The sequence below is a fragment of the Patella vulgata genome, chromosome 7 (assembly GCF_932274485.2).
Source record: "Patella vulgata chromosome 7, xgPatVulg1.2, whole genome shotgun sequence".
NCBI classification, from domain to species: Eukaryota; Metazoa; Mollusca; class Gastropoda; family Patellidae; genus Patella; species Patella vulgata.
The window spans coordinates 29,872,137-30,138,822 of NC_065885.2; the positions used below are offsets into that span (position 1 = coordinate 29,872,137).

At 34.1% G+C, this 266,686-nt stretch overlaps 9 protein-coding genes across 35 annotated transcripts; 4 read left to right on the forward strand and 5 right to left on the reverse strand.

The window, feature by feature from the left end:
* The first annotated feature begins 54,460 nt into the window (after nt 1-54,460).
* On the forward strand, nt 54,461-77,638 carry LOC126828695 (probable 28S rRNA (cytosine-C(5))-methyltransferase). The gene is made up of 18 exons (XM_050558636.2): nt 54,461-54,654; nt 56,516-56,561; nt 57,050-57,231; nt 59,709-59,770; nt 63,393-63,497; nt 66,199-66,251; nt 68,194-68,279; nt 69,338-69,431; nt 70,588-70,690; nt 70,979-71,068; nt 71,801-71,888; nt 72,061-72,201; nt 72,789-72,928; nt 73,371-73,460; nt 74,763-74,885; nt 75,578-75,675; nt 76,338-76,462; nt 77,152-77,638. The coding sequence occupies exons 1-18, from the start codon at nt 54,555-54,557 to the stop codon at nt 77,379-77,381; spliced, it is 1,956 nt and encodes a 651-aa protein (XP_050414593.2). The 5' UTR covers nt 54,461-54,554; the 3' UTR covers nt 77,382-77,638.
* Nucleotides 77,639-80,557: 2,919 nt separating this feature from the next.
* Nucleotides 80,558-108,896, reverse strand: LOC126828693 (golgin subfamily A member 6-like protein 7). 16 transcript variants are annotated; one of them, XM_050558619.2, is made up of 18 exons: nt 108,605-108,896; nt 107,010-107,059; nt 106,385-106,438; nt 105,854-106,004; nt 105,665-105,747; nt 104,777-104,839; nt 103,526-103,588; nt 103,275-103,337; nt 102,840-102,902; nt 102,126-102,188; nt 96,303-96,362; nt 91,975-92,121; nt 91,348-91,462; nt 91,078-91,196; nt 88,236-88,571; nt 87,638-87,674; nt 85,909-86,038; nt 80,558-83,139 (listed from the first exon to the last, which is right to left on the reverse strand). In XM_050558619.2, the coding sequence occupies exons 1-17, from the start codon at nt 108,774-108,776 to the stop codon at nt 85,926-85,928; spliced, it is 1,752 nt and encodes a 583-aa protein (XP_050414576.1). In that variant the 5' UTR covers nt 108,777-108,896; the 3' UTR covers nt 80,558-83,139; nt 85,909-85,925. The 16 variants fall into 16 exon arrangements, with proteins under 16 accessions (XP_050414576.1, XP_050414575.1, XP_050414580.1 ...); XM_050558618.2 differs by having other exon boundaries at nt 85,909-86,041; XM_050558623.2 differs by lacking the exon at nt 104,777-104,839 and having other exon boundaries at nt 85,909-86,041.
* Nucleotides 108,897-111,527: 2,631 nt separating this feature from the next.
* LOC126826898 (50S ribosomal protein L20) lies at nt 111,528-116,615 on the reverse strand. Its single transcript, XM_050556010.2, has 5 exons — nt 116,457-116,615; nt 115,108-115,218; nt 114,755-114,832; nt 113,807-113,872; nt 111,528-111,994 (listed from the first exon to the last, which is right to left on the reverse strand). The coding sequence occupies exons 1-5, from the start codon at nt 116,541-116,543 to the stop codon at nt 111,896-111,898; spliced, it is 441 nt and encodes a 146-aa protein (XP_050411967.1). The 5' UTR covers nt 116,544-116,615; the 3' UTR covers nt 111,528-111,895.
* A 14-nt stretch (nt 116,616-116,629) lies between these two features.
* Nucleotides 116,630-132,501, forward strand: LOC126826882 (6-phosphogluconate dehydrogenase, decarboxylating). Its single transcript, XM_050555988.1, has 13 exons — nt 116,630-116,788; nt 121,886-121,961; nt 122,204-122,383; nt 122,567-122,632; nt 123,714-123,832; nt 124,392-124,458; nt 126,571-126,705; nt 127,568-127,693; nt 127,862-127,925; nt 128,348-128,478; nt 128,981-129,114; nt 130,640-130,862; nt 131,338-132,501. Exons 1-13 carry the CDS (start codon nt 116,775-116,777, stop codon nt 131,455-131,457), a joined length of 1,455 nt encoding a protein of 484 aa, XP_050411945.1. The 5' UTR covers nt 116,630-116,774; the 3' UTR covers nt 131,458-132,501.
* A 636-nt stretch (nt 132,502-133,137) lies between these two features.
* LOC126826878 (protein kinase C iota type) lies at nt 133,138-165,399 on the reverse strand. 3 transcript variants are annotated; one of them, XM_050555977.2, is made up of 20 exons: nt 165,247-165,399; nt 155,488-155,561; nt 154,283-154,404; nt 152,061-152,150; nt 150,374-150,424; nt 149,739-149,824; nt 149,254-149,397; nt 148,813-148,882; nt 148,583-148,623; nt 148,141-148,170; nt 144,280-144,294; nt 143,620-143,778; nt 142,951-143,048; nt 142,566-142,702; nt 142,261-142,346; nt 140,171-140,258; nt 139,283-139,408; nt 138,743-138,822; nt 137,395-137,600; nt 133,138-136,815 (listed from the first exon to the last, which is right to left on the reverse strand). In XM_050555977.2, the coding sequence occupies exons 2-20, from the start codon at nt 155,544-155,546 to the stop codon at nt 136,728-136,730; spliced, it is 1,776 nt and encodes a 591-aa protein (XP_050411934.1). In that variant the 5' UTR covers nt 155,547-155,561; nt 165,247-165,399; the 3' UTR covers nt 133,138-136,727. The 3 variants fall into 3 exon arrangements, with proteins under 3 accessions (XP_050411934.1, XP_050411933.1, XP_055958138.1); XM_050555976.2 differs by lacking the exon at nt 140,171-140,258 and adding an exon at nt 141,084-141,171; XM_056102163.1 differs by lacking the exons at nt 140,171-140,258; nt 148,141-148,170 and adding an exon at nt 141,084-141,171.
* A 170-nt stretch (nt 165,400-165,569) lies between these two features.
* LOC126826891 (F-actin-capping protein subunit beta) lies at nt 165,570-180,281 on the forward strand. The gene is made up of 8 exons (XM_050556003.2): nt 165,570-165,711; nt 171,612-171,701; nt 173,238-173,359; nt 174,935-175,048; nt 175,883-176,024; nt 176,476-176,592; nt 176,980-177,045; nt 177,578-180,281. Exons 1-8 carry the CDS (start codon nt 165,709-165,711, stop codon nt 177,743-177,745), a joined length of 822 nt encoding a protein of 273 aa, XP_050411960.1. The 5' UTR covers nt 165,570-165,708; the 3' UTR covers nt 177,746-180,281.
* Nucleotides 180,282-181,148: 867 nt separating this feature from the next.
* LOC126828018 (ATP-dependent translocase ABCB1) lies at nt 181,149-243,310 on the reverse strand. Of its 4 annotated transcripts, none has more exons than XM_056102162.1 (29): nt 243,130-243,310; nt 242,074-242,195; nt 239,978-240,029; nt 239,624-239,750; nt 236,506-236,633; nt 235,980-236,113; nt 235,208-235,379; nt 234,893-235,017; nt 233,890-234,006; nt 232,105-232,177; nt 231,900-232,013; nt 229,382-229,492; nt 227,806-227,931; nt 227,182-227,385; nt 224,964-225,134; nt 224,143-224,338; nt 223,300-223,406; nt 222,731-222,877; nt 221,380-221,481; nt 220,054-220,215; nt 219,346-219,478; nt 218,491-218,561; nt 217,213-217,313; nt 216,420-216,560; nt 186,623-186,779; nt 186,236-186,433; nt 185,580-185,783; nt 184,683-184,829; nt 181,149-183,082 (listed from the first exon to the last, which is right to left on the reverse strand). In XM_056102162.1, the coding sequence occupies exons 2-29, from the start codon at nt 242,184-242,186 to the stop codon at nt 182,879-182,881; spliced, it is 3,837 nt and encodes a 1,278-aa protein (XP_055958137.1). In that variant the 5' UTR covers nt 242,187-242,195; nt 243,130-243,310; the 3' UTR covers nt 181,149-182,878. The 4 variants fall into 4 exon arrangements, with proteins under 4 accessions (XP_055958137.1, XP_055958135.1, XP_055958136.1 ...); XM_056102160.1 differs by having other exon boundaries at nt 243,079-243,310; XM_056102161.1 differs by lacking the exon at nt 243,130-243,310 and adding an exon at nt 242,772-242,827.
* Nucleotides 190,190-215,160, forward strand: LOC126826881 (uncharacterized). 7 transcript variants are annotated; one of them, XM_050555985.2, is made up of 6 exons: nt 190,190-190,329; nt 192,027-192,087; nt 198,414-198,527; nt 210,041-210,346; nt 210,661-210,687; nt 211,534-215,160. In XM_050555985.2, the coding sequence occupies exons 4-6, from the start codon at nt 210,061-210,063 to the stop codon at nt 212,643-212,645; spliced, it is 1,425 nt and encodes a 474-aa protein (XP_050411942.1). In that variant the 5' UTR covers nt 190,190-190,329; nt 192,027-192,087; nt 198,414-198,527; nt 210,041-210,060; the 3' UTR covers nt 212,646-215,160. The 7 variants fall into 7 exon arrangements, with proteins under 7 accessions (XP_050411942.1, XP_050411941.1, XP_050411939.1 ...); XM_050555984.1 differs by lacking the exon at nt 190,190-190,329 and adding an exon at nt 191,605-191,726; XM_050555982.2 differs by lacking the exons at nt 190,190-190,329; nt 192,027-192,087; nt 198,414-198,527 and adding an exon at nt 204,973-205,238.
* A 1,482-nt stretch (nt 243,311-244,792) lies between the features above and the next one.
* On the reverse strand, nt 244,793-254,294 carry LOC126826890 (protein SCO1 homolog, mitochondrial). The gene is made up of 7 exons (XM_050556002.1): nt 254,132-254,294; nt 252,394-252,564; nt 252,112-252,202; nt 250,210-250,407; nt 248,102-248,194; nt 247,393-247,508; nt 244,793-246,737 (listed from the first exon to the last, which is right to left on the reverse strand). Exons 1-7 carry the CDS (start codon nt 254,192-254,194, stop codon nt 246,600-246,602), a joined length of 870 nt encoding a protein of 289 aa, XP_050411959.1. The 5' UTR covers nt 254,195-254,294; the 3' UTR covers nt 244,793-246,599.
* Nucleotides 254,295-266,686: the final 12,392 nt, after the last annotated feature.

Here is a 266,686-nt window from a genome sequence, read left to right on the forward strand (position 1 = left end):
GTTTTCCTTTGTAAAAAATGTTAGAGTACTTTTTTTTTTATTTCAATTTAATGTGTGGGCGACGTTTAATTGAAAATGTTATATTTTGCATGGTTTTCGGACAATATTTTGTTTTAGAATAAAGCTAGACAGAGAGTTTATTGTCTTGTGGCACAAATGCTTCGGAGCAGAATTCAAATAAAAAATCTTACTCTGGGATTTAACGCGTTCACAAGGTTTACCGGAAAATAGGAATAACGCCATAAAAATTCAGGGACTGCTGCAAATCAATAAGGTTCATTGTCCTGCCGAAAATGAATAGGGTTCCTCTGCTTGTGATACTAATGATTCAAAAGGAATTTGAACGATAGTCACGCAAAGTGTGGAGATACGCCCACGCAGCATCTATGCATCAACAGCAGATTATTCGAAAGGAAAACTTGGTTGTTTAATAAATTGTATACGGATCTAGCATTCATCAAGAAATCTAATCTCTATCGTGTTCGTCTGCTTGTTATCTCTCTGGGACAGAAATCTTATATTGCTGAAAATTAACAGGGGTCATCCTTGTCGCGGAACACTGAATATCGAAAATCCGTTAAAACAGAAAATTTGAAACAAAACCGTTAAAAACTGTAGGCTCATTCGTGCTATTAAGGTTTTCGGGAAAGTGTGTGTGTGCGTGTGTGGGTGTGGGTGGGGGGGGGGAACTCCGAAACATCAGGTTGTTGGGCGCTGAGAATACGTTAAAACTACGCGCACACATAAAAATACCCGAGATCTCGAGAAAATTTACACAGGATGGCAAGATCCCGAGAAGATCAACTCGAATTCTCGAGATCGTTAACGCAGGATGGGAGATTCTCGAGAAATTTATAAGGGGATTTCGAGAACATTAAATTGAGATCTCGAGAAAGTATCACCGGATCGCAGGATCTCGAGGCCTTCTACAAAATTTTGCATGACCCCTATACGCTTCCGTAAAAATTGACTTTGGTGAAAATTAAGAAAAAACAAATTATATTAAAAATCACTTGGGTGAAAACTACAATTGACTTGGGTGAAAATGACAAAAAACAAATTATATTAAAATTAACTTGGGTTAAAATTTAAAAAATATGCATTACACTTTCAACTAACTTTTATTCAGGTCACAGAAAAAAAGGTTAAAATTTAAAGCTTCCTGGTTATGATGTACACAAAACATTAATGACAACTGATCATATGAATGTGCTGAATTTGTCAATATATAATAGGTAAATACAACTCCCAGCTAATATATATATATATATATATATAAACTAAATTAAAGAAAGACGCCAAAATACTAATTTTACGGCTAGCGCTTTCTGTTCGCACTGAACATCTTCAGGTCATTTTTATTTATGAAAGATTACGCAAAACAGCAGACGCAACGTCATGGCGTTACTATAAATACTATCAAATACAACATAATAATATTACATTTGGTAAATAATCAATAAAAAGAGAATTATTTCATCTCTTACTATAATATCCGTTTATTTAATTCTGGTTTGTACTTTTATTACTAAATTGGATTATATCATACTTGTAATACATTTTTGATTTAATCAAGTTCGTTTATACAGGAATGTGTATTATCTGTTCGTTGTTTTCGTGAGATGATGTTTCCTTTCCTTTTGAAAAATTTTGTTTAAGGTGATTATGATTATTAGTAGTTTTAATGTTTAATTATTAAGATTATACTTTAAAGAGAAAGTACGAGCAAGAAATTGGGGTTTAGTTATATACTAGATATAGGCTGGTCAAACGACGGCTGGATGGTGTCATACGTAGAACAAATTGCAACAAAAGAAAGCGTTTTAGATTTCTATTGACTCATTATGGTGTCCTAAGTAAGGGAAAGAAAGTTTACCAAAATCGGAGTCTAAATACGGAATGAAATGAAATGGGGTTATACGTCCTGTTGTTCTGCTCCGACTGAGCTCTCTCAGTGTGCTATGGTGGACATTTTGCCCTCCAGTGGCGCAACGGCCTACTGATACATTGAATCCCATTTGCTAAGAGTTCTTTTACTGTAGAAGTGCATTAAAGCCTGGTCAATTTTGACATTTGACCCAAAAATCACCAGAAAAGTTTATATTTTGACACAGGTTTCGTAGATGTACCTGTGATGTGTTACAAAACCGATTTTGGCGAAAATGTGAACAGCACCCCCTGGTGATGTCCCCAAAAGCATTTCTTTAAGAGTTGCGTTTTTGCGGGTCCAGATCATAATGTGGACATAGGAAGTCAATATCAGAGAGTTCAAAAAGGTGAAAATTGTTCGGCCCTGTCCATGCAACATTTAATGTACTTCTCCAGTACAAGCACAAAATGGTTGTCGCTGAGCTCCTTATTATCGCTTGTTTTTATCATTATCAGAAAAATTACCGGTTTCATTCTACTTTACGATCGAGTAACGGTGATTTTTTTTATTACTTTATACCAACAAATGGTTTTTAGAACATTACTCTGCATACCTCCAGGGGCCTCTAGGCTCCGGGTCCCTGGACAAGAGAAGTCCAAGCTGCCCCCTCCCTCTCACGGGCCCTATTTTATTTTCATCGCAAAGCTTAACAAAGTATTTGACTACCAGACTAGTACCATTACCCTTGCTCAACAGGAAAAATACACCCCAACATACTTTCAGCTAGAGCCAGTGGCAAAACGTAAAAATAGCGGGTAGACAAATTTTCACCTTTTTGAACTCTATGGTATTGACTTCCTGTCTGTCCACATAACGTAACTCTTAAGTGATGTGTTTAGAGAAACTACCAGGGGGCGCTGTTCACATTACTGCCAAAATTGGTTTTGTAACACATCTCGAGTACACCCGTGTCAAAATGTAAATCTATCTGATGATTTTGAAGATTAACGTACTTCTGAGTGGACCAAATGTCAAAATTGGTCAGTCCCGCCAATTCAACCTTCAATGCACTTCTCCAGTAAATGAACCCTTGGCAGTTGGAATTCGATATAAGTGTAGGCTGTTGCGCCACTACAGGGCGAAATTCCCATCATAGCACACTGGTGGATCCCAGTCGGAGCAGAACAGTAGGACGTATAACCCCATTTCATTTCTCCTTACTGACGTAGGCTATGTTTGTCAACAATTGAAATGAATCCGTGTTCCTACGGCTACTGTAATAATACGACAATGCAGCAATAGTTATATACTTTTGACCTCCTCCTCCGTAATTGTAACATATTTTTCTTCTTTATTAACCCATAATTGGCACACACTCTTCTCTACATCAGCATTCGTTTCTGCTGTTAACATGCGTAAATTGACTAATTTTGGAAGAAATGGGACATTTGATATGCCGTTGTGACGTCACAGTAATATCATGACGCCATAGAGACGTAACATCGCCATTTTGGACTCGCTGGTACCGACCTCCTATCTGTCCGCAATACATATGGTGTCTAAATCCAACAGTTTTAGAGATATTTGCGATTTTTGAGATAAATATCAAGAAAATGTATGGGGAAAGATATTAGAACTGCTTCAAAATGTGGCCTAAAATAACTAGTATGAATATTGAGGATGAAGCCGAATGAGGGTGATGATGCAGTGGCTAAAAATATAAAAAAAAACAAGGGACATTAAGGAGCTCAGCGAGTCAATGTTTGACACCCATTTTGTGCTTGTACTGGACAGGTGCATTAAATGTTGCATAGACAGGGCCGACCAATTTTCACCTTTTTGGGCTCTGGTATTGACTTCCTATCTGTCCACATATGATCTGGAACCCCAAAACGCAACTCTTTAAGTAATGCTTTTTGGGATACCACCAGGGGTGCTGTTCACATTACCGCCAAAATCGGTACATCTACGAAACCTGTGTCAAAATATAAATCTTTCTGATGATTTTGGGGCCAAATGTCAAAATTGGTTATCCCCGCCCATTCACTCTTTAATGCACTTCTCCACTTGGCAGATGGAATTCGATGTAGGCCGTTACGCAGGGCAAAATTTACTTCATAGCACACTGAGAGAGCCCAGTCGGAGCAGAACAATAGGACGTTTAATCCCACTTCATTTCATTTCTTCAACAATTGAAATGAATCCGTGTTGCTGCAGCTACTCTAATAATATCACCTATCGACAATAGACCTACAGCAGTTGTTATACTTTTAGTCTCCCTCTCGGTAATTGTAACACATTGTTCTTCTTTATCAACCCAAAATAATGGGCCTACACTCTTCTCTGCATCGGGGGTCACGGTGGCTAAGTGGGTAAGACGCTGGTTCGCTAACCTGGAGGTCGGGGGTTCGATCCTTGCATTTGCTTGAGAAAGTGCATCCAGATTTTCCGGCGTGGTTTCCCCTTGTCAGTGATGCAGGACGGAGGGCCTGACAAGGACAGGTGTCTAGTCGTTCGGATGGGCGGAAAACCGAGGTCCCGTGTACACATTGGCGTGTACGTAAAAGATCTCTTGACAGTTGGAATTTGATAAAACTAGGCCGTAGTGCCGCTGTCCGGGCAAAATTTCCCTCATGGGCCTACTCATAGCACACTGTATGGCGTATGCTTATCTTCATTAGCCCAGTTCGGAGCAGAATAGTAGGACGTTTAACTCCATTCTATTTCATTTCTTCTCTGCATCAGCATTCGTTTCTGCTGTTAACATGCGTAAATGGACTAATTTCGGAAGAAATGCGACGCCTTATATACTGTTGTGACGTCACAGTAACGTCATGACGTCATGCAGACTAATACATAGACATACTAATAATATAGACAGGATAACCTGCTCTAAATAGCTGGTTCCTACGTCACTGCGCTATTCTGACTTCAATAATAGAGACGGGCAAAGCTCTGTATAGTTGAGCATCAGAACAACATAATTATTTCAATGGAAATGGGGCGCAAATACCCAAAGGAGTCAGACAAACTCTAAACCAACTGCGTCTCCTTTACCGGGCCCCTTCAATGTCTGTCTACCTGTGGAATGACACGTACATTATTTGTATCTGTTAAATTTGTGCGTTTTATATATTAGATTAATATTATTATCTACACATGGGCGATGAGTGTTAACGTATTACCCCAAACAAATTGCAAAAGAACCCAGGTTAGTTTCGGAGAGCGATATCTCGTATCACTTGTCACTGATGAAACATATGCCCGAAACACTGATATTACACAGATTTTAAATGTTTTATCCATTAGTCAATTTAAAAAAAATTCTATTTTCGAAAAATTGATGATACAATTAATGATCGATGACCGAAAACTGACACACAATCCGGAATAGCTCCAGACCCAAAAAATCATGGAATTTCAGGCATTTATTTTGCCGGCTAGAAGGTTTTATCTCCAAAATTACTATTTAAATTTTCATTTTTCACTTTACCCGTCTGCACAAAAAATTTGATTTTTCAAGGCGTATGCAAGTTAAATATATTTAATAGCGCTTTTATCTGGTGCAGCTGTTTTAGAGTTTGTCGAACTCCTTTAGGTATTTGCGCCCCATTTCCAATGAAAAGAATCCTGTTGTTCTGATGCTCAACCAGTATCACACATATATAATATCGTGTCTGAGATTTGTTACAAATCGCCTAGAACATGTTCCACACAACTCAATATTTATCGACTTTTTGTTCAATCTATAAAAAGCCTACATTCCTACAAAATATTTTGTTTAGTCAAGCGAAACAAGAAAATTTATTACTATTAACACATCTGAATAGACTACATGGAACAACAGATCAAGTTCACCTTGATGTTGACAAATACGTAAGACTACGAAACAAGATATTTTTATGATCTGATTCAACCCAAAGGTTCTATATATGCAACATATATAATTAATATCTGCATTCAAGTTAAACCAACTGTATCTATTCATTTTACGGCGAGCTGAATAATGTATAGGACTTATTGTTAGGGTGACCCACCATAAATAAATATCTCCATATATCTCGACAATTACGCCACAATATTTATATATATGCCAAGCCTCAAATCAGTTTCACACAATTATAGTCACTAAATAAACGATCATGTTGTACTTAATAAGCTATGACCATTAATCATGTATAAATAATAGACTGAAAACTGGTTCCAAGAGTCGTCCATAACATCCAGACACTTTTGAGTAAAAGATAGGTTACGTGCCCTTGTTTTGAAATTAGTCTCGCTTAACCAGTCTATCGACCATTCTACGTCTGATTGACAGGTCGTGATAATCAAGACTACTTTTTTACGAAACGTAACAGAAAGCTAGAACAAGAAATTGAATTTAGAAATAAGCACGTTAGGTAGCTCAACAATCGTTTTAAGAAGCTTGTAAAAGTAAAATGAAACTACTGCTAGTATCATGTTCCTGCCTAACCCGAGTGATTCAGATATATTATTTGTACAAAACCAAAAGATGCCGCTCTTAACGGTACAGTTAATGATAAAGCGATTTAAAAAATGAAACGAACGTAATTTCTAAATCTGCTGTAATAACCAAGAAGCTTAATTTAACTGCTATCCAAAATCGTCAACAATAAATTTTTTACGGCTGTAATAGTTGATAGATTTGTAGAGAATTGCACGTGCCATGGCTATTTATAGTATCATACTGTCAGAAAGTTGGTCTCGGCACGGCGAATGTGCACGCTTCAGTGGTAGTCTCGAACTATCAGCGGTGGACTGTATTTTTGTGAGTACATGGGCCACCCTATTATTGTCATTAAAACATATATGGATGGTTAACAGTGTGTGTCTAGAATTTTCTACACCAAGTCTATTGCATCCCGATATTTAAAACGCGTTAACAATATATTCATTTAAGAGATACTATGTCATTTCGGGATTAACATATTGTAAAATTCATATTCATTTGACGACCGACCTCCTATTTAGAAAACTATGGTTTATCCCACCTACAGTGTAAACATGGTTTAGAGACTTTATCTCAACTACAGGGTAATCGTACTTTAGAGACTACAGGGTAGATTATGGGTTAGAGACTATATCTGAGCTACAGAGTACATCGAACTACAGGATACACCATGGTTAAGAGACTCTATCCGAACTACAGAGTACATGATTGTTTAGGGGGACTTTATCCTAACTTTATTATATTTATACAATATGTATGTGTTTGCCATTTTAATAAAATAAAACCAAGTACGAACAATCCAAACCATTAGACAAAATTCGAAGTCCTAAAAAAACGGTAGAGGCAAAATAGTGTAATAAGGCAAAATAGTGTAATCAGCATATGGACTGTTCACCGTGTACAAAATACACGACAAACAGTGGTAACAGGTGTCCGGAAGAGTAAGCTTACCCTGCCTGGCGCCACACCCGCCATAGCTGCATCCAAACTATTAAGCGAAATCTCGGTAAAATAGCGTGATTGACCAATGAACTATCGGTATGCAAAATGAACGTGATGAACAGTGTAAACGATGTAGTAGACATACATTATCAGGGAGATAGTATACGCGTCAATTAAATATATCTAGAATAATAGCCGAGAGAGACATGTTATATTTACCAATCAAGTCAATATGACGGCCATAAAACTTTTTAAAGGTTTTAATAAGTTTAGTTCGCAAGTATCCCTGTAGTTGAAGCTTAAAAAATCAGAATAAAATGAACAAGCTCTCGCGTAACGAATTAGTTGAGACACAAACACTCCATAAGCTGGTGATATTGGAATGTTACTACTAATAAATGGAAAGTTAACCATTGGAAAGTCAAAGTCATCACGTTTATCGTACAATTTAACACTAACTTTATGGCAATTGTCAAAATCGAGACGCAAATCCAAGTAGGAAGCGTAATTGTCACCGTCAGTAGTGTTTTTAATTTCGAGTTCATCAGGATATATGAATTCTACATAATCACTAAATTTTGAATTATTCAGTGATAGAACATCATCGATATATCGATAAGTGAAATTAAAATGCTTGAAATATGTATATACACCCATTTGCATTAATATTATATATGTATATATATATATATATATATATATATATATAAAGACAGTTCGGATAATATCATTACCATTGTCGCTACTCATAACCCCCAACATCCCAACTTCTTCACTACATTAAATCACAGAGACAGCCACCTAATCTGAAACGCCTCCTAACCAAAGCAAAATTCAATTTATCTATCACAAGAACCGGTTTTTATGTATCTAAATGCCCAGATCTTTGATGTAAATGTTGCAACCATATTACGCCAAATAACAAATATAATTTTCATAAGTTTACGTTTAGTGTCAACGACAATATGAATTGTGACACAATGTGTCTTGACTTGTAATGTGTTTCTAAATTTCTACATAGGGGAGACGGGCACACATCTACGGGATAGAGTACGCAACAATCGACGGGATTGTAATATTGAAAATGGGTCCTTACTTGAAAATAGACATATCTTTATTGGTGCACAACATAGGGGAGATGGGCATACATCTACGGATAGAGTACGCAACCATTGACGGGATTGTTATATTGAAAATGGGCCCTTATTTGTAAATAAACATATCTTTAAACACCTACACGTAAAATTCCAAATTTTCCCTTTTTATAAAATGAAAACCGATGACATCACCAAAAAGGTAAATTAATGGAAAACCATTGCTTGCCTCAGACAACGCTTCTACGCCACTTGAAGAGTTGCTGATTGACCCCGACCTGGAGCGCCACCTGTAACAACCGCTGCCAAGATCGCCACATCCGACTACAGCATCTGCGCAACAGGTTCCCGTCAGCTACTGCTACTGTTGGAACACGGCAACGTCAGATCAGTCCGAAGGCACCTGGCTGCTCTTGAGTTACGCTGTCGTCGACCTTACCAACCCGATCGAACACCTTTGGGATGCTTTTGGACGACGTGTTCGAACTCAAACCGTGCCACCGCGAACTGTTGCAGAGTTGGCACAGGCACTCCAAAGTCATTGGCAAACAAGCCCACAGCGTGTAGTGAGACATCTATGCCAGTCCATGCCAAGGCGACTTCAGGCATGTGTAAGAGCTCAGGGTAGGCATAACCGATATTGACTTCAACTGACCCCTGTTTTGTTTCATGGTTCTCTGACGTTTCGGTTTTGCGCATTTGTAGTGAATTCTTTCGTGAAATTATCCACAGATGCTTGTTATCTCGATTTTTTCAATTGTTATGTACATTTGTTAAAAGTTGTTGCAGTAAATATTAATTTGATTGGTACTGGATTTCAAATTTGACCGGTAAGAAAAGAAACGTAGTATTCGCATTGATTTCAAACATGGCCTATCACAAGATTGTCAAATCTTCCGATAAAGTTCTGAAAATTCATCAAAAAAAGAATGGATGTAGCTTAATATTTTGGGAAATTAATATTAATTGATTTATTCTTTCTGCTACATCGGATACCACTTCGCGTTCAGGGACATCACATAGCTAACTCATTTTGATGTACTTTTGCATTGAATGTGTTTGTTGATGGCAGACTAACCCTCACTTTACTGTACTTGGTGTTATATCCTCTATGTATATACCGAAGAAAGGTGTTAAAATAATACCCCAATTGTAATTTATATCTATTTAATATCCATTAATGAGTCAAGAGGAATAATCGAGATTATTCATGCCCGATTTCCGCTTGTCAGAGGTGGCGTGTGTGGGGCTGACCTGATAAGGAAAGCATGTCCAGTGTTTCGAATGTAACCAGAAACGCACTTCGCGCGTCCATATTGGTGGTGCACGTAAATATATCTTGGAAGTTGGAATTTATGTCTTGGCAAAATTATTTCCCGCATTCGCATTGCACACGTAGCCATAGCAATAAAACCTGCCATATGTTAGTTTCAAAATAAATGACCAAAATATTGATTTGACGATAAACAACCCCTTTTCCCTTCGTTTATATTAATAGCCTACATCAAAGTACAAAAAGGATAATAATGGCCTTTTCGTCAAACGAATAATGATTTGTGATGAAAAGCAATCTTAATTTTGGATTTCGTGTGAAACCGTTCGTGGATACTGACACCAATACTGGAAATTAGCATTCTCCTAGTTGGTCGTCGAAGAGTAACGCCATTCCACAGTTAACAAGATTAACAAGCTTTACTAGATTAGCCTCATCAATTGATCATTTTCAAAGTGACAACCGAAAACCTTCTTAGGAAGTAAATTTTCTACTTTGGTAGTAAGACGAAGAACCAATGGTGCGCAAGTGGTTTGCGATTGTCAGAACTTGGCATTGAAGGATTTGGTTTTAAGAGCAAAACTTAAAGATACATTATGTAAGATTTAGATAAAGAGCTAGCCATTCTTGCTATAATAGTTCGAAAATAGATAATGTAAAATGAATAATTTGAAAATTTTATTCAAATTACTTTATCGCGAGCGAAGATATTAGCCTTTGAAGGTTTGACAAGACGTGTGCAATAATTTCAACCAAAGTACTGGTTGTTCGAAGCTAAGTCTCTCTCCTCCAATTTGACCTTAATTCAAAATATGGCTGAACTGCTCTAATATATTTAATATCGGAGAAATCCGATGCCATCGAGAGTGGATTATGGCATGGAGAAGTTAATTAATGTCTAATTAATAATTTAGAAAACATTTCAGGCCTAAAGAAAGAACCTGCAATAGGCAGATTTAGCTCTTGCATAATGCATGTTTAATATGGCTCATGTTGTACAAATCTGGATTTTTTCTGTCGGGACTACGACGGTGATTAAAGTTCAATCAGCATTTCAAATGAACTGCAGTGGATGATGGTTAATCAGATAATAATGTGTTTTGTTGTATAATAGGCCTAGTTAAATAGTTAAATACCACGAAATCATGAACCAGTGATTAGTAGACAAGTTAACCCAAATAGCCTATCATTCTAGATTAGACATGTCGTAGAAAAAATAAAATGAGATTCAACGTCCTATCTCCCGCCACCGCATGGGCTAATGAAATCGAGCATACGCCGTGCAGTGTTATGTGAGGGAAATTATGCCCGGGCACTGCGGCCTACCCGTAATTTCGAATTTCAGCTGTCAAGGGTTCTTTTACGTACCCGTCAATGTGTACACGGGACCTCAGTACTGTTTTCCGTCCCAACCAAACGACTTTACGCTGTCCTTTACTAATTGCTCTACTGTAAATTCACATCATCAATATGGAAAACAGTTTGCTTAGGCAGATCCGATAAAACATATTTAAGTTTTACTGCTACCATGTAGACTGTATATTTGTTTTAGGATTCTGTATGTTACATTTTTGTATAGCAAGCACCAGCCATTGGGGATACAAAGGTTTTTACATCTCTTAATTTATAACCGATTGATACGGCATGGCTTTCGGGAAGCGACGTAACCCCGCACCTCTAAAATATGCACATGCATATAGATGTTTCAAATTATGGGCCACAATAGTCAGGGCTGCGAGACGATAGTCTCCTATTGTCTTATTTAAAAATACATAGATGGTCGAAAAAATATAATTTCCCCACCATTGTTTAGATGATGCACATTTAGAGGAACGGAATCCCAGAACATAATTTTATTTTGAAGCCCCAGTTATTTTCAAGGGACTGCGTTTACAGCTTTTGGCACGAAGTACCATCAAAAACATCATTTGAATTGAAGTGTTTGGTTTTACATACTGTTAGTCAATTTGTTAACATACGAATTCAGATGCGCCATATTACTCTTGTATCACCCGTCTTTCCTACTATGATTCATTAAGCATATTGTTATCTGAACAGAGATTAATGTGAAAGAAGATAACATTCGCTAACAAAATCGCTAATGAAAAAATTAACGAGTAGGCTTTATACTGCCTTGCTCAATTATTTTCACAGGGGTGCAATGAGCCACTTCTAAGTTCTATTGATCCGATGCGCCGTATACATTGGCCACCCCCGCGTTAAAATGTCCTTGAAACTGGTCTTGTTTTGAACCATATTTGTATAGCAGATTGTGTGCATCACTCAAGACACTGAAAAAATGTTATTTCATCAATATTTAATTCAAAATAAAAACGATACGTAAGCGTAAAACTAGTTTTTTGTTGTTTTTTTTAGAAATGAAGCGACATACATATGCTGATATTAAATTAACTTTTTGATCTATTGATTGGGTATATTGGGTCATAGCCGGATAAAGACCCCTGGCGGCTCTAAATACTGACACGACTATGACGCCACTATCTTCATGAAATGCAAAATATTTTTTGACCGTCAATAAAACTGGATTAAAATGATACTAACGGAAGTGAACTCTATTCTGTTAGTGATTTGTGCCCACTTGTCAAAAATAAAATATCCCCAAATCCTGCATGTTTGCCGAACAAACTGTTTGTAATGATAACCATGTTCTTCGATCGGTTTAAACACGCGAAATGTGTAGCACCATGCAGTGCTAAGTATCGTTGGTTAGATATGGAAAGCCCCCTCGCCAAAAACTCCCCACAGCTGACGTGTGACGCATAGTCTTCTGCTATTTTGTTAGCCTTGTGATCGTCTAGTATTTCCTCAGGTTATATTTGTAACTCTTTACCTAGGACTCCACTTTAAACGTTGTGAATTTATTTTCAGCTTACTCAGTTTATGGCAATACCAGAGTTCGTTTCTACATGTTTATGTCAAGCACTGGAGACATAGGTTACAAGATTACAATAAAGTCATTCTCTCAATCTCACTCCCATCCAAACTCGCTAGAGCGAGTCTGCTGATAGAAATTGCTACATCTTCTGCTTAAAGAATCTGCCGGGTGTCTGAAATGACGCCGCATAGATCTGGCGTATTCTATGCCTAGATTTCTGAAATCAATTATGTGATTGGTCACTCATGCCCACTGACGTCACAAATTAGCCAAATATGGAATGGACATGACTCATACCTTATATACCAATAGAAATGAAATGAAATGGAGTTTAACGTCCTACTGTTCTGCTCCTAACCTGGGCTAATGAAGACGGGCATACGCCATACAGTGTGCTATGAGGGAAATTTTGCCCGGACAGCGGCACTACGGCCTACTCTTATATCGAATTCCAACTGCCAAGGGATCTTTTACGTGCATGCCAATGTGTACACGGGACCTCGGTTTTTCGTCCTATCCGAACGACTAGACAGCTTTCCTTGTCAGGCCCTCCGTCCTGCATCACTGACAAGGGGAAACCACGCCGGAAAATCTGGATGAACTTTCTCGGCAGGGATCGAACACCCGACCTCCAGGCTAGCGAGCTAGCGTCTTACCCACTTAGCCACGTGATCCCCGATTATTACATAATCTGGTCAACAAACATATTCCATTACTATGAGTATCTTGACCTTGAATATGGTATATACCCGTCTTCATTAGCCCAGGTTAGGAGCAGAACAGTAGGACGTTAAACCCCATTTCATTTCATTTCATTTTGGTATATGGCAATTACTGTTTATTAACCCATAATTCAATTCATGTATCATATTCTCACAGATTTCATTGTTTAACATGCTGTTTTGTTTGAACAATAATTAGTGAAGGTCGTAATATTATTATACATATGTGTTGTTCTGCACAAACCTCGCCGTCAATTTTACTACAAATGCAACTTGACACTTAAGCTGCTCCGCTACAATGTCGGTTAACTACCCAGAATGCCAGCGTAGCTCCATTTAGCAACATATATTAAATATTCCTACGCCGTTACCCAGTCTTTCTCTCCCTTTCCACTTTTTCCCCTTTTGCATGGCGACTTTTGTTGACTTTTTGATGTAGAATCGAAGAAAAGGGTTTGAAAATACATTTTCTGTCGGGTTTTGGTGAATATTCATGATTTTGAGGCGAAAGGATATAAGAGTTGAGAGGTTGGTTAGGTTGAAATGTAGGGTCGAAAATTGCATGTTTACTTGTCTCTGCTTCCAGCTTGTGTATCTCCAATTGCTCCATCTGTGGTAGAAAGCGTTTTATCCAACGAACATTTGGTAAAAAGTTAGAGCCGGTCTAAGAGACGAGAATTAACACTAAAGTCAGTGGGGAAATCATTAGTGATCTGTGGCCATATAAAGATTAACACCTTTGTTATTTATCGATGATATGGAAATAAAAACAATGAATGAAGAGAAAATAGTACTATGAAACACACATGCCGATTTAAAGTGGCCAAATCTCTCACACAATTTTAATATCCATGTTCTTCGACATTAAAATAACGAATTAAAATTTGTAAATTTTAATCCAGGTCCATGCCATCTAATATTGATATGGGCTTCTGATTTCCAATATTTACGAAAAAATAAACATTTTTAAAGCAGCGAGCGATGTTGTGTTTGCTTTGGTCTCGAATAATGAGACGCTTTGATGAACAAGGTAAAACATGTCAAACCGTACTACCTATGTAGAATGGACTAACCTGATGCACATGCCAAATTTACAAAAGAGAGAGAGGTGGGGGGGGGGGGGTAACGTCCACTCGACACAAAGTGGGTCATTTCGGGACTAACATATGGTTCAATTTTATTTCAATAATTCGCTTGCGCGTAGGGGTCTTTAGCAGTGGGAGGAAACCGGGGGACCCGGAGAAAACCCACGAGGGTGGACTGGCAACCCTACTCCTTGTCACGTACAACCGGGGAATCGAAATCACGCCAGTTGGCCCAATGAATGACAGACCTAATGATACAACGCACACGTGCTAACCATTCGGCCACCCCACCCCAACCTACCCGACAATTACAAAAGAAGATTAAAAATTGAATGTATTCCTATATATACATTCACATTACATTAAAAATAGAGATTTAGCTTCACACGACATTATCGCATCGTTTTGTGAAGTTTTTATACTACCAATCATGTATTCTAGACTAATAAATGGATAGCGGTCCCTCCTCAATGCTAGATAATGGTATCTTTGATATTTACTACAACTTAAACATAGATTAGTATAATTACTGTCTCTTGGTCTAATCCAGAAATGGCCAGCTGTTGATTCATGACATAAGAAAAAAACCTCTTATCAGAAATCAGTATGCTCATTAGCGGCTGTCTCCTGGCTTTCAACAATAATATCTCACATTTTCTTTTGAATTCTTTTGACAATGATATAACGTGAACAAAGCCGTCCGGACGGGTAGACCTACTACGCATTATAACGTCAGTAGAATTGACGCTATGTTTATATACCCTCATTAAATATGGACGTATGTTGTATTCGCATGTGGGGGATCACGTGGCTAAGTGGGTAAGACGCTAGCTCGCTAGCCTGGAGGTCGGGTGTTCGATCCCTACATTGGCCGAGAAAGTTCATCCAGATTTTCCGGCGTGGTTCTCCCTTGTCAGTTATGCAGGACGGAGGGGCTGACAAGGAAAGCTGTCTAGTCGTTCGGATGGGACGAAAAACCGAGGTCCCGTGTACACATTGGCGTGCACGTAAAAGATCCCTTGGCAGTTGGATTTCGATATAAGAGTAGGCCGTAGTGCCGCTGTCCGGTCAAAATTTCCCTCATAGCACACTGTATGGCGTATGCCCGTCTTCATTAGCCCAGGTTAGGAGCAGAACAGTAGGACGTTAAACTCCATTCCATTTCATTTATTCGCATGTGGCTGTCGCCACTACCACAAACATTATCGCCAAAATCAAATTTTAATCGCCACTTTTATATTTGTATGGAAAATTGCGACTTTGGCGACCAACAATGTGAGCCCTGACAGTGGTTTATCAAGCGGTCGAGGGCGGGAACATCAATTTGTCTTGTCCTCGCCCCTTTGCTGCGTCCCTTTACTGGTCCAATTAATGTAGATATTAGGACAGAAACAAAACAAAAACCCCCAAAAACGTACATTTAAGAAAGTTTCAAATTGTCTGTCCACTTACTCCCTTTCGGAAATCCTGGATGCTCCATTAAAAAACCTGTTCCCGCAAGCTTCATTCCCAACATCTCCTACTGAAACTACAAGTATATCTAACATTTGAAAATGTTCCTCACTCTTCCTTTCAGAAATCCTAGATAATTTACCGGAGCTATAGAGTTATTTACTGATGAAATTTAGAATTTTTCGATCATCACACATGGATTTATCTTCCCATTTACATTCTGAAGCGTACAGCGTTTAAACACACAACAAAACCGGGCCATTGAAATAATTTTGAAACCTTGGGGGAAAATGTCAATTGTGCCAAATGATATTTACCTTCCCGTTTATATCGTAGCAATCTCTGTCGGTGAAAAATCATCTTAAATCAAAATTCAATTTTTACCGTCTGGCGAAAATCTCCAAAGCGTCAATGCCGCGTCAATCTTTGTTTCAGATATGATAAGGGGTGATGTTCATCCTACACAATCTCACCTGGCTTGAACCTGTGCACTTGGGGTGTTTCCTTCAGCTTCAACGTAAACTGTAGATCGCTCACGAGGGGTGATTACCTATTAATGTGACTGCCAAGGACACAATAATCTGAATTTATCAAAATAAACAAGTGATGTCTCTTATTGTGATTTGATTTGCGTGTCAAGCACGGAGTTCGTTATCTGGATTTTGATGGATTATAGACCATCATGGAAGATAATGACGCATGATCGCCCCTGGCTATATCCGCTATTACTCAGTCGATATAATGTGTGATACATGCATGGCACATTTGGTCACCGACGCCTGTCTAATTGCCCGGGTATACAAAACCTATTCAAGATACATTTCATAGTGCACGCAGTTTTTATATTGAAATATACTCTTCAAAAAATGTAGGGGATATTCAGAAACAATACAAAACTGCGGAAATGCACTGCTGTTTTTATTAGAGGTAACCAGTGTATGTTTTAACAATGAATGTAATGTGATTTTATGGTACATCAGCACCCACCGGGATATATTGCGCCAAACATATGGTGATTTATGCGAAACAAGTTAAATGAATATCATATATGCATAAATAAAAAAACAATATCACAGTAAATAAAATTAAAAATGAAATAAACCTTTTATGCATATTAATATTTAAAATACAAAAATGAAATGATAAATATACAATTAAAATTTATAATAAAAACATGTCTCTTTTAAAAAGTGTAGTATATTACAATATAAACCCGGTTGGGGAAATAGACGACGTAGAGACTGGCAACGGTAATATTTCGATCTTATGTTCTTGAGACGATTGCACTCAATCAAAATGTGCTTCACTGTCAAAGGAACATGACAGTGAACACATTCCGGTTGAGGCTCTCGCTTCAAAATGAAAATGTGTGTTAAAAAGGTATGACCAATGCGAGAGCGACACAAAACAACCCCATCTCTCCCTGTTGGTTCTATAGGAGTTGGGCCAATCTCCTAAGAGAGGCTTAATGTGATGAAGTTTATTTGTGCCTGCAAGATCCCAAGACCGTTGCTAGCGATCATAAATAAAATGATTTATACATGACTTTAAATCTTTATATGGTATTAAAAAGGGTGATTCGGGAAGACCTAAAGCAGTTTTGGCAGCAAAATCTGCTTGATCATTCCCCCTTATATCAACGTGACTGGGGAGCCAGCAAAAGACAACGTTCCAAGTTCTTGGCCAGACTAAGTTTGAAATTATGACTAGATGAGATATATTTCTCGTTGGGTCCGAGAAAAGTGATTTTTATTATTCATTTTTTGTCTTCGCACATTAATATTCCAAGATCCCATTTTTATTAAGATTGGATGACATATTCTGATATAGCAAAGAAAACAAGCTCTATAAACAATTTAGTATGCACTATAACCATTCAATTAATACAAATAAATAACTAATGATCACAACCAAATGAAAGCTTCGAACGAAATATGATAAAGATGCATACCTTCAAATATTATTCGACAATGAGAGAATGAAAACAAGTAGAAAATACCAGTTATTAGACTTACCCGATGTAAATAATATGGAAAATAAGTTTTAGTTTAATTTTATAGCCATTATAGAGTCTAGGATACCTGTCGATATCAGAACACTTGATGGTTGTGCAGAAGTGCTGTGGTTTCTGGGGGTTGTAGCTTATTCCAACACGAACGACGATAACCCGGAATAAAAAGTTAAAATTGTACTTTCAATAAACGAGTGTCAAGAATTGACTAACGGTCACAATAACGAGATAGGTATGGCTGGTGGAGTCGGTCATCAGACTAAAGTTACAGTAGAATATATAACATATATACAAGCTTAGGATTAAAATAATTATATAATAATATTTGATAAGATGTTGAATTGTACATAGGAAACAGATGTTTAGATACAAAAGATAAGGACATAACAAGAACGCGTGTTAACTATAATTACGTAATATATCTTTACATTAAATATAAACCCAAACAGTTAAAAGACTTGAAAGATTAGTGAGATATCAATTCGAACATTGGTCAATTACTACATTAACTAAAATTATATAACAAAATATATACAAAGATATACTATAACAACACCCTTCGACTTCGACAAGCTTTTGACCCTAAAAGCAAATAAATGAATTTATATGGATTTTAAAAACATCGCTAACAAAGGGACGCATAGTGTGACCATAATGTAAAATTTACATAGAAATGCAAGGAAAACATTTAACACATTACAAAAGATAAATTTAATACAAATTGTCTATCAAATTACGGTCATTGTGCCACACAATCTGTCGCATTCGTGCATGGTGATTTTGCAGATATTGAGCGATAGACGGGTCACGTAAGCTTGGTCTATGTATTTTTGTTTCGCATGGTCCTTTGTGTATACTTTAGCAAAGTAATCCATGTCATCCTCCGACACCCACCAATTCGTCGTTGTTGAGAGACCCCTCCCAACGAATTTTAATTCGTCTTCAGACAACTTCCCAGGTCGATTTGGTTGTTGTGTCCCGTTTGCGAAGATAGTTTATTACAGCATCCTCTTTTGTGCTCTTAGTCCATCGATCTACATGTTGACACACACTGTCTGTATTCGCTGGTCCTCCGATGTCCGGTCATAGGTTCTAAGTTACCGGTAAGGTGTCCATATACCTGGTGACGGCCAAAGCTGCTGCTGGAAGATAGCTTTCCATATCCATGATGTTGTGACTTAATTCGCTGAGAAGGTTCAATGGAAAATATGAGTAACTAAATGCCCTACCCGGCATCTCCACCAATTGCCGAAGAGCTGTTTTCTGAGACCTATAGCTTATTTCAACACTAACGACGATAACTCGGAATAAATAGTTAAAATTGTAATTTTAATAAACGAGTGTCCAAAACTGGCTAACGGTCATAATAACGAGATAGATATCGCTAGGGTGAGTCGGTCACCAGACTAAAGTTACAGTAGAATATAAATATATAATGTATAATAATATAATATAATAATATTTGGTAAGATTTTAAATTGCACGTAGGAAACATGTGTTTAGATACAGAAGATGATATGGACATAGCAAGAACGCGTGTTAACTTTAATTACGTAATATACTATTAAAAAAAAGTAGGGGATATTTGATTTTGGGGGCATAATACTAAAATATGCAAATGACTACGAAAAAGGTCACTATAGAACCTAACAGAAGAAACATTTCCAGTTACATGTGACGCCCAAACGCACCAATAGCTACCGCATGGAATGCAGGTGATGCTTGGGATCATCATGGGGGTCCAACCCAAGATTTGCACGACTCTGACTTTGAATGTTACAGTCATTGTGGCATTGAATTCCAGGGTGAAAACATCAGTTTAATTGTTTTAGTGACCAGAAAACAAATTTTGATATGCGTCGGCTTACCCAAAATGAAAGGTTACGTGCCCTTGGCATGCTACAGATCGGCACAACACAGGCGGTTGTGGCGCGGACGATGAATGTTTCTCGGTCTGTCATAAGCAGGCTATGGTCCAGATACCGTGATACACAATCTGTACAGGACAGACCACGCTCAGGTCGACCAAGGGCGACAACTCAAGCCCAGGATCGATTTATCCGTACCTTGGCCTTGAGAAATCGTGTCATCACAGCAAATCAGATCAGCGCTCGTCTTCAAACAGACACTGGTGTGAGAGTGAGTGGCCAGACGATTCGGAATCGACTGCATAGGGGTCACCTTCGCGCCCGACGTCCTCGCGTGATCCCTTGTTTGAGAGATCATCACATTCAGGCAAGACGTCGTTGGTGTAGGGATCGTCAACACTAGGATAATCGACGCTGGAGCAATGTGATGTTTTCAGATGAGTCAAGGTTCACTGTTGATTTTTTGGACAGACGTAGGAGGGTGTGGCGTCGTCGAAACGAGCGCTTCCAAGACGTTAACGTCATCAGACATGATCGATTTGGGGGTGGTTCTGTTATGGTGTGGGGAGGCATCACTGTTGCTGGAAGAACGGCTTTACATGTTGTTGCAGGGCGTGTTACAGGCCAGTACTACCGGGACAACATCTTGGCAGTCCATGTTGTGCCGTTCGCACGACGTCATGGCCGCCGTTTCATCTTCCAGGATGACAAAGCAAGATGTCACAGGGCCAGGATCGTTACAGGTTACCTCCAACAACAGAACATCACCACATTACCTTGGCCAGCACTGAGTCCCGACCTCTCCCCCATCGAGCATGTCTGGGACATGCTTGGACAGAGGTTACGTCAACGTCAACAACGTCCTGCCAATGTCCAAGAACTTGCTGCTGCGTTGCAACAGGAATGGGACAATCTGGACCAAAATGACCTTAGACGTCTCATTAGGAGTATGCCACGTCGGATCAATGCTTGTTTGGCAAACAGAGGAGGATTTACCCGTTACTGACTTGGTTGTGATGCTGTGGTAACTTTGCTGTTTGACCCCGGGTATCATTTTACCCTTATAATGGTCAATCTGTGCCTTACTTAGTCTAACGATCATTTGGAATAAATCGATGAATGTGAACTTCATTTCATTTTGTCATTTGTTTCTTCGTCAGTTTCATTAGGTGACTTTAATAACACTTAAAAATCAAATATCCCCTACTTTTTTTGAATAGTATATATACATATCGTTACGTAAAGTATAAACCCAAACAGTTAAAAAAAACTTGAACGATTAGTGATATATCAATTCTGACATTGGTCAATTACTACTTTAACTAAAATTAATAAAATATATACAAGGATACACTATATTAGGTGTTCAATGTAGAATGTAGTTAATCCAGTCTTTAAATAACACATACTGTATTAAGTCACAAACGTGCTGAAGAAAGAACATCCGCCAAACACGGCCATTGTACTAAGTTATATATTGTACAGGTATCACGTCATAACCAATTTTAAATGCATATTATACAATTTTCTGTTCTAATGTTGATTTGATTTGGTTGATTTTGTTTCAACTGATTCTGTTTACCGGTACTGGTAAACGTTGCTTTTCAGAATTTGTTGGATCAAGCAAAGTGTCAATTTAAATTGTTGACTGATAGTAGATCACTTAAAGTTCACGATGTTGGGTGTTAGCACAGTTGGCTGTTGAAGTATAAACAGGCACGGTATTTCTGAAAAGTCCTATATTTAAGACTAGCATACCAGTTCATTTATTCCTTTATCATATAGATGTGTTTCATCCATATACGAGTATTGCTTTAATTAAAATAGTAATTGTGATCCATGTTTTGTGTTTATTAGTCTGTCAAACGCTAAATGAATCTCAAGGAAGAATTATTGTTTTATACTTTTATTGTCTGGTTGACATAAGCTTGTCTTGAATTTGATGAGTACAATTTGTTGATTCACAGACAACGTCACTGATTTGGACTAGTAATTGTTCATTAAACCAATCAGAACACATAGGGAGCAACTCAACAAACATTATTTCAGCTTTGAGTTTGATGGATTTTCTTAAGGGGGATTATTCAAGAGGTCAATAGTTGGGCCTTAAATGATATGTTAATCATTAATTAGACATTTATTAACTTGCCAATACCATAATCAACTCTCGATGCCATCGGATGCTCTAGGTTTTCAACAGATTTAAATACGATTTGCGGTTAATGATTTAATTTAAAAATAGATAATCGAAACTTTGTTTATTGACGTAACAACAGCAATAACAATCGCAACTACACTGTTCTGCAATCGAAGATAACTCCGCGCAGAATGAAGTAATTTTACTTAAATTTTCAACATATCCCTTCTCATTGCCTATTTTTATACGCCCACATTTTCATGAGGACGTATTATGCCGTCGCCCCTGTCCGCCCGGACGTCCGTCCACAATTTGTTTGTGGACACTTTACGGGTCACAATTTTTGTCGGATTTTGACGAAACTTGAAATATAGGTCTATCCCCCAAAGATCTCGGTTCCTTTCGATATTCGCATATGGACACAGCTCACCAAATATCCCTGCGCCGTCACCCACGAATGTAGGGCGAAAGTTTTTTTTTAGTCTTTCTCTCCTTTTCCCCCTTTTGTATGGCGATTTTTGTTGACTTTTTGGTGCAGGATAGACAAAGGGATTTGAAAATATACTTTCTGGCAGGTTTTGGTGAATATTCGCGATTTTGAGGTGGAAGGATACAAGAGTTGGGAGGTTGGTTAGGTTGAAATGTAAGGCCGAAAATTGCCTGATTACTTGTCACTACTTCCAGCTTTTGGGCAAGAGGTTGCCACATGTTGCTCCATCTGTGGTAGAAAGTGTTCTACCCAACGAAAATTTGCGAAAAAGTTAGAGTCGGTCTAAGAAATGAGAATTAACATTAACGTCAATGGGGAAATCATTAGTTATCTGTGGCCATATATCGGACCATAACGTCATGGATTATGGCCCCTGATTGTACGAAAAATCACATTTTGAGCTTGTGAACCCTCTAGAGGTCACAATTTTTATCCGATTGTGATGAAACCTGAAATATATGTTCATAACCCAAACATCTTGGTTTCCTTTCGATATTCGCGCATATCGGGTCGTAACTATGGACCCTCTAGAGGTCACAATTATTATCCGATTTAAAAGACCGTTCGAATATATCACCGTTTCCCCGTAATGTTAGTTGAGTTTGAATTTCGTGAATATCGGGCCAAAACTGCCGGACAAAATGGTCGCCCCTCGTACGCAAATAGTGTAAATATATGGTATATCAAGGTTGTGGACCCTCTAGAGGTCAAAATTTGATCCGATTTCGATGAAACTTGAAATACATGTTTATAACCCAAAGATCTTGGTTCTTTACGATATCAGATAGTAACTTGATTGTAAAAAAAATCGGGTTTTTAGCTTGTGGTCCCTCTAGAGGTCACATTTTTTATCCGATTTTAAAAAAAAACGTATGAATATATCACCGTTACACCCTTGTGATGGTTGAGTTCGAATTTCGTGAAAATCGGACCAAAACTGCCGCACAAAATGGCCGCCCCTCGTACGCAATTAGTGTATCAATTTTTATCCGATTTTGATGAAACTTTAAATGTATGTTTATATCACAAAGATCTTACTTCGTTTTGATAATCGCGCATATCCGAAGGTAACTTCTTTGATTATGGCGCATATCCGAAGGTAACTTCTTTGATTATGGCCCCTGATTGTTCGAAAAATCGCATTTTTAGCTTGTGGACCCGCTAGAAATCACAATTTGTATTCAATTTCAAACACCGTTTCAATATATGACCATTACACATCAATGAAGGTGCCAGACAAAATGGCCGTTCCTTGTACGCAAATAGTTTAAAAGTATGTAATACCAAGGTTGTGGACACTCGAATTTTTATCTGATTTTGATGAAACTTGAAATGTTTGTTTATATCGCTTTTGTTTTTAGCTTGTTCTCTATCCATCTCTTGCAAAATGTGGGCGTATCTTGCCTGGCAGCCGCTGGTTTAACTATTGCAGCGAGAACTGGCAGCTCTTCACCTAAAACTTACGTAATGTATTTTAAAATTTAACAGGATTGTTCGTAAGGTTTAACCCTATCGAGGATTCTTTTAGAAGCTTACTGTCACACCCTTACTGTCATACCAGCCCTCCACTCACCAAACACACACACGTCCTTACTGAAATTTAGTCATTTGTTTTTAAACTGAAGACTCGACACATTTTGGATGCAACGAAAATAAAGTATTTTCAATATGATCAATACAACAACAACCAATACATAGTTGCCGTCTTGGGCACCTTCACAATCAATTTGTAAAATGAAGTAGCTCTCCTCATATTTTAATTTGTCTCTTTTCTCATGAACATCGATTTACTGAGTGTGTTTTAACACTGAATTAATAAGCTCTATATTTTGTATACATAGCCAGATATATTATAATTGTAATGTGTTCTGTATTGTAATCTTGTTATAGGCTTCTACACTGGTTTCCCATCGTCGAAATATTGATAAATATTTATATATAGTTATAAAGACGTAATTATAAGCAAGATAAAAGAATATCTTAATATCTGTGTTATGTAGTATCTCAGTGCATTGTTTTTTGTATAGATTATTTTGGATTAAAATCTTTAGACGAAGACCAATCCATAACTCTAGTATAGCGACAGTACGCTGAGAGAGCAGCGAGTCATTGACTTTTTTTCCGTGTGACAGTTGTCCTATTTTATGTATTTATATTTTTTTTGTATTCCCAATGTTGAAATATATCATTAACTTCTTTCATATCATAATAATATGAAAAGTATTGCACGTGATCTATCCTGGACTGTTTCTGATAGAAATACGAGAGGTCACATAATGGTGATAATCTACACCTTTTATCGATGCCAATACATAGCTTAGGCAAACATAAACAAAAAGCCATCTAGATTTTTGACCAGGAAACAATCTGTTAAATTCTAAGATGTTCATATTGCACTGCCTTTTCTCTGGCTTGCTTAATCTCGATCTCAATTCGGCTTATCGTATTGACATATTAACATATGGGGGGGGGGGGGCTTTGGATAATAATAGAGTTTGTAATTATTATAAATTCCTTGTTTTACCTTTTGTACTTAGTTTAACGGCTTAGATACAAGACCGATAATAGTTAAATGCAAAAAGTCAAGATGGCGTCCTACCAAGAACTACAAATTCTTGACTTCTAAATATAATTATTTGAGGGTAGTATTTGGGATGATGTGGTATTTTCATGCATGCATTTATAATCTATCTTGTTCTGAAATATATACAGATGCAAGTCTGCTCATAAGAAGCTCCTCGAAAATTGTGCCAATTTTAGTAATAATAACAAGCATGTCGGACAATGTACAACATGGACATTCGTACGTCTTCTTGAAGAAGGTTCTTTTATTTTGAAATTCTTTCGAGACGACTCTAGTTATTTATTATGATTAGTTTGTATAACTGTTACTTGGATAAGAATGTTGCTTATTATCATTTCTGTTTTCATTGATATGTATTTATTCAAATTCCATTAGATGAAATACAAGAGCTGTATGAATGTCTTGTTGGTAAAATATGAATGCGGGCTGATGTGCTGGATGATTCTAAAGCTACAGTTTTGAAATATACTAACTGTTAGATTAAATAGAAACAGTTGGTAATTCAAACAATATTTTGCGTGTCTTTGTAATAATAATAATAATAATAACTTTATTTAAGAAGGGTAAAGGATTAGGTTGCAGAAGCCTTTCTACCATCCCGCCCTTCAGGAAAAATATAATACAAAAGATGATAGCACAACATATAAAAGAGAAGGATGAATAGGAGTATAAAATAATCAGGATGAAATTATAATACAAAAGATGAAAGCACCAAAGATATAATAACACATAATAATAATAATAATAATAATATTAATAATAAAATATGAAATGAAATGAAATGAAATGGGGTTTAACGTCCTACTGTTTTGCTCCGAACTGGGCTAATGAAGACGGGCATACGCCATACAGTGTGCTATTAGGGAAATTTTGTCCGGACAGCGGCACTACGGCCTACTCTTATATCGAATTCCAACTGCCAAGGGATCTTTTAAATGCACGCCAATGTGTACACGGGACCTCGGTTTTTCGTCCCATCCGAACGACTAGACAACTTTCCTTCTCAGCCCCTCCGTCATGCATCACTGACAAGGGAGAACCACGCCGGAAAATCTGGATGAACTTTCTCGGTCAATGCAGGGATCGAACACCCGACCTCCAGGCTAGCATAATAAAATATAACCTACGATATCAAGAGGCATGAAACTGTGAAAGAAGGAAAATACCTATACATTATTTTTATATATAGACATAGAGGGTACCAGTATTATTCTTTGACAGTAAGATATTTGAAAAGTTGTTTCTTGAAAGAATTTAAGTTAGTGGTCAGTTTTAAGTAAGATGGTAAAGAATTCCATATGTTTGAGCCTTTAAAACGGATGCTTTTTTTTACAATATTAAGCTTTGGTCGCAGAGTGATTAGTTCGTTATTAATGTTGGTAAGGGAGTTTCATAGAAAGACAGAAGATTGAGCAGATAATAAGGATATTGCTTAGATAAAATTTTGGAAATAAAGTTACATCAATTGTAGGCATGACAATTTTCTATTGTTAAAAGTTTTAAGGTATTTATGTTGGGTACAGTTCAGCGGTATGATAGACTCGACATTAAGCAGTGGTTTAAAAGCCATGATTTGTCGTCTAGAAAGACATTCAAGAGATTTGGAGTCGCAGAAATCCCAGATTGGAGAACAGTAATGAAAAAGTGTCTGAAGATGAGCATTATAACAAAGAGTGTAGTAGGAGAGAGGGAGATATTGTTTAATCTTACGGAGACGGAAAAGTTGCTGATTTAATGTTTTAGAGATATATTGAATATGGTCTTTCCCAGTTAAATTATGATTTAAAACGATACCTAAAAGTTTAAAGAATGGGACTACTTCTATTGATTTATTTCGAGTTTTATATCAAGAGCAGTGGGGGATTTCTCTTTTGGTGAGTTCTAAAGAGCATTGCTTTGGTTTTTGTTATATTAAGTTTCATTCCGATTTGGTTACACCAGGCTTGTATTCTGTCGGCATTAAGCTGTAGTTTTGTTTGGAGAACTTAAACGGTTGGGCCAGAGGTATAGACTGTCGTATCATCAGTAAAGAGGTCAGTTTTGGAAGAGAGATTTAATGGCAAGTCATTAATGAAAATATTGAACAAGAGGGGTCCTAATATCCATCCTTGAGGTACGCCATAGTGAGTAGGCTTCATAGCAGATAGTTCACCATTAACGAAAGTACACTGGCTTCTGTTTTTAAGTAGGATTCTATTTAAATTTAAAATATCTGCATTTCGTCAATAAAATATCATAATTGACCAGATCAAATGCTTTTTTGGAGTCAAAATATATTGTACCACAAATAAGATTATTATTTATAGCATCATATATATTTTCCATAATGTGAGTTAGGGCTGTAAGGCAAGAGTTTGATGTTCTGAAACCTGACTGATTCATATACAAGAGGTAATATTTATTTAAATACTTACTAAAATGTCCGTGAATTTGTCTTTCGGGGACTTTTGATACAATTGAGAGAATAGATATAGGCCTTTAGTTATTTAGGTCATCCTTAGCTCAAGCTTTGTGAATTGGAATAACCTTAGCTTGTTTAAATGACGAAGGATAGGTATTGTAATTTATTGATAGGTTGAAGACATGGGTTAGACTTTGGGAAAGATGATCTGCGACACGTCAAGAGACTGAAGAGACTTTAATGAAGGGAATATGGAAAGATACATTTGCCTTACTTTTGAATCTATGTGCTCTTTTAACAAATTATTGTCATAAGATGATGAATCTGTCACATCATCATTTTTCGCGTGAAGTATTTTATCGGGGATTTCAGAGAAAAAGTTGTTAAGGGCATTCCTTTCGATTGGAATAGTGGAAGGGCATTTCTTTCGATTGGAATAGTGGAAGTGTTTTTAATTTTGTTTATACTTGAGTTTATTGTATCCCATACTCGTTTGGGATTTTTACCATCACCAGCGAGGTTTTGAAGATATTTCGATTTGGTTTTTCTAATGGTGGCTTTTAAACTATTGCTACATCTTTTGAATTCCGTTTCATTTTTGTTTCTCTTATGAAAATCGCGTTCTTTCATTAATCTTAATATTTCATTTGTTAGCCATTGTGGTTTTACAGCTGTTTTAACCCGTCTAGGTCTTATGTTGATTAATTATTGGGGTAACAAGATTATACCAAGCTGTAAGAGCGTCTTGGTGGTTATTTGCACGATAGACTTCTTCGAAATTAAATTGACTTATATCGCGAATATAGTTTTCATCACTGAAATTTCTGAAAGATCTAAGAGACATATATATGGCTAGCTTTAGGAATTGTTACACCTTTCTTTGACCATGTAATACATGTGGGGAATATGGTCTGAAATTGAATTACACGGGACTACAGTTTCTATGATATGATTTGGGGAAAAATTAGTTACACGAGTAGGAGAGGAGATGATTTGAGTTAAATTGTATAAATTTAATGTGTCGGTCCATGAGTGATTTTTTTGTGTAAAAAGTCAATATTGATGTCGGCATATAAAATTAGTTCATAGTCTCTGAGCCACATAGAGTCCATCATTGATTTAAATTCATCTTGTCATTTCGATTCAGATGATGGATTTCTGTATAAACAACAGATTAACATTGGCCTTGTTCTCTTTAATGTAATTTCAACCCAAATAGCTTCAAGATTATTTGGTTCCAAATCATCTCTTCTTTTACAATTAATGATATCCCTAACATATAACAAAGTACTGGAGGAGATAAATGAACACTGATCGCGTCTAAAAGGTGAATGTAATGAAATGAGATATTATTAAAACCTATCAGGAAAGCAATATTATGCACTAGCTCGGAAGAAGAACAACGCTTTAGAAAATTTATAACATCTTTAATCTTCCCGCCTCTTATTGTTCTTATACAGGTATTTCTGCTCCTGTCCAGGTGATTTGGCTGAAGGTTTTGAGTCAAATGTGGTCTCGAGTTACTATCAACAGCAAAAAATAATCCCAAGCAATTCTGGAAAACTGTGACTAGGTACAAAGGTTCTGTGCATGGTTCTGATCAATCCAATTATATACCCCTTCCAAACTTTTATGTTCATTTTTTTGATGTTTTCAAATCTACCAATGGTACTTCCAATGCTAAATTTTGTTACGATAATTGTACAATAGTTGACGAACTTGACGCGCCTTTTTCTGTGCAAGATATCAATGGTGCCATAAACGTACTAAAGGCTGGAAAAAGTGCTGGCAAGGACGGTATTATACCAGAATTGATCAAATCTAATTCTGTAATTTTGGATGTATTAATTTGCCGACTGTTCAATATAATATTTGAATCTGGTTTCTTTCCATCCACGTGGTCGGAGGGAGTGATAGTCCCCGTCACTAAAAAGGTGATCTTAAAGACCCTAATAATTACCCAGGAATAACATTGATATGTACTTTAGGCAAACTCTTTTCGATTGTTTTACACCGACGACTATACGGGTGGGCGAAGGAAACCAAAATTCTGTCTGTATTTCAATTTGGTTTTCAGCCAAATAAACGTACCACTGACTGCATATTTTTTTTATACGCTCTTATGTCTAAGTCGTTGTCGAATGGTGAACGTTTATATTGTGCCTTCGTAGACTACAATAAGGCCTTCGACAATATCGACAGAAACTTGTTATTCCATAAATTGAGTAAAAATGGTGTTAGTGGAAAAGTCATACGAGTTATGCAGTCCATGTATGAAAATTTTAAGCTATGTGTTACTCGCAATGGTCAACATTCAGATTATTTCTATTCTAGATGTGGTGTTAAACAGGGAGATAGTCTCTCTCCACTACTTTTCCTTTTCTATCTTAATGATTTTGCTGAATTTTATGAATGCTAACTCTGTTGACCCTGTCATCATAGAGACTTTAATCATTTCGTGTTTGTTTCATGTATGCAGACGACACTACATTATTATCTAAATCATCGCATGGTCTTCAGAGAACCTAACTGTAAATGTCGACAAGACAAAAATTGTTGTATTTGAAAAAGGTAATCAGCATGGTTTATCTAATTACAAATTTGCATAATGATAGTGTTGTGGAATGTGCACGCTCCTTCAAGTATTTAGGAGTCACATTCTCCTCTGATGGCAAATGGGAAATTCATCAGGAATTAGTGGCAAAAGCAGGGTCAAAAGCCTTGTATAGCCTTTATAATATTTTTGATCAAGTTAATGTTAACGTCAGACAGCAGTTGTTTTTATTTGATTGTTATGTAGAATCCATTCTTTCGTATTCATCCGCAGTTTGGGGTCTTAATAGATCCCAAGATATCGAGAGATTACACTTGCAATTCTGTAAACGAGTTCTTGCTCTTCGTAAATCTACACCAACTCCAGTTGTTTATGGTGAGCTGGGTAGGCCCCCTTTAAAAGTCCGTCGTCTACAAGAAATTATTAAATATTGGTGCCATGTCATTAAAGACCACGACTCGCTTGTTTATAAAGTATATTCTGATCTGTGAAGTTGTTCCGGATTTTCAACTAAACGAAAGAATGTGTATAACTGGGCTCATCAAGTTAAATCATTACTCGACAATCTAGGTTTATCTTACATCTGGACTAATCATTTGTGTCGTTTACCCAAACCTGGTCCTATAATGCTTCGTATACGTGATCAATATATACAATCCTGGGATGGGAGCCGTAGAAACTTATCTATACTAAAGTATTATAACCTATTTAAAAATAAATTTTGTTTTGAAAACTATTTAAATAATTGTATACCAAAGCATCGTATATCCCTTTGCAGACTTAGGTGTACTTCACATGACCTATTTATTGAGAAAGGTCGATATTATAAAATATTAGCACAAAATAGAATATGTGAATTATGCCATGAGTCTGTAGAAGATGAATTTCACTTTACACTTTGTTGCAAATCTTTAAATCCCTTAAGAACAAAATATATCCCTAAATTTTATTCACTTCACCCAACTGTTTATAAATTTAATGAATTAATGTCTACAAATAATGGAAATCTTCAAGTTAAATTATGTAAATATGTTTTTGAAGCCTTCAAACTTCGCAAATCGTTACTTACTAACTGAGCTGTTACTTCTATATAATTTCAGTTTTTTTTTGGTTTTTTTATGTTATGTGTTACCATTGTTGTACTGTGTTTAAAAGCTAAAAGTTTATGACTTACAGCTACATGTATATGAATAAAAAACTTGAAAACTTGAACGATGACCCTATTATCAGATTTTGTTTAGGCTCGATTAATTTAATCCGTTGACAGCGTCCAAGCCATGTTGGATTTTGTGTTTCTATGATTCCTTTGGGCTGATAATCCATCGACGAGTAAGAAGGATGTTGGTAGTAATTGTGCTGGGAAGGTGGCATAGGCATACTATTAAGTTTGATCTTAAAAACATTCATTTTCAGTTGCGCAAATTCGTTTATCTAATTGCAAAAAACGTTGTTTTCCTCTGTAAGTTTTGAGTTTAGTGCCCTGAGCTCTTCGTTCAAGACAACTTTGTCTCAGGCTTTGTCTCAGGTTAGAGATAATTGTTTGGAGCTCTTCAATTTTAAAGCACAGGGTAGGTTTATGTCTTATGTTTCGTGACATATAATTTACTATGCAGTTTCGAACTTCTTTTGACTGGTTTACTGGGTTTCCTTATTGTTGATTTAGTAGATGGTGAAGACGAAAGGCATATTTTTTTTTTACCAAATAATGCTTTAGTGAGAATGGCACTGGAAGGGGTGGTCTGTCGTGATATAGCTATCGGAGAAGTGTCATCCATCGTAATTGGAACTATGTTTGGAGCATTGTTTGTGTTTGTTGCATGGATATGTGGACGAATTTGAGTCGTTTTCATTTAAATTGAATTAACATTTTCTGCCAGGTTTTGGTAAATATTCATGATTTTGAGGCGGAATTATAACGGTGTTATCAGGTTGGCTACGGTGATATGTACGGCAACTAGTTACATGTTTTTAGTATGCTTCTTCAAGTTTATCTCAAAATTTTGGTGGTCAACCTCATAAAAATTTTAGTGCAATGACATGACCATTTGTTCCTCTGTCTGTAGTGAAAAGCATTTAGCCCAACGAAAATTTGAGGAAAAGTTGGAGGTGGGCGAAGAGGTCAGAATTAACATTGAAGTCAATGGGGAAATAATGGTGGTCTGCCTCCAAATGTTTACTCGGTTATCTCCCTTAAAGATGGGTTCACGCGTACAAACTGGGTGATTTAATGGTATATATGGACTAAAAACATATTCAAACTAATTAATTTGTCATAACTTTGCTTCAAATCCTTCTCAAACATTGTAATTGCGAAGGAATGGCCTGCTATAAAAATTCGATCAAACCAGGTCATGTTTACGTCACGTGACTTACCTCTCTTGGAAGTCAAAGGAAAATTCATTGTATACATAAGACGATGTTGTCTTTAATCGCTTACTATTTATTACAAATATCGAATCCTAATTAAATTCTCGGATTATCCACTACCCGCGTCTTTTTTCGTCACTTGTATCTCAGAAAGTGTTGTACGTCTAACTCTTCATAAAGTTTATCAACTTGTACATCAAGCGCTCAATGTTCGCGTGTGACCTTTCACATCACGCGTGCAGAAATTCCTAATCGTCGGGCTGTTGATTAGGGGAACCCTTACATTTTTGTCCTGTATACGCTCTATGGGTGTTTTTCGGGGAATCCAGTATTTTTCTAGTAAGATTGGATATCTCTACTTTCCATATATACCAAAATTACCATACTTTTATTGGAAATAACCACCCGATAAATACTTTTCTGGGAACCCATCTTTAACAACCGATAAATAGATTTTAGATTGCTACTTAGATTAATCATCTTCTTTGGCTTTGCAGTTGGTTTCCAAGACGACAAACTTAAAATAAGAAAAACAAGTATGACGATATACCATATTTTATTCTCTCTTACCGCTTGATAGTGACAAAGCGTGGGTCGTCTGTCAAAACAAGGTGGGTTTTCTCTGGTCCCCCGATTTCAGCTCACTGCTTAAAGGACAATATTGGTGCCAGTCATTATCACATATGTGATAGAACTGGTTAAATACATTCCAAATATAATTTTAACAGGGAGATCACTGCTACGATAGCTGAGTAATACAGGATTCGCGAGTCGGAAGTGACGAACGCCAAAGGAAAACACGGGACATACCTCTATATAACTGGTTGAAGTGCCGACTGATAACAGATACATGGGCGAAATTCTGCTCACTAATAATTCCTTCGAAGACCAAAAGTTGTTATATTGGACTGTAAGAGGATAGCAGATAATTCGATACAGTAATTGAATGTAATTAGGTAAGAGAACACGAGAAAAATAGAAATAGTCCGTACATTCCCTTGTTTATATTCATTTTATAGGGGAGAGCGGGGCTAGTTAGCACCATTTTTAATGAAACCAACATATCTTGATAACTTTTGAAGCTACGTTGCCGTAGACCAGTGATTCCCAACCAGTGTGCCGCGGAACACAGGTGTGCCGTGAGATCCTCCTATGTGTGCCGTTTAGTTTGAGCCATACTGTGTGTCTATGACTAGTCTGTGGCTACAGTTGTATGCCGTCTATGATTTGCCATGTATTTTATTTTGCAAAAAAATCTAATATTTTTCATATATATAAAGTCGGGTGTGTCGCTGTTTTTTCATGTGCACAAAAAGGTTGAGAACCACTGCCGCAGACCATACTAGATTAAAGACAGTGGAGTTGGCTAATTTACGGCATACATTAAATAGTTTTATTGACAGGCGTATACAAGTAATTTCATCTCAAAGTCACCATGTCCGAATGGGCGAACATGAAGCCTCGGCTGTATGACAGTAAGTGATATGTACCTACGCCTATACAGTTGCGATGCGGCACCGGTTTACTTATGCCCCCGTCAGACCGGGGTGACGTCCTTACTGCGCTGTTGCGACCGTACGGCGACCAGAAAATGCACAAGGTCGCCGGCAAACGTGAACACAACGCGCGAAAATGTCCCCAAAAACTACAAACTTGAACAAAAAGTAGTATTCTCATAGTTTTACAGTTCAGATCGAAGAACAGTGGCGTTTGCTTTGAACATGCTCAAAATAAACGCGGTGACTCGGCGATCATTGGCGACCATGGTGACTACAGCACGATAACTGGCGTTTCCACTATGCTTATGGCGATCTTAACGCGCTCTAAAACTATTTTCCATCGCCATCGCAGCGAAGTAAGGACGCTACCCCGGTCTGACGGGGGTATTATTAGGTAAACTTGCCAATTTTAGAAAGAAGTTCTCAAAACTGCGTCGTTCGAAGCGTATGTAGACTTTCAGTTCAAACTGGTCCGTGTCTAAAGGAAATAGGATAAACTTGAAAGAAAAACATCTTCAGACTTTGAAATCTTTGTATGGTAAAACATTCTTTAAATGCGTCGTCATGGGCAACGGCGCTGGTAATCAGGAACTTGAAAGTAGTCCCAATGGCGGACTTCGTCACACAGCCGAGGCTAGATGTAGGGTACTGGAATCTGCTGAGGTTTGGCCGAGTGGGCGCGAGATATGAATGTGGTCGGACTAACCCCGCTTTCCCCTACCTTATAAAAACATGGTAATGCACGGACTTTTTTTCTGTTTTTCTTTCGTGTTCTCTTATCTACTGGCAGTCAATTCTTTTTATAAATTTGGCTAATGTTGGTATTCCATATTTTAAGTGTGTCGTTAAGTTTTTGATATAGCCAAGTAAATGTAAAATATAGCCTTTTGAATCCCGATTTAAGGTAAGACACTGCAAATATACGTCACAATTAGCTTTTAAACAAACAAGTATTGGTATATAAAGCCGAGTAAAAATACACCCATTAGCCTACGCGCTTCGACTTTCGTGGTTATTTTACAGCGAACGTGAACAAAAATTTCGATTGCACGGCACAATATATTTGCGGAACAAAAAATAAGATTTAGAGGTCTTTATCCATGTCTCTCGATATTACATGCCATTACATTTTCCTCTATCCGACAAATTGTTCTTTTTTCATAACAAACATCACACTGCACAATATATTTATTTATCTATGGGACTAAAATTAAAGTGTTAAATTATTAGATTTATAGACGTCTCTCTCTCTCTCTCTCTAAAATGGTTATATCTTCAAAAACCAATTTTTCAAACATGCTAAAATGGTAATATCTTCAAAAATCAAACGTGGCCAGACATCGATTGTTGATGAATGAGGTTTTTATGGTAAGTCTTATCATATAATGCTAAAATAAGCCCGAATTTTGTCTATGCGTTGTAAAATTTGTTGAGCTTGGACCACTCTACCTAGCGGTGAAGCAGTACGATAGCGAAATAAATTTAAATAACAATAGCCTTATTAATAACTGTCAATTATTTATAAGTGGTGTTACTCAGTTACTCTTTTTATCAGTTACATGTAATTCTAGGATAACTGTGGTCTTAGTATTCAGGAAAATTCTTGTTTATTTCTAATATCTATGGCATTCCAACAAAACATAAAAACGAATTTATTGATTGTATAATTTTATTCAGTATTTTACAATATAAATAAGTTTATGGTTTAGCTTTAAGTGTGTGTTCATCTCCCATCCCACTGGCATGTACATTTAAGTACATAGACGACCTTGATGTGAATATTAAGGAGTAAGATATCTTCTGTGCGTGGCAGCGGTTAGATTGTGTCATTAAATAGTTATATTAAAAACTTCCATTTAATCCACCATGTTGTGAAACAATAAATCGTGTGAATACTGGGGAATTGTTGGAAAACACCTTACATATGCAATTATAAGTATCTGTGTGAAGATTTTCGGGTGATTTTCCCGGAGATCAGTATATTGTTTTCTGATTATTTTGAATGCACTTGCTGCTGTTGCGCAAAATGCCAGATGTTTTGTTATGGAACTGGTCGGATATGTTTATGATTTTGCATGTTTGACATCTGGGGTGGCCACAAGTTTTGGTTTTAATTGCTTATATATGTTTTGGAACCGTAATTGATGTGTATCGATTTCTTTGAAAAATACTTTAGTTTCCAATTTGCCTGGGTTTTTGGTGTTGCTACTTTTAAAAACGGCGGTGTCGAGGAAATCTATGCTGTTACGACTTACATTTGCGGTTAATTTGACAGATGGATGACGATTGTTCAGAATGTTGAAAAAACGTAAAAAAATCATCTAGTGTGTACGTCCAGACTATGAAAACGTCATCTAAAAAAACGTCCATAGAAATCTGGGCCCTGTTTCACAAAAACTTAAATCTCCTTAAAATCGTCTTAAACTAAAATATCATCCGAACTTAAGATAGACGGGTTCCAGTTCCTTTCAATTCTACTTTGCCCTTGAAGTTTGGTGGCGTTTGGTGAAGGTACAGTGGAGATCAACTGGTTGTAGCTGTTGATGTTTTGGTAGGCGATCTGGTTGTCTAGTCGGAATTGGGAAGAAGTTGGGATCTGTGTGGTAAAGAGTTTTGTTGTAGGAAAAACTGCTCTAGCCGCCGCGGGCAGATCTAGCATCTACTCGTGTATCCTTGGCCCAGCTTCCTCCATGTTGCTGCGTCCGGCGTGTATAATCATTTCCTCGGGTGTAGTTCCCATGTATTTCTGTAGGGTCTGCTTGATGTGGCAGATCTTTTCTCCAGAATAGCTTGAATCTCTCAGTCCCCGACAAAGGATACTATCCTGGCCAGGTTAGAGGATCTAATATTCAGGGTCTTGGCCATCACAGGTGGTAGGTACCATGAACACTTCTCGTCTTTACCTTTGTAGCTGTGTGGTCTCTTCGTGGAAAGTCTGGGTGATCGTGTGAAGCTGGTAGAAGGCTTGGTAGTGGTATCAAGGATAGGAATGGTGGACGATCTAGGGGACAGAAAGTCTACGAGAGCGTTCAGTGGAGATATGGAACCTAAGGACGATGGCGAGCTAAGTAAAACCTGAGGCGAACTGGTTGGCCTAGCTGCACGCCTCCAGGGAGTGTTAATGAGTGTACCTTCTCCAGGTGATAATGTTCTCTTGTTAGGTATGTTCAGGGCTCTATAAAAGTTGAGTGTGCCTGCGCACACACTTGAAAATGTGCCTGCGGGGTCATACTGAAACACAGGGATGTAGCCATGATTTGGCGAGTGGTGTATAAATATATCTGGCGAGCGGAGCGAGTCCCAAAATTTTTTGGGAGGGGGCGTGGTCTTTTATAAAAAATAAACCCTTCTTGGTGTATTTTCAGAGCATCTGCTGCCTTTTGTATTTGGTTCAGTGCAAATCAAATTTCCATTTATATATTCAAATTTTACCAAATTCACTTAATTTTCATCAATGATACAGGGATCTAAAAACTTTTTGACACTACCCGACCAAGCATAAAATTGTCCCACCCCACTCTGTTTCTCTGGATAGTTGAGGACCTTTCGGTATTTGTTGTTTTGTTGGATTTTTTTTTCAAATATTACTTTATTACTTTGAGATTAAAAATTAAAACGATTCTTAAAACGGTGTTTGTGTTTTATTTGAGTACTGCAACGAATTATGACAACAGGTAGATATTGATAATTAAAACACGTTGTATTATTTGACTTGTTTGTAAAGTTGTTGTACGTGTCTCACGAATAGTATTATTATTACGGTGGAATGAGAATCAGGTCAGGCAGAAACTGAGAAAGCTCTCATCGTCCTCCTAGTCCTACTCTCGGGCCGTAGCAAATCCACGGTCAACACAGGTAAGAAATAAAATAAGAAACATCATGAAAATTTGCAGGCACGTGTTGGACAATTACGACATTCAAACCTGTAACATTGGAGTGCCGTAAATTGGTCTGGGTGACCTATTTACGGCAAATAAACAAATATAAAGACCGTAGAATAATTGTAAAATGAATATACCTAGGCCTACACATCTTCTAAGTATAAATAAACAAAATACCAATACATCTTTCTTTAAACTAATTTGGGATGATAGGGTCTACTACGGCACACAAAAATAAATTATGCCGTGACAGACATGGTGTGCGTACATCGGCTTTTACCATGGCTTTGCCGTTTAATTGCCGTGGTAAATTTTGAGCGCCGAGTTTGTGTACAGAGAAGGACGAAGGGGTTTAAATACGACTGGGCGGCTTTCTTCGATTTTTTCTTTGTGCTGGGCGGCAAAAAATAGTGCCGGGCGCAGGCGCCGCCGGGTTGGCTACATCTTTAAAAATGTGCCTGCAAATTTTTTTTTAAAGCAATTGTGCCTGCGCACGATGTGCGCATGTGCGCGGAAATATCGATGCCTGGGTATGTTTCGTTTTGAAACTGGTTCAAGTAATTTCATCAAATTTTTACCAAGATTATACGCAACCTGCTAGAAATGGTTTAAATATAAACCACATCGAGCTTTTGATCTGACGGGGGCTTTACACGGCAGTCTATAAATCCATTTTTCATTGGTTCTCAACCATGAAAGCTTTTAAAGTATTTATTTTTAAATTAAATAAAAACGGTTGTCGTGAAGGATGCGTGTTTTTTTTTATTAATATTGCCATATAAAACTTTATGTCAATAAATATATCAGTAGAAATCAGCTTGAAGAATAAAGTACCGATAAAGAGACCTACGATGGCATTTTACTTCCGCAAGATTCAAAGGTAATATCATTGCAATAGTATACATCGGCCCTTGAACTTACGAAGACAAAAGGCAGTTCAGTAATGAAAACGCCCATCATCGAACTTAGTCAAGGCATTAACCCATGAAACACGGGCACGAAGTTTGAACACTCTAGCTAATTTTTTTGATAGCCCCACCCTTTCTTCGAAAAGACAACCTTGCTGAATGTTCCTTATTAGATCTCAGAACAGAATAACCCATTTTTTTTTATATACGCCCACATTTTCATGTGAACGTATATTGTCGTCGCCCCTGTCCGCCCGTGAGTCCGTCGTCCGCTCTTGTCCGTCCGTTCACAATTTGTATCAGAGTACTCTACGCACAGGTCACAATTTTTATCCGATTTTGACGAAACTTGAAATGTAGGTTTATGTGCCAAAGATCTCGGTTCCTGTCGAAATTGCCATATATTGGACCTTAACTTCCTGGATTATGGCGCCTGATTGTACGAATATCGCGTTTTTAGCTTGTGGTCCCTCTAGAGGTCAAACTTTTTACCTGATTTAAAAAAAACCGCTCAAATATATCACAGTTACACTATAGTGACGATTGAGTTCGAATTTCGTGAAAATCGGACCGCAACTGCTCTACAAAATGACCTCCCCTCGTACGCAAATAGTTTAAAAGTGTGGTATATCAAGGTTGTGGACCCTCTAGAGATTACAAATTTAATTCGATTTTGATGAATCGATAAATTTATATTTATATTACAGAGATCTCGGTTCCTTTCGAGAATCGCGCATATCGGTATGTAACTTCCTGGATTAAGGCCCGTGATTCAACCAAAAAACACATTTTTTTAAGCTCGTTCTCTGTCTATCTCATACAAAATGTGGGCGTATCTTACATGGCAACCACTTGTTCTTTGTGGTTATGCGTTCTACATTTTTGAAGCGATATTTTTAATGAAGTAATGGGGGGGGGGGGGGTGAAATTTCGCCAGATATCCAACCCATCACTTTCTTTACAGAAATTTGTTTACTATAACCAAATACTATTAGCATCTAAATATGGGCATGGATTCCATACATGGAAAATGACGTTTGATTACGTGCGCACCCTAATACTTATAAGGGGACTTATAAGTACGAAAAGGGCATTATATCGCATAGCCGTTGGATTTTATCAAAACAAAACCTTTATTTCAATGGTAATTGGTGTGTTAAGCTATGGGCTGTACAGTTTGGGGTCAGTTTAATTGCACATTAAGGGAGTTATATTCCAGTAACTATTTCGTAATCAAATGATTACAAAACTTGCTCAAAGGTTCTATAGAACGACCCACTAATGTGGCTGGAACAAGACGGCAGACATTTGTAAGTTGACACAAGCTGTAAGGTGAGATGGAAACAATTGCCGTTGTTAAAAAAAATACATGGTATTACCTGGCAATTAAGGTAAAACGTTATGGAACACTTTAGCTAAGATTCCTGATCTGTTCTCAAGTGCTCAACGATTTTAGATAAATACCTTAATGAGACCATCCCGATTTTAATAAGAGGAATGATATATTTCCCGTGTCTCAAAAATTCAGCTCAAAATATTTAGTCGTTTGGACATAACGTCAAAACCGCTTATCCAATAAACACGTAACCCTTTTAAGATGTCGGGTCAATGTTTTCGTTGGGTGACTTGATATAATAATCTATTGCTGTTTCTTTAGAGGTCTATACAGTTCATGACCCACGTGCTGTACTTGTTAACGAAAGGTAAATTTCACCCACACATTATTTCTATAAAATACAAATCTGGTTTTATCCAGACACGGTGTAATACAGCTTGGGGCACCAGACTCCATTTCCTGATGAAGACTGACGGGTTTAAGTTGTTTGAAAACGTATCACATATATTGAGTTCGTTACTCGGCCCTAACACAAAATTAAGCAGTTTTATTCTCCAAAATATAATCGAGATTGCCACTTTAAGGATTGTTAGGTTAAGGAAATATAGAATGCAACCAATTTCATAATTCTTTTCATATTATTCATTTATATAATGGATATCACGTTTATATCAAAACAATAAATCTGTGTAAAAGCTACTTACTACATTTTCCTTGGATTTATGTAGTTGAAGACTTCTTCGTGTTACTGACGTAATGTATGGGGTTTTTTTATCTCATGAAATGATAAAGCTTTCATCAGTTTTATACAAATATCGGGGGAAAAGGCGCGTATAATAGCTTAGTTGATTTGGTTTTACCCATTTAAAAAAAATGATTGTCGGGATGCAGAATATTTTGTTGGGGGTGGGATGGGAGATCCCCACGTCATCCCAAGCAACAAAAAATTCAAATTTACATGTTTCGCAGAAACGCAATAATTAGAGAATTTCATGTGGTTTTTGGTGTAGGGGGTGGGGCTAGGGATCATGCTGCCTTAGTGGTGGGCACAGATTATTTTGTTAATTAGGTGTGGGGCCATCTCATATCATCCCAAGCAACAAAAAATTCAAAATTACATGTTTTGTTGAAACATAATAATTTGTGAATTTTATACTGTTATTGGTGAAGTGGTGGTGCTAGGGACCCCACATGGATCCACCACTGGTCAGAAGTAGAAACAAGATGACTAGTCATCACCATCCCGCGCCCTTGGACTTGTTTGGGAAAAACAACTTCTTGGAATATCAATGGGACTAGTCAGAAGATTCATACTCTGATCACAGGGCAAAGTCGCTACCCCCTGTAAGGTTTGCACAACAGCCTTTGCCTACCTCAATCAGCTGCTGTATGCTAAACATTAAAGGAGCTAAATCGCTAATAATTTGGGACCTATAAATTGACACAAATCGGTCGCAACGCATATAATAATGTAATGAGAATGTATATAAACTGATTTACATTCAACCCTTTCTGTTTTTACTGTAATTTCTAATAAGTTATGTTCGGCGAAATACGCCAGAAGTCTCACTTAAATGGTAATCTTTAGCGTCTGGTTATTCCAGTCTACACCGAAGATATTTATTGCGCATGCTCTCCAGCTAAGAATATAGCTTCACCATTTGACATGACTTGTGGAATATGTCTAGCCGCGTTCTTTAGGTCCCTTGTTCCAAATGGCGCTGAAAGGCATTATGGTCCACGATTCGTGTACCAATGGTAAAATGTTTATTTTGTCTTGAATATTGGATATCAAAAGCCCATCTTTTCCATGTAGGATCACAAGACCAATGTTGATTTCAATTGCCAAATAATTCGTGTTTTCAATGTCGAAGATTTTTGATGATATTGAGTTAGAGACTTAGCTACTTTAAGCTCATACATCAGAAAATAAAATACTTTAATAGTTTGATGTTTGTATAAAGTTTTAAAAAAAATTCTCTGAACAGATAATGAAATATGCTCTAGAAATGAAATCGGGAAAGAAGGAAGGTCATCAAAAAATAAAATAATAGGTTGATAAATGTAAAAGTGTTATAAAGGTATCTTGAACAGTTTCTGAGATATGCTCTAGAATAATAATTATAAGCCAAAAAATAATTCAAATGTGTAGTATAAATCATTCAACAGAGAATTTTTTTTTCCATGGCAACGCAAAAATTGTTAAATCCGACAAATTTCTAATTAGCAAAAGGCACAACTACTGTAATAGGTTGATGTGTGTTCAAAGCTTCAAAAAGATATTTTGAACGATTTATGAGAAATGCTCCGGAAACAAAATTGTGCATAAAAACTAAGTCAAATTTGTTTCCATGGAAACACAAAACTGATTAAATCCCAGAAATTTCAAATTAGCAAAAGGCACAACTAATATAATAAGTAAATGTTTGTAGAAAGTTTCATGAATATTTCTTGAATGGTTTATGAGATATGCTCTGTAAACAAATTAGAACACCAAAAACTAAGTCAAATTTGTTTGCATGGAAACATGAAAAATATAAATCCCAGAAAATCCTAAATAGCAAAACGCACAACTATCACAGACTGATGTTTGTACAAGTACCAAGAAGATATCTTGAACGATTTATGAGATATGCTCCGGAAACAAAATTATACACCAAAAACTAAGTCAAATTTGTTTCCATGGAAACACAGAAAATATAAATCCCATAAATGTCTAAATAGCAAAAGGCACAGCTACTGTAATCGGTTGATGTGTGTACAAAGTTTCAGAAAGGTTTCAGAAAGATATTTTGAACGGTTTATGAGATATGCTCCGGAAACAAAATTGTACACGAAAAACTAAGTCATTTTTTTTCCATGGAAACACAAAAGATATAAATCCCAGAAATTCCTAAATAGTACAAGGCACAACCACTGTAATAGGTTTATGTGTGTACAAAATTTCAGAAAGATATCTTGAACGGTTTATGAGATAAGCTCCGGGAACGAAATCGGGACGGACCCCATTTCAATATCCCTCCCTAACTTCGTTCGGCGCGGGATAATAACATGTACATGTAGGCCTACGGCAGATCTCACGAGTTGGGTCACAATTTTTATCAGCGAAACCACCAGCATACATATTTTATCATAGTTTTACATTTATAAGAGATAAATTGTGACTAGTGTCGTTCATATTTTACTCTTCAGACTGCTTGAACTCGAGTTGCGTGGTTCTATTTAACTTAAAATGTTTTCATGTGTAGTAAATAATAAACCACGTGTTACCGTTTGTTTACATATCAACGATTGGCTAATTAAAGACACGTGGCCAGTACCTATGTCCAAATATGGTTTAAAGAGTAAGATGGCCTAGTGGTCTAGAGTGCCGCACTTCGACCTCTAGCTGGTCGGTAACTCTGGCTTGCGGTTGTGGTTTCAATGTCGGTCCCTGGTGTGAGTGTATGTGGCTTGGAGATAGGGTGGTATTCTCGACCTCGTGGGTATTTACTCCGGGTATTCCGTTTTCCTCCCACAGGAACACTTCGGTGGAAGCGGACGTTAACCACTAAGAACAACAACAGTAAAATAATCCGCAAACTGGGATCGCTAAATAAAAATAAGAGGGATTAGAGCCTAAGAACTATCGATATTTGTATACAGAATGCATATTTCTATTAGTCAGAGCAAAGTTCTTTTAAATTTCCAGATGCTGCAGCCAAATGTTTTCATTATGATAATATTATTTGTTGTCAATCACTGGCCTAATAATCTATTACTGTTCCTTTAGAGGTTTATACAGTGCATGACCCACGTGCTGTACTTAATAACGAAAGGTAGATTTCGCCTACACGTTATTTTTATAAAGTGAAAGTCTGGTTTTAATTTGGGACCTATAAATTGACACAAATCGGTCGCAACGCATATAATAATGTAATGAGAATGTATATAAACTGATTTACATTCAACCCTTTCTGTTTTTACTGTAATTTCTAATAAGTTATGTTCGGCGAAATACGCCAGAAGTCTCACTTAAATGGTAATCTTTAGCGTCTGGTTATTCCAGTCTACACCGAAGATATTTATTGCGCATGCTCTCCAGCTAAGAATATAGCTTCACCATTTGACATGACTTGTGGAATATGTCTAGCCGCGTTCTTTAGGTCCCTTGTTCCAAATGGCGCTGAAAGGCATTATGGTCCACGATTCGTGTACCAATGGTAAAATGTTTATTTTGTCTTGAATATTGGATATCAAAAGCCCATCTTTTCCATGTAGGATCACAAGACCAATGTTGATTTCAATTGCCAAATAATTCGTGTTTTCAATGTCGAAGATTTTTGATGATATTGAGTTAGAGACTTAGCTACTTTAAGCTCATACATCAGAAAATAAAATACTTTAATAGTTTGATGTTTGTATAAAGTTTTAAAAAAAATTCTCTGAACAGATAATGAAATATGCTCTAGAAATGAAATCGGGAAAGAAGGAAGGTCATCAAAAAATAAAATAATAGGTTGATAAATGTAAAAGTGTTATAAAGGTATCTTGAACAGTTTCTGAGATATGCTCTAGAATAATAATTATAAGCCAAAAAATAATTCAAATGTGTAGTATAAATCATTCAACAGAGAATTTTTTTTTCCATGGCAACGCAAAAATTGTTAAATCCGACAAATTTCTAATTAGCAAAAGGCACAACTACTGTAATAGGTTGATGTGTGTTCAAAGCTTCAAAAAGATATTTTGAACGATTTATGAGAAATGCTCCGGAAACAAAATTGTGCATAAAAACTAAGTCAAATTTGTTTCCATGGAAACACAAAACTGATTAAATCCCAGAAATTTCAAATTAGCAAAAGGCACAACTAATATAATAAGTAAATGTTTGTAGAAAGTTTCATGAATATTTCTTGAATGGTTTATGAGATATGCTCTGTAAACAAATTAGAACACCAAAAACTAAGTCAAATTTGTTTGCATGGAAACATGAAAAATATAAATCCCAGAAAATCCTAAATAGCAAAACGCACAACTATCACAGACTGATGTTTGTACAAGTACCAAGAAGATATCTTGAACGATTTATGAGATATGCTCCGGAAACAAAATTATACACCAAAAACTAAGTCAAATTTGTTTCCATGGAAACACAGAAAATATAAATCCCATAAATGTCTAAATAGCAAAAGGCACAGCTACTGTAATCGGTTGATGTGTGTACAAAGTTTCAGAAAGGTTTCAGAAAGATATTTTGAACGGTTTATGAGATATGCTCCGGAAACAAAATTGTACACGAAAAACTAAGTCATTTTTTTTCCATGGAAACACAAAAGATATAAATCCCAGAAATTCCTAAATAGTACAAGGCACAACCACTGTAATAGGTTTATGTGTGTACAAAATTTCAGAAAGATATCTTGAACGGTTTATGAGATAAGCTCCGGGAACGAAATCGGGACGGACCCCATTTCAATATCCCTCCCTAACTTCGTTCGGCGCGGGATAATAACATGTACATGTAGGCCTACGGCAGATCTCACGAGTTGGGTCACAATTTTTATCAGCGAAACCACCAGCATACATATTTTATCATAGTTTTACATTTATAAGAGATAAATTGTGACTAGTGTCGTTCATATTTTACTCTTCAGACTGCTTGAACTCGAGTTGCGTGGTTCTATTTAACTTAAAATGTTTTCATGTGTAGTAAATAATAAACCACGTGTTACCGTTTGTTTACATATCAACGATTGGCTAATTAAAGACACGTGGCCAGTACCTATGTCCAAATATGGTTTAAAGAGTAAGATGGCCTAGTGGTCTAGAGTGCCGCACTTCGACCTCTAGCTGGTCGGTAACTCTGGCTTGCGGTTGTGGTTTCAATGTCGGTCCCTGGTGTGAGTGTATGTGGCTTGGAGATAGGGTGGTATTCTCGACCTCGTGGGTATTTACTCCGGGTATTCCGTTTTCCTCCCACAGGAACACTTCGGTGGAAGCGGACGTTAACCACTAAGAACAACAACAGTAAAATAATCCGCAAACTGGGATCGCTAAATAAAAATAAGAGGGATTAGAGCCTAAGAACTATCGATATTTGTATACAGAATGCATATTTCTATTAGTCAGAGCAAAGTTCTTTTAAATTTCCAGATGCTGCAGCCAAATGTTTTCATTATGATAATATTATTTGTTGTCAATCACTGGCCTAATAATCTATTACTGTTCCTTTAGAGGTTTATACAGTGCATGACCCACGTGCTGTACTTAATAACGAAAGGTAGATTTCGCCTACACGTTATTTTTATAAAGTGAAAGTCTGGTTTTATCCAGACACCGTATAATACAGCTTATAGAGCGGGAGCCCAGGGGGTTAACCTAGCTGAAAAGTGTGCCAATTATCTCCTATATGGTATCAATGCATGTATATCTGGTATCATCAGAATGTAAGTCTGCCGGGTTTCTGGTGGTGGGTGTGGTATTCCACGCCCAAAATGCCATGCACCCCAACTAGGCTAGATTAGTTCAAAAGTGTACCATATGAAAATCGTACAGCAGTGTACCGTACATCTTCAGGTGTTACAAAAACACTCTAACAAACATTTTTTAGTGGTGGGTTACCCCTGACAGAGCTATGTAATTGTCAGACATTTGTAGTGGTGGAGTATCCCTGACAAGAGTTATCTAATTTCCAGACCGCAGCTAGGCTAGATTAGCTGAAATCTGTACCACCTAAAACAGCTTTGGAGTTGTTCAGTACCACTATTAGGGCATCAGGGCCCTGTTTCACGAAATTTTAACAAAAGATAAAATCCAAATTTTAGTAGATACTTCAATTTTGGTTGGCTTAGCGCTAAAATCAATCTAATATTATCCAATCAAATTACTAAAATTTTGATTTTATCTTAGTTAAAATTTCGTGAACAGGCCCCAGGCTGTTTCCAGATGAAGACTGACGGGTCTAAGAATGAGTTCGCGAGAGAACCATGCAAAATTTAAAAACAAAAACGGCACAAGCTGTGTCGGACGATTTTGACCAAACTTTGCAGATTTGGTCATTGGGTACTACGTATACCCCACATGAAATATGAGGGTCACCAACCTTGTAGTTACGGAGAACCAGTTATATTATAATGGCCATTTTAGAGCAAAATAACCCGTTATTTTTTTAGAAAAATAAAATCCCCCAAATTCAAATCTTTCCTATTGATTTTTATTTTTTTTTTAATTTTTTTTTATGAATGATCTTGTCTACTAGGACTATTAAACTTTTCCGAAACCATTTGAGGCTATGAGGAATTTATTTTGAGACGTGTTTTTTGCTATAATGCTAAAACATATAAATTTCATGACTGAGGGCAATTCTATTAATAATGGAAGTTGAGCATACCCTAATTAATCTGACATCAAATTGTGTGCACATGACATTAAAGATAGGATGAAAAGAACTATGTTAAAATTAAATGTAATTGAATTAAGTAAATCAGAATGTATTTTATGTGGTCAAAATACACATCTGAAAAATACAAGTTCAAATGATGTGCTTGTACGAGATGCAATACTTGTACCATGAGACACTGTGAAGAACTTAGGTGTCCAATTTAAGCATGGACAGTCCAGGGACATTGGCCATGTAAGACACTTGATTAGCCAGGAAGCAGTTGCTACACTTGTATGTTCTTTGTTTTTCTCAAGGACTGACTAATTTAACAGCTTGTTAGTAGAAACATCTAGTAAAATCAACCTGTACAAAATACCGCGGTTCGAATTGTTACCAGGTCATCAAAATACTCTTAGATTACTCCTGATCCGATATCACTCCATTAGCTGCCAATAAATGAAAGAATCATCTTCAAAAGTCTGTCTTTGACGTATCAGTGTGTGAATGGCTTAGAACAAACATACTTATCTAACCTTATGCGAATACAAGTTCCCTCGCCTAAGCTCCGACCGAACACACCTTCGTGCAGTTGTGTTGCTCAAGGTGGAAATTAAAATCATTTGGATACAGATCGTTCTCAGTGAATGCGCCTAAACTGTCGAACAATCTTCCAGAGATCATTAAATCATCTCAAACTCTTTCTTGTTTTAAACCAAGACGTAAAACCCATATTGTTATCAGGATTAATTAAATTAATTTAATTGTATGCGCAGTGAACATGCTTCTGTACATGGGTACGTGAGCTATATAAATGTACATAATATTATTATTATTATTCGTCAGGCCGAAGTTAGATTTGTACTCCAGTATCCAAGATTGCGACTGAAATCAGATGTTCATTTTCCCGTCTTTTCCACAAATAAAATGCGATTTAGTAGCCAGTTGTCCGAAAGAAACTACAATAGCATATTCCTGAAGCAATAGCCCGAAAATATACCTCTCTGGCCATTGCGGAATTGACTTCTGATACTTAAGTTTTTGAGGGAGTGTGTCTATTCTTCCCGTTCAATCAAATCTCTCCTAAGTACTGCAACTTGGCAGCCCTTCGTTTAAATTGGGGTCTTCCATAAAATTTGATTTAAGGTGTTAAAAACGGTGAAAGTATTGTTCGCCTCCAAACAGTATTGTTTACATTGTAGCTTCGTTTGTTACGCAATTAGTTTTTCTGTAGTATTCTGCTATGCACTGGTTAATTGGGCGTAATGAATTTCGTGAATCATGACGTAACATAATGTAATCATATTTGGAGTTCTTTTTAAATCCGAATGATATTGTTACGCAGTTAGGTATTGGTTGTTAATCGGACTATTAACTTGACCAGTCATAATTTGGAACAGAAATTTGCTTTCATTACGGCCATGTTGAGTGGGATTAGGTCTAATCCAACGAAACACTGGGAGTATGCTACTGTTTTTGTCTTTTTGAAATATCACTTGATTCGTTTGTTAGGTATAGACAGATGTGTGTACGAGCGTATATGACTACACTATTTAGTTTTTACGATTTGCTGTTCAAAAATTCAACATCCTTCTACTAGATCATGAGGTTATATTGCCGGATTAATAAAATGTTGAAAAATTGTCAAGAGAGATTTATATTTACCAAGAACAGCTCTTTTGGCATTTACAGTAATTGTGAGCTCAGTTTTCATGATTAGATACTTATTAGATAGATAGATAGATAGATAGTAGATAGTAAAGTATAGCGATATTTTTTAATTTGAAATACTTATTGGTAATAAGTATTTGTAGTTTTGATAATGGAACATTTTTTAAACGTGAATTATTTGACCAAAGTATATAATGCGTTTATATTTATTTGTTTATTTCTATTATGGCTTGTTCTTAATGGAACTGGAACCCACGTTAATTTGGTTTCCAGTGCCCTGTTATACTTTTCAGTGTGTAAATAAAGTTGGGTTTTTTTTTTGTTTTTTTTTTCATTTTAGTTGAAACTCGTTATTTTTGGACAAAAATGGAGATTATTTACTACTAAACGGGTCGAGTGCCACCCAATTTTTTCTTGGTCGTAATACTACAGGCCTATAATACTAGACATGCCACATGCAAAGTATTTACTCATATGGTTTTGGGGTTATGATAATTTGTAAAATGATAAATCAATAATCCCAAATGTGTTTATTAAAAAAATGTTATAGGTCTATTTGAAATTCAATTTTAATATCATAAATTTGTTATTATTTCACCTCGCTACGACTGTCTGACCATGTGCAAACATTGCTACAACGTATGAAACTCTCCCCATTGATATTGTACCCGTCAGTTCAATTTCGAAGCGTATTTGCTTAAACCGTGTGTGTGAGCGGGGTGGGGGGTGGATGGTCGAATGGTTAGCACGTGCGCGCTGTATCACAGGACCTGTCATTGAGTCAACTGGCGTGGTTTCGAATCCCCGGTTGTACGTGACAAGGAGTAGGGTCGCCTGTCCAACCTCGTGGGTTTTCTCCGGGTCCTCCCACCGCTAAAGACCCCTACGCGCAAGCGAATTATAGAAATAAAATTGAACCATGTGTTAGTCCCGAAATGACCTAGTTTGTGTCGAGTGGACGTTAAACCTCATTTCTCTCTCTCTCTCTCGCTTACACCGTAAGTGCCCGCATCGGAATTGTACACTGCGCGTTCGCAAGCAATTTTAACTAAAATCTATTAAAATTGCATTTTAAGTTACAATCGATCTTCGTGAAACGCATAAAATTTGAAATTTCCTTTTGATTTTACATTTATTACAATATATTTTAGTGATTTTACCTTAACTTTTTGTGAAACAGGGCCCTGGTCCTTAAGTGCTATATTAGCTCCTCGGTTTTTCATGGGGTAGACATGGCTACCCATGGGCAATTCATATGATAAGAACTGGCCTATATACAATCAATCTGATTAAAACATAGATCCTCTTTCGTTTCGTTTTTATGGTTCAAAATTTCAACAAATTGAACGAGTCGATAATTCTTAGAAACTAGCGGTGGAAATCATTTTATTATTGTTTTCCGGTTTCAGTAAAACTATAACATCTGTATTAAAAGTATTATTTGGCATAATGATTTTGTCCAATAAATCAATAAAAATTTTCCTTATCTCCGGCCCACTTGATGTTAAATTTTAGTTCATGTGGCCCCTGAATCGAAAGGAAGTTTGCCACCCCTGCTTTTAAGCAACGGTCTTCCCATTAAAGCAGTGGACACATTAGCCGAATCATTCGGGAGAATCAATCGGCGCCGAATTTTATTGGCCGAATGGGTGGACACACTAGCCGAATGCTTCGCCCGATTCACTAGTCGATTGCTATCCCAAACTTAGGCTGCCTGTCTACAGCTAGCTCCGCCTGAGAACAGGCCCTAACCTGATTGACCGACATTTAAATTCCTATACATCGACGATTTTAGTTGAAAACACTGAGTATGCTTGTAGAAATTTTTAGAAGTATTTATTTCTCTTCTATTTTCATATTGAATGAAGTTAAATATGATTATTTAGCCGTTGTGTGTATGAAAGATGTCAAACTGATCAGAGCTGAATCGCGAAATAGTCCAATAATTATTCAATATGGCGGCACCCATGAAAGGTAATTTCACAGAATAAAATTCGGCGCCGATTGATTCGGCGAAACATTCGGCTAGTGTGTCCACCGCTTAAGCTGCAACATGAAAATACCGCTCTACCGCAACTTCTGTTCTACTTCTAAATAATGGTTAATCCAGAATAAATACGATTAGAATTTTAAGTGGTTTTTTTTCCGCCAGTTCTCAAAAGGAATCGCCAGTACCGCAAAACATTATCGCCAAAATTAAATTTTAATCGCCAAAATCAAATTTTAATCGCCACTTTCATATTTTTATCGCCAATTGCGATTTTGGCGACTGACAGTGTGAGCCCTGGTCCTCACCTTCTATTTTTTTCCCCTAAAGGAATGTCGGGTTTCTTCTACTTATACGATCTTCTACGATGTATCTATTTTTCTGATTAATTTGTACTAACAAATTTTCTTAAAAACATTTATCGGCATACCCCCGGGTCCCTCTAGGCTCTGGGCCCCTGACAATTAAAGGTCACCCCTCTCACGGGCCCTGCTATTCAAACCACAAGCATAATTAGACGAAATAATCTATGAAGTTTCTCTCCGGTACATGCCAAAAATTGAACCAATCCGAGGCCTTTGGGATATAAACATATTTTTTTATGTTTCACGAAAATCAGATAAAAATTGTGATCTCTAGAGGGCCCACGGGCTAAAGACGAGATTTTCGTGCAATCAGTGGCAATAATCTATGAAGTTATGGTCCGATACGTGCCAAAATTGAACCCATTCGAGATCTTTGGGATATAAAAATATATTTAAGTTTCATCAATACAAATTGTGAGTGTCCACAAAGAAAGCCCCAGGAGTCGAGGGGCGCCGAATGCGTCCAAATGAAACTGTGGGCGTATAAAAATGATAGTCAAAAATATAAATTCTGAATTCATCTCACAATCAAAGTAAATGCCACGCTGTAAAAAATCTGATTGTTTTCATTCACGATTGGGTTTTGAAAATATGAACTGGTCTGGAAAGCAACCATATGTCCGATTCAGTCGATCATAATCATAGCTATGTATAATGATAATATCAAATGTTTCAACCGACAACTGAAGAAGACAAGCAACATTCCCTTTCACATAATTCATTCATATGGATATCATGGAAGCTTTGGTTAGGATTAAGAAAAAAACAATATATTTTTGAATAATCTCGTCTTGGCATTTGGAAAAGAACATATGATTACTCAAACAAGAAACCCCAAAACCCGCTCCAATTTTTATATTCTGCAACATTAACAATGATATTTTGAAATAAATTTATAATAGATTTTGTACTTTAGCCGTCTTATTTTCCAAGATTGTTGTCCAAGTGAAAAACATAGCACCCGCTCACGAGTTACATAGAGCAGTAGAACAAACTATCGATGATGAACTATCTGGTAATAACGCGATTTTAATATATATATATATAGATGAGGATGATACGTGAAAGTGGGGCTAGACTAATCACCGGAATTCCCTTATAAACACCGGAATTCACTTACAAACACCGGAATTCAGTTTGTAGATATCTGAATTCGCCCGCAAGACCTTCATGTTTACTTATATTTTGCATTAATATTAATATTGAATCCCCGATATTTACTTTGAAAACATATAAACGCCGAAATTCACTTAAAGACCTATACAATAATAGTAATAATAATCTATATTTATAAATCGCTGAATATCCAACAATCGAGTTGCTCAAGAGCGTTATACTAATTCCTGTTCACTAATATTTTGCATTAATAATAAATTCACATTGAAAACATATAAACAACGGAAATCACTTTAAAAATATCGGAATTCGCACTTAAGATCTTACTATTTACTTTTATTTTACATTAATAATAAATTAAATTAAAACACCGAAAATCACCGAATTCACTTTGAAAACACTTTGAGAAAATCGGAATTTGTCCCCAAGATAATTGTATTTACTTATATTTTGCATGAATATTGCTACAAGAATACTAGAACGTCTCTCTTGTAAGAAATTAAAAGAAATAAAAAAAGGTCCAATAAAAACAAGCGAAGAACTCGATCATTAATACGTCTAGCGAGAAAACGATATTTCCAGATGGTCAACTCGGGTAAGACAATATGATTAGAACGCAGCAGTATTCCTCGTAAAATTTCAAACCAAACATTTCTTGAATGTGGAGCAAAACGTTCTCAGTGTAGATGAGCTAACTTTATTCGAAAATTATCTCGGTAATAATAAGCCAATCACATAAACTTCTCACATTATTCCTTGGCGTGTTCAGTAGTTATTTTAATGATAAAATTAATCTGGAGTGGATATGAAGTTCAGATTTATGTTCAACCTGTTTGTTGACTGGGCCCGTTTGTTGGTTGCCTCTAATCAGAGACAGAAAACTACCACATTACACACAAAATATAGACAAGCATTACAACGCCCGTCTGTGGGCTACTCCCAGGCATAAAATGATATAAATGGTTCGATCGCATTTACCACCCCTTAGCTTCTCTGGGATTTCTCTGGAAAACTAATACAATAACCTAAGTAGGATGGAGCGTAAAAATGACCCCAGGTAACGTAAACCACCTTGCGTATTTTTTTATTATACTATATTAATATATTATTAAATCACGATTGATTGTACATCCATGTAACCACTTTAAATTTTGTATTGTAATTGTATATGTAATTAAAATAAAGATTATTTTCCAAACTTTTTATATATATATAAATGAACCGTATAAACATACATTTAGATTTCCTCTCACTCCCACCTCCGGAAGCCTTATTAGACGAAACCAAAACCTCTGTAAGACCAGATACTCTCTTTTTTTTTCTCTCCTTTCTTTTCGTGTGCTGGATTCTTCCTTCAGAGAACCAAAAACAAAAGGTACGAACAAACAGAAGTATAGACAGCTGTTCTTGTCAGACCCTCCGTACTGCATCACTGACAAGTGGGAACCAAGCCGAAAAATCCGGATGAACTTTCTCGGCCAATGCAGGGATCGAACATCCGACCTCCGTGCAGGCTAGCGAGCCAGCGTCTTACCCACCTAGCCACAGTGACCCCAATACTCATATCAGACACTCTGAAAACCAGGGGAAAATGATGATCTCAACACAAAAAATTATACTAATTAAATATACTTTCTGTGGACGACTCCGCCGACGGATGTGGACGACTCTACATTTCTACATTTTCTAAAAAAACAAACTTATGGTATGATTATATTCTAAAACAACACAGCTTTCCAAATTATGTATGAAATTTGTTTTGGCGGTGTGGAAAGATCAGCATGTCCAAAATATGCTTTATTTTCTCTAACTGGCCAATCAATATCTGTTAAAAACATCCATCTGAGGCCAGGAAACGATTAGGATAGTCTTATAATTGTGGCCTGTTTCCAAACATGTTATAAAAATGGAGTTGCTTCCCCTACTACAGTAACTCCACATAAAGATTCACAGCCTGGGATTGAAAATCCATAAAGATCAACTAATTAAGAAAACTTTTCCCATGAAAGGTATTTTCAGATTAATTAGTTCATTAGCTATTACATACTTCAAAGAATTATCGAATTATCAAAATGATTTTACGACATACTACTCTTTTGAAGGAAAAGTTAAAAAAGGACCCCTCTAATAACAGACCAATTTACGGTAGTAGAAATTTTGTTTTTACTTTCCACGTGTTTTGGAGTCAGTGAATAAACATTTCTGTATAAAATTATGGGAAGAATAAAAGACCCCAGTGAAAGAACAAAGAGTGGTCCAGGTAAAAGAACGAGAAAACAAAAGGATCCAAAATGCAAGATCCTGAAAGACGAAGGTAATTATGTTTGAGAAACTGATTTATTACTGTTAGAGTGGCCCACACTGGCCACAGCCTCAATTAATATTTCAATTTGGACTATAATAACTGACCTGTTTTAGCAGCATGTTGTCACGCGGATCAAAACAGCGTTTATGAGAAAAGTGCTCTCACGGGCTCGCTCGTGCACTGTGACGTGAGCAACAAACAGTCGCCCAAAATAGACATTCACGTGACAATATTATATTAATTCACTTGTTTATCAATGAAGCCATGTAAAAAAAATTTTCTTTACTCGTTACAAACTAGAAATGGTTCCACTACTGATGTCTTCCACCTTACTCCAGCCACCACAGTAGTGGCTCGTCCTACAGAGTGCCTTTGCGCAATTTTTGTAGTGAAATCACTACAAAAAGATTACTGGCCTATAGCTCCATTAATTTACACATAAACTGACCCAAAACAGTACGGCACCTAGCTTAACATATAATAAATCAATTCCTATTGAAATAAAGGTGAAGCCTTACCGCATAATTATATGATTTGATGAAACCCAACTGGCTGAACTGCTACGCGAAATTTCAACTGGCTGGTGTAAAATGTCATTACAAGAAACATCGCTATGCAAATGTAGAACGCATAACCACAAAGAAAAACTGTTCGGTAACTATTTTAGTGGTCCAGTCTTCACTATTTGTCATAGAATTACTTATTCCAATACAAACTGTAACGATATGTGTTGACAATTGTGCGTTTGAACCTATTTGAATTTGCGTAAGGATTCTTAGACTGTATCAATTGAGTTTAACGTTACAAGTATAGTAACTAGTTACGAACTAGATTAAAATTTTGGCAAAAACTCGGCGATTTAATTTCTAAGTTAGTTGATTGTAACTAATGACGTATATATTGTAACGGTTCTCGATTCAGAGTCAACTCATGTAGTTTCGCCCGTTTTCCATCTTTTAAACCCACTCTCGCTTTTTACAAACCATTAAGTTTTTGATAAAAGAAGTTGGTAAGAAACAGGCAAGTTTGCATGATTCACTTTTCACATTATCCAAAGTAGATCACCATCATCGTATTAACCAAAAGTCTATTCTGGTCCTTTAATACGCCTTATAAAAATATGTATGCTCAAATCTGAGTGAAAACTATTTTTAGGTCGCCAAAACGAAATTCAATCGTTTATATAACGCCAATAACGGATAATGATCCCACTATTGTTCAATTTAGCAAGCCCTGCCAAGAGAAATGGCATCTATTATCCTATTCGGAAATAGCCCATACCGTACACTTTACGAAAAAAGCCAAACGCATCATTTAGAAGGCTAATATGCAAGTAGAAATGTTACGATGCAAATAATTGGGCCTTTCATGACTGATCCTGACTGAGACAAAAATGATGCATCAGGTTGGATAATATTTGAACCATTTTAAATCGAAATGGATTCACACTTAGGAACTTTCACTAAAAATGGCTATACAATTTCATAAGATTTAGTCCCAAAGGGTCCCCATATTCTTTATACATGTAGTTGTATACAGAGTCAGTTAAAACCCTGATTAAATAAATGTGTTTTAAGTTGTTTTTTTAAAAGAATATAAAGATGTACAACATCTTAAACTAAATGGTACCCAGTACATTATTCCATAAAACAGGTGCTTGGAAACAAAAAGAGAGCTGACAATAAAGAGACTAGTTGAAGAGTTTCGGGCTTTAAAAGTAGTTTATCTGATGTACGTAATTTGACCAGATTATTCGCCACTTTAGCATCATTTGTGCAGGCCCACATTTAATGTTGAATTATTCATTCGTTATGCTTGGTTGAGATTTGAATTGTATTTAGATATCAATATTTATGATTATTTGTTTTAGAAACATCATTCAAAGGCAAGAAGCTTGGTGGCCATATGAAAAAAAGGTAAGAACAAGGTCACAATTTTTATCTGATTTAAAAAAAAAATGAATATATTTTATCACCCTTACACCCTAATGATGGTTGAGTTCGAATTTTGTGAAGATTGGACCAAAACTGCTGTACAAAATGGCTGCCCCTCGTACACAGATAGTGTAAATATATAGTATATCAAGGTTGTTGACCTTCTAGAGGACACACTTTAGATCTGATTTTGATGAAACTTCAAATATAACTTTATTTCACAAAGATCTCGGTTCCTTTTGATGTTCATGCATATCAGAGCGTAACTTCTTGAATTATGGCCCATGATTGTATAAAAATATCTTTTTATTTAGCTTGTTCTCTATCCATCTCTTGCAAAATGTGGGCGTATTTGCCTGGCAGCGGCTGTTTTTTTTATTGTCAAAAGTCTAGTAGTTTCATATTTGAATAATTCAAATGAATTGCGTTGTAAAATTATTTGTTAAATGTTTGAATTGTTTATGTGACAGATTAAGACAAAGAATGGTGAAGGAGCAAGAAGCCAAGAAAAAACAGATGTTAGCACAAAGTAAAGATGTTGTTAAAGGCAAGAAGAAAAATTTACCAGAGAAAGAGAATGGCAAACGACAAAAGAAACCGTTTCTAGGTTCTGATGGTGATGAAGATGATAGTGATGATTCAGACAATCAAGGTAAATAAACTACATGAAACGATTTATGTCTCTGTATTTATAACGTTCTAGAATTTAATTCAACACAAACTTAGTAAGATTCAAAATAAGATGCCTGTCGCAAACATTGTGAGGTATAATTTTAGGCTTTATCAGACACAGTCCTGCTTGTGCCTGTCATTTTGTCTGGCACAGATTTGTCTCTCTACTGTGTTTTTAAACGCCCCCTTTGAAATGTGGTTGTATATTGTTGTCATCCGTCGGTCTGGCATCCACAATTGCTTGTTGGCGCTCTAGAGGGCTAAAGTTAATATCCAATTGACTTTAGATTTATACACGGTGTTTAAGGTCATCAGATGAAGAAACCTATTGATTTTCAACGATTTCCCATAATTACTGCCAGAGTTATACTAAGAGTTAGCATGGGTCAAACAAATTCAAATAATTTTCTGATATTACTTAATGAGTTGTTACTCTTAATCAGATTTTAGTGTATTATAGATGTTTCATTACTAACAAAAGTCAAAATATGTGACAACTCTTGTTGACTGCCCGGGCGATTTAGCCTCTGTGGGCTTATGTTTTGTTGTCTTGCAACCTATCTTTCTAACATGTCCTACACAAGCTCAAAATATCTGGTACTAGTTTAGTAGTGCCTCACATAGGTGGTGAGTTGTCGCTAGGGTAAAAAAAAAGTACACGGCATAAAGTAATATTTTCTGTGGAGTAGATCCATTACTGAATACAGAAAAATCAAAATCGTCTATTGATATCTTTTCGAATAAATGCATTTTTTCTGAAAATAACCGATAAGTTCATCGTTATCCGTCGGATTTGAGCAATAATCATCAACACACTACAATATTTCATCATAAGTGAGGTAGAGACACAGCTAAAGATTTTTTGTACAGCAATAGACGTTTCCCGCCACAATTCCGTGGAAGTGGAAGCTGCAGGATCATGTGGATATCGAGTGAGTATACCTACGCGCAAGCACGCGCATTGAGTCGCCTTAAATTTTCCGGGAAAAATAATCTTGCTGACCAAGCCTGGTGATCGCATATATCATATATCTAGATATCTGATCAGATCTATCTAATTCACTTGTGCTCCTCAAACGAGTCTAAAAACTAGTATCAGTTGACGAATTTCCGTTCAACTGATACTAACTTTCACTTTTCCAATTCAGGATGCCTTACAGCGCACTGGACCACGAGCAAAACAGGAAAAAAGTTTGTCTTGTCTGTTTCAAAAAAGGCGGTAGCATCGTGAGTATATGCGGATTGACTCTCGAAAGAATTCGGAAACATTATATTGACAATTATGACGAAAATGATACCCATCTTCCGAACACTGTGCTAACGGAATCTGGCGATAGTTCTCTGTGCGCTCAAGACTGGGCCCACGCTTTGAGCTTGAAACGACCGGAACTGCATTCTGGGGAATTCAACGGCTTTTGAGTAATATTGACAAATTAGAGGACTTAATGAATGCTGATGGTAATGTTGGGCCGGAGGGGCAGAAAGTCTTGAGCGCGTTGCACGATTTTGAGCAAGTCCGACAGCGATGCTTCGGGATGAATTTGCACGCGGATTATGAAACATCAATCAACTTTCGAGGCGTCGTATTCAAGTCTAGGTATTCCGGTAACATCAAAAGTGCACGCAGTGTTTGATCACATCAGTCAGTTCCTGAATGCACAAGCCGCAACTTCTAATGAACAACAGCATGGGCTGGGCTACTGGAGCGAACAAGCTTCAGGGGCCGGACACGCTGATTTCCAAAACTCTGGCAGACTGGTGGATACAAGCGTGAATTGAGTCATCCAGAATACGGACAAAAACTCCTTCAGTGTAGTGTTGCCTATTGTTCAAGACATATGTGAATGTGCTTTCATATACGATGCATATGTCATTCCGAGAACATCGATGAATCATCTGAAATATTATGTGACCCAAAATTTGTGTGTTGGCTCATCTTCAAAAATTAGAAGTGAAAAATCCGACGGATAACGATGAACTTATCGGTTATTTTCAGAAAAAATGCATTTATTCGAAAAGATATCAATAGACGATTTTGATTTTGATTTTTCTGTATTCAGTATTGGATCTACTCCACAGAAAATATTACTTTATGCCGTGTACTTTTTTTGACCCTAGCAACAACTCACCACCTACGTGGCCTTACATTTTGACAGGTATAGTTAAAATCGTGATTTCTGCAGTCTTTTTGCGCCAGTTATATGGAACTAGTCCCATTACATTTGCATCAGCAAAAACGTATACATGGAAATCAGGCCTTAGGGTGGGTGTATAGTATTGTCACCTGTCCACATCCACAATTCCTTGTGAACACAGAAGAATCTACTTGGTATATGACTTTTATATCCATGAAATCTTTGACAAGTTCGAATTTGAACTTTATTAGTAAATATTCAGGGAATTATTGGCCTAAGATATATATAAGGTTTTTTAATGTTTATAATGTATATATTGTAGATGATGATGATGTTGAGATGGAAGAAATGAATTCTGACAGTGATGATAAAATAACAGATAATGTATGTAAAATGCCAACAAGCTATCCACAAATATTTCACTATAATATCCATATGGCCCAGAACAAAACAAGTACACTATTTAAAGTGGAATAATTCAAAAAAGTATTGTATCTATATCATTAATGTTTCACATGTGATACAATATAGATGTTTGATGAATTCACGAATTGTAGGTGCATCGCTTAATTAAATAGTGCAGGTACTGAATGTCAAATTATGTTTTGTCGACTGAGAAGTCACATTTGCCCCAGTTTACATAAACAAATGGTCAATATGTCCCCTGCGTAGCATAGATTGACCGACGTTCAGCTTATAATATCTTTGTAAATACTAAACAGAATTGAACCATATATCGCTCCAATCACACTCATGACTATAATAGATATTGGATTATGCCACAAGATCATACAGTATCCACTTATCATCCATAAGGAATAGACTGTAGAAGCAGGGCTGTCGGTAACTTTTCACAGTTGATTAGCAGTACTGCTAATCAAAAACTCAAACTGTAACATACTTATGGAAGAACAATTACTGATTTATTTAGACAATGTTTTGAAGAGTATTCTCTCAAGGTTTTCAAGCAATTTTTCTTCCATAGGTATGTGTAATAGTTTATGACTTTTTGATTAGCAGTGCTGCTAATCAACTGGGAAAAATTACCCCAAATGCCTTGAAGGATTTAATGTTTATACTTCGTGTATAGAAAGAAAAAAATCATTCCACCCCAGGCTTGATATTTATTTTTTCTGTAATAAGGCAACACAAATAAAATAACTTGTTTCTCGGGCACCGCCCGCACGCAAAATTGGTTGCGCGTGCAGTCTATTTATTAGTCTTGATGAAAAAAAATAAATATGTAACGCCCGCCCGCACATCGACAAGCAAGTCGTAAAAAAAATATCCCGCATGTACCTACATCCGCCATACATGTATATCTATTCAAATGTATTAAAACTGATTCAGATGAACATGCTGTCTTTTTTATCCGAACAATGGCGAAGTTTGGCAGATTTGCCTTTTTTTATTGATATCGAAAGAACCTCCATTTTGTATCACGTGATATTAATTACCTCCCCTGATAAACTAGAATTTGATTCGTGTTAAAAGTCATTGGCGACAATATTTCAATCATTCGATCGTAATCGGCTCATTATTGCCGGCTTCAGTCGGTCCTTGTTTGGAAAATCCTATTGATAAAATAATGAACCGTAGAACAGGTTAATTAATTATAGCTAAGAATACGATACGATGACGATAGTCGTCATCATGCATACCTTAGAATCTGGGTCATTATTAGCACATTTACGGTAGTTTCGATAATCCGGAAAATAATAATTGGATTACCGATTTGATGGTTTTACTGACCAGTTGTTAGTTAGATTTAAATAGTCATTCAATATAAACACCGGATAGAACACCGAATATCCTGAGAAACACACCGAATATCCCAAGAAACAGTATTTCCGGCAATCTCCAATACCGATGACACGGTGTGACATGCATTGGTTGGAATTCGGTAAATAATTATAAATAAACCGGCGATACTAGATTTAGTTTTAAATACTGTTTACCATGATTATTATTTTTGATACACCTGGTGAAAGAGGCTTAGTTTTTTTAAAATATTGTTGTCTTTATGGAGGGCTATTACATAGTCGTATGGAATTTTATTTTAAACCAATTTCAATTATGTGAATTAAATATGGAAAATTATTTTCCTTTCAGTCAGTGTTCAGTCTCAGTGTTTTAGTAGACTTGATTTTGGGTTTATGTTTTAAGTATGTACAATAAAGTTGAATATAACGGAAAGCAAAAACGTAAACAAGTAATGACTTTCTCATTTAAAAAAAAAAAAAAAGAAAGACCGCCCTCCCGCCCCAACAATTTTCAGCAATAGCCAAATTTTATTTTGCACCATCAATGAGTAAAAAAAAAAAAGAAACCGCCCTCCCTCCCTACAGTTTCAGCTGTCAGTTGCCCGAGAAACAAGACATTTATTTTGTGTGGCCTAATAAATATTCACTTGTAATAATCTTAGTGATTATATGTAGGTCTACTTTATAGTACTGACAACATATCTCGAAATTCCATTCACATAGAAATCTAAAGATTAAAATGGCCCTTCACATTCTCCAAAAATTAACAGAAAATATTGTGCATATAAATGAAATGAAATGAAACTGGCGTTGAAGGTCTTGCAAAACATAGATTAACATATCTTACATTTCAATAAACTTATTAAATTTAATGTCCGGTAGCAACAATCATTTGATTTGTTTCATTCATCATGACGTGTGGAACTGTGAAATGGAAGACCGTGACCTCTTTCAACATGAAAGTAAACTATCAGTGCTGTTTGGCAGACGACACATCATTTTTTATCATTAGTAAACTGACCTGATGTACATGTTGGGATAGCCTATATTTATGGAACAATAAACTCTTTGTTATTCTTCCTATATGATATATTGCACGTGCCTGATTTCGAAGACAAAGTGGGAACACGCTAAAGTCAATCAAGTTATTCGGGCCAATCAGAATGAAATGCTTTCAGGGGCGTGTTTTCATATGTTAATTTCGCAAGTTCGCGTGTCGGCAACGTAATTTTCTGCGAGATATCTCGTCATCCGCGTCGAACTGGTTAATATCAGATAAAGACAAATAAGACAGTAAGAAAGGCATACTATATGAACACACACTCATCTATTCCACACATGATCAAAATGGTTAAATAATATTCTGCTGAACTCTGGGAGCATGCTGATATTTGCAAGCATGACCTCACTCCTACAACAATAATTTCTCTCGGTAGACATTTTTATTTTCATTTTCGGTAATGAAATACTGTTATATATCTGGATGAAATATATTTTGGATATAAATAGGGGCAATATAAATATTTTCAAAGGGGAATTTGATAGAACCATGAACAAGATATCCATGACAAAAGCAGTCGGCTGACAGTGCCGACCAACCGTCTTCAAAATAAAAAGATGTCGGCCCGTCCAGTTATTCATGCTTTAACCATATCCAGACGTTGCATGGTCGCTGGTCGCTAGATGCAAAACAAAGACTCCCCCACACACATATCGGATCGTAATTTCCTGAATTATGGCCCTTGATTGTACGAAAAAAATGTTTGAATATATCACCGTTACACCCTAATGATGATTGAGTTCGAATTTCATGAAAATCGGACCAAAACTGCCGAACAAAATGGCCGCCCCATGTACGCAAATAGTGTAAATATATGAAGAGTCCAGGGGAAGAACTATCTAAGTCATATTTTTGTCTTTTTCCATAAAGCGCAAAACAGATTTTTGGACGAGAATGCATGACGCGAACAGAACAACGAGTGGGTTTAATTACAACTTCAAAATGATGTTTAACACGAACTATAATTACCAGTACAACTGACTTCAACTTTTCAGGCAATTTAAGGTTAAATAAAGGGTATGATGAACTTGTATTATGTCAATATCCAAAATGACAGACATATTAATGATTCACAGCTATTGCGCTGCGATACTGATCGTCGACAGCCCTTTGTAGAAGGTATTTTATTACCAAAGTTTGTTTTATAAGTACTTGTACTTTATCTACTTTTTTTTGAGAATAGGATGATGATGATGATGACGACAAAATGAAAGATGACTTTACTGGAGCTGATGATGATAGCAGTGATGATGATGATGATGATGATGATGATGACGATGACGATTTGGTAATGTATATTAAAACTGAAATGATAATAAAAATAATCTGTGATATAACCATTTACAGTGTTATGCAATTTGTGCTTATACGTTGTTTTAAGTTTGAGCTCCAAAGTATCAGTAGTATCTACATGTAATTAGACTACAATTTTTATTATACACCACAGGGGCGTAAAAAAGTTTTTTAATCCACTAGCCCAGGGCTAGTAGTCTACTGTCAGACACTAGCCCGGCATTTATATCCACTAGTCCATAGTTTGACAAGGTACAAGATTTAATCTTCAATATTTGGGCATATGTTTTGTTGCCTGCCAACCTATCGTTTTTAATAAAGATCATAGACTTGATTGCCAAATAATTAAGGATGTATACGGCTACTCGGTTAACTGGTCACGCTTCAGTTGCACTGGTGAAACGGTTAAAAAAAACTACAAACCGATATTCGTTTTCATATCATATCTGACCTTCAAAACCAGGAATGGTAGCCACAACAATGTTTTCTTTCACTAAAGACCATATGTAAATACTTCATATAGCACATGTCATTTATAATATATCACGGTAAATTAACGTCCTTTAAACTGCTCAAAGATTAGTATACGTTACGTTATTATTAGCACTTACTGTAAAGCACGAGATAGCCTCGACTGATTGACAAATTCATTGTTTTACCTTATTGATTTACCTGGTCACTCTATAATAAAGAGTCTCAAAATGAAACAAATCAGTTTAATGTGCTGATATAATATTAAAATAGACATGATAGTAAAATTGTTTATATTATCACTCAAGTGCAATGCTGTTTGCCGATAGGGTCAAAGTTGATTACACACAAGTCACTGGAACCATTCATCATGGCGTGTGTGGTAAGGTTTTCGTCGTTTACTCGCGTCACTCGAGTCGACTCCATTGCCGAGTTTACCCGGGTGAAACATCCCGAACGGTCCGAGTAGTCACATGACATCAAAACAGTTACGACGTCAGTATGTGATCGAGAGACAGGCTTTTTTGCGTATAGGACACGATTTTGTCACGTGACAAACCCTTTTACTCTCCGCTCAACGGGGAGTAAACGGGTTAGTCACATGATGCGACTCGAGTCAGTCATGTGACCAACTCGATTCAAAACGCGAACGGTCTGGTGTCGACTCGAGTGACTCGGGTGAACAACGAAAACCTTACCAAAGTAATGAACACGTGTAGTAAATTCTTTGGAAATACCCGACATGTTAAATAATCAAAATTATCTTGTATTTAAAAATACAAAGGTAAGCTTTCAAATATTTATGTCAGAACTAATCTAATATAAAGTATAAGTGAGTCTTTTGTTTTTAAATCAACCTGATTTCAACTGGTTTATACATGACCTTATACATGACCTGTCAAAGCCTGCTCGATGGAGAAATGAAATGTCAATTATGAATGAATAGAAGGGGTACAGTAAATACTACAGAAAATCTATTCTTATGATTGAGTTTTCCTTGGAATATGAGGAATAAATGTGGGATATTTTACAGTTTATTTATCTATATCGTCACTAGTTTGAGTCACAAACCAATGAAAGGGCACTAGCCCAGGACTAGTACGGCTAAATAGATCACTAGCCCATAAGTTATATTTGGTAGCCCCGGGCGTCGGGCTAGTGGATTTTTACAACCCTGATACACCCACACTTTCATATGGACGTATATTGTCGCCCCTGTCTGTGTGTCCGTCCGTCTGTTCAGAATTTGTTTGTGGACACTCTACAGGTCACTATTTTTATCCGATTTTAATTAAACTTGAAATATAGGTGTATCTCCCACAGATCTCAGTTTCTTTTGAAATTGGCATGTATCAGACTGTAACTTCATGGATTATGGCCCTTGATTGTACAAAAAATCACGTTTTTATACGCCAACATTGATCGTATATTGTTATGTCCCTTGATCACTTTGAAATATCTTGTAGATGCTCTGGAGGGTAAAGTTAATATCCGGTTGACTTTAAATTTATACACAGTATTTAAGGTCATGGGACAAAGGATCCTAGTCATTTTAAACAAAAACAGATAATTACTGTCAAAGTTATGGCCCTTGATCACTTTGAAATATCTTGTGGATACTCTAGAGGCTAAAGTTGATATAAGATTCACTTTAAATTTATACACAGTGTTTAAGGTCATAAGAAGATTTTCAACTATTTCTGATAATAACTGCCAGTTATGTCCCTTGACCTCTTTGAAAAATCTTGTAGAAGCTAACTCGTCTTGGGTACAAATGATCTCAGGACATGTCTATTGGACAATAACACCCCTCTTAATGCGAAACAGGAGGTGTTTATCTCCTAAATGATGATGAAGTTCAAATCTCGTGAAAATCGAACTGCAACTGCTTGACAAAATGGCCGCTATTTGTACGCAAACAGTGTAATAGTATGTACATGTACATGTAATGTAATACCAAAGTTGTGGACCCTCTTGGTGAAACTTAAAATATGTGTTTATATCCAAAAAATCTCGGTTCCTTTTGATATTCATGCATATTGGACCGTAGCTTGATTATGGCCTCTGATTGTCCCAAAAAAAATCGCATTTTTATTTAGCTTGTTCTCAGTCCATCTCTTGCAAAATGTGAGCGTATCTTGCCTGGCAACCACTGGTTTGTTTAGTTAAGCAGTTCAGATTCTGTACTTAATTGTCTTTTATTTGTTTATTAATTCATTTTCTAGTTACCTGTAGAAAAGGCCGCAAAGAAATTGGCTAACAGACAGAAAAAAGAAACGTGAGTTGTGAATTTTTTTTTATGTATTCCAGTATGTGAAATTGTTTATTTAAATGAGTTGTTAAATTTTGAAAATTATTTCAACTTTCTATGCCCAAAAAAAATAATAATATTCATTATCAATCTATTTCTCCTCAAAATATCTAAGACAACTACTGGTATAAAGTGTACAAATTAAGTTAGTTTACCACTTAAAACAAAATAACACGTTTACTTCATGTAACTGTTCAATTTGTGAAAAGTAGCCATTTTTATATGCCCACATTTTCATGTGGACATATTATGCCGTTGCTCCTGTCCATCCGGACATTCGTCCACAATTTGCTTGTGGACTCTCTACAGGTCACAATTCTTATCTGATATTTACGAAACTGGAAATGTAGGTTTATCTCCAAAAGATCTTGCTTCCTTATGGCCCCTGATTGTACGAAAAATCATGTTTTCAGCTTGTGGATACTCTAGAGGTCACAATTTTCATATGATTTTGATGAAACTTAAAATGCATGATTATAGCCAACAGATCTTAGTTTCTGTCGATATTCGTGCATATCGGATTGTAACTTCCTGAATTATGGGCCTTGATTGTACACAAAATTGCGTTTTTAGCTTGTGGTTCCTCTAGAGGTAACAATTTTTATCCGAAACTGTTTGAATATATCACCGTATGATGGTTGAGTTCGAATTTCGTGAAAATCGGACCTAAACTGCCGGACGCAAATAGTGTAAACATATGGCATATCAAGGTTGTGGACCCTCTAGAGGTCACAAAATTTATGAAATTTTGATGAAACTCAAAATATATCTTTATATCCCAAATATCTCAGTTCATTTCGATATTCGCGCATTTCAGACCATAACTTCCTGGATTATGACCTCTGATTGTATGAAAAATCTCTCTTTTTTTTTTAGCTCATTCTCTTTCCATCTCTTACAAATGTTGGCATATCTTGCCTGGCAACCGCTGGTTTAGCTTGTAGTCCCTCTAGAGGTTACAACTTTTATCCGATTTTAAAATCCGTTCGAATATATCACCATTATACACTAATGACGGTTGAGTTTGAGTTTCTTGAAAATCGAACCAAAACTGCCAGACAAAATCGCCACCCCTCATACGCAAATAGTGTAAAAGTATGGTATATCATGGTTGTGGATCCTCTATAGAGGCAACAATTTTTATCCGATTTATCTGAAAAATTGAAACTAAACTGCCTGACCAAATGGCCACTCTTTGTACGGAAATGTATTTTTATAACCCAAAGATTTTGGTTCCTTTCAATATTCGGAAATAACTTCCTGGATTATGGCCCATGATTGTACGAAAAAATTGTGTTTTTTAGCTTGTAGATTCTCTAGAGGCAACAATTTTTATCCGATTTATCTGAAAAATTGAAACTAAACTGCCTGACCAAATGGCCACTCTTTGTACGGAAATGTATGTTTATAACCCAAAGATTTTGGTTCCTTTCAATATTCGGAAATAACTTCCTGGATTATGGCCCATGATTGTACGAAAAAATTGTGTTTTTTAGCTTGTAGATTCTCTAGAGGCAACAATTTTTATCCGATTTATCTGAAAAATTGAAACTAAACTGCCTGACCAAATGGCCACTCTTTGTACGGAAATTGTGTAAAAGTATATAACATGAAGGTTGTGGACCCTCTACATGTACAGTTCACAATTTTTATCCGATTTTGATGAAACTTAAAATATATCTTTGTATCTCAAAGATCTGTCCCTGTCAATATTGGCGCATTTCAGACCACAACTTTCTGGATTATGGCCCCTGAGGTACGAAAAATGCTCTTTTTTTTAGTTTGTTCTCATATCCATCTCTTGCAAAATGTGGGTGTATCTTGGTTGGCAACCGCTTGTTATTTACGAAATAATGCTTATATTTATGGTTCACGTATATACATGTAGATATATATTTATTTTTTAAAGGGATGCAAGTGAAAAAGAATTGCAAACCAATATTGCAAATACTGAAAAATTTGTCTTACCAAGTGGACAGGAGATTGAAAAAGATTATATCCTTTTATAGAAAATACATTTCCTAAAAAAGATAATTTTGACCTAATTGAAGTACAGTGGACTCTGTCACATATGCGACATCTGAATACTAGGACATTCTTTGAAATCCGATATCATTTTTATGTCCCGATTTATTTCCTTGTTACTTCAGCCCATAAAAATTTGAGTAATCCGTATTCTGAATATTGCGAATTACGACATCCATCAACTGTCCCGTCACACGATTTCCATTGAATCAACATTGTATAATCCGACCTTCAATCGGTGGGTGTGAGGTCACAAAAGATTAACAAGCAATCACCAATCAATTATCAGTGAGATTAAAACTCGCTCGCTTAGGTCTTTGTTGATTACTTTGATAATTTTATAATCTCTTGTAAGACAGTTGTGACAAATACTCAAGAATACCCACAAATTGTCCCACAAATTCACAGTCGTAAAAATATTCCTAGCACCTGTTGGAAACATTCGTTGTGAATGCCGATTGAACCTGAATACCTAATTTTGTTCACCCTATGGATCTATCCAACCGTGTGACGACGACCTACACATAGAACGACAGATTATCAATGAACACATGACACCAAAAACAAGTGTGCGATCAACTGAAGACGATGAAGAAGATAAATTAACAACAGACTTGACCTATACAAATGCCTACGCATGTTAAATGAAATAAAAATTAATGTAATACAATTTTGAATGTACAGACAAGTTTATCATTTTTAAAGGGAATAACGTTCTGGGGATTCAAAGCTGCATTATAATAATACTTCTGGTTTTGAGAAAACTGAGTATTCCGACACTCTGCGTAATCCGACATATTGTATTTCAGGAGACAACCACAGAAAATTTTATTTTCAATGTAACAAGTACAATTTTAGATATTTATGTCCCTGCTGAATTTAGACTCTCAGTTTAATTGATTTTAATTTTAATAATTTTTTGCTTTGACAAAAATGAATATTTTACTCTGTATTTCAAATGTAGTTAATTAATAATAAATTGTGCATAATAAGATGTTTAGTTTGTAAAATTCTTAACTTAAATATACCTCACCAAGCACCTGATTTGACGATATTAAACCAAAGAATAGCTGATATTATGGATGTTTTGGGTGATTTTAAAAACAGACGAGAAGAGGGAAAGTAGGTTATTGTAAAATTAATTTGGTTCTCAGATAAGACATTTGTTACAGGTATACAAGTTATGGCCCTTGTTCACTCTATAGTAGACTTCGGTGAATGCTTTAATAGCGATGGTCATCATCTTGTCTTCCCGGTACATTAAATATATGTGATGAATAATATTTCCCTCTCTATCTAAAGGTCACAATTTTTATCTAATTTTGATGAATCTTGAAATGTATGTTTATAACCCAAAGATCTTGGTTCCTTTCGATATTTGTGCATATCAGATTCTAACTTCCTGAATTATGACCTCTGATTGTATGAAAAAACGTGTTTTTAGTATGTGGTCCCTCTAAAGGTCACGATTATTATCCGATTAAAAAAAAACAACTTTTGAATATATCACAGTCATGTCGGTTGCGTTTGAAAATAGTGTAAAAATATAGTATATCACGGTTGTGGACCATCTAGAGGTCCCAATTTTGATCCGATACATGTTTATGACCCAAAGATCTTGATTACTTTCGATATTTGCACATCGGATTGTAACTTCCTGAATTATGCAGTCATTGTTTTTTAAGGCGAGTGATCGCTCTCGAGCGCCTGCCATCCCCTGAATGGCGACCGAGGTGAGGATTTTTTCCATCCCCTTAAAATTGAAAATCGCTCTCCTTTACAAAGTCATTGGGGGTTTATTATCATTTATCAAACCAGGAATGACCCCATTACATGCAGTTATTGATCTTCAGAACCATTTCCCATACACACAACTAATCACTCTCCTTAATATCAGATCACTCTCCTTAATTTTTAAATCACTCTCCTTTATTTCTAAATCATTCTTCTTATCGAACCTGGGAGAGCTTATTTAGGGGAGCGATTTTTTTCAATTTCTTGAGGGGAGCTTTTTTTGGCTCTCCTCTGAAATACAAAAAACAACGACTGATTATGGCCCTTGATTGTACGAAAGATCGCGTTTTTACCTTGTGGTCACAATCTTTATTTGATTTGAAAACCGTTTGAATATATCACTGTTACACCCTAATGACACTTAAGTTCGAAACAGCCTGACAAAATGGCCACTCCTTGTATGCAAATTTTCAAGAAAATGGTTATAATTTGTATTCATGAAAATGATTATATTTGTATGAGTTTATTTACTTTTCCTTTCTAGAAGTCGACCAGATTATGTTAAACAATTAAAAACAGATTTATGTTCTTATTATAATTATAATGATTATATGATGGGAAAATTTATGAACTTATTTCCACTGGAGGTAAATACTTTTATCATTCTGTTGTTCTACGTACACTATCAGCTATTATTTTATTGTTTATAACTTTAATTATGATAATTTATATGTCAATAAACCTATTATGAATAAGTGTGTATAGAATTGTTTTATTCATAACCACATGAATCCCTCCAATCCTACCTCAAAATCATATCTTATTCATAATTAATAGCTGTTGTATTAATAATGATGGATAATTTTCTCCTGTAATTATTTGTAATGTTTGTTTTCTAGCCAGTTTGCAAAAGATATTATCTGTTTCTTCTTTAGATAAAAGAATTTTTGGAAGCTAATGAAGTTCAGAGACCTGTTACAATCCGTACAAATACATTAAAAACACGACGAAGAGATTTAGCACAGGTAATATTGTCATGTCACCTGTAACTTAAACGATTTGTTCTGTCAAATGCTTTTGCACAAATTCTTGCAGGCTAAACCTTTCTTGTGGGATTCCTTTCTTGTCATACATTTAATGTTCTCTTCAGATTAAGGGACATGGGTTATATTAGTTACCAAGGTAGAGTTTGGTTAAGATATGTGTTATAAAAATTTGTCAATAGATTCTGAAACTATTTCTTTTCATGTGATGGAACTGCAGATGGTGATCATCAAAATAATTATTTATTAAGTTTTGGTGGTTTATATTAGTATAATTTAATTCTGAGGTGGAAGCAAAGTGGCTCAGTGACTATAGCACTCACTCACTCACTAAACAGGAATTCTGGTGGTAGTTGGGAATGTTCCTCAAGATTTTCCAGACTGTTCACACTACTTGTCACTGGTGCAGGATAGATGGCCTGGTATGGAAAAGCAGTGAGTCGTTCGGGTGTTATGAAAAAATGAGGTTTCATTTACACATTGGCTTACACGTAAAACAACTCTTGGCAGATGGAATTCAAAAAGGTGTAGGCTGAAAAGCAACTCTCAAGGGAAATTTTCTTTTTGGGTATAAGCATAGCTTTTGTGTCTGTCCTCAATAGCCTGATTGGTGCAGAATAGCAAGATGTTATACCCGAGTTCTTTTCTACATCTGAGAATGGAAATGAATGATTAAATAAGTTAAACTGAATACATTGTATTATATTTTTACAGTCATTAATTAATCGTGGTGTTAACTTAGATCCTATTGGTAAATGGTCTAAAGTTGGTTTAGTAGTTTATGATTCACAAGTACCATTGGGTAAGCTCTTAATTTCAGTATGAAAATGCATGATATGTAATACATTCTTATTGAAAGTTATGACAGTTCATCTGACTATATATTGATCATTATTTCTAATGAGGACTACAAACAACAACATACTTTGAAACTGCTTCACTTAATCCTGTTTTATTTATTTATTGATTTCTAGGAGCGACACCAGAATATTTAGCTGGTCATTATCTGATTCAAGGTGGTGCCAGTTTTTTACCTGTCATGGCACTTGCACCACAAGAGAATGAAAAAATATTAGACATGTGTTCAGCCCCTGGTGGTAAGACTACGCATATAGGTAAGCAAAATTAATGAGGTATGACAGATGATTCCTGTATAAACATCCAATACATAGAATTAGAAATAGCTGTATTTCTTTAATGAATCACAAGTTTTAAAGCGACATTATCACTTTCACAAGAAGATAAATGTAATTAGGCTTTCAGACTTCCGTTATTACTAAAAAAAAAAAAAAAAAAAATTTATCCCGGGAGCCTATTTCTCAGTTCCTGTGACAAGGAAAATGTGATTTCTGCGTTGGATATTACCAAATCAAAGCAACTAAGATATTGTTGGATAGCCAGGTGAATGGACTAACGTATGATTCCTTCTGGTATGTTTCCTGAAAGCCGGTCAACTAATTACGTTGACACAAAATACCTTACTTAAGATTAAAGTGTTTTGTTAAACTCCTTAAAAGCCATTTCAAAAGTTGTGCAAGTCATAAAATATTTATATCTCCTCAATCTCCTCAGTGGTAAATTTTGCATACAAACTAATTTGAATATTTTTAGTTTGCAAACAAGACCGAAAAAGCACTAATGTCTCTTTAAATTAAAGAAGAGGTAATATACAGAACTGAGTTGACTTTGTTTCTTTTTTCAGCCTCGTTAATGCGTAATACTGGGTTATTAGTAGCTAATGATGCTAATGCTGACCGAGCTAAAGCCGTAGTTGGTAATTTACATCGTATGGGTGTAATAAATACAGTGGTCTGTTCTTACGATGGTAGGGGTTTTCATGAGGTAAGTTTCCGGGCATATTACAAACATGCTCTTTTGCTGACTTCTGAATTATTGCTATTCTGAATAACAAAGCAGATTCATAGATTTAGGAATCTGAATCCAGATGTAAAAAGAGAACAGAATGTAGTTCAAATTTTGGAAAAAAATATAGATTTTAATAGGATGCAAATCAAACCATGTTGACATAAAATGCCAAATAGTATTCTCTTTGATTTAGTCCAAAAGGCTTTTCTGTAAAAATATTTTGTCTCCTCATTGCAGTTTTATGCAGTCACTGTTATTTTGGTTTTGTTTTGATTGAAGTTTCATTAAGAGTGAGGCAATATAATTTATTTTAGTGGTGGCATGTTTAAAGGAAAGACATGTTGATTAATTTGTTATTGTTATGAATTTTAGTGGAGGAAAGAAATGTTGATTAAATTGTTATTGTTATGTATTTTAGTTATCTAAAGGGTTTGATAGAGTATTATTAGATGCACCATGTACAGGTACTGGAGTTATTTCTAAAGATCCAGAAGTTAAAGTTAATAAGGTGAATATAATATAGAAATATGATATTTTGAATGTTTAAACAATTAGTAACGCTGTAAATGTATACAGAATATGCAACACTAATGAAATATACTTGTGAACCATCCATAAAATTGTACCTTGTGTTAATGTATTCAGTTACACTAAATGCCTATCAAAAGGTCAGGTAATATTTAATCTGTCAGGAGATTGGATGGCCGAATGGTTAGCGCGTGCACGCTGTATCATAAGGTCTGTCATTGAGTCAACTGGCGTGGTTTCGATTCCCCGGTTGTACGTGACAAGGAGTAAGGTTATCTGTCCAACCTCGTGGGTTTTCTCCGGGTCCTCCATTTTCCTCCCGCTGCTAAAGACCCTACGCGCAATTGAATTATTGAAATAAAATTGAACCATATGTTAGTCCCAAAATGACGTAGTTTGTGTCAAGTAAACGTTAAATCCCATTGCTCTCTCCTCTCTCACTTAATCTGTTTTGAAATTTTAACAAGAACTGTATGTGATTAATGTTGTTAAATCCATGTGATCAAACATTTACGAAATGGTGTTTAATATCCTACTTTTCTGCACCGACTGGAATAACAAAGACAGGCATACAACATATAGTGGTATCAATTTTTCCCAAACAGCAGCACTACTATGGCAGTATATTAGATTAAATATTCTAACATGCTATCGTCTAATTTCTAACTTCTGTTCATTTAATTTTTAACTTCTATTCATGCAATTTCTAACTTCTATTCATGTAATTTCTACATTAAGACAATGTATAATTTAACTTCTTTAATTTTAATTCTGTTTCATCTTATTTCTATTAATAAGACAGAAAATGTCTACTTCATTGTCGCTTTACATGTTAAGCATGAATGTCGAACAAATTTAGAATTTTGATACTTCTACTTAGCAACCATTATTATGACGTTGTTTGGTGTCGACACCATATGCTCAATTTAGCGAAGTTAGAAATCAGACGATAGCATGTTAGAATTTTGAATCTAATATACCGCCATACACTAAAGCCTAGTCTGACTTAGAATTCCAACTGTCAAGGTTTCTTTTACGTGCATTCCAATGTGTGCCAGGCTCTCCGAACTGCACCTACTGGCAAGTGGAAACCACACTAGAAAAGCTCAGAGAACTTTCTCAACCAACACTGGGATCGACCTGGACCTCCTGATTAGAGAGCCTGCTCTTTACTCACTAAGCCACCATGGCTACCACAAATAATTATACTCATTGAGGATAAAGACTGTTAATATGATAACATGTTGATATAGAATATTGTAATGATTCTTTTTTTTAACAGACACATGATGATTTTATGAAATGTTCAGCTATACAGAAAGCTTTACTACTATCAGCTATAGATTGTTGTTCAGCTAAATCTAAAACAGGAGGATATATAGTTTATTGTACTTGTTCTGTTTCAGTAAGTTATATATTTATAAATATTGTATAATATTGATAATATGCTTTGTATACAATGCAGGGGATCACGTGGCTAAGTGGGTAAGACGCTGGCTCGCTAGCCTGGAGGTCGGGTGTTCGATTCCTGCATTGGCCGAGAAAGTTCATACAGATTTTCCGGCGTGGTTCCCCTGTGTCAGTGATGCAGGACGGAGGGCCTGACAAGGACAGCTGTCTAGTCCTTCGGATGAGACGAAAAACGTATATATTGGAATGCACGTAAAAGATCCCCTGGCAGTTGGAATTAGATATAAGAGAAGGCGATAGTGCCGCTGCCCGGGCAAAATTTCCCTCATAGCACACTGTATGGCGTATGCCCGTCTTCATTATAGCCCAGTATAGGAGCAGAACAGTAGGACGTTAAACCCCATTTCATTTCATGTATACAGTGCAGCTATAGTAGATTTTCAGACAAATTATTTAGCAATGCAAGACAAAATCCTCTAAACATCTGCCAAGACGTGGACGGTAATGGATAACAATGCCTAAACAAGACCAGCACATTTATCTGGCAACACCTGCAGGATCATATGCCAGATTACCGTACAACTACGAAGGATCCAAATGGGTTCACTGTTCAACGTCAAAAATCATATAACTGCAATACGTCTCACTAGCACTTCCAGTCAATATTAGTTATTTTATTGTTTATAGATAGAAGAAAATGAATGGGTAATTGATTATGCTCTAAAGAAAAGAAATGTTAAAATTGTTCCTACAGGTTTAGACTTTGGTGTAGATGGCTTTGTCAAGTAAGTTAAATATAAGATGAATATTAAGTTTTGATCTACTGTTTAGTTCCTATATTAATAGATATGAAGTGATACAAACATAACAAAGACAATCTACGTTTATAATATAGGCTAAAGATTAACTAAAGTGAAAGTAGCTACTCACCAACTGGACTAATTACATGAGACAAAAACTTTATGAAATGATTCTACTCACTTGTTTTTACACTCAGTTGCAAAGTTATATTTCATATCATAAACATTTAAGACGCTGGTGTTCGATCCCTGCATTGGCCAAGAAAGTTAATCCCGATTTTCCGGCGTGGTTCCCCCTTGTCAGTGATGCAGGACGGAGGACAGCTGTCTAGTCGATCGGTTGGGACGAAAAACCGAGGTCCCGAGTACACATTGCCGTGCACGTAAAAGATCCCTTGACAGTTGGAATTCGATATAAGAGTAGGCCGTAGTGCCGCTGTCCAGTCAAAATTTCCCTCATAGCACACTGTATGGCGTATGCCTGTCTTCATTAGCCCAGTTCGGAGCAGAACAGTAGGACGTTAAACCCCATTTCATTTCATTTCATTTTTATTGTACTTGACAACATATCATATTCCCAAATATAAATTGCTTTAAAATATGTAATTATGCACATTTAATATTTGTTGGGTTTGTTTTTTCTCCAGTTTTCGACAACATCGTTTTCATCCAAGTTTAAAATTAACCAAACGATTCTATCCTCACACACATAATTTAGATGGTTTCTTTATTTGTAAACTGAAGAAAATTTCAGATAAAATTCCTGGAGATGGTAAGATTACTAAATTTATTTGGTAGTTGTTTTATAGCTCACAAGATCCGTTTCTCCTTACTATTACATACTGTATCTGCATTATGTAAAAAAGAAAAATGCCTGTATTTTATAATGATGAAATTAATCAATGAATTAATTTGTGATTAGATTAGCAGTTACAGTACTTGAGCAGTTATAACGAGAATGCCCAAGATTTGAATCTTAGCGTGAGCCATGATGAACCCCCAGTAGATGATAATGCTGCTGTTGGGGAAAAATAATTTTCCTACCTTGTAGACATTGATCCACATTCCATTTATGTGAATCCAGGTGGACTGAACAAAATTTTGAGAGTTAAAACCATAGTATTAATGGTTTTTCAGTCAAATGACCTTTAGTTTACTCCTTTAGGTGTTTCGATGTTGATCCAACAAGGAATATCAGAACAATGCTTTGAATTGACCGTTGAGCACCAAAGGGCAATTAGTTTAATTTGGCGATTTATTTATAAACACTCTCTAGGTTAATAAGAGGCTTACTGGTGATCTGAAAAGTAATAGCACCTGTTGTCAAATCAATGTTAAAGAGGTGGAATTTCGATACAACTGACTCAAGTGGTAATGGGACCAAATATTCTGTAATTCATTGATAACACCAGTCTTCAACTCCAACTATTGCTACTTACTAATTGTTGTTGATATTTTCAGCTGCTTCAAAAGTTGAAGACATTCCATTTGGAATACCTGATGAACCAGGTGCTACTTCTGATGAAAAAGAACAACCCCAAAAATCAGCAAACAAAAGAAACAGTGCTAAGAAAGGACAGCCACACTTCAAAAATAAAACAAAATCGAATAAGTTTAATAAATCTAACAAATCATCTAAATTCAGTGGCAACAAAAAACAGAGTTATCAAGGAAAAGGCAGAAATAAATGAAACATCAATCCTGTGAAATAAATAATATATAATGATGTTGATGACTGACAATATCTGGATTTTTTCTGCATATGGATAGTGAACCTTTTCCAAACTAAGTGGAATTCTGTTTCTTTTTACTCTTATTATGTAATGGGATTATAAAGAGAGAGACAGAGAGGTGGGGTTTAACATCCACTCGAAAACTGAAATACATCTTTAATTACTTTATAGCAAAATGTGAGCTTGGTTCTCAGTGATTAAATGTATATCGAAAATAGTTTTATAAATAAGCCTGAAAACAATAGTAGTGGAGTAGTGGACAACATTATTCTATTGTTCAGGCATTAATAATTGTCCCCAACTTTTCGAAATGAGTTCGTCTGTCACAAAATTTAAAACACAATAAGCCTGCTTCTAATAGAGGTAGAATGTATGTTCATTCTGGGATCGGAATTAAGTCATGGACATCAGCCTGACTTTTGGCTTGTTTTGTCAATCTCGATTGAATGTTCCGGAATTGATTTCTCTTAATCCCCAAAATAGTGACAAGCGAGTGAGAGGAGGTTGGTGGGGTGGGGAGGGGGGTCGGGCTACAACTTATGCGTAGACTGCATAAGAAATATTACAACAATTCATGACAGTTGAAATTTATTTGTAGTGTTTAATTATGTCCCGTTTTTATCCCAATGGTCACTAACAATCGAGCATCCCATCTAATGGGTCTGATTTTCCAGTGCTTAAACGTCGTTAATGATTAACCGTAAAAATGGATAATCAAGACTATTATTATCCTAACAAAATGAAGTGAGGTTTAACATCCTACTGTTTTGCTCCGACTGAAGAGGGAAATTTTGCCTGGACAGCAGCACTAAGGCCTACTCCTTGCCAGGCCCTCCGTCCTGGTCCTGCACCACTGACAAGAGGAAACTTACGCATATTGTCGTTAAAAAACTTTATCAGTGACAATCGAGGCTAAGATGTTGATAAAATGAGGATTTCTTGTCTTAGAGAGCGATGGGGTTTAACATCCACTCAACACAAACTAGGTCATTTCGGAACTAACATTTTTCAATTTTTTATTCAATAATTCGCTTGCAGTAGGGGTTTTTAGCAGTGGGAGGAAACGGGAGGACCAAAAGAAAAGCCACAAGGTTTGACAGGTGATTTTGATGTAACTTGAATTATATGTTTATAACCCAAAGATCTCGGTTCCTTTCGATATTTGTGCATATCAGATCATAACTTCCTGAATTATGGCCCTTGAGTGTATGAAAAACCGTGTTTTTAGCTTGTGATCCCGCTAGAGTTAACAATTTTTATCCGATTTAAATGAAACGTTTGAATATATCACCGTTACACCCTAATGATGGTTGAATGCGAATTTCGTGAAAACTGGACCAAAACTGCCAGACAAAATGGCCGCCCCTTGTAAATATAAGGTATAACACGGTTGTGGACATTCTAGAGGCCACAATTTCGATGATACTTGAAATACAAGTTTATAACCCAAAGATCTTGGTTCCTTTCGATATTCACACATATCAGATCGTCACTTCCTGAATTATGGCCCTTGATTGTACGAAAAATCGCGTTTTGGGATTGTGGTCCCTCTAGAGGTAGAATGTTCAAACTTGGTATAGGCGTTCATTACGTGAATGCCTTGATGGGGTTCAATGATAAACATTGTCTGCTTACGTTGAGCAGAGATAAGCAATCTGATTGGTTGATGCTTTGGGGCACGATAACTTTAGTTTTAATTAAGTGAGAGTGATGAAACTTTGAGTATAGATTCATTATATCATTCATTACCTTGACTAAGTTCGATGATGAGAATGTTCTGCTTAGACTAAGGAGCGATAAGCAATTTGATTGGTCAAGACTTTGGAACATAACAACTCTGTTTTTAATTGAAGTAGAATGTTTAAACTTGATGTAGATGTTCATTCGGTTAATGTCTTGACTGAGTTCAATGATTAACATTTCGAGCTAAAGCTAAGCAGAGCTAAGAAATTTCATTGGTCAATGATACAGTGCGCGCGTGCTAAGCATTCGGCCCTCCACCCCCCTCCCCCTATTCCAAAGATCTCGGTCCCTTTCGATATTTGCGCATATCGGACCTTAACTTGATTATAGCCCCAGATTGTGCCTGACAACTGCTTTTTTTTTATTGGGGGGGGGGGGGGGCATTTTTTTTCACCTTTATAATTTACAAAAAGTGGATTTCATTGCATGGAGATGTAGATTAACTTAATTATACATGTAGATTTAATTCAGTAAAACTACTATATAGAGCATTGGGAGACTTCTCATGAATAACTTCAGTGCATGCAGTGCTCTAATTTTGGTCCTGGAAAATGCCCATTTTTGATCCTGGAAAGTCATGGAAAAGTATTCGTATTTTACTGTTCTGTCTTCATTAATGCCACTTTAAGCTGTTCAGAAGTCAGTGAAAAATCAACAAGCTTCTTTGCCTCATGAAGATAAACAAGGTGTTATAAATATATTTCATGCCAAGTAAATGATACCTTTCGCCTTTAAAGTGATTAAGGGTCACAACTCCAGCGGTAATTACCGGATATCCTTGAAAATCAATTGGCTTGTTAATCCATGTGTATAAATCTAGATTTAGCATTTAGAGCAGTGGTTCTCAACCTTTTTTTTTGGCAACGGCACACCTTGGAACACATGCAAAAATAGCGGCACCCCTGGCTAAATATTTATGAAAAATATTCGAATTTTGCAACATAGGCATGGTAAGTCATACAGAAAACAACCATAAACAGAGATTAGTAATAGGCACATAGAATGACTCAAACTAAATAAAGAAAAGCACAGCTATGAACCTATCTGTAGACAGCAGTGAATACTCAATTAGGATCACGTGTTTTTTTATACGCCCACATTTTCATGTGGACGTATATTGTCGTCGCCCCTGTCCGTCCGGACGTCCGTCCACAGTTTGTGGACACTCTACAGGTCACAATTCTTGTGGACCCTATAGAGGTCATAATTTTTATCCGATTTAAAAAGCTGTATTATTATATCACCGTTACACCCTAAGGACCTCCGAGTTCGAATTTCTTAGTGTGCCGTTCAAAATTTCGTGGCACACTTAGGAAGATATTGCGGCACACAGGTTGAGAATCACTGATCTAAAGTGTCAATGTACCTTATATTACAGCAAAAGCCAAGAAGATAGTTCAACATGAATCACCCACATTTTAATATTTTAAGTGACATATATTTAAATAGAATTTTAACAAGTAGCAAAATAGTTAATAAATAGTCTTCCCCATTTTTATGTATCTATATAATGTACATGAGAGTGACCACTCCCTACAGAAATATGAAAATGTTAAGTTTGCTTGAAGCTATATATATATATACAATTTACTTACATTATGATGTAAATTTCAACAGTAAAAATATATAATACACAATGTAATGTTGGTGTTGATAACAACTTAATGAGATTCCTTTATTGGCCAATTCTCTGGGTTTTGTTGACATACTCTATCTGTTTCATATTAATGATACAAGTATTTATTTAATAATTTTAAATTAAAAATTCACAACAAAAATGAATGAAAATGTTTCGATGACATAGCACACAATCCTACACTGTAAGTACAGGCTAAAGCAATGAAGTTTTTTTTTTAATATATTGGTTTTAACACAGTGCATGATGATAATATGATGGTGGCTGGTGTAAAATGTTGTCTCAGAAATGTTAGAAATCTAATAGGAGCGACCTATCATTTTATACAACAGCATGCTTTCTCAATCTTATCACAGAACATATCTTGCTAATCAGGCATAGTAACACTGCGATAGTCCTTTAAGTGGCAATAAGCTTTGCATATTAACTTCGAAAAGTTTAAGTTCCACTATATAAAACACTTTAAATTAATGTTGTTAAATGTAAACAGACACTATTTTGGTAGCCCACTAATTTAGGAAGTGGATCTGAGAACACGGTAATTGTTTTCAAAAAACGTAAGCTGTATATAACGATAATTTATACTGAGACATAAAGTTGTAGTTTTAACTTGATGTTTGCCCAGCCATAGTAAACTTCCTAGACAATGCACAGCAAAGATCATCGATTACAACTTTTAAAAGTCAATTGGAATGACAAAATAACTGAAAAATTATATACAGTAATAAAAAGAGATATTATGATGTAAAATAATACCCAAACACAAACTTTATCAATTCCAACCATGTAAAACCCTAATACATGTAATATAAACAATTCTAATTGAAACCTTTAATATAAAATCATTCAAAAAAACTTCATTTATACTATATGTATATACAACACAATATGCCGACTATAAATCTAATGAAAATATATTTTATCTACAGCACTTCAAAAATAACAACCAATTATAAGAAAATAGACTAATAATTATAACTTCTGTATGTTCTGTTGTCTATTTTCAAACTATAGTAATATTTGTTTCAATCGGATTCCCTCATATCAACAATTCTTTCAATCCCACAAAAAGCATAAAATACAAAAATAAAATACTGTTCTTTTTCTTGCTAGATTATTTTTTTTACACAAACAATAGATAATGGGTAGTATCCAGTCAAATATGTTCTGAACAAAAAAGACAATTTTACATTCCCAGATACACTGAGATCTACGAAAGAGCAATAGTGCCATTAAAAATTTAAACAATATTTTTAAAATGTGTTGTAATGCATTTTAACAGATTCAAAGGATTTACAAATATTTTTAAAATGCTTTATGACACTTTCGCACTTTTGTAGAGATCTATTGGACATCCATACAACATGAAAATATTAAAAATTACGACACAAACATAGTTTTTAGCTAAAAACTTTTTAACGATTACTTTACACTATCCTTGAAACATTTTTTCAAAAGGATTGGTTTTATAAAGGTCCTATTACAACTTGCCATTGCACTTTCTTGTCATATTAATATAAATAAATTAACTCAATGTGTTTCATTTAAAAAGTGATATACATGTAATCACTCACAAGAAAGGAATATTGGACGTGATTTTTATATACAAAAGTATTTAATAATACCTGGTTCTCTTTACATTTTGAAAGTTATTATTTTAACAGTATCAAGCTACTATATAGGTTAGTTTTTATCTTTTTGTAAATGGCTGATGACAAAATAATTTTATAAAATTAAAGCTACACTCAGGTTTTACAAATTTACTTTCTTACAAATTTACTTTCAAACCTTTCCATATGTATATTCATTTTGTATTTAAAACAAATTGAGGTATGGTTAGCAATATTAAAACAAAAAAATATAACAATTTATAAATGTCAAAATTATTTTACCAAGTACAATTTATTCATCTAATATACAAACAAAATGCTACAGTAAGGGTCATTTAGATATAAATTCACCAATATAGAAACATTTTTTAAAATTCAGATCTGATATTTCTAGAAACACTATTGACTATTTAATAATAATTTAATATTTAAAACCAATTTTGATTTGGGTGAACTAAAAGTCACAAAAGACTATTTGATACGAATAATTTAACTTAAAATTGTAGGATTACCCTACAGTTTAATATTAGACATTACAATATAGTTAATTCAATTTAATAGCATCCAACAAATCTGAATGATATGATGGAATTAACCACCAGATACCAGAAAGGTTTTAATTTTACAGTTAAAATTACATTACTTCTTTTATTCACAAGGCTTGGTGGCTTATTTTAATACATTTGTGGCATAGGTGGGTGTTCTCTCCTTTCTTCTATGTTTTGTCCTGAAAGATAAGAAAAGAAAATCTCTAGAAGCTATCAACTTGCTCATGTACCCGTATATCTCTTACTAATGTTCACAGTATCACTAGTTTCCAAAAGTTGAGAAAAGGTCAATGTTTTTCATCTGTCAACTAAAGTAAAAGTAGATAATAAAAATGATCTCTACTAATTGATATAATTCAAAGCTACTTTCTAGCCTTAACTAATTCTTTACTCTGAGTGATATGAATCAAAGTTCTTTTCTAACATTAATGAATTTGTTATTGCATCATCATCACAGATTAATGCTCACATAATTTTTCAAGTATTTAAATTCAAATAGTTTTTCACATGTATTCAAACGGATTCTTCAGTATAAATTAATTGAAATCAGTTAAAACTAATGTAATTTGATCAGATTTTGTTTCTTATGGGAAAATACATCTATTCAATATTAATTCAATGTAATCAACTAACATTCAAACATAAGTTAAACGATACAAAAAAAAAATAATTTAAAAGACCTTCAGTTAATACAAATTAGAAAACATGCATAGAATGGTAACATAAATTTACATTTCAATTGAATGTAATAGCATTCGAAAAATACATGAATTTTAATTGTTTGATATATAAATATCTTCCACTTTAAAGATGGTTTTTTTTTCAAGATCCTCAATTCATAACCACAGATTCTTATCAAAAATATTTTATTTGATTATACAATCTACTAGTTTTAACATACATGTATCAGCCACTATATAGTGTAAGCACTAACATTTGCATGCAATGAGCAATAAATACAAGCATTAAGATAGCTATTGCTTGTATACATGTACTGTTTGTTAAAACTCTATAAACTTGTTTTAGGCAGGCTTATTACACAATTTGATATTTCCTGGTCAGTAGATATAAAGTTTCATGTAAAATAAAAATGTATGAATTGAAATAGCATTCTATATACTAAATACTAAAATAGCTACACTGCACACAATATCTTCAATGTGCCAAAATCAAATTCAATTCATTACTATAATCATTATCATCACATATAGAAATTCTTTGAACTTAGAGATCAAAATACCTTCACATGATACATAATGTATTAAAGTAACTGATCGTCATTTGCATTGTTGGGGAAATATCTTTTTTTAGCAGCTTAATTCACAGTATAATGCACTCAAATTGATTGAAACATTTAATTATAAAAAGAAATTCACACAGCTTAGAATAAAAAGAAACCCATCAAAAGATTTTAGCCAAGATTATAGGTGGCACTGGTTTGTTTTAACAATATCTTGTGTACAGTACATTGTCTGCCGAAGCTTCAGAAATTATAAATTCACCATATCGTTGTAAATACTGAACAGAATTGAACTATTCTTGGACTGCTATCTATTTAGAGATTCAACTTCCACACTTTTAGATTCCTCAATCACTCAAAAGACCATCAGAAACTTTAAGCAACGTCCTCAAACAAGCGGTTGTCATGCACGATACGCCCACATTTTGCAAGAGATGGACAGAGAAGGAGCTAAAAATAAAATGTGATTTTTTGTTTTATCAGGGGCCATAATCCAGAAAGTTACGGTCCGATGTGCACAAATATTGAAAGGAACCGAGATCTTTTGGATATAAAAACATATATTTTAAGTTTCAGCAAAATCGTTTAAAAATTGTGATTTCTCTGTCACAAGAAGCAGCCATTTTATCGGGCAGTTTTAGTCCGATTTCACAAAATTCGAACCCAACCATCATTAGGGTGTGACAGTGATATATTTGAATGTTTTCTTAAAATCGGATAAAAACTGTGACCTCTCTAGTGGCACACTAAAACAGTTTTGTAGGGAACATTTAGATTGACAGAAAAATAGATCAATTCGATGAAAGAACATATATAAAAAGACCACACCCTTGAAAAGAGCATGTGTGGATTAAAAGAATGTGAACACACACAACTAAAGGCTATTTTATCACTGTTATTTCCTTGATTAATTCAAACAGACATTCAACAAATTTTGTTGAAATATTCAAGTCAAATTTGTTGAAATAAATTTGCCCAATCAAAGTGCCCTTGAACACATCCTAAGAAATAATTGCACCAATTTTTATGAAAATCCATCTGTTCCTTCGCGGTAGAAATTAAAGACGTTTAAATTTGAATCTCTATAGTGTCTGTCTACGAAATTGATTAAACAGTAATGGAAATGAAGTGGGGGATTAACGCCATACAGTCTGAAATGAGAGAAATTTTGCTCGGACGAACGGTAATGGAGAAATGGAAAATGACTACTAGTTTAAGGCAGACATACGATGGATAGAAGTGACAATATCAGATCTTTGGGCCAAAGAACTAAAACTGACTACAAATGATAACAACTGATTGAGAGAGAAGTATCAGAGACTATGATATCAAAGTTTTTAAAGTAATGTTTACATTTTAGTGCTAATAGAGAGAGAGAGGCATAGACCAATAATTTCAGTAATTTTAATGCTAATATGATGAATTAATATTTTTAGTAAACTATATAACCAGAAAACTAAAGACAAGTAGCAAAAAGTGAACCATCAAAGTTATGATATATTAAATACATGGATCTACAAGGTATAAGAAGAGAAAGATAAGGGGACATGCACAGCTAGAGACTACTACTACAACCATACTAGAAAAAAGATTTTAGTGCCCAAAACAAAATAAATCTAGTGTTCATTTGATCGAGACGAAGTGAACACAAAGAGATGTCATTTTTCTAGTTTGAATGTAGCAGTGACATAGGAATGGCAAGGCCAACCTCTATTGGTACATAGTTCAGTTAAAGTGTCCCCTTTCTTCCTCTTCTTCATCCTCTCCCGCATTAGCATCATCTTTATCTTGATCATATTTATTATCATAATTATCATCATTATATTGTTGATCTCCATCTTCTGAAAGTACACACTAAGTATAATAAAGCCCCCACTAGTATCACCAATAACAGATTCAAGACTTGCCTTAGGCAGCTTAATTAAAATAATTGTATTTTGCTTTGTATTTTAACTTTAATATTTATAAATTTCAGTCAAACTTACTCTGGATAGTACGGTAATGATTGTGAATGGGGCTGTGGCTCCCCAAAACAAGTGATTAGATGACAATATTATAATCATCCCAAACTTAGGCTGCCTGTCTACAGCTAGCTCCGCCTGTGAACAAGCCCTAACCTAATTAGGAAAACACTAAGTATGCTTTTAGAAATTTTTAGAAGTGTTTATTTCTCTTCTATTGTCATATTGAATGAAATTAAATATGTTTTTTTAGCCGCTGTGTGTATGAAAGATGTCAAACTAATCAGAGCCGAATCACAAAATAGTCCTCTAATTATTCAATATGGCCCATGAAAGACAATTTCACAGAGGCAGTTTTGTTTGCGAAGACAAATTTAGGAGTATCTAACCTTGTTTTGAAAGATAAACAGATTGAAACTCTAAAGACAGTTTACAATGGTAAAAGCTTATTGCAATATTACCCACTAGCACATATTATATATCGCTTTTACCGGAGTGGCAGAAGTTGACATTTTGTCAAATGTGTTTACATAAAACACATGCTTCGGGTTATTTTTACTCTGTTGTGTATACAAAGCCGTAGTCCAGTCGATAAGTCCCGTCCCAAAATGATCACGTGAGCGTTTTAAATGGACAGCATTTATGGCAGTGATCATATCCTCGAAGTATGACGTAGATGGATCGCTGCGTGCAGTATGTATTATAATCACAGCAGTCTCTAGTAGTCTGAGCATGTGCTGTTAGATATCACCCAGGATGAGTATCTTGCAACAGCATTGTTAGTCTATGCGTAGAAAACACAGGTTTGTTTGCGAAATGATCACTAAATCCCTAGACATTAAAGGCTCAATACCACTCTTGTTGTAACTGAATAATATATCCCAATCTTTATACTGGTCAATAAATTGTACTATTTAACAATATTCCAATTAATTGATGATACAAATTTCATCTTAACACACCTAATTTAAAAAATTGGAAAAATTCAACTAATTGATTTGAAAAGCGGACGTAAAGCTTTTCAAATGTGACTTGGATTTAAAAATATTTTTGAACCCTCTGGTCAAGTAAAATAGGATTTAATGGATAATTTACACAACAGATAGGATACTAACACATCTAGTACTTAGAATAAGGCTATTTTTTATTTTCTGGAGCTGTCAAGCCAGCAAGAGTGTTATTGTCCCTTTAACAGCAGTTATTTTCACTACAATTTTTTATAAACATATATCGATATTTAGACAAGCATTTGGTGACATTATATAAGTTTCTATTTATAAAAAATAAATTAACTCAAAAGTAATAAAAAACAAAATTTTAAATAATCAAAACATTTATAAGTTCAATGAAATCTTAAAGACTGATAGTCCACTGATCTAGCAACTAAAGTAAGCTTTGCAAAAGAATCAAATAAAACCATATTTAGACTGTTTAAGTACAGTACAATACACACTATACAAGTTTAATATAACTCACCTTCTCTGTCTATTCTTACACCTTTCCTATTTACAAGCTAAAAAAAAAAAAATAAAAAATAAAATTCAATCATAATGTATATTTTTCAGGCATTGCCGAACATTGCCGCCCATGCCTTAGTCAATCTCTAGTGAACCATGTCTACTCGCAGTGATCGACCAGTCGCTGCTCTAGTACTCATGCTCTCTTGAATTTGATTTTTAACATTACCATTCTCTCACAATATCTAACTTTAGTGAGGATCGACCTGTGGTGTGGCTACACAGTCGTGAAAACATCATTCTCGTATGGCCTTGACATGATAAAATGTTGTTACCTTCAGAATTGCAAGATTAAAGTGTACAATATCAAACAAAATTTACAATCATCCATTTATAAAAGGGCTGTGTTTGAATTGCATCTTAGTATATATATTTAACTGTTCTTTTTAGAAGCAAGAATTGTCAGATGCTTAAAGCAATAAACATGTGTCATACCACTTTGCCTCCAAGAAAATAGCCTGAACATATATGTTGTTTTCCCCCATGAAAGGGGCTACACAAAGTTTTTATCTGCACCAAATGACAGATTGCCACAAAAACTGAAACTACAAACTCACCTTATTTTCCTCCTTTTCACCTAAACCAACATTTGGAATTTCCATTTGACCTTGATGTTGGAATTGTGCCATATTGGCAACGAGAGCATTGGCTGGTGCCATTTGTTGCATGGCTTGTTCTTCCTGTTTATCACCAAGCAATTTTGGTTCTTGAACTTGTAAATTGACTGGGCCTTCATGTTCCATTCGGTTGTCATGGTGATCAAGGTCAATGTTATTCATATTATTTATGTCAGCCATTTGCTCTTTCTGATTTAAGATATCTTCATTTTGTTTAAAGTCAGGTTTAAATATCTGACCATGTTGTTCTACCAATTTATTATTTAATGCACCAAACTGAAAAAAAAAAGTTCTATATAGGTTCACTAAATATTGGTTTAAATGAAATGAAATTTAACGTCCTACTGTTCTGCTCCTAACCTGGGCTAATGAAGACGGGCATACGCCAAACAGTGTGCTATGAGGGAAATTTTGCCCGGGCAGCGGCGCTACGGCCTACTCTTATATCGAATTCCAACTGCCAAGGGATCTTTTACGTGCATGCCAATGTGTACACGGGACCTCGGTTTTTTGTACCATCCGAATGACTAGACAGCTGTCCTTGTCAGGCCCTCCATCCTGCAGCACTGACAAGGGGAAACTACGCCGGAAAATCTGGGTGAACTTTCTCGGCCAATGCAGGGATTGAACACCCGACCTCCAGGCTAGCAAGCCAGCGTCTTACCCACTTAGCTCATGTAAAGATATGTTCAAGAGAGTTGCAAATCAAAATGCTTCATTTTCCATGTATACAAGTCTTCAATGTGCTTTATGAAACAACATACTGTAACATGCTAAATGGTCTGATTGAGTTAAAAACAAGAGTTGTGACTTAAGATGATCTGATGAATTAACATTATTTCGAATAATATTTCCTTTAGCATCAGGTAATTTTTATACAAATAAATTATTATTTCAGCAGAGTAACTCGAACATCATTTTAAACTGTAATTTCCTCAGATAATTCTGTTCCTGGAAAAATACTGCATTAAATCAACAACAAAAAGCAACATTAAATTTACATTAAATCCCAATACCATTTCCTTCACCTCTTACATCACCACAGAACAAAAATCTTTATAACATTTCCAATAATACTAAATCTAAGGAAATCTTGCATCATCGGCTGAATTGCGAGAGAAAAAATAGTTAAAGGAGCAGTTACTGGTATACTTATCCTGCAAATTCCACACTATTTCCTAATTAACCCTGTTAAGCAAACCTATAGGTTAGATTTTTCCAAGAGACTCAATATTTTTATTTGAAATTTTCTGATATGGTAATTGGGACATTTCTTCATATTTTGATTTGCATACTTTAACACACCTTTATCAACAAATACCCTATGAAATCTCGTACTGCTCCTTTAAACTGAGATTTTTATTGAACAGACAAGAATGGGAGATTGGTAATAGTTATTTGGGAAGATTAGGGGAATTAGTAAATATTAGTACTTTACCTGAACACTATACAGTCTAATACATTCGTACTTTACCTGAACACTATACAGTCTAATATATCTATTCAAAAACATTACAACCTTATAACTTTACACGTTAGAACAAATATTTAATGACTAAAAGTGCCATTAACATATTGATTAACAGACTATTAAGTACATCATTCTTACAGCTATTTTAACTGTCGCTAACTGTTAATTTGATAGCCATTTAATCGTTAGATTGCATGCAGCAATAGAACAGTATTTAAACAATGAAGCCATCATTTGTGGCATAACAATTAACAGTTTGGTTAGCAGCTGGAACCCCCAACTCCCAACCTTGTATTACAATTGGTGTTGTAGTCAATGGCAGATATTTGCTGAATTGTGAAATATACCTGGGATTCCGATTGATTGAGAATTTTATGAAATTATGAAAAAGGGGCTTAAATAGTTATTACCACAGCACTAATGCTACAATGATGTGGTAAATTGATATATTTTTTCTTGGTTAACTGGTTTCTATTCAAATTTGACGGAAAAGTTAACCTCTTCCAGATTATACTAATCAACAATATGCAGATAAGCTAATCAACAACTAACGAGTCATGGTTTTGTATTTCTTGCATAATCATAACAACCATTTAGAACTAAGATCAGCAGCCACTTTCATTGGGTTATGAAATATTAACATGAAATTAACCTTATCTTTCAAGCAATGACTTGAAAACAAAATATATAATTTTTATCATTTTATTCTACACAAGCTATCAAATCTAAAATATTATTTACATATTAAAACAACAAAGATCCCCGATGTATGACAAGATTAGATATACAAATGACCAATCATCAAAATGATGACTACTTAAAGTTAGATAAATACCGTAAATAAATAATCATTAAAAAAAAAGCTTAAATGTCTCCCAGTATGGTATATAACACGAAATACGGGATGATAGAAAGACGTCATGGATACAATAATAATATAAACTTTGTTTTGTTATACACTGTTTTTATACACAGAAGATACACACTATTACACAAACATGCAAAACAAAATGTCATCATCATATCCTAGGCTGCTTTTGCCTGAAAGAACGATTGATGAAATATGTAATAATGAAAGCAGGAAAAAAACAACAAACAAGATGCTGCAGAGTACACAACATAGATATTAATACATTTCACAGACAATTTTCGTGCATGTGGTTTTATAAAGGAACCTTAAATTAATTTCATTGAAAATAGATCAATTGTTATCACGGTTTATTAGGACCAATGTCAATGGCTAGCTAAAGATTAGACTTTCAAATGGTCGATAATAAAATTAGAGAACAGTTGTAGTTTGTATCATCTTACCTCCTGCTCTTTACCCTGACCAGCAGCTTCAGCGTCATTAGGAGGTTGAATTTGATGATGTTCAACCACTTCATTAGCAGCTCCACCTTGTTCTACCTTTCCAGCATCCGCAGCATTGGCTAAAATGAAACGAAATGAGGTTTAACATCTTGGTTTTCTGCACCGATTGAAGCCCTGGTAATGACAGGTGTATTCTACAATTGAACAATTAAGCTACAGTGCTGACCTCTCTATTACATGCAACTTATTTAGTAATTTAATAGTTCTTACCTTGATTTTGTTGTGCTGGATTGTCTTGGTTGTCTGGTTGCTGAACATTTTGTTGTTGTTGTTCTACTGGTAGTTGTTGAGCTTGGCGATTACCATCTGGATTTAATAACTGTGACTGTAAAATAAATATTAAGCACATCAAAAATTTGTTATGTATGTAAACTCCTCAAATGCAAAGGTGTCAGATGTCACTGTATTACAGAAGGTGTAAGCATGCTATGCCTCATGCAGATCATCAGCAATGGTTTTGGCCTGAATTTCAGAATCCTAATGGTAGTAAAGACAAATTTTAATTTAATCATCTTACTATTCAATGAACAATAAATAGGTTGACAGGCAACACAAAATGTGACTACAGCAGCTGAATCGCCCTAGACAGTCAATAATTATCTTAAAGGTGCGACTGGAGCATTTACCACAGAGTGTTATCACAGGCAAGAACCAATAAAAAATTAACAATGTATTTCTTCCATGCATTTAAAAGGGATCACTCAAAAAGATGGTATATGTATTTTTCAGATACAGTTTCTGTTACAAATCAAAAACTGGCAGGAACAAAGAATATACTAGATACATGTAATGATATTAACAAAATTATTGTAATGGATTCTATCATTGACAATTTACCTGGGCTACTTGTTGTTGGGCTACTTGTTGTTGTACACCTGGTTGTTGTACATTAGCTTGTTGCTGTATGGCTTGTTGTTGTATGGCTTGTTGCTGTACACCAGGTTGTTGTACCCCATTAGCTTGACCTTGAAGAGCTGCCTGATTCTGTAAGAATGTCAAAATTTATTCTAAATTTGATATTGTTGTGTTTCAAAACGTGTTTATCAGAAATGATATTTTAAACAAATCAGGTTTACTGGTATTGGGTTCATTAAATCATATATAAAAATTCTCAACATTTTAGGGGTTTTTTGCTAGAAGCAAAGCAAGCCTGAACGGATTCAGATAAATAGAAAATTTAACATAGGACTATGTACAAAGATAGGTTGCCAGGCAACTAAACATACCCCCACAGCAGATAAATCGTCCGAGCGGTCGACAAGAGTTGTCGTATATTTGTTCTTTTGTAGGTAATTAGGGGGCATTTAATGGACAATTTCATACAGATGACATTATAATTTTCGTCGTTTGAAGGTTCACAATGTTCTAAAAACTAAAACAAGGGCTGTAACTCTGGAAGTAATCTACAGAAATTGTTGAAATTCGACAGACTTTTTTCGTTTTACTAATTCAAATAATACATATCCAGTGACCGCCCTAGACATTCGCCAATTCGCCAATGGCGACAATTATTTTTATTGGCGAATAAAGTGATGATACTGGCGAAATATTTGGCGAATGAATTTTAGAGAGTGTTATTTCGTAAATCTGCTAATATTAAACTTGAAATCGTCTCGTTAAACGCTTCTTTCGATCGACTCGATGGAGTGTCTATTTTTAGTACATTAATTACTCTAGTCTCAATCTTACAAGTCGCAAATCAGTCAATTTACAATATTACAACTATTACGCATTAAAACGACCGAAAGATCGAGTCTGGAGACTATAAAACACAGTTACGCCCCTTTTGTGTGGCACTGCGTTGTTTACATTCGCTTCACTACAAGTTTTCTTTACTTACGCAGCAAATAAATAAAACGCACATTAATGACAACTAATACTAGTAAACCCAAAATAAGGATAGATTCCTTTTTCCTTCCTACGACTACTGTTAGTCCAGAATCTACTTCCGTGAGTGAGCGTGTCATCTCGGACGCAAGTCCTTCGTTGGCTTCATCAACATGTGGACAAAAATTAGACCTTTAACCGAGACCGTCGAGCTAACCCTCAATGACCTCATGCTTATAAAAATGGATGGACCGGACATAAATTTCAAATCAGCGGTGTCTTAAAAAGAATCGTCGTGTCTTTTCTGTTATGACGATGAAGTAAATTAAATCATGTGACTGTGAAGTACGTCCTATAAACATTTTTTTGTTATCTGCATTCATTCTCTCAATAACGTGAACTTTTGCATGAACAAGGAGATAAAATAATATTCTTGTGTACTATATATAGAGGATATTTGTCGTTTTAGAGTGAATAACATATTTTATTTCATCGAGAAGCAAGAAAACTTATATTTTCACGAATGCGTAGCATGAGTGAAAATATAAACGTTTTCTTGCTTAGAGATGAAATAAAATATGTTATTCACGACAAAACGACAAATGTTCTATTTATTTTATGATTTTACAATCATTTTAGGTAAAAACAACTAGCCAGTGGAATAACACTGATCATAAAATAAAAGTACATATTAAACATTTATTTTGTCTGCGATATCACCTCGGTGGAAGCGGACGTAAAATACAACTAACACACACACACATTTATTTTCATTTTTAATTAACAAACATATGAATAAAAATGATATAAAATATTTGGCTAAAACTTTCTGAATTGGCTAATAAAATTTTGATTTGGCTAAAAATTTGGCTAAAGGTTTTAAGAGTCTAGGGCGGTCACTGCATATCAATTTCATACAGATCGGATGATAACTTTTGTCGTTCGAACGTTCACGAGGTTCAAAGTAAAACAAGGGCCATAACTCTAGAAGTAATTGACAGAAATTGCTGACATTCAATAGGCTTCTTCATTTTACTAATTTAAATGATACATATGAATTTCATACAGATTGGGTGATAACTTTTGTCGTTAAAGCGTTCAAAAGATTCAACAATGTGAAACAAGGGCCATAACTCTAGATGCAATTAACAGAAATTTGCTGAAACTCAATAGGCTTGTTCGTTTTACTATTTTAAACGATTCCTATAAATTTCATACAGATCGGATAATAACTTTTGTCGTTTGTAAAACAACGGCCATAACTCACGGCGTAATTAACGGAAATTGCTCAAATTCAATAGGCTTCTTCGTTTCACTAATTTAAATGATGCATATCAATTTCAAACAGATCGGATGATAACTGTTGTCATTAGAGTGTTCACAAGATTCAACAAAGTGAAACAAGGGCCATAACTCTAGATGTAATTAACGTAAATTGCTGAAATTACATAGGCTTCTTTGTTTTACTAATTTAAATGATGCATATAAATTTTATACAGATCAGTTGATAACTTTTGCCGTTAGAGCGTTCACAAGGTGCAACAAAGTGAAACAAGGGCCATAACTCCATACGAAATTAACGGAAGTTATTGAAATTAAATAGGCTTCTTCATCTCACTAATGCAAACAACATATATCAATTTCAAAACAATCAGATGATAAATGTAGTTACTGTCCGATATGCGCAAATATAGAAAGGAACTGAGATCTTTGGGTTATAAACTTACATTTCAAGTTTCAACAAAATCGGATAAAAATTGTGACCTTTATAGGGTCCACAAGCTAAAAACGTGATTTTTCGTACAAACAGGGGCCATAATCCATGAAGTTTTGATCCGATACATGCCAATATCGAAAGCAGCCGAGATCTTTTGGGGATAAACCTATATTTCAAGTTTTGTCGAAATCGGATAAGAATTGTGACCTGTAGAGAGTCCACAAACAATTGTGGACGGACGGACAGGGGCGACGGCATAATACGTCCACATGAAAATGTGGGCGTATAAAAAAGTTAGAAATAGTGCTACTGTTGTTGTGCAAGAAAAATATGTTAAATGCATTTTGTGTCCCAAAAAATATATAAAAGTATTGGTAAATTTGGCAGCTGATTTAGCCCTAGATTGCAACAAAAGGATTGAGGCATCAGAGAGGAAGCACTAAAAAAAAACAAAAGTCCAAGTGGTTGGGTTTGGATATACAAATATATTAATAACTTTTCTGCCCATGACCATGAGAAAATGCCAGCATTAGCTCATTCTTGAGTATCACCCTAGTAACATATCTAAAATGTACCAAATTTGGATTAAATCCATCAATTGGTTTAGGTACTCCCCCCACCTTGCCACTGTAATCCAATGAGTATGACAAATGCTTGAGTATCTAATCGCAGAATTCTACTTGAAAATAGTGTTGAATTACTATAAATGTGTTTCAACTGTGGCAAGAAATGATTCCTTTGGCGAATAAAGAAGAATAACAGTGAAAAATAGTCGGTATGAATTCCAAACAACAGAGTTGGGGAAGAGTGGTATTTTCATATTGCAGCTATATAGGGACGGATAGGAACTGTCAGTGGACATCTTCTGCTCAGAGACGGTTCATAATGGAACTACTAAGGCGCTAACAAGATTTGGTATCAGTTATTATCAAAAACTGTTGAAACTCAATGGGATTTTTCCCTTTCTATAGGATAGGATAATACAATTATGATTAAAGCAAGAAAATGACAAGAGAATCATTGTCGAAACATAGCACCGATTATAACACACAGTCGTTGTTTTACATAGACTTTGAACTGTTGTGATTATTATAATAAAAGCCTCTAAGGTGTCAAAAGGTTTTTTAACAAAGGGAAGAAATCTTCCTTTCAATAGGACAGATAACGAATATACATGTATATTTCAGAAAGATGGGTTAATAATTTTAAACTAACAAGATTTTGTAACATAGCAGTATAACATATCCTATAATTTCTTCTCCATGTGACTAAATACATGTATAACACAAACCTATGAATACGTGTATAATTCCTCATTAAATTTGACTTCGGAAAAAGTTTCACTTCAGTGTAATGAATAATGATAGAAATAGAGAGTTGAATTTTCCAGATTGCACATATTTTTATATATGCCGAGTGTGTGTATATATATATATACATATATATTGTGGGAAACAGGGGCTCTCGTTAAAAAGAACATTTACTGTGCTACTTTGTACAGACAAATCATTAAGACAACACATTTCAAAATATTCATACAAAGCCTACATATATGTACAGCAAAATAATATTTCATAATTGTACTATATATATACTGTGTAAAATCTACACAAGGTTATACCTGTAATGTATGGAAGGCTGGAATCATATTACTGTGAGCATAAACATTTTGTTGAAATTGCTGGAAATGTAGAGAGAGAAAGAAATGGAATTTCAAGTACCTACAACTCTTATTTAATCTCTTGAAATAGTATATCAATATTTTCTTTATTTTATATACTGAGGGCAACAAAAAATTCATTCAGTTAAACATACATTATGCAAGAGCTAAATCTGCCTGTTGCAGGTCTTTCTTTGGGTCGAAATGTTATATAAACTATATCTTATGTGTCAGATTTTCACTGGATTTGCATCCGATTTGCTGCTCAACGCTCACTGATGATTTAATCCAAAAATGGATAATCAAGACTATGTTTTTTATCGTACCGACTTAAGTAATGACGATAAAAATTAAACGCTTATATTTTCAGCATATTCCCTTTTACAACACCTAGTTTTTAACTATTATAGTGAGAATTGTCAGCTCTTTATCTAATCTTCCATAATACCCCTTTAAGTTTTAATTAATTATTGTTAGTAATATTTAAATAATGAAATTCATAACATCCCATAATCCTGAATATAGGTAGATGGCACCATATTTAAAAGCTGTCTTTGCTAGCATTTTACAGGTGATTATTTAGAATATTGGCATTACTTGGCAAGCTAAAGCAATAAAACAAGCATTCATAATATTGTCCAATGATTTCAATGCCAAACACAGAGAATAACATGTTCAATATTGGTATTGGTATTCAATAGCATCTATATTATTATCTTTTAGAGATATTCGTCACTGGCAACATGCATAATTCATTCTGTAAGAAACATAGTTTGTAGTATACCGGTGCAGATAATAAAGTTGTGGATTAATTTGTAAAATAGATTTGAAACAAAACCCCAGAACATTTGGGACAAAAATTAGTAACTTTTGATTCAAACTGGAGTGAACTGGATAACCCAAACAAACTCATGAGGTTTGCGAAACATACAACAGTTAAATCAAACTCACACTAGTATAGATGATAGACAAATGATCTAAAGTGTGTGTAATGACACTGACTATTCAAACCTGTCCTCAAAGTTTAAGATCGAGATAACATACTAAAATATTAAATTGTTAAACTTGTTTGAAATACACATTCCTTTAAGACCGTGATTAGGCTACATGTATGTACTTTCTGTTGCATAATCTATCCAAAAAAATATCTGTTATCAAAAATTTAAGACAGTGATTCAAATTTCAGAACACTGGTAGAGGAGACAAAACTAGTATTGTCATTTAGTATGTATTCGAAAATCAATGGGAATGCAGTCGAAATTTACAGCTGGACAACATAAAACGTTCTTTGTTATAATAGGCATGAAACAACAGCTTGGCAAAATGCTACTACCGGTATGTTAACTTCATATCTAAACTGAACATGTGGTATAAATACAGAAAAGAATACAAGGTCATTATGACAAAATATTTCTTACTTTATACTGAAAAACTGACAAGTTTTTAAACATACTGTAACAGAATTATAACTCAAGGTTACAACTGAACTTTCTTCAAAATGATTGCATGTTACAAATTTTACATAATACTGTACATGTACTCAGTAGTACACCAGTTACAGACTCATTATACCAGAACAAGCAGTTGCCATGCAAGATACTATTACATTTTACAAGAGATGGACAGAGAACAAGCTGAAAAACTTTTTTTGTACAATTAAGGACCATAATCCAGGAAATTACGGTCCGATATGCACCAATATCAAAAGTATCCGAGATCTTTGGGTTATAAACATACATTTTAAGTTTTATCAAAATCGGATAAAAATTGTGACATTGAGTGTCCATACGCTAAAAACACGATTTTTCGCACAATCAGGAGCCATAATCTATGAAGTTACAGTCCATTACATGGCAACATGTCAATATCAAAAGGAACTAGCGTCTGTGGGATATACACCTAATTTCCCACTTCGTCAAAATCGGATAAAAAATTTGACCTGTAGAGGGTCCACTAACAAAATGTTAACGAACGGATAGATAGGGATGACAACAATATACGTTCACATGAAAATGTTAGTGCTTAAAAAAATATTTTAGTGTCAACATTCATCCTTCTTTCAGAAACAGATTCCAAGGAAATGAAATTGGGTTTAACATTCAACTAATTTGGTTGTTGTTGTCTAAAACCAGTGCTTGCCAGGCAAGATACGCCCACATTTTGCAAGAGATGGATAGAGAAAAGGCTTTAAACAACGATTTTTCATACAATCAGGGGACATAATCCAGGCAGTTATGGTCTGAAATGCGTGAATATCTAAAGGGACCAAGTTATTTGGGATATAAAGATATTTTAAGTTTCATCAAGATTGGATAAAAATTGTGAATTCTACGGGGGCGGATCCAGGATTTTCAAAAAGGGAAGTGTGCTGCCCTCACTTGGGAGTGTGAAGCCCGACCCTTGGTGGGTGGACTGACAGGCTATCAACCAAGTCACCAACCGGCTCGTTTTGGAGTAAATTACGATTTCCAACCTAAACTGACTGTTAATTCGTTTAGCAACATGAGTTTCGGTACCTACCCTAAAAAATGGCACCGCGCCAGATATCATGCCATAAAACGAAAGAAATCAACAATTGACGGAGATTGATTCATTTCAGCGTCCATGTCACCACATCAAAAATTCACTCAGTCAAATGCCTCAGTGAGTGGATTCACGAACAGCATACGTCTTAGAAATTCCCTTCATCTGTAATGAGTGAAGTGTTTAAACAAGATGAGATTATTTTTATATGCTTTCGTTCATCCATGAAATTTGGGGCGCCTAATACCCTGTTCACAGGTGACGGAGACGAGTCCATTGTTGAACCAGTCAGGCAGGGGTGGAGGATAGTATAACTCAGCTGATCAGAGGCCGAGGATCAACAAAACAACAGATTTCAAAAGCTGAAGATGCTTTGTAGGCATAAAAGTGTGCATAAAGACACAAGGACCGCCAACTTATGACAGGGATCACTACCACCTTTAAGTATTTTTGTTCTTTCCCGCGAGAATATATGGGGCAAAATATTGTTCGCCACCGCAAGGGTCTACAAGTTAAAAATGTGATTTTTTGTACAATCTGGGACCATAATCCATGAAGTTACGATCAGATACAAGCCAATTTCGAAAGGAACCAAGATCTTTAGGAGATAAACCTATATTTCAAGTTTCGTTAAAATCGGACAAAAATTGTGACCTGTAAAGTGTCCACAAATAAAATGTGGCCGTATATAAAAAATTAAATGGACGTGCCCAGGACCCAATGGTTAATTTAAACCCCTTAATACTAGCATGTTTCACTAACACATTTCAATGATGGCTACAACAACTGATGTTCGTTTCATAACTATAACTATCAATTGACATTGACATTTTTTTTTTAGGGGGGGGGGGAGGTGACTTATTGCTCAGTGTCTGTTACCCCAATTTACTCTAAAATAAAACTATGTATACAGCTAAATCACTTTCTATATTTTTAAAACATGTACAATAGAGTGTTTCATTTTTTTTCGTAATTTCTAAGGTTTCTACCCGTCACCCAAGTCCACTCGTGGTCAAACTTACACCGTAATATTTTCAGAATTTTCTTGTCAAAAGGCCATTTTTCCATAATTGTGTCCATTTTCGGAGGTTTGAGCTTGACAGATCACTTAGAGAGGTCAGGTATGGCTTGTTATGTGTCTATGTTATGCTTTTCAGGGTTGTAGAGTTCATTTCCACCATCTTAAATGAGATTATCAGAATCCAAGGTGGCGAAAATCCAAGATGGCATCCAAAATCGGCTATTTTCATGACATGGAAAAGCATTTTTTAAAGACTATACAATTTTGTTCTCATAAAACTCATTATCAGGGTCAAAATGATGTTTAGAATGACAAGTCCTGATCTACTTTTGGTTGGAAATGGCCAAAGGTAATGGCTGAAGGTGAAGATCTGATGGAGTATATTCACCACACTATTAGTGTGGCAGCCATTTTTGTCAAGAAAATTCTGAAAATATCACTGAGCACGTTTTACCCAGAGTGGACTTCGATGACCGCCAGAAACCTCAGTAATTACAAAAAAAAACCTGAAAAGTGAAATACCCTAACATACAACTAGTACTTATAGATACGATAACGGCAGTATATCATATGCAACAATATGTATAAGGTTATAACACCGAGTAACATAATGTGTAACTGAGCCAATTCAAATATTACATATACATATATCTATGCTTAATATATCTCGAAAAGTTTTTCATCATGCTGAGAATTATTAAGAACCTTTAATCGTGTAACCTCTTCATCCAACACTGTTATAACAGTTTGATCATATTGTAACTGTAACTATAAAATAGGGTAAACAAACATGTTAACATAGAGGGGTGTTTTAATGATAAGCTCCATCATCCAGTTTCATTGTTATATCCTCATGTAGTGTGTGTTCAATTGGTTTTGTCTATAAGGATTTTTGAACACGTTCCTTTTGAAGCATTTTGCGGAGAAACATAAATGTTCTTTATAAAATATGAGAAGGAAAATTTTTTGTACACGGGGCACGGGCATAGATTCACTCCTGCTAACTAGTCTGTGGTCTATCCTCATCTAACATATCTTATCAAGGCTGTAGAACTAATCAATCACATATCTTTACATGTACATGCTGGTCTCATTAAAACGAAGTATCAAATCAACAGAAAATCCCTCAATCTCATGATGACAATGTTTACAAATTATCCCAAACTACAGTTACTTCAATGATTATTATTAACAACAAGGTTTAAAATTAGAAAATCTGGACATTTAGTGAGAAGGAACCTTAGCTATTCTAAGCAGTTTAACTTGGTAAATTATCAAAGTTCATACAATCAATAAATAGCTGACACTCATTAATTACTTGCACACTTACCTCTGTATAAAGCATGAAGCAATCACTCTGCTCAAATTTAGTCAAAGAATTTGTGTAATGAAACTAAACACCATACTTTGTCACTCTCAATCAATCAGAATGTTCCAAAGCATTGACAAAATAAATCAATTATCCCTGCTTAGTCTAAGCAGAAGCTCATCATCGAACTCAATCAAGACAGTCACCTGATGAATATCCACACCAAGTTTGAACATTCTACCTCAATTAAAGAGATATGCAGACAATAACAATACTGACAGTGTACACTTTATGGTTTTTTGCTGTGGTCACATATGAGATTTTATGTCTGCTTCCACCTTCCACCTAGCCTACATACATTTATACTTGATGATAGGTGAAGTCAATAAAGAAATATTTATAAGAATAAAGCTGAAAATCAAAGATATACATTTACATAACCATAAGAGAGAGAGAGAGCGAGATGGGGTTGAACATCCACTCAACACCCAAACAACCCAAAACAATTGTCTTTAACCTATCATATCTATCTTAAACGATTCACTTCTCTGGGGCTTCAGTTCTTATTTGGTTGTTTTTCAAAGCTATCATAATTATTATTTCAAGCCAATCACAGCATTTATCAGAACTTTAAACAGACTTTCTTTAGGGGCAGATGTAGCCAATCACATTATCTTAAAGTTTTGGTACCCAGGTAGTAATTATTTTTGAAAACTAAAAAAATATGAATTAAAATGCCAAGGGTTGTGAAAGCATCAAAATGAGATAGGACGAGTTAACAACTCAAGAACGACCGCAACCATGATAATATAATGACAAAAGCTTGCATGATGAACAAGGCGGGTTTAACATTAACAAGTAAACAAAACTATCCACCAGAAGCAAAAAACAAAAAAACAAACAGACATCAAACAACCAAAATAATAAAAACCTTTAAATTTGATAACTCCTGTTTTAGTGTGGTAATTAAGCTTTGATCTTCAACAATATGTTTCTACAAGTATAGGTACAAACATACAAATTTATCATTTTAGTTTTCTTTCACAATCACTAATACATTAACAAGGCCTACATGTATATTAAGTTTTGAAGTCAAAAATAAAAGGTTGTCTTATGTATAATGTATCTCAAAAGTAAAAAAATTTTTTTTAATGTAATGACTGTTGTTATTATGTAATCACGCATATATCTGAGTAGGGTCTTAGAAATCTATATATAAGTGTTAAGTACTGTCTTAGAAATCTGTATATAACTGTTATTCTAGCATGTTGGGGCTTTAAAAAAATATTTTAAAACTTTGCTCACATTACCAAATTATGAAATTAATACAACAAAAACTAAACAATTTTCAAGTTTTTGCAATGTTGGCAAATTAAAACAAAACCAATGTCTTCCAGATGTGACAGAACTAGTTGTCAAACTGACTTAACTCTTAAATTTTCTAAAATAATCGAGTGCCACAAAGTGTATATATCAGGCTGACTAAAATTAATTATTGTTGTACAGCCATCGGTTAAAGGCTAGGGCTAGGAATCAACTTTTTTCATAATTTACAATTTCTTAATATACTCCAATTTATGAATATTTAGAAGGGACACAAGACAACAATGAAACAATGACCAAAATAAAAGGAAATAGTATTAACCTGAGACTCTGTTATATTTCTTTCTAAATTCTTTGAAACAGTCTGACTTTCCCTCAATTGTATCTACAGAATGACAATTGGTATAAATATTTTATCAAACTTTTTGTTAATTTAATCAAAATTAAAGAATAGCAGATTGATTGATAAATTGATCTATAAACTTAAAAGATGAAAATTGAAGACTGTCAAAACCAGATGTCAAAACAGAGAGAACTGTCAAAAAGAAAAGATTGCCTCAAAGCGTGGAAATCACACGGACTCAAATTAATTATTTAACTATTTTATAGCCACACCATTTCTAACAATGCAGGAATTCACTGTTCTCATTAGAAGAATATTTTTACATCATTTACAAATTTTAAATAAAGTCCTAATTAAAAGAGGTTTCATCAAACAAAAGAATGACCAAGATAAAAAGAAATAGTAAGTATTAACCTGAGACTCTGTTAGATTTCTTTCCAAATCCTTTGAAACGCTCTGACTTTCTCCCAATTGTATCTACAGAATGACAAGTTTTATAAATATTTTGGTGAATTTATTAACGGATAGCAGATAGATTTGATTGATTTATAAATTGTATGTATAAAGCAAAATGGATGAACACAGAGGACTGAATAATTTTGGGTAAAATTTATAAGCTTTTAAATAAATTTGTAGTATTTGATGGGTGATAGAGAAGTATTAACCTGTAATGTTTTAATTGATGAATTCAGGTGTACAGCTGTTGTCTTTTCCTGTTGTAAATCTGTCTACAATCAAACAAACAGTAATAGAAGTCAATTGATAGGCAATATCCAATCACTTTATACTTCGTTATCGTGCCAGTATTAATTTGTATAACTATACAAAATAGCATAACCCCACCAAAAACATTTGCCTAATGAATTTGACATATCAAACTTTCATAGAAGTGAAGACTTTGTTTGAACCTTCTTCAAGATGGCAATTGAACATGCACATGTATACTCAAAGCAGTTTGACGTGGATGTGGATCTTTTTTTCATGTAGAGGGCACAGAAAATCTTTACAAATAAGAGATATAGTTATATCTGGCAAAAAGTGATGCAGAATTTAGTGTGGAAAATAAATATATATCATGAAATCAGGTAACATTGAACTTGACGATACCATTTGTACACAGAACACCTTTATGAACATCAAGATAGATGGTAATAAAATTTACGATTTTTCATGTGTACTGACTGCTAAAATCTATAACATGTACTAGACAAATGGAAATATAAAATGAACATTGAAGCCAAATTGATTGTTTAGTTTGAAGGACATGCATGTATGTGCTCAGGTGACAGCTGTAAAGCTTTCGCATTATTTTGTATAGCTGTAAAATTATTTTATCTGCCATTCAAATAACATCAACTTAGATCTATATTTATAAATAAATGTCTGTTCCTTGGTAATGGCAAGTTTTAATATTCATATTCATCTTTAAGTACGTATAAATTGAAATCCTATTATATGAATCCATTGAATATTTTACAAAAATTATTAAACTTTGAGCTTTTTATGTGATATCGTTGAAGATTTTGTTTGTGAAATTGAAGGGTGAGGCAATTAATTCAGTTTCAGAATTGACAAGAGTGATAGAATAACCATCACATTGTGTTTGACAAACATATTAGTGCACACAGACATGTTAGTGTTAGTGTCAATAAGACAGCACAAATACAACAAAAGTTAAAACTCTTCCCTTTAATAACATATTTTCAAAAAATAAAATTTTAATTTCAATAGCAGACCATTATTTATAATTTTTTTTACACACTTCAACTACCGGTAATCTCAATTTTCTGAAGAATTATCTTTTGTTATATGTTTCTCTAGATTGAATGATAATATATTGTTATAGGGAAGTATATAGGTTAATAGAGATGTGTTAGTTAATGTAAGGAATATTAAAGAATTAGCTTAGTAGTAACCTTTAGTCGTGTAACTTCTTGTTCCAGACTAGATACAACATTCTGGTCATATTGAAGTTGAGTCTATATATGGAAAAATCACAATTAGCGTATAACTTTATTCTGTTAATCATAGAAAAAATTGTATGTTTAAGACAAATCTAAAAAGTTCTTTTAAGAACCAAAATTAAATGGGAAAAGAAAAAGCTAATTCATGAATAAATAAATAATACTAAACTATGTTGACAACTAACTACATGTAAAGTCAGTAAAAGAAAAGGCAAAAAAGATGACCAATATATGTAAATAAACTTAATCTGATTAAATCATAAATATTAATACATTTTGTTTTTTACACTACAAATATTATTTTATTTAACTTCATGACAATAGAATCTGGAAGGGTTTTTAAATCAAACTCATTCTGTTTGATGTTCAAAAGAAATGGGCTATTTAGTCACGACGGGAGACACATAAGACAGCATACTGAACAAGATGTTATATCTGTATTCTGTGACCAACAGATGACTAATATAGGACGCCTGTCATGACCTTCCATACCAACCAGTCAGATCTACACGTAATGATTGCCACCAAAATAATAAATGAAATAATATAAAGATCTGTGTTTTAATCAATTGTAAACAAACCTTTCTTGTAACTGACACTTTGACTTCCTAATTCTACATTTACATAAAATCTAATTTTTATAATCTAAAATTCTTTGTGTATTTATAAAGAATGGATAAAAATTCTCTTAATTAAGATGCAAGGAGTTAAATTTAAAGGTGGGATAAGGAGTGTTAGTCAAGTAATCAAATCACAGCAAGGTAAATTTATAAATGCTTGCAACACACGACACTCTATAAACTAATATTTTCCCACTGAACTAAAAAAAAAGAAAATTACCTGACTATTCTGTAACTGAGCCTTTAAACTGGATATTTCATTTTGTAATTGTTCATTTTGTCGTTGATAGTTGGCAACTTGATCTGAAAATGTATATAAATATAATCAACTGTTGATAATAGAAAAATCCCATCAACCCATGTATGTTGCCAGTGCATTAAGTAAATACAAATTTAAATAAATATTTACCTTTATATGAAGCTATTTCTAGTTCTTTTTCTTGTTTTAATTGTTGAAATTCTTGACTTCGTTGAGACTCCAAGTGTTCTTGGTCTTCCTTTAATTTCTGTAACTCTTGTTGTAAACGCCCATAATCTGCTTCCATCTCCTCATTTCGTCCCTTTAATAAATTTAAATTCAATAATTCTAGAAACCATATTACAGTCTCAATACTCTAGAAATCAAATTACAGCTTCAATATTCTAAACATCAAATTACAGCTTCAATATTCTAGAAATCGAATTACTGCTTCAGTATTCTAGAAATCAAATTAATGCTTCAATATTCTAGACACCAATTAAAAGCTTCAATTTTTATGGCATTAGAAGCTTGTTTAAACTACACTGAGATGATCAGGAGAGGTGCACCTGAAATGTCTCTAACTTTATTTGAAAAAAATAATCTCAATAAAATTCAGTTAAATAGTCTCCTGCTTTCTACAAATGGTGGGGAACAATAAAACCGCTGTATATCATAAACTATATCGATAAAATTAATTACCTTTAGCATTTTATGTTGTTGATTTAATGAACTCAGTCTGCTAACAAAGTCTTGCTATAATTTGAAAAATAAATACATTGATTATCCATGTACATGTAATGTTAAAAGTCATGAAGGCTAAACTTTTTGAAGACAAATATTTCATCTTACAACCAAATATTACACATTATAAACAAGTCAAACACCATTATTGTATAAACAATTCAACAATTTCTGAACAAATAATAAAGACTTTTTCTATCAAGGGGTTCTGTGTGATTTTGTTCCTGAAACACAGGTGATGAAAACTTAACATTAACTGAATCATTTAAAAACAAAAATCTTACAGAAATCGTAAGAGGATAATGTTTGGCATTCTTCCTATAGTGCATACATGTACATCTACTGTCTCATTCTGCAGTGGTCATAAAGGTAAGATTCACAGTGCACCACAGTTTAGACCAGGGGTTCCCAGCCTACTTGGGGTATCTGCAAACCCTTGGTAATTTCCTAGAGGTGTAGGGCATCAAAAAAGTTGGGAATGCCTGCTTTATACAATTTAACATGCACCCAACACATTTTGTAAACAGGCAAACATTTAGACCTACCGTACATGAAGGTCAGTAGAAACATAAAGCTAGCTTACCCTGTCACTATCACATTTTTCTTGCAATTCCTCTTTTGACTTCATAAGATCTGAAAGGAAGAACACAGAAATATTACACATCTTGGGGCAAAATATCAATTACTGTCCTGTCCTCACTAAATCTACATGGATTACAAATCTATACATGTACATATACATGTGTACCTAAAAATGAATATCCACTTATAACTGCTTTTTTAAAACATTGTCACTAGATTTTATGGGTTAAATCAGAATTCCAACTGTGATACAAAAATCATATTCTGTTGTGTTCATACAAGAAACCCAGATGGATATAGGACAGACAATGCAGGTTAGGTGATGAAAATATACTGCCCAATGCCCATACCCGATCATATAAAAATTGACACTATCTCCACGATGATAAATAACCAGAGTTTGATTTATCTTAATTTTCACATTTTTTTATATAATTCTTTTTAAGGTATTTTTTGTTTTCATGTTGTCTAGTAAGGAACATTATAGTTTTATTATTCAAATGTTATCTTGCCATTCCCTTTAATCCACTATCTACCCTTGATACACTTGCATTATAAAATTTTATTATGAGTACTGCCACTGGTAATTGTTGTAATTCTTGTCTGAGATGTTTCATATTCAATCATTTCTGAAAGTTTTTAAATAGTGTCCATTTTTAGGGTAACATGTTTTGGTTAGGGACATTTTGGGCAAGCCTGGACTTAAGGAACCTATCACATACGTTGTCAGGCAGATTATTACACAATGTACAATGTACATATTATAACATTATAATGATTTGTTCCTGACAATGTCTGTGACAAGTACCTTACATGCATGTTCAGACATGTATATGTTGTGTGATAATTTGTACTGGACAAGTTTGCCTATTCTTCATCAAAATAGAATGGAGTTCAACTTTCTCTGCAACAAGTAGAAGGGTGAAATTTACCAAGGCAGTAGTGTTTCTGCATACTCTTCATTGAATTCCAATGTCTTTTGTGCTTTCTGAACAACTACAATCTGTTTCCTTGTCAGGCGCCGAATGGCCCATTCTGCGACGCTGACAACTGGAATCCAGAGGTAGGCCTACTTTCTTGGCGATCAAACTGGATCACACCATGGACCTTTTTCTGAGTGGTCTGCAGATTCTAAAGCCTAACCTTTTTGTCTAATTTGTATTGTATGTACAATATTCAGGTACATGTACTGTTTTTGGGATTTTTTTTTTTTTAATGGTTTCCTGCACCAGTGCACTGTAGGCTACAGTGCATCATGATCATCTATATTATTATGAGGTTGTGGATGTAGCTGCCGAAACATTTTGATCATGACATAACTGCCAAACAAAATTTCAAATGGTTTATGCAATATTTGTTATTCATTATCAATTCAATCCAATGATATTTATTGACATAAGTTTAACAAAGCAATATCTGAAAATACAAATAGCTTTGTTGAAATGAAGGAGTCATAACTTTACCGAACTGTCAAACTCAGAGATATCTATGTTAGTATGTAACTTTGTAATGACACAACATCATCATATAATAATGATTTTAGTGAAAAATAAAAATACTATCAACAACAACAAAAAGTCTGAATATTATTAATACCTTGCAACTGGGTCACTTTGGTTTCTTCCTCACGTCGATATCTTTCTGCAAGATTTTCTGCATCCCGTAATTTACCGTTCGTCGCATGATAAATATATAAGACATAGACAAACCCTATGAAAAATAATCCATACAATACTAATTTAAAGGGGGGTCCTGTCCTTCCTGACATTGTTCTTGATTAACAACCGTAACGTTGGGTATAAACTATTATCAATAAAATAACATGAACTTTAGTTTACACGTTTCAAGTTGTCCACCAAAACAATATGGCGACGTGTCATTGCATTGTATTATGGGATAGCAGGTGCCCGATATTCATAGTCTTCGTTATCTAGACATATTTCGCTCACTCTATTTCACATGTATAAATTGCTACAGTAATAAGCGAGTCTACATTTTGGTAACGCCCATTCTACTTTAGGTTTAGTAAAAATGCAGAATTAAAGATCGAGACCCGTTTATGTCACTCAACATTTTTGATTTTACAAATCAAATAAGTTCCATTTTTTTTGTTTAATCTTAATTAGAATCTGATACATTTAGGCCTATGTCTCAATCTGTGTAGCCAAAAATCAAATATCTCAGCCTTTTCGCATATTGTGGGTGTGGGTCACAATTAGGCATTTTTAGGCCACTTAAAATTAATTAAGTGATAGTGACATTTTTTGAAAAAAAGATTAAAAAGAAAGAGCATTTCAGTTGTAGTTTATCTGCATAAACATCCAAGCTGAATAACAGGGTAATATGAAAAAGCACGTTGTCAGATAATGTTATACACAACCAATACCAGAGATATCCACTGAAACGTTTGATGTATGATAGATATAGTTGTTTTATTTAATAGGTAACAAAAAGCATTTCAAGATACTAAAATCTGATCACGGGCAGCAATTGTTTAAGAAATTATGGGTAAAATTAAATAGGTTTCTTGTTCAAGCCAATCTAAACACTGGAAATAATTTTTAAGGAAATTGGATGATACTTTTTCCCCCCAAGAGCATCCTCAAGACATTTCAAACAGATCAAGGTCAATAATTATCAGAAATTCTTTATTCCACCAACATACACCAATTTAAAAGAAATGGAATAATCAAGTGCATTTGTCACAAAAACGTGAATTTCACTCAATACATGTATGTATTATGCATTATAATCCCACATAAGTGCACATTCAGACGAAGCGAATGGTAGAATGGCTGTATCCCCAACCATTTAATTTTGCCAAGTTACTACAACAATGTGATACACTCTGGCTAAATGTGACATGTGGGTCAAAAAATTAAAGCAGAACTGTTCATACATTTAGTAGATACAATGCATGTCAGTTAGCACCTGCTGGTCAACATCCAAGTGGTCTGGATATTACTTTTCTCATCACTTGTTCCCAGGAATGAAAATGAAAAGATTCCATTAGACACTGTATGTCAAAAGGAACCTTAGCACCTTTAACCATATTTTTTTACATACCCCATAACTCCCCTATGCTGGACCTGCACCTCAACACAACTGGCTCAACTTAAAATAAGGAGGCTGCGAAAGGTGCCTCATTTAGCCAGGGCGTTACATTTGTAATTTGAATAGTTCAACCAATGTTTCCCTTGGTAAATGGTAGGATGACATTTCGGTCCTGCGACCTTTTCAACTCAGCACAAACGTTTTTGACTCAGTTTAAGAACAGTTAGAATTTACTTGACATGTAAATATTTGCTTACGTGTTTGAGTAGATCATTTTCAAGTCAATTCATCAGGATATTATTCTTTTTTTTTTAAAAGATATATTACCTTTACTGGAAATGACGATTATCAAAGAACGCTAAGTGCAACTAGTGTTTTATCATTTGGTAGAGTCTTTTAATAACAATGTGTTTCATGTTAATATTTTCTTTCGTGTTTTGAATTAGCCTATTTTAAATCAATTCAAGTGCAACTAGTGTTTTATCATTTGGTAGAGTCTTTTAATAACAATGTGTTTCATGTTAATATTTTCTTTCGTGTTTTGAATTAGCCTATTTTAAATCAATTCATCAGCTACTTTTTTATATCAAATATACAAACATGGTACAGATATAAAGAAATAAAACATTATTTTCATAAACATTTAGCATTGGTCTTTACTGTGCATGATCCACGTGATGATGAATGGTAAATTTTATGTGCATGTTATTGTTATAAAATTTGTTTTTGGCTTATTATAAATTGATTCAACAGTTGTGTTCATCCTTTCCATTCAACTTATTCCCAAGTCCAAAATGTTACCTTCCTGAGTCCGAAATGTCAAGATCATATTTTGTTGAGTCCAAAAGGTCGTAAGTCCGAAATGTCATGTAATCTGGTGAACCTGGAGGTCCCATGATTGATCCCGGTGTTGGCTGAGAAAGTTCTTCAGGATTGTCCTGCGTGGTTCATCCTTGTCAGTGGTGTAAGACGGAAGGCCTGTCAAGGAACAATGTATAGTCGTTTGGATGGGATGAAAAACTGATGTTACATGAACACATTGGTGTGCACATAAAAGAACCCTTGACAGTTAGGAAAGGCCATAGGCCTGTTGTTCCAGACAAAATTTAAATCAGATTTAATATCTCACACCAAATAAAATATTAATTATCTAAGAATTATTTCTATCTCACCACAAGGTTTATAATAGTACACATTTAGTAACTATTTCTTTGAAATAATGTAATGCTGTAAAGGCCCTAGATTTCAAGAAATCAGCTATATTTTGGGGATTTAAACTCTGTGTTGCAATTTGACTTTGTACCCGGTTTGTCATAGTTCATTGTGTGTGCATGGGACTTTGCAACCATTGAAATCCTTTGAGAAATTTATGTATTTTGTGAAAAAGTGGAAATAGGAATATGAGATAACAACATTATGTACTAAGTCTTCTGCACCTGGACATGTGTCAGTAAATGGTGAACTGTATAGAAAAAACTGATTTTAATATTTTGTATCTACAAAAATGAAACAATTTCTAAACATTCAAAAAGTCTACAAATTAAACAATTTATAAACACACGATATCTAATATTTTCTTTCACAGGATGAAAAGATCATATTTTCTTATGTAAATAATACACCACTTATGACTGTTCCTCAAAATGTCTGTCCAACCTCTTTTTGAAGTTCAATACTCTTTTGATTATGATTAGTACAAACTATTTGGTAAGAATATTTAGTTTCTTTAATGATCATTCCCACACAAACTCAATACTCTTCCTTCACATGGCACAATTATTTAACTATAGCAATATAGCTTTATTACAAGATAAAATCTGATCAATGTTAAGTTTATAGCATCCCCCTAGTTAGAACACCTGATGGAGTTGTTGCAGTGGCAGCCTTTAATCCTAGTTCACCTTGTCTCTTTACAGTAAAATCACATAAACTCTGAAATATATGATACATAGAGAATCTCATAATGTCTTTCATAAAAAAATATCAAATACTGTTAAATATTCTTTGAAATAAAATATACCAGAGTAGTTACCATTTTAAATCAGTACAGTTAACAAACTTAACATGCTCCATACATTAAAATAACCAACGGTGATTATTTGGAAGGTAGAGTAATTTATGTTGGTGATAACTAGTGCATTACTTATTTGTTACAAGATTTCATTTGAAAATGAGCTAAGAAAAGAGTAGGGAACACTGGGTGGTATAAATTTCAATAGAATACAGGTACATATTGATATCCATCCTCTTTATGCATCGATTTTTTGTTATCATGTTCCACAATCTTGATCAATCAAATTGCTTTTCCTGAGCAAAAAATACTTTAGTCAAGGTATTGATGTAATGAAACTATACACCACACCACTCTCAATCAGTTATAATAAAAATTATCATGTTCCAAAGCATCAACAAATTAAATTGCTTAGCTCATGTCCAAATATTCACCTAAAGAACAACCCATCAAGTTTGAACATTCTACATTAATTAGAAGTAAAGTTATTGTGTTCTGAAAAGTGTGATTTCACATATGCAGTGCATTATTGGGTAATAGACACTTTGATTTTCATGCAGATTTTTAGAAGCCCACATTTTCATGTGGATTGTGGATGTATATTGTTGTTGTCTCTGTTCGTCCGTCCGTGTGTCCGTTCACATGTTGTTTGTGGACACTCTACACAAGGTTCGTATGCTTCCTGGAAAACCTGTAAAGTCATGGAATTCTAAGTATGCAAATTTCAGGCCTGGAAAACTGGGAATTTGAGTATTTGACCATGGAAAGTCATGGTATTTTCCCCTCCATCCAGTAATGAGCTTTTCCCCAAAAGTTGATTTCATTTATTCAATTTGTAAAGCTTTTAAAAAAGTAAAAAAGAAAAACATGGTAGGTCACACTTTTTTTTATCCTATTTTGACGGAACTTGAAATATAGGATTATATTCCAAAGATCTTGGTTCCCTTCGATACTGGCATATATTGGTTCATAACTTCATGGATTATGACCCCTGATTGTATAAAAAATCATGTTTATAGCTTTTGGACACCCTAGAGGTCACAATTTTTATCCAATTTAAAACAAGTGGTTGCCATACAAGATACGCCTACATTTTGCTAGAGATGGACAGAAGAGAACAAGCTAAAAAACAAAAAAAAAAATATTTTTCAAACAATCAGTGGCCATAATCCAGGAAGTTACGGTCCGATATGCAAGAATATCGAAAGGATCTTTTGGATATAAACATGTTTTTAGCTTGTGGACCCTCTAGAGGTCACAATTTGTAACCAATTCAAAATAAAGTTTGAATATATCACCATTTCACCATAATGAAACTTTCGGGGAAAATCGGACAGAAACTGCCGGACAAAATGGCTGTCCCTCGTACACAAATAGTGTAAAAGTATATAATACCAAGGTTTTGGACCAGCTAATAGTCACATTTTCAATCCAATTTTGATGAAACTTAAACTACATGTTTATATCCCAACGATAGGGACTTCCTGGATTATGGCCCATAATTGTAAAAAAAAAAATCAGTTTTTTTTTAGCTTGTTCTCTGTCCATCTCTTGCAAAATGTGGGCATATCTTGCATGGCAACGGCTTGTTAATATTTGACTTCATACTGACAAATTTTATTCAGTTAGCTTATTGATAAAATAATTTTTAATCCAGCCTCTTTTAAAGAGACATTCAAACAAATATCATCAAACTTTCTAAAATTTGATCAACAATTATGTCTTGTACATACCTGAAATGTTCTAGGTTCATAAATGGCTAAATGTTGTAAAGTGGTTCTGTTCAACTGAATTGAGGACTGAAAGATAAATCAATGTTATGTCAAAAAAAATAAACAATGCAGGGTATGCTTATTAACAATTCACCTAGTGAGCTATTTTCACCTACTTCTAATTTTGATTTGATTTCTGAGATTCAAATGAAGTCTATCAATTCATTTGTTCTACCAAGGGATATAACTCCTGCAGTACTGTTGTTGGATTCAGCTAGCAATTACTTTTCCTATCCCAGTTTCAACCAATGTACTCCCTCTCTGTTTCTAGCTCCCCTTCTCTCATTGGTTATGGTGGACAGTTGCAGGTTGCTAGATGTTGCTGCCTCATGGTGCACAGCATTCAGCCCCATGAAAGTTTGGATTAATTCTAATTGCTTCCCTTGATTCCATGCTATGCAAACATATTTATAGCAATTCTCTCTGTTTCCCCCTTTTGCACGTAAATAGAAGAAGAGGGTTTGAATTAAAATTTTCTGCCAGTTCTGGTAGATATTAATTATTTTGGGGCAGAGATAAACAAACATAACTTAGGGAAATCGCGTATGAAAATCACTTCACCACCATGCCATTAGATTCATTTGTCCAGGCATAGAAAAAATTTTGAGATGGTCAACCCTCAATATTTTTACCAGATGATTGTGACAGGTTGGGCTCTTTGTGTTTATAAAGATTAAGATGGCATGGATTAACCTTGAAGTCAATGGGTAGAGAGTCCAGTTATCCAAACCTAATATGTAATGTTGGATAGCATTGTTTAGATTTCATAGGACTGACAAATTGGCTGAAATTTGATACCTGGGTAGTAGTGCTACAAAGCAATTAATTGATTTAGAATTACAAAATCATGCAACTTCTAGAACAAGTTAACATAGATTTTAACTGATCTTAGATATGTATTTATCTTACTTCATCTAGCGTTTTCAAAAATTCATCATAAAGAACACCATGTTCCCAACATGCTGCTTCTAGTCGTATCTTTACAATCTGAAATAAAAATGCAATAATGTATATTTGAAGAAACAATTAGTTTTCCGTCTATGCAAGAACTAGAATATTTCTGTTATGTCTAAAATCTCATAACATCCTCTGGAAATATTTTGAAGCATTAAATGTGCTTGCAAACCTCCAAGAAGATCTGCCTCAATACAATAAAGTACATATTATCTAAAAGGCATCTTGATTTTTTGACTGAAAGCATTTTCCAGAATTACAACTAAAAATATATCCTATAAAATGAATTATGAATAAAATTGAATTACGTTATTATAGAATTCTCTCTTTGGTTTTCCAGAATTTGTTGAATATCTAAGAGCTCTTTCAACTGTACGAATTGATAGTCTGAAACAGTTTCTTTTTCTACCATAGTAACTCTAAAATAAAAAAAAATATATGCATCAACAATCAAACCTTATCGGTCAAGCAAGTGAAGCTGTTCCTAAAACATTAATTGTATTAGATAGTATTGTTTGGGATAATATGACAAATATGTCATACTCATAGAAATCCTGGGTGAATCTTAGGAACGGTGAACCATTAAACTGTTAATAAATAATAAATAAATACAATTCATGAGGTCTCACTTGGACATAATCTTCAAAAATCTCTTCTGCAACCGTTCACACTCAAAGACAATATATATCCTAAGGCCTATGCAGTATTGGGCACCTGTAATCAGTCATGATGCTCATTCTTAAGTCATATTACAGTACGGGTATTGTAATTCCATGACATTTAATAGGGTTTAACATTCTACTTTTCTGCACCAACTAGACTAATAAAGACAAACATATGCCATAAAGTTTGCAATGAGGAAAATTTTTCCCCGGACAGCAGCACTATGGCTGGCTCTTATTTCGAAATTCCAACTGTCAAGGGTTCTTCTATCTGCATGTCATTTATGTATACCTGTATGGGACCTAAGTTTTTTGTCTGATCTGAATGACTAAACACTGTTCCTTGTCAGGCCCTCCATCCTGCACCACTGAGACGGAGAACCATGCCTGAAAATGTTGAGGAACTTTCTCCTCGTCCATATCAGGAGCAAACCCCAGACCTCGTATAAGGAGCTAGCATCACTGTCACCGTAGCTCCCTGAACTCAAAGACAGGCTATAAACAAAACAGCGGACATTGCAGCCACGATCACATCATCAAGATAATATTAATAACCATGCCTTGATGAAAGAAGGCATTGATGATGATGATGATGATGATGATGAAGATGATGATGATGATGGACCTTAAAGGCTCAATACCACTCTTGTTGTAACTGAATAATATGTCCCAATCTTTATTCTGGTCAACAATTTGTACTATTTTAGAATATTTCAATTAATTGATGATACAAATTTCATCTTACTTAACACACTTTATTTAAAAATTTTGAAAAATTCAACACAATGGTTTGAAACGTCTAACGTAAACCTTTTCAAATGAAACTTCGATTTAAAAATATTTTCAAACCCTCTGGACAAGTAAAATAGGATGTAATGGATAATTTACACAACAGGTAGGACACTTAAACATCTATTACTTAGATAGAGATATTATTTATTTTCTGGAGCTTTCAAGCCAGCAAGAGTGTTATTGTCCCTTTAAAAAAGGTATACCCATGCTATTCTTTTATACATATGTCGTTTCCATTGAATATCTGCACCACCTTGACGACTGGCAAAGTTTAGAAATGTTAAAAACATTTTTGTTTACTACTTTTTGGCGAAAAATGATGAGTTAGATGCCCTTGAACACGTGCTTGAATGTTTTTCCGGTTGAACCTCGAACAAGGTGAAGGTTATTACTCTGTTAATAACCGGTAGGCACGAAGTGCAAGATCATTACTGCTTTGGTCGTCATTAATGACAATAGCTGATACTGACAACTGACAGTTAACTTTTTTACATTCTGCTTCGTAAATATTAATTGACAACATGTCGGAAGGAAAGTAAGTATATTTTGGTCATTTCTGGCAGGGTTACTTAGTCAATTAGTGATGACAATAACGTCTAAAATTATCTCAGTTGAGTAATAAATAAAGGAAGTAAGTGTAAGACAGTAGTGGCTAATTTTTTTTTTTAGTGAAATAGCACAGAGCAGTGCTCACAAATTTTTTACTTTTTTATAAAACATATTACACCCCTGCTATCTGGGTAAACTTTATTTATAGCACACAGCACGATGTATGGTCATTCCTAATTAACAAACCTCATCTCTCAACCCTCCCCTGTTTCGAGATAACTTATAAGAGATGGTGCTATTAGTTCCATGTAGCAAAGCCCAACGCAAATCACATCGCGAAGTAGTAAGCAAAATTGACAATATTTTTCATCAAAACAACGATTGATTATTGTTATTTATAATATTTCTGCCACATCCAACTACAATTAAGCATATATGATATAATCCTACATGAATTTTGAAACAGGTATAAAATCGAGGCGTCAAGCCGTTACTAGGAATGCCATTTTTAAACGGGAGATGTATGGCGGTGTATGTCGGAAAAAAACCAATATATCATCCAGACAGACAAATACATTTTAATAGCTCCCTACTAATTTTTTCCGGCGTGGTTCTCCCTTGTCAGTGATGCAGGACGGAGGGGCTGACAAGGAAAGCTGTCTAGTCGTTCGGATCGGACGAAAAACCGAGGTCCCGTGTACACATTGACGTGCACGTAAAAGATCCCTTGGCAGTTGGAATTCGATATAAGAGTAGGCCGTAAAGCCGCTGTCCGGGCTAAATTTCCCTCATAGCACACTGTATGGCGTATGCCCGTCTTCATTAGCCCAGGTTAGGAGCAGAACAGTAGGACGTTAAACTTCATTTCATTTCATTTCATTTCCCTACTAATTTAGAAAAGTGAAGCAAAAAAAACCAGGAAACAAAACAGGATCTTTGTTTTAATATGATTGATTCTTTGGAGCAGTGATATTCACATGGCCAATATATTTTAGTGTAGGATTTTTTAAACAGCCGATATACTATTGTTGATGCATATATTTAGTACAAGGATGTACATCACATGTATCTCAATGTAAAATCTTTACTACAGGATAAATAAAACAGGATGTGTACATCATGATCATTAGGAGTGGAAGTTGTAATGGGCGATAGTATATATATATATATATATCAGGAAGGGAATTAAGTATCAGTAATATTATCACATCCTGTATAGTAATAATAGAATAAAACTAATTCAAATACAATCTTCTTTAAAGATACATTATGTAAGAATTAGATAAAGAGCTGAAGATTCATTATTTAAGATTTAGATAAAGAGCTGGCCATTCTTACTATAATAGTTTGAAAATAGATTATGCAAAATAAATTTATTGAAAATTTCATTCAAATTGCTCCATTGCGAACTAATGTATTAGCTTTTGAAGGTTTGTCAAGATGTGTGCATTAATTGCAACCACCTGCACTGGTTGTTCGAAGCTTAGCCTCGCTACACTATTTTTAGATTAAATCAAAATATGGCTGAACCGTTCTAATCCACTTAATATAGGAGATATCTGATGACATCGAGAGTTGATTATGATCTTGTCATGTTAATAAATGTCTAATTAATACTTTACATAACATTTTAGGCCTAAAGAATGATCTGCAATAGGCAGATTTAACTCTTGCATAATGTATGTTTAACTATATCATATATGTAGAATGATAATTTATAGAAAAGAATAATGACCAATTTATCATTTTCAGGATATGAATCATATATCAAGATACACAATCTTTAGTAAAAATATAAATTTTCTGTATGATTACATACACGTAAGGAGCTTATGTTGTGAAATAGTAACTCGAAAGATAATTTGTACCACCTGTACCCTATATCCTGGGCATATTTTAGGAAACAGTCAAAATCCGGTATATTTCAAAAGGAATGATTATTACCCTTCTGTTCTTCCATAGAAGCACCAGGTTTTTGGGCATCCTATTTCAAAGCCGCTATAGGTGCTCCACAGGGTCCAAAGGGTTAAACATTTCATTTTCATTTTGATTTGGGTGGATTTTGAAAAATCAAGCTACAATTCTTTCAGTTACTATTTCAAGACAAAATGCTTTTCGAACATTGAAAAATGTTAAAATAAATTCCAAATCATAATTTATGTTTGATTACAGAATTCTGCTTTAAATTGCAAATAATGGGATAGTTTTTACCATACTCTACGTAAAGTGATTTATTTCAAACACGTTTTACTGATGACACTGACTGACATTCAATACTTTATTATGACAAGCTGAAGTAATGCAATGAATATAAATGAACAAATACATAGCCTTGTAAATGAGGTTGACTATGAAGACAACTTTCACCTTTTTTATTTGGATATTATGTCCATTTAAGGACAGTGTACAAAACATACACATACATCAATATACATGCATACAAAAAATAGATTTGACATGAAATAATATTGGGATAATGTTAGATCATAAAATGAAAATATAATGATGCATGTACAATGAAAATATGACAATGAAATGATAAAATGAAAATATGAAATATACCATTGTACATAAAATGATCAAATATGGAGTGAGAATATGTATAATGCTGCAGGAAAAATAGACTAGACATTAAGGGAATTACACCCTCGATGGCTTGATGCTTTACAAAAAGATAAATGTGCAAGTAATTAATGTCTCATTTATTTATTTTTGAATTGAGGCGGGCTTAAATATGGTATGATTGGTCTTCAGGTCAATAGGACCTGGAAGAATGTTTAAATAAGCCATGTTCCTTTTGGTATTAGAGATACCCTATAAAAGGGTCTGTTTAGTCGAGCAAGGTATACACTAAAGAGGTCAGATAATATATGGAGTTAAGGCCATCAAAAGTACCCCCAAAATGAAGTGAAATTTAAATAGATCTGTATTTTAATGACATTGTTCATGGATTACCATCGTAACACTGTATTGTTAGTTGTATGGTATGTCTGTTGTCATGACTGGAGTGAAATGTATTTTCAAAAGATTTAAGATATGTCAGATATCAGATTCAAAATTAAAGATAAACTGGAGAATTGAAAAGGGTCAGCTAACACAGTCAAGGTACTAAACAGATTAGACATGTGTTTATACCTTGACATTTTGAAGATGGGGAAAGTTGTATGCAATTAATTAGCCAGTATGATACTAAGAGTTCTAATTTAAAACAAAAAAGCTTAACTAGTTTTTGAAAGACAAGAAAAAATAAAAACTCCAATGAATGAAGTGTTGAAATATATGTCAATGACAAGAAAAATGATAATATTTTTTGTTTTTTTTGTTTCAATGTTGAATTTGATAATGCATGGTGTTTTAGTATGTTATGTTGATCACCTGTTCTTTATAAGCTTATACATGTGAGAAGAAAAACTGATCATCATCATACAGGGTTAACACACTTTGACATTGTTGAGAGATTTCATGTGGCCGTGGGGGGTTGGATGGCTGAATGGTTAACACGTGCGCACTGTATCATAAAGCCTGTCATTGAGTCAACTGGCGTGGTTTTGAATCCCCGATTGTACGTGACAAGGAGTAGAGTTGCCTGTCCAACATCGTGGGTTTTCTACGGGTCCTCCGGTTTCCTCCCACTGCTAAAGACCTCTACGCGCAAGCGAATTATTGAAATAAAATTAAACCATATGTTAGTCTCGAAATGACCTAGTTTGTGTCGAGTGGACGTTAAACCCCATTTCTCTCTCTCTCTCTCATGTGGCCGTATAATGTCGTCACACCGATCTGTCTAGTTTGGTCAGAGATGACTATGCATTTTCTTATATAAATAGAAAAATTATTAATAATAAAATAAACTCTAATGTGTTTCAAGTAAATTTTTTAAAGAAGCTCTCAGTTGAGCCCAAAACTTAGTCCAAGAGCTGATGGTGAGCATATATGCATTGCCTGGCAGCACTATATTGTTTTTTTTGTCAAATACACAGATATATTTGGGTAAGGTAGCAGGCACCAATAGTATTATGATATTGTAACACTCTGCTTCTCGGAAAACATGGCACAGCATTTTGTATGTGCCTTGTAAGTTGCAACCCTATATTGGTTTTTTTCTCAAATAAACAATATGACTAACATGAAGCACTGCTATGCTATTGCAAAACTTGACTGTATTGTGTCTAGGAAAACATGACACAGCATTTTAAACATGACTTAAAAATGCTGCTAGTGGGCATATATGATTTGCCTGGCAACCCTATATTGTTCTTTTGTCAAATAAACAATATATATTTTGCTATCGGGGACTAAAATAATATTGTAAAACTTGATTCTTCTATTTTGGGTGGGAAAGCATGACACAGCATTTTCAGATAAATATAGTTTTACTGACTAAACATATTCAAATATTTACATTACTACATATAGACAAAAAATCTATTACTAGTGTGTTTAAGCTGATAAAATATAATTTCCTTTATTTATTACTAGCGAATGCTCCAGCACTGCACGGGTTGTGCGTATAACTCCTAAACCGAAAGTGGTAGGCCATGTTACTCCCAGATCGAAGCTTCCCTTATACACCGAATTTCAGCCTTGGGATAGCCCTACTGTAGCCGCCAACCCTGAACAGTCAGACAAATAGACAACGACAGTCACAAATATTAGTATAGATTCATTTATTCTAGCCAAACTCCATCTTATAAAGAATACCAAAAAATCAGTTTGAATTGACTTGATATTTGTTTGAACGCTATTAATAAGATTCTATTTTAATTTAAACAAAATACAGTCAGTAACATATTGTATTAGATCAGAAAAATGGTTGTTTCCTAAGCCAAAATGAATTTCTTTCAAATTAGAGAGGGTTTTTTTCTTTTCAACCAAGTACCTTTTGGAGGGGTTCTAGTTCTGTCCTAGATTTTATGTCTGTTGTAAGCAAATGTAAACTGACATTTTCAGGAAGTACACTTTGAAATTTGAGACTTCTAGTAATAGAAGATATATAATTTTCATAAATAATACAATATTTTAGTCTGAAGGTGTGGTATTGGTATGCATTTTAAATTTCTTTCTTGATTTGAAATTATTTCAGGGGAGATATTGCCTTGATTGGTCTGGCTGTGATGGGTCAAAATCTTATCCTTAACATGAATGACCATGGTTTCACAGTAAGTTTGTTTGATAGTTTAAAAATCTCAACCGTAACTTATTAATGAAATTAAGAGAAATGCTTTAAACACATAAATATTTACAAATATTTAAATCTAATTTTAATTAAGAACTGCAGAAAGGGAAACGAACAAAGTTTTCATAAAGTTAAACATTTTTATATCAAAGAAATTATAGATTTCATCAACAAATCATCATATTGTCCATTTATCAATTATAATCAATTATATTTGATGAATAGGTTGTAGCATTTAACAGAACAGTTGATAAAGTAGAAAGGTTTATGGCAAATGAAGCCAAAGGAACTAATGTTATTGGTGCCAAATCTTTAGAAGAAATGGTGAAATTGTTGAAGAAACCACGAAGAGTTATGTTATTGGTAAAAGCTGGTTCTGCTGTGGATGATTTTATTGCTAAATTGGTAAGATTACTGAGGAATAATAAACCTGTTCCCGTTGACATAATTTTATAATGTCTACATGAAATGTTTTAGTCTTATAATGTCCGTGAAAAACTTGGGTGCTCTAAAACATCTTCTTAAAATGTATAAATTTACTTTAAGTTAAGGTAATTAATTGTGAGAAGTTTTTTTTTTAAATTCTAGGTTCCATTACTAGAAGCAGGTGATATTATAATTGATGGAGGTAATTCAGAATATCAAGACACTGTCGTAAGTATAATAATTATACTGCTTTCAGAATTTGATTGTCATGTTCAATTTAACATAATATATGTGGACTAAATACAAATAGTTTTATATCAATTAATGTTGTATTTACGCTTGAGTAAATATTGACTAGGATTTAAAAGATGACTAATGCTGATTCAACTTTCACAAGATTGTAATTTGCAAGGGCTTAGAAGTCCCCAAAATGACAATCAGAGAATTTAATGTTGGTTTGTTTTACATTGCTTAATTGAGCTGGATACATTCAAAATAAGGCAAAATTAAGAGTTTAAAGGCTCAATACCACTCTTGTTGTAACTGAATAATATGTCCCAATCTTTATTCTGGTCAACAAATTGTACAATTTTACAATATTCCAATTAATTGATGATACAAATTTGATCTTAACACACCTAATTTAAAAAATTAGAAAAATTCAACTAAATGATTTGAAAAGCCTGACGTAAAGCTTTTCAAATGTGACTTGGATTTAAAAATATTTTTGAACCCTCTAGACAAGTAAAATAGGATTTAATGGATAATTTACACAACAGGTAGGACACAGTACTAACACATCTAGTACTTAGAATAAGGCTATTTTTTATTTTCTGGAGCAGTCAAGCCAGCAAGAGTGTTATTGTCCCTTTAATTGGGCTATGATTGGGAAAGCACATATACGATTAAATGATATCCTCATTCCTATCATTTTTATCTCAAAGTTGACTAACTCTAAGGATATAAAATATTAAAAGAATGTAGATATCCACATCATGAAACAAAAGTCTGCAGCTTATTCAGTCAAAATTTAAGCTGTCACTTCTCATCCAAATCAAATAGGTCACATCCTTTTCATGGTCAGTTGAAACTAATAGTAATAAAGGATTTATGCATGCTTAATTGAACATTTGTTTATAAGCTTATTAAGTATTTGACATGCATGAGAATTCAGTCCTACATGTTTGGACAGGATATTTAATTACTTGCCTTAGTTGTAATGTTAAGTGATCCTGACTGAAATTCCTTGATTTGTATACTTAAACCAACTAGTTACTTTGATCAAAATATGAACTATTTATGTTTTTAGCGCCGATGTAAAGAGTTATTAGCAAAGAATTTATTATTTGTTGGTAGTGGTGTTAGCGGTGGAGAAGATGGTGCTAGATATGGTCCATCTCTTATGCCAGGAGGTGAGCCAGAAGCATGGTGAGTACAGCGTTAAATAAAACATTACATTACCAAATTGTCTGCTAATTATGTTGTGGGTAAGATGCTGGCTCGCTAGCCTGGAGGTCGGGTGTTCGATCCCTGCATTGGCCGAGAAAGTTCATCCAGATTTTCGGTCGTGGTTCCCCCTTAGTCAGTGTCAGGTCGTTTGAATGGAACAAAAAACCGAGGTCCCATGTACACGTTGGCATGCACTTAAAAGATCCCTTGACAGTTGGAATTCGATCTAAGAGTAGGCGGTAGTGCCGCTGTCCAGGCAAAATTTCCCTCATAGCACACTGTATGGTGAATGCTCGTCTTCATTAGCCCAGTTCGAAGCAGAACAGTAGGACGATAAACTCCATTTCATTTCATTTCTAATTATGTTGTCATAAATTGCTATATCGCCAGATAGGAATGTATATACAGTGAGTTACACATTCTTTTAGGAGACAGTTTGATACTTGGGATTTTATCTTTTCTAGAAAACAAATTTACATAAAGGTTATAAATCTCAATACACATTGATGTAATATATATAATTTATTTTATTTTACAGGCCATTTATTAAAGACATATTTCAATCTATATCTGCTAAAGTTGACAAAGAGCCTTGCTGTGACTGGGTAAGTTGCAGTGATGTGATTTTGCTCGTATATTCCAGACATGTCTGACTCTAAATTTTCCGAACAGGAATATACCCAATCGGACATCAAGACATGGTGAATAATATTCAAAATTTCAAAATTAATATAGTGTACTGAGTGTATATCTACCACTCAACCCGATTAACTACTTAATCTGCCTTGATTTGTCGGACAATTCATCAATCCAATCCTGAACAGAAGTCATGTCTTCTTCTTTGTCCAACTATGTATCAATCCTATAAGAATGATTATAAACTTAATCTACGTGATTAACACACACACACACAAACACACATGGTTTTAATAAAAGAACCGAAAACTAAAGTAGAAATCTAGCGAGACAAGTGAAATTACGAGAGATGTAAATGTGACAATTATCACGTGGAAAATGTCGGCGAAAAGATTCTATTTTGATGCATTTTTCTTGGGTTAATGTTTTTAAACAAAGAAATAAGCTGAGAAATGTCGACAGATATTCCAAATTCGATTGTAGTGTAAGAGTTTATTGTTTTAAACGATGACGCATGTGATCAGAGTCCCGCGCTATTATTTTGCAGATGATGTCACTTGCTCTGGATCATGGAGCAACGGTTACTACCAAATATTTATTTTTACCTCCATCTGTTTATTAGTCGAAACAGAGTATAAGATGAATGCTGGACTTCTGCTGAAAAAGGTGTCGACCTAGACCCCGAAAATACGTTAATTTTGGAGGAATATTACTGCCTTGAATTTGATGGAATATACGGGTCGGCAGTAGTCGGCACGCTTTCATTCTATCGTATTATGACAACACGTAATTTTGTAGGCATATTACTGACGTAAATTTGGATACCACACAGGAATTAAATGATATGAAAAATAACAAGGTGCACCTATTTTTTTATTACGTACGAATTTGAATATTTTGTTGACACATGATTTTTGTGTGGTCTAAAACTGCCTGCTTAAATAACAATGAGAGTTATGTTCCTTTATTTTCGGTAAATTTGTCCGAGAGGAAAAATTTTGAAATCACAACACTGATAAGTTGTCATGTCAACCAAACACAACAATCTACCTGTACGTTAAATAGATGCACTGGATTTGTGAATATTTTCCGCAACTAATTGCCTACAGTTAATTTACTTAAGATGAAGCAATATCTGACAGTCATTTGCTCTCTATATAATATTCAGACAAGTATAATAGCTCTGTACATGTATGTGCATGATTCAGCATATTTAATGTACAGAACAAAAGTAATTAGCCAATAGATTATCCAGGCAAACTGTAAAGTAATATGAAAATAAAATAAATGACATACATGATCAAACTATTTGATCCTTGTAATTTCCTAGATTTGGGAAATAACCTTGATTACTATTCCCTAGGTTAACCTATCATGTCAGACTATAAATTCAGGGTTGGGTGGCTGAATGGTTATTTATGGTCATAAAGTCCGTCATTGAGTCAAGGGGCGTGGTTTTGATTTCTCACTTGTACTTTGCAAGAAGTAGGGTTGCCTTTCCAACCTCATAGGTTTTCTCTGGGTCCTCCGGTGCTAAAGACCCCTATGTCATAGCAGATTATTGAAATAAAATTGAACCATATGTTAGTCCCGAAATGATCTAGTTTGTGTCGAGTGAACGTTAAACCCCATTTCCCCCTCTCTTTCCGACTATAAATTCAAACACGACAGAAATTGTTGAAATTTATAATAGTAATATGCCTATATTCATTAAGTAGACCCATGTAAATTCAACAAAAAGTTAAGCTTTTAAAAAATCTTTGGGTTTGTGCATTCATTTATTCATCTACTTTATATGATACTGTACATACATTGCCTTTTTTCGCTATCGGGTAAATGTAAAATTAATGGAGTTACACTTCAAAGTATGTAAATATGATGTTATTAGGGTAACAGCTTGTTTTATGTTAAAGAACAGAAATGTTGATTGAATAAAATGCAACTGGTGATTTGATACATTAATTTCTTGCTCATATTCATTCCTTGCTTTACATTGTTCAGGTACTCTGCAAATGTCAATTTTACAGAAGACCTATTTATGTCAAAGATAACAAAGTGCTATTTATTTCTGTTCTTTTTAGGTTGGACCACAAGGTGCAGGACATTTTGTCAAAATGGTACATAATGGAATTGAATATGGAGACATGCAACTGACATGTGAAGCCTATAGTCTTATGAAAGATGCTCTTGGCATGACATGTCCTGAAATGGCAGAAGTAAGCTCTTTTGTAAATTCTATTAAAAGAAAAGTCCATAATTGATTCATTATTTAGCATTAACATAGTTTTAGAAATTTACAAAAAAAATTTGACTTTAGTTTGTATATAAGATGCCAAATTTTATGTATTATTGAAACTGAAAATCACTGTTTATAAACGAAAGACCTGTTACTAAATGACAGTTACCCTGATGACATCACTCTGGTGTCTTACAAATTTAAATCATATGTGTATCGGGTTGTACATTTTTAAAACTAATTTCATTATTAGATAGGGGTTTGGGTGGTCTAGTGGTTTAACATGAGTGCATGAAATCACAAGGTCTGTCATTGAGTCAAGTGGTGTGGTTTTGATTCCCAGCTTGAACATGGCAAGGATTAGGGTCACCTGTCCAGCCTTGTGTGTTTTCTGCGAGGTCCTCTGGTTTCCTCCTATAGCTAAAGACCCCTACGCACAAACAAATTATTGAAATATAATTGAACCATACGTTAGTTCCAAAATGGCCTGGTTTGTGTCGATTGCATGTTAAACTTCATTTCTCTCTCTATCTCATATTAGATAATGTATAAAATATATATAATATATTAAGAATTATTGTAGTAGGCCTTCAATGAGTAACATGTCTTGATGATTCAAAATCCCGATTTGAAGTCCTGCACATTGACATACAGTAGTCATTGGCATTGATAATCTCCAGCTACAGGTTAATCATGGCCTTTGATTCTTTACAAAATTTATTCAAATCATAACGCATTCCTATATTATGCCACTGTCATTTAATAATCGTTTAATGCCTTTTTGACAGCAACTTTAAATAATTATGCTTAGTGAGTTAAAGGAGAACTATTATATATTTTAGGTTTTCGATGATTGGAATAAAGGTGAATTAGATTCATTTTTAATAGAGATAACTCGAGATATATTAAAGTTTAAAGATACAGATGGGAAATATCTGGTAGAAAAGATTAAAGATTCAGCTGGACAGGTGAGATTGAAAGACAAAGTTACTGAATCTATATTGTGAAATATATCAATGCAACTACTCTGATTATAGAATTATCTTTATAAACAATACTGATATCTAAGCTATTGGTTATCTTTCATTGATAGACAATCTATCTTAAGTGTTGTTACAAATTATTTTGTTTTTCAGAAAGGTACTGGTAAATGGACAGCAATCTCATCACTGGAATATGGTGTTCCAGTCACGTTAATAGGTAAAATATTTATATTTATTTTCGAAGAAAAATCTTGTACAATTTCTATTTTGGTAGCAAAGCATAATAATATTTTGAATCACCAAATGATACATATCATGTATCTCTTTGATAATAAAGGGTCCCAAACTGCTAGGAATACTGCTAGTAGAAGGTAGAAAAACAACATATCATCTTCTACAGTTTTAAAGGCACAGAATTTTTAAATTTGTGTTATTTTGATATAAAGACTTATTATATAATTGAACACAACTGAGTTTAATGATTCCTCATGTGGTCTGTCTTGAATGAACAGATTCTTGCATTTTGGGGCATTAATTTATAGTCAAATGAATGTGTGTTAATATCGTTGATATATAAAAATACCTCATAAGATTCTCTATAGCTGTACAGATTAATTGTATTTAATAATATTTGACCAGGTGAAGCTGTATTTGCACGTTGTTTATCATCATTAAAAGATGAACGTGTAAGTGCTGCTAAACAGTTAAAAGGACCATCAACCACTAGATACGAGGGTGATAAAAAGGCTTTTGTAGAAGCTATCAGACAGGTTAGCTGTTATTAATTTTATTTCAAATTAAACCTCTCTGGTTTAGATCAAAATAAATTATTGATTGGGAAGCTCTACAAAATTTAAACATACATTATGCAAGAGCTAAATCTGCCTATCGTAGGTCTTTCTTTAGGCCTGAAATGTATTCTAAATTATTAATAAGACATTAATTAACTGATCCAGGTCCTAATCAACGCTCGATGGCATCAAATTTCTCCGATATTAAATAGATTATAACAGTTCAGCCATATTTTGATTTCGAACTATTATAGCAAAAATGGTTAGCTCTATCTAAATCTTACATAATGTATCTTTAAGTTTACTGATTTTAGTTTTAATTTTGAAGCACATAATCTATTATATCTCATTAGTAGTTTTATGTATTGATGTAAAATTTTAACATAAGATAGATAAGACATCTGTGTTTGACCTAAAACTCACTCTACTGGCAGTCTGCAAAATGTTTTTGTAAAAATCACCTGATCATTATATCTTGTAGGCATTATATGCATCTAAAATTGTGTCATATGCACAAGGTTTTATGTTGATGAGAGAGACGGCCAAAGTGTTAGGTTGGAAATTAAATTTTGGTGGTATAGCTCTGATGTGGAGAGGTGGTTGTATTATCAGAAGGTAATTTGATCTTCCAGACCTATCATATAATCGTGATTTGAAGTTAAGACAGAAATGTTGCTGTCAAACTCTTTTTGCTGTTTATTGAAAGAGAAGGACTCCAACAGTATCATGTAATAGTAGAGGAGTGCAACAGTATCATGTAAAGAAGTTATGTCAAACAGCTGTATCCCAAAACTGTTAAAAGTCTGCAATAACCCTTATGCTAGTTGTGTAAAAAAAATATGAACCCTTATAGTGGTGTAGTAGAAATGAAAAATCTTTTTATACGCCCACATTTTCATGTGGACGTATTATGCCGTCGCCCCTGTCCGTCCACAATTGTTTGTGGACTCTCTACAGGTCACAATTCTTATCCGATTTCGATGAAACTTGAAATATAGGTTTATCCCCAAAAGATCTCGGCTGGTTTCGATATTGGCATGTATCGGATCGAAACTTCATGGATTATGGCCCCTGTTTGTATGAAAAATCACGTTTTTAGCTTGTGGACCCTAAAGAGGTCACAATTTTTATCCGATTTTGTTGAAACTTGAAACGTAAGTTTATAACCCAAAGATCTCAGTTCCTTTTGATATTTGCGCACATCGGACAGTAACTTCCTGAATTATGGCCCCTGAGTGTACGAAAAATCATGTTTTTAGCTTGTGGACCCATTAGAGGTCATAATTTTTATCCGATTTAAAAAAACGTATTATTATATTACCGTTCCACCCTAAGGACAATTGGGTTTGAATTTTGTGAAAATCGCCCCAAAATTGACAGACAAAATGGCCGCCGTTCGTTCTCAAATAGCGTAAAAATATGGTATGTCAAGGTTGTGGACCCTATAGAGGTCACAATTTTTATCCGATTTTGTTGAAACTTGAAATGTAAGTTTATAACACAAAGATCTCAGTTCCTTGCGATATATGCGCATATCGAATTGTAATTTCCTGAATTATGGCCCTTGATTGTAGGAAAAATCACTTTCTTGTTAGCTTGTTCTCTATCCATCTCTCGAAAATGTGGGCGTATCCTGCCTGGCAGCCGCTGGTTTTTAATGTGAACATGATAAAACAAACAAATTAAGCCCTTCTTCTGCTCTTCTAACCATCACAAGAACATGGCCATTTTACCTAGAACAAATGGAGAGATTTCATAAAAACATGTCTTCATTTACAACTCCAAAAATGGTTAAACAGGAAGGTCTTATCACTGTAAAAGATTGTGCGGAGTTCCATGAATTTCCATTATTGCTGGCTAAATCTATTTGTTTTGGCCAACTCAATTTTTGTCTGATATCTAAATAAGGTTAGGGCATGTGATTGTTGGCGAGATTGTAGGTTAGGGTTAGGGTAAGCATTATAGCTAGGTCCAGGATTAGGGTTAGAGTTGGGGTTAGCACTAGCCCTGTTCACATTTTGTGACCTTTGACCAAACTTGAAATAAGGCTTATCAAATAGATCTAGCCATTATAGTTCAGGTTGGAAAAAATATCTTGTAAATATGAGCGATTATATTCAGTTTGGTTTTTCCCTTTCAGTGTATTTTTGGGTAATATTAAACATGCTTATGAGAAGAATCCTGATTTAGAAAACTTATTGTTAGATGATTTCTTTAAAAAAGAAATTCAAAAATGTCAAGAATCATGGAGAAAGGTTGTATCAACAGCTGTATTGTTAGGTATTCCTACACCAGCTTTTAGTACAGCATTAGCTTTCTTTGATGGTTATCGTAGTGAAAGACTTCCGGCTAATCTTATACAGGTAATGGTTAATTATATTGAAGCTGTATATTGAATCCAATTGCAATAACATATCTGTTGTTTTATCAACTAATGTCTTAACAAATTAAAAGTATTTAAGGGATGAGGCAACAGGATACACTTCTCCCACAGATAATCAAAAAAATAAATTGTTTCCCAAAAAGGTGTGTTAGATTATAAAGAAGGGAATTTGTAACTTTCAAAGAATATAAATACAATTGGTTTTAAATAATATTTTATATTAAAAAAAATAACCTACTAATTGTTGAATATGCATATTAATTTTCGAAAGTCTGGTAACTCTATGTAGGCAAATCATATGAATTCAAAATTATTTCTTTCTTTTTTTTTTTTTTTTTTTTACTAGCAAGTGACTTGTGAAGGTGAAACTGTATAACCAGATCAGTCAAATTAAATGTTATAGTTTTACTAGGCTCTACATAATTCCATAATTCCAATCCAAATTTTATTTTCAGGCACAGAGAGATTATTTTGGAGCTCATACATATGAATTATTGTCTGCCCCAGGTAAATTTGTACATACTAACTGGACCGGCCATGGTGGTACTGTATCATCTTCAACATACCAAGTTTAAAACAACATCTCATAATATATACTAAAACTTACATTTTATAGAAGATATGACAACGTAATAAGTTATTACATGTATTTTTATTAAGTAAAATATAAATTGTATATTAAATAATGTTTAGAGATGTGCCTTGAATAATGGGCTTCTATTGATATCAAAATTTATAAATTGTACATTAAATTATGTTTAGTTGTGCCTTGAATAGTGGACTTCAGTTGTCAAAAATTTTGTTTAAAGCACTTTATTTTGTTTTTGAAATTTTAATCTGATAATAAATTCCTAGTTTATTTATTCTGTTTTCTTTACACATGACATTGTAACAATTGGAGATAAAATTAAATCTGATTAAAATACAAACATGAACAAGTTTTTAGATTTGTAATTTAATCAAATTGAGGTGATTATAATTGTGAGGGTTTTTTTTTTTAGTTTTACAATGTTGACTTTTTTGTTGATTTATGTACTGTTGATTATACTGTTACCTGTAGTATCAAACATATATAAACTGATTTGTTTCTTACTTTATCAAACATTTATGAACAAATTATGTATAGTATGTTATCAAACATTTATAAACAAATTTGTATATGGTTATGTTACTGGTGTCAAACATTTATAAATCAATTTACGTATGTTTATTTTGTAGTTTTCTAAAAGAAATCGATTCTAATTAAAATGTATTTCATTTAGAAGAATAATTTTGGTCTTTCTTGGTAAATCACACTTTCAGTCATTTAAATCGTGCATTGAAGCAATGTATTTTCATTAAAAGTAATTCCTTATACGCAATTTTATAATAAAGATAATTGTTAGAATTGACTTCAATGTTTTTCCTTAGTATATTATTGGGTCATGGACCTTACTGCCAAACGGAATAATCCATGAAGCAACTCATGAAAATAAATGAAATAATGACAAGACTGGAGTACTTTTCAACAACCCAACTGTTTATTAGTATTTTTTGTTAACATTATTGGGATCAATATTAAGCATTAGATATTTATTAAAGTCATGTATCTACAGAATAAAATAAAGAAATAAAATGAGGTTTAATATCATTCTGTTCTGTATGAACTAGGATAATGAAGACCAGTAAAATAAAGAACTGATCAAGAAAAGTATATTACTGGCTAGTACTTACTTGGCTTTAGCTTTTGAAAATGTGTCTGCTGCAGTGCTGGTTATAAAAACGTTTAAGTATTACAACAAGTACATAGTTATGTAACTACATCAGTAGTATGCAGATTCGGTGAAATATTTGAATTGTGCGAAAAGAATTTCTATACTTTCCAGAAATCTTAAATGAGATGTACTCTGGAATGGACCTACCCTTAATCTGTAAATAGCAAGACACAATTACAATACTTGTTTTGTGAATTTTACAAAAGTGACCCGACCCTTAAATTAAATATGAAAAGGTAGCCTACAATATGTTTGTACATAGCTTCACAAAATTGTTAAGTTTTACTTGCTATCCTCCAGAAACAACCCAAGCCCAGAAAAATACCAATTTTCGGTAAAAAAAGAATACAAAAATTCTTTTTAATCTGTAAATAGCCGAAGTAACAATTTCAGTAAATTTGTGTAGAGAACTTCATACACATGAAATTGTGACAGACGGACAGGCGTATTCAAGGATATAATTAAGTTATGTAATGAAGTAGCTAAACATAAAACCAGTAATTTATTTGTATTCTTTATTTATATTAGATATTAAACAAGCTACATGTAACATGCTAGCTGTAGGAATAACATGATTTCTGGCCAAAAAAAGGTTACGATTCTCAATCTCTCATACATTAATATAATTGTACCCTACCATTATATAGTAATACATTTAAAACATGTATAAATAATCAATAGTATAGTCTCTTCACAACATGAGATAAGTTAATATATTTTTCATATATAACTAATACATATATAGTCTTTATATTTACATATAAATGCCCCAGGGATTTTTACACAGGCTGTAAATAATGAGTTCTTAGTTTTTTTGTATAGTCAAATTATATTCCAATGAAAAATTACTAATGAGACGATTTGCATTATCAACTACAAAAGAAAACATCTATGGTCGACATGATTTGAACACTTTTTGACTGAAGAATTGTGATGTAAAAATACAATTTTGTTTTTAAGTACTGGTAATGCAGCAAAAGCTTTGAAAAATAAAGCAGGAAATACATTTAAGAAGCAGCACAAAAAAAGTTTTGACAATGTTCTTAATTATTGAATGAAGCATGAAAGTAAAACCCTTTTATAAAATATTCTAAATTTCACACAAGACTATATGTTCATGCATAATATAGCTAGTAATAGTATTTACATAGCATAGAGTCGAATCAGTCGATGTTGTTCTTTCTCACCATTTACCAGGCTCATTATACAAAATACTAATATTAACTTAGATGGCTCAAAAAGGAATACCATTGGTCCCAAGAAAATGATATTAAAAGTGTTAAAGCGACATAATGCCCAAACCTAATTCTCAATATTTACCTCTCCTATACTATTATAAAACCTCAACATCGTACTGATTGGGTAAAATATTCTTTTGACAAAGACATAACTGACACAGTGGCGTAGCAACTTTAAAAGTTATGATGATACCGAATTCATGCTGTTATATTGTTTAAACAGGTCACCCAATCATCTTGCCTAATGGTGAGGCAGCCCTGTATATCAATACACTTTTCTCAGTGAATACAAAACCTTAAAATTTCATTTCAATCTTAAAATTTATTAGAAACTGAGTATAACTATAACCCAGTCTTTCTTAGAAATGAAATTGACATTATGTCCCTTAAGGAATACAAATCTCAGTACATCACAAACCTGAACCAATTTATTTCAGTTTTCAGGATTTTTAGACAATCTTAATAAATCCTCTAATAGGAATGCATACTGAAAATCCATGACTTGTTTCCAGAATTAATTATTGTTCTTATCTCAGTGGGACCCTCTATAAGGAAGAGTAACTCTTAGCTAATATCACATAAGGACATGTTAGTTAACTGACCTTAGGGCGGTTGTAAAACTTTTGATATCAATGTTTACAAATAAAGTTATCTCTTAACAACACATGTATTATCTAATCAATTTATAACATTCTCGTGCTTCAAGCAGAAATATTACAATTCTTTACACAACCTTTGAAATAAGCATATTACATAACAATTATTAGAGCAAGAACAAATATTTGATTTACAAATGGAATTAGCAATAAGATGCCATATTTAGATATATTGATGGTAGTGACAAGGTTTCTAAATTATAAACATCTAAAATCAAATCACACAAATTTTTTATATTTAGATATATTTGATGGTAGTGACAGGATTTCTAAATTATTATCATCTAAAATCAAATCACACAAATTGTTTATATCATACAAATTCTGGACCTAAAATTTCATTGTTAAACAAATTCTTGATTTAATACCTATTTCATCCATATTTAACTAAATATCTCCATGTTAAATGTTAAAATTATCATTTCCTTTCCAACTCTGATTCAATCATGGCAAATTTCTATTAGATATATATCAAGACAATACATTAATACTTTTATTTATATTTACAAATACGTAACTAAACCATTTCAGCTATATTTATTATATCGCTGAGAGTTGTTAGTCCCATTCCACAAAGAGTACAAAAAGTTACATACACACGAGTTTAATACGGTTGTATAGTAAAATGTATGATTTATATTCTGATATGTGCTTTGTGAAATAGGACCTTGATTTGAAAACAAAATTTATTATTTGGTGACCTTGTTCTACAAACGCTAAAATACCCAGAACTGATATGTTAGTTGTGTTGAAAATATATGCATTAAAATATATATATATAATAACAAGGCAGGATAGGCCTATGCATACCCTTTATAGAACACCTGATATCACTTCTCATGTACTTGACAAGTTCACAAAGCTGACAATTACATTAGCACCCTCAAGTATGCTTAAACTACACTTCTGATTTTCTGATTTAAAGTCACCGAGTTCAATTTTTAATTTTATGCTTTGTTCTTCTAAATGCAGCTAAACTGAACTTTCTATGCAAAGTTTATTTTATTTTCTTAGTTCAAATCAATATTTTGCAATAAAAACACTTTGAAAACCATCAAAGACAGGGTGTTGCGAAAACCTGTGAACAGCACTGTATGAAAATAATCACCCCACTATACTATTAGCACAACCAAAATTATTCAAATTTAAAATCCACATAATGTACATACAGTATCTTATAATAAAAGTTCAAATGATGATATATACATGTTTGAATATTATGAGCAAAATGCTATAAAAAGAAATGTACAACATATATTTTGATTGATATGACAGATTGTAAATATATGTATATGATGAATATTATGATAAAAGATAATCAAACAAAATATTAACAATCACATGATTAATGTGAAATAAAAATACATAACTTTATACAAATTCATATTAAAAAAAAAAATCTGTCTAGACTTTGTGCATTTTAAAAATATATTTACAAACTGATATAGCAATTTAATGAAAATTTTGAATGATATTACATTAAATTTATAATCCCCCATCAAAAACATTTATACCCAAGTCTTTAAAATTTGACAAATATTGTCAAGAATCCAAAGCATTATAAATGATAAAGGCAAATTGACTTCAATTAAGAATTACATTAAATAATACATTAGATTATATATGAAGAAATCGACATAATATGTATTCAAAAAGAGATTCATATTAATATATATATATAGGTTGGTACGAATCATTAAAATATAAGAGTTCAAGTTTAGACAAAAATGTGCAAAAATGTATAAATACATGTATCCGTGCAACAGATACCCGATAAGGTTAGACGAGCCGACACACAGAGAAAATCTGTGAGAAAAAACATCAAGACAAAAGTCATGTGGTTAAGCTTAAAATTACCCCCCCCCCCCACAAATCCATCCACTTGATGCTATTCAATAAACAATTATGTTACTTTCTTCCAATGAATTATTTCTATTTAGAACCTAACGATATTTGAGCGTTCTTGAAAGGCATGCATGATTCAAACGACTATAAACCATGTCCCAGCTTGTCACAGACTAGATGTTTTCTTGAAGTATTGATTTATTAAGGATTTCAAAAAGACTACTATGAGGTACATACACAAATATTTTATCATAGCACTTGGGTATGCTGTATAGATATTACTGATTAGTGTATAAGAAGGCTAATGTAATCAAAAAGTTTGTAAATCTATTGCTTCCCCAAAATACATTTTTCAAACACAATCTTCCATTGACATAAGCAGTGGGTTGACATATTCAAATCCTTCAAATTCTGACTGGTCTATTTTATCAATAACTTTCCTGTAACAAAAAAAAAAATCGTCAATAAAATATAACATACACACGTCATTTAAAAGATAATTAATTGTTTGTATTAATTTTTTTCTATAAATACAGCTATTAGTTTGTATGTATGTAAATATTGTTATTTATACAAGGGGATAGAGCAACTAGGTCATTTAGGGACTAACCTATGTTACAATTCTATTTCAATAATTCACTTGCGCGTGGGAGGAAACCAGAGGACCAGGTGAAAACCAACGAGGTAAGGCAGGTGACCCTACTCCGTCACTTACAAGCGTGGGATCAAAACCGCACCACTTGATTCAATGAGAGACCATATCATCTGACACCTATTATATGGGAGGAAATGCATTAAAAAGATGGTGTCTGATTTTTATTTTACTTTTGAAGATTTAAGATTTTGCATGACATCAGCTTTTACTTATCATTGACAGATCTTAATCAGCTATTGTGAATGTTTCAATTAATTAAATATGACTGATCAAATGAAATCAACGAAACTTTTTCAATCGCAGGTGATCTCTTCTTGATCACAAAAAAATTATACAACTTTGTAAGCAAACCAGGTTTACTTACGGATCATCAGGAGTAAGTTGTACAGGTTCATTAGTAAAAGCAGGATCAAAATGTTCTAAATCTCTATCATTACGTATAGTTGGTTTATACGGGGGTGGGATCTGTTTCTGAGATAATAATTCCCAGTTTATAGAACGATAGAATGGATGAGATTTAATATCCACAAAACCTGTATCAGGATGACAACCAAGTCTTTCTTTTGGATTCTGTAAATATACAAGAATATCAATTCTTTTAGATTCATATTCTTTATTTGTTGAACACAAGTATTTACACAATGTTAATATAAGATAGGTTGCCAGGCAACGAAACATACGCCCACAAGGTTCAATAAAGTGAAACAAGGGCCATAACTCTAGACGTAATGAACAGAAATTACTGAAATTAAATAGCCTTCTTCATTTTACTAATTTAAATCATGCATATAAATTTCACAGTGAAACAAGGACCATAACTCTAGACATAATAAACGGAAATTGCTGAAATTCAATAGGCTTCTTTGTTTCACTAATTTAAATAATGCATATAAATTTCAGAAAGATAGGATGATAACTTTTGGCATGTGAGTGTTCACAAGGTTCAACAGAGTGAAACAAGGGCCATAACTCTAGATGTAATAAACGGAAATTATTGAAATTAAATAGGCTTCTTCATCTCACTAATGCAAACAACATATATCAATTTTAAAACAACTGGGTGATAACTTTTGGCGTTAGATCGTTCACAAGAAATTGTGGACAACAGACATTTTTATGTGGGCGTATAAAAATAAACCAATAATATATGTATCATATTGTTGTAACTTAATAGTACATATATGTGTACATACTATACCGATATATAATAATTGTTTATTATTTATTTTCAGTAACATGACCATAAATTAAGGCCGTACAAAAATAGAAATTCTGGTTCTCGTACAATCCTTATCAAAAATCTCATGTAGGAGGGAGGTTTTTATTTGTCAAAGGGTCACTGATTCACTACTTGGCTAAATGACATTTCATACACATAAAATTTCATGGTGCTAGGTACATTTATCTCATGTTGTATTATTTATGGCTGCCATTACCAGTTACCAGGGTTGAGTACATGATAAATAAGCCTATGGGTTCATTTAATTTTCTTTTTTATACACATTTACTTCCTGTAAACAGGGGTACAATATTTATGTGCAGTTTTTAATTTTTATTTTTTGAACTAAAAACAGGTCATGCAGCACTTTTAAAGTGACGCAGGATTATCTGAGAACCAGAATATTTGTTTTGCATGGCCTAACAAGTAGACCACTGTGTTTATGATAATGCCCTGTAAATTCTGCTATACTTTATGATATAGAATATCTTACCTTATTTAGAAAACCTTTAAGTATAGATGCCGCTTTCACAGACAATGATCTTGGAATTCTGATAGTTTTCTCCAATATAACTGAAATATAATTTAATTACTAAAGCCTTTAAAGAAAACCTACATCAAATTTGACTACTATGAACGGGTAATTGGAGGTTGGGGGGGGGGGGTAGCTAGATTTTGAGAGAAAGAGCATGCACCAACTGCAATAATTCTGTGTTGCCTGGTAACAATTTCATCGACTAAGAATGTTGCAGGCTAACAATTGAGCCACCGCAGAATTGGATTTCTATTTAAGGAAAGATACAGCAATAACTGAAATATTAATGTGATTTTTCTGAAATGTTATGGAGATGTTTAAGGGGAGGTAATATTGCATTAGGAACACACAAAAGCAGTTACCTCCCTTGTAGTGTTTTTCTCTCCTTTGTGATTAATTTCTATATTGTTGTTCAAGATGTATACAAACTATAAGTCTAAAAAGACGAGGGTCATTAAACTATGAACTATACAAATGAAGCCAAATGGTAATACATACTTTGAAATAAATAATCTTCTGTATTTTGATCTGGATTATCTGCATTACCAACTACATCAAATGGTGATCTACCTGCTAACATCTCAAACATTAATACACCCAAAGCCCACCAATCTACACTGAAATCTACAAGATAATAATTTCTATTAAGATTAGTAAAAATATCTACACTGTGGTAGTACAAGATGATACATTTCCATAGCAAACGGATCAATTCATTGAAGAGAATATTTATTGTAACCAATTACAAATTTCTATGTAATTGAAATGATTTATATAACTATTTCTTTAAAAACTTGAATTATCCTTTACAAAATAAAGACTATATTTTTCAGATAGATTATTCATATACAGTCAAACTTGACAAAAACACAGTTTTAATCAAATTACTATTCCTTGCTATCTCTTATAAGATTATAATTATAGTGTTGCTCTTATGTAGTTTTTAGCTATGTATGTGGACCTCTTTTGTATAAAAATGACAAAACAAGGTACTATATACCAATCCACACCTACATGTATAAAACAATTTTACTCTAGAGGAAGCCAGTCAATGAGCATGCTTGATGTATAGTATAAATAGAATATACTATAAATTATGAACCTTGTCTAAATTTTGGATAGTTTCAAAAAAGACCATGATCTATAGTAAAAATAATTTTTTCAGGTTGATAAATTATCTACTGGGAGACAATTTTGTTTTTAGCTTTGATTTTAGCTGTATGATGTTCCAAATCGGTCAAAATATCACACTATTGTAACACGTTATTACAAATTTTGTGAGATATGTCTTTCTATATACAACTATAACAATTTACTGTTTAACAAAAATGCCTCATCCAAAGTGTATAGTAATGTATTATATGTAAATAAAGCCATCCAAGCTACCATATTCCTCGCCACGAAGAACTTCAGGAGCAATGTAGTTGGGTGTACCACAAAATGTATTTGTCTTATCACCTTCTTTCAACCCTTCCTGAACAAACAAAAGAGTAAAAAAAAAGAAAAGAAAATAAACAACTCATCCATCTACAAATTGTGCCAACTACCATGACCATGAGTGATTGGATGAGGATGAGTGTGAGGAGATATTAATATGATAATTACCTTCTAGCTGAAATAAACATGTTAGTAATATGCTAAAATAAAATAATGCCATCTGTTTATCAAAATATCCTACATCATTGTATTTCTGATGAATTTAACAACTGTACATTAATTGCTTATTTTCCCATAAAGATGCATTATGTAAGAGCTAATTCTGCCTATTACAGGTTTTAATTTTGGCTTCAAATGTTCTATCAATTATTTTTTAGACATTTATCAACATGACAAGCCTATAATCAACTCTCTAGATCATCGGATGGCGCAGACGTAAACGGAATAAAATAGGATAGCCATTTAATGATTTAATTTTAAAATAGAGGCCGAGTCTCGAATAACAAGTAATGCATCTTTAATTTCTATCACACTTTGATTGGTGAATAAAAATTGTTCCCAAAAATTCACTCTTGAGACAATCTCTGCTGTTTTCCATGCAAACAAAAATTCACACTATTCGCTGTTATCACAAACAACTTTGTTCAAACTGAAGTTAATCAATCAAAAGTGATCCCTGCTTTCATAGTCCCGTTCCGTATGAACATTTAATTGAATTTGAATATTTTCGGTTTTTCAAATTATAAGAAAAGATATTTCAGAATATTGTGATGGAGGAATTTTAATATTAATGGATGGCACAACTAATCTAAACCATGCTAATCTTCTAAAGAACATGCAGAGTTGTGTTTCCTTAACATACCATAATCTTCACCACGTAGAATCTCTGGCGCAATATAGTTTGGTGTTCCACAAAATGTTCCAGTAGTTTCACCATTTCCAAGTCCTTCCTATAGTTGATATGACATATAATGCAAGGATTATGAATGATAAATGAAATGAACAAGCTATAATATGTAAGGATGTTATAAAGAGAAATGTTTAACAAGTTAAATACCAGCTAGTAACAAGGAAACGGCTAAGTCACCTTATAAATCATCATGTTTATTGGATTTTCATCAGTGGTTTATGTTTGAAAAACTTCAAGAAGATCTTTAAACACTCAATAAAGACATTATAGACTGTACAGTTTCTTTTTTCAATACAATATTATCTAGGATTCTTTTCTGAACAAGTTTTGGGAAACAAGCATCCTGCATCACCCATCCCCCTTTCTCTACAAATCACAGTAGACTATAAGAGTTAGAAGTGAACTTGTTATAACACATTGTTACATTAAAACAAGGCATGACTGTTTATTATTAACAGTATACACTAGCAAATACAAGCAAACAGAAGGCAGTATGCTATTAACCACTATAGTTGCAGTATCAAAACTTCTATTAATGAATATCACAAGTTATCATTCCATTTTACTCTACTATTGGTATGATTAACACTAGATATGATTTTGCACAGATTCTGGAAAGCAAGAAGGCTTTTTTCAGTTATAATTTTTAGTTCATCAGTTCATTTATTCTGAGAACAGTAATTCGATTACCTTTTCCTATTGTGTCATTACCATTTAAAGAAATAAATATGGTATTTAAGATAAAAGATTATATGATCTAGTCTGAGTCAATATAAAATGTAGATATACCAATAGATATGTTAATAGTCAACACTACATATACTAAACTATATAGTATACATATATTAATATATGATGCAGTATTATAGTGCATGTTTATTTAGTAATATACTGTATAATATGAGTAGGGAAGGATGACAAATGGGCTGATAAATGAACAATGAGATTTTATATTGTATCACTTTTAAACAGGCAAGGATATATATATCCTGTTCAGAATATTACTCAATGAAAACTGACAACAATAGAAAATTAAATAAAATAAAATGATCAAGAATTATATTTAAACAAATATTTTGTAGGAGTATTCTCTGATGTAGTCATCATTTTAATGGGAGATTCAACTTACCTTGCACATGCCATAATCAGTGAGTTTGATGTGACCTTCAGCATCAAGTAAAACATTATCTAATTTTAAATCACGGTACACTATACCTAAAAAAAAAATTAAACAGAATAAAGACTATGAATAAACAGATAAGGTTTTCATTTAGTATTACTTTAAATTAAGTTTAGCTCCTTGGAGATATCAATCACAAGGTTTAACATTAATATTGAATATGTATTACTCTTCGATGCCCACTTACACCATCAAAACAGCAGTGTTCTTTATCTAAAATTCATATTACATGTACATGATTGTGTATGCATTACCTCTTTCATGTAGGAAATTTAAAGCTAGGCATATTTCAGCTGCATAAAATCTAGCATGTTCTTCTGGTAATCTTCTTTGTCTCTGCATGTGGAACATTAAATCTCCACCATTGACAAATTCAATTACAAAAAATAATCTAAAAAGATAAAATCAGCAAGCATTGGTATGGTTTATAACATTTGAGAGGGACAACGTTAATCTCACATGCCTTGATCTTCCGTTTCATGTCTTTCAGATAAATACCAATATTGAGATACAGTTAATTAAAGTGGTATAGGCCAAAGAAAATTAAAATAGGAATAAAGACCAAATTTGAAGTAGATTGTGTATTTATTTAGAAGGAACGTAAACTTATTGACAATGTTTTTATTATAATCTTCTTACCTGCTAGCAGTCATAAAACAGGAATGTAAACCAACTAAAAATGGGTAATTTGTTGCCGTCTCAAAAACGTGTTTTTCTGTTTGTACCCAATCGATATCCTATAAGAAATTAATAGTTGAACATTAATACTAATCATCATCTTTGGTATAATTAGAATTCATAGAATAAACAATATCTAAAGTGTCTCTATTAGACTAAACAACAGCAAGATATTAGTGAAACTTATCATGAAAAAATAATTTAACTCCAAGACTGCTAAGGAACAACTTCCTACTAAAAGTAGTAGTAGTGGGTGGAGGAATTTCTGGAATTATATTAAGGTCCAAACAAAATTGACCTATTCTTACTTATACCCAAAGGGTAGATTTCTGACATCAAACTCTTGGGAAATTGCAGAAAGTGAAAACAGTCGATGACTTGACCAGACCTAGTTCCTACCTACACTAATCAGAGTACTGGAATGTCAAAACTATTTAGAAAGTTTTGTTTGCTTGGGTTTTTTGTCATCTAGTTTATGACCTTCTCCGATCGCCTTTCAACACATGTAACACTTCTGATTTATTGATTAGTCGGAGTTTCTGTATTGTAATTACCATTTAGTCTAAATGCTAATGCATTATAAACCATAAAGATGTACAATAATTATTGTAATAGATACAGTCTACCTACCTCATCATCATTAACCAGCTCTTTTTTAATAACCTTCATGGCATAAATTCTTTTTGTTTTCTTATGTTCAACCTGTAAAACCTTAGCATAACTTCCTCGTCCGATAACACGTAACATTTCAAAATCATCTATAGATATCTGTCTTTCATCGCCAGTAGTCTACAAAAAAAAAAATATATCAAATCACATTGGAGTTTAAATGTTATGTTTTTTACAGTTCTTGAGAATGTGTAGAGGTAAGGTTGCAAATTTGGAGTGTGGAAATCCTCTGCATATCTAATTTAATATAAAGTAATATCTTAACAATAATGCATGACTAAATAGATATAATGGACTTTGCATCGTGTCTAATTTTTGCATAATCCTAAAAAGCAATGTGCAGGCCATAGGTAAAACATAGGTCTCTAAAATGATGAAGTTCACTGTAATTGTTACTCATTTAATGTTACATATTGAGCTTATTGAAGCCTATATAAGTGCACCACACCACATATACTGATAACATTCTTATTAAATACACTGTATAGCAATGATACTTATGTGTTTGTGTGTGTGAAGGGGGTGTCAAGCAACAGAGAAATTTTAAGCGTTACTAATAACATGATTGTATATCTTTAAATGTTATTGTAGATAACTAAAAGATGAATAACAGTCTCTTACCTCAATAGGGATAACCTGAAAAATAACAAAGAGAAAAAATTATTAAATATGTGGATGGTATCAATCAAAGTGTATACATGTATTTATAACACTAACTAGATTTTTTTTCTGTGCAATGAAAACATTCAACCTAAGATATCATTCCTCATTATATGAAATTATATTATGCTAGAAAAAAAAACTTCTATTAGTAGCATAATTATATTCTTCCTGAATAAAGAAGACAGGGCTAAAATTACTTATATGAACATTATATATCTTAACCTTTTGTGGCTCTAGCATAATACTGACGTATGTGCAAATGCTCAACTCCTATTTAGAAATTCTTAATTCTTTTTTATGCTTTACATTGTTTGTTAAATTTTTTTTTATATAATTTAGGATTCCAATATCTGAAAGTATTTTGTTATTTCATTAAAGATTGTTTCTGAACCACCCTCAACACGAAACTAAATATACTTTTGAAATTGGATTGAAATGCAACGTTCATTTGTTTGATATTTGTAAAGGGCATTCTTAATACAGTATTGTACATTCAGTACACTTTTTCTTCTATATGAATGATAGTCAACAAAGAACTTTTAGAACACCAGAATATTTTACCAGTTGAACAACTTGTGTTAACATGTGTAATTATTTATAAAGGATAATGATCAGGACAGGTGTGCAATTCTTTAGTGCTAATTGAAAACTACAGATGGCTAGCCATAACAATTATTCATCAACAAGAATAACATTTTTGTATGTCACTCATAAAAATTGTAGATAATTTCTGAATAAAATAGGTGTGAACAGATATTTTAACAAATTATAAAAGATTCCTTCTGGAGATACATCCTCAGTCATCCTGCATCACATTAAATAGCTTTAGAATGAAATATGGGGAGATAATGCAATGCAGGAGTTAGGGATCAGAAAATTCTAATTTTGATTTTTTGTTAAAATGACAGAACACCTAATACAATTAATTGCAAGGTGTTATATAAATTCCCTAAATAACTTATTTGGTGTTATGCAAATGGCAACCAATAAGTAGATTTGACAATTGCTCACACAACATACATTTACATCGAACCAAAAATCTAATCATGTTTCATTCTCACACACAAATAATATAACAGAAATAATTTCTGTTTAAAAGATGGTGTGGTGGTGGTGGTTGGGAGGTTGGGAGGTTGTGAGGGGTTGGGGGTATTTATTTTCCGTATTAGACATTGATCAGTCAAAAATCTAAGTAAGAAAATAAAAATCAAAATTGCCAACACCGAAAATAACAAGCAGTTGCCATGCAAGATACACCCACATATTTCAAGAGATGGACAGAGAACAAGCTAATAAGGAACAATAATCCAGGAAGTTAGGGTCCAATTAGCGAAAATATAGAAAAGATTGCCTTATCCATAAAAATACGGTCCGATATATGCGAATATTGAAAGGAATTGAGATCGTTGGGATATAACTATATATTTTAAGTTTCATCAAAATCGGATAAAAACTGTAATTTCTAGAGTGGCCACAAGCTAAAAATGTGATTTTTCGTACAATCATGGACCATAATCCACAAAGTTATGCTTCGATACATGCCAATATCTAAAGGAACCAGGATCTTTGGGAGATAAACCTATATTTTAAGTTTCATCAAAATCGGATAACAATTGTGACCTGAAGAGTGTCTGTCCACAACCAAATTGTGAATGGACGGACAGGGGCGACGACGACAATATATATCCACATGAAAATGTGAGCACATAAAAATAGATCCTGTGGACGAGGACAGTCATTTTTGTGGACATTGGAGCAGAAACGGTGAAATGCACAAAATTTCCCAAATAACGAAATAGCCCAAGATTACTGTAGACAAATACATATGGTTTTAAACTGTTTGACATTTTGAATACAATACTGAGTATTGTATATAATTATTCTTCATGTGTTTCAACTGCCATCAAATCTATTTGATGACAATTTAGACAAGAGCATCGCTACCGCTGCAATATACGTCCACATTCCTGCTTTGATTGATGACTATAATATGACAAGAGGCAAAGAAGGCTAGGCGCTGGGTGTGACACGTCCCAGGGGTTCAGGGCATGCACCAAAATAAATAGTTGGCGTCGTTGCTGCATAATTGCAGAAAGTAGACAAACACAAAAATTGGGTGTGACTCTGCCCCTGGGGGTCAAATATGGATCAATATAAATATATAAATAGGAACAAATCTGTTATTGAAATGATTGATATGCCGATTTGAACAATATCTGTAAATAATTGCAAACTTAGGCTATAAGTAATACATATGCCAAGTTTGAAGATGATTCATCAGAATTCCTACCAGTATACGATAAACACAAAAATTGGGCACGACTCTGCCCCAAGGAGTCAGGGCATGCACCAAAATCAATAGTTTGGATAAAGGGAATACATATACCAAGTTCCAAGACGATCCATTAAAATTGTGGCCAGTAGGCACCACACAGACCCAAACGAAAAATGGGTGTGGCTCCGGCCCTGGGGGTCGGGCATTCACCAAGAATAATAGGAATAATCCTTAGGGTATAAGGAATAGATATGCAAAGTTTCAAAAGAATTTGTTCAGAATTGCAGCCTGTGAGCGACACAAAGACACCCACAAAAATTGGGCATGGTACTGTCCTAGGGGGTGGGGCATGCACCAAAAAAAATAGAGGTCATCCTTAGGGTATAAGGAATAGGTATGAAAAGTTTTCAAGAACATCCATTAAGAATTGTGGCCAGTAGGCACCACACAGACCCAAACGAAAAATGGGTGTGGCTCAGGCCCTGGGGGTCGGGCATTCACCAAGAATAATAGGAAGAATCCTTAGGGTATAAGGAATAGATATGCAAAGTTTCAAAAGAATTTGTTCAGAATTGCGGCCTGTAAGCGACACAAAGACACCCACAAAAATTGGGCATGGAACTGTCCTAGGGGGTGGGGCATGCACCAAAAAAAATAGAGGTCATCCTTAGGGTATAAGGAATAAGTATGAAAAGTTTTCAAGAACATCCATTAAGAATTGCGGCCTGTAGGCGACACACAAAGAAAAAAATGGGGGTTGGACATGCACCAAAAACAATAGGGGTGATACTTATGGTATAAGGAATAAGTATACAAAGTTTCAAGAGAATCCGTTAAGAAATGCGTCCTGTAGATGACAAACTAACAAATACAAAAAAATGGGCATGGCTATGCCCCTGGGGGTCAGGCATGCCCCAAAAACAATAGGGATCATCCTTAGAGTATAAGGAATAAGTATAAAAAGTTTCAAGACAATCCATTAAGAATTGTGCCTTGTAGGCGATCCAGAGACGCACAAACATACACACACCCACAGACAGACAGGGGCGACGGCATAATACGTCCACATTATGAATGAGAAATGACCTTTCTGGCACAGATATAAATCAGTTTAAAGATAATAATAATACGTATCTGGCATTGTGGCTATATATATACATCTATAACAAGCATTAGACTATCACAATAAACAGTCACTGAGACATAATATCATGCATTTCTGAATGAAAATTTACTTTTGGGGTGAATGCCAGAATAATTAGAATTTAGGATTCATAATTTGCATGTGCAAGCAATGCTTGGAAGTGTTTTTCAAATTCCTTACTTAATACAACAATTAATTACACATGCTCACTTGCTCAGATGAGATGTTGATTACTTAGTTGTACAAGGAAACAAAAAAGACATGCAAACATGTAAAGCAAGTCAAAACATGTTACACTTGGCGCATGAAATAAATGATAGAAAAATATTTGGATTGATGAAAACTGAGTGATGAAACAAAAGCATAATATACAGGCATCTACTTTCACCATAAACTATACCTCAGCATTTTGTTCTTCTTCATTTTCCTCCTTTTATAAACAATAAATCAAATAAAGACTAAATTATAAAAATAAAACATCTCATTGACATTTTGTCTAATATTATTTTCATGGACTATGAAAGGAGACCAGAAATTGGTGCAAAATGTGGGTCTTGGTTCCCTTATAACATATATAGTTATTGCTAAGAGAAAGGTATCATCAGTGATTGCTTGTTACATTCTTAATCGGTTTACTGGTAATTAAAATTAGACCTTATTTTCTGTTAATTCCTTTTTTTATTTCATCTTTGCACTCAATCTTTAAACTTCTTTAACACGACCTATCGTCTGACCAATAAAATGGATGACAATTTGACCAAGCTGTTAGCATAATTGAACAATTGTTGACAGATTAGTAGAGGTAAGTAATTTTTATAAATGATAATAAAAACAAGACTTACATCTTGACTCTTATCATAAACAACTTGAGATGGTCTTTGAGCTATAATACAAAACATAAATATCAAATTCCTGATAATAATATTGCGAAATTTTGATTAAGTCTGCTTTTACATATCTTTATAGTGATAATCATATGTGGTAAACATTTCAAGAAATTTTCAAAAGCCATAAACCACTGATTAATGTTTTCATTCATAATGTTTCATATTTAATGTTTCATATTTATTACCTGGTTGATTGGAATCACCATTTAGAGAAACTGCTCCTTCTTTTCTCTGAGTATAATTTTGATCAGGATCCTTTAATTAGAATATTAATACAGTCCATGTTATAAAATCATGTATAACTATAATATCAATTTTGTCCAAGTTATAAAATTGTGTACAAATATAATATCAATACAGTCCAAGTTATAAAATAATGTACGTACAACTATAATATCAATTCAATCAAAGTTATAAAATGATGTACAAATATAATATCAATTCAGTCCAAGTTAAAAAATGTATGTAGAAATATAATATCAATTCAGTCCAAGTTATAAAATGATGTACACATATAATATCAATTCAGTCCAAGTTATCAAATTAAGTACAATATAAATTCAGTATAAATGAACTGTAAATTATAATACGATTTCTGACTGTTTAAGTATAAAAATGATAGTTACCATTAATGGTACAGCTGTTTTACCACATACTGTATGTATCTGTTTATGACATCGTTTATGTACCAACAATTTACACTGTATACATTTAAAACCTTGTCTACCAAGACCCCATATACGATCTGTACATAACTGACAGAATGCTTTCTGAAATTACACAAAATTTGAATAAAGTGAGAGATCCCTGTCAATAACTGAATAAGTCACTTAATTTCTGGGTATTAGCTCTGAAAACTTAACTTTTTATCATATGAACTTTCTGTGTAATAGATAAATGATTGCGGGTAATTGTATTTTGGGTATATTACTGGCTAACTTGAATTTGTTCTGAATAGCAGGACATATTTTCAATAATTACTGGAGTATGGTTATAATCAATATAATAATCATACTGAATTAAATTCATTTCTTAGCAATTGTGATAAAGCTAACAGTATCAACAGAATCTCTAATATAAATGCCTGTGGCTTATTTTGTCATAAACTTACCCTTGAAAAGCGTTTAGGTTGGAAGAGATGACCATTAACACGATATAATTTCCTCCATCGTCTAGCACCACGTCTATACATATTACCTAATAATATAAATATACATACAAATAAATACATATATTCATACCAAATGAAAGATGGGTTGACAGGCAACAACATACCCACAGCAGTTAAGTCGTCTGAGTAATCCACAAGCGTTGTCACATATTTATTCTTTTGTAGGTAATGGGAGCATTTACAAGGCATTAAAAACTGATCAAGAGTAACAATCCATTAATTATCAGAAATAATTAAAATTTGATTGGCTTCTAGTTCTTCAAAGTGCAAACCTTTATTACATAAAACATGTAATGGTATTCACATGATAACTTTAGCAATTTGTATGTTTTTCAAATTGATCAAGGGCCCCAATTCGGAGAGTAATTATGGGAAATTGTTGAATATTAACAGTCTTCTTCGTTTCATGAATATAAAAACTGTTTAAAAATTCAACAGATATTAAAACTATTTTTTTTTTAAAATTCTTGAAGTGTTGTGTTCAACCATTACCAAGGGTTTTTATCAGTCAGAATCTCATAACTGTAATAACAGTAATTTAATAATATTTAATATTTGACAATGTGAAGACTTACGATCTTCTCCTGCACAAGGCATTCCTGGTTTCTCTGGCAAATTAGGAAAGACTGAAATCAATAAAAAACAAAACAATATAACAATATCATAATGGGAAATAAAATTAAGAATGTAACAATTCAAAAATTGTTGAACTGGTCACTTGGAAAAATTGGTTTACACATTAGGAAATCTTGATGATACATTTCTAAATTATTAGTTTCATAGGGATTAATTAGTTATCTGTATGAATATTTATTCATCCTCAGCATTTTGTTTCTTCTTTATGTTATTATATGTTTCATTTTGTTGGTTCAATTTACAGGTTGATTTTAGTTGTGATTCTTCCTTTATACAGTGGACATCCGACATCATACGGGATCGTTACAATATGTCGGATTACGCAGTGTCAGAAAACTCAGTTTTCTCAAAACCGGAAATACTGTAACTTCGAAAACCGGAAGTATTATTAATGTAGCTTCGAATCACCAGAATGTTATTCCCTTTAAAAATGATAAATCTTTCTGTACATTCAAAACTTTATTTCATTAATTTCTATTTCATTTAACATGCGTAGGCATTTTGAATAGGTCAAGTGTGTCATTAATTTATCATCTTCGCCGTCTTCAGTTGATCACACTCTTGTCTTTGCTATCACGTGTTCATTGATAATGGGCGTACTCGATTGAACGTTCCGGAATTGAATTCTCTCAATCCCAAAAATAGTGACAATCGCGTGAAAATGGGTACTTCGGGCTACAACGCATGCGTTGATCTCATCCAACCATGCAACCGAAACTCGTTCGTCGTGTTTAATTATGTCACAATTCTACTCACACCACCTCCGTTGTCGGGACTGACAGAACTGTGACAGGACTGAATTCCGCGTCACTCGATTGATATTCTGTCAATTCGGGACGTTCCGGACTGTGAATCGAGCATCCCCAGGGTGTCGACACAAGATTCGAAGAGATCCGTAGGGTGACCAAACTTATAGGTTATTATGCGCAACAAATGTTTCCAACAGGTGCTTGGAATATTTTTACGACTGTGAATTGTTGGGGGAAAATTCGTGGATATTCTTGAGTATTTGTCACAACTGTCGTACAAGAGATTAAAATTATAAAAGTAATCAACAAAGACCCTTGGTAGCGAGTTTTAATCTCACACATATTGCTTGTTAATCTTTTGTGGCTTCACGCCCATCGAGTTTTAATCTCACCGATAATTGATTGGTTAGTGTTTGCTTCACAACTACCGATTGAAGGTCGGATTATTCGGTGTAGATTCAATGGAAATCATATGACGGGACGGCTGATTGATGTCGTAATCCGGAATATTCAGAGGTCGAATTACTCAGAGATTTTTTGGCTGCAGTAATAAGGAAATAAATCTGGACATGAAAATGGTGTCGGATTTCACAGACTGTCGGAGTGATCAGAGGTCGAATGTGACAGAGTGCACTGTAATTGATTTGACCAATAAATTAGACAAACTGATGATTTGTTTTGTCTAAACTGCCTTTAGCTTAAGTAGAGATGGGTGTCATGTACATGTACAAAGCCTGTTGCACTTACTCATTGCTTTCATATACCTTTTTAACAAAAGTGTTGTAATGGTGTACTCATTGCACTTTAAATAAAAGTGTACCAATACTATAATCACACCATGTTCCATTTTCCTGTTTAATTAATATATTATACATACCATGAATGGTTATTTCTGAATCTTTATTAACTTCATACAATCTGATAGCTTCATCTAATTCTATCTGTGATGATAGTGTACATGGATCACCTAAAAAATACACAATATAACTTTATTTATTATATACAAAAATAGAAAGTATGTCATATCTTAAATTAATGTATTCAATTTTGATTAATATCCTATTTCTCACCCTAGTCTCACCAAATTATCAAAATCCAAGCCTGGGTCGACTTAGTCTAAGCTAATTTTGGAAATGGAATGCTCAAATGTACATATCTTAGTAACTGCTTGATGGATATGTCTCAAATTTTGAACACAACTGTCAAGTCAAATTGAAAATTATTCTAAAGACCCAAAATAAATATCATTGCATAAACATTTATTTGGAAAATGAATAATAATCAAGAGGCAATGCGACAGAAATCCGATAAACATCTGTCTTAGTTAAACTTAACGAAATTAAAGACTAAATTTTGTAGTTTGTAATTTAGGCAATTAAAATATTTATATACCGGTATAGATGATTACAAGCATGCATATCTGACTAACAGAAATTCTATATGGGTTTCTAATACAACTTAATTGTGTGCATCCTTATTAGGAAATTAGATACTAAACAATTTCCTAATAAGGCTGAATAAAGTAGGAAGTACACACAACACAGCATATAAAAAAAACTGCAGACAAAATTAAATAAACATAACCTGAAATCATATAATTCCCATAAAATTTGATAAATTATTGATTCACTGTATCTAGGTCATGTAGAAAAAAAATAAATTAATCATTAAAATAAATGTTCCAGTTACTTAATTTTAAGTAAGGGAGGTAATCTCATGGGTTATTTGCTTGTTTTGTGAATTATTCTAATGGAAAAATTTAATTAGCATTAAGTAAGCTATATGTCTGGATTTTAGAAGATTTAATTTAAAATGAATTATTCAACAATCAAAATACATAGAACTGTAAGAAACGAAAACAATAAAAAGGTTATGATAAATATATTATTCATTGAAGCAAGTTGTATAAATACTGTGTTAAAATAAATTGAAATAACATTGACGTTCAAACATGGTAACATGATCATGACTATTTCTATATCAATTCACAAAAGAATCAATAGGAAAAGATGAAGTGATAATGATAGAGGAAAAACATGAGAATTGTGATTGCCACACCTAATTTCCAAGCAGTCAAAGTTCATAAAAAAAACTAAATTGGTTTAATATTTTCTTGAGAAAATATCATTTCACTAAAGAGTCAATATGAAAAGCTACAGTGATGATAAGAGGAAAAAACAGTGTTGCAAAAACATTGGGTTTTCTATTTCCTTAAAGTAGCTAAGTCTCTAACTCAGTATCACCCAAAGTCTTACACGTTGAAAACACAAATTATTTGTGAATTTAAATTAACATTGATGTTGTGATCTTACTGGGGAAAGATGGGCTTCTGATATCCAATATTTAAGACAAAATAAACAGTTTACCATTGGTACACGAATCGTGTACCATAGTGCGTTTCATCGTCATCTGTAACAAGTGACCAGAAAGAGCGAGGCTAGATATATTCCACAACTCATGTCATACGGCGACGCCATAACTTGTCTGGAGAGCATGCGCAATAGATTGGAATAACCAGATGCTAGAAATTTCTATTCGGTTGAAACTCATGCCGTATTTCGCTGGACTTAACTGATTTGAAATTAGAGTCAAAACGGAAACAATTGAATGTAAATCAGTTCATATACAATCAGATTAAATGATTATATGCGTTGCGAACCATTTGTTTCAATTTCTAGGTCCCAAATATTAGCGATTTAGCTCCTTTAAGTATCTGGAATCATGATTGCCACACTAAAATTTCTAAGTTCTCAAAGTTTATAGACAAAATAAATTGGCCTAATATTTTCTTAAGAAAATTGATCAACTCTCACGTCAGAAAAATTGTAATATACATGTACTATAATTCGACGTATTGCCTACTCCACTAAGACATATACCATGTAAAGCATAGTAATTGTTTCTTACCTGAGAAATAAAATTCTTATATGTTATTACAATGGTTTTTTTATGTTTCAATTTTGATAGATAAATTATTCCAGTTGGCAGAAATAAAATATGGACACTTTCTTTTAGATATCAGTGTTAGACTGATATCAAATACAGTGATAATATGATAATACAGATTTATTAATAAAATAGTGATCTAAATTCATTTACCTTCTTCATCTAGCCATTTCACTGTAAACGGTTGTTGCTCATCAAACTTACATATGTCTTTAATTTCTGTACAGAATTTACCATAAGATATATCATTCCCAATACTCGTTACCAAAATGTCCCTGCAGTAAATACTGGCAATGCAATTTTTTGTTGAGATCGGAATAACTTAACAAACTTTCAATTAATAATTGATAATTCCTCTGTAAAAAGTCCACAGAGTGCATATACATTCACAACATCTGTCATGTTGTGGTTCTTGTTATTTTGCCTATATTAATCCATGTGACAAAACAAAATTCATCTTCACAGTGAGAACACAATAAACATGACTTACAACTTACTATGCCAAAGTTTATAATGTTTAATATTAAAATAATGTATTTAGCATACCGGTACTCATTAAAGTGAGACTACAGATTATACTACTTTTTGATTAATTTTAATTATAACATATAATATCCAAATTCCAAACATCAACTTTAAGGATCAAAACTAAATAATGTTTGGATCTCTATGTCTTAACCATTCAGCTCTCCAAGATCATACATAGTCACAGGGAGAAACTGAGCTGATATATCTTTTTCTTTCTCAATTATCCAGATATGGTAATTGCACCACAATGTTCTTAATGATAACGACTGCAATAATAGTAGCCAAAAAGCACGAAAATTCATACAAGTGATATACATGTGTATGCACTGATGAGTATACCGCTTCGAAGGAATCTGTATGTCAATGAATTACATCTAACACAAGGACATTCATGAAAATAAAAAAAATGAAATAGATTTGTGTTTGTTTTGCCGATTCTAGATTTTAACTAAGCAGATTAACCTATTATAATATTAATAATTACATTAAAAGTTAACACAAGTATATGTCCTGATAATAATTACATTATATTAACACAAGTATATGTCCCGATAATAATTACATTATATTAACACAAGTATATGTACCGATAATAATTACATTATGTTAATACAAGTATATGTACCGATAATAATTACATTATGTTAACACAAGTATATATACCGTCTTCATATCAATCAATTAGTTTTCATACAAACCAAGACATTCTGGTAATTAAAAAGAATTCAAATTAAAACCTCACTATTTGAATAAACAGTATTCAATCGACATGATTTTTATAACTATGGCTGACTACAAATGGTGAAACTAAAACATTCTACAGTACATACCCATTGTATCCCACTTTTATCCGAATAGCAGAATCATCTGGCGATTCTTGTGTTGGCATGGTTACTGCTTAAATCTATAAAATAAAGATTGAACTAATCAATAAATAATTTATTAATATTAGTTGCCAAAATTCAAAGATATTATTTAATAGCCATTTCTTGATGGAAGTCACAAACCAACAAATATTTGAGATATCCAACCTGCGTGACCCAGACATTTCTCACTGCCATAGCACATGTTATGGCTGCCTCCGGGTCAATTCAGCCCCCACTCAATGAGTACATATACATGTCTTACAGGTCATGAAAGAATACCAGATGTATATGCATGCATAGTTAACAAGACTGATTGTGTCCTCATAAATACAATATCAGTCCTCCAAAAAAATATAATTATTTATTAATTTCCTGAACATAAATCTCTAGATTAATAAAACTGTCCAACATTCAATGAATGGCTGATTTAGCATTCATTTAATGTTGCAATGATGTTACATAAAAGAACAATATAATAAACATCCTTGTTTCGTTCTATCTTTCTTTTTTTAAATTTTCAGTCATATCACAAAAACTCTACCTACATGCTAGAATAAGATATCCTTTCTCATACTGTATGAAAACCGAAACATACATGAACACATGTTTCACTTAAAACTGAATAAAGTAGTACTACCATATGTTCATTCAAGAAAAAACAATACATGTTAATATAACAAAAAAAAGAAAAATTCCCAAAACAATGCCAAAAGGTGGTAAAATGGGTGACAATTTGGATAAATATATTTTGGGGGCTACCATGTGAAAATAATTGTATATCAATATACATACATGTACTTCTAACATATTTTTCAAATTATGTTATTCAGCATCTCAATAACAAGTAAATAATTTAATATCATTTAAATTCCAAAACCTTTGGATAAGGGTTTACAAGAAAAACAGGTCATTTCAAGACTAACATATGGTTCAATTTTATTTCAATAATTCACTTGCACGTTCGTGTCTTTAGCAGTCGGTGTAAACCAGTGAAAACCCACAAGGTTTGACAGGTGACCCTACTCCTCGTCATGTACAACCAGGGAATTGAAACCACGCCAGTTGACTCAATAAAGAAGCAGTGGGGAATTCTAATGATGTCAACATATTTATGTAACCACCAAACTTGTAATGCAAAACACAAGGCTAAAATTCAAATTTGTTCTTGTGCCCGCACCGCAGGGAGACAAACTCCTCGAACCCCCTATGCCCCAGTGCTTCAGATTCCTTATAATAAAAGCCCTGCTATTCCATTCTAATTAAAATACAATCAAATTTGTTATACTGTAGAAATTATCATTTATTAGCCGAATATTTATTAGTATCTTTGCCCAAGGCCATGGCTGTAAAACAAAATATGCCAAGGTGGGGTTATTGATTACTTTCCGAAATAGATCAACTTGAAAGATTAAGATACCTATAACTATTATAAGTAAAGTGGTTGTGATCAACGACAGGATTACCCCTTGGCTAAATGGCATTACCCCATGGTGAAATGAACTGGTCTGGTGCTTTGCTTGAGAGACAAATTTTTCTGATATTATTATTACTAAGTTAGTATTTTTTTCATTTTCCCACAATTTCCCACAAAAGCTTAGTCTTGATCATCCAGCCCATATTGTCTCCTCCGAATATAATACAATAGTAGTACATTTATATAAATTATACAAATAGTCATACAGAGATTCCTGTATGTCTTACTATTGGTTAAGAGTACAAATGGCCTTCATTATCTATTTGTTATTATATACACATACAGGTAAGGTGTTCCATGATAAGAAATACCTCCAGATATATTGATACATGTAATTATGCAGACAGTTGTGATGCATTTATAAGGTATAATTTATAAACATTCAAGGTAGAAAAAAAAACTATACTGCGATCATAGTGATCATACACAACTCAGCACAAAGCCATTCTTAGGTGCAAAATGGGTTAAAAGCCCTTGGTTAGAAATCCATCATGATAAACCAGTCTACTGACCCTTCTCCACGGTTAATGCTAACTCAATTTTTTGTCATAGGTCATGTGATGTAAACAGGGCTAGCGCTAATCCCAACCCTAACCCCAATGCTTACCCTAACCCTAACCTACAATCTCACCAACAATCATGTGCCCTAACCATATTTACATCTCAGCGACTGTGACAAAATTTGAGCTGGCTGTAACAAACAGATTTAGCACTTCTCTCCACTGATTGATAGGCCTTGATTATCATGGCTATTTTATATGAAACATTACAAGAGCTACATGTAGTTTTGTAAACAAAATATCGTAAAGTTGTTACAACCGACAATCTACAAAACACTGTAATTCAGACTCTTTAGCGCCAGAACCGTCATCAAAATAATTAAAGATACCTTATGTAAGATTTAGATGAAGAGCTGGCAATTCTTGCTATACAGTGCAAAAATAGATAATGCAAAATGAACATAATATTGAAAATTTCATTGAAATTACTTTATTCTGTAGTTTTGACAAGACGTGTGTATTGATTGTGTATTATCATAACCACATTACTGGAATATTCAAGTTTTAGCCTCGCTTTCTCATTTGTAAATTAAATCATTAAATGGCCAAACCATTCTAATCTAGTTAAAATCTAGAGTATACAATGGCATCAAGAGTTGATTATGGTCTTGTCATGTTGATAAATGTCTAATTAACATTTAAGGCCTAAAGAAAGACCTACAATAGGCAAATTTAGCTCTTGAATAATACATCTATAAATAAGGCCAATTTCTGGCTGTGTGAGGCACTTGACAATGACTGCTATTTTGTTCACACTAGTAATATTCATTGTATGTCGTACCGTAGCTGAGACAATATTGGCTTTAATGATCTAGGCTAACATAAGATCTAATCCTAAAATTAATTCAAGATCTACCACTACTAATAATAGTATATTTATCCAGAAGGTGAAATTTTTCTTGAGATATTTTTTCTTGTCATCCAAGATACATATCCATCAAAAAGAATGTATAGCACAAATTAGTAGGAAACTATATTTGTTGTTTAAAGATACATTATGGGAAATTCGATAACGAGTTGGCAGTTCTCACTATAATAGTTAACAAGCCAACAGTGAGGCTGATGTCCCCCGCCGAAATAGGAAAATAATTAGAGGACACATATAAATTTATCACAAATTATCTTTTACAAAGTATTGAACAATCAAACAGTATATCTTTACTTATAGTCTAAGCATACAATGTTTTTGATGGAATAATTATAGCATATTAAGGGGAAAACATACTCAATTCGAAGGAGAGTTATTGTGTTCCAAAGTCTCAGCAAATCAAATTGCTTATCGCTCTGCTTAATCTGAGCAGAAAATGCTCATTATCGATCTTAGTCAAGGTATTTCTGTAATGAAATTATACACCAAGTTTCATCACTCTCACTTAATTAGAACTAAAGTTATAGTGTCCCAAAGCATCAACCAATCAAATTGTTTATCTACTTAATTAGAACTAAAGTTATAGTGTCCCAAAGCATCAACCAATCAAATTGTTTATCTCTGCTTACCCTAAGCGGAACGGACAGACAAACAGACAGACGGACGAACCCATTTTAATAGTTCCCTGCTTTCTTCGAAAGGCGGGGGACAATAAGCATGAACATTTACTCAATTCGAAGATCAACCAATCAAACGGACAGACAGACAAACAGACAGACGGACGAACCCATTTTAATAGTTCCCTGCTTTCTTCGAAAGGCGGGGGACAATCAAAGTAGGAGAGTTATTGTTTTCCAAAGTCTCGACCAATCAAATTGCGTATCGCTCTGCTTACCCTGAGCAGAAAATGCTCAATTATCAAACTTAGTCAAGGTATTACTGTAATGAAACTATACACCAAGTTTCATCAATCTCACTTAATTAGAACTAAAGTTATCGTGTCCCAAAGCATCAACCAATCAAATTGCTTATCTCTGCTTACCCTAAGCGGAAAATGCTCATCTTCGAACTCCATCAAGGCATTGACCTAATCAACACATACACCAAGTTTGAACATTCTAGCTCAATTAGGAAGAGAGTTATCGTGCCCCAAAGTATCAACCAATCAAATTGCTTATCTCTGCTTACCCTAAGCGGAAAATGCTCATCTTCGAACTCCATCAAGGCATTGACCTAATAAACACATACACCAAGTTTGAACATTCTAGCTCAATTAAAAGTTATCGTGTCCCAAAGCATCAACCAATCAAATTGCTTATCTCTGCTTACCCTAAGCGGAAAATGCTCATCTTCGAACTCCATCAAGGCATTGACCTAATCAACACATACACCAAGTTTGAACATTCTAGCCCAATTAGGAAGAGAGTTATCGTGTCCCAAAGCATCAACCAATCAAATTGCTTATCTCTGCTTACCCTAAGCGGAAAATGCTCATCTTTGAACTCCATCAAGGCATTGACCTAATAAACACATACACCAAGTTTGAACATTCTAGCTCAATTAGGAAGAGAGTTATTGTGTCCCAAAAAGTGTGACGGACAGACAGACGGACGGACAGACGGACGGACAGACGGACAGACAGACGGACAGACAGACGGACGAACCCATTTTAATAGTCCCCTGCTTTCTTCGAAAGGCGGGGGACAAAAACTAGACAATGTAAAGGTAATTTATTTGCTGAAAATTGCATTCAAATTGATCCACTATGAACCGAGAACTACCGGTAGGCGGTTGAAATTTCCAGCTAGCCTTGATCATCATTTCTATTAAAGTCAATTTGATAAACAGCATAGTCTCGATTATCCATTTAATTTTAATTGTTAAATCGTGAAGGAAAGTTATGCAGTAAATCGCCTCACAATCCACTAAAGTCGCAGGCTAGCGATGCCATCCAGAGTTGATTATGGTCTGGATAGGTTAATTAATGTCTAATTAATAATTTAGATAACATTTCAGGCCTAAAGAAAGACCTGCAATAGACAGATTTAGCTCTTGCATAATGTATGTTTAAGGCTTTTGAGTAGTCTAAAATATGCACAAACTTTTCAACACCAATCTTATTAAGACCTTGCATTCTTGTTCCATGTGTAAAATAACCCGGGGGTCACATAACAGTGGAAAGAAAAATTTTATTTATAGCAAACAAGAAGGTTTCTCCGACCTAGATTATGACGTTGTACACATCGGTCAAGTCATCCACAGTAAACAATCATGGCTGCCTCCAGCTACTGTTTCACACTGAACGACATATCCCAATTAAGTCACATGACCAGAAGGAATTCCCTCTACGACGCAATTATCCAGGTCTACCATCTATCACGACTGGAACATCACTGAATTTCTTATTTTGATGGTCAAAGACTACCATTTTTGAATGTCCTATAAAATGATTTTGAGTGCTTCGGAGTACTGCACTGAAGTAAATATCTTATGAACAAAACTTACAGTGCTGGATTTAAAATGTTTATGGTTTTTCAATGTTTATGGTTTTGAAATGTCCCTTTCAATCTACGACTGGGATTATCGATATCTCTATTTAGCATGAACTTATAGACTTTCATAATCTGATTAAAACACAGATCCTATTTCGTTACGTTTTTTTCTAGTTCAAAATTTTGTTTTACTTGTCTGTACTACACTAGGCTCTGGAAGAGTTGTTATATAACCTGCGTTCTGGACGCCGTGAGGGATTAGCCAATGAAACCATCTGTTACGGCGATTTTCTTGGCGTGTGCTGCACAGAACTGTGGGTAAACCACTAGAAACGTGAACGCTGATTGATTAATCAATGTCTGATGTCATAGGGTCAAAAGCCATTAAAAACGAAATATAGATCTGCATCTTAATCAGAGTGAGACTTTCAAGGAAACTCATCATTTTTGGGTATTTCCATGGATATCAGACAAACTACGGTCTATAGTCAAAATTGATGAAAATCAATGCAGTCATAACTGAGAAAATTCAACTTTTGTTGTCATCAGCACCCTTTATTATCATGCTATTGGGTCAAGTATGGAACATTGTTGGTGAATAATTCTGGTATTGTTTTTGTGATTAATATGTAGTTTATCACCCCAAATAACAAAAAATGTCATATCTTATGAACAAAACTTACAGTGCTGGATTTAAAATGTGCATGTACTCAATGACCTTAAAACAATAAACTTTACCAAGAATCTCAATGAAATAATTACTTATTTATGCATTGACTAACACAGTAAGTGCAGTGAGTAAGACTGCAATACAGACAAAACAGACAAAACAGACAAGACAAACCTGCAGACCATACTAAACTTAGGATGTCTGTCTATGTAGTTAGCTCCGCTTGAGAACCGACACTCAGCTATTTGACCAACATTTTATGTCCTAAATCGACAATTTTTAGTCAAAAACACTAAATGTACACTTCGAGAATTTTGTTGAGTATTTATTTTGCTGCCATTTAATAAAATTGAAACAAGTTTATTTAGTTTTTGTTTGTGACAGATGTGAAATGGAGTAGAAACGCATTACAAAACAGTATACTAATTTTTGGATACCGCTGCCATTTAGGTCCGAGATCTATTCTCGAGGAATGAAGTAGCTGGATCTCTTTATGCACAATAACCTGCAGACAAGACAAACTACATTGCATGAGATAAACAACAAAATCAAATCAAGTGAATAAATGTGTTTATATATATATTGTAAATATTGTAAAGAATTGTACACTAATTATAATGTATGCATAAATGTGAAATAAAATATAATGATCTGAAGCAGCTACGTCACTTCTGGGTAGACATTTGATTCAATTTGAAAGCGGGACATTTAATTAAGTGATAAACCATACATGTAGCTTGATACAGATACTATATAATATACTCAGCCAAATTAAAAACTTGACACTGATGAATTTCAACAAATTTTTTTTTCTGGTAAGTCAAATAAATTTTAAAGTGTTTCTAACGATAGTAAGTAGTAAGAAGCCTTTAATTTCATAAAATTGTAAAGTCACGTGGATCACGTGACTTTTGAGCATATAAAGATGAAAAACACGTGCAAACACAAACTCATGAGGTCAATCGATGCAAGTTTGCTTAAACTAACACGCACACGTAACTTGAACTGGAAAAACAAATTAAAATTGTTATTTTCATCTTTGTTAGAAAATGCCGCGCCTTTCAAATGTAGAACGTCTACGTGCTATAGGTAAGAGCCTTTAATTGTTCACGCCAGACAATAATTAATCTTAGAATGAGAGTGCTTCAAACTGGAACTATTGCCGACCGCCCAAGGGCGGGAGCGCCACGTGTGATGTCACTCCAGGAAGATCAAGCAATACGATTACGTCATCTTAGAAACAGATTTGTCACTGCAACCTCCACAAGTAGAGAGATGTTTGGTGGAAGAGTAACTGCACAAACTGGTCGAAATCGCTTGCAGGCTGCTGGTCTTCGAGCTCGGAGGCCCTATAATGGACCAATATTGACACCTCTTCATCGCCGTAACCGACTTGTGTGGGCCACAAGACACATAAGATTTACTCAAAGACAGTGGAATTCGGTTGTCTTTAGTGACGAATCACGATTCACTTTGAGATTTGCCGATGGCAGGGTCCGTATGTACCGCAGACGAGGTGAACGTTACGTTCAAGTATGCGTCAGAGAAGTTGACCGATTTGGTGGCGGCAGCGTCATGGTTTGGGGTTCTTTTTGTGCACATTGACGTTCTCCTCTTGTTGTTGTCCAAGGGAACTTAAATGCTGTCCAGTACAGGGATCAGATTTTGCAACCTCTTCTTCTTCCGTTTATGCAGAGACATGGGCCTGGACTAACGTTTCAACAAGACAATTTCATTTTGGGGGGTACTGTGACATCACAAACGTTATCAATGTCAAGGACTTTCGGCGAGACGTATTTTTGCTTTCTGTTGATGTCAAGGTCCTCTGTGCACAACATAACACTAAAATAGTTGCCTTAAACCAAATATTAAAAATCTAGTCCCAAAAATCCTGAGTGTCAAGTTTTTAATTTGGCTGATTATATATATGTAGTTAGTAATTAGTATTGGGTAAGTATTTGGTTGTACAGTGGCTAAATCATCCAGCTGTGTTCTCATACATGTAGCTAGGACGATGAACTGGTTGTTTATTCTCATATTACGGAAGGGACTTTCTAGCTGAGAGTCCAGTGCCTAACCAAGTACGGTACATGTACCATGATTTTGTGCAGTGAATAAGGGTTGTTTATGGAAGCGATTTTACATAAGCAATAATTGCTTCTTATCGTATCCATATAGTATGTTAAATATATCTGTGACTCACTAAGATTACTAAGAAATAAAATATTGTTTAAACTGAATAAAGGTTAGAGTTTATGTACCATTATGGAATGTGATTAAACTAAACGTCTCACTTTTCTCCACCAACGGGCGAATGAAGACATGCATATATGCCATGTAGTGTCCAATGAGGCAAAATTTTGCCCTATTACTGTAGTAGCGGTTCAGCTAATCCAACAAGTTACTCTTTAATATACTGATGACATAACATCTAACATCCGAAAAGTCAAAAGCTAGTTCCAAAATTCAAAATTTTCAGTTATCTACATGTACATTGCAAACATTAAACTCGCATCCAGTCCATTTATTTCACACAAAATCTTTTTTTACTGTACATTTACGAGATTTCTCAAAATTCTTTGCAGACAAGCAACCACAAACCACAAAACAGGAAATTACCTACATTGGCAATAGTAAAACTTCAGCAAATTCAAATTCTGAACAGGATTTGAAACAAAATTTATATATTTTTCATTTATTTTCCATATTAATTCATTTCATTTGTTATTATACTACATGTAGTTATCTAACTTGTCCTATTTAAATCATTTATATTTGGTCCTAAGTCTATGTCTCAACGGACTCTGTCGAAAACACTGCAACATTATATAAAATTATTCTTCGTTTAGTTCGAGTAGGGCTGGCAGAAAATATTGATATTGCCGATAATTGTCCGCAAAGCGTTTTGAAGATTGATAATGGATATAGATTTAAAATATTGATGATCCCACAATTATAGGTAGGCTACTGGTAGTCACTTGTGTGAGAAGAAATCCACAAAAGATAATCCTTATCACAGTGTTCTTTCCAACACGTGCTTGGGCCTTGCTCGGTAAATGTAATTGAACAGAAAAGTCATTCAACACACGTTTTGTTTTTCACCTGAAACGCCAGCACCTCCGAGTAAAAATGCCTGTGCTAGCAAAAAGTTCCTCATCATGAAATGTGTGTCATGGATGGTGGATGTTATCTCAAGAGTAATGAATTGCTTGCCAAGAGGCGTTAAGAGTTTACATTAGTCTGAAATATCTGACTTCCCAGTTCCTCTACTTGACGATTATTATCAAATGACATGGGTGAGGCCTGATCGACCTGGATTTCTCACCCTCAGGTAGGTTACTTCAGTACTTGTCACTTGTTATTGTTAATCCAAACTCAACAGCAAGAAACATTCGAGCTGAGGAGGATTTCACCAAAACGTCATAGAATGCTTGATTGTTTTTATTTTCTTATTCCTTATTCTTTTTAAATCGTTTAAACCTTTTTAATTTGATTTTTTAAATTATTATTATTATTTACTGTTACAGATAATAGGCCTAGATATAGCCTACTACTCAACAAACTCAAGTCAAAGCCAAGGATCTCATTTTGTACCCATCTGCATCAATACCAAATTAACAATTGTAATGAAATTGAAACCCACAGACATTTATACTTACCAGTTACGATATAATCTTTAGAACAACCATTAATTAACAACAATAGATGATTAATTGTGGAAGAATTTTTAAAGAATTCACACCTCACAAATTATATGAAGGGACCTGCCAAAAATACCGAATGTTTACCGAAAAACGGAAGTCACGTGACAAATTAATTTTGATCAAATTTGTTTGTAGTTTTTCATTAAAATAAAATGCCCATACCCTGTGAATAACACTGCATCAATATATTACAAAATAAAACCTATTTAATGAAAAGTTGTAGTATTTACGACACCCGTTCTAAAAATATTGTACTTCCAAAAATGGAAATAAATGTTCTGAGACATTTGATTGGCTGTTAGTGACCTGGGAATCCCTAAGAACCCGTATGTTGTAGAAGCCATTTTTCTGGACCGTGTGACTTGAGATTTGCTTCTGATAATTGTGAAGGGTTTTATCTCTCCTTGAAGCTACATAATGGTAAGATCACCCGCTAAATCCTTTCTAGTCAGGTATCAAATACATACGCTTGATTGGACTGATAAGTATTGTAGAAAGGATGAACAGGTACCCGAAATCCGTCCCTTTCTAACCGGAAGAGGACGGTTGTATTCACGGGGTGGGTGTATCAATAATGACAATCCACATAAACTTGTTCAATTCATTGACAAGCTGATACAAATTATTGACTATTTCTGACTAATAAAGACTTTCAATCACGTAACCAGGAAGCACCGTAGTTTTTAGCACATGCCGTCATGCAATAAATAAATGGGAACTCCAATGTCATTGTCAAGTTGAGCATGTGTGCATTATTATTAATTGCCAGTGTCTCCACATGCAATGACATCATCAGTTCAGAGAGATATCATGCAGCAAACTTACAGACATCTTTAAATCAGTCTGTCTGCAGTGTGTGATTCTCTTAAAATGGCGAATGCCAAAAAAATAGGGATAGTGTGACTTGATGGTCTGGATTCCGTTGTGTAGTCAAATGAAAAAAAAAAAAGAGAAAGAAACATTGCTAATCAGTGACGATAGCCAAAGTGTCTTTTATTAGGGTTTCACACTGTGTAGCTTGTGTGAAACACTATTGTTTTTGTTAAAATTATTCTTATTATTATTCTTCTTATTATTATTTTTTTTTTTTTTCCAATTTGATTGTATCTCAGAAACTACTTGTCGGATTGATTCGATGTCTTCGGTTTTACTGGAAAAGTGGGTGTGACTTAGAGATTAAAGCTATTTCGAACGTTCTGCGACAATGCGAAATGTCCGAAATCGTCGAATTTGTCGATTTTTGAAATATTGCCGTAATATTAACAATAATCGTCGGATTTTAACATTGGATACATTTTGACATAGCCAGAGACAAGGCACATAGCCACGGTTCTTTAGATTTTTGATTTTCCACGAATCGTCGGAGATATTAGGCGCCAAATTTTGAAAATTTAAATTTTTACAAAAAACTTTTTTATTCATGAATATTTTAATGTGGTATTTTACCCAGGGTTCCTTGACCCCCATTGGCTAATTCAGTTTTTCAGTCCTGGATTAATTATTTATTGCTCGATTTGTATAAAACAAAGTTCATATGCTCCGTAATCCAAAATGTCATTTTTTTTGTTACCGGTAAAGTTACCTTTCGGCAACGGAAGTGACGTAAATTTAGCAAAAACTACAATTTTGACAGTTCGGTACCACTTTTTGAAAGCAAATACTATTTTTTTCAAATCTGGTATGACTGAAAGTGTGTGCCCTGTAAAGGCGCAGAAAACATCGGGCTCAGTTTTTTTAATTTCGATTTCGTTTTCGGGTCATTTTGATTTAAAGGTGAAAAAATGAGCTATTTACAACCCATTCAGGCTTTTCATATTTTAAAATATTTCTTAGCAACTTTCATAAACTTGTAGCATTAATCCATACGAAGAGAATCTATCTCAAAATTAGTTTGTAATATGAGCAGTTGCCGAGAAATGGTCAATTTTGCATGAGTCACTCTTTACGCTATTGTGTCTGTAAAAGAGTCAATTATTATTGGATTTTCATAAAAGTGACACCATTTGATGCGTAATGTCAATTGTGACTAGTTCAACTCAATTTAACATTTTCCATGTCACCGGAAATGACGAAATTTGGGTAAAAACTGTATTTATAGCCTTAGAAACAAATAATTTATTGAAATGAGTCGTATTTGTTGTTTGTTTAATATTTTGATATTTGATTCTAATCAACTAATAGAATGAACCCATACGATCATATAGGTATCACAAAATGGTTTCTAACTTGTTCAGTTGTAGAGAAATAGGTAATTTTCAACAGGTCACTTTTCAAGGTTTTTTGTCCATAAAAGTGTCAATTATTATTCGATTTTCATGAAATTTTCACTATGTGATACCTAATGCCATTTACGATTTCATACAAGTAATTTAAGATTTTCATTATCACCGGAAGTAACGTCATTTTGGCAAAAACTGTATTTTTAGCTTTCAAAACAGATATTTTATTCAAATGAGTCTGAGTTGTTATGTTTTTAAAATTATGATATTTGATTCCAATCAACAAATAGAATAAACCCATACGATCATACAGATTCCAGAAAATGGTTTCTAACTTGTATGGTTGCAGAGCAATTGACGTTTTTCTACAAGTCACTTTTTAAGGTTTTTGGTCTATAAAAGTGGCAATTATTATTCGATTAACATAAAATTTTCACCATGTGATGCCTTATGCCATTTCTGATTTCATAAAACTAATTGAATATTTTCATTATCACCGGAAGTACTGTACACTTACATGTAACAAATATATAAAATGAATTGATATTGCTGGATTTGGTTGATTCGGCGTCCATTTTATTTGATGTGTGCAATGATGAGGTGGAAACCTGTTTAATGGTTTCATTGGTACCGGAAGTGACATATGTTTAGGGTTAAGTGGCATCGGTGAAACCCGTCATTACTGCATCACAGTTCTAGTTACTTTTATTTTAATAAATCTAACTGATCGGGAATGTTTCTTTTCCTTCATATCACAGTTTAATTGGATATGGTTACATTACAAAGTAGGCAACAATTCAGACGAACCTGCCCATTTAAATTATCTTAAAATAGTTAAAATCTAATTTGTGTCGAAAAAATGCAAATAATAATTATTATCAAACCATGCTCCTAACATAGATTGGACTAACCAGGTGCAAGCAACTGTTATTATTCAATTTGATCTGCTCACATATACTATTCAAAAAAAGTAGGGGATATTTGATTTGGGGGGCATAATACTAAAATATGCAAATGACTACGAAAAAAGTCACTATAGAACCTAACAGAAGAAACATTTCCAGTTACATGTGACGCCCAAACGCACCAATAGCTACCTCATGGAATGCAGGTGATGCTTGGGATCATCATGGGGATCCAACCCAAGATTTGCACGACTCTGACTTTGAATGTTACAGTCATTGTGGCATTGAATTCCAGGGTGGAAACATCAGTTTAATTGTTTTAGTGACCAGAAAACAAATTTTGATATGCGTTGGCTTACCCAAAATGAAAGGTTACGTGCCCTTGGCATGCTACAGATCGGCACAACACAGGCGGTTGTGGCGCGGACGATGAATGTTTCTCAGTCTGTCATAAGCAGGCTATGGTCCAGATACCGTGATACACAATCTGTACAGGACAGACCACGCTCAGGTCGACCAAGGGCGACAACTCAAGCCCAGGATCGATTTATCCGTACCTTGGCCTTGAGAAATCGTGTCATCACAGCAAATCAGATCAGCGCTCGTCTTCAAACAGACACTGGTGTGAGAGTGAGTGGCCAGACGATTCGGAATCGACTGCATAGGGGTCACCTTTGCGCCCGACGTCCTCGCGTGATCCCTTGTTTGAGAGATCATCACATTCAGGCAAGACGTCGTTGGTGTAGGGATCGTCAACACTGGGATAATCGACGCTGGAGAAATGTGATGTTTTCAGATGAGTCAAGGTTCACTGTTGATTTTTTGGACAGACGTAGGAGGGTGTGGCGTCGTCGAAACGAGCGCTTCCAAGACGTTAACGTCATCAGACATGATCGATTTGGGGGTGGTTTTGTTATGGTGTGGGGATGCATCACTGTTGCTGGAAGAACGGCTTTACATGTTGTTGCAGGGCGTGTTACAGGCCAGTACTACCGGGACAACATCTTGGCAGTCCATGTTGTGCCGTTCGCACGACGTCATGGCCGCCGTTTCATCTTCCAGGATGACAACGCAAGATGTCACAGGGCCAGGATCGTTACAGGTTACCTCCAACAACAGAACATCACCACATTACCTTGGCCAGCACTGAGTCCCGACCCCTCCCCCATCGAGCATGTCTGGGACATGCTTGGACAGAGGTTACGTCAACGTCAACAACGTCCTGCCAATGTCCAAGAACTTGCTGCTGCGTTGCAACAGGAATGGGACAATCTGGACCAAAATGACCTTCGACGTCTCATTAGGAGTATGCCACGTCGGATCAATGCTTGTTTGGCAAACAGAGGAGGATTTACCCGTTACTGACTTGTTTGTGATGCTGTGGTAACTTTGCTGTTTGACCCCGGGTATCATTTTACCCTTATAATGGTCAGTCTGTGCCTTACTTAGTCTAACGATCATTTGGAATAAATCGATGAATGTGAACTTCATTTCATTTTTTGTCATTTGTTTCTTCGTCAGTTTCATTAGGTGACTTTAATAACACTTAAAAATCAAATATCCCCTACTTTTTTTGAATAGTATATTTCTCCAAACATAACAGATTAGAAATTACAATAGTAATTTGAAATATTGAATATCAGTTTTTATACATTCATCAGGCCACGAAATTTCAAATTTTGGCGTAACCAAAAATATGGTTGCAGGTTTATTCTGGTCACACAAAATGGTTGCGCAATTTTCATGTTTTATCCAGATTTATATATGGTGCTATTATTCATTTCCACTTGCAGTCAATGTATTTTTTAAAGAAAGAACTTGATTAATTTATATTCTTTTATATTAATATTATATTTTGAGGTTAAGTGTTTATGACTTTAATCCCGAGGTGTCCCCATTTAAACATTACCAAAATTTGTTCCACTTCACTAAATCCCTATATTTAAAGTAACTTAGTAAGCTAGCTGATTGTCTTCTTATTAAAAAGTAATAATTAACCTGTTGTAATTGATCAGAAAGTAGATATAGTCTCACTTAGGTACCGACCGATTCACAAATAATATATATTAACCTAGGCACTATTTAAACAAAGTCTCAAAAGGTAACAGAAGAGTCTGATGTGATGAAATAATATTAATAGACAGGACAGTAAAATTGTTCACATTATCGCTCGATTGATGCCATGTGCCGGTGGGGGTTAAAGTTGTCGGCATTTGTGTCAAATTTCGTGGCCTGATTCATACATAATTTTTGACCAATTTTCCTTTTCATCCATATCAGGTTCCAAAGATCTGAGATATATTAGCTCCTTTAAATTAATGTGTTGCCAAATGAAATCACATATTTTTTTTTTTTAAATTATTTTATTTGCTCCATAGAAGAAGATAATTAAACATGCATTATGCAAGAGCTAAATCTGATTATTGCAAGTCTTAATTTAGGCTTCAGATGTTATAGAAATTATAAATTAGATCTTTATTTAAACAACAAGACCAAAATCAACTCTGTAGACCCACGGATGGCTCGGCTACAGCTCAGATTTAAATAGGATTTCACTAATTGATTAAATCAGATAAGGGGTAACCTGATGAAAATATGTCAGTTAGATCGAGGCTAAATGATAGAGTGTACTTAGCGAGGCCGCTGTAAAGCGTTTCCGTATGCCATTGAAAACTTTACTTGATAATCGAGATATGTAGGTGGAGTTAACGCCTGTCAATCAAACGTTCGGCGAAGGTGAAGACACATTTCGCTACCATTTCTAGGCAAATATTACAACGATGATAACTATGTTCAGAATAAAGTAATTTGACTGAATTTATCAATATATTCTTCTTTCAGCATCTACTTTTGAACTGTTATAGCAAGAATGGCCAACTCTCTATAAATATCTCCCATAATGTATCTTTAATAACAGAAAAAAAAACCAGTGCAATAGAAAAATTAGAACATTAAAACTTAAATGGTTGACAGAATGGCTTTGAATAAAACTAAAAGGGCAAGCAACATGCTAAAACTTGAGTAAAAGGACTGGCCAACTAAAATCAATAAGTTATAATTTTATGTACAGACAAAGCTTATTAAAACCATTGCAGAATGAATAACTTCGCTGCTATTGGTTTGACATGTTTTTTTGCCTGGCAACCTACGTATGTATCTTTCAATTCTGGTATACATTACATGTATTTTATTGCAGACGGAGCGACAGTTGGATTGTGCGCTTGATTTGATGCGTCGTCTCCCTCCACAACAAATAGAGAAAAATTTAAGTGACCTCATTGATTTGGTAAGTTGGGCACTAAATTTTGATTCCTTGTATATTTTTGTGTAAGTACATGTACAGTGGAGACAGGGCAGATGATATGGTACTGTAGGTGTTAGTGGACCTACTACAATAGAATAAGTTGAGTATAATTAGATCATCTGTTTGACCATCAAAACTTATTTTTATCAGAACATATTATATTTCTATTGACCAGGAAAATAAAATTAAAGACACATATTGCATAATAATAAAGGAGTTAGGAAAAATACCTGTATACACTGACATGATTTTGGTTGAAAAAAAAATAGGGTCAGTTGGGTAACTCAACTGTAAATGCAGGAATTTTTTTTATTTTGGCTGTGTTTATAGTCAGCCTTGATCTGTCAATTTTATATCACTAAATGCTGCACAATCTTGTCAAGTTTGTTGTTATAGGTATTACTGTATGCATTCTTATATTTGGAAGATTATAGCCTTTTTTCCCCATCCATATCACTGTTATAGCCTGCACTGCACCAAGGAATCTTCACCATGGATGCTTACAGGTGTAGCCCCTGGATCCATTCACTTGATCTGATATGTGCATGTGATGTCTGTATATTGTGTCTGTCTGTAAGTTTGTTTTGGGAAGGGCGCCATACTGGCTAAGTAAGTAAGATGCTGGCTCGGCAGGCTCGTTAGCCTGGATGTGCCGGGTTCGATCCCGGTGTTAGACAAGAAAGTTCATCCCTAATTTCCGGCGTGGTTTCCCATTGTCAGTGGTGCAGGACAGAGGGCCTGACAAGGACAGCTGTCTAGTCGTTTGGTCGGATGAAAACCACGGTCCCGTATACACATTGGCATGCCTGTAAAACATCCCTTGACAGATGGAATTTGATTTTAGAGTAGGCCTTAGTGCATAGTACACTGTATGGCATAATATGCCTGTCTTCATTAGCCCAGTCGGAGCAGAACAGTAGGACATTAAATCCCATTTTTGTCTTGTGAAATTGTTGTGTGGTGCTGTACCCCTGCACTTAATATTACTGTACAGTTAAATCGTCACTATCTTGAATTTTAGAAGATATTATTGATAGTTTAATACTATAAGAAAAATCTATTCATTTTCATATCAGTCTTATTCTCTAAACTACAGGTCTATAAAATATGTGGGGGGTTGGATGGCCGAATGCGCGCTGTATCATAAGGTGGTTTCGATTCCCCGATTGTACATGACAAGGAGTAGGGTCGCCTGTCCAACCGCATGGGTTCTCCGGTTTCCTCCCTCTGTTAAAGAACCCTACGCACAAATTAAGCAAAGTATTGACATAAAATTGAACCATATGTTAGTTGTGAAATGACCTATTTGTGTGGAGTGGACGTTAAACCCCATTTCTGTCTCTCTATAAAATATGTGATAAATCTGTCAGTTATTGTGTGATCTATATTTATGTTTCAAAATGATATTAATTTATGGTCTGATGTATAAGAAGATGCATCTTGTGAAGTAGACATTATGTTGATGTAACAATAGAGATATTATGTTACATACATGTGTTTATTGTTTGTTATTTCTAGGTTCCAGCATTATGTGAAGACTTGCTCTCATCAGTTGATCAGCCATTAAAAATAGCAAGAGATAAGACAGTAGGAAAAGATTATTTATTGTGTGATTATAACAGAGATGGTGACTCTTACAGGTACGATATATTGTATGAATAAGCCTATATGGAACAGACTGTTACAGTATTGTACGTAACGTTTTCTTTAGCAAGCACATCAGTATTATTATGCATTTAAACATGCACATTTACATAAAAATCTTTAACATTTCTATAGAGTAGGCTCACCAGTACATACTTAATCAATGATGGTGGAGTGTCTCTTTAAACAAAGTATGAATTTTCTATTCAAATACAAAATTGTTCTTATATTGTTGGCGTCTCCTTGCTAATAGGAGCTGTAGAGTTTAAGGTGATATCCGATTGACGTCAAATTCATACAGTGATTAATGTCATGAGACGAGGATGCCTGATCATTATCAATGATTTCCGATAATTACTGCAAAAATCGTGGCCCTTGATCACTTGTTGAAGCTCTTGAGGTTAAAGTTCTCGTTCACTTGAAAAAAGTACAAAGTTAAATTCCATTGCCTGGCAAACCTATCAGTTGGCATTGCATAAGCACAGTTAATGGAGTACAATGTACCTGGGTGATTCTTTTTGCTTGAGGGAAAAATGGCAAATTGAAATAAATCACCCTGACTCCTCATGTCTATCATCATTGCTGCACCACTATTTTATTAACATCTATGTTACTTACAAAACATTGTTTGACCCATGTCACTTTGTTGGCATAGTGTGCTCGCTTAATTTACTTACTGGTAGATCAGATTGTATAACCACACCCAATTAGCCTTTCAGCTATTTAATAGATTTATAAGGCAAATGCTACAGGACTATAAATTACTGTTCAGAGATTTTTATGCACATTATTTATATTGGTCACCTGTTGAAAAGAAAATGTCATATTAATGCAGGCCAAATGTTTCTTTAACTGAGTTGATATCAACTCTCAAATTAAAGTTATCATTGTAAAATGAAACTACAACAAATAGAAAATACATTTTCTGGCTATCAACAATAATGGAAACATTGCATTTTGTTTACTAATTATTTAATCAGTTAGGGATATCTGTAATCATTGACCAAACTGAATGTTTATGTTATGAATTTTCCATACATGTACAAACATGCCACTCTAGAGTTTATATGCTCTATGATACTAGATAAGCCAAGCATACATTTATTGTCAGTAATCTACTAATGGGGGGGGGGGGCGAATGGTTAGCATGTGCACGCTGTATCATTATGTCTTGACATCGAATTAACTGGCGTTGTTTCAATTCCCCGGTTGTGCGTGACAAGGAGTAGGGTCGTCTGGTCAACCTTGTGGGTTTTCTCTGGGTCCTCTTCTTTCCGTCCCACTGCTGAAGTCCCCTACGTGCAAGCGAATTATTGAAATAAAATTGAACCTTGTGTTAGTCCGAAAATGACGTAGTTTGTGTTGAGTGGATGTTTAACCCCTCTCTCTCTCTTAATTGCCCAGCTTTACAAACAAAGTAGAGAAGCCCTCCAATTAAATGTAATATTTTACTGTGTACTGCTTGTATTAAATTGAGCTGACATGTCAAGAATAAAACTACTACTACTAGCCATAATTTATTACTCCTACTTTCACTTTAATTATTTTGTTAATGCTTTTGTCTATTTCAGGTCTCCATGGAGTAATTCTTATGACCCACCTTTAGAAGATGGAGCTATGCCATCAGATAGATTACGTAAATTAGAAATAGAAGCTAATAATGCCTTTGATCAGTATAGAGAAATGTTAGTAGGAACTATTTTATATTAAATGGGTCATATATGGCCACATTCAGTTGGCTCTTGTGTTCTGCATGAAGGGTTTGACTCTGGAATCCAGGTTCATTGTATAACATTTATATAGGGTGCTCAGGCCAATTAAATTTCTGTTTTAGCATCATGGTGGCAATAGATACTAGATGATTATCAACTCGAAATAATGAGGGTTTTGTTATCACTCCTGTCTGCTACATTGGATCCCCACCCCACTCGCCAACCACATACCGGTTACAAGTTACAATAGCCTCCCAAGATTTTGAAGTAATGAACTTAAACTCAGCAGTCAAGTATCGATCCTTTCTTGGTCCTTATGCTAGCTAACACTTGATGATATTCTTTCTCAAATCTTATTATATATATAATTTAACACTCCAAAAACATGTATATTGATGATATTATATGTTTATATCATTTTTGTATCTTTCTTTTGGGAAGCCGATTGATATAAGCCATTGGCTTGTTTCGGTATCCTGTGAATAAAATATTGTTTAAATAAGGATTGTGACAAAACTTAGCCTGGCTTATGTTTGGATTAGTTAAGAACTACAGTACACAATTATTCGATTCCCAATAACTTTTCACTTGATTTGTTGATGTTAATTCTAAGAAAATAAAAATGTCCATTGACACAGATTTTTCATTTAATTTTTAATGTTTTTTCTCTTTCGTTGAATTGAAGTATGGCAAGTACAAACTTGTAGATTGATAATAATATCGGACCGCTTGTACATCAATGAATAATAACAGCACTACTCATTGGTATACAGACTACCGGTATAATTATATATATATGAATTACAGGTATTTTGAAGGAGGTGTATCATCAGTATATCTATGGGATTTAGATCATGGATTTGCTGGTGTTATTCTTATCAAAAAGGCAGGTGATGGGTCCAAAAAAATTAAAGGTTGTTGGGACTCAATACACGTCATTGAAGTTCAGGTAATTAATGCTAAATTCCTGTAACTTTTTCCTGTGTGTTAACCATTTATGGAATATATAGTTTCCCAAGCTTTATTTTTTATGTTTATTCATTTAATTATGTTGTGCATGCTCGGTCACAGAACTATCTGTTGTCTGTTAATCAATCTAGAATTAGTAGTACTAGTAATAAACTAATTTAGAAACAAAAGAATTAATTATTTATCTGGCAAACACTATGAACAATGCCACGTGTCGTTACTGAAAAATTAATATTTTGGGCGAAAAAAATGCTGTTATGAAATTAAAATGTAAAGTCAGCGGAAAAATAAAGGAACCAAATCTTTTAAGTCCCCGAACTTGGCCATAAAGGACAAGATGTTGATTATATTGCGATTTAATCTATTTTTAACTCAAATTAAATATTTTTAGATAATATAATAATGACTTATCAAATACTAATTTATTACAGGAGAAATCTAGTGGAAAGAGTGCCCATTATAAATTGACGTCGACTATAATGTTATGGTTACAAACAAATAAAGAGGGTAGTGGAACTCTAAATCTGGGTGGCTCACTAACTCGACAGGTTCGTTGTGTATTTCAGATCTGTTTTCTTATTTGATTTCCAGAGCCGTGGTGGCACAGTTTGTATGTTCTCCGGATTAATTTCTCGCGTGTCAGTGGTACCGGTACGGATGGCATGGCAAGGAAAAATGTGGGACAGAAAAAAAATGTCCAGCTTTGTACACTTTGACAAATATCTGAGATGTAGTAATAATGCACCTTTTAATTTGCATTAATATGCTTAATAATAATAAAAATGAGATCAGTTAGGTAATAACTTAAATTTATATGCTGGGTTTGTTATATTAATGCTAGTTAACAAGTATATAATTTGGTATATTTATGTTAGTTAATAAGTATTTATTTTGGTATAATTATGCCAGTTAATTAGTATTTTGGTATGTTATAGGTAGAACAAGATGCATCTGTATCCGATGCATCTCCACATATTGTAAATATAGGTAAAATGGTAGAGGTAAGTCACACTATATTTAGAATGCCAATAACCCACATGATTATAAGAATTTACTTGCATAACTACTATTCTGAATTTGCAAAAGAGTATAATTTCAGTCAATTACTTTTCCTTGCTACATGTAAACTACACTTAATTAAATAATCCAAAAAAATCTGAAGAATGAACAGTTAGTTGCCATTTTCTGACAACTAGATGTCAGTTTTGGTGTGCCATTTATGATTGACAATAACATTATGTTTTGTAATATTTAATTCCCTTTTTACATGACATCTTAAAACCAGAATATTTTATTCATATCTTATATAATTCATTCCCAGATTCAGGTAAATGTAAAATTATGTAGAGATAATTAACCGCCAAATTCTTTAGCTAATACAAATATTTGTTTTGTCTTGAAATTGCCATCAACAGAAATTAGTAATATGTCCTTCCTTTGGATTATCCATTTAATACCATTATTAATGGTTTTATACTACATGTTCAAAAGTAGTAGGATCAGCAAAAGATTAATATATTTTTGTGTCTACAGGAAATGGAAAATAAAAATCGTACAGTGTTGAATGATATATATTTTGGAAAAACTAAAGACATTGTTAACAGTTTGAGGTCTTTTGCCCCTATCGATGATAAGAAAACAGGTATGGCTTTCCAGAAAGATTTGGTGGCTGCTCTTGCTAAGCGAACACAAGCACAGTGAAATTAACAAGGTCAACAATGGATGTATTAATGTTCATGGACGTTATTTGGTGATCCGTGAATCATGACTTGTGGAATAAACTATGAAATGGCTTTATAAGTTATATAATAATTGAAGGGGTTCATCTGGATATATATATATATATTCTACTCTACAATAGATGAAGTTAATATGAAGCCATGATAGCCATATTATAAATATTATTTAAAGTGACACTCAACTGTTTTAAAGTGAAGATTTATATACTGTGTAATTAATTACTTTTAGAAATCACTGACAATGAACTTGACCCATGATATGTTTTTCTTTTATTTTGTCTGTACTTTTAGGTGTAGGTTAATTTAAGGAATTACCGGGGGGGGGGGGGGGGGATGTTTATCAATTTCATTTTGTAAAGAGTAACCAGGGATCTCACTACAAAATTTGCCATTTAGACATTTCCAAGCATATTAATTGGTTAAGGTATTTGTGTTAATTTCATTATAATTTACGTAATTAACCTATAGAACCCTACAGCTCACAATAGTAGTCCAAAAGAAATAATATTGTAATCCAAATTGAATATTGAATAGACCTATATAACAAACTGGGCTAGCCTTATTTCCAGTTTGAACTTTTAGGGAAAAAAAGTTACAATGCATTTTGAAATAATGTGTGCATAAATAAATAGCAAAGCAAATATTTAATAATTCAGACAAAACCCTGGGAGTTTTGGAGTGGTAAGGGTTCAAAGAGCTAATAGGGAAGGATATTTCTCGGTCCTGGGGAAAATAACTGAATATCATTCATGAACAAGAGCTTGTACACACTGTAATTTGTACACACTGTATAGTAAATCAATATATTTATTCCATTTTATAAGAAGTTTTACTATTATTTGAAAGTGCAATGCATACAATTCAAATATAACATTCTAACTGGAGTTAGAATTTAGTATTGAGAAAGAAAAGGAATGTAGAACTAGGTATTATCATTCAAATGTATTTTAAGTTGCTGATATAAATTTCTTTTGTAAACAATATTTTATTCATAATGAAAATAGATGGGGAAAGGATATATGACCCCTCTCCATAAATGTGATTCTATTTAATCAAGCAATTTAAAAGAATTGAACCTATAGTTGGGCGATTTCAATACATGTTATTACTATTGATAAATAGTTTTGATTATACCATGGGTCCTATGGATATTATATCTGAGTTTTTTAATCATTGTTCTACATAAATACAGCGGACCAAAATAATAATAAAAGTTAGATATCATTTACCTCTTAAATCCGGTGTGAGGTTTGTGTACATTTCCGATTTATATATGTTATTGTTTGTTTGTGTATTATTCTGACATGGTCCCACGTTTTCTGTTTTCATAGTGTCTAGTTCTTGAAAACACAATATTACAAAACTTCTGCTGATCCTAAAGTTAATTTTATGCATGTTGTAATATATTAGAATGAATGAATTCTTATAATTAATTTTTCAGTTAGAATTAAAATTAAAAAGATGTACATTTGATTGAGTGCTTAAAGTGCTTTTAAAATCTTATTTATACTGGGTTGGTAATAAAAAAATTTCAGTAGTGTACAGTAGTAGACACTGGATAAAAGAAAAATTACGCAATATTCAATATGTCACAAAAGCATTTTGTTTAGTATGATGTTAACAACTGAGTGGTATGTCATCATTTATAGTGTTCAAGTCGTTATATTCAACCATTCAAATAGATCCCATGTTTGGTGTATGGGAACTAGAGAGATTTTATTTTGCTTACGAAATTGTGTTTTGAGCGAGTGTGTTTCGATGATGTGTGTAGCAGTAAATCAGTCAATTCCTACATGTTTATTTGTAAATTATGTGAAGTTTTAAAAAGTTGGTGAACACCACGAGTTTTGATACTGCTCAAGCTAAAGATTGAACAAGCGATAAATAAGATTTATGATTTAACTTCCTCAACTTCTTAATACAGAGTTGTCTTTCTTGGTTAATGATATGAAATTAAATGAAATGGGGTTTAACGTCCTAGTGTTCTGCACCAATGGGGCTAATGAAACCAGACATACGCCATACATTGGCCTACTCGTAGATCAAATTCCAACTGCCAAGGGATCTTTTACATGCATGTAATGATACAACCTACATGTACATGTAGTATTCTAATTTATTTTTTTGTATTAAATTTGAATTGAAAAATGAAAATTGCTTTGAGTTTCTTTCACTAAACAAAGCGTGATTTTAGTGTTGTCAAATATGTATGTTACATATACTTGTCACCAAGAACAGTAACTCTGTAATAAAATGTAAGGAAAATCATGAATTCTTGTGTATATAGAACAACCGTAATATCTGCCATTTGTTTCTTGATGTAAATTATTAAATATGAATGTCAAAATAAAGTTGATTGTATTTATTATATAATTTTCTGACATCATGCTTAGAAACAGTGATTAATTGTACATTATTTTACTACTGAATTATTTCAACTGTACAGCACTTTAAATACATTGCTAGTTCAATTCTAAAATAAACAAATTATACTATTTTATGCTTTTTCAAAAAAATTATTAAAAAAAAAACACACAATAGAAATGAGTTATTTGTACATTTATGTGTCAAGAATGGTTGTATCAGGATATTGGCTACAACGGTCTTAACCATGGAATTATCATCACTAGTTCAATAGCAAAGATATATTTTATGATGGGTCTTTAAAAATGACTGAAAATTTACACCTTAAATGACCTGTAAATCGGAGTTGGCCATTGCAAAAATCTGGCCATGGAACAACTTCATGCATTCATTTTTTTTTTATGTGTTGATTTGTATTGTGAAATGACAATGAGTCGCTACTCAAAATCACATGTCTATATAAAAGTCGGTGTTTTTAAGACATTAATTCTACTAAAATTAATAAACAAGCCACCATTGCTTAATCTTGCGTTAACAAAATTTTAATTCTTTATATCTGGTATTATCACTAATAGAAATAACACATCAGATTCATGTAATTTAGCACTTGATTTTGATCTAAATGAAAGAGTTCTGGATCCAGAGTTCGTGCAACAAATGTTTCCTTCTAGAGAGATAAATGAGGTTTAACATCCCCTCAAAACAAACTAGGTCATTTCGGAACTAACATGGTAAATTTCATATCAATAAATCGCTTGCCTGTAGAGGTCTGTAGCTGTGGGAGGAAAACAAGAAGCCTGGTGAAAACTCGCATGGTTAGGCAAGCAACCCTACTCCTAGTCACGCCCAAGTGTGGGATCAAAACCACAGAACTTGTGACAGACCCTATTATCTAAGATCCACATGTTACACCATTCGGCCACCCAACATCCATCTGTCTAGAAGCATCTGATTTAACATACACAGGGCTTACTCCCAAATGTAATGTAATAAAATAGTCATTTTCAAACTATCTGTTTATTTCAAAGATATACATTCAATGTTAATATAAATTGCTATTGGGCTTACAATAAAAAATATCACAGCTTTATGTCCATAGTAAAAGAAGTAAGCACATGTATTTGAAAAGTAACTTAGCATGGAAATTCAATCAGGAAAACTTCACAAGCAACAACGCTCACCCTGTCAATTGCTATTTCTGCCAACCGGGATAAAAATATAATTTTGTCAATTAAGTTTTCAATCTTGCGAATTTTTGGGTTTGTGTTGTCCATCCGTTCTGATCCAATACAGATGCTCAGTCAATTATCACTCAAAAATGGGTTATTAATAATAGGGCTACTTGAGACCGTTTTGTGGAATTTATGACAAATGAATATGCCACCATTATTACTATTGATTGCTACCATTATTACTATATTAATAGCAAATTAATTTGGCTATATGAAATTAAAAACAGTTTTATACATAGCATGGTGTGTTGACTCTTGATAGATGATTAAATAAATTTTAAGAAACAATATTACATATAAATATATCTATACTAAACATTACAAAAATTAAACTAATTCTCTTTTTACAGAGAGGTCACATTACAAAAATGTAACTAATTCCCCTTTTATAGAGATGTCACATACAAAAATTAAATAAATTCCCTTTTTACAGAGATGTCACATTCTAAAATTTAAAAGCGTAAAAGTCATCATATCACAATAATTTGTAATTATATAAATGTTGAAAGTATGAAACATGCAAATCAAACCAGTGGTTGCCAGGCAAGATACACCGACATTTTGAAAAAGATCAAGCTTAAAAAAATAGATTGATTGTTCGGACAATCGGGGGCCATAATGCAAGAAGTAATGGTCCTAAATGTGGGCACATCGAAAGGGACTGAGATATTTGGGATATAAAGATATATTTTTAGTTTCATCAATATCGGATAAAAATTGTGACTTCTAGAGGGTCCATAACCTTGATATTACATACTTCTACACTATATGTGTACAAGGAGCGGTCTGTCAGGCAGTATCAGTCTGATTTTCACAAAATTCGAACTCGACTATCATTATGGTGTAATGGTGATATAGTTGAACGTTTTTTTTTTAAATTGGATAAAAATTGTGGCTTCTAGAGGGTCCACAAGCTAAAAACATGATTTTTCGTACAATCAGGGGCCATAATCCATGCAGTTATGGTCTGATACATGCCAATATCGAAAGGAACCGAGAACTTTTGGGGATAGACCTATATTTCAAGTTTTGTCAAAATGGGATAAAAATTGTGACCTGTAGAGTGTCGACAAACAAATGGTGGACGGACAGGGGCGACGGCATAATACGTCCACATGAAAATATGGGCGTATAAAAATCGCTATGAAGAATTATAAATGAACACATTTGAAATGGAATGCCAGAAGGCTTGCAAAGCCTTTGAGAACAGTTGCCAATAAAATGATGTATACAATAACATCACAGACATAACAGACATTGTAACAACTCTCGTATTTTGTACCACCATTCACATATCTCTTTGAAAACGACAATTAAATATGTACAACTAGAAAATTAGTCTTTAAACACATAAATATAAACTGAAAGATTTGACCCAAAACTAACACACAATCAAACATGCCTGATACAATTTACAGTCCAATCAAAAAATAATTTATACTGATTGGTAAAGATCAATTAATAAGAGAACCTATGGAATTTGCTAAATGATAATCAACTTAAGATTGATTAAATTTCTGTCCTTTAACCAGAGCAGCATATGCTCCATTTCTTTCTAATAGTTCTTGATGATTGCCTTGTTCTAGGATGTTACCATTTTCTATAATAAATATAACATCAGCATTCTGTATAGTAGATAATCTGTGAGCTATAACTATACATGTTCTTCCTTCCTGTGCGTTATCTAATGCCGTTTGTACAACCTGTAATATATGTATCAATAACAGCAAATTAAACATTGCCAAGTCCATAAGTGACATAAAAAACGTCTTTTTCAAAGGGTCTGTTCCACCATTAATCTCAAATATTATAAGAAATCTACCTACATTGAATAAGTTTGTTCATTCGTTGGGTTTACTGCCAACTTCCACCAAGGTTGATATAACAATATAACAGACAAGTTGCCAGAAGGGCAGAATTTAAAGGATGAAAAAGGTAATTTGCAGCCCCTTACCCCTTAGTTAAATGGTGCAGTCATACCTTTTGATGGAACCAATGGATAACAGTAAATGTTGTTGATCTTAGTGTTTAATGTTCGATTCCACCGAAGGTGATATCGCAGACAAGTCTTGTTTTTCATTATTGCCCCTATCTCCAAGCCACATACCCTCACACAATGGATCGAAACCACAACCGCAAGCTAGAGATGGAAGTGCAGCACTCTAGACCACTAGCCCCCCACGCCATTAACAGTAAAATTGTGTACTACTGTTATATACAGTACTACATAGACTGGTAGATTGTATATTGCTGTAATATACATACACCAGTAGATTGTGAGCTGCCTTAATATACAGTCTGGTAGATTGTATACTGTTGAATATACACTAGTAGGTTGTGTAATTTTATAATACACATAGACTAGCAGATTGATGGGATGGTATGTTATATTATATATGATTGAAATAATCTGCTTGTGTGATATACATAGACTAGTAGGTTGTGTACTGCTGTAAAATACTGTATGTTAGTAAGTCTATATTATAGTTGGAATGAAAAACCAAGGTCACGTGTACACACATTGACATGCACGTAAATAAACACTTGACAATTGGAAATTGAAATAAGGGTTGGCAGTAGTAATAATATCTAGATGGACCACAAGCTAAAAACATGATTTTTCGTACATATGATCTGATATGTGTGAATATCGAAAGGAAACAAGATATTTGGGTTATAAACATGAATTTTGATTTTCATCAAAATCTGATCAAAATTTTGACCTCTAGAGGGTCCACAACCTTGATATACCATATTTTTTACAGTATTTGCGTACGAGGGGCAGCCATTTTGTCCGGCAGTTTTGGGCCGATTTTCAGGACAATCAAACTAAACCAACGACCTTACGTATTTTTAAATCAGATAATAATTGTAACCTCTAGAGGGACCACAAGCAAAAAACACGATTTTTTGTACAATCAGGGGCCATAATTCAAGAAGTTAAGATCCGATATGGGCAAATATCAACAGGAACCAAAGTCTTTCGGTTATAAACATGCATTTCACTTTCAGGTTTCATCAAAATCAGATGAAAATTGTGACTTCTAGAGTGTCTACAAGCTAAAAAACGTGATTTTTCAAACAATCGGGAGCAATAATCCATGAAGTTATGATCCGAAACATGCCAATATTGAAAAGAGCCAAGATCTTTGGGAGATAGACCTATACTTCAAGTTTCGTCGAAATCGGATAAAAATTGTGACCTGTAAAGTGTCCACAAACAAATTGCGGATGGACGGACAGGGGCAACGGCATAATACGTCCACATGAAAATGTGGGCTTATAAAAAGTAGGTATAATTACCTTTTCACTTTCAGTATCAAGAGCTGAGGTAGCTTCATCTAACAACAATACTCGGGGGTTGCGTATTAAAGCTCTAGCTATGGCTACACGTTGTTTCTGTCCACCAGAAAGTTGAGCTCCTTTCTCACCAACCAGTGTATCATAACCCTGTAAAACATAAACATAAATTATATCTTGTAAATGATACTGAACAATGCAAAGACTGTGAGAGAGAGAAATGGAGGTTAATGTCACAAACTAGTTTATTTCGGGACCTGCATGATAAATCTTTATTTCAATAATTCACTTGCGGATTGGGGAATTTAGCAGTGCAGGGAAACCAGAAGACCCTTAGTAAATTCATGAGGTTGGGCAAGTCACTTACAAGCTTGAGATGGAAACTCAACCACTTGACTCAATGGCAAACCTTATAATTTGTCGTGCAAGCATTAGACCCCCCGTTAGAAAATATATATATTAAATAATTAGGTAACTGCCATAAAGTTAAATTCAATTTTTTAACCCTCATCACCGTATTAACATCTTGTTTTGACCATGGAAACAAGCAGTAAACCTTGGCACTGTTCCTACTAGGCCTATATAGGAAGCTGTGGTGGCTCTGTTAATAAGGCACTTGCTTGTGCACATGCACAGTAAACCTTGGCACTGTTCCTACTAGGCCTATATAGGAAGCTGTGGTGGCTCTGTTAATAAGGCACTTGCTTGTGCACATGCACATAAAAGAATCCTTGACAGTTTGAATCCAATTACTGTCTAGGCAAAATTTCCCTCATAGCACACTATTGGTGTATGCCCATCTTCATAAGACAAGTAGGTGCAGAAAAGTAGGATGTTAAACCCCATTCCATTCCTTCATTATGCTTATATTATAATCTAGTACAGGTACCATATACTCACCAATGGTAAACTTATAATAAAATCATGTGCATTTGCTGTTTTTGCTGCTTGAATGATTAAATTCATGTTAATATTTTCATCCAGTCCATATTTGATGTTATCTTTAATACTGCAGTCAAACAATATTGGTTCTTGACTGACTACACTTATAAATGAACGTAACATCAATAAGTTCATATCTTTTATATTGATTCCATCAATGAACTAAAAGTATAAAAAAAATCAAACTAACTGGAATACAAAAAAAATACACAACAATTATTTGGGAATCAAAGGAGATTGAACGTTCCAGAATGAATCCCCAATCCCAATTACAGTGACAATCGAGTAAAAAGGGGCATTCAGGACTGTAACACATGTGCTGACTTAATAAAAAAATATCTCAACCAAATGTGGCAGCTTAAACATATTCGTTGTCAGGACTGACAGAACTGTGACAGGACTGAATTCCGCATCACTCGATTGCATTGCTGTCAATTTCCGGACTGGCAATCAAGTATCCTCTTCAATAAATTTAAAGCAGAAAATGTTATTTTTCTAAATTCATCATTATTTGAAGAAGTCTAAAATTTGAAGCAATTATTATAGATACCAGTACTTTAGATATATAAATGGCTTATTAGAATTGTCTACTGTAATCATTTAATAGTACATACTATTTCTCCTGAACTGGGATCATAATATCTCTGTAACAGGGAGACAACTGTGCTTTTACCACATCCACTGACACCCACTAAAGCGACTGTCTGTCCAGGTTTGACATTAAAACTAATTCCCTGTAATACTGGTACTTTAGGTCGTAATGGATACTTGAATTGAACATCTCTAAATTCTATTTCTCCATTGATTTCAAGCTGTAATAGATAAAAGCCAGATGATAAGTGTATTGGAAAGCATGTCGTAAATAAATGTCTGTCTGGTCACAGAAATATATCCAATACATAGAAATCTTGATTGAAATATTGGTAAATAAATTGATATAATCGTAGTTATAACTGAAAGACTGGTTGTAATAAATTTAATTATACATAGACTGTTCCTACCATTCTTTGTCCTCTACCACTGAAGACATCAATTGCGGGAAATGTGTCCAATATCTCGAATATATAAGCAGCTGACAGTTTGGCCTTACTGTAATCTGGTAAGAAGGAAGAAGCTTGGCCAACAGACATTCCAGTAAAAGCAATGGCAAAGAACACCCTGGAATTAAAAAAAGGACACCATTAATTTAAATTCATAATACAAATATTATTCTTCTAAACAGGATTCTCTACTTTCAATGCTGATTAACCATGCATTATGTAAAAGCTAATCTGTATATTACAGGGAATTTTTCTGGCCTTAAATGTGATATATATTATTATTTAGATATATATTCACATGACAAACCAATAATCGACTCATCAGACTGCTTAGATATTGAATGGACTAAGGCATGTCTTGTACCAAACTGTACATAATTTTAAATCTTGTAGTTTTTTGTGTAATAAATACTAATCATATCTTAATTGTTCCAGTTTATGAAAAATATATAATCTTAATCCCCAAAACTCTGTACAGCTGAAAACTGGTTTATGTATGACCTGTCTGAAATATGTTAAAGTTCTTTAGAAAAGAAAAATAATGTTATGACACTATCACTGTCTGGCACCTTTTTTTGACATGGCAAAACATACATCACAGGTTATTATTTCTATATTCTAGAATATACAAACTAAGCACTGTCGATTTACTTATGCTATCTCTCAACATGTTGTCGTAAATGGTTTCAATTTACCTAATATTAACTTTCCTTGGTAATACGCTCGTATCATCTAGAGAGGATCCGTGTGGTCTAACCTTATTATAAACCAAACTTATCTACCTTTTTGCACCTCCTGCTAATATCTAGCATCAAATACCCTTTCTACCATGAAAATAACAAATCTCCTAATTCATGTTTATTGCTTTTAGTCATATCAAACTTCTTTAAAGACCTCATTTTTTCTTATACATTATCTAGAAGATAACAGTATCTTATATGAAAAGGGATAAAATGGTCTCATACTTTCCTAAATCAAACAGATTTACTGATATTAGATCACAAAAAAATCAGATTCCAAATATTAACTTGAACTCTTTAATTTTAAAACATCTTCAAGTATCAAACACTAATTTGATTTTACCATATAAATAAAATAAATAGTTAATATACAAGACAAAAATAGTGATAGGTCTATTTATACCATTTAGTTTAAAGACTCACAAGCAGCTAGCTTCATATCTTAAAATCTAAATAGAAAGTGTTGACATTTAACAGATGCCTTATCAACAATTCTTTTAAATGCATTTTTTTAAAAAAACATTTAAGATTTTCATCTTTTAAAGTTTGATATAATCATGAAACTGTTATCAACACTTATCTTATGTAGTTTACATGTAAACGTTATAATATCTTAATTACAGAAACAAATTGAATGTCCTAGTCAAATGTTTCCAAACCATAAAAAAATTCCCATAAATGTAAGTTTCACAAATCAATGAGAAGATGAGATAAAAAGAATCGATACAGATTTTTGTGAAAATAAAAAAAATAAAATAATATTTTCCATTTAAAAATCGATATTCTAATAATAAATATAGTTAACAGCTACTAAAATAATCATTAAAAAACAAACTTGATAGATGCCTTTGTTCAAATCCCACACCAAATTAAAATTACATTTGTGATGTTGCATTTTTGGTGGAATCAAAACTTTCAATTGGAAAAGGCAGAAAAGGCAGAAACACAATTAACAGTTATTTCTTAGACACAAAATACACAAATTTGACCGATCTCAAGTCACTAAAACCACCAACATATTTAAGCTTGGTGGTTGCAATGATGTTCAAATATATCTGATAGTTCACTAAGCAATTCTTTAATTATTTTGACAGGGAGGGTGGAGGGCATTCTTAGAATTTTTCTTAGAATTCTTGTAATTGTCATCATTATGTGATGTTTGTTGATATGTAAAAACAGTTGGACACATGGAAAGTGTCTTAAAAATAGTAAGGATAGCCTGTCCAATGCACAACACCCATCACTACTAATGGTTAAAAGGGTCTACTAATGGATAAAAGGGTCTAGGAATTTCAGAATAAAAGGGTAAGTTCAGGATCAAAGGTAACCAGTCCTTGTGATGAAGAAAATTTATATGGACACAATTTTGTTTATAGCCCATGCCTACTACTATATTAGTGATCCTATTATCATTTATTATTTAACAAACGTTGTTGCTTCACAAAGCAGATCAGAGAATATTCACAGACAAAGGCAAATATTTAAATAACTATGTGCTGAACATAAATAAAAGTAAAAGATTTGATATTCATGTTTATTTATATCAGAAGAACCACATTTTCAGATCTAAATACATTTTGGAATAGGCACAACAATTTTATATTATGTCCAGATATACAAATTTGGGAGGAAAAAAGACATAAAAAAGTAACATAGTTTTAGGAAGTTTTTCAGTCAATATTCATTCATAAATTTGGGTGAAGCTTCTACCAACCCCCTAATTGTATAGGGTCACCTGCAGCACTGCATTTTTGGGTGTAACAGATAACCTGATTATCTCAGTTGAATATACTGGTAACTTTAAAGTGGGTTATATAGAATATCTATTTACAAGTGGATATATAGTCTACCAGGTACATGTTCATTAGCTAAAACATGTACATATATTATAGTTTTTATTCCCCATTCTATTAATACATGCTGTTTATTGTCATGTTACTTTGATTGAATGCATAGTGTGGTTTCTATTTTCTTAACTTCTTCTGTATCATACATGTGTTGACGCCGTATATAATGTAAACTTATATATGAAATTTATACATGTAAATCTCAACCTAATACTGATGTATGTGCAAATGCTCAACACCTATTTAGAGATTCCTACTTCTTTTTTATGCTTTCCATTGTTTTGGATTTTTTAATTTGTTTTATCAGAATGGCATTCATTGTTTTGATTTTAATTTTGTCTGTCATATTTAACTCAAAACAAAAATTTCTGACTGATGAAATTTGAATAAAGTACAACTTTAGTCACTGTGATTCACTTTATCTTATATTTCTTTAGGGCTTAAAATGTCAGCGCGTTTTTTTTACTCGTATGGTTTTTCTTCTATACACGTATTGCATACAGGTATTGGAGTGAAATATCAATGATTCAAGAATGTCCAAACAAATAAGAGAATTTTAGAAAGACACACAACTTAAATATATCGGAATTTTGTTACATTTTTCTATAATATTTTGTTGTTACTTCACTACAAATCTTGAACAATAAACATAAATACTGAATCTCAAAAAAATACATATCACAGCAAGGAATAGTTAAAGACTTGTTGTATCACATATCTTATGTTGAGATCAAGTTAAAACTCCTCTACCATATGACAAAGCACTTTGGTCTTGTGAAACATCTGTTTTGTGGTTCTTAGTATTCATGTACACACATTCTTGGAATTGTTGTGACCACAGATGGTAGGCTCCATGAGTAATAAATGATGTCTGTGGTATAATATTACTCTGACATATCTTTTTGAACTTATTATAAAGTCAACTGATCTACTTAAGGTTTCATCTCTGTTTAATATTTTAACCTCTAACTTCCTTTCTACCAGGAGTTCATCATCAGTATATTCTTACTTATCTTAAATTGAAGAACCAAAAAACATGTATACATTTCCTCCCTGAGTGTATCAGTGCAAAGACTAAGGGGTGAGTTTTGTTGGTTTGTTACTTTTTAACTATAATTTTCTAAACAACCTAATGTCTATCATATATTCAGAGTAGCTGTCATTAAAACAGCTGATATTACTAATATTAGCTGATTTTATTAATATTAGATGAGTGGACAATGTCTTGGGTGTGACTGGAAAAGCTATATTTTCAATGGCTTTTTACAGTACAAATAAATATTTCAACATTAAATAAAACTGAGTGCATTTGAAAAACATGTTTTCAATCTTATTGTTTTTAAAATAGAATAGTGAAATTGAAGATTTTTGTCAGTATTCTCAGTGATAAAAATAGAATATATTTTTTGTTATCCTAAATTTGTTGTGATCCATTGGTTGTTTTATGAACCTTTCTTTAGTTTTAGAAATACATGTAATAATGTAATGATCAAGCACTGTAGGTTTAACTTCAACACATCTCTGCTTGATAACAGAATTCCTGCACGATGTAAGCATGATCTGAATAACCTATTCCCCAATAAATAACACAACCTGACCACATTCTGGCATAAAAATGCATGCCTACACCCAGTTGTGTAACATATTGGTAATCCTAACATAGATAAGTATAGTAAGTAACAGTATTATCTACTATCATCCTCTTTAATAAATGTCAGAGGTAAACTGTGCAGTATACAATGTGTTCTGTCTGATTTGATCTGGGAGTTACCTCATCTAAAGGTTACATTCTTGATGCTGTCTCAGCATTAAACATTATTGCATGTTTTATTTGATGATCTATAGTATAGTTCATGTATTCTAGATGGAATAAATAAATAAATTAATTTACAGAATATTTCAGTAGTTAATAAGAAGACAAAATCAAAAATTAAAGATAAAGAGAGAAAAAAGTAAATGTGATATCTTAAACCAAGACCTATTTTTTCGTCTGCAACAACAAAGTACAATTCTTAATTACCGCCAGCATTAAAGAAAATAGTGGTTCGGCAATCAACCATGATGAACTTTTGATTACCACTACTACTAGTACTACTGCAGACGTAGTGTCTTATCTTCTTTTTAATTAAGGTTTGCACTTCCAACCTTTGACATACACAAACATCGTCAGCTGTTGGTAGCAGAAACGGTAAATTGCTCTTCCGTACACAAAATGACATAAATTCCGCCGTTAGTAATCATAACGGCACGTGGAACTTGTTTTTTTTACCGTTAGACTGCGACGGCACGCGACCAGATAAACATAACCACGTGTTGGTGTAAATAAAAATAGCATCAAAATCACATGACAACAACATCCGCAACGGCAAGGTGCAAATCACATGACCATATTGATCAATCGGATCGGTTACTTTTACTTAAGGTTGGAGTTTAGATATTTTAAAAGTTCATCTAGAAGTGTGCTGGAGGAAAGCCCACGTGAGTGTTTAACTCGTTAAAATACACGTTACATTTCTAATACGTTTGGCAACACATGTCTGTCCGTTATCTTTCTTTTCTGATAGAAGCGTGGGAATTTCTGACTGTCGGCTCATCGAGGAAGAACAAAGCCCACCTCGTTTATATTCGAATGCGCGAGCTTCTATTTTGTACGTACGGGCACGCGCTAATAATAATCTGCAACTGGTATCCCCACACTAGTCATTGACATCCCAACTGATTCATTCCTTGAATCCTTTCACACGCCGGTGGATACAGTTCAATATTTCATGTTTTCAGACTCAAGAACGAAGGAGCTACTCAGCTGCAGGATTCAGGAACACGATCGGATAACCTCACGGTAGGTAAATCAATTTATTCAACTACAAAGCCCAAATTCTTTCCTCTGAAATCATGTCTCAAAAAACAAACTAGGCCTATTGGATAATGTGATATTCTGCTTCTGGAGTTGCTTTGTTCTAGATATTTTCAATATGCCATCAAGTGATATAATGAATGTATATTATTCTTGATTATGTCGTCAGTAGGTCCTAGGACTAGTAGGAGAGGTATGTTTTACCACTACCAGTCTACCCTATTTATTTATTTTAATTTTATTTTATGTTGCTGCAGTCCTCGGATTCTCAACGATTATTTGATACAAGTGAACATAGGTCTATTCTTATTAGTTGTGTATAGATAGGCTACTGGCCTGGGTGCCCACATAACAGAAAATCTGAACCGGAATGGTCAATTTTTTTATTTCCATTCTGTGAAGGACAAAATAATATGTACTGGCAGTATCATGATGGTGGGATATGAAACCTAGTGCACACTGCCTCTTGCATCCATCATTAAATTTGTTCATTTTATTAGACATGATGTTGTGTGTATATTAATAATTATACACGTTATTCAGAATTCCGATCAAAGAATAGACCCTTAGCTTAGACCACATAATGCTACATCAGAAACATAAAAATACCCAAGCCTTGACATTATAGTCCATGTAATTTGTGCACTGTTATGCCAAAAGCGGGACTGACATACAATTGTCTTGAAAATAAATTGCTTATGACCAAAAGTTGTCTCAGGTGTTGCTAGACTGAATAGGGCTATCAGAGGCTGGATTATTCAGTTTGGTTAGATGTTGCGTGAATGAAATGAGCTGAATAATACTAATATGTCAGATTAACTTTGAGTTACTGGATCTGTATATAGAGTATAAGTAAGCTTAAATTATACAATATTGTATGTTTGATTACAATTCTTAAAGTAGATAAATTATTTTTCATAAAAATGCTCATGGAGAGTAGCATATTATTACAATACTGTATACATAAAACACATTAAAAACATAAGAGTCACAGTTAAAAGTAGTGTATCATAATTTTCAAAGTATTCCTAATTGTTTTCAAATTTGAGTGAAGTCTGTGTCGCTACAGACCCGGGACTGTACAGCGCAGTGGACGCTTACGGCTAGCCCCCCGGATCCATTCACTTTTTTTGAATTGTCTGTATGTTTGTGTCTTCCTGGGTATGATGTCCTGTCCGTGTATTTGTTTTTGTGTAAATTTTGTGTGGTGCAGTCCCCCTGCACTTACTATTGGAGTGTTTGTAAATTGAATTGGAAAATTTATATAGTCCTTTTAAATTTAAAAGATCATGAGGTGATAGAATACGAGACTATCATTCATAAATAATTGAAAGGCTACATACACAATGAAGAATCCTTCTTGGGGAATATTTTTGGTGTTTTTGGAACCTCTTATTTTGGCATGATGTGTTATCTTTTTGTGCAAGTCACCTTATTTCCAAATCAGTAATTTAATTGTCTAAAATTGATTTTTTTTTTTGTCAAACATATCTCTCTTCTTCCTCTGTTTTCCTATAATAATATTTGGAACGTGTTTGGATAGCCATACCAGTGTTGAATGCGCTGGACTATTTTGAAAAGTGGGGTTGGGTGGTCTTGTGGTTTAACGCATGGCTTCGATTCCTGGCTTCAAAGTGTCAAGGAGTAGGGTCGCCTGTCCAACCTTGTGGGTTTACTCCGGTCCTCTAGTTTCCTCCCACTGCTAAAGACCCCTACATGCAAGCAAATTATTGAAATAAAATTGAATTATCTGTTAGTTTCAAAATGACCTAGTTTGTGTCACATGGGTGTTAAACCTCTCTCTCTCTCATTTGAAAACAATAATATAGTCTATAATTTATAGGGTATATCTTTAACATATTTACACTTTTTATTGTTCAGTAGTAGTACTAGTATTTACTATTTGGTAGAAATTGGGGGGATTGTGCAAAGGCTGTTGGTAACTGTAGAATATGGTACTTAGTACTGATAAAATCTTATATCTATCCCAAGATACAATATAATGTAATTAGATCTCCCTGTTGAAAACCTGGTCTTTTCATAAAATGTCAGACAAAATTTCATAAAGCAACAAATTAACAGCTTCACTTAATGATTATCACTGAACCTTAACACATATTAACAAGTTTGATCTTTTATAGACTGAGTTTTAACTTTTCTCCCCATTAAATAGTCAGCACAAATGTACAATTTAGCAATGGATGGAACCTTTCTGTTCACTTGATGGCAAGTTGTTTTAAAAACAATTTGAACTTTATGTGGAATAAAAATAGTGATCCAATATTTCATTTCAACTTTTTAATAGTAAGGGCACTTGCTCCTAATTTTTTCAGTTTATTATTCCTCAAAGTCAGTAGCTTCCTACATGTCCTTCAAACTTAATTAATATATAATTGGTTAACCTGATAGTGATAGAGTGCCACATGGTATCACAGAACAGTTATCAAAACAAGATGTAAAGAATTCCATCAAACAAAATAATAATCTCATTTGTTCATAACTAAGCATAAATTTCATAATCACACAAAATATTGGTTTTATATGTTTTTATGTAAATGAATGCAGATGATGCATGGTGAAATGCAAATGTGTGGAATGACTTAGTCATCTTGCCCTCAGCATTACATTTACTAGTGATACATGGCCAGTACAATTGGATGATTTAATATAAATGTCTAAAGTTATGCAAAAAAAAGAACAATTCTACAATTTATTGTTTAGGCTCATTTCCTTGTTGAACCTAAACAATTGCCCCTGCTCTTTGGAACATTGCTCTTGGTCGTCGGAACTTTGGCCTAGTCATTTTCTGGTTTCAAGATTTATCAGGTAATAATATATTGGTATTACCAATACTGTGTGGAATATTTATTGTCAGTGGTGTATAAAACAATTTTAAATGCTAAAACTGGTAATTCTTTTTTCATGTGTCTGCAGTGATATGAAATGAAATGAGGTTTAATGTCTTATTTTTGTGCTCCACCTGGCTTATGAAGGCAGGCATATGCCCGAGCACAGATGCTACACCCTACTCTTAGTTTAAATTCCAACTATCAAGCTTTATTTTATATGCACAGCAATGTGTACACAGGACCTCGCAATTTCGTCCCATCCAAATGACTAGCAACAGTTCCTTACCAAGAGCCCTCATCCTTCACCACTAACAAGAGGAAACCATGCCAGAAAATCCTGAGAAACTTTCCAGTTTTATGAAATCTGTGGAGTTTGAAAAACAGGATTTATAAATTCTATAAGTTGTATAAAATAGGCTGGTTTTTTTAGTTAATGAACTCGGCATAGTTTACATTATGTCATGGAATTCATATCAACAGCTGAATGTGGTCAGCTTGTCCCTTTCTGGTGTAAGCATGTAGTGATCAAGTGGTTACCTAGGAAACCAGTGGATATAATCAGGTAACACTGAGTTGTGTGTTTACTGAAATGTGGGCATTGATTTTCTCACAAGTATAGTAATGTTATGTAATATATGTTCTGTATGAGAATTCCTGAAGATTACATCTCTAATTATTCAGTAAACTAAAGTCCTGCATACACCAAGGATTATTTGTTGCCCTCAGCCCAATTTTTTGTCAGCTACAAGTACAATATGTTGGGCAAAACACCCAGGTACACAAGAATTTATTATCAACTTCATGGTTACATGGTAATATGTTTGTTTCAAGCGTTCTCTTGTACAATGACTGAATATAGCCTAAATCCAAAACAAAAACCATAGTGGCCTCCATCCAAAGCTTAAACAATCTCCAGTATATACAAGTATGCATTTGGAAGATTTTATCAACTGAGATGGTTTGTTGGCTGAAAAATTAACCGAAAATCACAGACATAATTCTTGGTGTTCGCAGGCCTCTGTTGTGGGTCTTTAACTAATTTGTATTTTTAGTTAGATCCTACATCATCAATTATACTAGTGATCTTACGCACCCTCCCAACACTTCCTAAGAGCACCTCTGCAGGCTCTGTCCTTACATATAGATACATATATTACTTATATAATGAATAATTTAAACAAATAAAATTAGGAACTGGTAAGCACATTGAAGATGATGAAAATAGTGCTTGTTTGTCATGTATTCTGTTCATACTATTCAAACCAATAAAATAATATTATTTTTTACCTGTTTTGTGAAAAAAGAAATTCATAACAATAGGTAAATAGAATTCTGGTTATTTAGGATATTTTGGATTAGAATAAAAGACTCAGTTTTTAAAACTTTATTTGCATCTTTGTAGAGTATTTATTGTAGTTGTACGGCTGCCATTGTAAACATGTGTCAGTAGTAAAGCAGTGTACCTGAAAGTACAATCAGACTGTGCACACTTAGTTATAAATAGCAAGCTAAATTAACATCTGCTGCAACAACTATAGTAAAAGTAAAGGTTGTAGAAATGTTATGTCATTAACAAGTGAAAAGATCTTGTTCCTCCTTCCAACTGCAGTCATGCTTGAATCATTATACTAATTATATACGCTATATGATTGTAAACTGTAACTTCTTGTTATCATCAGAGAAAATTTCTCTGTCTACCTGAAGATAAGAAATGTTGATTGTTGTCTCCCATGACCTTGAAGTATGCCTCACTAAAATTGCCAGAATGTATCATAAGAAACAACCTTAAAGAAGATAGGTCAGAAAGTACTGGTAGATTGTGTAACATCGAACACACCATGAAAAAGAGAATTTAAATTATAACTGTGAGCTCATTAAACACGGCTACATTTGCAATGGTTCAGTTGAGTTGATTAATTTATTAGCAGTATGCTAAACAAGAAACTGATCTTGTTCAGTATATTAGGAAAGGAACCTGTATTTGTTGTTAAGACCTTGGGACTTGATGCAATCATCTTTATATTTTAACTCTCAATTTGTCTGCTAATGCTGCTCATTAATCTGCTGGGGAACCTCCTAGATTTTTGGTAATCGCTATAATTGTTATGTTTTACAATTTTCGATGAGCAGGTAATGCTTTAGAAATAGGAAAGGCAAGACTTAGAATCTGTCCAACATTCGTATTAACCTTAAAAAAAAATATATGAGCGAATAGGTAGCTTAGTATTTAAATCGAATCAAACAGGATGGTATATCAAAAAAATTCAAGAATAGACAACAGGTGTTAATAGTCTTTCTTTTTTTACTTTTTTCAAGAACAAGCATGCCTGCAATTTGATGAGTTTTCTTTTACTTTATGGGAGTTTGATGACCATATCACTTCACTCAACCAATAATTCTAATCAGTTAATGTTCAGACAGGAGGTCATGTAAGGTCAAGTTGAGCCCAGGCTAGATTTCTCCTACTGGTCAGTTAGTTATTTTTGGCACTGGTAATCTTATCATCAGCACTCTATAATGGTTTATTTGGTCAGGTTAGACAGGGTCAGTCTTAAGATTAATCACATTAACTTCTTTAAAAATAACTTTAGTCCCAGCATGACCACCAACAGTTTGCACATGTCATTTTTACAGACTTTAAAAACAGGTTTCTTCTGAAGCCAAATGTGTACATTTCCATAGCTACTGCGAAAAGAAGAACTTTATCCCAAATCTTTCCATAGCTTATGTGGAAAGCAATTTATCCCAAATCGAGATATCTTGAATATAAGCAGAATGTGAATAATTGTTTTGGGCCTAGTCTGAAGCTCTGTTGCATAAATTGCATTGAAAAAATGACATTGTTAAATTGACCATAGATCTGAGAGCTTTTCTGTTTCAATGACACATTTTAATCTAAAATACAAGTCATTGTTTTTTTATGATTTAAGCAATGAAGCACACCACTAGTTTTTTCCCCCTGTAATTTTTATTCTCCAAGAATCACAAAATGTACTATCTTATAAAATATGGTTCAATACCAGTCAGTACAAATCAACTCCTGGGAGTTTTTACTATAAGTAACATTAGATGAGATTTATACAAGGGGAGTTCGACTATTTTGACCAATTAGTTCACATTATTAACACCAGATGGTGCTACTGTGTTGCTGACTAGAGTTGAATACATCTCGGAATAAGTCTTGTGTGTCTATGTTGTGGATTTTACTGTAGGGAATACAGAGTAAGCATTCTGAATATCAACTAATACTATACAGACATGCATGTATTTGGCAAGTAAATGGAATTGGCATGTAACATTTCTTGTATGTATGTACTTGAGAACACTCTTTTGGCCAATCCGGAAGTAATCTAACCAAAGAAAATACTCTGAATTTGAAAATTAAGAATTTGTTTTTAGACTTCAAGCTAATTATTGTAATATGAAATAGTTTATACATGTATTTGAAATATGTATTTTCAGAAATCAGAAGTGTTAATATTTCGATAAAGGTTTTTTTAAGTCTGAGGAACTACATGTATACAGATCTACTGATAAAGGATATTATTGGATTAAAATACATGTACAAGGAATGAGGTAAGTGGTTCTTTCTTATGTTTAAGGAACGGTCAGCACACAGTCAATTTCAGGAAAAGATTGAACGGTTAGTTCTCTATCAATTAAAGAAAATGTAAGCACACATTTTTCTTTTTAAAAAAAAATTTCTTTGATTTCATAGAAAAGTGCTAAGGTTAAGAATTTTCATAGAATTGGTCCGTTGATGGACTGTTACTCGGTACTTATAGGTAAAACTAAGACTCTAAAATGCATGTACCTCAACTATAGATCTCTGAAAACTGTTGAAACTGGAACTACATTTCACGTAAGAGAAAGACCACACATGATACACTTCAAACCACTGATATTTAAAAATTGTAAGAGTTTTAATATTTAAATGATGTGGATTATAAACTGATGATATTTGATTTGATACGATAATGGTGTTGATATATGTGGTGTGTAGATATGAACCAACATCCTGTAAGATCAGGTGGATTAATTATCTTTAAACTGTTACCATGTGGTAAAAACTTGAGACAGTTTGGTGTATTTGGTGGTAAAAGAGAAAGAAGATAGAAGCCATCTGGGACCAGAGAGATTACTTTGTATAAAAACATTGATCCAGACAAGAATTCTTTGCTGGAAATTTGTAACATAATTTGTATGTTTTACTGGATGAATTCTCATGGTGAGAAATACAGACTTAATAAAAGTAAAACCTAAGGCCTTATTATTAACAAAATGTTAAAGGAGGCAAGTCTCGAACTCAATATCATCCACAGTCTTCGACATTGCAAACACGACTTATTGGTCAGTTTAAATCAACATTGATGATGTTACATGTATCTTACAGTGAAAAGATGGGCTTCTGATATCCAATATTTAAGACAAAGTGAAAAACTAAAAATTGGCACACAAATCGTGTGCTAGAATGCTTTCAGGCGTCAATTTTAAGGAAGCGACTCGATGAACAAGGCTAAACATGTCCCACAGGAGAATACTACCGGTGTAGACTGGAAATACCAGACGCCCAAGACTGCCATTCAATTTGGATTCTTTGTGTATTTTGCCAAACATAACTGATTAGAAATTACAGTAAAAACAGAAACGATTGAATGTAAATCAGTTTATATACATTCATATTAAATTATTACACTCACGTACATGTATGTGCGTTGCGACCCTTTTCTAGGTGCCAAAAAATGGAGATTTATCTGATTTTCAATATGAAAATTCCTCCTGGAACAAGCATTTTGTGTCGATTATACTTCAATTGGCGGAGTTTCAGGCCTTTTTCAAAGAGCGTCGCCCCCTTAAAAGGACAACAAAAAGATGTAGCACTTGAAAACCAGTTCCTGGTCCACAAATTTACCATTTATCCTCTTTAGACATTTGAAATGTGGAATTTTTTTAAGTGATGGTCTAATAATACTTCCGAGTTCAAGTTGGAGTTATTGCCAACAGATGTGTGAAGTAAATAGTGATGTAGATGTAGATATAATTTGTTATCTTTGTTCCAAAAATCTTTTCTACATAAAAATCCTTGTTGAAACTATATTTATATCATCTTAGACTACAAAACATTCATGATACAGTCAATACAAAGAGGATATTTTGTCTAGAAACAGTTTGATATAAAGAAGTGTACATGTATTTTATGATGGTTTTATGAGGGGGTATATAAATGTCTTTTGAACACAGTAATAACTTGTTGATGAGCAATATGTGTAAATAGATGAGAAACTCATATCTTTAGTAATGTTTGTATTACCCACACTAGTAGGAGTTCTTTCCTTTTAATTACCCAATTTGCACAGAAAATAAAACTTGAAACACTAGATTTTTAAGCAGTATGAGAATTTTACAACAGTTTTGTTAGACAGAAAGAAGTATTTTATGGGCATCACATGTCTGTGTTTATTAAAATCAATATTTGCATAATTTATAATAATATGCTATGTGTTACTAGTGAATGTACATTTTCCATGCCGATTTAAATTTGAGTGAAATTCCTAGTTTTTGAGTTCTAGTAAATCCTACTAATGTGAAAAGTAGAGAATAGTGAAGGGTTGATTTTGTAAGTGCTATTAGAAATGGTTAATATGAAACTTAGTTCAAGCTTAGTAGAATAATATAAAGTATTGTGCATCTGACAATATCATTGACTTAGGTGAAAGTGGACCTTAAATAAAGATATTTCACACTTCCACATTTAAACATTAGCAAAAAAACATGAAAATCTTTGACAGTAAAAAAAAAAAAATGTTATCTATTTCCTGTTTGTAATCCTGTGTCTAATCTTAATTACCAGTGAGTAATAATAGACCAAAAGGCAGAGTTGTACAATTCAAAATTGTGAAACTGATGAAAAGTGCACTCTGAAGCCATCTGTGCAGGTTTTGTTTCTTCTCCGTTGAATTTTAGCCATTATAACATTGAGAATAAGTCTGAATATTTACACTATGTTCTAATCTTACTTTGACATATGGGATGTTTTTATAAAGGTATCATGTTGGAGAAGATAACCTCCTATAGCAGACATTATTGATACCTACACTAGACATGGTTTATATCAACCTGTAGGCAAATGTCATTCAAACAAATTACATTCCAACAATAGAATTCACATTATTTTGGTAGCAACTGGTAAACATCTATTTATTTGCTTCTAGTCTTGATCACAGTATCAGACAAGCTGATAATAAGGTTTGGATATATGATATCTAAGTTTTAAATAGATTTTTTGTGCATGGCAATCATGGCTGTATACTTTCCTTGTAATGATTAAATTTTCTCTTACAAATTATTTTAATTATGAAATGAGATCAAGGTCTACAATTAGAAAATGTCTATAACTGAGTGTACAGTAACCTTCAACAAGTAAGAAGATATTTTCACATATTATTTTAAGTTTAAAACAGATATTAAACAGACATAGAGGATAGAGGCAATGTTACCCCCCCCCCCCCAAAAAAAAGACATTTTTACACATAAAATATCTAATTAGCTTTAGAATATACAATGAAAGAGAACGCATTTATGATGCATGGTACCAAAGAGCATTAGAATTTAACTACCTGAAAAAAGTGTTGGATTATTATAAATTTGTGTCAGATGAGGCGAGAAATGATAACTTTTGGCGAACTAAGAAAAACTGCTGTAAAAATAAAAGATAGGGACTTCAAAATAGCTTTAAAACGGAGGTAGGGGTAGAGCAGTATTTTCATTAATTTCATATTAAAGCTTGAGAAGGATGTTATGAAAGGAACTTGTATACAGTGAACAGATTTAACTTAGGCATAGTTTCGTTTATCTTGGTTTTTATCTAAATGTAAAAATCATCTGAACATGTCATAATCTGTGAAAGTTTTTATTATTAATGATGTTTCAGCCAACACCCTGAGAATGATAGATAGTGTATAGTAATATAGATGGATTTCAGATCAGCAGGTTTTTAAACAGGAAGACATGGAATTTTTTAAGTAGGCTAAAGCTCTTAGTTACCTTTTTGGTCTATGAAAGTAATTTGGTTATTTTATAATCAGGTAATTCAATTATTTATAATCAAATCTTTCAGTTGTTGTCACACAACAAACAAGTCTTATCCGAAGTTATCTGGATCCCACTATACCACCTTCCGACGAAGTTCTTAATTAGTCAGATCACATCTCATTTACTCTGTTAATAGATTTGATACTGGTAAATGGTGCAGCAAAAGTGTTAGAGCAAACAGTATGGTATTAACAGTCTTAATTTCATATTGAGATGGATTTTACAGAGACTAAAAATTCTGTATCAGTTGTGGAGAACTTAGTTTTTGCACACCCCAAGATGATGTCGTCTATGTGTCTCTGTTTAAATTAAGCTGTGTATAATTGTTCAGTTTTATTGTGCACTATCAGAATTTCAAATTTTAAATTTTTTAGATAGTTTTACACTAATATGATTTCAAAATTGAACCATTAATGAAAACTAGGCTGTGTGACTGGTTAAAAATATGGACTTGATCATAGTAATGTGGCAGGGTAGTTTTATATATCACAGTGTAGGGAGTGGGGGGAGATGACATGTACATGTCACAGTTTGCTAATTGACTCAATTTCAATAGAATATTATGACCAGAAGAGATTTTCCAAGACTTTTGATGAGTTGGTAAACTATGAGGATCTTTTTCGACAAACACTCACAGTTCACACACCCATTTGAGAAACTTTTATATAATCGTTATTAAACTATAATCATATTACAAAAAACAATACAACATTAGGTATCCAAAACAACTGAACTATATACACCATTATCCAGTATAAAATCTGATTATGCTCAGATCTTTCTCATAATGATTGCCGGAAATTATATAAGAGGTTCATAAATAGTAACTGATCAAAATAGGGTGTATATAGACACGTAAAACAGGTTGGTCAGTTTTTGAGGTTGGTCAGGTTTTGTCTTGACCAGTGGTCACTTTGATGTGGAGGTCAATATAAGGGGTAAAAATTTGTGTTTTGAAGACCTGTATTGTTTTTATTCATGAACATTTTGACATGTAAGCTGCTATAAAAGTTCATTAATTGGTTAATTCTATATACAGTATATTACCTGTGTAATCAAATATTCATTCTGTATTTACGGTAGTGTCCTATGCATGATTCATAATAGAAGGACTAGGCCAATAGCCAGTCCATTGTTTTGATTATTCTCTAGGAAATGAGTTCATTTCCTAAATAATGGTTTATATTACTGTATAGTTCAACTCATTAATTAGACAAAGATATACAAAGTCAAAAATTAGTATAGAATACTACAAACTGTTTTAATTATTTTTCCAAAATGTGAATTATAATCTATTTGAAAACAGCCATTTTATCTTAAATGGTCTTTATGTTATATTAGTTTAAGACAATTGATTATAATATTCGTTGCCGTAGGAGAAAACGGATAAGCTGTAAGTAGATAGGCGACATGTATAGAGAATAATGATGTAAGAACATTGAATGAAATAATAATCCCTCCCACAGATTTTGGGACTGATTAATTGCTGGTTTAACTGAATAATATTAGTCGTGGTTGGAAGGTCATCAGATAATTGTTACCACTAAGCTTTCATTGGACACACAATAAATTGAAAGATGGGAAAACAGAGAGACAGGATGACAGGTCAGATCTATTTGTTTTATTTATTGTACAGTATTCATTACCATATGTTCTGAATTATTTGTCTCAAATTAACTTTAAAACTTGAATATGATTTAAGCTTATATACATTGTAAACTACATGTATGTCTACCAGTTTGTATTTCCTGTATTTTTTATTGCCAATTTGAAAATTAAAATTGGGAAAATGTTTCAAAATTCAAGACTATTCAAACTGATCTTTTAGTATTTGTTATAATTGATGGCAGTTAATGCAAGTTTATATTTTGATGGTCTATATTATTGATATTGTTTGCTTTATAATTTATGTCAAAAAATATGTATATATCTGCAGGTCTCATTTTAGTTGGGTTCAGCCAGTTAAATAACAGCTTTAAGGGGGGGGGGGGGGGCTTAAGAATTTGAAGTGTAAATAAATGTCTAACATGTCATACCACAACTTAAATAATGTTTGATGTGGGTGTGTACTGGTCATCAGATAGGACTAGTCTCTATCTCTTGTTTTTATGTTTACACTTTACACAAGATAATAAATCTCAAGTGATACTTGAATTGTTTGATTACAATACTTGAATTATTTGATTACAATACTTTAATAGTTTTATAATATATTAATCTTGTCACTATGTCTACAGTGTAAACTATATATATATTACCATGATTTATTGACTCATTTCATTTTTTCTAGGTCGCTCATCTAATCTTACTAATTTTCTTTGTCTTCTAATTCTATTGTAGCTTCGATCGTGTACTAGTATATGATTTAGATAAGTTTAAAGTATGTAGTGTGCTACAGTTATGTGTTGTGCAATTCTCATACATTATATATACAAAATACAGACTCAGACAATACAAATTATTAACAGTAGCACAAGCAAATTGTTGAAATAAAATTTGTACAATATGTTAGTCCAAAAATGATCTAGATAGTTTGTTGAGTGGACTTAAACCCCACTTCTCTCTTCTTTCTCTGAACTTACATGTACAGAGAAAAGTCCCCCATCCCTGCAGATGAACCAGGCCCAGTTGGAAATAAATATTCCAACTTCATGTAAAACATAAATCTACCATATTGAGTGCAATACTAATGGCCATAGATTTTGGCCATTTAATCCTACTAATGATAATTAAAATGTTTATATTCAGTAAAGTAAATAAAGGTACGATATATTATTAGAGTCAAATTAGCATAATAGAGTTGTGTTTGGTAAGAATATTATAGTAACTGGGTGTGTTGTCTGGGTATTATCTCTTATGATTATCTCTATATATAATCAGCTGATATAGGTTTATATATAATATATTCACATATAGAATATACACATAGCTGTTTAGTCTTAACTCACCATCTGGGTGAAAAGAGAAATGTCAGAGGTAGATGACGGCTAGAAATGTTCATTTAATTTTCTGTGTTTGATAATATTGATCAGTACAATATAAGGTCAACTTAACATCACCTCAAATGTTTAAGGAATAATTCACGAGTCTCGTCTTACATCACATACTAACTGTTAATCTATGGTGGGAAGCTTTCTGTGCTAGTAGTTCAAGGATTAAATTATCAATGAATATTCAACGTTTACAATATGCAAGGTAAGAAATAGATAACAAATAGAGAACAAAACTGAGTAACATCTGTTTGAATAATTACTTATTGCTTGAAAATCACTGTGGAATATATTATCGGTTTATATGGAACTGTACAAAAGTCAACAATTTATCTGTAATAACAGATGGGGTCGCCCTAACCCAAAAGACAATCACCAGATCACGGACACTTAAATGGTAAAAAGCTAAAAAGCGAATCCGGTTGCCCTGACCAAGGGGGTATGAACAATGACATGATGATCTTTTATTGCAACTGGGAGCCACAGTGGCTCAGTGAGTAAGACGGCCCGCCAACCTGGAGGTCACATGTTCAATCCCGGTGTTGCAGATAAAGTTCATCAGGATTTTCTGGCGTGATTCCACATTGTCAGTGGTGCAGGACAGAGGGCCTGACAAGGGACAATACATAGTTGTTTGAATGGGATGACCTGAGGTCCCAAGTACAAATTGGCATGCACATAAAAGATCCCTTGGCAGTTAGAATTTGATTTTAAGAGTAGGTTGTGGCGCTGTGCAAAATTTTTCTTATAGCACACTATATGGCGTATACCCTTCTTCATTACCCCAGTCGGAGCAGAACAGCAGGATGTTATACCCCATTTCATTTCATTTTATTGCAAGCAACAGTTTTCGTTTTACCAATGAAAAATCATAGGGTACCTCAATATTTCAACAAGATAGAAATCAAATAACAAAAGAATCACACATCTTCTGAACTTTCACTGGCATTCGTGATCCTAGTACAAGCTTCAGTACAGCTCTGACATTAATTTTATATTCAAACAACCCCATCGTGTATTAACCCACTCTGTGGTCTCAAAAGATAAACTTCTCTTATATTGTAATCTAGGGTATTGGCATTTAGAAATCTCTCAGGTTCTTTATCACATGTAAAAGGTTTGCTTCAATAGAATGAATTTAAAAAGTTAAATTTTCAGCTTTTTACATGTGAATGTTGTAAAAATACCAAAAGTTGAAGGGATCAATGACATTAATTTGGTTTATGGACAACAATGAAGCCCCTTTTTAAAAGCTAATCCCATAAAATCACTATTTGTCCCCTATAACAAGGTGTAATTTGTTGGATAATTTTCCTATTTACATGTGCACATTATTATGAGATAATGGGAATCCATCATAATAGACTGATTTCATTACTCTCCCCATTTACATGTAGCTCTGATTAACCAAAACCACCTTAATAGTTTTAGTAATAAGATTTATAACAGATTATCTCATTAACACCAGTTAGTATTATTACAGCTAATGTATTGGCTTATTAGAAATTGGTTTGAAGATCTCCATATATTTGTGGTCAATAAACTATTTTTCTCACCAGTTTCATTTATTGTCAGTATACAAAAGCCCTGACTTAAATACTGGGTTGTCACATACAATGGTCTCACAGTTTTAATGTTATGCACAAACATGTTGTACCTAAAGGAAGATATATGGGCCTCAGTTCATTTAACAAACATTGCACTTGTGATCCTCATAAGCAAAATACTGGCTTACACTAATTTGTTATTAACTAGGGTATGTTCCTATGAGAAAAGGTAATATTATATTGGTATAAAAATTTCATTAATTTTATTTTATTAAAAAGTATGTGTACGATTTTGTTCAAGATTTATTTTTAAGCTATCAAATACATAACAAAACAGTTTTTCAAATGCTTCATTGTTAAAATTTGATTAAAATCTGGTTAATAGCTGGTCCAGATTATTCAAGTAGTTTTGATTTGTAGTTGTTTATATTACCAATCGAATTTTGTGTTTTCCTATAGCTAATCTACAGTTAAAAAACAAACAATGTCTTATTACTATAAGGGTCAGGTCTTCAAGTACACAAGATCATTTTATCGTATTTTCTTGATCAAATAATCCCAGTGCACAATAGACCTTAGTTTGAATTGAATAAAAATCAGTGATGCATAAAATTTATATATTGATTTATATGATAGATAAATGTATGTAGGTTAGTATTTAGATAAGTACTAGGTAAATACACCCTTTTATTTACTATAATGTAAGGATATTGACTTGAAAATTACATATAAAGAAATTCTTCATTTTCACTTTTACTTTATAGAATATATTCTTTTACGATAGGCAGAGCCACTGTGGCTCAGTGAAGAAGATACTGGATCACTAAACCAGCAGGTTTGAGTCCAGTCAGTTTCCATGCAGCCCAAGAAAGTTTCCCTAGATTTTTCAGTATGGTTTCCCATTGACAGTGGTGCAAGACAAGGAAAAGTGTATAAGGGTTTGGATGGGACGAAAAACCAATAGCAGGATTTATTATCTTAATGGCCTTTATACAAATAAAGTATTTGAATACTGTCAACAGTAAAAAAAAAAAATATAAATTTCCTGGCGGCAAGCTTTCCCCCAGAACCCCATTTTGGCTCGCAACACAGGCAGCACCCAAGTATAATTTTGTTCTGACTGGCCTGCTGCCAATCTTTACTTTCTGTCATTTCCTATTTGTAAAGGTAAAATGACAGCTGTCACCTATTTACACCTAGTGGTCAATATTCAGATTAAACTAGAATAAACTGCTATGTGTGTAACACATGATACAAAGTGTTGTATATTATGGTTAACAGAGCTATTTGCATAAGTTTTTTCCTTAAACCAATCATTAGAAGTATAGCAGAGCTGTAAACAGTTTGCATTATTTATTTTAAAGGCTAAAAGCTTTCTCCTTCAGGGTAAAATTGTAATCAATCAATTTGTTGAACAGGTTTCAGGTAAAATGATTCATTTTCAAATAATTTTATCAGTTGATAGATCTTAATAATGATTAACAATAAGACTAGAAGGTAAAGTATGTGTAGGAGTGATTTTCTATTAAACTTAAACATTGGTGAAGTCATTACTTGGTGGTGTGAAAGGTTTTATAATTTGTACAATATTTCATCACTGAAGGAATGTATAGTTAGTGTGAGGTAGAACGTAGTTTCTGACATTTTTGTGACCAGCTCTGGTGAAATGAGACACATATGTCAAAAACCAACTACGTAAGGTATCCGTTTGAATTCTGTTTGGAAGGATTAAATTAGTATATAACATATGCATTCATCTTAGAAAATGAATATTTTTATCTTTGACATGCCATAAACCATTACATTATTCATTTCCAGAAGATTGTTTGGCCAGTAACCCTAAACAGGTATTAAGCAAAACCCTAAAGCAACCAAAATCAACCAATTTCATGCATTTCTGGTAATAATTTGTCTTGGAGAATTGATGAAAATTAAAATAAAGTTATTTATAGTTGTATCTGAAATGGTAGCCCTGTAATATATGTCTCATTTAGCCTGAGTTAATTACATATCTACAGTTCTATGGAAAGTAGTGAGGAAATATAGGTTTACAGTATACACCTCATCAAATAATAACCTGTCCATTGTGATATATGAGTATATGTGTTCATGTCATGTGTTTCTTCATCAAAGAAGAACATGATGAATACTTAGTCTAGTAAAAAGACAAGCTATAAATAACACAAAAAACTTTTATCACCCATCTTTCTTTATTCTTTTACTTTCTGCATCTTAAACTATTTATTCAGCTGAGAGGTAAACTTGCAGGTTGTTTTATTTTTAAACTCAACAGCTAAAGATCACTAAATAGTTACCATAACCACAATTACATGTAGCTCAACTGGTGCACTGACACCATGTTTGTTGACAAGATGAAAACGGTCTTGATCAAATAAACCTATACTGGTATTACAGTCATAGGAAAAACTATATCACCCATTTGACAAACTAATGTCAGGCTTTTTAACTTCAGACAACAGTTGGTTTTATTGGTAGGTTTCAGTGAAGTGTGGACATTATTTGAATTTATTGATAAAAAGGGTAAAATTATGGAAATGTCTGAAATACCATAACAAATTTGATGCTTTGCCAGCATTTCTTTGCATTATATTTTGTAGTTGTTTCATTTCAGTACTATTAATATTGCTATTGTAACAGGCCCAGAATGCACTTTTCTTGCAGGTTTTTAGATGATTATAGGGTGCTTAAAATCCCTCAAAAGGATAACAAACGACTCTAAGGCTACTTTCAACTAAAATGAAAGGTCCATTTCGAACAAACAAAACAATTTCCTAAAAGTTGTCAATATTCTGAATAATCAAAACAGAGAGTTTTAAGTGATATCAGTAATCAGATACTACAAGATCCTTGCTACAACAATTTCTATTCGGAAACCAGTTTTAGCTATTAGCAACGGATTAATATATGACCGATCTAGAAATGTGCATTTAATCAAATGTTAATGGGTTATTAATAATAATATTCAGGTGTAACCATGTGGAAATAGATTATAAAATGATACACGTTTACTATTAATGTGGTCATGTGAATATCATAGTCCCAGAATATGACACATATTATATTGTGATTTGAATAAAACATTTAATTATTTCACTCTACAGAAATCTCCTATTATATATTTATAAAGGATTTCGGTTTTTAACAGCACAGCTTTGTATGAACCTGTATGCAATTGACACATTAATAATGGAAGACCTGGTTTTAAGATTATCACAAGTTTTTCTCATGGAAGATTACAACACAAACTTGCGTCTTTCAAGGCTGTCCATTGAACTTCAGTTTGTTGTTAATATGCCAACTGAAGTCAATATCTTAATAAAATACTAGAAACTAGACATGACTCAAGCAAAGTTTAGTGAGTAGTTGTAGATGTATACAGCAAGATACGTGTATATAACTACTTGATACTAAAATTATTTTATAATTTATCTATTTCCAGGTGATGAATGTAAAAGCGTCATGCTCACTGAGCAGTTAAGTACCAATGATGATCTTGTAGAATCTTTAGACACAGAACCTGTTTTCGACTACCTCTTACAACATGGCGTTCTAAACACAGATGTTGTCGATGGAATTTGCCTTGAGGAAACTAAACTTGGACGTAACTCTGCCCTGCTTCAACATCTTGACGACAATGGGAACACAGCAAAGGCACTATTTATCAATGCATTACGACAGTCAGGCCAACACAAGCTGGCCAGTACCATAGATACTAGTCAAAGAATTAAACCTGTTTATGGAACTGGTTAGTAGTCAAACTTTTCTTATTCATTGAATTATTTTTTAATAGAAAAATTTTAGAAATGATTAATTTAATCTTTATTTACATTTGTCAATACTGCCATTTGAGTGTCAGACATGTTGCTCCATGGGTGCCCATTTACTGATGTTGGCATGCTAATACTAATTTTCTGTATGTTAAGGAACTACTAATTGTTTATGTACAAGTTAAAGTTCAACAAAGCTACATAACATATATCTTTTCTTAAGCACATGTTGTAAAGTGTAGTTGGTTAATAAACTATCTGTGTTAACTTTTTTTTCCAATTTTTCGTCCAGGTTACTGGGATAAACCACGTCATAAAGGTAAATAATTTAACACAGTATCTTGTTTGAGTATTTTAGTGAATATCTTTGTTCAATGATAATAAGACATGTCTTCACTGCAATTTACTATGCAAGATAGAAATAAGGGAGGTTTTTTCCAGAATGCTCCCACAACCAAAAGGCCGCACATGCTAGCAAACTCAAAAATTACCATTAGTCAACAGTTGTGTTCATAGGATGTAATGTGTTAAACACCATATCTTTTTTCTCTCCCATCTTCACATTTGATAAACTATAGTTAAAAGCACTACTAGAAACCGTGACTTAGAGAAAAGCTATAGATTGTGGCTAGCAATTAGCAAATATGTATGAACAAGGTGATAGTATGAAAATGTCAGGTGGAGGTGACCCAGTGATTTTGTTATTAATAGAAAATAAAATAAGGTTTTGTCCCTCGGCCTCGCCCTTCAAAGAAAGTAGGGGACTATTAAAATCAATTTGTCAATCTGTCTGTCAAACCTTTTGGAACAGAATTACTCTGCTTCTAATTGAGGTAGAATATTCAAACTTGATTCATTAGGTGAATGTCATGACATGAGTTCAATAATGAGCATTTTCTGTGTGGGCTAAGAACTGATAAGCAATTTGATTTGTCTATGCTTGGAACTCGATAACACTGAGAGTGATGCAACTTACTGTAAGCCTTGGCCAAGTTCAATAATGAACATTTTCTAAAAAGTAATGCTTTTTGAAAAGATAATTGTGCAAGTAATTAATCATATCTATTTATTTTAGTATTAAGGCAGGAGGGTAAAACTGCTTTATAATACAATTACAGGAATACACTTCTTACACTTGTCATTAAAACTCTTCTTGTTCTTACAGGTGAAGTTAAGATAAAAATATGTATTAAAGCTTTAAAATTACTGGTGCCAAAAACTGATTCGCCGCCCAGTGTCAGCCGAAAAAACTGTGTGGCTTCAGCAACACCTCAACGATTGCATAAGTCCTACGAGAATATGCTAATGTTAGATAGTGGCGATTTCTCGACAAGATCAGTTAAAATATTAGATTATGCTTATGACAAAGAGGAAGAAGAAGAAAAACTTGTTAAAAAAAGCTGCTGGTGTATGTGCTTCCCAATGTTTTGTCGTCCCAAACATAAAAAGGAGAAAAAATACGAGAAAATGACTGAAAAGAAAAAATCCAAAGCGAAGAATAAAAACGTTAAAAAACAGAAAGCATATCCAGAAAGCAGACGGCAGTTAGATTTTAGTGAAAAAAGTTCTGAATATAGAAAATCCCCGGCACCGAACAACGAAAATCCAAACCGTTCTCATTACCCTAGAAGTGATATCACATTAAGCACTACAACTTATGAACAAAGACGTAATAGTGGTAGTCCACGTAAAGAAATTCAAACAGATATTGTGGGATATAAAAACAATCGCAATGATTCCAGAACATCGCGAAATGTACGAGATAAAGAAAATGTGGCTCCAGTTATTATGCAATATGACAATTTGAGTGAAACTGTTGAACTTCGACGACCAAGGGACGAAAATATTTCGCCACATAAAGTCAAACAAACTCCCAAGCAGAATAACACAAATAATAATGGCACTTCTTCAACAGTAGAAATGTGTGAAAAGTGGAAATCTTCTGGTAAACTTTTTGAGGAAAAGCTTGTAGAATTTTGTGCACTATTTGAATTGAAGGCCATGCAGAATGCTGTGACTATGTATTTCGAGCAAGATCGTGGGACATTATTTTTTCAAACAGGAAATGATGGCGCCTCAGTTTTTATTTGTAATATTTGTATGTCCCGAAAACAAGTTGAGGTTTTGAAGAAGGATTACAATGACGGAAAAATCCAATCAGACCTACAAAATATAATCTTAGCCAATGACATGCAAGTTCAGTTGGATGTGTTGGGTATGGAAATTTCGACTGTGATTGATGATGATCAGTTTGCTAATGCCATGGAGGAATTATAATACTCGGCATTTTATTTCTACCTTGAAAATATACTCCAAGTGTAAATGACCTTAATGGTAAATATATATTTTTAGAAAGATATTGTCCAGTGAAGAAAGATGAATTGATTGCTGAGTGTTTTTGTACCAATTTTCAATATGACTGTTAAATGAAAAACTTTATCAGATTTAAATTATTATTGGACAAATATTGTGTTAGTTATTGAGAAGAAAAGTAGGAAATGAATTTAGGATTTTGTGCATATAACTACAAGCGTGTTGTTTTTACATGAGACTGTACGAATACTTGTGGTATTATTATTATTAATAATACCTGATTGCATAAGGAAACACTTTTTATTATTTTAAAATTAAACCTCTTGTTAACATTGATGGGATATTGTTGTATGCATGAGTTTATCATTATTTATTAATCTACACAATAATAAAGAAATATTTTTGGCACTTTACCAAACCTTATATTTAGAAAAGTTGGAATATGTGATTTAATTTTGCAATGGAGTAAAATCTATTGATAAATACATACATTAGACAGTAATGTCTAAAACATATTTATTTGTAAGTTATGATTATTTTGCTGCAACATATCAAATGTATTTGTTTTTCAAGTGCTATCTTATTTATTTTGTGCAATACATAACAAACATCAGTGAAAGTGTGTATTATTTTAATATATATCTATAATTTATGATGTAGACCATCTCTGTATAGCATAATGTAGCATATACATGTATAATAGTGTATATATAAATTATTTGTTATGTATAAGTGTGTAGATAAATTTTGATTTTACATACTATAGTATCTACACATGTAAAGAATGTTATGCCAATATTCTTCTTATTAAACTTAAATCATTAGTGATTTATAAAGTTCTAATGTTCTGTGCATAAGTATTGCAAGTGAAGTCAGCGTTCAGTTTTTATCTATTGCTAAAAACTAAAAGGCAATTTTTAAGTTTGTTTTGTTTAAAGATAAATGTTATTTTAATCAGTAGTATTTAAAAGAATAATCAGATTTGAATAATTGCAAATTATTAAAGTATATACAGAATAACCCTTAACTTTTCTTTGATTTTTCATATTGCTGATAGGTAAAAAAACAAAACTATTCCATATGTAAGTAAAATTTATGTTGGCGAAATGAAACTACATTATTTGTGCTAACGTTTTCACAACCGAAGTTGCTCTTCAGGCATATATATATGTTGACAGGAATAATTCAAGTCGAGTTTTCTAGAATTTACTTTTTGTAGTGGCAAGTTTTAGAGTAGACCAATCTTAACTTTTTCTTCTAGACCTACTGTTTTATGAAATGTAATTTATGTGGTAAATAAATGGAATACTATGGCGAGGCCTTATCTATCATTGCATCAAACACCAAACCTTTACAACAACTGCTTCTCAAAATTATTGCAGTACATACAATTGGACACAGTGCAAGAAAAATCTAATCAAGAAAAGCACTTTGTATAACTACTGAATTCCTCACTTGTGATATAGCTTTTAGTGGCAGTGGTTATCATTTGATTCATAAACTTAAAGGGCCAGGAATTACAACCTATAATTTCTGTAGAAAATTGTCTGTTAATAATGTGCTCCACTTAAAAAAAAAAAAAAAAAAAAAAAACAACTAAAAACCATGTTCTTGAGAAAAATAAATACCATTATGTTTTGTATTTTGCATTTTAAGCACTTCCTTTTTTATTTTCTTAAGACTAGAATATATTATTTCCTTCTTCTTCTTATTCTGATGTTTCATTTACCCAAATGACAAAAGTACAGAAAAAAAAAATAAAAGCACAATATGACAGTATTTTAATCAATAACGCTTTAGATATGTAATTACAATTACATTGCATATTTTTTAGTAATTGTAATAGAACCATTTGTAGATTTATCTTCTTTCATTTTGTTTTGTTTTAATTTTTTTCATTTCGCAGTCTTTGCATTCCAATTCATTCTATAATATACTGTATTCCTTTAGACCAAACATTTCGCTTTTTATTTAATCAACCCATTTTGTATGATTATATAGGATAACAAATGAAAACATTCAGAGAATTTGGTATGGACCATTTCATTCTTTCCACCATCAATATCAAGGGATACTATTTATGACAATATTTTAAATCATCACATTTGTCCCTTGTTGATAATCTTAGGGATTTGAATATACAACCATAATATTATTCATAGTCCAGATGGATTGGCTGTTGACAAATTAAACTGTTTATTTACATCCACTCATGAAAATGCTATGGTTAAATACATAGCTAAATCCTGGACATATTGTATTTTCATTTCTAAATAAATATATCAGAATGTTTCAGAACAATTTTCTTCTGTGTTATGATTTCATTTCAATATTTTCCTTTGAGTGAAATTCTAATTTATTTTGATGTAGAAAATGTTTTTGTGAAAAATGATATATAAAGAAGATTTATTTTAGTCTTGTTTCACCAAGAAGAGAGTGTGGCCTTCAATTCATGCATCATAAAATAATGCCAAATCAATTCAGCCTTTTGTTATTTTTCATTGCACCCTGAATCGAAACGTTCACAGGTTTCTACTTTTTTGAACTGGGTATATTATTGTTTTCAGAGTTTTTTTCTTACTTGAAGATGGGCATCAAAATGAAAGTATTAAATGATACGCCTTGTAAAAGATGTTCTTACTGGACACAGAAACTAGGTTGTGTACACAATACACATTGACAAGATTTGTTGGCAGTTGAAAAGAACAAAACAAAATTATCCTTCCCATCACTGACTCTACATATTCCAAAGTCTTGTAAGATAGCTAAAACTATTCAAAACATATCAACAGTTATCCCCCTTGGAACAAATCAAGAGGTAGAGTGAAGACAAAAATTATTATTTCATCTAGTTGGCAAAATAAAGTGCCCGAAATCTGATAAAACACTAATTATCTTTTGGTTGAATACCACGAATTTGTACTGAATTGACTATGGATTAAAACATTTTGTCTGAAGCCACTCTAATTTGTGCAACACTTTTCGGGCATCGATTATTATTTGTCAATGCAGATGCAACAGTCTGATTGGATGATTGGAATTCGGATTGTCATAGAGTGGGATTTCGGTTGCAAAACGATTAGATGACTTTGAAGTTGCTTAACTCACAGGTCTTAATAGCAAAAAACGCATTTGCGGCATTTAAATTTTCAAAATTTTCTCAGGGAGGAAGAGGTCCCCGTACCCCGAGCCGATTGATTGGTTGTTGGGGATTCAGGTCAGCCACATAAGATTGGACCACATTGAAGATGTTGTATTCATGGGCTGGGATAGCAGGAAAATGAGTTTGTGGCAGTTAAACTTTCAAACTGATTGATTAGGGTATATTAGATAACTTTGAAGTTGCAACCGTCAAATTTTCCAAATTTTCATGGGGAAAGCTCCTTCGCCGCTCGCAGAAGTCCGGAGCTGCCATCTGTAACCCAAAATCGCTCATTCAGAACTGAATGAAAGCATTTACCTATTTATAAAACTCAGTGCTGGCAAGAGTAAAATTATATGTCATGGACCCTTCTTTATTCGTGTGTCTTTCTGTCTGATGAATTCTACACTAAGGACTGGTTTAAACACATGCATTTTTTTTTTACAAATGTATTTGGGTCTCAAATTATTAGCACTAATGGGGAAAAATTAATTTAAGCACTTTGGTATCCATGAATGATGACACGCAGACTCCAGTTTAGATCAATTTAAGTAGCACGTACCTGATATAGTAATATATTATGAAACATATCTAACCTGTATACTTGATAAAACTCCATTTCTCCATTTGCCACCAAATAAGCACCAAATCTAAATGAAGCTCCATATAACATGAATATTATTCCTTGTGAAAATCCATAGGCCATGGCATAGAAGAAAGCATGACTTATATTCTTACTGAAAATAAATAGATAAAGATATATTAACCAATATTATTCTTGGACATTAATCAGACACAAACCTTGGACCGCCATATTAAGAGTATGTCATGATTAGTTGAGTTTTCTGTGAAATGAAATGAAATGGGGTTTAACGTTCTACTGTTCTGCTCCGAACTGGGATAATGAAGATGGGCATACACCATACAGTGTGCTATGAGGGAAATTTTGCCCAGACAGCGGCACTACGGCCTACTCTTATATCAAATTCCAACTGTCAAGGGATCTTTTACGTGCACCCCAATGTGTACACAGGACCTCGGTTTTTCATCTTCAATATCTGTTAGACAACTTGGCCATACACACAAATGCATCAATCCCCTTCAAAATATCAGTATACACAATAGTTTTTACCTATTCAAAGCAAATATAATTTGCTTGCCCATGGCCATATGGAATATTAAGAGTGGGTGAAAACCGGAGTACCAGGAAAAAAGTGACAAGGTTGGGCAGGTGACCCTATTTCTTGTTACGTACAAGCTTGTGACGTAAACCATACCAATGCCACCTGACACAATAATAGATCTTAAGAATACACATTAGATCACTCGACCACCCAACCCTTCTAAATATTAGTAAATATTTGTCTGAAAGTAAAGTATAATATGTACCTGTAGGGTTTTTGTAGCATAGAACAATATTTATCATAGAAATGTTCTTCTCTAGTCAGTGATTGAACTGTTAAATTATTCTCAACTGCTTCACTTGCTGTCTGTAATATACAATATTAATAGATGGTATATATAATATAGAAAATAAACAATATACGCTCGTACAAGACAGATTTGCGTACGTGGTAACAGCCAGTTTCAGTGCGATTTTCACGAAAGTCTAACTCAACCAGCATTATGGAGAAATGGTGATATATTTGAAGGGTTTTTAAAATCGCGAAAAAATTGTGTCCTCCATTGGGTAAACAAGCTAAAAACACCATTTTTCGTACAATCAGATGCAATATTTTAGGAAGTTATGGTCAGAAATGCGGAAATATCAAAAGGAACCAAGATCTTTGGGTTATTAACATACATTTTAAGTTGCATCAAAATCGGATATAAATTGTGACCTCTAGAGTGGCCACCAGCTAAAAACCTGATTTTTCGTACAATCAGGGGTTATATTATTTATAATCAATGAATTTACGGCCCGATACATGCCAATATATAAATGAACAGAGATCTTTGGGATATAAACCTATATTATCAAGTTTCGGAAAAATTGGATAAAAATTGTGAACTGTAGACCGTAAACAAACAAATTGTGATTGAAAGAAGGGACATATAAAAATACTGGATTCCCTAAAAAAAAATAAACCCATGGAAGGGTCTCACTAACTGACAGCCTGTCTGTTCGAGTGACGTAAGAACTGCTCTATATGTGTTGATTGAATGGGTAGCAGATGTGAGAAGAGTGAGAGATTTAAACATCCAGTTGGTGCTGCGATTAAACAGCAGAAAAAGAAGTTGGCAGGGGATAATCCAAGAATTTACCTAGGCTTTGATTTGATATTTATGGTAAATGATAGCAACTAACAACAAATACAAGGTGAAATGGATTCTCCCTCAATTCAGTCATTTGACAAACAAGGCTACTTATGAAATAGATTCTTACGGCATGGTGTAGTTTTCATGCAATTTAAAACAGATTCTTAGTGCATGGGGTAGATTTTTGTGATCAAAATTTTTGGAAGAAAACTTTTAATAGACAAATTAATAATCATATCACACAGCTTGTTTGCGGGAAGGCATCTCGAAGGGTACAAACGAGATTAAAAATATTTGAGAGGGATTTGAAGCAAAATTTTAATAGATCAGTTTTTGCCTGAATAAGTTTTTTGTGTAAAATGTTTGCGAGAAGGTATCTTAAAGGGTACAATTATTAAACATACATACCTTTCCTGCTTCTTCCAGCAGTTCTGCACCTTTCTTCTGACCACCTGTCAGAGCCTTCATATGAAATGCACCTAAATTCATATTCACCAAAATAATATTTAATACAAGAGCCCTAAACTGCCCCGAGGTTCAGAGCACTGTGCAATCATTGTAGCGATCATGTAAAATAGTTCATGATTCTGGCACATAAATATTAACAAAGCAATCAACAAAGGAGCAGCTAAAACCTAAAGACCTTTGAACATTTTAAAAGCTGTTGACTGTGTATACCTAGTCACTTCAAAAGCTGTAACGCCAATTTGGTGCCGAGTTTTGTTTTAGCAAGAGGAGAAACACATCATGGTTTCAAATAGCAATGGAGAAATTAGCAAAAGAAAAAAGATCTAGAAAGTTTCACACTTTTTATAAGTCAATGTCTGCATGTACACTGATCTTAAAATGCTATGACATGAAATTCATCAATAGGTGTTGTTTAGCACAAGGTTAAACACGTCGTGGTTTCAAATAATCTCCATGCTAATATTGATTGTTGAAAATCTAATTAAGAAAACAAAATCAAAATACCAACACTAGATAATCTCACAGCTTGGATTCAATTGGAATTAAAACAGGCCCATTAATTTGGATCACAGTAAATAAAGATGGCAGATGTCTTGTTACATGTCGAGCAGCATAGATCGTTGGAATTTTCAATTCGTCAGTTCTTTGTAAATAGTCAATGGAGTTGAACCAGAGATTCAACTTTCACCACATAGCAGTTGCCAAGGTATTCTGTAGAACTAAATCATGCATAGAGTCTTTAGTGCCCCATCAAAAAGAAACTAGATTTTGTAATATATTGAGTAAACTATATACCTGCTACAGCCATAATTGGTACTGCTGCTAGAATGACAAGGGCTAACTTCCAACCAAATATAAAAGCTATAGCCATACCAGCTATTACACTAACAAGAGATTGTATAATTATTCCTGCTCTGATACCTGTAGCCTAAATGAAATATAAAATAATTCAATTACAAAGGTTGTCCAAGATTATCTTCATATTGTAGTGTTTGATCTGCATACATTTGATATATGATATTGACATAAAAATTTAAAAATTTACTGTTTTGTTTCAAAACAGCATTTTTTATGCCTAAATTCTTGTAAGTGCTCTACAGGTCAATATGATTAAGATTTGTTTTTCAAACTTGCTGGAATTGTTGTGAACCTTAGTGAAATTCAGACTTGTGTTAAGCTAGTGATCTTGAGAGAGAAAGAGAGAGAAATAGGGTTTGAAGTCCAATCGACACAAACTAGGTCATTTTGGGAGTAACAAACTGTTTATTCTTATTTCAGTAATTCACTTGCGCATAGACGTATTTAGCTGTGGGAGTTAGCCGGAGGACCCTGAGAAAATCCATGAGGTTGGACAGGCGACTCTACTCTTTGTCAGGTAAAAGCGGGGAATTGAAACCATGCCCAAGATCATGGAAGCCACTCTTTAAACTCTGCTGATGGGCGTCTGACAACTGTATGTTTTAGATTAAAATTACAATATTTAACAACTAATATTAATCTTACATTTTTGACATTGGAAGCATCAGTAGCAAGTCTTGTAGTTAAGGCACCAGTTGAATGTTTAGGATCATCATAATATGTTATATCTTGTCGTAACATAGATTTAAAAGATAGAAGGCGAAGCCTTGCTGTCATTTTTTCACCAGAGGTACCATAAGAGGTCGTCTGTAAAATCATTAGAACAATGACAATAATATGTGTATAAAAGGCAAGCCAATAAAAATGTCCATCATTTAAATAATAGACAAATGATCACTGAAAAGTATTATAAACAAGTGGTTGCCATGCAAGACACGCCCACATTTTTGAAGAGATGGACAGAGAACAAGCTCAAAAATGTTTATTTTTCGTACAATCAGAGGCGATAATCCAGGAAGTTCAGTTCGATATGTGTGAATGTCTACAGGAACCGAGATATTTTAAGTTTCATCAAAATCGGATCAAAATTGTGACCTCTAGAGGGTCCACAACCTTGATATTACATACTTTAACACAATTTGCTTACACAGAGCGAGCGAAAATTTTGTCTGGCAGCTTCGGTCTGATTTTCACGAAATTCAAACTCATCATTATGGTGTAACAGCGATATATTTGAACGTTTTCTTAAATCGGATAAAAATTGTAATCGTAAAAACACGATTTTTCATAAATCAGGGGCCATAATCCAGGAAGCTGCTGTCCGTTATGCACGAATATCGAGAGGAATCAAGATCTTTGGGTTATAAACATACATGTAAAGTTTTATCTAAATTGGATTAAAATTGTGACCTCTAGAGTGTCCACAAGCTAAAACCATGCTCTTTCGTACAATCAGGGGGCATAATCCATGAAGTTTCCATACAATACATGCCAATATCAAAAGGAACCAAGATCTTTTGGAGATAAAGCTATATTTCAAGTTTCGTCAAATTTGGATAAGAATGTGTAACCTGTAGAGTGTCCACAAACAAACTGTGGATGGACGAACGTCCAAACAGACAAACGGACAGGAGCGACAGCAATATACGTCCACATGAAAATGTGGGCGTATAAAAAAATTCCCTGTAAGTTAAATAATATTTTGACACTCATGCTATCCAACATACATCAAATAGGCTATACTTTTAATCATTACAAACATATAATGATGGCTAGTTAAATCAATAGGAACAAATGCAAACTTCAAATTGCCTAAACTGTTAAGATTAAATGGTTTGAAAAAATTTCTGGATCCATATACTGCAGTCTCTAATACTGAATAAAACAACAACAACACCTGTATCAAAAACCCAAAGACATGTAAATACATTGCTCAATGAAAACACTGAATAATGGATGTTTTTATTGTACCTGTATAAAGTTGACGATTAGAGTTAATCCACCAAGAGCTAAAAACATCATACTCCAAAATAACCCATCTTCTTTTAACTCCTCACCTTGTTTGCCAAATGTCTTCAATTTAAAATTTACAGTTAAGTGAGATGAGTTTAATTGAGACAGAGCTATTTGATAAACAGCTACTAGTGTATTTAAGGCGACGTTTCGTAGAGTATTCTCTCAACGTTATCAAGATAATACAGTAAAACAGTATGAGGCAAATATATATATGTACTACCGTGCAGGTCGACGTTTCATCTTTCATCTTACCATATTGTCCATATGCCTTGGCCAGCCATGAATCCTGACCTTTCCCCTACAGAGCATGTCTGGGACATGATCTGGAGACGTGTTGGTCGACGTCAACGGACAACACTGCAAGAATTGGCCGTGGCACTGCAAGAGGAGTGGGTCAGATTGTCCCAAATCGTGATTGGACAGTAGAGCGTGCCATGACGAATTGCTGAATGTTTGAGGATTGGTGGAGCAATTACTCATTATTAAGACAAAAATCAAAAACGTCCATTTTCACTTTTGACAGTATCTCTTTGTGAGTGAAATGGGTCTGTCAGATAAGCCACCCAGATGAACTGTTTATATTCATGTGTAGGCGACTGACTTGTTATTTACATACACTGGTTACCTCTAATAAAAACAGCAGTGCATTTCCATAGTTTTGTATGGTTTCTGAATATCCCCTTCTTTTTTTTGAAGAGTATACGTTAATTTTGGAGGAATATTACTGGCGTAAATTTGATCAAAAGTACAGGTCGGCAGTAGTCGGTACGCTTTCATTCTATTGTATTTTGTAGGAATATTACTGACATAAATTTGAATACCGCAAGAGAATTAAATATGAAAATTAACGAGGTGCACCTATTTTTTATTACGTACAAATTAGAATATAATATTGACACCTGATTTTTGTGAGTGGTCTAAAACTGCTTGCTTAAATAACAATAAGAGTTATGTCCCTTTATTTTGTCGGGTAGTTTTATTTCAATTTTCCCCCAAACTCCCGCCCAACTTCCGCTCAACCTTCATTACCCTGTAACAGTGATATATTTAAACGTTTTTTAAAATCGGATAAAAATTGTGACCTCTAGACGGTCCAGAAGCTAAAATGTGGTTTTTTGTACAACCAGGGACCATAATCCAAGAAGTTACGGTATGACATGCACGAATATTGAAAGGAACCAAGATTTTTGTTATATAAACATATACTTTAAGTTTCATCAAAATTGGATAAAATCTGTTTCCCTTAGAGGGTCCAGAACCTTGGTATTATCTGGAATATTAAAAAAAAGTTTAAATAGAAATATACCTCTATAATTTCACTGAAGAAAACAGCAAACAATGGCATAACACTACCATTAATAGCAGCAGCAAAACTACCAATAGCTATAAATGGCCATTCTGGAGCATTTTCACGAAATATTCTGAAGAAATTTGGTTTGCTGATGTCCTCATCCTGGAAAAAAAAGTACTGAAACTTAAACATTTTGAGTAACATTAAAATACAATAGGTTTGTTGTGGTTAGTTTCAAGCCCCACTTATTAATTTCATACCATTTGTCACCATCAATTTTAAGGATTCACTTATTTCTGGATCTCAATTATTGTAATCTGAACTGAAAAAATTTCATATACAGTATACAGTTTTCCTGGTAAATCAAACATGCCAATATTTTGGCAACCCATTCGAATATATGCCTCAAACCATCAACCATTTATGTGAGACCCCTAAACTATAAGATGGACTTTATTTTTTTTTCATATCCAGGATTTTTAGAGAGTTTATCAAAAACAACTAAGACTAAGTAAAGAAATATGTGTTGTAAATGAATAACTTCTATGTTAGGCACTATAAAATTGAAGAGTTGCTGTACTTACCATGTCAACCTCTTTGGTCAATTGTGATTCTTGGCGTGAAAGATGTCGAGATAGGTGACGTGATAATTTTCTTTGTCTGGTTGGATCTTTCACTATTGCTACAACTTCTACAAGGCAAAAACATCAACCATAAAATACAATTTAGTTGTATCTTTACTGGTTTTATAAATCTACTTCTCTATTTCATATTAAAGGAGTTTGACCTGTATAATGAAGACGGCCATATGCCATGCAGTGTGCTATGAGGGCAATTGGGCCAGGACAGCGGTGCTACAGCCTACTCTTATTTTTAATTACAACTATCGAGGGTTCGTTTAGGTGTACACCAATGTGAAAACAGGACGTCTGATTTTCATGCCACCCAAATGACTAGATGCTAGTCCTTACCAGGTCCTCTATCCTTTGGCACTGACAAGGGGAAACCCTGGTGGAAAATCATGAGCAGCTCGACCTAAATCAAGGATTTAAAGGGGAAGACCAACGATTTTCAACAAGGTTTCCATAAATCTTAAATAAATATTCATATATAATCCTCTCTGTAAAACAAGCAAAAATGTTTTTGTAAGCGAGAAATTAATTTTTATTAAAACTTTTTTGCTTGTGTTACAGAGAGGATTATTTTTCAATATATATTTAAGATTTTTGGAAACCTTGTTGAAAATCATTGGTCTTCCCCTTTAAGTGATGTGTTATTTTGTGATGAAACCTTTGACTAAATACAACCGGCACATTCATTAAATTTAAATATTCTAAAATCGACGACTAATTAATACTGGGTTATCCAATTACCAGAGTAGATAATGAAATTGAAAAAAAAAAATCAATGACATCATTTTATCTTACCTTCATCACCATTATCTTTCATCTCTGCGATAGTTTGTAATGTAACTAGTTGATAATAAACACCCTTTTTATCCATCAATTCCATATGTTTACCATGCTCTACTAATATTCCATTTTCTAATACATAGATCACATCTGCATTCTGTATTGTGGACAGACGATGAGCAACAACAACGGAAGTTCTACCTGCTCTAGCCTAAAATTATCCATCAAATAATCTACTCAATGAACTGTTTTTGTTGATTAAGCAGTATAAACTGTTATGTATGCACCACATAATCAATAATTTCATATTTTAATTTCAGTGAATCTATCGATGATTTCATATTTTTCTATGTAGTACCAAATTAAGTTTAACAAATTATTTGAATGAATAATAGTCTTTTTGTCAATCTGATTAAAATACAGATTTATATTTCGTTTCGTTTTTTTTATACTTTCGATGGCCTACACTACATGATGATCTGACCTGTTGTTTTGGGAGGTAGCGTCAGAGGTCATGAGCGACTTTTGACCCTATGACGTCAGACATTTGATTAACCAATCAGCATTGATGTTTCTAGTGGAATACCCACAGTTCCGTGCACCTTACTTCAAAAGCTCGCCGTAACAGACCGTTACATTGGCTAATCCCTCACATCATCCAGAACACGTTAATGATAACAACTCTTCCAGATCCTTGTGTAGTAAAGACAAGTAAAGCGGAATTTTGAACTATAAAAAACAAAACGAAATAGATTGTCTTTTTGTCTATATACCAGTTATGGATCAAGGTTGCACAGTGTACACCTGTAAAGAATGTATTCAAAACTGAAACTTACCTTTTCTAGGGCATCCTGTACAACTTTTTCACTTGATGAATCAAGAGCGGACGTGGCTTCATCTAACAACAATATTCTAGGATTACGTACTAAAGCTCTAGCAATGGCTACACGTTGTTTCTGTCCACCAGAAAGTTGAGCTCCTCGTTCACCAACCAGTGTATCATAACTCTATTAAATATTACAGATGATATCAAAGTTTTACTCAATAAAAATTTATTCTTCAGGAAACAAAAGTAAGATTAGGTACAGTGGCTCTTATTATAGTCATATTTGCCAGTTTGACTGACTGACTGACTGACAGTGAAGTTTGACAGGTTGGAGAACTTTCCTGTCAGTCAAATTACAAATTCCAACATTAGAACACAATAAATACACAAGATAAGGCCACACAAAATAAATGTCTTGTTTCTCGGGCAACTGACAGCTGAAACTGTAGGGAGGGAGGGCGGTTTCTTTTTTTTTTTTACTCATTGATGGTGCAAAATAAAATTTGGCTATTGCTGAAAATTGTTGGGGCGGGAGGGCGGTCTTTCTTTTTTTTTTTTTAAATGAGAAAGTCATTACTTGTTTACGTTTTTGCTTTCCGTTATATTCAACTTTATTGTACATACTTAAAACATAAACCCAAAATCAAGTCTACTAAAACACTGAGACTGAACACTGACTGAAAGGAAAATAATTTTCCATATTTAATTCACATAATTGAAATTGGTTTAAAATAAAATTCCATACGACTATGTAATAGCCCTCCATAAAGACAACAATATTTTTGAAAACTAAGCCTCTTTCACCAGGTGTATCAAAAATAATAATCATGGTAAACAGTATTTAAAACTAAATCTAGTGTCGCCGGGTTATTTATAATTATTTACCGAATTCCAACCAATGCATGTCACACCGTGTCATCGGTATTGGAGATTGCCGGAAATACTGTTTCTTGGGATATTCGGTGTGTTTCTCAGGATATTCGGTGTTCTATCCGGTGTTTATATTGAATGACTATTTAAATCTAACTAACAACTGGTCAGTAAAACCATCAAATCGGTAAACCAATTATTATTTTCCGGATTATCGAAACTACCGTAAATGTGCTTATAATGACCCAGATTCTAAGGTATGCATTATGACGACTATCGTCATCGTATCGTATTCTTAGCTATAATTAATTAACCTGTTCTACGGTTCATTATTTTATCAATAGGATTTTCCAAACAAGGACCGACTGAAGCCGGCAATAATGAGCCGATTACGATCGAATGATTGAAATATTGTCGCCAATGACTTTTAACACGAATCAAATTCTAGTTTATCAGGGGAGGTAATTAATATCACGTGATACAAAATGGAGGTTCTTTCGATATCAATAAAAAAGGCAAATCTGCCAAACTTCGCCATTGTTCGGATAAAAAAGACAGCATGTTCATCTGAATCAGTTTTAATACATTTGAATAGATATACATGTATGGCGGATGTAGGTACATGCGGGATATTTTTTTTACGACTTGCTTGTCGATGTGCGGGCGGGCGTTACATATTTATTTTTTTTCATCAAGACTAATAAATAGACTGCACGCGCAACCAATTTTGCGTGCGGGCGGTGCCCGAGAAACAAGTTATTTTATTTGTGTTGCCTAATACCAAATATTGTGATGTTATTGGGACAAAATACATAAAAAAATGACTTGTTGGCAAATTTCTGAAGTAAATTGAAACCTGATGAGTAATATATAAACTATTATGTAGAAGAAATTGTATGGGTCCAGAAATTTTTCAAACCATTTAATATTAACCAAAGTTAAGGCCATTTGAAATTACATTGGTTCCTATTGATTTCATCAGCCATAATTATATGTTTGTAATGATTAGTAATATATGTGGGCTAGAATGAGTATTTTTTTAGTTATTTAATTTTAAAAAGCACACGCTAATAAAAACTGTTCATGAGAGCTAACTAATCAAAAATTACCAAGTTGATGATAGATTTTAAATGGTATGTCTGTGTACTCTTCTTTGAATTGAAAACACAAGATAAAATTAAATGAAGTTTAACATCCCACTTTTCTGCATCATCTGGGCGAATGAAGGCATGATTCCAAATATCTTTATTTTCAGTGCACTACCAATGTGTACAATCACCTACCGCAGAGACATGTGACAAAATTTACAAGATTCTTAACAGAAAATTATACAATAAATGCACAGGGAGGGTACTTACTTTTGGTAGATTGGATATAAAATCGTGAGCATTGGCAGATTTAGCAGCTGCAACTATCTGATCATAGGTTACTGTAGGATCCCCTAACTGAATATTCTCAGCTATAGTTCGACCAAATAATATAGGTTCCTGTGATACCACACCAATATTCTGTCTCAACCATTTTATATTTAATTCTTTTAAATTGTGACCATCTAGATAAACCTACACAGTACATATGAAAAATCATTCAAAATTTAAAATTAAATAATGGTTCAATCTAATTGATCATTTGTGTAGCCATAAATCAACAACAAAGATTCAGACTTTATTAAAGTTGTATTATGTAATATTTTAGATAAAGAGCTGACTATAATACTGGTTGTTCAAAAATAGATAATGAAAAATGAATATACTGAGCGATCTTCAACACAAAATAATTAAATAAAACAGATGTTCTAATCCATTCAATATCTCGGTCATCCAATGGTCTAGAGCTTGTGAATAAATGCCTAATTAATAATTCATATAACATTAGAAGTCAAAATTACCTGCAATAGGCAGACTTAGCTCTTACATAATGCATAACTTTTACAGAAAAAGACTTGGTTGTATGATGGTAAATAAGTAAGATATAATACTAACACTTCCAGATAATGGATCATAAAATCGTTGTATCATATTAACGGTTGTAGATTTACCACAACCACTAGAACCAACTAATGCAACGGTCTGCCCGGGTTCAATACTTAAATCAAATTTCCTTAAAACCTGTAATACAAATAAAACTTCTATATTTTACATATAGCATAAAGAAATGTACAAAATAATTTCCTTAAATGACTGTTTAAAGGAGCAAAGTCTCTAACTCAGTATTGATTAATTTTAATCAATATTGATGTTGTTATCTTGCCTTGAAAGTATAGAATCCTAATATCTAATATTTAAAACATAATTAACATTTCATAATCGGTACGGGTGCCATTTTATAATGAACAAATAAAAATATATCCTACAACACAATGTGGAAATAATCAGTTAAGGCTGATTCACAAACAACAAAATAAAAAATTATAAAACATGTAGAATGGACTAAGCAGGCGTAAAAGACTGCCATTCAATTTCAACTGTTCACATATTTCAATGAACATAATTAATTAGAAATTACAATATATTTTTCAAAAATTGAATATTAATCACTCTGCATACATTCATATCACATTAATATTATTTTGAAAACCATTTTTTGTCTATTTCAAGGTTCCAAAAAATAGAGCCATCTGCCCTTTAATGTCCTCAGTTCTGTGCATCATTGGTAGACTAACACATCATTAGTCAAATCATGGCAGAGGCTCGCATTCCCAAGAGTCTTACTATTAGAGTTCTACTACATGTACATTTTATATTTCGGGTTAAAATGAAACACACACTATAATAAGTTTTGCCCAGTCTAACTATATAACTATGGGTCTCTATGAAAGAACATGATTAATTTGTGGAGAAGTGTAGGTCAAATACATGGTGCAGCATAACTGTGAAGTAACAGTATACAAACACATTATAGAAAATACAAAAAGCCAAAGAGATTTGAGAAGACCTAATAAACAACAATACACAAAGTACGAGGGGGAACTGAATGTCTAAATGAAAGATGGACCCAAAGACAAGTGAACCTTTCAAGGGACAATTCTCACTTTGGTGAGACTTATGACAACTGGTATAGGCTGTTCTGGAAAAGGTAAACATACTTTGAGTCATACATCATAGCCATCTCAACTAGCTAGAGTTAATGGTAGCACAATGCCCCAATGACATCCACAAATGACATAAGTATGCTTAAAATACAGATGTGACGTCATCCTTTGATGTTGGAGTACCATTATTTCAAATAATCGTACGGGCAATGTGCCAAGCGTAACTTGGTAAAATATTGAACTCGAGTGACGTATTTCATTGCAAAGCACGTGCAAGTGTCTGTATTTTAAGTTGTTTAATGGTCTCGAGCTTAAGACATTGCGTAATATATTGTAAAAACATTCGGGCCTCACGGCCCTCATGTTGTTACAATATATTACTTAATGTCTCGCTCTCGATCATTAAACAATACTTAATATACTTTACAATTGATTTTACCAAATGGATTAAGAAGTTATAAAAGGCTATCTTAAAGGGACCACAGAAATACTAGACAAATATTCACTACTAGCACTTTATATGCTACCTTTGCATCTGGTCTGGTCGGATAACTGAAATCAACACCAACAAAATCAATCTGGCCTTTGACACTATCTGGTCGTCTACCTGCATTTGATGATGAATCAATTGGAGGAACCTGAAGAAAAAAAAAACCTTTCATAAAGCAATTTGTACAAGTCATACAGACGGAGTGTTAAGGAGCACATCAAGTATTTTATGTACGTATAGCCAGTGGTTACTATATAAACATTACGGCCACCAATGTGATTAAAATTATTCGACATATTAATTTTTAAGTACCGCAAACAAGAAAACACTATCTAATTTTTCAATTACAACCTTAATCCGGTTGATTGGCTGGTGACCTCAAGAGGGACCACACATAGAATATACACCATTATGATCAGTTGACTAGTGTTTATTGACGGTTCAATTAACATATTGACGGTTCAATTAACATACTGACTGACCTAATCGTTATCTCATTATAGTTATCTATATGTAAGCAGCTAAAAATCACTATAAATCAAAGTATTTTTAAGCGCTGCCTTTGGTGGTTGGGATGGCCTAGTGGTCTAGAGTGTCACGCTTCGACCTCTAGCTGGCCGGTCACCTCTGGCTTGCGGTTGTGGTTTCGATCCCTGGTGTCAGCGTATGTGGCTTGGAGATAGGGGCGCCTTCTCAACCTTGTGGGTTTACTCCGGGTACTCCGGTTTCCTCCCACAGAAAAGACCCCTGCGCGTGCGCTAAGATAATGAAAATAAAAAAAAGACAACTTGTCTGCGATATCACCTTCGGTGGAAGCGGACATTAAACACTAACAACAACAACAGAGCTGCCTTTCTCAACTTGAATTGTTATAGATTACATATGTGTGACTGGAATATTTTAGAGTTTAAAATGCTGCATTATCATAGAAAGACATAGCTAACTTCCACGTATTATTATGTCTGTTATTGGTGTATGTGACCATTCACAGGTATTTGGCGTCCAAATCAACCATTTTACTAGTTTCGTAGTAAGCAGTGCCGTAGGCGATGAATTCCATGCGACAGCGAGATCGCGTGGAAGTGCCATTGGAGATAGGAATTTCTGTATGGGGTCTTAAAAGACGTAGTTTTAATACAGAAAAAAGTTGAAGATGTTAATAGGCAGCAAATCGTATGGATATATGTGCGTATACGTACGAATATTTTGTTGTCAGTGAATGGAAATTGGTTAAAATATTCTATAGTGACAAATTGGCTGTCAGACGTGGCAATTCTTACGAAATAAAATGGTTACAGATAAACATTATTGTGTGACGTCACAAAACTCAAGTAGAACCAGAGGTCACGGGTGTGTCATCATCGTCACGTTCACGCTTGGTAAAGGACTGGGCAGTAGATAAGTATCATCAAGTATAAACTGAAAGTTATAATTACTGTCCATTGATTTGGGATGTTATATACAATTAGGATATGACTATCTTCCACATGCTGTCAGCTGACTTCAAGGAGATTAAAATGTCAGACAACGGACATAAATAAAGTAGGAACATGCGACAAATTTGTTTTATGACTAATGTGTCAATGGTTGGGCGGGTGTTATATATTTTCTTTTTTCATCAAGATCAATATATCGACTGTACGCATATCCATTTTTAGGTGCGGGAGGGGTCCAAGAAACAACTTATTTTATTTGTATTGCCTATAACAAATTCTAAATAGGATCTAAAATTAAAATAAAGTACAAATCAAATTATCCCGTAGTTAATTGTCTTATATCATTAGGGGATTAAAGAATCAGTCAGGTGTTAATGAGTACACATCGCGGTGTGTATTGGTAATTAAGGAATAACCATTTCTAATATTCATTCGGTCACTGTGACAGCACTGGCATCTAAAGGATTAACAGGGTTTCGATAATTGGCAAAGTCGTTTTTACGGGAGGTCTATTAATATCATTCAGATTGGTGTGAACTTGCTGTAATGTGTATATAGTAACCAATGGCTATACGTTCATATAATATTGTTTTCTCACTTGATGTGCTCTTTAAACAAAAAATAATAAGTAGAACCCCACCAGACAGATTTCTAGAATAAATAAATGATTTAAAAAGGCATTATATTACAAGAAACTAAATGCAATATTGAATACTGAATAATAACATTTTCAAAATAATCTTAGCCTTGTCTAATTAGTGCTGACCTACTGAGACTTAGTTATTTTTGACGAGTGTTGCTAAAACTCCTTCTAAACCATTAAATAATGAATGGAAAGCTAAAACATACAAGATAAACATGAACTCATTTAGTTGACAATCATACGTCTTATATACAGTTTCCACATATCAATGGACGAAGATCAGAAAAATTAGGAAATTTACAATTTACACACAGTAAAATGCAATATTGGTTTGTAAAGAAGATTAAAGAATCATAAAAGTGAATTATCAAAATTTGTATGCAATATTGGTTTGTAAAGAAGATGAAAGAATCATAAAAGTGAATTATCAAAATTTGTATCCAATATAACGTTCTTAACATAAGTAAACTACTTACCCTTCTAATTATTTCTAGTACAACAGCAGCAGCACCTTTAGCTGTAGCTACAGCAGTAGCATGAGGACTGGCATTACCTAAAGACATTGAGGCAATCATCACTGCAAAAAATACCTACAATAAAACAAACAATGATGTCATCTTGAATATAGCCTTGATGAGGTTGTTTCAAGTCAACTGATTTCTCATAGAGTAAATTACTTACAGTCATCACTGTTCCAGGATCTAAACCTTCATCCTCGTCCTTCTTGTATTCATAGATCTGGGTTGATCCAAACCTGTACAAAAGTGAATAATGAACTTAAAGAAAAAGATGTGTTTTTTTCTCTTTAAAGCCACAACATGGCTCAATAAAGGTTCAATTTAGAACCTAAGACCATATACAATCAAAATTACTTCTTTATCAAAAAACATTTTGGTCCAACAATTATTCAAATCGATAAATTACCAGTACCAGTAATGGTCATTCTTAGTTTACAATTTTATCTTTCTTTTTGAAAAATAGTAATAATAAATGTGTTATGCTAGGTTCCCACTGTCGTGCGATACGTTGCGACAGGAGTGACCTTTATTGAGTCCACAATCTGGTACATGCAAATACGTTCAGATACGATTCGATACAATCAACATGATTGCTACAACTGACATCGATATATGATAAGACCCGATAGGATCACCATGATTACTCCACGATTAAAACCAAGATTTCATTCGCAGTACGAATCGTGACAGTGGGAACCTAGCATTATCACTTTTGTATAAGCTAGCACATTCTACATGATGGTATTTTTATACTTGGTGAACACTTTTGACTCCTGAAATATATATGAATGGGATGGCTTGTTGAGCCTTTAAATTTTGTTCTTTTAATTCCAGTGGTTAAATATGGTTGGAAGACTTTGGCATTGGATTAACATTTAACTAAGATTAAGAGTATTTTTGCAAATTACCTGGTATATGTATCAATGAAATATATTTGTGAAATCATTTTATCTTTGAGAGAATTATCAAGTGACAATAGTGAGTAATGATTGAAATGATATTTATCTTTGAATATCTGATCATGAACAGGGCTGTCGGTAATTTTTCACAGATGATTAGCAGCACTGCTAATCAAAAAGTCCAATTTTGCCAAATTTGATTAGCAAATTTAAAAATTTATTAGCAGTTTTTCAGTTTCAACATAAAACACCTAAATAACAAGATTATTTTAATTTTAATTGATAACAAATGATTAGATTTCATTCTTAAGATTTTTTAGAATTTTAGCACTTCTACAGGTAGCTGTGAACATTTCTGAATGAATGTAGACTTTTGGTTAGGCCTTATGTCTGAAGCCAATTCTTGGCAGTGGCTTCTTATTTCTTCGTTAGAAAACAATTTCGTCTGCTTTTTATCGTGTGTTATTATTTTTGTTCAATCGGAAGTGCGCGGTATTTTACGAATAATCACGATTAACTAGACGCACGCGATATAAACAATAATAGTTAACGGGAATTCTTACTTTGATTTCTCATTTTACAATACGTTTACACGTATTTATTTTTTATATTTTATTTACAATACGTGGGGGATATATTGAAATTATTTTTTTTCAAATAATTACTCGAAATTGACATGTCTCACAACGTGAGTGGTACTACTTGATTCCCTATTTCCGGTTTAATAGTCACGATTCATAGAATTATGTCCCTGTATTATATAGTATAATGAATTGAGTCTGGGTAGTTCGAGAAGAAAATGTCACACGGAGAATTCCGTTTTGTTTATAAAATTTATTTGATATTTTATACACGTTGAAAGTGTTAAGAAATGTGGATAAATCTTTGTGTCAATATCCAAAATGACAGGCATATTAATGATACGCAGTTACTGCGAATCAAAAACGTTAGATTTTAATTTTTGATTAGCAACGGACAAAATATGTATCGCAAATTGTGCTGCGATACTGGTTGTCGGCAGCCCTGATCATGAATAAGTAATAACTTACCAAAAAGCTAAAGCATAGGCACTAAAAATGAAGAACATTGTAATCCCTGTTCCCAGACCAACAAAAACAGATTTCTTAATACCCAATCTTTTACTGATTTTAAGTGCTCTTGAATACCTATAAAACACAATTATATAATTTTCATTTCATATAACTAAGGAGATCTTCTATCACCACTCCCACAGAATACAATTTTAAAGAAATGTTTGGCTGGATTTGGTTCTTATTTTCAATATGCACACTGTCGATTGCAGCATGCTTCAGATGCTTTTGCCTACATATGCTCAATGCAAGGTTGTCAGAATACAAGCAGTGTGGGATATCAAAGAGGCTATTAATACACTTAGATATAAATAAAAGCACCTTTCCTTGGCACCAAAATAAACTTTCATTTGTTTAATAAAACATTAATACTTTGGCCATAGAATACTATCCTTAAGCAGGTTTGAACTAAAAATGATTGAAGAGTAAAGTTATCACAAGTCTGATCTTCATGTTTTTTCCTGAAGATATCTATTGATGGCAGACAGCTAGTTAAAGATACATTATGGGAGATTCGATAATGAGTTGGCAGTTCTCACTATAATAATTAAAAACTAGATAACATAAAGGCAATTTGCTGAAAATTTCATTCAAATTGATCCACTATGAACTGAGAACTAAGCGAATGAAATTTCTGCTTAGCCTCGGTCATCATTACTAAAGTCAGTACGATAAACAGCATAGTCTCGATTATCCATTTAATCGAGAAGGAAATTTATGCAGTAAATCGGCTCACAATCCACTTAAGATCGCAGGCTAGCAATGCCATCTAGAGTTGAATATGGTCTGGATAAGTTAATTAATGTCTAATTAATAATTTAGATAACATTTCAGGCCTAAAGAAAGACCTGCAATAGACAGATTTAGCTCTTGCATAATGTATGTTTAATAAATTCATGTATAATGAACTATAACTATTTGTGAATTATTATAGATACATGTATAAACATATGTGTATTACCTGTCAATTTCACACTGTTGTCCATTAAATGATGTAACTGTTCTAATACATGATAAAACCTCTTCTGCTATACCACCTGCTTCAGCATATGACGTCTGCTCACGTTTTGAAAAAGAGGCAACAACCTGGAAATATACAACAATTACAGTAAGCAGAATCAATCTTTTAAAACAGCTCAAGACTCCTTAGCTAAGAACCTAATCCTAATCCGTGGCATGTGCAATCATTGGTCATTGGATGAAGGTTGAAAACAAATCTAGAAATCCTTATTAGTTATACATTTCAATTGATTTTCTGAATTTTCCTTTTTCTTACCTTAGCAATGAAAGCTCCACAAACAGCTAAAGCTGGTGTTAAAGACATCATGACAAGCGTCAACTTCCAGCTTTTAATAAAACCAATCACAAAACCTGATAAAAACTGAGATACAAACTGTAGACATAAACAAAACTTATCTCCCAGTCCTTCTCTAACTCTTTCTAAATCACTGAAAAATAAAAACAGACATTCATATCTGCTTTAAAAAAAAAGAACAGAGAAAGGGGGATGGCCTATTTGATTAAATCTTTTTTTTCCTATTGTAACCAGTGGTCAAATTATGGAATGATCTTTATGAATATCTTTTGAAAGCTAAAGTTACTAGTTACCAGGTTTCAGTTTAATATCTGCAAGCACTGCACACAATCATGAGTTTCAACTCAGCTTATATATTTTCAGGAGCATGGCTAATAAATGTTTTTAGATTGGTACATAACTGGAACTTGATCTGTATGTAACTACAAATAATACACCTTTGTGTCAAGTTTTAGTCCAAAATCTTAAAGTAATGGCTAAAAGAAGCCTGGAAAATTGAAATTTCATGACTTTTCTCAAGTTCAAGGGCAATATCTCATGTAATTGGAACATAACTTAATCTGCCCATAAAATAGCTACACACAATATCTCAAAACACTAGAGACAAAAAGATATGTAAAACTGAATCTGGGAGGACAGACTGCAATGTACTGACAAGGGGAACACTATATATTGAGGATATAAAAATCTCAAAAGATTAAAACTGACTGATGTCACTCTACAGTAAACTTACTCTGCTAATCTTGTTGTTAATTCACCACTTTGATGTTTATCAAACCATGCCTGATCTTGACGTAAAATTGACCAAAAGAAAGCTTTACGTATCTTGTGTGTCTGTCTTTCACATGCTACTGTCCAAAATGAAATCTAAAAATAGATTTAGGTATATATAAAACTTAATAAACAACAATTGTTCTTAAAAAAACATGGATAATTCCATCAAACATAGATTGCCAGGAAACCAAACATACACACCTCAGCAGCTAAGTAGTTTAAAATGTTATGAGCTATACAACTCATAAAGATCTGATTATAATTAAAGTCTCTAGGGTGCTAATAAGTTGGGGGGGTTTTAACAAAGGGAAGTAACCCTGGAAGTTATCTGGATCTCTGAGATTGTGGACTCACAGAGATGACGACAATATACTCCCAAATAAAAAATTAGTGTATTAGGAGTAATTGTAATGATAATGAGAAATTTACAAATTATTGTGGCATGCCAAATTAATATAAATGCTGCACATAAAATTTCAACTTACTTGTATAAATGAAGAGACCCATACAGAGGCTCCAATAATAACATAGTAGATAGCATACTTTGTCATTTGCTCTTCAAAATCCACTGTTACATTACCCAATGATGCGTTACTCGATGATGTGTTAGTACCTGAATAAAAAAGAAAACAAATTATTTTGAAAATTGCTTACAGCAAGCCAACAGTAAGAGTGATGTTCCCTGCCTTAATTCAAAAATAACCAGCCAACAGTGAGGCTGATGTCCTCCACCGAAATTGCAAAATAAATAGATGACACATATTAATTAATCGCACATTTATTTTTTTTCCACTAAGTTTCATTACTCTCTATCAGATAGAATCAAGATTATCTTGTCCCAAACCATCGACAAATGAAATCGATTAGCTCTGCTTAGCTTCAGCTCAAAATGTTAGTCATTGAACTCAGTCAAGACATTCACCTAATGAACATCTACATCAAGTTTAAACATCTCACCTAATAGACACCTACACCAAGTTTGAACATTCTACCTCAGTTAGAAGGAGAATTATTGTGTTCCAAAGTCTCGACCAATCAAATTGCTTATCACTCTGCCTACCCTCAGCAAAAAATGTTCATTATCGAACTTAGTCAAGGTATTGATATAATAAAGCTATACACCAAGTGCCCTCACTTTCACTTAATTAGAACTAAAGTAATTGTGTCCCAATCAAACAATCAAACTGCTTATCTCTGCTTACTCTAAGCAGAATATTCTCATCTTCAAACTCCATCAAGGAATTCACCTAATTGACACCTACGTCAAGTGTGAATATTCTAACACAATTAGAATGAGAGTTATTGTGTTCCAAAGTCTCGACCAATCAAATTGCTTGTCACTCTGCTTACCATGAGCAGAAAATGCTCATTATCGAATATAGTCAAGGTATTGATGTAATGAAACTATACACCAAGTTTCATCACTCTGAATTAATTAGAACTAAAGTTATCGTGTTCCAAAGCATCAACCAATATAATTGCTTATCTCTGCTTACCCTAAGCAGAAAATGCTCATCTTCGAACTCCATCAAGGCATTGACCTAATAAACACCTACACCAAGTTTGAACATTCTGGCTCAATTAGAAAGAGAGTTATTGTCATCCAAAGTCTCGGCCAATGAAATTGCTTATCGCTCTGCTTACCCTGAGCAGAAAATGCTCATTGTCAAACTTAGTCAAGGTATTGATGTAATAAAACTATACACCAAGTTTTATCACTCTCACTTAAATAGAACTAAGTTATCGTGTCCCAAAGCATCAACCCATCAAATTGCTTATCTCTGCTTACCCTAAGCAGAAAATGCTCATCATCGAACTCCATCAAGGCATTGACCTAATAAACACCTACACAAAGTTTGAACATTCTAGCTCAATTAGAAGGGGAGTTATTGTGTTCCAAAGTCTCGGCCAATCAAATTGCTTATCGCTCTGCTTACCCTGAGCAGAAAATGATCATTATCGAACTTAGTCAAGGTATTGATGTAATGAAACTATACACCAAGTTTCATCACTCTCACTTAATTAGAATTAAAGTTATCGTGTCCCAAAGAATCAACCAATCAAATTGCTTATCTCTGCTTACCTAAGCCGAAAATGCTCATCTTCGAACTCCATCAAGGCATTGACCTAATAAACACCTACACCAAGTTTGAACATTCTAGCTCAATTAGAAAAAGAGTTATTGTGTCCCAAAAAGTGTGACGGACAGACAGACAGGCGGACAGACAGAGAGACAGAAAGACAAACAGACAGACGGATGAACCCATTTTAATAGTCCCCTGCTTTCTTTGAAAGGCGGGGGACAAAAACAAATAGTTGACACTCATTAATTACTTGAACATTCATATTTTTATAATGCAATGACTAATCAAACTCCATCAAGGCATTGACCTAATAAACACCTACACAAAGTTTGAACATTCTAGCTCAATTAGAAGGGGAGTTATTGTGTTCCAAAGTCTCGGCCAATCAAATTGCTTATCGCTCTGCTTACCCTGAGCAGAAAATGATCATTATCGAACTTAGTCAAGGTATTGATGTAATGAAACTATACACCAAGTTTCATCACTCTCACTTAATTAGAATTAAAGTTATCGTGTCCCAAAGAATCAATCAATCAAATTGCTTATCTCTGCTTACCTAAGCCGAAAATGCTCATCTTCGAACTCCATCAAGGCATTGACCTAATAAACACCTACACCAAGTTTGAACATTCTAGCTCAATTAGAAAAAGAGTTATTGTGTCCCGAAAAGTGTGACGGACAGACAGACAGGTGGACAGACAGAGAGACAGAAAGACAAACAGACAGACGGATGAACCCCTTTTTTAATAGTCCCCTGCTTTCTTTGAAAGGCGGGGGACAAAAACAAATATTTGACACTCATTAATTACTTGAACATTCATATTTTTATAATGCAATGACTAATCAAATTGCTTGTGTAACACTGTTAACTTTAGTAGAAAATTTAGTCACGTACGTTGCACTCACTGAGTGAAAGCTATCCTGTTTGACAAATCAAATCGCTTATCCTTGAATTTGTTTACTTTTATCTCTAAGCAAAAAATGCCCATCATTGATTTCTGTATAGATATTAATTGTATGAACATCTACACCAAGTCTGGACATTCTACAGTTCCAATAAATAGTCAATGAATTTCAGTATTGAATTGAATAGCAATTACTAATGGTGCCTTAGAACAATCTCCAAAGTAAATAGACTGTCATCAAATCCTTTATATTTGAACAATATTCTATGTATTAATTTTCACACGAAACATTTTCTGAATGTATTAAAATCTTCTAGAAAAGACAGCATTTAAAACATATATGATTGAGATGTTCTAACCCAATCAAAATCAACAATTAATCAAGTATTAAACATAATTCCACTCATCTTAACACAGCAAGAAGAAAATGACTTTCCCGCTACCACTTTGAAGAAGTGGCTGACATGTGATTACATGTGATTGCTTATATTATTATTACGGTTTCATGGAATTATAACATCCAATCTTCACAGTACCGTGACCATAGACTTCAGATATGATTAATGATTTTCAGTAACGCATAATATAATTAAAACACAAATTTTTCTAATTACCATTTATAAAAGTATTTGTCATGTCTCCAAATATGATTGACATAACAGGCCATGCTGCTCCACTTGCAATAGCAAAAATAGCACCAACAAGCATCAATATTCGATCTAAACATGTTGCATATGAAAACTGAAAATAAAAACCTTTTTATAGATTTCTAATACACCACTAGTCATTGTCATAATACAGGATGAACTTGACTAGAAACTTATAATTATGGAATCTTTAGCCAGTCAGAGCAAGACAAACTTTGGGTTGAAGTAACCAATGACATTTTCCTTGATTCTACTTTAAAAAGAGAAACACACGGTGGAACCCTTGCATAAAAGTAACATATATTTTTTTTATATAATTACCAATTCTGCAAATGTTGCTGTCTTTGCTGAGCTTTCATCTTCACTCTTTTTACTTTAAAAAAAAATGTATTGTTAATCTGTTATGCCCAAAGAAATTTCCTTGCTTTTGTTTGTAATAAAAATCTAAGCTGAATCATTTTCACGTGAAGATCTTTACTATTGGCATCATTGCAAATATCTGGGTGTATCACCTTGTATAAATAATTAAACTGCTTCATCTATTTGATCGGATCATTTATACAATCATCCATGACCTTTCTAAATTGTGCCTTTTCTCGACTGGTGACTGCTGGTGGCAAGTAGGCTGGGTAAGCCTCTTCCCAGTAACTACCTTACCTCTAAGGACAGCGGCTCTACACCCTACACTTAACCCAGCTGCCAAGGGTTCTTTAACATGCACACCAATGTGTACACAGGACCTCAGTTTTTTGTCCCATCCGAATGACTATATTTTGTTCCTTGCCAGGCCACCTGTCCTGCACCACTGACCTCGAGGAACCATGACTGAAAATCCCAATGAGTTTTCTCTCTGTCAACAAAGAGAATCGACTATGGGATCTCTAGGTTAATGAGTCAATTTTAAAACATTTTACTCACTAAGCCACTGTAAACCTGTATGGTAAACAAATAAACTATAGAGGTGAATAGCTAGGTCTGGTACAGTATTTCATTTCATTATTGATAATACTAATACATGTTTGAAATCTCTGACCTAAATATTTTTTTACCTGCATTTTAAATACTGTCATTGCAGATGTGCAGATAGGTTGTGCACTACACTCGAAATGGAAATTCAATTGTCAAAGACATATTTTGTCAGAAGACAAATTTTGGAAAAAAAGGGTCATTCTTTATATAGTAATTTAGATGATCAAAAAGAAAACATCAGTTAGCAGGTAACAAAAACACACTCCTGAGCAGTCTATAAAACCTGTTCATTTTTTTTAATTTTGAAGGTAATATTAGCAAGTCTAGAAATAACAGAGCTGAAACTGACAATGACAGGCTTTGTCAGGCTAAATCCTGCAGTATATCCAAAACAAATTTATCATTTAGTTAGCAGAAATAATTAAAATTTGACCGGCTTCTCGTTCTTCCTAGCTAACATAAATAAAACGTGATAATCATCCAAGCTATCGGAAAAATAGAAAATATTCATTAATCTTCCGTTGCCCTTTCATGACCCATGTTTTAAACAGCTACCCTATGTATTGAACTATTTGATGACTTGTTTTTAGATATGATTATAGAAACAGAAATGGTGAGATTAATGTCTTTATTACAGTGAATCTTCCCAGCTAAAATCCTGACAGAATGCATCCTACTTGGATCTAATTTGGAAAATATCTACGTCAAAAGTTGTCAGACCTGGTAGATTTAAAGATACATTAGAGCTTAATCTGTCTATTTGGCCTCAAATGTTATATAAATCATTAATTAGACCATAATCAACTTTCTACATCATTGAATGGTTGTGATTTTTAATGGATTTAAACACTATCGTCAGTTAATAGTCTAATTAAAAAGTGATAATCGTAACAACAGTGGCAATAACACACTATTCCTCAAACAGTCATAACTTCACTCAGAATGAAGTAATTTGACTGAAATTTTCAATGTATTCCCTTTTCATTGTCTTTTATTTAGCTATTATAGTGAAACTAACTGTCAGCTCTTTTTCAAAATCTTACACGCATCTTTAACTTATAACTACTTGCTAATTAAGTTGCAGTTGTATTATCATCAGCTTCTCGGTTTTAATGCAGCTTTCATATAAAAAAAAATGTAGCCTACTTTGTGACAGATAATAATTAATCTGCTAACAAAAGATGATCATAACAGATTTAAAGGATATTATCAACTTAATGGCATTTCCTCTCAACTAATTATTTAATTGGTCATTGTCATAAATGGGCCTTTGAACTATTTGTCTACATAGGGGCAATTCGGCATCTAGAGTTTTGTGATAAATAATGATCCAAGAATCTATCATTGATCAATATAATGTAAGCAGCCCTCTACCAATTTGTATATTCTAGATAAAATGCCATCTTATTACAATTGGTTATTCGACAAGAACGTAGTTTACAGCCTACCTGTCATTAGAATCTCCAGAACTGATTAACTTTCCATTCGTATAAACTACAGCATCATTCACATCAGACCCTGAACTCTTCAACAAGGGAGTTTTTTCATCTGTTTCATCCATATTTTCAATCTTTCAATTAAAACAGAAAAGTTGAGAAAATATTAAACTTTGATAACCCATTATTTTTTTTCATAACGGTCAATATACTTGTTGTATCCTTTCAAAGGAGCTGAGTTTTGAGGTTTTTTTAAAACATACAATATCTTCGAAAACAATGCAGCCAAGTTTCTACATGAATCCAAAAGTGAATTTGTTAGGGGAATAAAAAATAACTACATTCACTAATCGGTGAGATCTTAATGAAATTTAATTTAACTTCGATCATCTCACCTTCTTACAGCTATATCTCACGTAAAGGACTTGGATATTGCACCAGCTATTATTATCAGTTAGTCTAACCTATATATTAATATTGTACTCATAAATTGGACACTTCCATATATAGCAAGCTTAATAATCTCAACCTGTGTCAGATGAAAAATCATGCATATTCAGTCATTCACTAAATTGACTATCCGTAAGTAAGGCATCTATTCAACTTGTCTTGACGCGCACGGTCCCAATTTTAACTAGAATAGGTATTTAAACATGAAACATAAATTTGCAAATGTGATCTGACTTTAAAAAAAATAATAAACGACGTACTGTCGAAAAGCATCAAGCTTTCTATTACTATTAGTATTGTGACTGTTTTCTATTTTTGACACTCAACTTATCACGTGGTATTGATAATTGCATCACGTGACACTAAATGTCAACAATAAACTATTATTCTGCACAGATTATGATACTACTTTCTGAACTCTTCTAAAATGAACGATGTGATGAAGTACGTTTCCTGATAAAAAAAAACAATATTTCACAACAAAATGAAATCTGTAAACCGGTGTGACGGTGCGCGGGGATGGTCCGGAAACTGACAAGGCTACATTATAAATTACTTGTAACTTACATCCCAGAGAACCGATCCGAAACTGTTTCTAAGTTAAAATAAATTTCGCACCTCTACCAGTTCCCATGATCATAGAGACTTGAAATTTTCAGGGGGTATTCATGGGGCCTAGCAATGACCTCACACCAAAGTTCAGCCGAATCTGTCAATAACTTTTTATTTTACTGTAGTTTAGCTTATACGAGAGAAAGTTTATCCGATTTTGACGCCATTTTGTTTGTTGGCTATTTAGACTCGAATAACAAGACAGGGTTAGGGTTAGGGCTAGTCCTGTCTACATCTTGAGACTATGACGAAATCTACAGGTCCTAGCCCTTACCCTAACCCACAATCCACATATGACGTCATTCGAGCCTAAATAGTCAACAAACAAAATGGCGTCAAAATCGGATAAACTTATCTTATAGCCTAGAAGCTAAACTAAGGTAAAATAAAAAGTTATTGACCGATTCGGCTGAAATTTGGTGTGACGTCATTGCTAGCCCACCTGAACATCCCCTGAAAATGTCAAGTCTCTACGACCCCGGGAACTGGTAGAGGTGCGATACTGAAATAGAGCCTGTACGTTCAGGAACGTCCTATTGAACCTTTGTCGAAAAAGTTTTGATTCCCAGTCAATTTTACTGGGCAACTTTTTACTGCTAAACGGTGGGGTGTCAATCCGTGTGAACGCCTGTGCAATGTAAAGGAACATCTTATTGAGAAAATAAGACCTTGCTTACCCCGCTAGAGTCATTATGAGCGACACAACACGCTGTAAAAAATACGTTCCCTCCTAGTCCTATCAAGTTGCCTTGGCCTTTCGCCTCCATGACACTCTAATTATAGGATTTTCCGGCGTGCAGGTTCCCCCTTGTCAGTGATGCAGGACGGAGGGTCTGACAAGGACAGCTGTCTATAGTCTCGGATGATATGAAATACTGAGGTCCTGTGTACACCTTGGCGTGCACGTAAAAGATCCCTTGACAGTTGGAATTCGATATAAGAGTAGGCCGTAGTGCCCCTGTCCGGGCAAAATTTCCCTCACAGCACACTGTATGCGGATGCCCGTCTTCATTAGCCCAATTCGGAGCAAAACTGTAGGACATTAAACCCCACTTCATTTCATTTCATTTCTCAATATAGGTCAACGTCCATATTAAGTAATGTCGGTCATACGTACAAGACGAAACGAAATTTAGGTAAAATTGGAATCTTTGAACAAATTTAGAATCTTCAGTCATTTATTGCTTTGCCCACCTTTTAATATTACAACAGAATAAAACAAACATTCCAGGTGTATACTGAGGGATAAAACAATTTACTTTCATATTCAGTCTTTATTGTGGGACTTGCAGTGACCAATATTGTTCTAACAAAATCATAGTAAAACAAAGTATAACTGCAAAGCATGGATTTCTTTGTTTATTTCACAGGAGAGAGAGAGAGAGGGGGGGTTTAAGTCCACTCCACAAAAACTAGGTAATTTTGGGACTAACACATGGTTCAATTGTATTTCAATAATTCGCTTAAATTGTGCAGTGGGAGGAAACCCATAAAGTTGGACAGGCGACCCTACTCCTTGTCACATACACCCAAGGAATCGAAACCACGCCAGTGGACTCAATGACAGACCTTATATGATACACCACAGATGTGTATTTCACAGGAAGAAAGAATTTAGGCACCAGTCTTATAACTATGCTATAGCCTTGGAGAGTCATTTAAAAAAAAGAAATTTTCAATATTTTATTAACAAAAATTATTGGTTATTGTATAAAGCAAACTACATAATATACAGTTTGACAATTAAAAAGGGAAAAGGTGAGTCTGAAATTGTTGTACTGGTTTCCGTTTAGAAATATATTCAAGGATATAAAAAGGTTGAACTCTTTATACTGGAGTATGTAATAATGAATTAACAGAGCATCTGAACTCTGATATTGTTTTGCTGCTCAGTGACATTATTAGAACAAGAAAATCACACAACAAACCAACATGTACCGGTACAATTATTACAAACTTACTATATTGCAACAGTATCCTATAACTCCAGTCAACATAAACCAGCGGCTGCCAGGCAAGATACGCCCACATTTTGCAAGAGATGGATAGAGAACAAGCTAAAAAATAAAAAGTGATAGAGTCAAACGTTTTTTTAAATCGGATAATAATTGTGACTTCTAGCTGAAAACACGAATTTTCGTACAATCAGGGGCCATATTTCATGAAGTTACAATCCGAAATATGAAAAGGAACCAAGATCTTTGGGTTATAAACATGCATTTCAAGTTTTATCAAAATCGGATAAAAATTGTGACCTCGATAGGGTCCACAAGAAAAAACTTGATTTTTCATACAAACAGGGGCCATAATCCATGAAGTTTTGATCCGATGCATGCCAGTATCGAAAGGAACCAAGATCTTTTGGAGATAAACCTATATTTTAAGTTTCGTCAAAATTGGATAAGAATTGTGACCTGTAGAGTGTCCACAAACAAATTGTGGACGGCTTGACGTCTGGACGGACAGGGGCGACGACAATATACGTCCATGTGAAAATGTGGCCGTGAAAAAATACTATACCCATCACCACAAACGCAGTTATTAAGCAAACTATGCTAGTTGAACAAGACGTCAACATGGCACCCACACAAGTGGGACAAGATGCCTTGGTTGTCACCATGTCAGCCAAATTAGTTGAACAAAGATGAACTTATCACCATGGTCCATATTAATTATTCCATTAACCAGTAATTTTTGGGAAAGAAATGTGAAATTTTGAAAGGAAGCATTTGAAGATCAATTAGAGAACACAGACATAATGATCACTCTTTGTAAACATTTTGTTTACCAAACCAAAAAGTATAAACAAATCCATCTTATTAGAAGCATTTCATTATTTTTCATGCAGTGGCTACATGTTAACAAAACTTACAGCAAACAAGAAATTAAAACTTAGTAGTAATTTTTAAGTTTCTACATTCTGCAAATTAACATTAAAGTTGCTATACAGACATGTTTCAGATCATAAAGCTATATATTATCAATCTGTTTTACAGAGGATTACGAAAGTCTTCTAATATCTCTGTAAAAGATGACTACCTTTAACACGTGACTTTTCATCACACGGCATCAATCATTGGCTCAATGGCATATGCATTGATTACATAAGACCTTACTGGTTCGGGCGGAATGGAGCCTTTTACTCATTTTAATACCCATTTACACTAAATAGGAAATAATTTTTACCTACAAATACGTCAAACGTCTTTGTTTATTTTTCTAATACATAAAAAAAATGTTTTAGAATTTAATTTGTCGGAGGAAAAAAGTTAATAATTGTGGCTCATTAAGTCGCATCGATGTAATCCTTATCAGTGATTGTCGCGGCGTAGCGAATATTCACTGCTGATCAGTATGATATATTATATTCCATCCAAATATTCAAAGCTTTCCATTTATTCTTAGAAATCACAATTCTAGTCAAAGCAGAAATTTCTTCCCAGTTCTATTGTAAAATAACCTATGATATACATGGACTAAGATTTTATTTGTTTAAATTGAGTCATATGTAAACTTATACTTGTAGCTATTTGATCATATGTTTTATTTTGTCCATAGTAATCGATAAATTCCCCATCTGGTCCAATCAGGTACATAATAATTGTATGATCAACCTGAAATTATACAAAAAAAAGTATGATAAATATTAATAATTGACTAATTTCCTTGCCAGGAACCAATCCCCAAGGGCTACTCTTCTGGCTGTTGTTTTTCTTCTTGGTGACAACACAGAATAAGCCTAATTCTCCGCCAATTTAAGTATGAATGACAGGAATCTTCGCAGGCTTGTTTATTGGACAAGTGTGCATCGATATAGTATGCTCATACTGGTTTCAATAATATCCCCCAGCCCCCTCCTAAAATTATAAATGTGCGCTTATCTGGACCCCAAATATGCCCACTAGCAGCAGAGTCATCACTCTGCAGGCTATAAAACCAATGTCCTGTATCACGTACATGATCTTTAAACGGGAAAATAACTCTGTGATTTATGCTCAAAAACCTCTGAATTTCCCAATACCCCAAATAACTTTCAAAAATTTCATCAAGAACCATGTCTCATTCATAAGCTAAAGCTTTAAAAGCAAATTTAAGCTATGAATAAAACTTTACAAAGAGGTGTTGATAGGGTTCACCCTTATGACTCGATGAATAATCTCACTATGTTTTGAAAAATTTCAGTGTTGCAAGTACTTGTGGATCGATTTTATTTTTAACAATACTACATCATGGACAATAATTTTCAGCTTCAAAGAATAACACACTTACAATATAATCTTCATCTTCATCTTTTGGTCCATTACTGTAATATACTCGATATGCTCTAGTTGCTTGATTAACTTGTTCTTTTGTACCAGTTAAACCAATTAACTTGTGTGAAAATTCTATAAAAATTGACAGATATATCAAATTATAATTAATCTTTTAATGGTCTGATAAATCAACTTCTGAATGGGGGAAGGGGGGGGGAATGGGGTTTAATATCCACTCAACACAAACTAGGTCATTTCGCTGCACAAACACCTGGTTCAAGTTACAACTTTATTTCAATAATGAGTCTTTTAGCAGTGGGAGGAAACAGGGGGTCACAGAGAAAACACACAAGGTTAGGCACCAGTGTGGGATCAAAACCATGCCGCTTGACTCAATAACAGACTTTATGATCTAAATCACACTCATTAGACCATTCGGATACCCTAATCGAAATGGAGTCCAGCAACTACAACATGGCAGCCAAAGAGAAAAATGTTGGCCAGAAAAGTTTTTTTTTTTTAATGTTCTTGTTTGCCAAAATATTAAATCAGGAGAATCAATTACTAAAAATATTTAGTAATTCTGGTGAGGTTTTTTTGTTTCAATTTGGTTTACTTTGATTATGTCCTGAAAATAGAACATTTGTACATATACCTGGTTCATATTTCATGCAGTTTACAACATTCTTTTGGGGAAAAGATTTTTGTGATTTCAAATAAATTACCTTTAACATAGTTTCTTACAGCACTAACCGTGTCTCGTTCTGGATCAACAGTTATAAATAATGGGGATACATTAGGTAAATTATCATCCTCATCTGCAAATCAAATAATAATAATGGTTATTTTAACCCCATAAAGGGCCCAACTTCAAGTCATTGCTCTATTACAGTTATGTAAAATGCTAAATGTGATATCCTTGACATATGAAGGAAAACATGAAATTATTGAAGTCGTTCTAATGATGCAACATGAATGGGAGAGTAGAGAGGATGTAGCCATTAATAGAATTGGCAATAGAATAGACTATTACTGGACATATGACTGACTAAAATAACTTCATGCCACATTTATGTTGTCACAAAGCTGTAATTTCATACTTTTCAGTATTTTGCAATGGGAATAGATTACAAATCCCCCCAAATTTCAAAAGTTTTGGCCAGCAACCCTACTTGACACTAAATATCATGGGTTTGAAAACAACTACCAAAGTTGTGGATGATATTTATATTTATACTTCTTGGGATGTTATTTCCTTTGATCTCCCATGCATGTTATAAAACGTATCAACCTGCTGTGACGCATTAGAGGGTGATATCTGATGACGTCACAACAGGTTTATATTATTCTGCAATGAAAAAGGAGACAAATTCTTTCTTTTAACATTTTATTCACTTTTATGTACAATGTTGTCTGACCATCAAGAACTTGTCTGAAACTCAACTTCTGGATTGTGTAGTATATCCATATCAGTCTTATTCCTAATTCGTAAATGTGAAACTATTCACATTAACTAAATATGGAATTCGGGGGGTAATATTCATCATTTTATTTTGCTTACTACCGAGACGAATCTAGACATCCAAAAACTAAGATCTTATATCCTCATATCTTCCAGCCAAGCCTGGAAATAAGGCACCTGTCACTGACAATGTCAGGCACAGATTCAGGCTTTGTCAGGCACAAAACCTCTGTTGCCTGTCATTTTGTCTGGCACTGATATGTCTCTTTTGCTGATATTATTAATACATGTCCGGCACTAAGTTGAAAATGTCAGATACTATTTCATTAGTGCCTGACATTTTGTCAGGTACATCTACAAGCGTCATTTCTAGGCCTGCTTCCAGCGCACACAGGTTTTTTCGATCACTATCGTGTTTATTATTCCGCCACACTGACCAACTGTTAAAAAAGTTCACAGCCCACTGATTTCTGTGTAAGGTATTTATGGGCACGATATTGTTGGCACATTCACTGACGACTTGTCACTCAAAAGTGAAAAGCATTTATTATTTGTATCTCACAATCCGAAATATCCGAGTACATCAAATTCTTGTTAAATATTTTTTGCATAAATTTTGCACTTTAACCAGCTTTAAATAATGGTTGTCAGAATCTATGTTTTCTTTTTCAACCATATTTTCTACAAACTGACTAGCGCGGATCAGTTCGTCGTCCGAATCGTTTCATAACATTGCATAAAATGAATGCCAGTTTGTGAACATGGTTACTAAAATGTAATGCATGAGCAACTTACGACTTGTTTTCTTAATTTTGTCATATCAGTTGCAGGGCCGATATGGGCTAAACCATTGTCTTATAGTTGAAATCAATTAGGATAGATTTAACAGTGATGTCGGTGTGTAAGACAAATATTACCCTAATACCCTCGGTCAGGGTAATATTTATCTCATAACTAAGTTCCAGATATGTAGTTGTTTCCACCACCAAGCAACGTCCACAATATTACAGGCACACGACTTACAACTGGCAACAACACATCAGAGTAGCAGAATACGATATCCATGACTATGCTGCTCTGTTAACAAAGTGTGTGTGAGTTAGTTGTATTTTATGTCCGCTTCCACCAAGGTGATATCACAGACAAATTGACTAAGTAGCTCTGTTCTCAACTAAGTAGCCCTGTTACTATGGAAAATCGATTCATAATCTATGCATTTTTGTCAAGCTAGTTGGATGGATAAATGTGAGAATCAACAGCTCTGTTTGTATCCGTAAGCTTTTTTTTTAAACCAGAAGTTTTATGAATATTGTATTCCTATTACCTATGTAAGTTTGATTAATTGAATTTCCAATCTGTTTTAGAACTCACCTATTTTGTCCACAGCTTTTATCATTTTCTCCAATTCATCTGGGCAAATATCAGGACAATGAGTGAAGCCAAAATATAGTAGTACCCATTTTCCATGAAAATCTGTACTTGCTGTTAATTTTCCATTATGATCTACTAAAGCCCATGGTCCACCTAATGAAGCCTTTCCTAAAGATCTACTTCTTTCTTTAGCTATTGCTGTAAAAAAGAAATTCAAAAATTGTTTACATTAAATGTCTCTGTTCACAACACAATCAATACATGTATTTGGTATAATTTGGATATTGTGTTTTAGTAAGCATTGAACTAAAAAAAAAACCTAAAGATCTTCAATACCTCAAAGCTTTCTTTGCTCCAAGCTTATCCACATTTTTTATATCAGAATAAATATGCTTTTAGTAACATAACAATGTGAATGTTGTGATATATTAGGTTAAATTTTGTGAATGTTTGTAATGCACAGTTACTCTCCTTTTGTTTACACTATTCACAAACCTATGCTCTGATAAAATTTAATCTCAAGGATCCTATAATATATAATTATGCATTCCGAGGGTTTACTCCCGCAATGCCCCCCAATCAAACAATGTTATGGTGGAGACGTGAAAACTTACCTGAGAGAGAGAGAGAAATGGGGTTTAACGTCCACTCAACACAAACCAGGTCATTTTGGGACTAACATATGGTTCAATTCTATTTCAATAATTTGCTTGCACGTAGGGGTCTTTAGCAGTGGGAGAAAACTCACGAGGTTGGACAGGCGACCCTACTCCTTGTCACGTACAACCGGGGAATCAAAACCCTGCCAGTTGACTCAATGACAGATGGTATGATACAGCGCGTGCGTGCTAACCATTCGGCCATCCACCCCCCCCTGAAAACTTAACCCCTTAACTGTGTAATTAATTTGACGTTAACTACCCCCTATTGCGTAATTAATTTGACGAAAAACGTCATATTTGGGCCTATTTTTTCCTGAATACAAATTTGAGTGGTCTTAAACCAAAATAAAACTAACAGTAAATAGAGTTGTCTTCCTTAATTAGATTCATCGACCAGGCGTAATAATACGTCTTTTCCGCGTGGTATAAGATTGTGTTCTAAGAATAGGTTGGGGAAAATACCTCCAGGGCGTTATATTACGTCCTACACACGGTGAGTGGCAGTTGTCCAGGACGTTATATAACGTCCTACGCAGTTAAGGGGTTAAGTAAACAAAGAATTATAGACTGTATCATTATTTGTTTCAGTCTATTTTGTCTTTTCATGTAGATTATGGTAAATGTAATAAACTATATATGAAGTTGTTTTTTGTCGAGTTGCAGTTTTACTTTTGTTGTAAACCACATTTCTGTGAAGCAGACTAGTTTTAATCCTTTTGTACATGTATTTGATAATCCACATGTTTGACTGCTGCTACCATGAGAACAATAGCGGGGGGCATAACGGGATTACCCCATTCCAAGGGCAGATCTAATGGGGAGGTTAGGGGGGAATGTTTATGTGGGGAGGTCTTCCATGTAAAATAATTAAAGTGTTCAAAATGAAAGTATCTAAAGCAAAAAATATCAAAATATTCCATAAACAAGTCTGTCAATGGGAAGGGAAATAAACCTTAGTTAGTTAGTTAGTTTAAAATACTTGTGAACTTGGCTAAAAATCTTTTCGTTGTATGTGTTATTTTCATTGGGATCACCATAAAGAAATGCTTTAGTATGTTTGGATTTAATTTTAAGTGACAGTCAGAGGAGATGTCTTAAGTTCCTAATTATTTTCACCTCACCTTGCTTGGTGCAAAAGGAAATGGGCTCTTTTGGAATTGACCCCTACCTCCATACAAAAATAGTGAATCAGAAAAAATCCGAAAAATTACCCATAAATCAATGAAGATAATACACATACCCAATTCTTTTTCTTTTTTAACATATCGTACGCCTAATAAACCAACACCTCCTATAGCTGTTATAATTCCCAATCCTTTCCATGATAAATACTGGAGAAAAAAGAAATATTGGTAACTGTCACAAAAAAATAAGAAAAATATTTGCATAATCAACTATTTTTCTTAGAAAGTAATGCTAATCATAACATAAAATTTCAAGAAATATTTTAAAATCTTCTAATATTGTGATAAGGGTCTGCAATTAAATTAAAAAAAATATGACTTATTTAATTTTTACTTACACCAGAGGTTTTTGGATTTTCCTGTGGTTTTGATGATTCACCTTGGGATGTACTGTATGGTCTTACAGTATTTTGTGGATTAATAAGTTGTAGATACTGGTAGGATATTTTGGAATTTGAAGTAATAAACTGGTAACTGCGTGCTGACTGTGATGCAAGAACTGGTAAATTCTGAAATAAATTTTAAAAAAATAATTTGTAATAAAATATATAAAGATATAGTTAATCGAAGCAGGTAAACCATATTCTCCGTATCAACAAAATATATTAGAACTGGTCTTTTGTTTATGCTTTAGATTCTCAAAAATGTACTTGAAAAGAGAGAGAGAGAGAGGGTTTAACATCCACTCGACACAATTAAACTAGGTCATTTCGGGACTAACATATGGTTCAATTTTATTTCCATAATTTGCTTGCGCGTAGGGCCTTTAGCAGTGGGAGGAAACCGGAGGTCCCGGAGAAAACCCACGAGGTTGGACAGGCGACCCTACTCCTTGAAACCACTCCAGTTGACTCAATGACAGACTTTATGAAAATAGTGTTGGATTATTATAAACTTGTGTCAAATGAATCGAGAAATGATTCGAGGTAAAGCGCCTAAAGATAGAAATTTAGTACCGTTGTGGCAGTTTCAGATGGTTCCTGGTGTGTGATTACCGTTTGGCGCATGCGCAGTTGTAGGAGTCAACTCACACCGTTACAGTCGCGGTGTGCATTGACTCCACGTGATAGGATTTCCCCTAAGATTTTCTTACGGTCAAATCAATATATAGACTATGTACCGATATTTACAGTATTACCACCACTAGAGGATGCAAATTGACGATCTTTATTATTATTATTTAGTATATATACCCGTCCACAATGCGAACATTCTCTCTTGTATTTGGGCTGTCTACATGCATGTTTGAATGTATGGGATGGTATAATAAATTTATATTTATGTTAAAGAAATCGGAATACTTCTTCTTCTTCTCTGGGGTTTTACGTCCACTTCCAGCTAAGGTGATATCGTAGACAAAAATCGGAATAAGAAATTCCATACTTTTATATTTGTGATAAATGAAGCCACGAAATATCAAAGGCCTTAATCTTCCTTTGGAGGTGAATTAATTGATAATTTCAAGCCAATCATCAATTTGTATGGTTTCCACTGATCGTACGTGTGAAGAACGACTAATCACTAAAAAAAAAAAACAACGGCAACAAATCACGAACGATAGAAGTATCAATTTCAAGCCAATCAACTTAGATCCTTTGATCGTGTAACTACTCATCACTAAAACAACAGCTAATCACGATAACAAGTATGTTTATTAATGACAAAACTCTAATCAAGTACATGATATACTTTTTCCTGTACTGACTAGGAACCAACTCGCACCTGAGGAAGTAGATATAGTTTCGTTGTTAGGAGAAAACACACACCAGGAGTCAACTCAAACTATCACACCGGTACTTAAACAAATGCTCTGACTGGGTTAATGAAGACGGGGTATGGTACTTGAAGGGTAAGATTAGATAAAGAGCTGGCAGTTCTCGCTATAAAAGTTAAACAAGAGGTTGCCATGCAAGATACACCCACATTTTGCAAGAGATGGATAGAGAACAAGCTACAAAAAACGATTTTTCGTACAATCAAGGGCCATAATTCAGGAAGTTACCAATGGAGCAACTCAGAATTACATAATGCATATAATATGATGATTGGCAATGCCTGTCATGAAAGTTTTCTCACCAATTTTTTACTCAGTAAGCAAAAGCACCTCTGGCAAAATTTTCTTGTAAGCATCGCCTCCATTTTATATTACATGCTAGTAGTAAATAAATTAAATATTACTCTTTTGCTTGCATAAATATTACTTCACAAATCTACACACGATGTGAGAAAAACAGGAGAGCGTAGGTCATTTGAATTTGAGAGTTACTTCCCTTTATTATGAGCAAGTGCAGGAGGACGAGAGTAGGCTACCGATAGTTCAAAATAGTCACCCATCCACCCCACACTGATCCACAGTGAATATTCGCTTGGCCGCTACAATACGGATGTCGCATTAGGTCTGTAAAACAGATTGCATCCACCCATCTGTTTTTGAAACTAGAAAAATATTTTTAAAACTAAATGTATGGCCGACCTATAAACTGGCTAATGTATACTATTCAAAAAAAGTAGGGGATATTTGATTTTGGGGGCATAATACTAAAATATGCAAATGACTACGAAAAAAGTCACTATAGAACCTAACAGAAGAAACATTTCCAGTTACATTTGACGCCCAAACGCACCAATAGCTACCGCATGGAATGCAGGTGATGCTTGGGATCATCATGGGGGTCCAACCCAAGATTTGCACGACTCTTGACTTTGAATGTTACAGTCATTGTGGCATTGAATTCCAGGGTGGAAACATCAGTTTAATTGTTTTAGTGACCAGAAAACAAATTTTGATATGCGTCGGCTTACCCAAAATGAAAGGTTACGTGCCCTTGGCATGCTACAGATCGGCACAACACAGGCGGTTGTGGCGCGGACGATGAATGTTTCTCAGTCTGTCATAAGCAGGCTATGGTCCAGATACCGTGATACACAATCTGTACAGGACAGACCACGCTCAGGTCGACAAAGGGGCGACAACTCAAGCCCAGGATCCATTTATCCGTACCTTGGCCTTGAGAAATCGTGTCATCACAGCAAATCAGATCAGCGCTCGTCTTCAAACAGACACTGGTGTGAGAGTGAGTGGCCAGACGATTCGGAATCGACTGCATAGGTGTCACCTTCGCGCCCGACGTCCTCGCGTGATCCCTTGTTTGAGAGATCATCACATTCAGGCAAGACGTCGTTGGTGTAGGGATCGTCAACACTGGGATAATCGACGCTGGAGCAATGTGATGTTTTCAGATGAGTCAAGGTTCACTGTTGATTTTTTGGACAGACGTAGGAGGGTGTGGCGTCGTCGAAACGAGCGCTTCCAAGACGTTAACGTCATCAGACATGATCGATTTGGGTGTGGTTCTGTTATGGTGTGGGGAGGCATCACTGTTGTGGAAGAACGGCTTTACATGTTGTTGCAGGGCGTGTTACAGGCCAGTACTACCGGGACAACATCTTGGCAGTCCATGTTGTGCCGTTCGCACGACGTCATGGCCGCCGTTTCATCTTCCAGGATGACAACGCAAGATGTCACAGGGCCAGGATCGTTACAGGTTACCTCCAACAACAGAACATCACCACATTACCTTGGCCAGCACTGAGTCCCGACCTCTCCCCCATCGAGCATGTCTGGGACATGCTTGGACAGAGGTTACGTCAACGTCAACAACGTCCTGCCAATGTCCAAGAACTTGCTGCTGCGTTGCAACAGGAATGGGACAATCTGGACCAAAATGACCTTAGACGTCTCATTAGGAGTATGCCACGTCGGATCAATGCTTGTTTGGCAAACAGAGGAGGATTTACCCGTTACTGACTTGGTTGTGATGCTGTGGTAACTTTGCTGTTTGACCCCGGGTATCATTTTACCCTTATAATGGTCAGTCTGTGCCTTACTTAGTCTAACGATCATTTGGAATAAATCGATGAATGTGAACTTCATTTCATTTTGTCATTTGTTTCTTCGTCAGTTTCATTAGGTGACTTTAATAACACTTAAAAATCAAATATCCCCTACTTTTTTTGAATAGTATATTTTGCGAACTACTGTCTCAAAAATCCCACAAGTCAAGTTCAATCCCACTTGAATTAAGTAGATCTATCCATCTGAATAAATTTGATCTCTACTTAAGAACAGTGCATCAGGGCCGTATGTAGAATTTTAAAAATGGCCAGCAGATGTGTGGGGCGCCATAGCCTCCACGTATGTGATATAAGAAAGTTTCGATCAGGGCAAACGAACCCATTGGCGTGTGGGCGCCCTTAAAACCGATCGACTGATCAGTGCCTTAAATCGAGCATCACTGTGTGATCATAATCAAGTGTATTATTTTATAATTGAAAGATTGACAAATAATTTTTTTTTTTTTTTTGGATGGGGTGGGGGCGCAATTTCTCGGGGCGCCTTATTTTTCTGGGGGCGCAATGCACCCCCGCTAAATACGGCCCTGCAGTGCATACAGAGTTAAAAGGTCAATATTATATATATTATCAAGAAGCAGCTGAGGTCATACGTTCTAAGCACCTAGATGACCGTTCAATTTGATGGAAGTTAAACAGTACTTTGTTACATTCATCTACTCATGTAAGTCGCCTTCCGCGATATTTTCTACCTTTGCCCATTTCATTATCGATCAAAATGTGTATACATATTTGGATCGTTATTTGCGAGGAGAATGATTGGGATGTTTATTTCGCCCGAGCAAGAACGCAAAATACAATTTGTTTCAGCTTCAGGTAAGCTATTTTGGTGTCCTCGTGGTTTGTTGTTAGGTCTAGGATATTCTCGACACTTTCAATACAAATCTTGATATATTTTTTGATCCAATCAAGATTAGCATTGAAAGTGTTTAGAATATCTCGGCCTACATGCTTTCAGTGGTAGCTTAATGCCTGTCTTTCTTTTCCCAACTTTCTAACCACTTTTAAAGAGCTGGGACAGACAAATGATGTTTCTGATGACGTAATTGCTGGTTTAGAAAAAAATTGTTTGTACCATGTAGGGCATCCTTGGTATCCGTACTCATTCCCTTCTACTCCATATCCTGCGTTAACCCATAGGGTTTCCACGATTTCAAATTATCTACCCTGGCCTTGATTGTAGTTTACAAACCAGTCGTTTCGTGTTCATTTTTATAATGGTAAATAACCATATTCATGTCCATTTACTGAATGATTTATGTAAATAATGTATATATTTCTAATTCATTTATATTTAATTATATTATCAAAATCTGTAGTATGTTTCGCTGATTTCAAATATGTATAACATCTATATATTTGACTTTTGTTTTTATTATTACTATTCTGATATTTCATTCTGATATTTTTATCTTTATTGAATTTATTTGATTCTCAATAAAACTTTATAATTTGGACTTCTCTCATTTAGACAATCTTCTGGCTAATTCCTAACCTTGTCTCTTAAAGGACAGCCTTTTGCGTTTTGCTTACTTTACCCGATGAGTTACTTCCCTTTGCCCCCCCCCCCCCCCCATTGATTAATAACAAACCTTTCTTTCTTTATTACCATCTTGCCTGAGTAGTCTTTTGTTGCACATTAAACGCAACAATTATGTAGCAACAATATGGAGACAGGCTGCAAAACCAATGATCGAACAAGATAACCCTGCGATACAAGGCTGGAATGAAGATTTACAATGTGAATGGGTATCTGAAGCATATATGCGAGCTGTTGATTAGCCATCAAGAAGATATCTATCCCGCTCATATTATTCACTTTGATTTTGAATCTCCTGATGAAGATTAACAATAAACTAATATCTACACATGTCTCTGATTTACTGGAGGATTTTTATGTACATTTCCAGATCTATTGAAAAGTACCATTATAATTTGATATTTGGAATGATGAAATTGGTACTGATCTGATTAAAATACAGATGTATATTTCCTTTCGTTTTTTTATACTTTCGATGGCCTAAACTACATGAAGATCTGACCAGTTGTACCGGGAGGTCGCGTCAGGGGTCATACGAGCAGCTTTTGACCTTATGGCGTCAGATTTTTTTGATTAACTAATCAGCGTTGACGTTTCAAGGGGTTTACCCATAGTACCGTGCAGATCACGCCAAGAACTCACCGTAACAGATCGTTTCATTGGCTAATTCCTCACATCAACCAGACCGCCTGTTGTGAACTATAAAAAACGAAACGAAATAGCATCTGTGTTTTAATAAGATTGAACGAAAAAACTAACGAGAAAACACTTTTCATGTCAATTTTGAACCAAGTAGAAATATTGTCGTTGCGACATTGTTTTCAAATTTATAGACAAGGAATATAGAAAAATGATGCCATTATAATGTATTAAAGTTACCATTTCATATTTTCTAAGAAAGTCAAAACATAATTATTTCTATGTCTTTTGCTCAATAGGTTGTCAACTCACTATTAAACGATCATAGGTGTCATTCTCACACTTAAAACTCATTTACACCGGAAATAATAACACAATTACCTCCCAATTACCTCCCTTGTTTTCTATTCACCACCATGGAGTAGCTTTTTTCAAACGTTTGAATTTGAAGAGGAAAATGATATTTTTGCCAATTTCTCAACTGGCAATAGTGAATTATAGGATTAATAGGATTATTCTTTAACAAGGTAGGACTGTTTATAGATATCATCTATTTTAAGGCTTTATTTTAATAAATTTTAAAAATATAACGTAAAAATATGAAATTGCAACTTTAATTTATATCTTTGGCAAGTTATTAGATTTACATATATGTAGTATGTACTTAAATCAACGTAGTGAATGAATGATATATTGTTATATATAAAAAATCATAATGTTCTAAACATTCAATTCTAGGTTGATAACATATATCTTGTGGGAAGTTGCTTCGGTATATTTCCATTTTCTATATAAGGATGGGTTTCGACCAATTGGATAAGTGAACTTCAAACCCAAGCAACAAAACTTTGTGAGCAATCGCCAGACAGCAGCTTAATTCCAGAAGGGAAAAGATGTAGCAGTTTCTATCAGCAGACTCGCTCAGTGAGTCTGTCTGGATGAGGTTTGAGAGAATGACTTTAGTCTATTATGCATTGTACCATATGTAAGCAGCTATATGATATATAAAATGTAAAAACGAACTGTTGCATTGTTATTCCAAGTAAGAAAAACGGCTTAAGAAAACAGTAAGAAGTAAATACACAACGTAAAGGGGAAGAAAGACAAGTAAGCTCACAAGGCTACTAAAATATGTGGTAAGAAAAGATACATGGTTCGTACGTAAGATGTGGCGACCGGTTTGAGATCACCCGCTCTCCATGTCTGACAAAAGACCATGGTGCTACAGTTTCTGTCCCCAAAATTAGACAGCTAAATAATTATTGAAATAAAACTGAACCACATGTTAGTCCCGAAATGACCTAGTTTATCGCTAGAGGACGATACCCCCCCCCCCCCCGCTCTCTCTCCCTCACAGACTATATCAATGATATATAGCCAGGATTGAACATACATATTATGAATAGTAAAACATGAACATCCGTTTAAATTAGGTTATGATGGAACAAAGTGGTATCCAATGTGAACACTGATTGATAGTAAATGCCTTTATGATGTGTTTTACTGTTTCTATTAACGCACTAAGTCTACGGGATGTTGCAGACGAAATTCATGAATATATTGAAAACATTGATTCCATAAATAACGCTCTTCGAATGGTTGTTAAAGAACCCGAAACCACTTGTAATTTTCTATGAAAGACTGACAGTGACAGCATAGTAGGTCAAGAAAAAAAAAGCCCCCCCCCCCCCGCTCAATTAAAAATAAAAAGGGTCGGTTGATCGGCAAATCTCTTTTTCTATTACTTATTTTCTGATGAGTAAGGTTCTTGAAAGTAATACCTCAATTTCAGTGTTGGAAGTTGTCTAGCGAAAATGATGTCACGACCCAGTTATGGGGCCTGGGTCAAAAACTTTAGGGTCCTCGATTTTGACTATATATTTTGGATCACCCTACTCCAACGTGTGCATTATACTTCACAAACCGATCCCTACATGCTAACATAAGTCGAGTAGGGATCCATTAGGCAATCAATCCCTATATGGCCTTTATAGACAGTTAAATCCGATTAAGACTGAATATATGATAACTTAACCCTTCTTTTTTCTCTCAGTTATGTCAACTCACTTCAAGCTAAAAAAGATGATTGCTTGCATAATAATCTTTAAATCTTTCTTCTTCGATAATCGTTCAAGAAATGTAGACATTTTAATGGAAAGTAATGAAATCCTTCATTCGACAAGAAGACAAAGTGTCCATCAAATCAGCAAGAAAAGGCACGAACAAGGAGGGATCAAAGAACGCAAAGAATAAAAATAATCCCCTTTATCAGCCCTCTATATAATTCTATATAATTCTATATAAAACGAAAACAGTAAATTCCTGGAAAGTCATCAACAAATCTAATAAATCTAAATCTCCATTACCGACTGAAGGCCTAATTAAGCAAAACAACGACGCTAAAAATTGTTAATTGGTCGAGAATAACGACATCCAAATGCACAAGATATGTTATTCACCAGACTATCAAAAAAACATCTGTTTTGTTCATCGTCACCATCAAGTAGCATGTTGAGGACCGAGTAAACGATACCCACAAGAGCATAAACCAGGTTAATTCGCCCAACCCTCTAAGAGAACATGTGAGGGCCAAAACACCAGTAACATCAATGTTGACGAATATTTCCATTTGCATTTTTTATCGTCACAAAATAGTAGTAATCTGAGGCGCCAAAACAGAGAGAGAGAGAGAAATGGGGTTTAACGTCCACTCGACACAAGTTCATTTATGGACTAACACATGGTTCAATTTTATTTCCATAATTCGCTTGCGCGTAGGGGTCTTTAGCAGTGGGAGGACCCGGAGAAAACCCACGAGGTTGGAGATGCGCCAAAACAAAGCCTGGAATAGATCAAACGAATAATATATCAACAGGGCAAGATCAATGCCAATAGAGGCCCTAAGCACTTAACCGATGTTGGTACCCCCTATGTGTCATCTATTTAAATAAAATCAATGTGTGTAAGTATGTGTGGGTGGTATGACCCCGTGACGCTTCGTTGCCGCGCTCCATCGTCACATATGTGGTATCAAATTAACCAGCATGACCCCGTGAATGTTTTAGGTCTTCAAATTTGGACCTCATTTAACAAAGTGAGGTTTTACACACGCCATAATTAAGTGTGACAAAGCAGGCAACAGTAAGGAAAGATAAAACAATGAAAAGCTCATTAAAAGTCCCCCCCCCCCCCCCGCCCCATGATGCCCTAAGCACGTGCTTATTTTGTTTAATGGATAATCTAGCCCCGTTTATTAACCAAAAAGGCGAATCAAACATAACGATATCTGGACAGCAATAACTGCACCCCAGTATTTGTCACTCAAGTTCTTAGTTCTTACCAGCGACACCAAGAAGAGCCCCGACGCAATCACAGACGGGGGTGCTTTTTCAGGACGAAAGTTGATTATTTCAGGTCAAAACTTACATCTTTTGCGACCGAAGTGAAGTAAAGTAAAATTTTGCAAATATAGTCAACGGGATGTTACTGGTACTGAGGTGACCAACTTGGGTGAACATTTTGCTTTCTTTTGCACGAGATCCGAACACAATTACACCAGAACCTGGAATGAATTCAAAAAGAATAGAACAACGCGATGACAACCAAGAGATGCTAAAAGCATAGATAGACTATTATGGATTATTACAAAATTCTTAAAGAGTATTGTCTACAACAATTTGGAAAGGAAACTTTTGAGGGAGAGATTAAATCAGTGGTTTAAACCGCACCGTGGTTTAGCGAGACACTGTGTTACGCATGTGAAGTTCATTCAGGTCAAATCGGTAAACTGTAAGAAAACAGATCGTCTCATTAAACGCGGAAAGAGTGGGATACGTTGTACAACACTGGCAAAGTTGGGTCAGTGCTAGAAAGAAGATAAAAAACATAAATAAAAATCTTAACATTTTAAGCCAACTTGATAATTCTTTTAAGGCATTTGTTCATCAAAATAGAGAATATTTGAAAGTTATTATTGAATGCGTGATGTTCACAGCCCAGGTAAACATTGCACATCGTGGTCATGAAGAAACAAGCGACAAAATAGGTAATATATTGGACACCAATAGAGGAAATAATTCTGAAACTTCATAGACTAAGATTGAATTATCCGTATTGGTTTCAAACAGAACTAATGAGATAGTTGGGTAAGCATCCACAGTGGGCATTTCCAGGCATCCATAAAGAGTAGCCTTCCATATTAGCAGATCATGTTGTTTAAAACGAAGCAAGTTTGCTATGTGTTGAGACATCTGATGTCAGCAGAATAGAACAGGTTGCATTATGCCCCAGTTTCCTTACGTTTCGATGGTGTGGCACAAATTATTGGCAGCACGTAGTAAAGAATCATATCTTTTTGCCATTTATGTTCATTGCTATTTGTAGAAATATTGTCGTTGCGACGTTGTTTTTCAAATTTATAGACAAGGAATAGAGAAAAGTTATGGCATTATATTGTATTAATTAATATCTTTGGCAAATTATTAGATTCACATATATGTACTTAAATCAAGTTAGCGAATGAGTGGCAAATTGTTACATAAAAAAGAGTTATAATTTGGTAAACATTAGCTGGTTCTTTGGGAATAAGAATATCATATCATGTTATAGGAAAATTACGATTGCATCGTTTAGCTTGTTTAACCAATCTCTATACTTATTTACATCATATTTGACCTATTAGATAATTGAAGGTCCAAAACCCAAAGCTACAAAACTATCATATTTGTGAGCAATCGTTAGACAACAGACAGATTCTATCAGCAGACTCGCCTAGCGAGTCTGGCTTGATGAGGTTTAAGTAAATGACTTTAGTATTGTAATCTATACTATGCTTGTATCCATGTATCCGGCTATGATATATAAAATGTAAAAACGAACTGTTGCATTGTTATAACTACCGAGAAGACAAACGTCTTAAGAAAACAGTAAGAAGTAAAAACACAACGTGAAGGGGAAGAAAGACGACAGGTGAAAATACTAGACGATCACAAGGCTACTAAAATATGTATTAAGAAAAGATGCATGGGTCATACGTAGGATGTGGCGACCGGTTTGACAACGTCCGCTCTCCACGTCTGACATAAGGCCCATGGTGCTACATATTGTCATCTTCTAAACCTAGCAACTCAAGATGCAATACCAAATGCCCTTAGTCCAATCCAAAGCCTATACTACTTTATAGACGTTTCTATTCAATGACAAAATCTGACGTTAATCCTCTGGGAAGAGTTTGGAATTCCTGACTGTAACTTGATAGTCTTGTTACTTGGGGGCAGTAAAAGTTGTTCTTGAACGATTGTAGCGATTCATCAAGTGTCTACTGGCTTTTAGCAGAAACAAAATGTTCAAATTTAAACTGACAGACTGGGCATTGTTAAGGACTGTTTGTGATTTTGATTTCGCACTTGGTAAAGTTATACTCTCAAGCACCAGCAGTGCAAAAGTTCCTGTGACGCTCTAGAGGCTAAAGTTTACATCCGATTGAATTTAAATTTACACACAGTGTTTAACGCCATGCAACGAAGGAGTCTATTGATTTTCAACGATTTCCCATATTTACTGCCATAGTTATTGCCCTTGATCACTTTGAATAATCTAGTGGACGCTTTAGAGGTTAAAGTTAATATATTTACTTTTAACACTGTATCTGAATAACTATTTAATAAATCAACTTATATGTAAAATATTTATGTTTATTTCTTCTTTCACTCTCTATTTGATGGAAAACCCTATATTATATCATTGAAAAATTATAATTCTAACCCCTCTATTTGCTGAAATATGAACTGGTTTACACAGGTTTAGGAGAAGCGAAGACTAGTGATTTTCTACTCAGCCTCGGTGAAAAATCAAAAGACTGGCTCACGGACAAGGAAGTTTCTTTTATCGCGACCAGAATTTCAAGGAGTAGGCCTACGCGTCAGCAAGTCTTAGTTGGAGAAAATAAAACAATAGAATGAACAATATCCCACACACCAGAATCAATTCACACGATAAATACATATTGCTGTTCATCAGACAAATGATAAACTTGAAATAAAAATAAGGCCCTGGAATAATGTCCAAGAGATCACGTGTAGCCTGCTGACCTACTGCGGATGCATTTATTTGCTGTGATACTAGCAACTTCTTATACAACATAACGTTCATTCAGTGGCTTGTTGCGTATGAAAACTTGAGAACCGCCATGGGACAAGACGACTTAACATCATTGCTCTGCTCAACACTGAACCCGGTTATGTGTGCGTGTTAGTTGTATTTTACGTCCGCTTCCACCGAGGTGATATCGCAGACAAAAACATGATATTAGCGGATGTTAACAAACAACATGATATTAGCTGATAACTGGAAACGGTGGGCCAACGCCACCGAGCCTAACTCGGCAAACCTCGGCAGACTCCGATACCCTACATCTAACCTCGAATAAAAATGGCTGGGCACACGAAGACGCATGTGAAGAGTTTTTTTTTTATGTTAAGAAACCGAATATTGTTTGTTATGTACTTTCAAGTTTATCCAATTTTCCTTAAACAAAGGACAGCTTTGCAATGAAAAGCCCACACACTCTTCGAATGACGTCATAATAGAGAATTTCTTTGTAAAACCGGCAAATTTTCCAAATAAGTAAACCGGTAGCCACTAGGGTTCCGGAGTCTGCCGAGGTTTGCCGAGTGCACCTAGCCTATGTTACTCCCCGGTCTGAGCTGAGCTACCCCTATACACCAAATTTCAGCCCCGGGGCAGCCCTACAATAGCCGCCAACCCTGAACAGACAGACAACGACATCTATATTAGGCAACACAAATAAAATAACTTGTTTCTCGGGCACCGCCCGCACGCAAAATTGGTTGCGCGTGCAGTCTATTTATAATTAGTCTTGATGAAAAAAAAAAAATATGTAACGCCCGCCCGCACATCGACAAGCAAGTCGTAAAAAAAATATCCCGCATGTACCTACATCCGCCATACATGTATATCTATTCAAATGTATTAAAACTGATTCAGATGAACATGCTGTCTTTTTTATCCGAACAATGGCGAAGTTTGGCAGATTTGCCTTTTTTATTGATATCGAAAGAACCTCCATTTTGTATCACGTGATATTAATTACCTCCCCTGATAAACTAGAATTTGATTCGTGTTAAAAGTCATTGGCGACAATATTTCCATCATTCGATCGTAATCGGCTCATTATTGCCGGCTTCAGTCGGTCCTTGTTTGGAAAATCCTATTGATAAAATAATGAACCGTAGAACAGGTTAATTAATTATAGCTAAGAATACGATACGATGACGATAGTCGTCATAATGCATACCTTAGAATCTGGGTCATTATTAGCACATTTACGGTAGTTTCGATAATCCGGAAAATAATAATTGGATTACCGATTTGATGGTTTTACTGACCAGTTGTTAGTTAGATTTAAATAGTCATTCAATATAAACACCGGATAGAACACCGAATATCCTGAGAAACACACCGAATATCCCAAGAAACAGTATTTCCGGCAATCTCCAATACCGATGACACGGTGTGACATGCATTGGTTGGAATTCGGTAAATAATTATAAATAAACCGGCGATACTAGATTTAGTTTTAAATACTGTTTACCATGATTATTATTTTTGATACACCTGGTGAAAGAGGCTTAGTTTTTAAAAATATTGTTGTCTTTATGGAGGGCTATTACATAGTCGTATGGAATTTTATTTTAAACCAATTTCAATTATGTGAATTAAATATGGAAAATTATTTTCCTTTCAGTCAGTGTTCAGTCTCAGTGTTTTAGTAGACTTGATTTTGGGTTTATGTTTTAAGTATGTACAATAAAGTTGAATATAACGGAAAGCAAAAACGTAAACAAGTAATGACTTTCTCATTTAAAAAAAAAAAAAGAAAGACCGCCCTCCCGCCCCAACAATTTTCAGCAATAGCCAAATTTTATTTTGCACCATCAATGAGTAAAAAAAAAAAAAGAAACCGCCCTCCCTCCCTACAGTTTCAGCTGTCAGTTGCCCGAGAAACAAGACATTTATTTTGTGTGGCCTTAGTATAGATTATAAAATGCTATAAATCATGTTTTGCTAAAAGTAATGCTTTGTTGTGCGTGTCAAGTAACATTCATGCTTAATGTTAAGGTTATGGAATAATACTAATAGAACATGGGTGTTGAATGGTTGGGGAATGCCCTTTGAAATTTCGTTTTTTCGCTGTAAGAGATGCATAATTTGACGCTCAAGCAATTACACTGTTTACTTATGGAAGAAAGAGGCGCAATGAGTGCAAGAATTAGGCCCACGCCTGCGTTTTAACGACGGTTACCTGCCACAGTAACATCAAGTTCTTCAATTTGGTGCTGGGGGTTTAATATTTATGTGTACTGGTGGAAAACAGGATGAGCTCGTGAAGATTCACGGCTTCATTTTTTACCAACAACACGCGGCAGAAAGGTGGATAGTATTTGATGGAACCGAATATACCATTATAATCGTTGTTAGTTTGGATATAGCATCATAATCTGGGTTAACTCCAATCGAGT

Coding starts and splice junctions, on each gene's coding strand:
- LOC126828695 (XM_050558636.2), top strand. CDS start 54,555: ATGGGAAGAATAAAAGACCCCAGTGAAAGAACAAAGAGTGGTCCAGGT. Junction 66,252..68,193: donor AACAGACAGAAAAAAGAAAC/GTGAGTTGTGAA, acceptor TATTTTTTAAAG/GGATGCAAGTGAAAAAGAAT. Junction 70,691..70,978: donor TGAACTTATTTCCACTGGAG/GTAAATACTTTT, acceptor TTTCTTCTTTAG/ATAAAAGAATTTTTGGAAGC.
- LOC126828693 (XM_050558618.2), bottom strand. CDS start 108,776: ATGTCAGGAAGGACAGGACCCCCCTTTAAATTAGTATTGTATGGATTA. Junction 106,005..106,384: donor AACAACATAAAATGCTAAAG/GTAATTAATTTT, acceptor AATTTATTAAAG/GGACGAAATGAGGAGATGGA. Junction 91,197..91,347: donor TCCAGCACAACAAAATCAAG/GTAAGAACTATT, acceptor GTTTCATTTTAG/CCAATGCTGCGGATGCTGGA.
- LOC126826898 (XM_050556010.2), bottom strand. CDS start 116,543: ATGTTTTTAACATTTCTAAACTTTGCCAGTCGTCAAGGTGGTGCAGAT. Junction 115,219..116,456: donor TGTATAAAAGAATAGCATGG/GTATACCTTTTT, acceptor TTTTTATTTTAG/AGTTACTATGGTAGAAAAAG. Junction 114,833..115,107: donor AGAGAGAATTCTATAATAAC/GTAATTCAATTT, acceptor TTTTTATTTCAG/ATTGTAAAGATACGACTAGA.
- LOC126826882 (XM_050555988.1), top strand. Junction 127,694..127,861: donor TTAAAGATTCAGCTGGACAG/GTGAGATTGAAA, acceptor TTTGTTTTTCAG/AAAGGTACTGGTAAATGGAC. Junction 127,926..128,347: donor TGTTCCAGTCACGTTAATAG/GTAAAATATTTA, acceptor ATATTTGACCAG/GTGAAGCTGTATTTGCACGT.
- LOC126826878 (XM_050555977.2), bottom strand. CDS start 155,546: ATGCCAACACAAGAATCGCCAGATGATTCTGCTATTCGGATAAAAGTG. Junction 152,151..154,282: donor GAAATGGCTAGATGAAGAAG/GTAAATGAATTT, acceptor TGTATTTTTTAG/GTGATCCATGTACACTATCA. Junction 140,259..142,260: donor CTGATTATGGCATGTGCAAG/GTAAGTTGAATC, acceptor TTGTTTGTTCAG/GAAGGGTTGAAAGAAGGTGA.
- LOC126826891 (XM_050556003.2), top strand. Junction 173,360..174,934: donor AGAGATGGTGACTCTTACAG/GTACGATATATT, acceptor TGTCTATTTCAG/GTCTCCATGGAGTAATTCTT. Junction 175,049..175,882: donor TTTGATCAGTATAGAGAAAT/GTTAGTAGGAAC, acceptor TATGAATTACAG/GTATTTTGAAGGAGGTGTAT.
- LOC126826881 (XM_050555980.2), top strand. Junction 210,347..210,660: donor TAAACCTGTTTATGGAACTG/GTTAGTAGTCAA, acceptor TTTTTCGTCCAG/GTTACTGGGATAAACCACGT. Junction 210,688..211,533: donor GGATAAACCACGTCATAAAG/GTAAATAATTTA, acceptor TTGTTCTTACAG/GTGAAGTTAAGATAAAAATA.
- LOC126828018 (XM_056102162.1), bottom strand. CDS start 242,186: ATGGATGAAACAGATGAAAAAACTCCCTTGTTGAAGAGTTCAGGGTCT. Junction 186,434..186,622: donor GTGGTAGAGGACAAAGAATG/GTAGGAACAGTC, acceptor TATCTATTACAG/CTTGAAATCAATGGAGAAAT. Junction 183,083..184,682: donor TTGATACTGAAAGTGAAAAG/GTAATTATACCT, acceptor CATATATTACAG/GTTGTACAAACGGCATTAGA.
- LOC126826890 (XM_050556002.1), bottom strand. CDS start 254,194: ATGGAGGCGATGCTTACAAGAAAATTTTGCCAGAGGTGCTTTTGCTTA. Junction 250,408..252,111: donor TAAAAAAGAAAAAGAATTGG/GTATGTGTATTA, acceptor TCTTTTTTACAG/CAATAGCTAAAGAAAGAAGT. Junction 246,738..247,392: donor ATGAAGATGAAGATTATATT/GTAAGTGTGTTA, acceptor GTATAATTTCAG/GTTGATCATACAATTATTAT.